Here is a 288,358-nt window from a genome sequence, read left to right as displayed (position 1 = left end):
CCAACACCTTGAAACCAGGTTTGAGTGGACAGTACCGGGAGTTGTAGCTCGTCGAGGATGAAGTCTCGTACTTGCTGTCGAAGATGAGGCACGCCCTTTGGCTGCGGGATTGGCTCCACAATCCCAACCATGTAAGATTCATGGTGACGAGGTGGAGTTCTTGCCGGAGTGTAGTTTGTGTGAGGCACCCGATGCAGACCGGCGTCAATGATGTCATGACCAGCCGGGAGAAAACGCCTTGGATCATGCTCATAGTTGGCCATGGCCGGATGTGGAGGTGGAGTAGGGGCGGCGGTGACGATGAGGAATCGGCTATCTGTAGAGGAGGGTAATCCTGGGGTATGGTAGAGGATCTGTACACTGTTTGGAAGCTTGAAGCGTCAGGAGGGATTGTCTTGATGGCGCGAGGCTCGAAGCCGGTAGTTGGGGTTCGACCCTTGGGAACCCAAACTTTTAATTCTAGGGGCGACCGTGTACACCCTTTTTTAACGTGACCGAGCCGGAAACACCTACGACAACGTGTATCGTTCGTGCATTTATCCAAAGTGTGACCCCTATCCAAGCAACGCGGGCAGTCCCAGACTTGTGCCGCAAGTTCTTCAACAAGTTCATCCAGGCCTTGCAAGTCACGTACCACCTCCAAAGGTGACCTGGCAGGTGATATATATGCATCTTTTGCTAGCCCAGGCCCAACCATAGTGGTAGACGGTTTAGACAGCCCATCTTCCTCAGACTCAATAGAATCATCATTCGATAGAATTAACGGATTTTGTGCCGATCCTTCCAAACAAACATTAACAGGAGCAATATCTGGGGAAAAGATTACACCAGTGATAGAGGCAATGGTGTCCCGTATTTCGATGAGATGATGGATATCGCTTTGATGGAAGTCGACTTTGACGATCCGACTACGAACGTGCGAGGACGTCGTGCCTTAGCAATCGCTAAACCAACTCCGAGAGTTTATTGACCATGCCGGAGCACGATCAACCTGACCACGAGGGTCTGTTTCCTGTGAGCAAACGAAGAACAAGCAAGAAACTGAGATTGCAATCTGGATATTGCGAATATAAGATGAAAGCTTTATTGATCAAGGTGGGGTTCTGTGACGCCTTTGTCTGGTCGTTGAACACAAACGAAGTACGCGAAGTTGCAGCTATGGCGAACTTTTAATCTAAAAAAACCCAAAGTCTAAACGACGCCCTAAGGGCTGTATATATGGAGGAAGAGGGGGGAATTTCGTGGCCCTTGGGGAAGGGCTCCGAAACCAACCCTATCTCTTGTTTCCCCACACATACGGACTCTAAAAACAGCCTATACTCAAGTATTTCGAAATTACATGGGCCTGGCCCAATAATAAGGTGACGCAGCACCTAGAATAGCCTCTGGACGAAAGTTATGAAGTAGCATCTTGTATATTTCGTACAAGGCTTCATGCACGCATTATGGTGGCTTCAACGTCCTGAAATCATCACTTGTAACTCCGTTCTTGTTCCCCATGCGCATGCCATCATCTCCAAGCTTGTTCTTGCTCCAATGTTCATCCTTCTCAAAGCTAGGCCCTTCATTTGTAAGCAAAACAAATGTATCCAATTTAGGCAGCATCATATTCTCATGAACATTAGAATCATTACCAAGAAACGAAAGTACCTGGTAATTTAATTGGCGTGCGCGAGCTCTAGTAATTGGTCCAGTATGTATAGCAGCAGGGGCTGTGGGTGTAACAATGGTATTGAGGTCCTCATCATCCTCCCCTTCTTGAAATGAAGTCGTCCTCGACGGAAGCTCATCTCCCTCACCCAAATAAGGCTTCAAATCTGCAATGTTAAAAGTGGGACTAACCCCAAAATCTGCAGGCAGCGCAAGTTTATATGCATTATCATTTATTTTCTCTAACACCTTAAAAGGACCATCAGCACGTGGCATTAGCTTTGATTTGCGCAAATCAGGAAATCTATCCTTACGCAAATGTAACCAAACAAGATCTCCAGGTGCAAACACAACATGTTTTCTACCCTTATCTCCAGCAAGTTTATATTTAGCATTCATACGCTCAATGTTTTCCTTAGTTAACTCATGTATTTTTAAGATCAATTCAGCACGTTGTTTAGCATCAAAATTAACCTTCTCGGAAGATGGAAGAGGCAACAAATCAATAGGTGCACGAGGTAGGAAACCATACACAATTTCAAAAGGGCACATCTTAGTAGTGGAATGAATTGAACGATTATAAGAAAACTCAATATGAGGCAAGCATTCTTCACACATTTTCTTATTATTCTTCAAAACAGCCCTAAGCATAGTAGACAATGTTCTATTGACTAATTCAGTTTGTCCATCAGTTTGGGGGTGACAAGTAGTACTAAAAAACAGTTTAGTCCCCAACTTAGCCCATAAACATCTCCAAAAGTGGCTAAGAAATTTAGTATCACGATCTGAAACAATAGTATTTGGCACACCATGCAAACGAATAATTTCATGGAAGAACAAATCAGCAACATTAACAGCATCATCGCTTTTATGACATGGTATAAAGTGTGCCATTTTTGAGAATCTATCCACGACAACAAATATGCTATCCCTCCCCTTCTTTGTTCGAGGTAAACCTAAAACAAAGTCCATAGATATATCCTCCCAAGGAACACTAGGTATAGGCAAAGGCATATATAAACCATGAGGATTGAGTCGTGACTTAGCTTTTTGACATGTAGTGCAGCGAGCAACAAAACGCTCAACATCCCGTCTCATCTTTGGCCAAAAGAAATGTGTAGCAAGTACGTCCTCCGTCTTCTTCACGCCAAAGTGTCTCATTAATCCTCCTCCATGCGCCTCCTGCAACAACAAAAGACGAAGAGAGCTAGCTGGAATGCATAGCTTGTTAGCACGGAACACAAATCCATCATTAACGAGAAACTTGTTCCAGGTTCTTCCTTCTTTACAATTCTGCAAAACATCTTTAAAATCAGCATCATGCACATATTGATCTTTGATGGTCTCCAAACCAAATATTTTGAAGTCAAGTTGTGACAGCATAGTATAGCGACAAGATAATGCATTAGCAATAACATTTTCTTTACCCTTCTTGTGTTTAATGACATAAGGGAAAGTTTCAATGAATTCAACCCATTTAGCATGTCTACGATTCACTTTAGCTTGACTTTTAATATGTTTTAAAGATTCATGATCATAATGTATAACAAATTCTTTGGGCCATAAATAATGTTGCCATGTTTCTAAAGTCCGAACAAGAGCATATAGTTCTTTATCATAAGTGGAATAATTCAGACTAGGCCCACTCAATTTTTCAGAAAAGTATGCAACAGGTTTACCATCTTGTAATAACACACCTCCTAATCCAATTCCACTAGCATCACATTAAAGCTCAAAAGTCTTATTAAAATCAGGAAGTTGGAGTAAAGGAGCATGTGTCAACTTATCTTTCAATACTGTGAAGGCTTCTTCCTGTGCGGTACCCCAAACAAAAGGCACATCCTTCTTTGTAAGCTCGTTGAGAGGTGCAGCAATGGTGCTGAAATCTCTCACAAAACGCCTATAGAAACCAGCAAGGCCAAGGAAACTCCTCACTTGTGTGACCGTTTTGGGCTGCGGCCAACTCTCAATAGCTTCAATCTTGGCTTTATCAACTTCAATTCCCTGTGGAGTAACAACATAGCCAAGAAAAGATACTCGGTCGATGCAAAAGGTGCACTTCCCAAGGTTACCAAACAAACGTGCATCACGTAGAGCAATAAAAACAGCACGTAAATGTTCCAAATGTTCTTCCAAAGATTTGCTATAAATCAGTATATCATCAAAATAGACTACCACAAATCGTACAATAAAAGCACGTAAAACTTCGTTCATTAGTCTCATGAAAGTACTAGGTGCATTAGTTAACCCAAAAGGCATGACTAACCACTCATATAAACCAAACTTAGTTTTAAATGCTATTTTCCATTCATCTCCCAGTTTCATACGAATTTGATGGTATCCACTACGCAAATCAACTTTGGAAAATATTGTAGAGCCACTCAATTCATCAAGCATATCATCTAGCCTAGGAATAGGATGACGATAACGAATAGTAATGTTATTAATGCCTCTACAATCAACACACATACGCGACGTACCATCCTTTTTAGGCACAAGTATAATAGGAACAGCATAAGGACTAAGAGATTCGCGTATATAACCTTTGTCGAGCAGCTCCTGTACTTGACGCATAATCTCCTTCGTCTCCTCTGGATTGGTACGGTATGGTGCACGGTTGGGTAGCGATGCACCGGGAATTAAGTCAATTTGATGCTCAATCCCTCGAATAGGTGGTAATCCTGGTGGCACGTCTTGTGGAAAGACGTCAGCGAACTCCTGCAAAATGTTAGTGACAGCAGGGGGCAAAGAGGAAGGCACGTCCTCGAATGAAAATAATGCCTCTTTGCACACAAAAGCATAGCAAACAGATTTGCTGAAATCTAGCTCATCAATATCAGATTTTGTGGCAAGTAAGCATGCACTTTTCAATTTAATTTCAGAAACAACACTAGATGGTTTATTATTAGGTTTCATTTGTTGCTCAAATTCCTTTGCCACAATCTGATTTTCACTCTTATTTTTCTCCTGTTTTGCTTTATTAGCTCTATTAATGTCATCTTTCAAAATGGAATCAGGAGTCATAGGAAGCAAAGTAATATTTTTATCCTTATGAACAAGAGTATACTGATTGTTTCTACCATGGTGTACAGAATTTTTATCAAATTGCCATGGTCTACCAAGTAATAAGGAACATGCTTGCATGGGTACCACATCACAATCAACATAATCAGCATATGTAGAGATACTAAAATGCACACGAACAGTACATGTTACCTTAACCTTGCCGCTGTTGTTGAACCATTGGATGTAGTAAGGATGTGGATGTGGTCTTGTGGTGAGAGATAGCTTCTCCACCATCTCCATGCTAGCCAAGTTGTTACAGCTCCCTCCATCTATGATGACGCAAACAGAACGTTCCTTCACAACTCCCTTTGTATGGAACAAATTATGCCTCTGATTTTGCTCTGCTTGTGTGACCTGCACACTCAAAACACGTTGAGCAACTAAACATTCATACCTGTCAGCGTCTTCAGGAGCCATGTATTGCGTCTCATTTTCAGAATCATCTCCACCATGTTCTTCACGTGTAATAAGAGCCAAAGTCTCCTCATCATAGTCACTAGCGGACTCATACCCACCATCCTCAGTAGCAATCATTACACGCTAAGATTTGCATTCTCTCGCATAATGTCCTCTTCCCTTACAACGACAACAAATAATATCACTTGTGTGCCTTGTCGATGCCATGGAAGAAGAAGAGCTCTGTGCAGGCTCGGCAGGTGCGCTCTTGGCAGATAGTGGTGGTTGTGCCTGCTTTCTTGTATCACGACTGGAGGTGGAACTTGATGGAGGTGCTGGTGCAGTGGAAGGAGAAGATGCACGCGGTGTCCATGACGAAGGTCGACCTGCAGAAAAGTTAGTTCGCGCCAATGGCTGTCGATCCTGCACTTCACGTTTAGCTTTACAAGCAAGATGGAATAAACGAGTGATATTATTATAATCCTTATATTCTAGAATGGCCTGAATCTCTTTATTTAATCCACCCATAAAACGTGCAAGCATAGCTTCATTCTCCTCAACAATACCACATCTAATCATGCCAGTTTGTAATTCCTGATAATATTCTTCTACAGAATTTTTCCCTTGTCTTAAGCGCTGCAATTTTTGAAGTAATTCACGTTGATAATATGGTGGAACCCAACGAGTACGCATAGCAGTTTTCAAAGCAGCCCAAGTAGCTGGAACAGGATATAATCTACAATGTTCAGACCACCAAACACATGCAAAGCTAGTGAAAGCACAAACAGCAGCAGGAACACGTCTCTCCTCAGAATATTGTAAACATGTAAATCGTTGTTCAGTTTCTAACTCCCAAGTAAGATATATATCAGGAACATATCTACCCTCAAATGGTGGAATATTCAATTTCAGTTTAGGAGGATGGTCATGATCTCGTACCTGAGGTGGTAGTGCCGGCCTACCGTTGCGAATATATACCTAAGGTCGACCTGCTGGTGGTGGTGCTGGTGGCTGCACGTAGTTCTGATTTTGATCAACCTCATCCTCATAATCGCCCGCATAATCGTCATCCTCCTCATCCGCCGCAGTAGCAGGAGCCAAAGAAGCATCAACAGTAGGTGCAGCGGCACCCGAATTTTGACCAGTCTCAATTGGAACGCGCTATGCTCGTCCCACTTGATTTGGAAGGCGGCGTTGGAGATGTGGTTGTTGTTGTTGTAGAGGTGCGACAGGTGCAGCCGGTGGTGGTTGGGGAAGACGCTTGAGTAATTCATTAAACTTGTTATCCAGCTTTGTCTCGAACGACTTCTCCACGGCATCTATCTTCTCCATAGCCTCTTCAAATCTGTTTAGCACATCTCCCACCTGGCCACTCATCATTTGCTGAAATTTATCATGCAACTCCTTGTTCGTCATGTTCTCCCAATCAGTCTCATCGGCTTGTGATCCTGCCATAGTTAGCAGCAATAGAAACACAAAAGAAGATGATCCTGTAGACTACTAGGAAGTGGTGGTGATGGTGGTGTGTCACAAAACCTTCAAGCGAATCTCAAATTCTTACCAGTTCTTACCCAGCAGCAGGTGGTGATCGGCAACCGTTGTAGTCAAAACTCTCAAAGCTTGGATAGAGCGATTACCAGGGAGAGTCAAACGCACGATGTAGATGTATGTGGAGCTGGGAAGGCTTATAATATGGTAGCAAAAAGGGTCAGCAATAATCAATTCAGAGATGCAAAGTTGAATAAACGCTCAACGATGGTACTGTGCTGGTCCTAGGCTAGACCGTGCTAGAGACGCGAGACTAGAACACTAACAAAATCACGGCGCTGCACGTAAACAAGGGAAAAGCACACTCTGGAAATTTTTTTTGCTCTTTTTTTTCGCGCTCTTCTTTTTTGGCGCTCCTCTTTTTTTTGCAAAAAATCACTATAATGGCGAGTGTCTCAAAACTCTTCCCAGGTCAAATTGACAGGATGGGTAAAAAAAATTGACTATTTTTTTCGGAAATCAGGGTAGCGACGACGAAAAAGTGCGACAAAAAAATCGCTATGATGGCGAGTGTCTCAAAACACTCCCCGGGACCTAAAAATAGGATAGGGAAAAAATATTTTTGGTTGCCGAAATTTTGGCCTAAAAACTGCCCGGGGGTCTCCAGACTCTTTTTTTTCGAGACCTACTCAAGCAAGGAAACACGAAACGGAAAATAGATAGATCTAAAAAACAAACCGAATATGAAAAGAACTCGGATTGGTGGTGGAAATATGGTGGGAGGATATGGCAGCGGTGGTGGTGTATGGTAGCGGTGGTGGTATATGGATATGGATCGGTGGTGGTATATGGATACGGATTGGTGGTGGTATATGGATACGGATTCAGAGCGGTGGCGGATAAGCAATGGTGGTAGATGGCAAGGCGATGATGATGGTGCGGCGGCGGCGTGACAACTTATGACCAGAACTCGAAACTCTAAAAGACTAGACTCTAAGACCAGCAACTTGACACGACGATGCAACCGCAAATTCAACAAAGCAAAAACACTAAAAAGATTATGCAAAGGCTCAGATTGGTTCGGATATGATGAACTAACCCTAATTTTTTTGTGGCTTTTTCGTGGAGTGTAGGTATGAAGAACATACTCGATCTAAACTACGAAAAACTGTAAAATCTCACCGAGCAACCTGGAAATCTGATACCACTTGATAGAGGCAAAGGTGTCCCGTCTTTCGATGAGATGATGGATATCGCTTTGATGGAAGTCGACTTTGACGATCCGACTACGAACGTGCGAGGACGTCGCGCCTTAGCAATCGCTAAACCAACTCCGAGAGGTTATTGACCACGCCGGAGCACGATCAACCTGACCACGAGGGTCTGTTTCCTGCGAGCAAACGAAGAACAAGCAAGAAACTGAGATGGCAATCTGGATATTGCGAATATAAGATGAAAGCTTTATTGATCAAGGTGGGGTTCTGTGACGCCTTTGTCTGGTCGTTGAACACAAACGAAGTACGCGAAGTTGCAGCTATGGCGAACTTTTAATCAAAAAAAACCCAAAGTCTAAACGATGCCCTAAGGGCTGTATATATGGAGGAAGAGGGGGGAATTTCGTGGCCCTTGGCGAAGGGGTCCGAAACCAACCCTATCTCTTGTTTCCCCACACATACGGACTCTAAAAAGAGCCTATACTCAAGTATTTCGAAATTACATGGGCCTGGCCCAATAATAAGGTGACGCAGCACCTAGAATAGCCTCTGGACGAAAGTTATGAAGTAGCATCTTGTATATTTCGTCCAAGGCTTCATGCACGCATTATGGTGGCTTCAACGTCCTAAAATCATCACTTGTAACTCCGTTCTTGTTCCCCATGCGCATGCCATCATCTCCAAGCTTGTTCTTGCTCTAATGTTCATCCTTCTCAAAGCTAGGCCCTTCATTTGTAAGCAAAACAAATGTATCCAATTTAGGCAGCATCATATTTTCATGAACATTAGAATCATTACCAAGAAACGGAAGTACCTGGTAATTTAATTGCGTGCGCGAGCTCTAGTAATTGGTCCAGTATGTATAGCAGCAGGGGCTGTGGGTGTAACAATGGTATTGATGTCCTCATCAACCGGCCAGATCATGATTGAGTGTATCCTGTGGAAAGCGGATGTCCGGTGAAATGGACCCAAACTGAATGGCCGGAGATGCCATCGGTGTCAAGGCTGCCGGCGGCGAGCTAACATCAACATGAGTAACCATAGGATTTGCAACTATTAACTCGTGCGGGTCAAGAGTATAGCCTGCATCTTGCTGAACTATGGAGATATCCTCAGATGTAGCATTGTAGCGATAACCACGACAAGAATCATAGTTGAGATACGTGGCAAAACGCGAACTCTTACGAGGGTGATTGGCCTCCTTTGAACGCAAAGAAGATTTGGCAGGAGCATGCATCATAGAAGCCATGCCCAAATGTGCTCTACGCTTAGATGGACTAACTAGGGTACATTCTTCCTTACTTTATTTTTGCCAAGATGCAAACTCTTTAACCCAACCCGGACCCCCGAAACCCCAGAGGTGAAAATAGCATTTAAACTGAGGGCAAACATAGTTCCTTTGATTCAATATGAAGAAACCCACTGATTTGAATGAAACATTAAAAGAGAAGACGCGATCACGTACACATGATACCTTCAAAGATGAACAATACCCTCCAATTGCAGCCTCGAGCGCAAGCGCAACATTATCCTCGGTCAGACGAAAGTTGTGCCTTGCAAAGGATACCACCATGGTGAAGTGGCCTGAATCATCAGAGGGGTGCACCGTACGATGCCTGGTGTGCCAGATCTCCTGGGACATGCCCATGACCGATGAAAAATCCAAACCCAAGTGATGGACGCGTGACCCCCATCAAGCTGGTCACCCAAGGGTGCAAACTAGGACGCCGGAGAGAATGAGTGGATGGAAGGTGGGTTTCCCCGGCTAGATATGGAGATCACCGGAGGTGGAGGTGGCGGCTAGGGTTACGGTGGTGGGAGGTGGGGGAGCCATCCTGTTCTTCTGATCGCATACAACTATTGCGAGGTTACTATTGTCCATGAGGCTTAAGTTTTTCAACAAGAGATTTCTCACAAATTGATATGTTGAACAACAAAAATAGAAGTTTCAGGTGGACAAATGGGCTTCTGAACGTGCTCGACTTCTATTTACAACAACCTGTAGTCATGTTCCAGTAAAAAATTTCGCTACAGGATGTTGATTTTGTGGATCAGGCCGATCCATTTGTTTGTGACTGCCAAAAATAGTGGTTGGGTTAGATGTCATTGCCATGTTCAATCTGGGTTTTGTCTAAATTTGATGAACAATTAATCCTTTGGCTTTTGTACCGTTTGTAAGCTTGAGTTAGATGTTGTTACCCCTTTTTACTTGCCTGTGACTGTCATATTTCACTGAAATAAGACAAATGGCTTGCCATTTCCTTTATTAAAGAGATAAATACTGTAACAACAGGGACCCAGTAGCTCGCCCTGTTGTTTTTTAGTTTTAGAGATGGAGCAGGGTATCAACTACGCTGTGCGGGGGGCTGTGACCCGTTAGCCCAGGCTTTTATTTAAGCACATGACGAGCCCAGTTGATATCTTTTTTCTTTCTGAAAATGGCTAGCCCAGTTCTATTTTTTTGGACAATACCCAACCCAGGCCTACTTGATTTTCTTGGCCCTGCTAGGCTACAAATCTTTAAAGACGAGGAAATGTATTCGGCTTCCCCAGAAAATGGGCTATAAATAATAAGAAATGGGCTATAAATTTTGAAAACATAGAAAACCGGCAACTAGATTGAAATTTCATTTTTTTAGTATTTCAAGATTTTAAATTTCATTGTTTTTTTGCGGAAAAATTTTGTTGTATTTTAATTTGAAATAAAATTATTTTTAATGTGACTCAAAATTTTGTGATTAAAGAGTTCGAACCCCACCGGAATATGCAAAATTTTGTTGAATTTTTTAGCAGTTGCCAAAATATGGTCTGTAATGCTAACAAAAAGAATATGGGATTCAAAATATCCTTAAGAATTAGCAAATGGGTTGTAAGTTATTAAAAATAATGGCAAATGGGTTGCATGCTGTTTTCCACAGATTTGGAGGCTGGTTGTGGGCCTACTAGGTTGACGATGACGATGTCTTAATTTTTTTACGCGTACGCAAGGCTTTGCCAACTTAGTCAACACAGAGCAGTGACTGTTGGATGTCCATCCAACCGCCGTCGTGGTTCTTCAATCTCTGATCTTCCTGCTCTTGCCGCCCAAACCAGATCTGGCGAGACTGCCTGCTCCCTCCTTCCATGGCCGACTGTGCTGCCACGCAGGCCTCACCGGCCCACCCTACTACCACCGCTGGCCAGGCCATCCCTCTACCCACCCGCACCTCCTGTTATTTTCTAGCGACGGCAGCCTCACCACGCAACCGACCAGTCAGCCGTCATACTCCCCTCAATGTGGGCATCCACTATCGTGGCTTTGCCGGCTCCGGGTCATTCCCTTGCTTGCCCTCGTCGTCGTCCATCGCATTTTTTGACATGGGTCGTCCATCGCGTTGGTGCTCTTGGCGCAGCCTGGTCAACATGGTCAACAAACAATAGCCATCGGAAGAGGGATGTAAGTGGAGAGGCTGAAAGTAGGGACTCACACAAGCAAGTGCCTCCTTATTACGCAAAAAAATGATTACTCCTGCTGACAGCTGGGACCCACCGGCAAAATCTTCGCACGGAAGGAAGTGCCTCCTTATTATGCGAAAAAAATTATTCCTCCCAATGACAGCTCGGACCGAGCAGATTTGGTGGCTGACTTGTGGGCCTACTAAGATGACGCGTACGCAGGGCTTTGTCAACTTAGTCAACAAATGATTCTAGTAGTTGGACCGTTGGATGTCAATCCAACAGCCATGCTGCTTCTTCAAACTCTGATCTTCTTGCTCCACCTGCCCAAACCAGCGCCGGCGGGACCGCCTGCTCCTGCCTCCCGTGGGCGGTAGTGCAACCGCGCAGGCCTCACTGCCCCACCCTAATCCCATAGTCGGCCAGGGCTTCCCTCTACTCACCCACACCCCATGTTATTCTTCGGCGACAGCAGCCTCACACCACAGCGGAACTAGTGAACCCTCGTACTCCCCTCTGTGTGGGCATCCACTGCCTCATCTTCCTTGGCTCTGCGTTGTTCCCTTAGCAGGCCTCGCCGCCGTCCACCACGTTGGTGCTCTCGACGTGGCGTGGTCAACGTTGTCAACGAGCGATAGCCATCGGAAGACGACTGTACACGGTGAGACTGGCAGTTGGACCCACCACCTACATCTTCGCACGCAAGGAAGTGCCTCCTTATCATGCGCAAAAAAATGATTCCTCCCCCTGACAGCTGGGACCCACCACATATATCTTCGCACGCAAGGGAGTGCCCCATTATCCACCCTGACGGCTGGGAACCACCGGGTCGAACCGTACGTAGGGTTGTTTGTCGGGTCGTGAACGTGTACGTACATACTGGTCGATCGATCTCTCTACATCGACGAACCGTGGCCGAGAAAGCAGCGGCATGTGTAGTAGTAGAGCCCCTGACATAGCAGTTCATGCAATCCCACATATACGTACATCCAAATGGCAAAAAAATACGGCCACGTACGTACATACGGGCGGGGGCTCTAATGCCTACTCGCGCATATGTATGATCAGGGCTCGTGTACATGGAGAGACAGCGGACGACAGCAACATCGTCGTGTTCATCAGGAGCCAACCGGCTTGGACGGGACAGCTGAAACGAGGTATGGCTTACCGCAGAATGGAGGAAACGGCTTTTTGTTCGACCACGTACGGTCGAAACAGGGTCCTGTTCATCGATAAGGGTCAGGCGTACCGCAAAACGGAGGAAGCAGACTTCTGTTCGAGTGCTACGGTCGAAATGGGGTCATGTTCATCGGGAAGGGTCTGGCGTACCGCAAAACGGAGGAAACAGACTTTTGTTGGAGCATCTATGGTGAAACGCGGTCCTGTTCATCCACCGTGTACTGCCTGGCTCCAGCCTCCATGGGTTACTGTTCATCCACCGTTGACTTCCTGCAGCCTCCACCTGCTACGGTTCATCCACGGGCTACTGTTCATCCAGCACTCACGGTCGAGCGGGAAGAAGAAGGTAAAGCCTACAAGGTTCAGCGCCCAGTGTACTATATTTCGATAGTCTTGACTCCATCCAAGCACAGATATCCGCATTATCAGAAGCTTGCTTATGGAATTTACTTGACCACGAAGAAGGTTGCACATTATTTCTCAGATCATTCGATTACAATCGTCAGCGACGCTCCATTGTCAAAAATTCTGAACAACAGAGATGCAACTGGTCGAGTGGCAAAATGGGCGATTGAACTCCTTCCATTGGATATCAAGTTTGAGGCAAAGAAAGCAATCAAGTCCCAAGCAATAGCAGATTTCCTTGCCGAGTGGGTTGCGCAGCAACAACCGACTCAGATTCACTCAGAGCATTGGACTATGTTCTTTGATGGATCCAAGATGCTGAATGGTTCTGGTGCTGGGGTAGTACTGGTATCCCCCCGAGGCGACAAGCTCAGTTACGTTCTCCAGATTCACTTTTATTCCTCCAACAATGGAGCTGAATATGAGGCACTTCTGTATGGGTTGCGTATGGCCATTTCACTCGGCGTCCGTCGCCTAATGGTTTACGGCGACTCAGACTTAGTGGTCAATCAAGTGATGAAAGAGTGGGACATCAGGAGCCCAACCATGACTGGCTATTGCAATGCGGTGAGAAAGTTAGAAAAGAAGTTTGAAGGGTTAGAGCTCCACCATATTCCCCGACTGAAGAATCAAGCAGTTGATGACTTGGCGAAGACAGGTTCTAAGCGGGAGCCCATTCCCGGCAATGTGTTCCTAGAGCATCTTCACAAACCGTCAGTTCAAGAGGATCCTTTCATAGAAGAGCCCCCGCAACCAAAAAGCTTTACCGATCCGACTGAAGTCGAGATTCCAGCCGTGGTCGACCTGATCATGGAGGTTTTGGTCGTCATCCCCAATTGGACGGTGCCATATATTGCGTATCTGCTCAGGGAAGAACTTCCAGAAGATGAAGATGAGGCCTATCAGATTTTCCGTCAATCCAAAGCTTTCACCGTGATAGGTGGACGGCTTTTCAGAGAGAGTGTTACTGGAGTTGCCCAGCGATGCATCACACGTGAAGAAGGTCGAATGATCCTCAATGAGATCCACTCGGGGATCTGTGGTCACCATGCGTCCTCCCGGACCATCGTGGCCAAAGCATACCGAGCGAGATTTTATTGGCCACGAGCAAATGAGATGGCAAAAGATATAGTCGACAAATGTGAAGGCTGTCAGTTCTACTCCAACATGTCCCACAAGCCTGCATCAGCCTTGAAGACCATTCCACTCGTCTGGCCATTTGCTGTTTGGGGATTGGATATGGTTAGGCCCCTGAGAACCGACAGAAGTGGTTTCACTCATTTTCTTGTAGCAGTCGACAAGTTCACTAAATGGATCGAAGCCAAACCCATCAAGAATCTCGATTCAGACACTGCCATCAGTTTCATCAGAGAGCTGACATTTAGATATGGAGTCCCTCACAACATTATCACGGATAATGGCTCCAACTTTGATTCTGATGAGTTCAGAGCATTTTGCGCCTCCCAAGGAACTCGGGTCGACTACGCGTCTATCCCTCATCCACAGTCGAATAGGCAGGCAGAGAGAGCAAATGGATTATTCCTCCAAGGGCTGAAACCCCGATTGATGCGGGACCTCGAGCATGCAGCTGTTGCTTGGGTGGACGAGTTACAATCAGTCCTTTGGGGATTGAGAACAACACCAAACTGTTCGACTAATCAGACTCCTTTCTTCATGGTCTATGGGGCTGAAGTCGTGCTGCCGAGTGATCTGCTTCACAATGCACCCCGAGTAGAACTCTTCTCAGAAGCTGAAGCCCAGTGGGTGGCTTAGCCGCGAACCCGATTCGCCTAAGTTTCAAAAACAAATTCTGAGTGAAGAGCAACCTTCTCACTCAGAGGCTTAGCCGCGAACCCGATACGCCTAAGTTTTAAAAATCCCACCGAGTGATGAGCAACCCTCTCACTCGGGGGCTTAGCTGCGAACCTGACTCGCCTAAGTTTCAAAACTCCTACCGAGTGAAGAGCAACCCTCTCGCTCGGGGGCTTAGTTGCAGACTCGTACTTGCCTAAGTTATAAAATCCTACCGAGTGATGACCAATCCTCTCACTCGGGGGCTTAGAGGCAGTCTCGTACTCGCCTAAGTTTTTAAACCTCCAAGTGAAGAGAAATCCTCTCCCTCGAAGACTTAGCCACATGCTCCATCTTGATCCGCAAGGACGACGAGGTGCAGGTCGTCTGCGACCATCTCCTCGGAGCTGCGCCACAAATACTATGTACGCTCCATTTTGATCCGCTAGGACGACGAGGTGCAGGTCGTCTGCGACCTTCTCTCCAGAGCTGCATCACATATACAAAAGCCTGTTCTGAGTGAATAAACAATTTCCACTCGGAGACAAAGGCAAGCATATTCTAGGAAAATCCAAGTTTAGCTAAATCCCACAAGGTTCCGAACCGCAGATAGAAGTACTCGGGCAGCAGGCCCGAAGGAGTTTAACGGTTACAAAATCACTCGGCATTCCGAGGCCAATTAATCAGAGCATAAAGTTTGTTCACTCCACAGGAGGAGGGCTGGCAGGCTCGACGAACTCGTCCAAGTCGATTCCATCTGCAATACGAGTGGCTGCTTCAATGAAGGTCTCCATGAAGGACTGGAATTGAAGCTTCTTGGTGTTGGCAACCTTGATTGCTGCAAGCTTCTCTTCCTTGGCCTCCTTGCAATGGACGCGAACCAGAGACAGAGCCACGTCAGCACCACATCGAGCGGATGACTTCTTCCATTCTTGCACTCGACTGGGGGTCTCACTAAGTTGAGTCATCAGAGACTCGATATCATTTTGAAATGTCACCCTTGGCCAGAGCGCCATGTCAATCCACGACACCGCCACCTTCAGTCACGCAAGGTAATCCATGGCGCTGGCAAGACGAGATTCCAGTCGGAGCACGTTCATGGCAGTTTCATCCTTAACAGGGGAGTTGATGGGGTCTAAGCTCGTCTCAATGCGCCCAGTCTCTTCCTCAAAGTTTTGACAAAATTCTGCACACATAGTGAAGTGGTGAGTCGACAGCTATATCACGAGTCGACAAAATACATATCAGTCGGACGAGGAAAGGTACCTTCAAGCATAAGGAACAGTTTCTTGGCAAGCCATACCAGATAAGAATCCAGCTCGTCCTTCTTTCGAGTGAGATCTCCAACTTTGTCAGTCGGAGTCACCTTGACTTTCTTCAGCTGCATGACTTCCTTGTTGGCCTCACCAACGGCAGTCTTCAGTTTGGCGTTTTCTTCTTCTAACTTGTCGACTGAAGCCAGCTTCTTGTCGGCAAGTTCGGTTTTTTCACGCGCCGTCTTCTAAGCTGCAGCAAGGTCAAGGTCCTTTTGCTCCAGTGCCTGCTTCATTTTCTCTAAAGAAATAACATTCTTCAGACGAGCTTGGAGTTGTCTGTTTTCACTACGCACATCTGCTCGAGTAGTGCCACTCGGTTCAACAAATGAAAAAGAAAGATGAGAAAGCAAACAGTCGGCAAGTCATTACCTCCCATGGCAGTTGCTTCATCCTGCGCCTTCTTCAAATTCTCCTTGGCTAGTGCCAGGTCGAGATTGAGTTGGATCTGTTGCTTCTGCAAATCAGCAAACTGACCCCCGAAGTCACAAAATTTCTGCAGTCAATGAATAAGGCATCTCAATCGACTGAGACACAGATCAATTGCTTCCGAGTGAAAAGATACAAGTTCAAGTCATTACCGCAAAAGAGTTCTAAGACTACTGCCGAATCAAACATTCAACAGTAGTCTCGGGGACTACACCTAGTGGGTGCACTTGGTGTGCCCCCACTGGATCTGCTTTCCACTCGACGTGTTCCAAAAAAAGAAGTGTGGCAATACTTGTTCTCAGACCACCGCCGACTGCCCGCAGTCGACCGCGGTCTCGGGGACTACACCCAGTGGGTGCACTTGGCGTGCCCCCACTGGTCCGGATCCTGCTCGACACGACCTGTCTAAACCGAGTGGAAGAACTGTAAAGAGATATTTTTGATAAAGACCTCCGCCGAATCAAACATTCGACGGCAGTCTCGGGGACTACACCCAGTGGGTGCACTCTGTGTGCCCCCACTGATTCGAAGATACACTCGACACGACATGGTCAACTCAAGTGGAAAAATTACTCAGCAAAAGTTGAAAACACCCAGTGGGTGTACAGATGCAAGATGCAAACTCTTGATAGATGCATATTATGGTTCCGAAAGACCCATCCACGGACATCTTACGGATAGTAAAGCAGCAGTTTTCAAGTAGCATATCCTAACAGAACAAGCGTCAAGCTAAAGATCAATCGGAAGTCAACTAACCTGGACGTTAGCCTGGAGAGCTGAGCTAGCATCATAAGTAGCGTGGCTGGCATCATGCACCACCTTCATTTGCTCCATCATAAGGCCCGCCTGGCGTATAGCTTCCTTAGCGGCACTTATTGGGTCCTCTGGGACAGGATGGACAACAAAGAGTGAAGTTGATATAACAGTTGCAGCAGCCTGGGGATCTGAGGCATGGAGTTGCATAGGCAAAATAGGGACTTGGGCAGTCGACGCCGAAGGGCGTACACTCGACACAACATCAGCAAAGGTAACAGAAGCTCGATTGAGGTCTCTGGACTGCTGGATCACTGGTTCTAACGCTGGCGTCGTTTGGGGCGTCTTGCTGGCTGGCGCCCTCCTGCCTAAGGTCCTACGCCTCCTTCCCGTGGGCTTCTGTGGCACTTCTTCATCATCGTCTGGGAGTTCAATAACATTCTGCGAAGCTACAAAAGAATCAACCGCAAGAAGTTCAGTCGACCGTCAACATGATTGACAAAGTAAAGGCAAGATAACAGGAGTCATACCTGCTTTGGATGTGGCCGCGTCTTCCATCTCCTCGTCATCATCTTCCTTGTACATGGAAGTCCCGGAAGTAGCAGCGCTACAAATTTCAGAATTCGCTCGGTCAGGCAGGAAAGTGAGTCAGCCGAAGGTCAAATTATGCAAAAGCAAAGAGATAAAGCTCTATAATTACCCAGAAGCGATAGAGACGTCCACTTTTATCTTAGTCAAGGCTTTCCGAGGCTTTGAGGGCGCCACCTTGGGCTGCTTCGGGGACTTTTTAGTCAGAACAGGGGAGGAAATCCGAGTGCGCTTCGAAGACTGCGTACTTGGCGCAACCACTTTGCCCCAAACACTTGCGGGGTCATGGTGTCAGGACCCCGATCCTAAGTCACACCAACCTAGCATGTAACACATCATATCACTTTGCGGCCTCACGCACGGTATTCCCACGGGTGCCACCTTACCTGGCCCGGGACCGTTTGCGCCTTTTGGCTCACGTATATGATAGTGTCGCCAGCATCCATATGACAGAGAACCCGGGCCGACATGACTAGTCGTAAACCCAAGGGGGCACTAACTTACAGGGACAGGCATACATGACGCAGCAACGAACGTGTCAATCATCAACGTATGAACCCAAGTCGTTGCAAGCTACAAAGACTTAAAGGAACAACGCGTGACATTTCCCCGAAGGGACAGACACAGGAACGAAGAAGGACACATGCCGGCCAGCCTAAGTGTTCCGGAGCAGTAGCAAGCTACCATGGCTCAGTGAAGCACTAGGAGACATTTCCCGGTAAGAGAGGCTACCAAGAATAAACAACTAGGTTGTCGGATCCCACACGTACCAAGCATTTCATTAACATACACACAATATGCTCGATATGTGCAAATACAACATGGCATCACAACAAAACTCTACGACTCAGAGTATTTATTCATTTGGCTCCGAGGAGCCAGATATTAGAAACATGGGTCTGATGACCCAGCATTCAAGTCATACAAGCAATAAGCACATGTGGAAGCTTAACTTGTCTGAGTATAGACAACTACAAATGAAAAAGGCTGAGAAGCCTGACTATCTACAAGACCCTGTCGAGGGCACAAGATCATAGCTGAGGTAACAAGCTAAACGTTGAAGTCCACGCGGAACTACTTGTGAGACTGAAGTCTCTCTGCAAAAACATAAATTAAGCAAACGTGAGTACAAATGTACCCAGCAAGACTTACATCAGAACAAGCTACATATGCATTAGTATCAACAAAGGGGTGGTGGAGTTTGACTGCAGCAAGCCAGCTTTGACCCGGCGGCTATCCTGTACTATGACTGATGGTAACTCTTTTGAGGTGGCGCACATGAGTCCACATGTTCACCATATCAATACACCACTATGGATCCGCTCTTGTCTTCCTACGAGAATGCCATCCATAGCACTCACGCTTATCTTGCGCATTTTAGAGTATCCACTTTCACTTGTCTATGAACTGGCAACCCAGAAGTCCTTTATCGCGGATGCGGCTATTCGAATAGATCATTTATAACCCTGCAGGGGTGTACTTCTTCACACACGCTCTCGCCACTTACCGCCATGCACACGTCATGTATCTTGGAAACCTTCAAGCGGAAGCCTGGCGAGGGTGTCGGCCACGACCTGACTTGCGACCAAGCTCAACGTCAATAAGCATCCCATGATGTTCAATGTTGGAGATCTTGTGTGGCTACACCTTCGCAAGGATGGATTCCCCAATGAACGCAAGTCCAAGCTACTACCCCGAGCCGATGGACCATTCAAGGTGCTTGCACGCTACAACAACAACGCATACAAGATCGACATCCCACGCGACAAGTACTCCGTGAGTGACATCTTCAACATCAAAGATCTCTCCCCGTACCATGGTGATGAGGATTTCGATCCGAGGTCAGATCTTTCCCAAGGGAGGGGAGATGATGCGGAGCATCCTACGATCAACCCCATGGACCTACCATCGTCTCATCAAGAGCCAAGAGGACCCATGACACGAGCACGAGCTAGAGCTCTCGAGAACGAGGTGACTTCCTTCCTTAGTGATATCACATATGATCCACTTGAGACATGGCTACTACCTAAGTCCGATATGCTATGCATGATCAGGTGTCAAGAGGACCCTCACGAAGATGCACGTGAAGACGGACAAGCCGCCAAGCCCATGGATGAAGAGAACCAACGGAAACGGGCAAGTTCACCTTCCAGGCCCCGGACATCCGGCCCCTGAAGATGCCAACAACAACAGCAGCCCAGCTGTCGAAGTGCTACAGGGCCCGGACATCCAGCCCCATGCCCCGGACATCTGGCTCCTCCCGAAAGCCCGGAAATCCAGCCCCTTCGCCGGACATCCGACCCCGCCTATCCAGAGAGCACAAAACGCATCCACGCCAGCCCGGACATCCGGCCCCTCCTGAAGCCCCGGACATCCGGCCCGATGCCCGGACAGCCGGCTCCGTCTGTCTGCGCACAGTAAAAGGCCGAAGCCCGTGTACCTCTTCGCCCCCTAGACTATATATACTCCATCCCCTTCCTCTTTCTAGGGTTAGCAAAGGATTAGCTCATTTAGAGATAGAGCTTTGCTCATCCATATCGGATCTACTCCACGAGAAAGACCGCGGCCCCTCTACGGAGAGGATCCACCTTGGATTCAAGACCTCCTCTCGGAGAAGACCCCCATCAAGACCTCCTCACAGAGAAGAACCGGTTACCCTTTGTATCGTCCTTTGTTGGATTTGGATCTTGTATCTTACCTTTGTGTTCATCGATCTAGCGCATATGTGATCTATTCTTGTTGGTTGAGTGATTTCTCTCGTGTTCCTCTTGTGTTTCCCACGTGTGTCCCCTCGTGTTCATCATGTTCTTCATAGGGATCCGCTCCTTTCGTGAAAGATCGGCCATCTAGGGTTCCACCCTACATCATCTTGGTATCACGAGCCACGTTGATCACGATTTCGGAGCCCCCTCTCTTTGTTTTCTAGCTTGATTTTGTTGTTTTTCGTCCTAATCCGAAAATTGCCCCACAAAAATAGCCCCATTTTTTTAGTGATTTGTTGGTGTGATGAAGTTTTGTTGGATTTGATCCGCGGATTTCGTGTGTTGCAGGTAGATCTAGCTTTTCCCCATATTTTCCCCAATTTCCATCCACAAAATCTTCCAAATTTTGCCCCGGATTTGACCTCACCACGTGGTGTTCATCGTGTTCGTCCACGGATCCCGAGCCCGGACATCCGGCCAGCCCCGGACATCCGGCCATCAGCCTGGACATCCGGCCCCTGACAGCATCACTTCCATCCTCCACTCCGTTTACCGCCTAACTTTCGTCCAACTTTGTTCCGGAGCCCACATACACTTCCGCATACCACCACCACTTCTGCATAGCACCACCATAGCCTTTCCCGCTACCAACTCCGACAATTTTGACCCGTTTTGCTTTGAGAATTTGAGTTGTGGTTTCCGTGTCCTATTGTGTTTCGGCTATCTAGGTACGGTTCGACATCAACATCACCACCGCTCATCTTCGCCAAGGACTACTACGAACGGCTACATCACAATTGTGGTGTCAACCTCACCTTGGTATCACTTCGGTATCGTGATATCATCATACTCTCTTGCATTTGCATTGATAACCCCATGGCCTTACTTTTGCGTAGCTTACCCATCGAGACTAGCCTTTGAGTATTGCCGGCAACGTGACTTGTGCACATTAGTGATCATCCTTCCCATAACATACATACCATATCATAGTGGTGCATATCTTGGTATCATCTCTTGTGTCACAAAGTTGTCTTCGCATACACAATTGCTATCTTGGTTCGTGAAGCATTGCATGAGAAAAGAGGTCAAACAACAAAGAGCCAAACAAGCTTGTAAGCAAAAGGGAAAGATAAGCAAAGAGCTTATAAGCAAGAACCATAGCATCATACAACATTAAGATTGTCATACTCGATCATCTTGGATCAAAAGCATAGGAACATCAAACATATAACATAATTGGGATAGAAGTCGTTGCATTTTTGTTTAGTAGGTTGTGCACAAGTTCGTATCCGCCTATTGTGCAATCGTGCTAGCGTCTCTCTAGTGTTGTGCAACAAGAGCATCTTGGTGGATTCCACATTTTGGCTCATCCTTGGTTGCCCAACCCCACTTATCTATTTCCGTGTGTGTTTCCGTGTACCATATCTTGCTATTGGACTACTTGTTGCATTTACAAGTTACGAATCTTTTCCAACATTATTGATTCTCACTTACAATTGCATCAAATTTTTGTGCCACCATCCTAACCAAGCTCCACCATAAGCTTTTACTTCTGTAGGTGCGAGAACCGACAAGAATTGGTACCAATTGTGCTATTTCTTTGCTACACATTGGAGTGATCTTTGATCCATTTTCAACATCGGTCAAGGTACATTTGGTATTGGTTCTTCTCTTTCTCCCACTCACATATCTTTGTTTGGAATGATGGATAGGCCAAGTACTACTACCAACCGACTCTTCTTGGAGCAAGACGACGACATGTCATACTACGTCACCAAGACTCAACTATTTGGTGCACATCGGGCTTTGCATCAAGAACAACTTGCTTTGGGCGATCGAATCGACAATCTCGCCACCGACCTACGACAATCCGAGCAACGTACAAGAGACTACTTCAACACATCCATGAGTTCCCTCAAAGAAGATATCCGAACCATGATGGTCCGCTCTTCTACAACTTCGTCCTCGTCAAGATGGGGCCGGTCAAGTTGTCACTCCGACTACACTCTCTCCTGTTCAAGTACACCGACATCGAATACTCTTCGTCGTGCCGCGCGTCAAGACTGTCAAGCTAACCGCAATCCTCTACACGACACCGACTCTCAAGAGCATCGACATCGTCAAAACCAAGCTGCTTTCGCACAAGCACAAGAACGGCAACGCCAACGACAACAAGAACAAGAGGAGCGAGCGCGACAACATCAAGATGCACAAGACGCCGAGGCGCAATGTCAAGAACAACAACTACCGGAAGCTCAAGCACTTGAGGCGCAATGTGCCCTTCAAGATTCAAGTCGTGCCGTAGCCAATCGAGGCCGACAAGCTCGACTACATCAAGAAGCACTTCGCGACGAAGCTCAGGAAAGGATTTACCAAGCATGTGTGCATCGACAAGCTCCTCGTCAACATAGACAAGCTCCTACTCAAGCGAGACAAGAACATCAAGTCCATCGAGAGCAAGAAAACAATGGACCCCCTCCTCGCCAAGAGCAACATGAGGTCGACAACCCTCCTCGCCAAGAGCAACATGAGGAAGACAACCCTCCTCGCCAAGAGCAACATGAGATTGTCAATCCTCACCGACATGGGCGTCATCATGCCCGACCCCAACACAATGAAGAGCAACGATATGGCAAGCTAAAGTTCACCATGCCCAAGTTTACCGGAAGCAGACCCCGAAGAGTACATATCATGGGCATTGAAGGTTGACAAAATCTTCCGCTTGCACAACTATGAAGAAGAGAAGAAGATCGCAATGGCATCCCTCGAATTCCAAGACTACGTCCTCATTTGGTGGGAACAAGTCATTGAGCGCCAAGCGGCAAGAGGTGAACCACCCATCACCACTTGGGCACAAATGAAGGATGTCATGAGAGCACGATTCGTGCCAAACTACTACAACCGCGACCTCTTCAAGAAACTCCAACAACTCAAGCAAGGAACCAAGAGCGTTGAAGAGTACTACAAGGAAATGGAGATTGCCATTGTCGGAGTAAACGACCACGGGTAGCCTAACCGACTCCCCCTGGCTCTTCAAAAATTATCGGGCCGATCGAGCCTTCAAGCACCCAAAGCACAGGGTCGTCTTCCCCTGGCCGGCTATCTCACAGGCTGACTACTGGAAGGTGGCCCGACCCTGAAACCCTCACGAAGAAAGCCACAAGAAGGCCGACTCCAAGAAGCCGACCACAAGAAGACCGACTCCACGATGCCGGCCACAAGAGGGCCGGCTCCCCACAAGCGGCCAAGATTGCACCCTCAAGGACTGCACCCACATAACGGTGACAAGACGGGGCGTGGCTACAGTAAAGCCTGCCACCCCCGAATCCCGGAGCACGGATGGCCACAGTGCGCCGTACGGGTCGGCCATCCCCCGTCCGGCGCGACACTATTGCCATGTTGACCATGACGCCACCCACAACAGGCTGTCAGTACGGCCCGCGGGCGGCGGGCTCCTTCAGCCAGAGAGACGCTCGAAGGCGGCCAAGCCCCCCCAGTCGGCGTGAGGTGTAACCGGCTCCCAATAGCCGGCTACCTCCACTACAAAAAAATACACTTCCGTGATGATACGTGTTTGTCACAGTAGGTCGCGATTTTTGTCATGCATGTACATCCATGACAAATTTATGACAGAATCAAGATAGTCATACCTGTGCTCTCGTAGAAGTGTTCCATGACATTACCAAAATTATCATCACGGAAGTGTCCACTTCCATGACGATAAATCGCGCGTCACAGAAGTGCTTTCGTCAAGGGTGACCGACACGTGGCATCCACCATAACGGAACGTCGTTAAGCTATCGGGTCGGGTTTTGGATCCGATAACCCGTTAACAGCCCCGACCAATGGGGATTTTCCACGTGTAAAATCATCATTGGCTGGAGGAGACATGTGTCAGGTCCGCGTTGGCACAGGTGTCACTCATCCAATGGGCGACACGCGCCGATGGTATGTTGACACGTGGACCGGCCCATCAGGTTTAAATGGGCCGGCCCAACTGAAGGCCCACAAGATTTTGCGGACCATAATGGGCCGGGCCAGCTAAAGGCCCATGAGATTTTGCGGACCATAATGGGCTAGCCCAGCTAAAGGCCCACAAGATTTTGCGGGCCATAATGGGCCGGCCCAGGTAAAGGCCCACAAGATTTTTGTGTGCCATAATGGGCCGGCCCAGGTAAAGGCCCACAAGATTCTTGCGGATCATAATGGGCCGGCCCAGCTAAAGGCCCATGAGATTTTGCCGACATTAATGGGCCGGCCCGGCTGTAGGCCCACAAGATTTTGAGGACCCTAGTAGGCCGGCCCATTAACTGGCTGCCATGTTTTGGGCCAAATGCCGGCCCATATTTGATCCGGTCCAATAATGGCCTGCCACGTCCGGGCCTAATAGTGGCCCATATGAGATCCGGCCCGTTAAAAGCCTACCACGTTCTGGGCCAAATTACGGCCCAGATCAGGTCCAGCCCTTTAGAGGCTTTGGGCTCAATTATGGCCCATATCAGATTCGGCCCGTCAACCGGACACTATGCTTTTGGGCCCACTTGCTAAAGGCCCACTTAGTAATTCGGCCTGATATTAGTTTTGGCTTGTTAAGGGCCCGTTTAACATTTCGGCCCTATATTAATTTCGGCCTGTTAAAAGCCCGTCATATAGTTGGCCCTAACTACGGCCCGGTTTGCATCCGGCCTGCTCGCAGCCGATATCTGATTGGGCCAAACAAGGACCGGGACAATTTTGGCCTGTTAAAAGCCCGTGATTTGATTCACACAATCATGGGCCGGGGTTCATTTCGGGCTGCTGCCGGCCCGTGAGCTGTTCGGCACGTTTCAGGCCCAACCTACATCGTGATTGCATGACGGCCCGATTATGTACAGTAATTTTACGGTTTGGCCGGTTTACTGCGAAGACAGGATATATATACAGTAAAATAACTGCAGCATCGTGAATAAGAAAAAACCTAGACTATACAATAAAGAAATTACGGCATATTACATCCACTGGGCATCAAAGTTCGCCACTATGATAATAAAGCACAAGCAGACAGCAGATTACATACACTGGGCATCAAAGATCGCCACCAGTGCAAATAAACACGCCGACAAAATAATATACAAAACCGACAGCACTTCAATAGAGCTCAAGAAAGGTTAGCCCTGCTGGGGAGCTGCAGCGCAAGCAGCTGAGCAAGATGATGAGACTGCGCTTGTTCAACACTTATATCTTCTCACTCTGAAAGATAAACAAGTAGACAGATGACAGGTTTTGCACATAAACATATCAGTGCTAACAATTCATCACATGTCTTACTGACGAATAAAGTGACACAGTTTAAAATTGCATTAACACAATATGATATTGTTCAGGTCAAGACATGGCAGGAAATGACATTGTGAAGGAGTTGGCAGCTTCACGACACCACTGGATTACAGATCAAGAACTCATAAGTATCAATGGTTAGTGTGCTGTCAATTTATACCATTTCAGATTGGCAAATAAAGAGACAGTTTAAATAATAGTAGAATGATATGACATTGTTCATAGTTAAGACATTGCTGAATATGACATTGTGCTGTAGTGGGTAGGTTCACCACACCACTGGATTACGGATGAAGAACAGGAGCATACATGCAGTGCAAAAGAAGATCACTTGCTCTGTATAGTTTAATTTGCATGGTATCACCACAAAAAAAAGACACATCCGTGACATTTTGGGCCGAACGAATTTTTTTTCTGTCATACATATGACACTTCTATGACGATAATTGTGACAAAACCCGGTATCATCATAGATGTGGTGGGCTCCTACTTCTATGACAAAAAATCATGACAGAAAATGGGCTTTTCGTCCTGGGCGGGCCGGAGACGCAGCTGCATGACATTCTTTGGGTCGTCCATGACGGAAAAAACCGTGGTAGAAGCGAGGGCGAGGAAAATTTCGTGGAGTTCCCAGTTACGGTGGGAGGTCGGGGGCCGAGCGATGCGCGTTTCTCTCGTACACGTACGCGCGTGTGTGCGAGGCGTTGGCTCTAACTGAACCCGAGCGAGGCTTTGGGCTCTAACTGAACCCGAGCGATTGCACTGCAGGCTACGCGTTACTGAACCCGAGCGATCGATCGATGGCTGTTAACTGAACCCGATCGAGCGATTCCTTCGCTACTGCTGCTAATTGAAGCCGATCGATGCTGCCTCTGGGATGAACAGTGAGCGTTGCGGGGGGGGGGGGTTGGATGAACAGTGAGCGGTGGCGTTGCCTTTGGATGAACAGGACCCCGTGGTGTGGAGGGCTGGATGAACAGTAGATGGTGGAGGGGTGCCCGTGGAGGGGTGGTTGAACAGGACCCCGTGGTGTGGAGGGCTGGATGAACAGTAGACGGTGGAGGGGTGCCCGTGGAGGGGTGGTTGAACAGTAGCCGGTGGAGTAGCGCGCGGTGGAGGCTGGATGAACAGGAGCCCGTGGAGGCTGGAGGAGGTCGACGGTAGACCATGGAGGCTGGAGGAGGTCGACGGTGGAGATGAACAGTATCCCGTGGAGTCCCATTTTGCGGTACGCCACACCCCTCCCGATGAACAGCACCCCCGTTTCGACCATCGGAGGTCCGTTTTGTCCGTTTTGCGGTATGCCACACCCCTCCCGATCAACAGGACCCCCGTTTCGACTGTAGGAGGTCCGTTTCGTCCGTTTTGCGGTACGCCACACCCCTCCTGATCAACAGGACCCCCGTTTCGACCGTAGGAGGTCCGTTTCGTCCGTTTTGCGGTACGCCAGACCCCTCCCGATGAACAGGATCCCGTTTCGAACATGGCCGGTCGAACACAAGGTCGTTTCCTCCGTTCTGCGGTACGCCAGGCCTCATTTCCATCGCCTGTTCCGTCCAAGCCCTCCCGATGAACACGACCACGCCTTCCGTTCCGACCCAGCCGGTTGGCTCCCACATGTTCCGTTGCCTCCCGATGAACACGACGCATTCCGTTGCCTCCCCATGAACACGACGCATTCCGTTGCCTCCCCATGAACACGACGATGACACTGTTTCTCCGTTCCGACCCAGCCATGTCAACCAGCCCTCGCCGTACATATGCGCGAGTAGGCATTCGAGACCCCGCCCATATGTACACATACATGGCCGTATTTTCTTTCTTGCACCCTGGCCGCTGTACGTACGTGTACATGCTACGTGCGCGCCTCTACTACGACACGTGCGCGCCTCTACATCCACCAGTATATATGTACGTACACGTTCACGACCAGAATGACAACGCTACGTACGCTACGACCAGGTGGGTCCCGACTGTCAGGCACTTCCTTGCGTGCGAAGATGTAGCTGGTGGGTCCTAGCAGTCAGGGGGGCGAATCGTTTTGTTTTTTTTGCCCGGACGCACTTCCTTGCGTGCGAAGGTGTAGCTGGTGGGTCCCAGCAGTCAGGGGGAAACGTTTTTTTCGCGAAATACGGTGGCCCGTCCGGTGGGTCCCCGCTGTCAGGTGGAGGAATAATTATTTTGCGCGTAATAAGGAGGCACTTCCTTGCTGCGGTCGTGGACCCAGCTGTCAGCGTCTCCACGCACAGTACTCTTACGATGGAAGTCGGTCGTTGACCACATTGACCACGCCGCGCCGAGAGCACCACGGCGATGGACGACGGCGAGGCCTAGGAAGGGGACGACACGGAGGCAAGGAAGACTCGGCAGTTGTTTCCCACGCGGAGGGGAGTACGACTGTACGAGGGTTTACTGGTTCGTCTGCCGTCGCCGGAGAATAACAGCAGGTGTGGGTGAGTAGAGGGATGGCTAGGCCAGCCATGGGAGTACGGTGGGGCGGTAAGGCCTGCGCGGCAGCACAGCCGGCCGCGGGGAGGAGGGAGCAGGCTGTCCTGCCGGCGCTTGTTTGAGCGGCTGGCGCAGGAAGAGCAGAGATTGAAGAAGCACGACAGCCGTTGGATGGACATCCAACAGTCAGTGCTTGTGCGTCAACCTTTTTTTAGGAAAGCCTCAAATCTATGGAAAACAAGATACAACCCATCTGCCATTATTTCTAATAATTTACACCCCATTTGCTAATTCTTAAGGTTTTTTTGGAGCCCATATTCTTTTTGTTTGCATTACAGCCCATATTGTGGCCACGGTTAAAAAAGTATACGACATTTTGCATATTTCGGTGCGGTCCGAACTGTTTTCAATCCCGAAATTTCGACTCACATTCAAACTGATTTTAAAAATAAATGTATATCAATATAAAATCCAACAAATTCTCCATGCATAAAAATTAATGTAATTTAAAATCTTGAAATGAAAAAAAAGATATTTGAAACTAATTGCCGGTTTGATGTGTTTTAAAAATGTACAGCCCATTTCTCATTACTGATGGGCCATTTTCTCGGCCAGCCGAATGAAAGCTCTCCTCGTCTTGAAAGATTTGCAGCCCAACAGGCTTGACAAAGCGACTTACTTGGCAAATCACAAAAAATCTGGGTTGTGGCCGTGGACCCAGCTGTCAGCCTCTCCACGTACAGTACTCTTCCGATGGAAGTCGTTCCTTGACCATGTTGACCATGCCGCGCGGAGAGCACCACGGCGGTGGACGACGGCGAGGCCTAGGCAGGGGACGATGCGGAGCCGGAGAAGACGCAGCAGTGGAAGCCCGCACGGAGAGGAGTACGAGAGTTCACTGGTTCGGCTGCGGTGTGAAGCTGCCGTCGCCGCAGGGCCTGGCCAGCGGTGGGAATAGTAGGGGGCGGTGAGGCCTCCGCGGCAGCACAGTCGGCCATGGGAGGCAGGAGCATGCGGCACGACCGGCGCTGCTTTGGGCGGCTGGAGCAAGAAGACCAGAGGTTGAGGAAGCACTACGGCCGTTGGATGGTCATCGTACGGTCACTGGAGCTAGAATCGTTCATATTGACTAAGTTGACAAAGCCCTTCGTCCCCGTTAACTTAGTAGGCCCACAAGTCAGCCTCCCACCAAGGTGGGTCCCAGTTAGCCGGGGGAGTATTCATTTTTTTTGTGCGTAATAAGGAGGCACCTCCGGTGGGTCCGAGCTGACAGCGGGGGGAACGTTTTTTTCGCGAAATACGGTGGCCCGTCCGGTGGGTCCCAGCAGTCAGGTGGAAATGATTTTTTCGCAAAATATTGGTGGCTCGTCCGGTGGGTCCCCGCTGTCAGGTGGAGGAATAATTATTTTCTGCGTAATAAGGAGGCACTTCCTTGCGGCTGACGTGGACCCAGCTGTCAGCCTCTCCACGTACAGTACTCTTCCGATGGAAGTCGGTCGTTGACCACATTGACCACGCCGCGCCGAGAGCACCACGGCGGTGGACGACGGCGAGGCCTAGGAAGGGGACGACACGGAGCCGAGCAAGACACGGCAGTGGATGCCCACGCGGAGAGGAGTACGAGCGTTCACTGGTTCGGCTGCGGTGTGAGGCTGCCGTCACCGCAGAATAACAGGGGGTGTGGGTGAGTGGAGGGATGGCCTGGCCAGTGGTGGGAGTAGTATGGGGGCGGTGAGGCCTCCGCGGTAGCACAGTCGGCCACGGGAGGCAGGAGCAGGCGGCACGACCGGCGCTACTTTGGGCGGCTGGAGCAAGAAGACCAGAGGTTGAAGAAGCACTATGGCCGTTGGATGGACATCATACGGTCACTGGAGTATTGACTAAGTTGACAAAGCCCTCCGTCCCCGTCAACTTAGTAGGCCCACAAGTTAGCCCAACAATATGGTGGGTCCCAGCTAGCAGGGGGTATTCATTTTTTTGGGCGTAATAAGGAGGCACTTCCTTGCGTGCGAAGATATAGTTGGTGGGTCTGACCTGTCAGCGGGGGGAACGTTTTTTTCGCGAAATACAGAGGCCCTTCCTGTGGGTCCTAGTTGTCAGGTGGAGGAATCATTATTTTGCGCGTAATAAGGAGGCATTTCCTTGCGTGCGGCCGTGGACCCAGCTGTCAGCCTCTCCACGTATAGTCCACTTCCGATGGATGTCGTTCATTGACCACGTTGACCAGGCCGCGCTGAGAGCACCAAGGCGGTGGACGACGGCGAGGCCTAGGAAGGGAACGACACGGAGCCAGGGAATACTCGGAAGTTGTTTTCCACGCGGAGGAGTACGAGGGTTTACTGGTTCGTCTGCCGTCGCCGGAGAATAACAGCATGTGTGGGTGAGTAGAGGGATGGCTAGGCCAGCGATGGGAGTACGGTGGGGCCGTGAGGCCTGCGCGGCAGCATAGCCGGCCGCGGAAGGAGGGAGCAGGCAGTCCCGCCGGCGCTTGTTTGAGCGGCTGGAGCATGAAGAGCAGAGATTGAAGAAGCACGACAGCCGTTGGATGGACATCCAACAGTCACTGCTCTCGTCTGTTGACTAAGTTGACAGGGCGTTGCGTGTGCGTCAACCTTTTTTTATGAAAGCATACGCGTCAACCTATAGTAGGCGCACAAGTCAGCCTCAAATCTGTGGAAAACAACATACAGCCCATCTGCCATTATTTCTAATAATGTACAACCATTTGCTAATTCTTAAGAATTTTTTTGGAGCCCATCTTCTTTTTGTTAGCATTACACCCCATATTGTGGCCAGGGTTAAAAACTATACGAAATTTTGCATATTTCGGTGCGGTGAACTGTTTTTAATCCAGAAATATCGATTCACATTCAAACTATTTTGAAAAATAATTTATATAAATATAAAATCCAAATAATTGTCCACGCGTAAAAATCAATGGAATTTAAGATCTTGTAATGAAAAAAATTGAAACTAATTCCCGGTTTTATGTGTTTTAAAAATGTACAGCCCATTTCTGGGCAAACCGAATGAAACTCTCCTCGTCTTGAAAGATTTGCAGCCCAGCAGAGCAAATAAAGCAAGTAGGCCTTGTTTGGGTATTTCTTTAAAAAAATAGAACTGGGCTAGCCATTTTCAGCAAGAAAAAAACACAACTGGGCTCATGATGTGGTAAACATAAATAAAACCCTGGCTAGACGGGCCACAGCCCCCGCACAGCCCCGTTGTTACCCTGATCCGTCGCTAAAACTAGTATAAATAACAACTGCTTGTTCCTCAAAAAAATGCGCGACTTGCTGGGTCCCTGGTGTCAGCCGCTCGTAGTGTAATTCTCTCGTTTATTGACTATGTTGACAATGGCGTGAGCCCCAAATGTCCAACCATTAGGAGGAACCATATTTTTGGGCTTGTACTATAGAGGCACTTGCTTGCGTACTGCCATGACGCTGGTGGGTCCCTACTGTCATCCTCTCCACGTACAGTCATCTCCTTGTTCCTCGCGGTTGTTGACGACGTTGACAACGCAAGAGGGCGGCGCACCGCGCACGGCGAGCGAACCAATGCCGCAAGGCGGAGGACGACGGCGAGGCCTCGGACGGAACGAACAGGAGCCGTTGAAGATGCGCCGGTCCAGTCGCAGGCGGAGGGGAGTACAAGGGTTGACTGGTTCGGGCGCGGGTGCGTGTTGGGGCTGACGTCGCCGGAGAATAACAGGACATGTGGGGGAATAGAGGGAGGGACTGGCCAACGTTGGAGGGTACGTACGGTAGGGCGGTGGAGGCGCAGCCAGCCATGGGAGGCGGGAGCAGGCGGAGCCGACGGGGTGGTTTGGTTTGGGCGGCTGGATGAAGAAGAAGACAAGAGATAGAAGATACACGACAGATGTTGGATGTCAATCCAACGGCTGGTAGGCAGAATCGTTTGTTGACTGGCTAGTAAGTCGACACCACCTTGGATAGGCTATTTCCTCGCGGGTCCCAAATGTCAGAATCCAAATCTGTCACGGTCATGTAGCCTTTCCTACGAAAATTTACAGCCCATTTGATGTGCTAGTTCGAAATAAGTTTGTGGGTGCTGGTGGGGGCTAATCACTTGGCTTCTGTAATGCACAGTGAGCTCAAGCAGCCGGCGAAAGTGATGTTATTTCCCTTGGTTGGGATTTGTTACAATATTTCACTCTAAATTAAACGAATGGCAAGCCATTTGCCTTGTTTCATAGAAAATATGACAGTCACAGCCGAGTTGAAAAGGGCAGGAACATCTAACTCCAGCTTACAAACTGTACAAAAGCACGAGGGTTAATTGTTCATCAGGTTTACAAAAAACCAGATTGAAAAGGGCAACAACATCTAACTCCAGCACTGTTTTCGGCAGTCACAGTCAAATGGATCGGTCAGGTCCATAGAATGAACATCCTGGGTCATAAAATTTACTGGATTATGACCACAATATGTTGTAAATAGAAGCCCGGCACGTTCAGAAGCTCTTTTGCCCACCTGAAACTCCTTTTTTTGCTCTTCGACATACCCATCCGTCAAAACCATGCTGCTGATAAACTTAAGGCTGATGGACAGTAGTAACCTCACATTCAACAGGAAGAATGGGACAAATCTTGTGTTTGCACGGTTGGCTACATATCGTTCTAGCGTTATTGTCTTCAATCGAATCTCATGAGAAGTGAGAAAATCCCGATGCTTACGAATCCACCGATTGGTTATAACTTTCTTACCCCGTCCTGTTGCCTAAATAGACATGAAGATTGAAAACAGTTAAGGTCTAAAAGAAGAGTGTTGAAAGAGCAACAGCTGAACGGTTAATTCTAGTACACTATATGCGGGCTTCCAATGTGCGTGAAATTATCACCTTTATATACAACTTCTCCAGACATGGAAAACATTGCAGCAAGCCAATAATCTTGTTCAGATCAAAAGTATTCATTTGGATATATAAGATCTTGACAGAATCCAGCACCATTGATAGGCCATCCATGGAGAAACTCTTCATTGAGCATAGAACATAATATTAGTACAAAATGTGTACTCCAAGATGATATATAAATTATGCGCAGAAATTTAAAATGCAGCTTATGGTTACAAGTGTAGATGATAATATAAAGTACCTGAAGAACTGTGGAGCCAAACACCATATTGAAATGAGCACAGAGATCATGTATTACACCCAAGGTCTCCAGTTTAGGCGCAGAGAGGACGGTTATTTGCAACGGTGAATAACTAGAATCAAGGATCAACCTTTGAAGTGAAGGGGCATCTTGGATGATGAGCTGCCTTCCGTCAAAAGAAATTCCAATTCTTACAAGGTTAGGCGACTTTATTTGGAGACAACCAATTTTAACTGTGAAAAGAAGCACCAAGCACTCCAGCGCAGGGCAACTGGAGTGGATGATGATGTGCAATGAGGCCTCCGATATACGAACCCGCACAAGTGAAAGTTTCTTGAGAAATGGGAGTCGAAGGTTTAGTACCAGATTGTCTGGAAGGTAGCATGGTGCAAAGGTGGCGGTGTGGAGAGAGGACGAAAACCGCGAGATGGACATCGGTGCTGAGGGCACAAGTTCATGGCGTTCGGTATGTGGTATGTGATTTCCAGGGGAATAGTAGAACTCAAGCAGCTGTAGTTCTATGAATATAGGGGATTTCAGCCAGGCGTCCACCATGCAGGGCATGGTATGCTTGCTCAGGTAGCATGACGGGATGCAGAGGCTTTAAACGGAGCCCTGGTGGGAGGAGATGATGGCTCTGGGGATTTCAAAATCATTGAAGAGAGATAGCTGATGACAGTCGAGATTAAGGGGCACGGCGCGCCATAGAGGGCGCCATCGAATTGAGAGGACTTGGGTGTCGCAGCAATCCTTGGTGGGGAGAAGCGAGATGATCTCCCCAAGGACGGCGTCTGGGAGATCGCTGATGCGGTCCACCCGAGATTCTACGGGTTCCTGGGATCCGGCGGGGTCGCCGCTTCTCCCCGCGCTGCCGGGTGCGGGATCTACAACAGGCGTCGCCGCTGGCGGGAGCCTCATCTTCTTGGCGCTGGGGTCAGCCGACTCCATTTTCCTCGAGGGCGTCGCGTTGCGCTCACGGATTTGAGCAGAGTAACGAATGACGAGCCTAGTTGTAGTGCGAGCGAAGAAGAAGGGGAGTGGGGGTTTTCTATAGGAGTGAGGAAGAAGGGGAGCTGGGGTTTTCTGTAGGAGTGAGGTGAGGAATTTGGGGGTACGAGTGGAGCGAGCTGATGTGAGGTGGGTGGGAGCGAGGAGGAAGAAGAGCACCTAGGTTTTTTGGGGGGGGGGGGTGCGGTGTGCTGGGTGTGGGTAGCGCCTCTCATTCAGTAAATATATGGGCTTTTGAATTGATTTTACTATTTACTAGTGTGGATGGGCTGTTTTGTCTTGGGCCCAGAGAAACAATTACTACTAGTACAGTGGAGACACTCTACAGCTACCCAAAAAAATAATTACTACTAGTAGAGTGGAGACACTCTACCGCTTCTGGCTCCTCCTAGGTCATTGAAACGTCTCCCTCTACTGAATGCCGTTATACTTTTGTTCACCGACATGCGGGCCATGCAGCGCGTGGGCCCAAATGCCATCCACCAAATTAGAAGGCAGTATGCAGGCGGAGAGTCACCCCGGTCGTAGCGCGGCAGTAACGAGCCGTCGTATCACAAAACCCCACCTCCCCGTAGTCTAAGTTTGACGGAAGAAGCAACCATCATTTCACTCTTTGCTGAATCCCCTTCTCCCTCACCGTCTTCAAGAAAGGCAACACTCGCATCTGTCACTGTTCTTCTCTCCGAACGAAGGGAAGGTAAGCGGATCCATGATGTTGGTATATTTTCGTTCAGAGAAAAAAAAAAGAACCTTTGCAAAGCAGTAACCGATCCTCACTCTCTTTTTTGTTTCATTATCGTTGCGATTGTGTTTTCCTTTCAGTGGTCTCCTAGTATTCGTCAGTTTCATGATGGACCAAGGAGAACCAGGCAAAGATCTGCCGATATTGGAGCAGACGTGGGAGGCTGATCCCCACGAGACAGAGAGCTCCAAGAAGATGGAGGCAACCACCGAGACGACCCCAGATACGCTCACGGCCACTGCTGAGATGGTCAATGCCCCGTTTGAGGTTACAGCCCCCGTGGCACTGCAGGAGCAGTTTTCCCCCTTCGAGGATGTGTCCCCCCCCCCCCCCCCGCTGAGCTGCCCAAGGTGATTTCCTTCTTTGCCGATCTCGATTGTGGTTTTTCATCTAAGTATGTGGTGATTTTTTTTAGAAAAGGAAGTATGTGGTGATTAATAATGCAAAATTTTATTAGCTTCGATGTCATGCTATACATAGTGGTTTAAATAACTTGTGTTTCTTATACTGAAAAGTAATTCAGAATTTGTTTCTGTTTCAATTAGAGCCCTGATGCAGACAAGGATTGTGTGGTTGTACATGTCACTCGCTATGAGGCGGACGACCTGAATATACGCACTGGGAAAACAGAGTTCTTAGGCTGTTGGATTCTGGAAGCCATTTGCGGTTATACCAATGAAGAGTTGTATTCCAGCCTCACTGTTGTCAGGCGTGTTATCCAAGGTGTACTGAAGCACAAGAAGTTCAAAGCTACTCCTTCGTTTGTGAGGCATACTGTTCTTGTCAAGCTTACGCAGGAAGATGATGTGGCATGCCTCCACAAACAAGTTTATCAGTGGCAAGGCCACAAGGTTGTCTTCATGAAGGTTCACATGATTGAGCTACTGCGGGACGTCCTCGATGATGTTCATGGCAAGGTCCGTCTTGTGTCCAGCCCAAATTAGATCGAGGCACGAAATAGTTGCCCCAGCTAGTGTTTAATAGTAGTTTGGATTGTGTCTAATTATCCGAACCTTGCCTGTTATCGACCCCTCTGGGGCTAGTACTCTAATTGAATCCGTCTATGGGAACTGCTGCTACTTTTGTGTGCCCGTGAATCATGTGAGAACCATCGTAATTGTTGCCGAAACAGATGTGTCCTCACTAGTTTTTTCATGAATATGGCATGGTAAGACATAAGTTGTCACGGTTTATCATACGAGCAGTGTGTGTTTTGATGAAATAGAGCACTCGTTCGAGAACCGTGCGCCGACGTATACATAAGTACTTGTAAACACTGTTGGTGCTACCCCACTTGTAAGCAGTTGTGCAAACCACGACACATTGGCTCAGCTCGCTTCAACACTAGGCTATCGACCAGCTAACAATTAACAATCTGCTGTCTGACATATAAGCAACTATGTATCTTGTTACAGTGGTTCATGCAGTTAATTGAGGCCACAATGTAATAAATTCCGAACGTTCACACGCTAGTCCAGCGCTCATGTGGAACACTCACATTAAACTCGTCTTCATAAAAAACTTGAAAAGCATAAGTTAAGCAATTTTATACATCTCAATGATTCATAGAACATAACAAACATATACTAGTTCACAGCAAAAGACAAAGTTGTGAGAAGGTTTACAAATCAGGAAAAAACAAGCAAGGCTTCTCTGAGCAAAGGGCCTCCCGGCAGACTTAAATTTCCTGGAGTTCACTCTGGTTTTTTCTTGTTGCCACCATCCAGGGTTAGGTTCTCTCATTCCAGAATAACCAATTATAATTGTGGTCTCAGCTGGAATGCTGAACTGAACCATGCACTGTACTGACCAGCTGAAATGCTTGTGCATTCCACTAAATTTAAGCACCGCTATTTGCAGAAATAAGCAGACCACAATGCCTCTTGTCCGCGCACCTGTCCAAAATACCGCCGTGCAGCCGTGCCAGCTAGTCCTCGGTCCATGGATGAACTGGTAGAAAGTGCATTCCGGACTAGGATGCAGTTGTTTTCGCTCGTCCTTGCACTGCAATCAGGAAGTAAAACGTACGAATAAGCTTCTTTTAGATTGCGTTGGTCATTCTAGCTTAGTTACTACCAATCTAGGGATACCTTGAAGACGGGAGGTTAGACGACGGCAACGAGGGATAGCCATCTCATTTTGCGCAGTTGTACTAAAACTGAGGTGTGTGCTTTTGATTACGCGGATAGAAACGATACAGAGACAGACATCCCGAAACGATATGGAGACAGACATCCCTGTTTGCGCAAATACGAAATACGGTTATTTAAACAATGACAAATATTTCTACTTTCCCCCATTTCCTCTTAGAACCAAGTCCTAGATTAATGCTACAGCTTTCCCACTTTCTTCCCAGTTTGAACCAACGCTTTGAGTCGACTGTATGAACTAGCTTTACTTCTAATAATAGTAGAAGTCTAGGTGGCTTTGGAACAGCGGACGGAAGTAGAAAATGATCCACACGAAGGGAGCTGGGGCAGTAGAGCAAGGCAGGTTTCGAAGGAATATATACCTGAGGGTCGTCGGCATGTGGCAAAGACGGCGTCGGGAGGCCGCATCTTGGCCACAATACCGCAGGGAGGAAGAAGCGGTCGGAGGCCCTCCCGAGCCGGCGCTCTCTCGAAGAGAACAGCACGGCCGCCGATCGGGACGCGCGGGCAGCCCTTGGTCTCCTCCCTCGCCGCCGACGACAGCGTGAACGATGCACCTACACCCCTGCCCCGGTCGAGGTTGTCCGGCCGGATTTGTGACCAGCCGTGAGCTGAGAGAGAGTGTGGCCCTCTATGTGTTGCTTAGATCTGGAGAGCATGAGAGAGTGAACGAGAGGAACCCTAGTAAAGCAAGCGTTAAGGCTCCTGCTTTTATATATAGTGGAGTGATTTTGTTGTACCAGCTTCAAAAAACTGCGCTCCTTCGTGTACCCGCGAGTGGGTGTGAGAGAACTAGTGCGTGCATGCACCGCTTCTCTTCGTGAGAGTACAATATACTATGCCCAAAGAACACTCGCCGCAAGAGTAATAGTATAAGTGTGTGACGTGTGAGCTAAAATAAAATGTGCGCGTCGTCTTTTGTTTTTTAGAAGTTCCGAGGGTAGGGTGTGAAGAGCACATATGTGCGTGACGTCTACCTGCAGATAGACGGTGGGTGCGACGTGCGAGTCTGCGAGAGGACTCGGGAGAGTCGTGACTCGTGAGGGTGCGTGTATGTGAGAGAGAGGGGGGCACGTATCAATGCAATACATGTGTCCGTAAATCATTATCCGACAAACGTTCGCCATAAGCCTTTTCCTGACGAACGCCGTAAGAACCATTAGATCGGCATCTGACAGTGTCAGTTTTGCCATGTCATTTAACAGAACAGCCACTCCTCCTACACACAAATCTTCCACGTGAGTGTTAGCAACTGCCGTATGCTCCCTCCGTTCCGAAATGCAGTGCATATAGCTTTATTGAAAATTCGAACCTCGCAAACTTTTACTGAGTTTTTGTGTACCAAATTGCACATGTAGAATACCATGTATATATCATTTCATTCATCTTCGAGAGGTAACTATAAAGATGGGTGAGGAGTCTACAAAGAAAGACCATCGTATCACCCGCAGCAATTTCAAGCATCCTTTAGTGTCGAGGAATATCATAGGAACTCTATATGATATGATTTTTATAGGATTTTTTCCTTTAGAGCCAATTGGTTCATAGGAATAGATTCATATACTCCACATTTCAAAGGAAATAAACATGATATCATTTCTATAGCTTTATAGCCACTTGGTTCATATGAATGGATTCCTATACTCCCTTAATTTCAAAGGAAAATAAAAATTAGCGTATATTCAATAGAAAAGTTCCTATGATATGAACCAAATTACATCTCTTTTCTAATCCCTCCTCATAGGAATTGAGATACATGTCATCTCTAGATTCAATAGAAAAGTTCCTATGATGTGAACCAAATGACATCTCTTTTCCAATCCCTACTCATAGGAATTGAGATGCTCCATGTCATCTCTTTCCCTACAACTTCCATGTATACATCTTCTATTCCTAAATAGATAGTACAACCCACTAGTAGCTTTTTTCCAAAACATGCCAATAACTTTGAAAGATGGTCGCTGGATGAAGCTAACCCGATAGTGCAAAGATAGGCAAATCCGAGCACTACTGGCCGTTGGATATCATCAACATTCCACCAGATCTGCCACATGTACGATTTAGAAGACTCCATGGTTGAACTTAAGCATAATGCACAAACCTCAAAACACAAGCACTTCTCCTTTGTTCTAGAATCTTCTGTATCATAATTGAATTTTTTTCTAAATGAATTGCCATTATTTGTTTTTTTACTTTATGATTTACAATGCACAACCCCATGAATCTTAACATTTTTATAAAACTAATTGATTTTGAATGAGATGAACTATAAGAACTAAACGAACATCTACATCATGCATATATGACTCAAAGCTTTACATGCTATAGTGTGTATTTATTCATAATTTGGTTTCGAAATCTCATGCGTTCAATACATGTGTACCTTACTAGTTTTCAGTAGAGTAGCAAATTTCACGCGGCCCCGGGTATATCAAAATGCAGGGCCCATGCATCATTGCCTTTCGGTCGAACCTACGTCCACAATTTTTTGTACGTACTATATCTCCACTGGTCCCCGAACCCAAAATGTTGCCTCGTTCCCGTAAAACCAAGCAGCCCACACATATTTAAGGCGTCGACTCGAACCCGTTTACTACGACGTGGCCCCGCACGCCGTAGTACTCCTCCAAACCCTACCGCCGCACTCATCATCGGTTTTCTTCAAGAGGACGAGGGAGAAGTCGATTTGTAGTGGAGGCGCTTTCAAAAAAAAGGATCTGTAGTGGAGACCCCAACCCTAGGGTGCCCTAGGTAGCTGCCGCACGCATCATTGTTTTCTCTTTTCTTTATGCTCTTGCGCCCTAGAGTGAAACGATGGTTTCTTCGTCCGTCCAGCTTAATGCGGGAAAGGTGGGGCTTTGTGATTTGACCCCTCATCGCTCATTTTCTACTACTGCGGCGCTACGACCGGGGTGCCTCCAATTCCAACCGCTGCTTCGAACTGTAATTTGGTGCATCGCACGTGGAACAAGACGGTGGATGAGCCACATGTCGGCCAAAGGGGTCCTGTTAAGTGTGTCGCCATTTCGTGTGCGGACTGACCCTGCTTGAGTTGCTACGCCAACACGACAGGAGCAGCCTACCACTTGGTTTTGCTCCTTGGTGAATCCCGACTATATTGATCTAAAAAGATACGTGCTGAACTACCCTCTCCGTCTCGGTTTTTTTATTTTTAGGCGTCTCGGTTTATAGGGCTTGCACGTAGTTCTAGGTCATCCATTTGACTAACTAAATATGAGTTACTATGTCACAAAAAGTATATCATTGGATTCTTAAGCGGATGTAGTTGTATTTAAAAGTTGAGGGCGGGGCTTTTCCTGCGCGGTAGGCGGGGCAGTTCCGCCTAGTCGGTTCGACAGAGACGCGAGAAGACGAGGGAGTAGGCTGCTGCAAACGTAGGGCTGTGTGATTTGACAGCGAGTTACTGCTGGACAGGTGGGGCCCCGTGATTTGACTTGCCATTATCATTTTAACTGCGGCGCTACGACCGGCGTGAGTCTCCCGATTCCTGACCACCTACATACAGGTGCCTCTCCCAATGCTCCACCATGCAGTAGAGGCTAGCTCTTGCATGAGAGCCCACTTCTCCACTTTTTCCTTGCCTCTCTTTCCTCCACATATGCAAAAATGCCATGTAAAGCGCACTATTGTACTTACTTTTACTTGCTCCTACAGGTGCTTAAGCTTGCCACATAGGCATAAAGTCTGATGTGGCAAGTTAATCAAGAAGAGAGAGACTAGTTTGGTGACCCAAGGAAGAAACGGTGCTAAGCGTGTGTACCTAGGTGAAAAGACAATTTTGAGTCTATAGCTAATTAAATGAAGCAAACTTAGCAACACCATTTCATTGGAAGAGGTCACTCCTTGGCAAATGCAATAAATACTAGTACTCCCTGTGTCCCATAATATAAGAACGTTTTTGGCACTACACTAGTGTCAAAAACGTTCTTATATTATGGGACGGAGGGAGTACGAAGAAAGAGATAGAGAGGAGTAAAAAAATACACTTATAGCCAACCTTGTTGTAGTATGAGTGACTAAGTGAGGACTATGTATGACATGCCAACATCAGATAGCCTAACGCACCATGTTAAATCTCCAAGGGCGCGACTGCGCAAGCGACGCGACGGTCGTGGTAGGCGCGACCATGATACGGGCTGCTGGCAGCCCTTGGATCTGAGATCAAACGATCGCATGCTAAGTTGCTAAAAATTTGCAGAATAACCCTCTAGGATAGGATATTCACCCATAGGTCTAGAATCACGCCATGCAACCGTTCGATCTCAGATCCAAGGGCTCTCGGAAGCCCGTATCATGGGAGAATGGAAAGCCACTACCCTGCCGTTCGCACGCTGGCAGTTCGCTCCTACTCGTCCCCGCACGTCCTTCAATACTACGGCGGTTCGCTCCTAGTTATCCCGTACATTCACATTACGGTAGTTCCACTAATCCTAACCCTCCTCCCAAATCCATGGCGTCCCAAATCTCCACGATCGGCGGTGAGTACAAGGTTAGAACCATCACCGGCGATGAGTTCGACATCATCTACACCCGTTCTTCCGCTACGGTGAAAGGATGCCTTTCTCGCTTCAGACGCATGTTCGAAAACTCAGATGATGAGTGGGTCGCTGGGCTAGATGTTGAGTACACCATAGTCCTGGGATGAGAGAAGGATCTAAAGGACGAAGAGAGGAAGAAGCCCGCCGTGATCCAGGTTTGCGTACATAATGTTTGCTTGGTCTACCACATATGCCATGCCGACGTTTAGTGCCAGGATTTTAAGAACTTCCTCAAGGACAAAACAGTGAAATTCGTTACTGTAGACTTTAGAATGACAAAGAAGTCCTGGGTCGGATAGGCCTCGTTGTAGGCAACCCCTTCGACCTCCAGAAGAATCGGCTGGTGCCCTCTCGTCAGCCTTCAATGCTGACCCTGGCAGGAGCCATGGTTCATCCTTCGTACCGTAAACTGGAGAAACCTCATTACACGTTTCATCGTCATGCATGGCAGCGGAATGTACTAGATATAGACCACATCCACTACGCTGCAATGGATGGCTACCTTTGTTTCAATATCTACAAGGGTTGGATGAAGAGCAACAGCCAAGTGTGCGGTTCAAGCAAAGAAGTATCAGCCAAGAGGAAGAGGAACAAGGACGAAGTCGAGGACGTGGACGAGGACTCCAAGTAAGGTGGCAGTGTCGTTGCTCATGGTGGTTCTAAACTTCTAATGCAGTGTCTACCGGATTAGTTGCATAGTTTAATTTCAGGTGTGCTTAGTTTAATTTGAGGGGTGTGTTGTGCTGAGCCCCCAGCAGAACTATGTTATTTTTCTTCTCATTACATTAACTCTTCAGTATGTACATACTACTAGTATTTCTTTAATAGAATTTAGCACCCCAATTAAGCACGTACTAGCTTTTTTAATAGTACTATATGCATATTTTGGCAACGAGCGCTCTCAATATGTACCACCTTTTTTAATTTCAATTTTTGCTCCATGGCGCAATCAATCGATAGTACTACTGTACAAAAGTATACATTTTTTAAAAGGCTAGAGTATTGTTCATCACATATATATCCAGTTAAATTCTCAACCTAGAACGACGTGCATGCCATGTAGTAAACCGATACGGAGGAAGTAAATTAAAAATGAGGTGATTTTACCGAGCGATCGGCGGGGGAGCATGGCCTGTCATGTTGTCCCACGTGTCATGATGTACCAAGGCGATGCGCGTGTCCCTCTTGACGCAGAAGCAATACTACGTGGTTTGAGATGATGGCGAACCGAAGTGTGAAATAATGGTTGCTTCGTCCATCTGCGAAGGTGCGGCATTGTGATTTGACGTCTCATTGCTCATTACTACTACTGGGCCGGTACGAGTGGGGTGCGTCCCCCCTGCTATTCTGCACTGTTATTTGGTTCTTGACACATCGACCCGGTTGCTATATGTCCCACATGTCGGCGACAGGAAGTACATAATTCATGAAAGGGAGCGTCGACGGAGGAGTATACTACAGAATTCATGAAAGGGAGCGACTTAGTTTTGGAAAAATCTGTTTTTACGGAGTACGTACCCACCAGGGTTTATAGGGCTCATCTAAAAAACATTCGTTTTTCCATTTGATAAGTCTCAATTCTACTATACTAGTAGTAGTGCCATTACATGTTGGATTTCGAGGTGCGTTAGATCACCCGACGCAAGCAGTGTCAAGAGGAAACTAACCAGTGCATGTACAAGTTCATGGAAATTTAGTGGTCATTCATGCATTCGTTCTAATTAATGCCTCGGTAAACATAACTTCTTGAGAAAAACGAGCGTACTAATTACTTGTGCAAACTATGAAATTAATTCGACCACTCACCGTCTACCTTGGTTGGAGAGATTTTGAAATTGAGCCATAAACTGGAAAGGAGGGGGTAGTAACTTTTGTCTCGATTACTATTTGTGGCCTTGTATAGATACAAAATGTATTTTTTATAGTGGCCTTGTATAAGTAAATGGAGGGAGTACTAACCAAAGTACGTAGTAAGGACGAGGAGTAAACGGAGGGAGGATTAAAATTTTCTCCTCGTGCTGTGAGCCACCGCGCGCGTGGGTGAGGGAGCGGGCGTAAAGGCGTACAATAGTAGTAGTAGTAGTAGTACTACTACTCGTAAGCAAGCTTCACCTCATCCTGCGAGCCACCGCGACCGTGGGCGGGGGAGACGGTGTACTAAGCAAGCTTCTCCTTGTTCTGCGAGTTGACGGGACACATCAAAAGTACTCCAGTGTATAGAGCCTTGCCTCTAAGGTAGGCCCCACATGGTTTGCCTCTTTTTTTAATTTAACATAACGCGTCAAGTCGCAATTTGTTTGTTCACCCGTGGTAGACGATCCTCCCTCCACCAAGTGGACAACCAGTACACATGCCAAATTACCACGTGGGCTGCCTTTTTCATACAGAAATGAGCTCCACCGTGTACGCGCGCGGGTGTGGTTGGGAAAGAGACGGGAGTACGTGCGCCGTGCTTGCACCTCTTCTCTTCGTGCACGTCCCCCACCTACGTGGGTGTGTGTGAGAGAGAGATACAAACTAGACATAATGCGTCGTCCATCCCCATGCCTCCGCCCAGTCCGACCACCAGTCACCACCACGCCCCACTCCTCCTCACCTTATCTCTCATCTTTCTCCCTCCATTTTTATATACAAGGGGCCACTATCAAAATTACAATTTGCAGATATACAAGGCCACTAACACTAATCGATGCAATATTAATGGTGTTTGCCCCCATGGTACTAGCAAAGGAGGACATTAATTATCCCTTGCATGCATGCGGGAGTTTGTAAAAAAATGCATCTTGATGTTCTGTGCAATGCATGGGCATCTTGCTAGTCCACGAAAACAACACATGGCAAAATTCCACGGCGAACGAGGGATTTGAATCTGTTGGGAGGGGCTGTTTGGATCTTGCCTGGGGTAGCCAAAATATTGGCGACCCTTTTGTCCACCGGTGCCTTTGCCACCGATGAACGAGGAATGGCTCGGGTGCTCATGCTGTCATGCATCCTCCAGCGCGCACGTTGGAGACGAGCTCGCACGAGCTGTGTTTTTTTGTCCCACGACGCCGCCCGAGCCGCCCGCAGACCGACCGGCGACCCGCAAATTACGCCATCCAACCGTAGCTGCACACATTATGACAGCAACTCAACCAACCGGACGAAATTCACGCAAACACGTAGACAAACTGATATTTCATATAAACAACGACGGAAATCATATAAAATACCGGATTTTCATACAAACATGACAGATTTCATTACATTCAAATGAACTATGCGGTGCTAGTTCTGGACAGCACAGGTATATAATACCTGGCCTAAATGGTCGCCCGCCGATCGATTTGTGTTCCTCATGTCCGGCCGCACGATCACCGGACTGCCGGGATCCCCGGAGGTATATGCTTCAGCGTAAAGGACGGCTCGCTTCCCCACTACCCAACTGATATCATTGGCTGGTGCCGAAGATGATGGTGGCCGGCACCGGTTCGAGTTCATCACCGGCCACTACTTCGCCATGGCCGGCACCGGCTCGAGTTCATCCTAACATTCCCCTCTTCCGTGGAGCCCATGCGGGGTCGACGAAGGTCCTCGCAACAAAAGAATCCGACAAGACACCTGCTGTATACGCCGGCGTCACCTCCCCGGTGGCCTTCATGGGACCCAAGCAGCGGCGGCCTCCCGTGTTCTACTTCTCCTTGATGATGGCGACGGACGCGGAGGCGCTGGCCACCGACTCGTCGCTCTCCGCTGCTTGCATGGCGTGGCCGCCGGCATGGGAGTCTCGGCCATAGAAACGGGAGACGCGGTACGAGGCGGCGGCGTGGACGGCAGCAACGACGCCCGTGCGCCGCTCCTCGTCGAGCTGGCCTGGAGCGGCGAGTTGCTGAACCGCGCGCCGGCTTGGGGCGGCAACTGGCTCCGTCGGGCGAGGGGAGGGAGGTGGATCAGCGAGCTGCATAGCTCGTATCCGGCGGGCTACCCAGCCGGCTTGGATGCGGAATAACTACTCTTCGTAAGCCATTGTAAGAGTGGACAAAATGGTGGAGGAGATAGGGGAGCGGCGGAGGTGTGCGATTCTTGGCCGGCGTTTGGCCTCGTTTAAATAGGAGATTAAATAGACGGCGGACGGGAGGAGCTCGGCTGGCGTTGCGTTTAACGCCGGCCCGGTCATGAACGGACGTGTGTCTAGAGTGGGTTTCTCGGCTTCCACACGGGCGGGTTTCATGGAGGCGTTTGAATGCGGCACGGAGGCGTGTTCAGCCGGGCGTGCCGCGAGTTGCGCCCTCGACTCTGACCTAGGACACCGCGCCGTTCTTGCACTGACGTGTGGGCTCTTTGGGTGCATGGCCTGCATGTCAGTGACCCAACACAGGCAGCGCATAGCAGAGGAACCTTTGGTGGGCCAGGGCGGTCAGAAGCGGGCATTTCATAAACCGATGATTGTTCATTGAGTGTGACGTCATTTTTTCATGTAGATAAGCCTACTATGTTGATAGCCCGTTCGATACGATGTGATTCATAAAGACCGCTGCAAACATCAATGTTCTTCTTATCACAGATAAGATTGATTAATACCCGTAACAATCCATGTCCTTAACAAAGGGTGCATGCACGTATAGGTTGAACGTGTGTCTTGCATCGTGTGCTGTGTGCATGCAGGCGTGCGAGTGTTGCATGCGTACAAGGGTACGTTTCAGTGTTGCATGCATGGGTGCGTACGTGCGTGTGTTCGTGAGTGCATGTGTACGTGTCAGTGTTGCACGCCAGCATGCGTGCGTGTGTACGTGTCAGTGTTGCATGTCACCATGCGTGCGTGTGTACGTGTCAGTGTTGCACGCCTACATGCGTGCGTGTCTTGCGTGGTGAGGCTACACGTTAGTCAACTGACTTTTTCATCTCTGGTCATTAGATTTTCCAGCCGTTGGATACGAAATCAAGGGCCTCAAGTTTATCATCAAACTCCACCCCCCTGAGCCGCCAGCCACCAACGGCCGAACCGCCAGCCCCCGCCGCCCGCGGCCGGCCCGCCCTCCCCGAAACGACTCCCCACCGCCGGTCCGCCGCCGCACCGGCCATCCCTCTAGCCCCCCCCCCCCCCCCGTCGAGTTTTTTCTCCGGGGATCCCCACCCCACCGCCCAATGAACGCCCCCCAACCACCGGTGACTGCCAACCAGAGGTCTCACGACTTCGAATACCCACCGACCACTAATTAATTACCACTTCTGTCCTTCATATACGCGCTGACGGGTGGGCCCTATGGTAATGTGCGCTGCTGAATGTGGACCGTTTGACTGGTCAATTGATCGTGTTATCAACAAATTACAATGACCGTAAGTGTCGTCAACAAAATGTATGTGGTGACCGTGATGAGCTTATTCTGAAGTCCAGTGACCATATCGTGCTTTCGCTTCAAATATAATGACCGTAAGTGTCGTCAACAAAATACGGAGCACGCATCAAATGCAAAGTCCGTCAGTGTCATCAACAAAATATGGAGACGTATTGATGTAGGGTGGAACCCTAGATGGCCGATCTTTCACGAAAGGAGCGGATCCCTGCGAAGAACGTGATGAACACGAGGGGAAACACGAGGGAAACACGAGGGGAACACGAGAGAAATCACTCAACCAACAAGAGTAGATCACACATGCGCTAGATCGATGAACACAAAGGTAAGATACAAGATCCAAAGTCAACAACGGACGATACAAACGGTAACCGATTCTTCTCCGTGAGGAGGTCTTGAATCCACGAGGGGGTCTTCCCGTGAGGGGTCTTGAATCCAAGGTGGATCTTCTCCGTAGAGGGGCCGCGGTCTCTCTCGTGGAGTAGATCCGATATGGATGAGCAAAGCTCTATCTGTAAATGAGCTAATCCTTTGATAACCCTAGAAGATGGAGGAGAAAGAGTATATATAGTCAAGGGGGCGAAGAGGTACATGGGCTTTGGCCCTTTACTGTGCGCAGACAGACGGAGCCGGATGTCCAGGCGTCGGGCCGGATGTCCGGGGCTTCAGGAGGGGCCGGATGTCCGGGCCGGGGGCCGAATGTTCGGGCTGGCGGTGCAACCTTCTGTAGTCTCTGGATAGGCGGGGTCGGATGTCCGGGCGAGAGGCCGGATTTCCGGGGCTTCGCGAGGCGCCGGATGTCCGGGGCTCGGGCCGGATGTCCGGGCTGAAGTGGCCAAACTTCGGGTGCGTTCTGTCGTCGATGCCGGATTTCCGGGGTAAGGGCCGGATGTCCGGGCTTTGGCGAGGCGCCGGATGTCCGGGGCTGGCGCCGGATGTCCGGCCGCTGTAGCTTCAGCAGCTCCGTCTTCTTCCGTCGTCGCATCCAGGCTTCCCTCGCGGATGGTGTAGTTGTTCCTTGGCGCTTGCACTCCTCCTCGTCATCCGTAGTGTTCCGACAATACCTATGCATGCACACGAGTGGAGTGTCAAGTAGTATACCATCCTCGAAGGGGTCAAGTGAGCACGTGTAAAGGAGATGATTCACCTTTGTGTATGTGAAGTAGATGTCGCACGTGTCACTTGCCAAACGAACTCTTGACATGGTGATGTCCATAGGATGCTCCGCATCATCTCCCCTCCCTTGGGAAAGATCCGACCTCGGATCGAAAACCAAATCACCATGGGAAAGAGATGGCTTCGCCATGTAGAAGTGGACATTCACCAAGTACTTGTCATCTTGAAGCTCGAAATGGGCACTCTCCAATGTCGCACCATCTTGTGATTCCTTCAAAAGGAGTAAGGACAACAAACACTTGGAAAAACAAATGTGGTTAGTGTTAGTGCAAAACCAAGCATTCAAGAGGTGGTTCACCAAACAAGTGTCATCATCATGCAAAGCATATGCTTTGACAAAGGATTGTGACATGGCATGTAAGCATATCAATTGATCACAAGCAAAGATATCATGGGGACAAGCATGTAAATGGGAGGTAGAGATGCAAATATGTGTGTCAAGAGAATAAGCATCTACCTCAAGTTCATAGCAAGCATTCACAAATTGCTCAATGAAAGGTCTATGGTAGGCATATGAATCATTCACAACACCAAATAAGATGAGATGTCTAAACATATGGGTCAAGTGCAAGGCAATCCAAGCGTAACGTGCATGGGGTGTGGTGAATATTGTGTGGCACTCAACACAGTAGAAAGTGCAATTGTTCCCCATGTGCGAGGCAATCAAGTCAAGCATGTAGCAATCAATGAGACATGGCATATGTGAAGTGATGACATTGTTGCAACCAAACATGTGATAGGAGCAAGTAATCCAAGAATCGGATGCAACACACAAGGCATATATATCATGATGCATGGAACGGTGAAAATAACAAGTTGAAGCGAGATGTCTAACATGTGTGCAATCAAGTGGTCCAAGATGAACAATAAATTTGATGGTGCAAGCAACACAAGTAGTATGATCCGCAATATCCATGCTCAAGAAAGATGTCACCTTGAAGGAGCATCCTTGTGCGTCCTTCACAATGCGGAAACGCAAGCAAAAGCGGTGTAGAAGGAAGTCGTGGTAGAATGTATGAGGCTCGCTCTCAAGAGCTTGAATGGTCAACTCACGTGAAGCGGAAGTCGACAAAAAGTCCAAGTATCCTACACATGCACACAACAAAAGAAAGAACGTATGCGCATGGTAGATAAACACATCATCCATCATGATGGTTCTCTTCTTTTGCACATAACCATTAGAAGCACAAGTGCATGAATAATATGATGCAACAATGGCAATATTCATGGCACTAGGTATATGGTGCAAAGAGGTAAGACAAGCATGCTTCACAAGAAATATGTCAAAATCTCTAGTCATATGTGAGAATGCTATGGGGGCAAACTCATAAGCAAGAATAATAGCATTGTTGCACTCAATACATGGAAAATCATCTAGCATGAGGGAGGCAACATATGGAGAGATATGACAAGAAGCAATAACAATCATGTGCAAAGCATGTAGATAGTTGCCATCAACCGCATGAAGTGAACAAGTATAAATCATTGGTGATGCAACGAGGCAAGCAATAATAATCAAGTCGTGCAAACTAGTGGAGCGAAGATGCAACACACTAGAGGAAATCATGGCAATCATGTCATGTGAGCAAAGAATAGGCATAGGCAATGTACATGACATATTGCAAGCACGAACACAAATCAAGATCATAGTATCATCATAGGCATGGGGCACAAAGCAATCATGGCAATAACAAACAATATCTCCACCACGCTTGCAAATACACATACAAGTACTAGAATCAATCATCATGTGTAATGCAAAGCATGGGTCACGGATGCATGGCAAAGGCATAGTAATGGGCATATTATGCAAAGTGAACATGGCAAGATGGGCATATGATATGTAATGGACAATAACCCATAACCATGTGAGGGTCATGTAGAAGAAATGCGCGAAGTTTTTGCGAGAAGTGAGAGGTGGGAAAGGCAATCCATGGTATCCCAAGTCATCATTGCTCTCTAGAGCTCGTTTTGTCAACTCATGGGATTGCGAGGTTGACAAATATTCATGGGTACCTACACAAAAGAGACACAAACCAAAGAAATTGTGCGCGTGGTAAATGTACACATCATCCATCATGATGTGTATGTGCAAGTGAGTGTTAGCACAAGATAAGCATCGCTCAAAGAATAGTTGTTATGTATGACACGATGGGGATGCAAATTGAGCATACTAGTATATGGCACAACAATATCATTATGATTCATGGGGAGCATATTGTGCACATAATTACTGGGATCATGCAATGGATAGGATGGATCAAAATCTCCTAAAATGTATGAGGAAACTATGGGGGCTCCTCATGAGCAATATTGTAATCATATGGAGAAAATGGACAACATCCACAACAATGCATATCCGAAGCTAGGTGGTCATGGCATGGCATATGAGATAAATGATGCAAAGGGAGCATGTCAATATCATCACAAGAAAAACAAATGCCAATAATCATGGGCTTGTCATCTATGCCATATGTGCAAATTGTGTTAATTTTAATGGCATATGCATAGTCGCTACGAAGAGATTGCAAATATGAGATATGATTGATCTCATGCATAGCATATGACAAGTCAAGCGGATTGTCAAACATGATCTGACCTAAAGAATTGTCACAAGAAATCCTATGTAACATGGCATCACAACTAATAGACTCCACATGGCAATCATCATACTCATCATAAATGGGTAAATCATCCCATGGGGAAATCTCACTAGCATGAAGCAAGGTAATAGGTGGATCAACATCATGCAAGCAATCAATGTCAAGAATGTCCACTAGTGGGACTAGAGCATCACCGTCACCTATGTTACCTTTGTCATTCCAATCAAGTTGTGTAGGTGAGGTGGGAAAGACCAAATGGTGGTCATCTTCATCTTGATGGAACCATGTGGGGGTGCATCATATTCCATCATGGCCATCGTCATGTCCATAGGAAGGACGAAGTCGTCGTGAATCGGCGCGTCATCATAAATGAGACCTAGCACCAAATGAGAAGACATAATAGAGGTAGAGGTTAAGTCGTTAGAGTTCAAAATCTCCTCACTCTTTCTATGTGGTGGTTCACTCACTCCCTCAAAGTAGGTGCATTCAATCGCACGTATGGTGGAGTCACTCATCTCACTCAAGTGGTGGGGGTTGTGGCTCTCCTCACATGGGAATTGGGGCAACACATCGGATATGGGGCTAGTGGTGAAATCACTCTCACTCTCAATATGGTGGCACAAGTCACTCAAGTCATCATACGTCGCCGTGGTCGAAGTGAAATACTCAACCATCTCATCGTCATCGCCGTGGATGAAGGCCGAAGATGGCACATCATCACTCTCGCCTCCTAAGATTGAAGCATCATCCTTGCTCGTCACCATGTCGCTTGCCTCAAAAGCTTGGTCCTTGAAGGTCTCCGTAGTCGTACTCGTCGCCGCACCATCTTGAAAAAGAGTCGTGGAGGACTCGGCATCATCAATGCCACAAAGAGGGATGGCAGTGAAGTCGAACTTGGGAGCATCGTCTTGGAGCTCGTCGGGCTTGGACATCTTGGTGGTACTAGCCTCATGCTCGTCGTCTTTGAGCTTGGTCTTCGAGAAGTGTGCTTGGGGTGGAGAAGCCTTGGCCTTCATGAGTTCTTGTTCCGCCTTGAGAGCACCAATGTAGTTGTCGTCGAGGGACTTGTAGTTCTGGAGGAAGATAGTCTTGGGGATGGCATTGTTCAATCCCATCATGAAGTGGAACTTCATTGACATGGGGTCGTCCACGCCGGCTCGTCGCAAGGCAATCTTCATCTCCTTGTAGTACGTGTCGATGGACTTGGATCCTTGGTTGGTGTTCTACAATTGGCGTAGAAGTTGTTCCGTGTAGGTTGGAGGCACAAATTCTCGCCGCAAAGCTTTCTTCTTCTTGGGCCAACTCATGTCGTAGGTTTCCGAAGGTGTGTGAAGCCACCATGTCGAGGCGTAGTCGTGGAAGTTTCTTGTGGCGCACTTCACTTGATCTTCGGGAGGAACTTGATGTAGCTTGAGGTAGTCGTCCATTAGGTGCTCCCACTTGAGATACTCCTCGGGTTCTTGAGTCCCATAGAAAGGAATCTCATGGTCGGTGTCGAGGTCGTAGTAGCTCGTGGAAGTCGCAGACTTGAGCTTGGGGAGCTTCTCTTGAGCGTAGTCTTGAGGTGCTTGTTGGCGAAGATGCCGTATATCCGAAGGCGAAGATGCCTTGAGGTCACTTGGCGAAGATGCCAAGGGGGATGGTGAAGTCGTTGAGCGGTTGTTGGTGTTGAGCTCTTGACCTTCACGTTCGTGGTGGTGATTGTCTCGATGCCGATGTGACCTTGCCGGAGATGGTAGCTCGGAGGCATGTGCTCTTGAGCGTCTTCTCGAAGATGAGGAAGATCGCTTGTATGACTTGATGAGGGATTGGATCTCCTCCATTTGAGCTTGCATCTTGGCGTCGAAGTTGTTGTTCGTGGCATCGAACTTGTCGTTGTTGTTGTAGACCGAAGGTGAAATACCTTGCCTATCCATCACAAGACTCGAGCAAATATTAGTGGGAGAAAGAGAAGAACGATACCAAATGTACCTTGACCGATGTTGAAGATGGATCAATGATCACTCAATGTGTAACAAGGAAATAGCACAATTGGTACCAATTCTTGTCGGTTTCTCACACCTACACAAGTAAGGCTTATAGTGGAGCTCGGTGAGGATAGTGGCACAAAAAATTTGATGCAAAATGTTAGCAAGAGTCAATAATGTTGAAAAAGATTCACAAATTCACAAGTGAAACAAGTAGACCAATAGCAAAGAATGGCACACGGAAACACACACACGGATAGATAATGGGGTCGTGCAACCAAGGAATGAGCACAAAATGTGGACTCCACGGAAAACGCTTGTGTTGCACAACTCAAGAGAGACGCTAGCACGATTGCTCTATAGGCGGATACGACACTTGTGCACAACCTATGATATTCAAAATGGATAAACTTTCTATCCCAAGTATGCTATGTATGTATGGTTCTCGGTGTTTCTCTCAAGATGATCCAAGATGATCGGATATGACAATCTTATATGCAATGTGGTATGATGCTATGGCACTTGCTTAAAAGCTTCTTTGCTCTTTCTCTTTTGCTTAAAAGCTTATTGTTTCTTTTGTATGTATGGCCACTTTGCGAAATGCACAAACCAAGATAGCAATTGTGTATATGCGGGAACAAACTTGAGGCACACGAGATGATATGATACCAATATGATATGGTATGCATGCAATGGAAGTTGTAGACCACTAATGTGCACAAGTAACATTGCCGGTAATACTCCAATGGCTAGTCTCGATAGGCAAGTGACGCAAAATGGGCTAGGGGTTATCAATGCAATTGCAAGGGGAATATACAATGGTGTCGTCGAGGTTACCGTCCTTGGCGATGATGAGTGGCGGTGTTCTTGATGTAGATACCAAGATGATGGAGACTCGTCCCTAAGTAGCCGAAACACCTTAGGAAACGGAAAAACCACAATTCAAAATCTCAAAGACAAAAGTCAAACGGTGGTAGTGTAAGCGGTGGTGGTTTTGCGGAAGCTCAATGGGGTTGCGGAAATGCAATGCGGAAGTCGAGGGTAAGGTGGATGGACTATACATGGTGTCGGAATTCGAAACACGGTCCCTAAGTAGCCGAAACACCTTAGGAGACACAACTCACAACACAAACAAAATTGGGTTAAGTTGGGTTGGTGGAAGTGTATGGTGGGTATGCCTATGTGGAAGTTATGGTGGCGGTTGATGAAGAAGCAATCATCCCTAAGTAGCCAAAACACCTTAGGAGACTCGAATCACAACTCAAACAACCACAAATGCAAAGGGGAACAAAATTGGTTATGTTGCGGAAGTCGGTGGTGGCTATGCGGAAGTGGTGGTGGTATGCGGAAGTGTATGTGGGCACCGGGACAAATTTTGGTGAGAGTTAGGCAGAAAACGGAGTGGAGGATGGAAGTGATGCTGCCAGGGGCCGGATGTCCGGGCTGGGCCGGATGTCCGGGCTGGTCGGGCCGGATGTCCGGGCTCGGGATCTGTGGATGAACACCGCGTGGAGAGGTCAAATCCGGGGCAAAATTCGGAAGATTTTGTGGATGGAAATTGGGGAAAAGATGGGGAAAAGCTAGATCTACCTGCAACACACGAAATCCGCGGATCAAATCCAACAAAACTTCATCACACCAACAAATCACAAAAAAGAATTTGGGGCTATTTTTGTGGGGCAATTTTCGGTTTAGGACAAAAAACAACAAAATCAAGCTAGAAAACAAAGAGAGGGGGCTCCGAAATCGTGATCAACGTGGCTCATGATACCAAGATGATATCATGAGACAAGCTGGCTCTGATACCAAGATGATGTGGGGTGGAACCCTAGGGATCCGCTCCTTTCGTGAAAGATCGGCCACCTAGGGTTCCACCCTACATCACGTATCGTGAGCTAGATACCGGTACTATTGTATATGCTTATTTTCTTAGTGGCCGATTGCGTGTGTGGTGTGGTGGGCACATCATTTCTAGTTGTGGTGGGTCAACATGAAGACTCATGGGTCGGTTCCATCCTGCACCACATATAGGTTGGACCGAGACGTGTTATACGAAGACCCATGTGGAGGACTCGGCGTACAACACGAAGCTACCAGAGTCGCGGAGGACTCTATCCCCACTGGTGATAAGCCGACTATATATGATTTGTAACCCTAGGCCCTTAGTATGTTATACAAGCTTGGGGGCTAGTTCGTCGATAGTATACACACACGCACAATGCCTGGTATTCACGTGTACTTTGTACACACCCCTATCACTAATATATAGACCAGGAGTAGGCTCTTTCTTCAACTGCAAGGGTCCGATCCGAACTAGGGTAAAACTTTACCTCGTATTACCATCCAGCCTAACAGCCAGGGATATCCTACCGAATGATATGATGAAATCATATCTGCCAACTACTAAGAGAGAGGTGTGTCGGGGGGGGCAATGTCTGCGAGAGAGGCCTAAAGATAATGTGCGTGCGGGAGACACGTAGGCACATATATGTGCGTATAGAGGGCTAGTAGAGACCGTGCATGTGTATATATGCATGTGAGAGAAATATTGTTTTCCAACTGAGATTAGTGAAAACAGTGGTACATAGTAGTTAGAAAGAGAGAGAGAGAAACAGCGAGAGAGCATGTGCGTGAGACACCCCGACACCCTGAGAGAGATTGTGAGCATGTGTGAAAGAGAAATGCCGATGCATATTAAGTGTGTGCACTTATGCGTTAGATAGAGACATATATAACGCGTTTGTGAGAACGGGGCGAGGCATAGTGCATCTATGTGTAAAATGCAGTTCTACACATTAAATTAAAATATAAATGGCATTATTATTTTTGGATGAGATCATGAATTTTGCAAATTGCGTATGGACGAAAATTGGTCTATCAGACACCCATACTCTATTGAATTCTAGCATGTGCATGTGTTTATTTCATATTATCAATCCATAGAGTGAGAGCGGTTTGAAATACAGGCAGTGGATGATTTTGCAATTCATATATTAACATTAATTAGTGCACTCCATGTTGTTAGTGTGAAGCAATTTATACATTTGTCACTTGCATGGATACATTCCAAATTGCTAGCTACGAAATAGAATACATGTCGAATTCAACATAAAGGGGGTTTCAAAGATTCGAATTCATAGGAAGTGCATTCATCTATTTGAACCCGAGATAATGGCATTTGTAAATCAGATGTAAAAGGGGGCATCAATCTTTGTTGTGAGTTTGAACATGCTACATATATTCATACGCATATCTAACCTTTTTTTTGCAACCAAGGAGATTATATCTGGAACCATGCATGAACTGAGGTAAGTTGCATATTTTTTAATATATACTCGTGTACAATGTATATTCAAATGTACCCCCTCCATTCCAAAATAATCATAGCTTTAGGATTTTCAAGAGTAAAGATTTGTGAAGTTTGACAAATCCTGAAAGTTCAATTCAAGAGAACCGAAAACGTTAATGCTTCTGCTCCCAAATATGGAACGAAGCGCCAAATAGGCCTCTGGTCACCCGAAAACGCGCGAGACTAATGTTTTGGTGGTAGGAAATTACTGTCCTGACTCTGGCCCGTGTAGCCTATCGGCCCGATGTCCAAAGGTCTAAACCGGGGTAGGTTAGTAACTTCACCAAGACGCCAGTCTCAACCACCTCCGAGAAGCATTCATACGCCGTAGGCGCCTACCCATGCGCTCGGCCGAAATCTATCCCGCCCACATTTAGGACACCTGACATGACTGTCCTACCCCCAACCCGCAATATGTCCGAAATTTTAGATGGGGGCAAAGTTTGTAACTTTCCCCAAATTTCAAACAAGCGCATCTCAAACCGAAACACTGTTCCCCCTTAGTTCCCCGCCTCCCTCCGTTTCCCCATTCATACTCCGTGGGCGCGAAAACGCCCTCTCCACCAGTCGCGAAACCCCAGCCTCCTCCGTCCTCCACCCCATAGCGGCCAATCCACCGCCGCCCTCCTCCATCACGCCGGAGCTGGTACCCCGACGTTGCCGTCCAACGCAACCGCAACCGCAACGCCCTGAAGGACTTAGCAGCTGAAGCTGAGGCAGAGCTGCCTCCACGACGCCGACGCCGACGTGCGCCGTACGAGAACCACTCCGACCACGCCGTCCTGCGCCTCACTGCTGCGGCTCCACTATCGCAACCGTCCACCACACCGGAGCTGTTCCCGCTACGCCGTCGTTCGCCGCCTCGGATCTGCTTCCCCGCCGCCGACAGACGGCCACTGCACCACACTCAACAACTTGGCCATGGGTTCGTCCAAGGCTGCACCGTCCTCCACAACTTCTGGTTTCCGGCGAACAACAAGAAGATCATCGGAAAAACAGAAGGAGGACACAGCACTGCCAGCAGAAAGAGGTACTCTTCTTCCCTTATTCGTGCAAATCTTACGTCTCCGCTCACACCGTATTCATCCCACGAAAGAAACTAGTTGAGCGCTTCTTACTGCATCTTCTTCGTGATACTAAATGCACAAGGTTTCCTCCCTTTTACTATTTCACCTTTGCTAGAGGTCAGTAGCCCGCCTGGATTTCAATTCAGGGTTAGTCAAACCGCAATTAAAAGAAGCAGCACCCGCTTAGGCGCGCGGAGCACCTAGTCCGCCTGTTCCCCGGGGAAGCGGCGCATCGGTGTCTATCATAGGGGTGTGGGGCGCAGGAGCTGCTTGCGCCCGATCTGGAGGTCGGCGGGGCTTGAATGGATGGCCGGGGGGGCGGTGCCAAGCACGGCGGTGCGGTGAGGTCGAGGGGAGGGAGCAGGCAGGGGAGGAATACTGGGCCGATGGTCGCTGGCGTTTCGAGGAAGATCGTCAACACTGACTGGCTGGAGGTAGATGAAGGTGATCTGCCCGTTCTTTGTACATTGGACGGTGCAAAAAAATGGACTGACCTATTTGCTTTCAGTCGACTGTTATTTTCATAGAATCCTGTAGTAATTTAGTGTGCCATGCATGTTGTAGAGCTATCATATATCTCCCGTCATTTATTTCTCACCGACCTGCTATCTGCTACCTTTACACTGTACTAATTGTGTACACACTTCACCCATACTCACACTATTGTTTTTTTATGCATGGGTATTTCAGACTCTGACGCAGTGTTGATGAATGCAGAAAAGAAAAGACAAAAGTCGCTCCAGTGTAATTCGAAGATAAGCACTAAGCGTTTCAGCGCTCTAATGGGTGCAGTGTCAGCAGTTGGAGACAGTAAACGTAGCTCTGCAGTTGATGATCTCAATTGCCACACACAACCATCCCAGGTGCTTGCTTTAACTTCACGCTGTCAAATGTGGTTGCATGTTTCATATGGTGTCTAGCTTGTATTGCTTCCAATTTGGTTAAATTGCATCTGCTTACTTTACACATTATACCTTTGATAATGACATGCCTTCCTGTTTTTGATACATACTACATATGTCTATTAAACATGTTCATACATCAAACTAATGCTCTTTTGTATCCCTCGTCAATCACTTATGATGAGACAGTCACCCGAGTGGGTTACTGTGAGATGCCCTACTCGTTTAAAGAGTGCAGTGTCATCCTCCCCACATGATTCTCAAGAAACAGCAAGGCTAAATGAAGATAGTCAACGTAGCTCTCTAGTTGATCACCGCAATTCCCCCACACCACCATCGCAGGTGCTTGCTCTTACTTGGCAGTGTGATATGTGGTTGCATGTTGCATATGGTGTCTACCTTGTAATGCTTCTAATTAGTGTAAATTGCATCTGCTTAGTTAACACATTATACCTATGAATATGACATGCCTTCCTGTTTTTGGTAAATACTACGTCTTTCTATTAACCATGTTCTTACATCAAACTACTTTTCTTGTGTATCCCTCATCAATGCTCCTAATTTGTTAAATTGCATCTCCTTAGCTTACACATTATACATGTGAATATGACACGCCTTCCTGTTTTTTGTACATACTACATCTGCCTATCACACCATGTTCTTACATCAAACTACTGTTCTTTTGTATCCTGCGTCTATCGCTTATGATGAGACAGTCACGCGCATGGGTTAATATGAGACGCAATACTCTTATAAAGAATGCAATTTCATCCTCTCCACATGATTCTCAAGAAACAGCAAGCCTAAATGAAGATATTGAACGTAGCTCTGTACCTGAAGACCGCACTTCCCCTACACCACCATCACAGGTTCTTGCTCTAACTTCGCAGTGTGATATGTGGTTGCATGTTGCATACGGTGTCTAGCTTGTAATGCTTCTAATTAGGGTAAACTGCATCTGCTTAGTTTACACACTATACCTGTGAATATGACATGCCTTCCTATTTTTGGTACACACTACATCTATGTGATAACCTTGTTCTTACATGAAACTACCTCTCTTCTGTATCCTGCATCAATCACTTACGATGAGTCACCTTTATTCGTTGCATATTGCATATTATTTCTAGCCTGTTGCCATGTATTGCTTCTAATTTGGTCAAATACATTTGTTAGGGCACCCTTTTAATTTGGCAGAGTGATATTGGTTTGATCTTTCATATGGTTTCTAGCTTGCATCGATTCTAACAAGTTCAAGCACCTTGTGCTTAGTTTACACTTTATACATCATACATGTCAATATGTCACGCCGTCCTGTTTTTCATACATATTCCATCCTCCTATCATGCGGCTGCCTGACATGAAAGTAGTGTTCGTCAGTATCATGCATCAATGAGTTCTGAAGAGCAAATTTTATTCCTTTTTCTTGTGGGTTTGACTTGACAAGGCAAAATCAAGAAAGAGGAAGGAAAAGAGCAAGGAAGGCGATGATGGTGGTCCTCTGCAGCAACGTAAACAGAGCATCTGTACCGATTCTCCTTGTACTGATAGTGCATTACAAGGTCCAAGTCTCTGCTCCCCTACTCCACCATCCAAGGTGCTTGCTCTAACTTGGCAGTGTGATATCTGGTTGCATGTTACATATGGTGTCTAGCTCGTATTGCTCCTAATTAGTGTAAACTGCATCTGCTTAGCTTACACATGATGCATGTGAATATGACACGCTTTCTTGTTTTTGGTACATACTATATCTGTCTATCACACCATGTTCTTACATTAAACTACTCTTCTTGTGTATCCTTCATCAGTCACTTATGATGGGACACCTTTAAGTTGGCAGTGTGATATTGGTTTGCGTCTTGAATATGATTTCTAGCATGTATTGCTTCTAGTTTGATGAACGCCAACTATGACGAGACAGTTTTAACTTGGCAGAGTGATATTGATTGCACCTTCCATATGGTGTCTTGCAGTGTTTCTAATTTGTTGAAGTGCCTTCTGCTTAGTTACCACATCATAGGTGTGAATATGTCAAGCCGTCCATTTTTTCGTACATATTCCATCCTCGTATCATGACTTTGCCTTTCATCAGAGTAGTGTTCGTCAGTATCATGCATGAATGAGTTCTGAAGAGCGAATGATATTCCTTTTTCTTGTCGGTATGACCTCACAATGCAAAATCAATAAAGCTGAAGGAAATTGGCAAGGCATTGGATGATGGTGGTCCTTCCGAGCAATTGAAACGGAGGTTCTCTACAGATTCTACTCTGCCATCCTCCCAACAAGATTCGCAAGACAACGCAAGGCTAGACAGTCAACGTAGCTGTGTAGATGATGAGCACATCTCCCCTACTCCACCATCATAGGTGCTTGCTCTAACTTGGCACTATTATATGTGGTTGCATGTTGCGTATGATGTCTAGCTTGTATTGCTTCTAACTTTGTTGAATTGCATCTGCTTACTTTACACATAATGCATGTGAATATGACATGTGTTCCTGTTTCTACATCAGACTACTATTCTTGCATATCCCGCATCAGTCACTTATGATAAGGCAACTTTAAGTCGCCACTGTGATATTGGTTGTGTCTTGCATATGATTTCTAGCATTTACTGCTTCTAATTTGTTGAAATGCTATACAGTTTGAACTTGGCAGAGTGATATTGGTTGCATCTTTCATATGGTGTCTAGCTTGCAGTGCTTCTAATTTGTTGAAATGCCTTCTGCTTAGTTACCACATCATAGGTGTGAATATGTCACACCATCCTGTTTTTCATACATATTCCATCCTCGCATCATGTGTTTGCCTTTCATCCGAGTAGTGTTCGTCAGTATCATGCATGAATGAGTTCTGAAGAGTGAATTTTATTCCTTTTTCTTATCGGTTTGACTTCACAATGCAAAATCATTACAGCTGAAGGAAATTAGTCCGGCAGTGGATGATGGTGATCCTTCGGAGCAACTCAAATAGGGGGGTCTCTACAGATTCTACTCCGCCATCCTCCCAACAAGATTCGCAAGACAACACAAGGCTGGACAGTCAACGTAGCTGTGTAGATGATGAGCACATCTCCCCTACTCCACCATCACAGGTGCTTGCTCTAACTTGACACTATTATATGTGGTTGCATGTTGCGTATGATGTCTAGCTTGTATTGCTTCTAACTTGAATTGCATCTGCTTACTTTACACATAATGCTTGTGAATATGACACGTGTTCCTGTTTCTAGAACATACATGTACATGATGAGCACATCTCCCCTACTCCACCATCACAGGTGCTTGCTCTTACTTGCAACTGTTATACGTGGTTGCGTTTTCTGTATGATGTCTAGTTTTATTGCTTCTGATTATGTTGAATTGCATCTGCGTAGCTTACAACTTATACCTGCAACGATCACATACCCATAAGACACATTTAACTTCGGACTATGATGTAGGTTGCATCTTGCATTGTCTTCTAGCTTGTACTGCTTCTAATTTCTTGAAATGGCACTTATGACGAGACACTTTTTACCTCATAGAGTGATATTGGTTGCATGTTCATATGGTGCCTAGCTTTCATTTCTTCTAATTTTGTTGAAATGCCTTCCGCTTACTGTTTTTTCATACATATTCCATCCTCCTATCGTACGTGTGAATATGAAACGTTGTCTTTTTTGTATATATTCCATCCTCCTATCCTGCGCTTGCCTTACATCAAAGTAGTGTTCGTCTGTATCATGCATCAACCAGTTATGCAGAGCTAATTTTATTCATCTTCTTGTGGTTTTGACTTCATAAGGAAATATCAGAAAATAGGAAGGAAAAGAGTAAGTTAGGGGATGTTGGTGATCCTCCGCACCGACACAAACAGAGACTCTCTAGATTTGCCACTGCTACTGCTAATGAAGTTGAAGTCCCAAGTCTACATGATGAGTTCATCTCCCGTACTCCACCATCGCAGGTGCTTGCTCTAAGTTGACAGTGTGATAATTGGTTTCATGTTGCATATGTTGTCTAGCCTGTATTTCTTCTATTTTGATTAAATTGCACCTGGTGAGTTTATACATTATACATGTGCATATGACATGGCTTTCTGTGTCTAGAATACACTGCATCTATCTATCATACCATGTTCTTACATCAAAGTACTGCTGTTGTGTATCCTGCATCAGTCACTCATGATTGGACGCTTTTAACATGGCAATTTGATAGTGGTTGCATCTTGCATTGACTTCTACGTTGTACTGCTACTAATTTTTCGAATTGCCACTTATGACAAGACACTTTTAACTTGGCAGAGTAATATTGGTTGCATCTTTCATATGGTGTCTAGCTTGCATTACTTCTATTTTCTTGAAAATCCTTCTGCTTAGTTTGCACATCGTAGCTGTGAATATGTCATGCCGTCCTGTTTTTCTTACATATTCCATCCTCATACGGTTGTCTTACATCAAAGTATTGCTTGTCTGTATCATGCATCAATGAGTTCTGAATAGTGATTTTATTCTTTTGTGTTGTGGGTACAGCTTGACATGGCAAAGCCAAAAAAGAGCAAGGAAAATAATATAGTAGGGAGTGCTGTTACTCGTCGGGTGAAACGGAAAAGGTTCTGCCGTCGAGATTCTGCTGGTACTTATAGTGCAGTAGAAGGTCTAAGTCCACCGGCTAAATCTACAAACGCAGTATCACCTGCTCCACCAGCTGCAGCATCCGCTTCAACTGTACCAGCATCTCAACCAGTTACTCGTTCGTTTGCTCCGGAACTGGCCAGTTCCCAAGCTGCCTTCACACCTAACACTACTTCCGAAGCACTGCTGACACAATAGGACTTGGCAAGATCAGATGAACCTCATGAGCATCAACACCAAGGCGGTACCTGACCGAGTCAAGTTGCAGTTGCATGCTCCTTTATATGTACTCTCACATTTTGATGTACACTAACACTTTCCATATTCGTTGTTGAACTAGCACCACGGTGCAAGCGGAAACAGACATCAGGGATAATGCTTGACAAAATCTAAAGGACGAAGAATGGAGATCCATTTTGAGGCAGGTTTAAAAAGGCCACGTGATGCTACAGAGTCAGCCAAGTTTGTATCAGAGGCAGCCGTTGCCGTAGGTGTCATGAACGTATCCTCCCAACGTGGATCCAGTACAAGAATGAGAAAGACAATACCTAGTTTAACACCTTACTTGACCATTTATCCGTAAGTAATGTTATTCATCGCAATTAGTAATATTGTCTTGCTCTGTCCCATACTTTCTAGCTTCCTCCTAATAAAACTCACATTCTTTTTTCAACAGATGATGTTCAAGTTGGATCCGAAAGATGGTGCAACTAAACAAGCATGCACTCATTTTTTTCAGTCTGCTCTGCGACAGTATCGATACCACCTTAGAAAATCTCACTTTGAAGGCAAGGCTAACAATGAAATCGCCCAAACATCTCCAGTGGAATATATTACAGATGAAGACTGGAGAGCCCTCGTTAAACACTGGTCTGATCCAAAGTATCAGGTACGCTATATGTATTTGATTAGACCACATATTGAACTTGTATTTATGTATGTGCCTTACAAGTGTATCTTCTTCTAGGCTAACTGTTTGAAGAACAAAACCAACCGTTCTAAAGTGAAATTCCAACAGACAACAGGATCTCGTAGCTATATTGCACACTGCGAGGCTCTTGTAAATAGCTGCTACTTCCTTCTTTTTTTGTGCCATATTATCGTATCTATATTGACTTGTTCCAAATACAGAGGAAAGCCCGTGCGGACCAAAAAGAACTTGAACCGAATGCAGTGCAAATCTACAAGGATTGCCACACGATCAAGATGAAGGGCATGAGCACACCAGTTCAAGCCGTTGTTGTAAGTCCTTACTCCTCCTGCCTTGAACTGATTGGTGCTGTGATGTGTTCATTTAACTACTTGGTTTGCAGCCAATGTCAGTTACTCTGTTTACTTTTATTCACAGTTGTCTTAACGTATCATTTCACCTTACATGGTTTAAAAGAGATGAAGGATATTATTTTGGTCTTGATCTGTAATCTAGTTGTTATGTTCACGTGCGCACACAATGATAAAATAGCCTGTTTGTTTTATATCTGTTTGCCCATGATATGAATGATGTCATACTATGTTCATCCTACTTTAAACCATGTCTCTTTATACTTAGATGTCAACGAATGTGAGGAAATAGACAATACAGTAGGCATGCTACATGGACATATGTTCCGAAAGTGATTTTATTATGTAGTTGGCACTACAATACATGCTAATGTATTACAGTAGTTCACCAAAATAAGTTATGTATAAATGTTTAACCTACTTTGCTTGTTTTTCTCTCATTAGTAACTTATCTGGTACACTAATCTACAAGTTCAAACTTTCAGGAAGCTATGGAACAAATGATTGAACAGCCACAACCACCTGAAGGTGACAAGGCTACTACAGGCACAATGTCACCTCTTGCTGCAGTGCGTCAGTATCTCTCCACTAACAGTGCAAAAAGCACCTTCCTGCGTAATTCTGGGTTGGTTGTCAAGGTAACCTCGTCCAAATCGCCAACTGAACATAATCTTCCTGCTAGACAGAGTGATATATCTGTGCTCCAGACACAAGTCCAATCCCTAATGGACGTTGTTTCGGAAACAAGAATAGTGGTTGAGAAATGTCGTCAAGATATGAATGGTTCTGAAACCAGACTATCAGACATTCGCTTCGTTGTTCAAGAGCAATGACAGAAAAAAGGTGGAGATTGTGCTGCTCCATCAGATTCTATAGCCTGAAACATTAGCACTCAGGTCAAATGATCTGTGCTTCTATACATCTGATGGTGCTTTTATCTGGAAGGACTGTAAACTTTATGCCAACAGGCCTTTTGTTGTATGGTTGGAATTTATTTTGTTGTGATACAACATTTATGATGCTGCCTCTGGCTGCAGTAATTACGACGCTATTTTTGTATAGTGTAGGTTTATCTTAGTAATGTATTCGGCCGAAAGCTTCGTAGGAGCCCAACATGCCAACATTCGTCGGGCCCATTCCAATTGGGCGAAAAACGATTACGGGACGAAATTGGCATGTAGCCCACTAAAAATATCTGGGCCTAAATCAGCATAAGCTTTCATATTTTTCTAGTAGGCCTGTGCCCATAGTGGGCCTTTAACAAGCCTAAACATAATTTGGGCCCTCAGTAAAAATAGGCCGTTTACAGGTGTAAATATCTCGAGCCCATAAAAACATGGGCCTTTAATAGACAGAAAGTAAGATTGGGCCCTGATTGTGCCAAATAACCCACTGGACTTAGTAGGCCGAAATGGTGGCCCATTTACGATGCGGATCTTTGACAGGCCGAAATTTGGACGGGCCGTAAATGCGCCGACCTAATACACGGGCCTTTAACAGGCCGGAACTTCGGTCGGGCTAGATTATCGTCATTTTTATATGGGCCGTTAATGGGCCTGATATGACGTTGGGCCACATATGGCCCATGGTTTACGTCCAGCGTTAACAGGCCGAAAATGACAACAGGCCGAAAGTGGCCCAAAGCTATAGTGGGCCTCTAACAGGCCGAATGTCAGACATGGCCGAATATGACCCAAATCCTTCACGGTCGTTTATGGGCCGAAAGTTTTGATGGCCTGTAAATGGGCCCAAATGAAGCCGGACCTTTAACAGGCCAGAAATACACCGGGCCATAATTCGGCCCAATTACTTAGCGGACTGTTAACGGACCAGAAGTGACCATGGGCCGCCTTGATGACAAGTTTAGGACAGGCTGTTGACGGGCCGATTTGACAGAGAATGTTGGGCCTTTAGCTGGGCCGGCCCATTATGGTCTGCAGAGTCTTGTGGGCCTTTAGCTGGGCCGGCCCATTGTGGTCCACCAAATCTTGTGGGCCTTTAGCTGGGCCGGCCCATTATGGTCTGCAAAATCGTGTGGGCCTTTAGCTCGACCGGCCCATTATGGTCCGCTAAATTTTGTGGGCCTTTAGATGGGCCGGCCCATTATGGTCCGCTAAATCTTATGGGCCTTCGGTTGGGCCGGCCCATTTAAACTTTGTGGGCCACTTTTGGGCCGGTCCACGTGTCAACATATCATAGGCCCATCTCGACCGTTGGATGAGTGACACCTGTGCCAACGCGGAGCTGACGCGTGGATCCGTCAGCTAATGAGAATTTTACACATGGAAAATCGGCATTGGTCGTGGCTGTTAACGGGTTATCGGATCCAAAATCCGACCCGATAGCTTAACGGCGTTCCGTTACGGTGGATGCCACGTGTCGGTCACCCTTGACGAAAGCACTTCTGTGACGCGCGATTTATCGTCATGGAAGTGGACACTTTCGTGATGATTATTTTGGCAATGTCATGGAACACTTCTACGACAGCACAGGTATGACTATCTTGATTCTGTCATAAATTTGTCATGGATGTACATGCATAACAGAAATTGCGACCTACTGTGACAAACACGTATCATCACGGAAGTGTATTTTTTTGTAGTGTATGAAGAAGGAACTTGGTTGTACAACTGAAAACTTAAATTGAGAAAGGAAAAACTTTTGTTTAGGAACTACATAATAAACTTTAAACAAGCAATTTGATGCAAACACCAAAAATAAACAGCTGATGCAGTCATGCCTAACCAAATATATACAAGAAAGTTTGAAGGCTTGAGATGGACAAACTTACATTATTGGTGAAGATAGGCTCTATAAAGGCCTTGTCCATGCTGATGGGGGGGCAATTCAAGAAGTTTACCACAGAATCTTCTTCAAAAGCATTGCCTTTATTCTACATTTTGTTAAGAGTAAATATAGATGTGATAATATACGAAAAAATGGAGAATATTTAAGATAAGATGAAGAGTGATGCTACATAACCAAGTAGCTATAAATGTAAGTCCAGTGATACAGGCAAAAGGTACAGCCAAGAGCAATGCACAGCTAAACTTCTTCAGTACCAACCTTATGGTAAGAGTAAATATAGATCTGATGTGTAGAAAATGGAGGGCAAAGGAAAATAAGCTGCTGAGTGATGGTACATGAACAACTACATGTCATTATAAGTACACTGATAAAGGACATCATGTACATACAAGAACAATGCAGAGCTATAAAAAATTGGCATTGGATATATTCTACACTAATGTAACCATTCATACAGATCAGATAATTTGGAGCGAACAATTGATAAGCAAGCTATCATGCATACTGCTATCACATAATGAACCAGGTATGTATGCAAGTACAGTGATACAAGACAACAGGTACTAATAAGAGCAAAGCAGCGGGCAGCATATTTGCGATATCCTGTCGTTCTTGTCAAACCGGAATTCTTCTTCAAGCAGATTTCCTGCAAAAAAGATCATAAGGCACATGCAGAAAAGTAGAAGTTCAAATTGTCATGTGATTTCATAGACAGTACCTCATCCTGGGAACGAGACCAATGCATAACAAGGTTTTTCCATTCAATGTCTTCTAAATTTAGCACAGGAGACTTCACCGGAAATTCGTTTATAGACTTGCCAACAAAGTGTGATTTCCTCAGGTAACACTGATACTGCTGCAATGCTTCCCTTAAAAGCACAAGCAAGCTTTGCTCGTCATGACTATCCAGATTGACCCTCGCCTAGTTACAACAATGTAATGTAAATCATTGATGTGTTCAATCCGCAGAAAACAGGAAAATAATAACCATGAATAATAGCACTTACACGTAAGTTGGACAGGAAGATGTGAAAATGGTGTTTGTCTTCACAATAATCTTCCCATGATGGGAATATATGCACGTAGTCCCTAACAACATTGAAAGCATTGTATTTTAAACTGGGAATAAATGGAATGGGGTTCCAATCTGCAGGAATTGGCCGTCTCTGCAGTTGGGATAGGACTTCGGCCGGTGGACTTGCTGTACTTTTTGCTGGAGTGGGATTTTTCTGTGGTACAACTGGTGCTATGGCAAATGAAATCGGTATACCTTTTGCTGGAGTGCAGGTCCTGTGTGGTGGGGCTAGTGGTGTGGCTAGTGAAGTATGGGTACAGTCTGCTGGAGTCGGTCCTACGTTTTGTGTCACTGGTTGTACAGCCAATATAAGTGGGGTGTTGTCTGATTTCTCCGGCACCACCACGTTTTTCAAGGACTTTGCTGGTGCTCCTTCAGGTTTGGCAATCACCCTCTTCCTTTTTGATGTCTGATGCACAGAACAACATTTGAGTGGAAAAACATGGTATGATGACAGATGGAATATGTATTGATAATGGATGGGCATGGCATCTCGACATATATGATGAGTAAACTAAGCAGATGGCGGTGCAACAAAGTAGAAGAAATGCAAGACAACATATGCAAGATACCTGCAATCAATAAAACATTGCCAAATTAGAACAGGCACCTTGATGGGTGAACAGGACAGGCCATCTGCCTTTGACTCCTCGAGGTTAGAATAGTCATTAGGATCATATTCTGAACAAGAATCAACAGGTGGGGAGCGTATGAGTTTCATTGCATCCAAAATGGCACTCAATGCCTTGGTGCCAATTTTGTAAGTCATTGCAGTGTTTAGCTTCAAGAGTGGACTGCTGCTAGTGCGACACAAAGCAGCTACACAGATCATAGTGTAGATATAACGGGAAAACCTTAAGCATCAGAGTAAAATCAGCAAAGTGGAACTTGCTGGAATATATGTGCTATTATTGCCGGTACGGCTAGAAAGGCTTCGGATACCAGCTCTCTTCAAGTGAAGGTGCGGTACTGTTAATATCAGTGTAACTCTCAAAGGCGACACAGCTCCCCGCATTTCCTTGCTATTCTTATAGGATTCAAGTGGGCAGGCCACTACAAATCCTATTCCTATGTTTACAAGATCCTAGGAATCAAAGAGGCTCAAAGTGTCCATCACAACCGACCGTATAGACCTCTACACTGCAAATGTCCCTGCTCATCTTCAGTACAAGGAACATACTGTACTACTATCATACTCCCTCCGTTCCAAAATATAAGTCTTGGTAGAGATTTCCACTATGGATCACATACAGATGTATCCAAATACATTTTAGAGTGTAGATTCACTCATTTTGCTCCATATGTAGTCCATGGTGGAATCTATACAAAGACTTGTATTTAGGAATGGAGAGAGTACATATTAAAGAAGAACGAAAGAGGAAGATGGTAAAGAAGAGCAACCAGATTTTTGGATAATAAAATGTTGGTTGCGCAGTGCCCACACATGATGAACCAGAGCGCATTAAGAATGCAACTCCCAGCTGTCTCTCGACCATTTCAGGCGGTTGGATGAAGATCCTACGTCTCCTAACCCTTCTTCTTCCTCGTCTCTGATTCTTCCCATACAGAACACCGCACGGGTCGCTGGCCGGACCACCGGCCCCCACCGCCTGTGTTCCTCCGCCACCCCCACCCCCCACCGCCGCCCCAACCCCCACCCGCGTCGAGTTTTCTTCGTTCGGCGAGGCCCCCAACCACCCGAGCCCCTTCGATTGCACCGGCGAACTCCGGCGAGCTCTGAAAAATCGACTGACCCTATTTTGAAATTTAGTCTACTGTGATTTAACTAGTGTGGAATATAAAAGGTGAAAACCATAAGCATTGGGAGTATAGTGTTGAGCGTGCCATGGCGGATCTGAAGGTGCAAACTGGACAAAGGCAACTTCGCAACCAAGACAAGAAATCAGAGTAAAGCAGTGGCAATCTATTTTCTTGCTGCGATAAATAAGTTGAGCACATACGAAAGAGTACCGCCTCTGGTGCGGCGCCGTGTACGCTTCTGCTGAGAATTTGACGGTGCTGCGGTAGCGATGGCTGTCGGCAGCGTGGAAGCAGATCTAGGAGGGTAGACGGTGGCGGCGAGGTGCGGTGGACGAGACGGTCGTAGGAGCGGCGCCGGTAAGGTGGACGACGGCGGGGATGAAGCGAGAGGACGGGATGCAAGGATCCCGGTCCGAAGCCGTGGATGAGAGAGGTCGATCTCTTGTAATGGACGGCGGCGTCGGGGTATCAGCTCCGGCATGGTGGAGGAGGACGGCGGTGGATGGGGTGGCGGACGACAGCGAACGGAGGAGGGTGGGGTGGAGAGGGTGTTTTGGCGCCCACGGAGTACGACTGGGGAAAAGGGTGGTAGAGAGGAAAGGGGGAACCATGTATTCAGGGCGCGCTTGTCTCAAATGCGAGGAAAATTTACAAACTTAGCCCCCGTTTCAAATTTCTACTACATCACAACAACATTAGTCGGTTGGGGATAGGACGGTAATCTCGCATACATCGAATATTTGCCGACGAGAGTTTGTTTTTGGCGCCCACCGTGTATGAATATGAATCGGGGAGGGAGTCGATTTCGGCCGAGGACACACTGTGTTTTGGCGCCCACCGTGTATTAATCTGGGTGAGAGGCGGTTACGTCACGTTTGGGTGAAATTACAAACCTACCCCTATCGAAACCTATAGAAATCCAGCAGATAGGCTTTGCGTGGCAGGGATAGGCAGTAGTGATTTCCATCTCGCAGATTTTGGTTTCGGGCGGTTACTGCGACTTTCCCCGCTTCGTTCAAATTTTGCAGAGTGCACGTTTACCGTGTCAACTCAATTCGAATCCCATTTGTATTCTATTTTTTTCGGGCGGGATCCATTTTCAATTGGAATTACATTCTATATACATCATTTTTTATATATACTTTCAAAAACACAAGAAAGAATTCTGCTCCTTTATATGTATAATATGATTTACAAATACAACGATCTCGAAATCTTAAGGTTGAATTAGAAAAAAAATTAACCAAATTATGTTCTACTAAAATGGATGGATCAGTAATATCTACATATTAAATAACATAGATGTGCGTGAATTCATATGAGTATGCATGTTTGATAGATCAATTTTGGTTCGAGTATGGATTACATGTATCATCATCTCGAATTCAAATATTTGAATCCCTTTTTTGTTCACTCCTTTCACGCCCATCTCTCTCGCATGCATGCTCCTTCAGGTAGCTATCACTCTCTTTTCTCCAGCTCACCCGCACGCTCACTTCATGTTTCTCCTATCCTCGCAAACATGGTCTCTCGACGTCTCCCTTGAGAAGTGTCACACTCTCCCTATCATTATACATTACACGGTTTTCATTATCTCTCACGTCTCTACTGTTCTCTGGTATCACTCGGTACCTAAGCTTTCTTTTTCACCGCCAGACACACAGTCTCCACTCGTCTTTCACTTTGTCTTTCTCTCTATGGGATTCTCTCACACACCCTATATGTCTCTACATATGACTCATACCACTAAAATTACTCTCTCTCTCCTGTAGACACAACATTTGTTGCGGTCTCCTTTTCGTCTCCATCCCAGACTGACATTATTCATTTGTTTACCGATCAGACAGCCCCGACTACCGTCTCATCTCTCTCTCACACAGACACACACACACAACTCCTGCTTCCACTCCCCTTCCCGACTACCGTCTCTCTCACACACACACACACACACAAAACTCTCGCTTTCGCACCCTGACTCGTATTTCTCTCACAAACATTTATCGACTAGCTAGCCTCTAGATAGGTTTATACACCCGCACACTCGTGCTTCCACCATCGCATACATGTCTCTCTCTCGCTCCTTGTATCTATGTAGATTTTTCTTCCCTTCTTGAGACACGCCCTCTCGATCGTGCACACACACACTATCGCCTCATTTTAAGCTGATACCTATCGCACACACACTCCTTGTGTCTTTGTCACACATGCACTCCGTCCTCCTCCACTCTCCCTCTCTCACACACACACATGGGCTTTTTGCAACAACTAGCAAGATGCCCATGCGTTGCACGGAACATCAAGATGCATTTGTATGAGTAGTTTATCTTGTGGGGGAAAAGGATGAACGAGGGAAGGCCTTATTTGCAAATGTGGAGAGGGGTGTGGGTATCTTTTTGCAAAATTGCCATAGTTTCCTTCCTATCCGTCAGATATAGATCGGACGGCCTATATTGCAGGATGGCAGGCACACGATCATCACCGACAATGCTTTTTATAAGAGTAGGGATAAAAAATAGAGTTGGTGATGATGGTGGGCCTACCATCCTGCAATGTAGGTCGCCCAATTTATATCTGACGGATAGGAAGGAAAATATGGCAATTTACCCGCACTCTTCACCACATTTGCAGATAAGGCCTTCCCTCGTTCATCCTTTTCTCCCACAAGATCTTGATGTCCCGTGCAACGCACGGGCATCTTGCTAGTAAGAGTAGAAATTAGACATATACCACTTCTCGAATCTTGAAACCAACAACATTCCTCCCTTATCTCATCAAAACCGCCAAAGGAATATATTTTGAGTGAAACATAACATATTTTTAGTGATATACGTATTTCAAAACTAGACTTTGTTTCTATCAAATCAGTGAATATGTATTAATCTACTTTGATCATGTGGCACCGCATTGGCACATTGCTAGTAGTTATTATAATTTTTTGGACACCAGACAAACGGTGGAGTACATATACAAAGAGAAGAGGCGCACTCAGTCAAAAAAAAGAGAAGAGGCGCACGCACGCAGTCGGCCTCTCGCTGTCTCGCACACATGAGTGTTACGTAAAGGCGACATTAACAAATAAACCCTAAAACCCTAGGTGCATGATTGCTGCATTCGCGGGTACCGGGTATGTGGTGGAGCACCTTTGTAGGAATAGTCAGCTCGCGTGATAATTTGATCCGTAGGAGTTGATGGTCGGGACCAAAGGTGAACGACTTGGAGCGCGGTGGCTCGCCAGTTGCCACAGATCGAGTAGCCACGTTTAAAATATCGTTTTTTTAGCGGGGTTAAGAGTTCCGATTTTCAATGGCGCGTTATAAGTAGTAAGTAGTTTTTAGAACGATTTGTATGGAGCGAAAATGGGATTCATAGTACTACGTACCTCCTTGGCGTATGGTTGTATGGTTTTTTTTTGCGATGGAGGTTGTATGGGTTTATGTTGCGAGATGTTGAACCTGGTAGTTCTAGGGCAAATACTATGGTTTAGATTTAGATGCTGGTTTTCAGTAATGAAAATCGGAAGGGGAAACCCTTCTTTGATTAAAAAAACTACTACCTCCATTCTGGTTTACTAGGCTCCATCGTACTTTGGGTCAAAGTTTGTCCATGAATTTTACTTGTAAAATGTGAATGGAAAACAAGATTTTGTTATACCCAAACAAAAAAGGACTGGAGGGAGTGATTGCTCTGACACGGATGCGACCTCTCATAGCGCAGGCATTGAACCGGCGCGCCGGCCAAGAGGGCCCACTCGCTGCAGGCCCGGCTGAGCACGCCTCCTCGCCGCGTGCAACCAGCTTAAGACTGCCCTGCCTGCCTTCATTGAATCCGCGCGTGTGCCGGCAACACATCCTTCCGCGAGCCGGCGGGCATTTTAGAACACAAAAAATGACTAAAATATAATTAATTTACGCATGGTCTCGACTTGTTGTGCTCGCACTGGTAGCAGGAACTAGTAGAGGATTTTCTTTATTTATAACTCTCCTCACATTTTTTTTGCTTTGAACTGAATCATGGTTGTGGACATTATGTATGAATTTTTAGATATCTGTGAACATGAGTTTGATGTGGAAGTTGAACTTGGAATGTCGGTCTTGCGCGTGAACTATACCATGTCCAATGCTTCGTCTGTTATTGTTTGGAAAGTAATTGTTGTTATTACATGACCCGAAAAAAAACATTTTGTGCCACATCAGTAGATGCACGGACATCACAACAGGCATGCTGACTGGATAAACATTTGAACCTGGCTATTATGAAGGAAATTTTGTATTGACAACAGTTTTAGATAGCAGGAGACGCCTAGCCTGCTCTGCTGGCTTATTTCTGGCTTCTTCCATCTCTTCTTTGGCTTCGGTGAAGAGAGCATCTGATTGCTCTTTTCGCTTCTTCAGGAACTCAGCTACATTCTCAAGGGCTGCTGCACGCTTTCTTTCAGCCTTTACTAATGCCACGAGGACACGAACAGCTGACGACTCCACCTGGCTTGTGTGTAATCCAGCATCATCTGGGAATTTGCACCTTGTGTCTAATCCAGCATCATTAGGGAACTGGCACCTTGTGTGTAATCCAGCTTCATTTTGGAAACATGATCTCGAGGTTGACCATACTTCCCTCCTCGCAGGAACTGCATCCTGACATGAAGTTACTTCTTTTTTAGATCAATACTCAGAGCAACCTAGATCCATTTAGTAGAAGCCAGATAAACAGAACTCGGAGAAGTGAATTCAAAAGGAAAAAAATAAAAATAGACTACAAGGTGAGAACACCCACTTCCTACATCAAGCTAAAAACGAAAGCATTAGGACGATTAAGAATCTTCTTATTACACATCGAAGAACACCACGCTTAAGAGAAACAGAAACTACAACATATACACATCGAAGAACACGAGGCTACACGAAAGTAATTGAAAGGGTGTTACTTACCAAAGCTCGTTTTACAGGTTCGGTGCAGGTCCTCTTTAACTTGCCACGCTCCTCGAAGATGTCCCGAATATCCCATGTTTGGTCTTCATTGCTCCTCTGCATGTTCGCACTCGTGGTTTCAAAATCTCAACATCGCAAGAAAAATATACTACTAGTAATACTCGCGCATCTTGTGGGCAACATTAAAGCACTCGTCTGCCATGTTAGAGCATCTCCAACAGAATTGCAACGCGCGGCGCTTTAAAAAAGTGTTTACAGTGCTGAGATCAAGAAGTAGATACTAGAGAGTAGAGGATAGTTCTCAGCATAGATAGATAAAAAAGATAATTCAACTACTCCTCGTCGTCTGACTCCTCCTCGGTGATGTCCTCCTCCGACGTCTGATTGTAGGCGTGAAGATACCGATCGTCGTCGGATTCCCAGGGCGACGCTGCTCCTAGCCTCATGTTGAATTGAGCGTCCGCTTTTCGCCTACGCTTGTCCTCGCGATAGGCGGCTCGCTCCGCCCTCCTCTTATCCCTCTCCGCCCTCCTTTGCACGTAGAACTCGCGCTCGTTGATGATGTCCTGCGGGAAGTGTTGGTGCCACAGTGCCCTAAGCCGCGGCAGAGGCGCGAGCTCCTGCGCTCGCTCCCGTGTCGGCACGTTGGGGAAGTTCAATGTTCTATGAGGCCACCGGAGGCGCCACAGCGCCGTGTCGTACGCGCGGGCGGCCTCGTTGGCGGTGTCGAAATTGCTGAGGCCAAGGCGCATCCCGCGGAACCGGATCTCGGCGGAGAAGCCGCCGGAGGGGCGCGCGCGGACGCCGCGGTATCCCCAAGTTTCCCGGCGACGCGGCGGTGAGGCGAAAAAGAGCGGGGAGAGAGCGGTGGCGAGGCACAGAGCGGGGAGAGAGCGGTGGCAAGGCACAGAGCGGTGGGAGGGCGATGGATTTTATAAAGCGCGCCGGACGCCGCGCGCCAAAACTAGCGCACGCCCGGCCGCTTTTTCCCGCGCGTGCGCGATCCTTTCCCGACGTCTCTGCTATCTCTACTCTCTTCTCTACTAGCGCGATACAGGAGCGACGCACAATTACAAGCTGATATTCTATTGGACAATGGAGGCTATAACCAATTACTTAACGGGAACAATAGCACCTAGGAAATTTGAAGGGTAGGTATGAACAAAATTGGAACTGCACATGTACTGCTAAGTGGTTCAATACACACGTTACCAATCAAGGAGGAGAACGATGGTCGCGGCGGCCTCTGTGAGTCATGGTCGGCAACGGGAGTCAGTTCATTATTGATGCGGAGCATCCTATGGACATCACCATGTCAAGAGTTCGTTTGGCAAGTGACACGTGCGACATCTACTTCACGTACACAAAGGTGAATCATCTCCTTTACACGTGCTCACTTGACCCCTTCGAGGATGGTATACTACTTGACACTCCACTCGTGTGCATGCATAGGTATTGTCGGAACACTACGGACGACGAGGAGGAGTGCAAGCGCCAAGGAACAACTACACCATCTGCGAGGGAAGCCTGGAAGCGACGACGGAAGAAGACGGAGCTGCTGAAGCTACAGCGGCCGGACATCCGGGCCAAGGACCGGACATCCGGCGCCTGTGCAGCCGCCAAGGAGCTGCACCAACAGACGGCCAACAGCATCAGCGGCCGGACATCCGGCGCCTCGCCAAAGCCCGGACATCCGGCCCTTCCCCCGGAAATCCGGCATCGACGACAGAACGCACCCGAAGTTTGGCCACTTCGGCCCGGACATCCGGCCCGAGCCCCGGACATCCGGCGCCTCGCGAAGCCCCGGACATCCGGCCCCCAGCCCGGACATCCGGTGCCTGCCTGCGCGCAGCCACGGGCCAGAGGCCCATGTATCCCTTTCCCACTTACCCTTTCGTGACTTAGACTATAAATAGACCACCCCCTCCTCCATTCTAGGGTCAGCATTGGTTTAGCTCATATGTGAGGTAGAGCATTGCTCATCCATACGGATCTCCTCCTCGAGAGAGACTGCGGCCCCTCTTCGGAGACGATCCACATTGGATTCAAGACCCCCTCTTGGGTGGCCCCCCTGAAGACCTCCTTTCGGAGAACCGGTTACCTATGTATCGTCCCTTGTTGGATTTGGATCTTGTATCTCTTTGTGTTTCGAGGATCTAGCACATGTGTGATTGTTCTTGTTGGTTTGAGTGATTCTCTTGTGTCTTCCCCTCGTGTTTCCCCTCGTGTTCTTAGTTGGGATCCGCTCCTTTCGTGAAAGATCGGCCATCTAGGGTTCCACCCTACATCATCTTGGTATCATGAGCCACGTTGATCACGATTTTGGAGCCTCCCCGTTGTGTTTTCTAGCCTAGTTTTGTTGATTTCTTCCCCAATTTAGAAAATCCCCACCAAAAATAGCCCCAATTTTTTTTTGTGATTTGTTGGTTTGATGATGTGTTGTTGAATTTGATCCGTGGATTTGCTTTGTTACTTGTGGATCTAGCTTTCCCCCAATTTTCCCTACTTTCCATCCACAAAATCTCTTTAATTTTGCCCCCAAAATCATCAATTTCCACCCCCAAAATCGAGTTCCTCGAGTTCATCCTCGGATTTGGAGCCTGGACATCCGGCCCGTAGCCCCGGACATCCGGCCCGTGGCCCGGACATCCGGCTCCTGGAGCGCAATTTCGCGCGCGGTTCTAGACATCAGGTCCCGGAAATCCGGCCAAATCCCCGGATGACCGACCCCTGTACATTTCAGCTTTTCCGTTTCACCGTTTTGTGCATAACTTCCACATCCGGAGTCCGATTTTCGCGTTCTTTAGCTCGTTGAGTAGCTATTGACATCCTCTATCCATCTAGATAGGTCCCATCCCCATTTGACTCCATCAAAGTTTGACAACTTTGGCATCTTTGCCTAGGGCTTCCACCACAACATCCGCATAACCACCACCGACTTTCGCAACCTAACCAATTTTGTTCCCCTTAGCATTTGAGGTTGCTTGAGTTGTGATTCAAGTCTCCTAAGGCGTTTCGGCTACTTAGGGATGATTGCTTCTTCATCAACCGCCACCATAACTTCCGCATAGGCTTACCCACCATACACTTCCACCAACCCAACTTAACCCAATTTTGTTTGTGTTGTGAGTTGTGTCTCCTAAGGTGTTTCGGCTACTTAGGGACCGTGTTTCGAACTCCAACACCGTGTATAGTCCATCCACCTTACCCTCGACTTCCGCATTGCGTCTCGAAACCCATCATTGCATTTCCGCAATCCCATTGAGCTTCCGCAAAACCACCACCGCTTACAGCTACCACCGTTTTGACTTTTGTCCTTGAGATTTTGAGTTGTGGTTTTTCCGTTTCCTAAGGTGTTTTGGCTACTTAGGGACGAGTCTCCATCATCTTGGTATCTACATCAAGAACACCGCCACTCATCATCGCCAAGGACGGTAACCTCGACGACACCATTGTATATTCCCCTTGCAATTGCATTGATAACCCCTAGCCCATTTTGCGTCACTTGCCTATCGAGACTAGCCATTTGAGTATTGCCGGCAACGTTACTTGTGCACATTAGTGATCATACTTCCCATAGCATACATACCATACCATATTGGTATCATATCATCTCTTGTGTCACAAGTTTGTTCCCGCATAGACACTATTGCTATCTTGGTTTGTGCATTTTGCAAAGTGGCCATACATACAAAAATAATAATAATAAGCTTTTAAGCAAAAGAGAAGAGCAAAGAAGCTTGTAAGCAAGTGCCATAGCATCATACCACATTGCATATAAGATTGTCATATCCGATCATCTTGGATCATCTTGAGAGAAACACCGGGAACCATACATACATAGCATACTTGGGATAGAAGTTTTATCCATTTTGCATATCATAGGTTGTGCACAAGTGTCGTATCCGCCTATTGAGCAATCGTGCTAGCGTCTTTTGAGTTGTGCAACACGAGTGTTTTCCGTGGACTCCACATTTTGTGCTCATTCCTTGGTTGCACGACCCCATTTATCTGTCCGTGTGTGTGTTTCTGTGTGCCATTCTTTGCTATTGGTCTACTTGTTTCACTTGCGAATTTTTGAATCTCTTTCAACATTATTGACTCTTGCTAACATTTTGCATCAAATGTTTTGTGCCACTATCCTCACCGAGCTCCACTATAAGCCTTACTTGTATAGGTGGGAGAAACCGACAAGAATTGGTACCAATTGTGCTATTTCCTTATTACACATTGAGTGATCATTGATCCATCTTGAACATCGGTAAAGGTACATTTGGTATCGTTCCTCTCTTTCTCCCACTCACATTTGCTCGAGTCTTGTGATGGATAGGCAAGGCATTTCACCTCCGGTCTACAACAACAAAGACAAGTTCGATGCCACGAACAACAACTTCGACGCCAAGATGCAAGCTCAAATGGAGGAGATCAAATCCCTCATCAAGTCATACAAGCGATCTTCCTCATCTTCGAGAAGACGCTCAAGAGCACATGCCTCCGAGCTACCATCTCCGGCAAGATCACATCGGCATCGACACCATCACCACCAAGAACGTGAAGGTCAAGAGCTCTACACCAACAACCGCTCAACGACTTCACCAAGTCACTTGGCATCTTCGCCAAGCGACTTCAAGGCATCTTCGCCTACGGATATACGGCATCTTCGCCAACAAGCACCTCAAGACTACGCTCAAGACAAGCTCCCCAAGCTCAAGTCTGCGACTTCCATGAGCTACTACATCCTCGACACCGACCATGAGATTCCTTTCTATGGGACTCAAGAACCCGAGGAGTATCTCGAGTGGGAGCACCTAATGGACGACTACCTCAAGCTACATCAAGTTCCTCCCGAAGATCAAGTGAAGTGCGCCACAAGAAACTTCCACGACTACGCCTCGACATGGTGGCTTCACACACCTTCGGAAACCTACGACATGAGTTGGCCCAAGACGAAGAAAGCTTTGCGGCGAGAGTTTGTGCCTCCAACCTACACGGAACAACTTCTACGCCAATTGGAGAACACCAACCAAGGATCCAAGTCCATTGACACGTACTTCAAGGAGATGAAGATTGCCTTGCGACGAGCCGGCATGGACGACCCCATGTCAATGAAGTTCCACTTCATGATGGGATTGAACAATGCCATCTCCAAGACTATCTTCCTCGAGAACTACAAGTCCCTCGACGACAACTACATTGGTGCTCTCAAGGCAGAACAAGAACTCATGAAGGCCAAGGCTTCTCCACCCCAAGCACACTTCTCAAAGACCAAGCTCAAAGACGACGAGCATGAGGCTAGTACCACCAAGATGTCCAAGCCCGACGAGCTCCAAGACGATGCTCCCAAGTTCGACTTCACCGCCATCCCTCTTTGTGGCATTGATGATGCCGAGTCCTCCACGACTCTTTTTCAAGATGGTGCGGCGACGAGTACAACTACGGAGACCTTCAAGGACCAAGCTTTTGAGGCAAGCGACATGGTGACGAGCAAGGATGATGCTTCCATCTTAGGAGGCGAGAGTGATGACGTGCCATCTTCGGCGTTCATCCACGGCGACGGCGATGAGATGGTTGAGTATTTCACTTCGACCACGGCGATGTATGATGACTTGAGTGACTTGTGCCACCATATTGAGAGTGGGAGTGACTTCACCACTAGCCCCATATCCGATGTGTTGCCCCAATTCCCATGTGAGGAGAGCCACAACCCCCACCACTTGAATGAGATGAGTGACTCCACCATACGTGCGATTGAGTGCACCTACTTTGAGGGAGTGAGTGAACCACCACATAGAGAGAGTGAGGCCACTTCGATTTCTAACGACTTAACCTCTACCTCTATTGTGTCTTCTCATTTGGTGCTAGGTCTCATTTATGATGATGCGCCGATTCACGACGACTTCGTCCTTCCTATGGACATGACGATGGCCATGGTGGAATATGATGCACCCCCCACATGGTTCCATCAAGTTGAAGATGAACACCATTTGGTCTTTCCCACCTCACCTACACCACTTGATTGGAATGACAAAGGTAACATAGGTGACGGTGATGCTCTAGTCCCACTAGTGGACATTCTTGACATTGATTGCTTGCATGATGTTGATCCACCTATTACCTTGCTTCATGCTAGTGAGATTTCCCCATGGGATGATTTACCCATTTATGATGAGTATGATGATTGCCATGTGGAGTCTATTAGTTGTGATGCCATGTTACATAGGATTTCTTGTGACAATTCTTTAGGTCACATCATGTTTGACAATCTGCTTGACTTGTCATATGCTATGCATGAGATCAATCATATGTGCTATTTGCAATCTCTTCGTAGTGACTATGCATATGCCATTCAAATTAACCCAATTTGCACATATGGCATAGATGACAAGCCCATGGTTATTGGCATTTGTTTTTCTTGTGATGATATTGACATGCTCCCTTTGCATCATTTATCTCATATGACATGCCATGACCACCTAGCTTCGGATATGCATTGTTGTGGATGTTGTCCATTTTCTCCATATGATTACAATATTGCTCATGAGGAGACCCCCATAGTTTCCTCATACATTTTAGGAGATTTTGATCCATCCTATCCATTGCATGATCCCAATAATTATGTGCACAATATGCTCCCCATGAATCATAATGATATTGTTGTGCCATATACTAGTATGCTCAATTTGCATCCCCATCGTGTCATACATAACAACTATTCTTTCATGATGGATGACATGTTCTTATACCATGCATCAAATTTCTTTGAGCGATGCTTATCTTGTGCTAACACTCACTTGCACATACACATCATGATGGATGATGTGTACATTTACCACGCGCACAATTTCTTTGGTTTGTGTCTCTTTTGTGTAGGTACCCATGAATACTTGTCAACCTCGCAATCCCACGAGTTGAGAAAACGAGCTCTAGAGAGCAAGGATGACTTGGGATCCCATGGATTGCCTTTCCCACCGCTCACTTCGCGCAAACACTTCGTGCATTTCTTTTACATGGCCCTCACATGGTTATGGGTTGTTGTCCAATATATATCCTTTGCCCATCTTTCCATGTTCACTTTGCATGATATGCCCATTACTATGCCTTTGCCATGCATTTGTGACCCATGCTTTGCATTACACATGATGATTGATTCTAGTACTTGTATGTGTATTTGCAAGCGTGGTGGAGATATCGTTTGTTATTGCCATGATTGCTTTGTGCCCCATGCCTATGATGATACTATGATCTTGATTTGTGTTCGTGCTTGCGATATGTCATGTACATTACCTATGCCTATTCTTTGCTCACATGACATGATTGCCATGATTTCCTCTAGTGTGTTGCATCTTCGCTCCACTAGTTTGCATGACTTGATTATTATTGCTTGCCTTGTTGCATCACCAATGATTTATACTTGCTCACTTCATGCAGTTGATGACAACTATCTACATGCTTCGCACATGATTGTTATTGCTTCTTGTCATATCTCTCCATATGTTGCCTCCCTCATGCTAGATGATTTGCCATGTATTGAGTGCAACAATGCTATTAGTCTTGCTTATGAGTTTTCCCCCATAGCATTCTCACATATGATTGGAGATTTTGACATAATTCTTGTGAAGCATGCTTGTCTTACCTCTTTGCACCATATACCTAGTGCCATGAATATTGCCATTGTTGCGTCATATTATTCATGCACTTGTGCTTCTAATGGTTATGTGCAAGAGAAGAGAACCATCATGACGGATGATGTGTTTATCTACCATGCGCCTACGTTCTTTGTTTTGTTGTGTGCATGTGTAGGATTCTTGGACTTTGTGTCGACTTCCGCCTCACGTGAGTTGACCATTCGAGCTCTTGAGAGCGAGCCTCATACATTCTACCACGACTTGCTTCTACACCGCTTTTGCTTGCGTGTCGGCATTGTGAAGGACGCACAAGGACACGCCTTCAAGGTGACATCTTTCTTGAGCATGGATATTATGGATCATACTACTTGTGTTGCTTGCACCATGAAACTTATTGTTCATCTTTGACCACTTGATTGCACACATGTTAGACATCTTGTTTCAACTTGTTATTTTCACCGTTCCAGGCATCATGATATATATGCCTTGTGTGTTGCATCCGATTCTTGGATTACTTGCTCCTATCACATGTTTGGTTGCAACAATGTCATCACTTCACATATGCCATGTCTCATTGATTGCTACATGCTTGACTTGATTGCCGCGCACATGAGGAACAATTGCTCTTTCTACTGTGTTGAGTGCCACACAATATTTACCACACGTTACGCTTGGATTGCCTTGCACTTGACCCATATGTTTAGACATCTCATCTTATTTGGTGTTGTGAATGATTCATATGCCTACCATAGACCTTTCATTGAGCAATTTGTGAATGCTTGCTATGAACTTGAGGTAGATCCTTATTCTCTTGACACACATATTTGCATCTCTACCTCCCATTTACATGCTTGTCCCCATGATATCTTTGCTTGTGGTCAATTGATATGCTTACATGCCATGTCACAATCCTTTGTCAAACCATATGCTTTGCATGATGACGACACTTGTTTGGTGAACCACCTCTTGAATGCTTGGTTTTGCACTGACGCTAACCACATTTGTTTTTCCAAGCGTTTGTTGTCTTTACTCCTTTTGAAGGAATCACAAGATGGTGCGACATTGGAGAGTGCCCATTTCGAGCTTCAAGATGACAAGTACTTCGTGAACGTCCACTTCTACATGGCGAAGCCATCTCTTTCCCATGGTGATTTGGTTTTCGATCCGAGGTCGGATCTTTCCCAAGGGAGGGGAGATGATGCGGAGCATCCTATGGACATCACCATGTCAAGAGTTCGTTTGGCAAGTGACACGTGCGACATCTACTTCACGTACACAAAGGTGAATCATCTCCTTTACACGTGCTCACTTGACCCCTTCGAGGATGGTATACTACTTGACACTCCACTCGTGTGCATGCATAGGTATTGTCGGAACACTACAAAAGACGAGGAGGAGTGCAAGCGCCAAGGAACAACTACACCATCCGCGAGGGAAGCCTGCAAGCGACGACGGAAGAAGACGGAGCTGCTGAAGCTACAGCGGCTGGACATCCGGCGCCTGTGCATCCGCCAAGGAGCTACACCAACAGACGGCCAATAGCATCAGCGGCCGGACATCTCGCGCCAGCCCCGGACATCGGCGCCTCGCCAAAGCCCGGACATCCGGCCCTTCCCCCAGAAATCCGGCATCGACGACAGAACGCACCCTAAGTTTGGCCATTTCAGCCCGGACATCCGGCCCGAGCCCCGGACATCCGGCGCCTCGCGAAGCCCCGGACATCCGGCCCCCAGCCCGCGCGTAGCCACAGGCTCGAGGCCCATGTATCCCTTTCCCACTTACCCTTTCCTGACTTAGACTATAAATAGACCACCCCCTCCTCCATTCCAGGGTCAACATTGGTTTAGCTCATATGTGAGATAGAGCATTGCTCATCCATACGGATCTCCTCCTCGAGAGAGACTGCGGCCCCTCTTCGGAGACGATCCACGTTGGATTCAAGACCCCCTCTTGGGTGGCCCCCCTCAAGACCTCCTTTCGGAGAAGAACCTATTACCTATGTATCGTCCCTTGTTGGATTTGGATTGTGTATCTCTTTGTGTTTCGAGGATCTAGCACATGTGTGATTGTTCTTGTTGGTTTGAGTGATTCTCTTGTGTCTTCCCCTCGTGTTTCCCCTCGTGTTCTTCGTGTTCTTAGTTGGGATCCGCTCCTTTCGTGAAAGATCGGCCATCTAGGGTTCCACCCTACATCAATTATCCATGACGGTGGTACTTCTGCGCTTGGCGTCGGCTTCCGGGAAGCAGATCCGAGATCGTGGAAGACGATGCCGAGGAAGAGGCTCCGTGTACGACGGCGACGGTGGACCGGCTCCAGTGCCGCGTACGAGGTCGTCGATGAGGCAGATGCGCTGCGGTGGACGAGTGCGCCGATGTAAAGGGGAGGAGCACGAAGGCTGCGGTGTCGTGGAGAAGTCTATTTTGCGGTGGGGGTAGAAAATGGGGAGTATTCAGGTGTACTATTCTGGGTGCCGGGGTGGGATTGGCTGTGTAGGGTGAACCTGAAGTTACGAAAACAGCCCCCAACCAAGCGTCATCCGTAGGCCTGTTCCGAAGGCTGGTAACTTCCCCCTGCTCGAATCAGGGTCGTGGGAGATTTTCCCGCCGACCTCAAAATTTTGTGACACTGGACTCCCCGTGTGGCGTGTTGAGTGATTCGGCTAAGAAACTAGCGAGTAGTAGTAGTAAACTCTGCATATTAGGTTTGACCGAATTCAAACTTCCTAAAGTTTGACCAAGTTTATAGAAAAATATAAACATTTACCATAACAAATATGTATGATGTGAAAGTACATTCAATAATGAATCTAATGGTATTTATTTGTTATTGTATATGTTAATATTTTTTGTTATAAGCTTTGTGAGAGTTTACAAAACTTGACTTTGACCAATGCTAATACGCGGACTTAAATAAAAACGGAGGGAGTACACATTTGTTTTCTTAGTTTGTAGCGAACTAATCATTTGTTATAATTGTGTAATAAATATATTAGGCTATTGACTTCGAATGTAATGGTCTATATAATTCAATAGTTACAATCATTGTCGAATCCCAAGATGTATACAAGGTCTATAGTACTTCACAACATGCTCAAACTCACATAATCCCAGTCAAATGAGAATATAAATGCATTTCATAGTTATTACTTTGTAGGATGCAACAAAAACAACCATAACTCTACATCAGCCATTATAGAAGCAACATTTTGACATATCCCAATGTGTGAATGAAACGTGCAGAGAAAGCTTTTGAAGATGGAGCAGATAGGGCGGGAAAGATTATATGTATGTGGACGAGAGAGTAGGAGACAAACCTAACAAGACAGAGAGAGAGAGAGAGATAGAGAGGGAAAGAGAGAGGAAGAAGTTAGGTATGTGAGAAAGATGGATACATGTAATATACATGAGATGCGTGTGCATCTGGATTCTGTATACGTGGAAGGAGAAGAGACAACATGTTTGATGAGAGAGCTGGAAAAACATGGATGAGAGGGGAAGGATCTCGTGGGTTGAGGGATTGACAATTTTGTGCGGGGGAGAGAGGGATTGGTAATTTTGTGCAAGAGAGAGAGAGAGAGAGAGGGTGGGGGAGGAGTCAGTCAGCCGTCGTCACATCACCCTACTTCCAAATGACCCCGCATTCTCTAGCGTGGTGTGGTCGCCGTCTTCGATCTGCTCGATGCCCTCTTTGAAGAGTGAGGTGTTGTCCATGTTGGGGTGCAAAGAAGCACAAGCAAGAGTGGTCGCCGTATAACCTTGGATGGGGATGAATTGTGTGCTCGGGGGAGTGTGTGTGTGTGTGTTGTGTTGCGTGTGTCTCTGTGTGTGTGTGTGTGTGTGTGTGTGTGTGTCAGATATTGAGAGAAAACAAACCTAAGGAGAGAAATGAGTATTCACGAAGAGAATGTGCGGGCCTTGAGGTGGGCAGGGGCCGGGTGAGGGTGTCAAAATGTGCACGTTGATGCATGTGTTGCATGCGACCGTGCGAGGGACGGACGAATCGATAGAGATGGTTGTTGTGTTACGGATGCTCCTCTCTCTGTCTCTCCCTCTCTCTCTCTCTCACACACACACACAAGTAAACTAGAAGACCGTTCTCTCATGTATCGGCATCTGTCTATGTCTCACTCATGCATGATCATTTGCACATTCACACCTCTCTATGTCTGTATCACACGCACACCGTCTCCACATTGCCCTTCCGCCACAACACATATATGGACACATACACACGTTATCTCTCAGTCACACACACAAAATCAGTATTAAAAAAAACTAGGGCGCACCTAAAACGTCCAAATCCAAATAAACACGAACTGGAGCTAAATTCAAATATATGGAAATATTGCAGCGTCAAGAACTTTCACAGGAAAAAAAAGTTGAGTAATATTCGAGGATTGTTTTCACACACACAAAAAGGTTTGGTGGATGTCCTTCGAGCGCGACACGGTGACGCACCGTTCGATCGACCGCGCGGCCGCGGTTCACGCGCTTGCACATGATTCCGTATCGTGGTTGTGGTACTAACTAATAAAAGCGCTGCCTAAGTCTAATGTTTACGTGTACTAGTACGGTTTTCTTATAAGTTTGACCAACCTTATATATAAAACTAAAGTAAGCTCCCACACATGCACTCATCAATATGCCGCCGCCACCGTTGCGCATGCTGGCGCCCGCCTGCTCCGGCCAACAATTTCTCGCCCATCACCGCCGTGTCGCCGCCATCCCTGTGCCATGTAGCCGAAGGCTCGCCCGCTCACGTCGTCTGCAGTCCCTCCTCGCGATGCCGCCGCACTGCCAAGCACGCAAGCAGCTGTTGGAGCCGCGTCTATGCACGCAGCATACGAAGAGGAGGACGAGCGCGTGCTCCAGCACGCCGGCGAGGAGGAACTAGCTTGTCATTGTCGTCTACGCCCGCGCGGAGGAGGCGCGCATGGTGGCTGTCGTGGCGGAAGCCGGTCGCGCACTCGTCGAGCCCGCAAACCGGGTGTCGACGCGGAATCTACCTTCGAGACCTTGAATGCGACGTGGATCCTGCAATCTGAAGGAGCAATTTGGGTCAGTCGACTCATGTGAGCCGTTTGATGCAACATGGATGGCTAGAAGGGCTTCTTCCACCTCTTCTGCCGTCTTCTTCCTTCGCTCCGTCGAACTTCTTTCACAAATCGACTGACCCAAATTATACTACTAGTACGAACGTATTAATTACAGTAGGAACACGAAGATACGAGCAGTAGTACCAACTGCAAGAAGAACAGTAGTAAGACATAGTACTAGTACTACTGTACGTACTAAAGAGTTCAAATAACGAGAAAGAACATAAACATAGTTCTGCTGGGGCCTCAGCACAACACACCCTTGAAAATAAACTAAGCAACTAGTCCGCTTGACACTGCAGTAGAACCAGCATGAGCGACGGCACTGCCACCTACTCGGAGTCCGAGTCCACGTCCTCGACTTTGTCCTCGTCCCTCTTCCTCTTCGCTGACGCTTCTTTGCTTGAACCGGACACTGGGCTCTGCTTCTTCATCCAACCCTTGTAGATATTTAAACAAAGGTAGGCATCCATTGCTGCGTACAGGATGTGATCTTCATCTAATGTCTTCGACTCCCATGCATGATGAAACTCGTGATGAGGTTTCTTCAGTTTAGCGTACGAAGGATCAATCATGGCTGCTGCCAGGGTCAGCATTGAAGGTTGAGAGGAGGACACCAGGCTTGCCTTCTGGAGGTCGAAGGGCTGGCCTACTACGAGACCTATCCGACGCAGGACATCCCTGTCATTCTTAAAGCCTACAGTAACGAATTTCACTCTTTTGTCACTGAGGAAGTTCTTAAAATCCTGGCACTCAACGTCGGCATGGCATATGTGGTAGACCAAGCAAACGTTAAGTACGCAAACCTGGATCACGGCGGGCTTCTTCCTCTCTTCGTCCTTTAGATCCTTCTCTCGTCCCAGGACTGTGGTGTACTCAACATCTAGCCCAGCGACCCACTCATCCGTTGAACTGTTGAACATGCATAGGAAGCGAGCAAGCCATGCTTTCACCGTCTCGGAGCCACGTGTGTAGATGACGATGAACTGATCGCCGGTGATGGCTCTAACCTGGTACTCAGCGGTGACCATGGAGATTTGGCAGGCCATGGATTTTGGAGGAGGGTTAGGAGAAGTTGAACTGTTGTACCCCGCAAAAAAAACTGGGAGCGAACTAATGTGAAAGGACGGGACGACTCGGAGCGAACTGTTGTAAGGTAGAAGACGGGGACGAGTAGGGCGTGCGAACGGCGCGGGGTTGCTGGCTTGCCCGGTGGATAAACAGCTGCAAGCCCCCAAAGAGTTCTCGAGAACTATGCGGGACCCACTAGATGTCATGTCTACTAGACCCATATCGTAGGCCTGACGGTATAGCTTATGCCTGTTCGCACGCCATGCCGGCGCGTGGATGTAACTTCACTTAATTCCGTCAAACGTTGCGCCTCACACGACCTTCACCTCCCTCGCGCGGTCGCGCCCTTTGAGACTTCGACCGGCTATAAATGAGCAATTTTTTTGCCTTTTTTTAGACAAGCAATTTTTTTGCCTACTCCGCATGCATGATAATCCCTCTGGTCCTTTTTACTCCCGTCAACCGTTTGTAAAGTGTTTGACCAAATTTATACTTTTTTTGAACACCACCTTCTATTAATTAACCAGCCACACCAGTACACTCATTCGATACAATATTCACCACACAGGTCGGTACGTTATTTACAAGAATACCATCTAATCTATTGTCAAAGCTATACTTAGCGATTAAGTGTGCCACCTTATTGGCCGAACGGCTAATCTTTGACAATTGAAGATTGTTGATCAACTTCGAGATGCTCAACGCTTTCATCTTCAGGTCACGCATAGCAGACCTGTCATAGTCCCCCGATGCAAGAGACGCTACCACAAAAGCGCAATCAGTCTCTAAAATTACAGGATTATGAAGAGAAATACCTATGTAGAGACTGGCAATGCAAGCCCTAAGCTCCGCTTCCTCCACGCTTTGACAGGCATCAATGAAATCCCACGACCAAATTTATACTAAAAATATCAATATCTACAATACTGATTATAATGAGTATAAGAACTACGTTTTATAATGAGTGTAAAAATATTGATTTGACATTGTGAATGTTGACACATTTTTCTATAAGTCTGGTGAAAGTAGAGGTACATTGACTTTAGACAAAACTTAAATGCACAATGAAGACTAGTTCCGCTGTCCAGGTGCGTGCCATGTCCTATCTTGTCATCACAACAAGGTTAGCTATTAGGCTGGCCATAGTGGGGGTAACATAAGTAGTATCATGCACTTGGGACTCGCAAACATGCTAATGTGGTAGGCAATTAAAGAAGAGAGAGATGGTTATAGTAACATAGGTAGATACCGTAACATAATAAATGTGATGCTACTATGTGTCATGCATGGCAATAAATGAGACCACCTATGATACTAATCTATGATACTATGCACTATAGAGGTAGTAACATAGACTAGTAACATATGCATGTTACTAGTCTAAGTTACTCCCCACTATGACCAGCCTTAGAGTACCACTACCCTCCTTCTAGTTTAAAGGGCTTGATTCAAATATTTCACCTACTCTTAGCAAGATAGTAGAGGCGGTGGAATAGTTTTTGTAGTCTGCAAAAGTACTCAACTAGTGCTGTCGTTCTTCACAAAAAAATCTGTTTACCAATGCATGCATGAACACTAGTTACTCTAACCCCCCTCTCTTCTTTAATTCTTTGCCACATCAGCATGTTTGCTATTCCCGTGTGCATGATACCAGCTAAGATACCACCATTATGGCTAGCCTTAATCATCGCATGCAATAATTTAGTGCACCTTGAAATATGAACATGTGTGGGGCGTGTATGTTTTTAATGACTTGAGACTATACCTAGCCCGGCATGCAAGATGACTTATTATGCACCATTCCCCATACCTGCAGGAAGCCCGTTCGTCTCCAAATCTTTTCCTCTCCATGTGTGGAAACAATATGCCTGCCAAACTCTCCTTCTTCCTCCGGCGGTCCCACCACTCCACCCCGTGTGAAAAAATCTGCATGCATGACTCTCCTCCCCCCACGCTCGTCCAATCCGTTGTGACCAGCAATATTTCCACCCCTTCGCTCCCCCGTAATTTACTCCAACAAATATGCCCACGTAGCTGTTACTTAACTGCAGGTGCATTGGGTCACTGACATATGGGCCCAACAGGGGTCTGGCCCACATGTCAGTGACGCAACTGGACCTGCAGTTAAGTTAGTGCAGCTCAGTCCATATCTTACGTAGGTGTGCCATTGCTCGCTATAAATACTGCGCCTCCCACGACATCGCTATCTCCTCCCCCTCACTTTCACGTTCATCGCTATCTCCTCCCCCTCCCTCTCACGTCGACCACCATGGCATCGCTCCTCCCAAGCCCTAGGAGCCCCTCGCTGCACCGCGCGGACGGTCACGCGTCGCCGTTCCGTTCCTCGCCGCCACTAGTCGAGGAGGACGCGTCGGTGTTCCGCTACGCGATGCGTCGCCGTTCCGTTCCTCCACGCCACTAGTCCAGGAGGACGCGTCACCGTTCCATTCCTCGCCGCCACTAGTCGAGGAGGACGCGTCGGCGTTCCGCTCCTCGCCGCGACGCATCGAGGTGGACGCGTCGGCGTTCCGCTCCTCGCCGCGACGCATCGAGGTGGACGCGTCGGCGTTCCCAATCTCGCCAGCACGCGTGCCGGAGGACGCGTCGGCTCCCCGCTACGAGGAGAACGCCGCGCCGCCCGCTGAGCCCCCCAGCCTTGAGGAGCTTTGGAAAGAAATGGATGTCGCCTTGTGGGAGGCTTTGCCTCCAGCAGAGCGCGCCAAAATAGAGGCGGAGAAGAAGGCCGAGGAAGAGAAGTGCACCGCGGAACAAGCTGCCTGGGAGGCCTATGTCGCGTTCGAGAGAGTTAGGCAATTGGCTCTTTGGCAAAAGGCTCGTGCGAGGGCCGTGAGGGTGGCGGAGGACGCCCGTGCCGACGCCCTGAGTGCAGTCGGGCCCAAGGGCCTCATCTACGCTTGGCGGTACGTGGACCGGGTGCACGCTTCCAGTGAGGAGGAGTACCTGTTGGCGCCGGATCACCACACCGGTGAGATCGCGCTCGCCCGCCGGCAAGCCGCCAATCAGCACCTCGCGAGTTGTGAGGCTGAGGAAGAGGCGTTGTGTCGGCGCACTGGGAAACGGCCGCGCACCAGGGCACTCGTGGCACGCCGCAAGCGCTCCTGCGAGCGCCGTGGCTTTTAGGAGGAGTATAATTTTTGTTTCGTAAGGCGATGTCATTAGTTTTGGGACGCAAATGATAAATCCCGAACGTTCAGGAATTTTTAGCGCCCTTAATTAAGTATGTCAAAGGGAATGTTTGGAAACCTTGTGTATTCGTACGCATTTTGCAAGTACGTGCATATAGCACAAACTTTACTATATACTATCGCACTACATGTCTCTCTCGATATATGCTTGCAGACTGTGCTACTCCCTCCGTCCAGGTCAATAAGTCATCTTTGTTTGTGCACCGTGACCAAGGAGGGAAGACTTATACACCTAGATGGAGGGATTACTACTATTACTTATGTACGTGCAAATGCACGTTTTAACATTACGATGCAGTTTTTGTAAAAGTAGAAAAACAGCACTAGTCAAGCTTGTGAAACGATTCAATGCAAAACAAATGCAAAAATGCTCGTTTGATTGTTTACTTTTAGCTTCCTTCTCTATGGTTATTTCTCTGTCGTACTTTGTACGGAGTATCTCACTGGTTGGAAAGGCATGCAAATTCCCAAACCGCTTCCTACACCCTGTATCGAATTTTTTGCCTAACAAGTTGTGCCGTGCAATTGGAATTCCAACTTGAGTACTACTACTAGTAGGAGTACCAGGGGCCAGTTCTTTTAGGCTTCTAGATTAGTGATCCCATAACTACTACCTCCGTCCTGGTTTATTGGTCCCCATTGTAATCTGTGTCAAATTTTGATCATAAATTTAACTAATGAAATGTTAGTGCATGTCACATGCACTACTCCATCCGTCTAGCTGAGTAAGTCATCTTAGGCTGTGCACCGTGACCAAGGAGGAGGAGAAAACGAGAAATGTTAATGTTTATTTGCTAATTAATAGTATTGCATGCAATGAACTAACCACTGCATGTCGTGTTTGATATCTCAAGTCATTAAAAGCATGCACACTCTTTATCTCTTATTGGTTGATATGTCAAGAGACAAGAAACGAGGTACGGAGTAGAAGTTAATGCACCGCATCTAAGTGTTTTGGGATTATTTGGTTTTCATAAGATGACTTACACACCTAGACGGAGGGATTACAATGGTGAGGAATAAACCAGTTAAATCTTTGGTCAAAATTTAGCACAAATTTCAATGGTGAGGAATAAACCAGGACAGAGTAGTAGTTTAGAAGCCCAAATAAATGAGTGAGGCGCCTTATTGTTACTCTCCACTGTGACTAGTCTTGTGGGAAAAGCTGGGGAAGCCGCCAAAAGAACTGGCCCTAGGAGTAGTAGCTAGGGATCGAGTGTGCGAGATGAACCGGAGAAAGTAAATGCAGAGAGATGAAATGCAAAAAAGACGGAGGGATGTGATGGTTACTTGTCCGTTTATTTTACCAGGCCACTTATTACTGGGAGTGGTTGGGTTTTGTGATATGACGGCTTTACTGCCGCGCCACGTGCGGGGTGAGAGGTGAGACTCCCGTGCAGCACCGCCCTCTACACTTGTACTACATCGGTCGTGGTTTATTAGTCCCCCATTGAATTTGACTGAAGATTTAACTGACAAAATGTTAGTGCATGTCAACAAAAACTATATCGTTGGATTCGTATTTGAACATAGTTTTGAATGATATAATTTTAGTTGACATGCATCAGCATTTATCGTACTATATATAATGTTAGTTCAATTTTTGGTTGTACTAATCTATAGTAGTAAGGTGCCCGTGCGTTGCACCGAAGAGTGAAATGCATTGATCGAGGAGTTGTTTATTTTGACAAAGGATGTGGGGGTCATCTCATGTGTAACGGGTATCGATAGGTTTCTTCGGATATTATTTCATTTCTAGAGCTCACAAACATCCGGGTGAAATAGATAAACAGGTATCTTTTGCAAACAAAAGCCTTCAACTATTCAACCTGCATCCAAAACTTGTGAAGAAATAACACTTATTGTGCTTTGCAAGAAATGATCTTTAAGAATTAGTTTTTGAGTATCGATTGTTATACATGTTGGCTACAGATGACATGGCACTTTTTATAGTCAACAGTTGGCTATACTATTAAGTAATATTAACCATGCCCTTATACACCTAGACGGAGGGATTAAATCAGGATGACTTGCAAGCGGGCAGAGGCGATGTAAGAAATGGTTCATCGTAAGTCTTTCACCAGTACTGTAGTAAAAATTCATACATGGAAGATTCTAGACTAAACCATAAACGGATACACTTTTATTCATGCGCGATACTCCAATAGAGCAAGATCCTGCATGGAAGTCTCTACATGCTTAGACAGCAGATTACATTGAGCGAAGACTAATGATCAACATTTAACTTGATAATGCGTATGTCCAGGTGAACCTCCTTGGAGTCCCCGTGCACCGCGTCGGCGGGTAAAGGATGCCATGGGTTTTCCAAGTCCACATTGGCGGGATAGTCCCAGCTCCCCAGAGTCCAAGTCCGTTCGATCAGGCTGGTGTTGCCGCCCACGCGACCCGGAGGGGTAGTAACACTGACCACGCACCCGTACATCGGCCTCGTGTCAGTGTCAGCGGCGTCGCCCCTGACGCACATTACAGAGATGGGGCGGCGGCCAGCGCAGGCCTCGCTGGTGCCCACGATCAAGAGGAAGACGCTGCCGTCCTCCTCCGAGACTAGCAGGCGGTGGTGATCCTCCAGCGACTCCGGCATGGTGAACGGGTAGCACGTCTCGTACTTGATGTTCTCTGCCAAGGGCCAGCAGTGACCGCTGCACGCATCCGTGAGGTGATGCACCATGTATGCCGGCGAGCCACAAAACGGCATCGGGCACTCATAGCAGTGGACGAAGGGCTCCTTGGAGGCATCGACCAGGCCGTCCATGAAACGGGAGTGGCTGTAGGGGACGTTGCGCCAGTTGAATATATGAGCAAGTTACTACGAGATTTAATCCGAATAAGGACAAAATAAATCATGACGGCTATAACAGAGATGAAACTAATCATGTGGACTAGCATAGTATTAGGATACAGAGTAGAAACATGAATTTTACCACGATTTCGAACAGGAAGGACAGAAACACATACGGTGCAACGGGAGTAGCACCGTTGGCGTTGAAGTTGTCGCCCATGTCCAAACACCACGTAGACACGGTCTTTGAGCACGGTTCATAGTCGTTCCACGCTCGGGCATTGAAGTTTGTAACTATTTTAGATTAGAATATACTACTCCTCCGGTGCTAGTAGTAGAGCAGAGTCCTACTCTACTAATCTACTCAAGCAAGTTAGGGCATAGCACTGTAGGGAGTACCAGTACTGTGATCACTCAAGCAAGTTGTCTGGCATCGACATGACCCTACGCTGCTGGTATGTGTCTCGTAAGTCAAGCGGCGTGCTGTAGTCATCATCACCTGTCCACTTCCCGCAGCACATATTTGCCTCTCCATCTTTGTCCGCACATAATCTCGTCCAATCTTCCATCCCCGCTAAGGCGCCTCCCCCCCCCTCATCCGAAACCCAAGCACTAACAATGGCAGAACCGAGCAGCGTCCGCCGAAAGAGTGGCTGGAATTCGCTCCCCACATAGGTAATCAAGCTCATTGTTTCACGTGTGGACAATCTCAGTACCATGCCGCTCGCCACGTGCTTGTCGGGGCTGTACCGTTTACTCAAAGCCCTCAGGCCAGAGCTTTTTAAGCCAGCTCCTTGCTTGCTGATGTCAGCTGATCTTCAGAAACGGCGTGTTACGCAGCATAACGATCGTAGAGTGGCGGGCATCAACCCCCTTGACAGCGATTCGATCCCCGTCAGCCTCAACTACATTAATAGTATGTACTGGGTCGGCATGAACACGTCTTGGATGGTGCTCGTCGACGGTCGCGGCAGCTGGATGCTCGTGGAGGTCTACACCCGGCGATTGATCCCCCTTACTTCGATTAACACTGCACTGCTTTGGCACCGCAGCCCAGAATACTCGAAATCTTACAGTAGCCAACATGATACCAAGTTTGATTTGCTCAAGGTTGTAATCTGCCAAGTGCCCACAAGATCTGCGAATTATAAATACTTTAGGCTAATTGTGTTCTTCAACAGCGGTCTCGCCTATCTGACAGGTCACTGCGGTCAGTGGATAAATCTGCATGTCCATCGCAGGATCATACATCCTCCATGGTTCTCTGATGCCATTGAATACAAGGGCTTCATTTACGCTGTCGACTCCTTCTATGGCTGGACGTATTGCTGGCCTACTCCAGTCATCGCTACAAACGGCTGTTACAGCAGTATGTTACTTTCCTATCATATCATGATGGCTTGCTTATATTACTGTCAACATTTGCTGAAAAAATATTCATGCTCATAACATGTTGTTCTTAAGATTGACTAAATCAAGAGCCCTTTTTTATTTGACTCCAAGTTGATATGATGTTGTAGGCCGCCTGGTGTCCCTACCCTTCCTAATCCCAGAACCTTCCAAAGAAAAGCGGCATGGCAGTTGCAGGTGGTTCCTGGCTCGATCAGATGACGGCGAAAGATTGATGATCGTTCGCACGTACCGGACGTGTTGTTTCGCGGAATATAATCACAGTCACTGCAAGGTCTTTGAGCAGGATCCCAGCTTCTCTGGGCCTTCAGGAATTTTTGACTGGAGGCTGGTAAGTAGCCTTAGTACACACTCTCTGTTTGTCGGACTGAATTATCCGATTAACCAGGAGATAACCGACGACAAGGATCATGATGGCAGCGCGGTTTCGTTCATCAGGCAAAACTGTGTGTACACAGCGTACCATGCGTCTCTGCATGCACCATACCCTAATATGTGCCGCCACGCTCTACAGCCCAAAGTAGGAGAGAGGGTCGCAAGTATTAGACTTCGACCTGCTGGCTGGAGTTTCCCCCGTCAGGCACCCATCTGGTTCAAGCCGTCAGCCAATATCCACAACTTAATAGATAGTAACGTCTAACTGAGCCAGTTAGTTAGATGCGTACACTTGGTGTAGTAGGATCTTTATTTAGTTTGATGCATACACTTGTTCTTTTTTGGTAGCCCTTTTGTAATGATGGCTGATGTTTGGTTTGGAAGAGAGAGCTGCGTCTTCACTCTTCTGGACTGCTTACTGCTTCTGTTGCACCCCCAGCCCTGGTTGCTGCTGCTGCTGTTTTCAATGTACAATCAGTAGTATATTTCGTCTGTTGGTTGAATAAATGTGTTGTTAGAACGACAAACACAATGTTTTGGAAGTCGCTGCACGGTTCGATCCTTTAGTGCCCCGTACCGTACGTAGCGCATACTATTTTTCGTACGGAACACATTTTCCACTTGTTGATAACATGCAGCCCACCGATGAAGGCCCAATAGAGAAGCCCATAATTAACTGGAAGGGAGGCTCTCACATGAATCCGGCCCAGGTACATGCTCATGGTCCCCTAAACATAAATAAGTAAATAAATAAAGCTAAATGCTCATGCACCAGTTCTTTGGGAAAATAGGTAGCCCGGTATTTCTTTTTGAAGAATACCCAAGCTAGGCCTATTTGTTTTCTCCGAATTACTGGGCTGCAAATCTTTCCAGACGAGGAGGCATGCATTCCGGCCTGGCTTAAGAGTATGGTCAATGTTTGTTAAAAGTAATATCAAAAGGGGTTGAAAATTCCAAAAAATTTATAGCAAATGGGATATAAGTTTCTTTTTTTGTTTTTGTTCTTCACTGATATCTTATACGTATTTCATTGGATTTAACATGACATAGTACTAATTTATTTTTAAATTTCTTTTAGTATGGCTATTAATTTTTGGATTAAGAATATTTCGTTCCCCAGCAAAAATTTGCGAATTTTCAAAATTTCCCACATATTTAGTTAATTTTTTGACCCTGGTACTGACCAGAAAATGGCCAACAATTCTAAAAATGGAAAACGGGCTGCAATAAATTCCATATGAATTAGAAAATGAGTAAAAATTATAAAATTTATAGCAAATGGGCTGTACATGCCACAAATTTCGAGGCTGACTTGTTTACGCAAGGCTTTGTCAGTGAACACACGATTCTAGCAGCAGTGGCTGTTGGATGTCCATCCAACGGCCGACGTGCTTCTTGAATCTCCGATCTTCCTGCTCCAGCCGCCTAAACTAGCGCCGGCGGGACTTCCTGCTCCCTCCTCTTGTGGCCCGCTGTGATGGCGCGCAGGCTTCCCCGGCCCACCCTACTCCCTCCGCTGGCCTGGCCACACGCAATCAACTGCCTCCTTATTACGCGAAAAAATGATTCCTCCACTGACATCTAGGGCGCACCGGTTGGGAGGCTGACCTGTGGGCCTACTAAGTTGACGCGTACGCAGGGCTTGTCAACTTAGTCAACAAATGATTCTAGCAGCAGTAACCGTTGTATTTGAATCTGAACGGTCCTGCTGCTTCTTCAATCCCTGCTCTTCTTGCACCAGCCGCCCAAACCAGCGCCGGGGAGACCGCCTGCTCCTGCCTCCAGTGGCCGGCTGTGCTACCGTTGAGGCCTCGTCGCCCCCCTACTACTCCCACCGCTAGCCAAGCCCTGCGGCGACGACAGCCTCACACCGCAGCCGAACCAGTGAACCCTCGTACTCCTCTCCGCGTGGGCATCCACTACCGCGTCTTCCCCGGCTCCACGTCGTCCCCTTCCTAGGCCTCGCCGTCGTCCACCGCCTTGGTGCTCTCGGCGCGGCGTGGACAACGTGGTCAACGACATTCCATCGGAAGAGTACTGTACGTGGAGAGGCTGACAGCTGGGTCCACGGCCACAACCCAGTATTTTTGTGATTTGCCAAGTAAGTCGCTTTGTCAGGCCTGTTGGGCTGCAAATCTTTCAAGACGAGGAGAGCTTTCATTCGGCTGGCCGAGAAAATGGCCCATCAGTAATGAGAAATGGGCTATACATTTTGAAAACACATCAAACCGGCAATTAGTTTCAAATATCTTTTTTTTCATTTCGAGATTTTAAATTACATTAATTTTTATGCGTGGAGAATTTGTTGGATTTTATATTGATATACATTTATTTTTAAAATCAGTTTGATTGTGAGTCGAAATTTCAGGATTAAAAACAGTTCGGACTGCACCGAAATATGCAAAATTTCGTATAATTTTTTAACCGTGGCCACAATATGGGCTGTAATGCTAACAAAAAGCATATGGGCTCCAAAAAAAACCTTAATAATTAGCAAATGGGCTGTAAATTATTAGAAATAATGGCAGATGGGTTGTATGCTGTTTTCCATAGATTTGAGGCTTTCCTAAAAAAAGGTTGACGCACAAGCAGTGACTATTGGATGGCCATCCAACGGTCGACGTGCTTCTTCAATCTCTGCTCTTCCTGCTCTAGCCGCTCAAACAAGCGCTGGCGGGACTGCCTGCCCTCTCCTCCCCGCGGCCGGCTCTGCTGCCGCGCAGGCCTCACCGCCCCATCGTACTCCCATCGCTGGCCTAGCCATCCGTCTACTCACCCACACCTGCTGTTATTCTCCGGCGACGGCAGACGAACCAGTAAACCCTCGTACAGTCGTACTCCCCTCCGCGTGGGAAACAACTGCGGAGTCTTCCCTGCCTCCATGTCGTTCCCTTCCTAGGCCTCGCCGTCGTCCACCGCCCTGGTGCTCTCGGCACTGCCTGGTCAACGTGGTCAACGACCGACATGCATCTGAAGTGGACTGTACGTGGAGAGGCCGACAGCTGGGTCCACGGTCGCACGCAAGGAAATGCCTCCTTATTATGTGCAAAATAATGATTCCTCCACCTGACATCAGGGACCCACCGAAAGGGCCTCTGTATTTCGTGAAAAATATGTTACCGCCGCTGACAGCTCGGACCCACCAGCTATATCTTCGCACGCAAGGAAGTGCCTCCTTATTACGCACAAAAAAATGAATACTCCACCTGTTAGCTGGGACCCAGTATAGTGGCAGGCTGACTTGTGGGCCTACTAAGTTGACGGGGATGGAGGGCTTTGTCAACTTAGTCAATATGCACGATTCTAGCTCCACTGACCGTACGATGTCCATCCAACGGCCGTAGTGCTTCTTCAACCTCTGGTCTTGTTGCTCCGGCCGCCCAAACCAGCGCCGGTCGTGCCTCGTGCTCCTGCCTCCTGTGGCCGGCGGCGATGCGGCGGAGGCCTCACCGCCCCCTACTACTCCCAACGCTGGCAAGGCCATCCCTCTACTCACCCACACCCCTGTTATTCTACAGCGACGGCAGCCTCACACCGCAGCGAACCAGTGAACCCTCGTACTCCTCTACGCGTGGGCATCCACTGCCACGTCTTCCCCGGCTCCGCGTCGTCCCCTTCCTAGGCCTCGCCGTCGTCCACCGCCCTGGTGCTCTCGGCGCGGCGTGGTCAAAGTGGCCAAGGAATGGCTTCCATCAGACGTGGACTGTACGTGGAGAGGCTGTCACCTGGGTCCACGGCCGCAGCAAGGAAGTCCCTCCTTATTACGTGCAAAATAATTATTCCTCCACCTGACAGCGGGGACCCACCGGACGGGCCACCGTATTTCGTGAAAAAAACGTTTCCCCCCTGACTGCTGGGACCCACCAGCTACATCTTCGCACGCAAGGAAGTGCCTGACAGTCCAGACCCACCTGGTCGAAGCGTACGCAGCATTGTCATTCTGGTCGCGAACGTGTACGTACATATATACTGGTGGATGTAGAGGCGCGCACGTGTCGTAGTAGAGGCGCGCACGTAGCATGTACACGTACGTACAGCGGCCAGGGTGCAAGAAAGAAAATACGGCCATGTATGTGTACATATGGGCGGGGTCTCGAACGCCTACTCGCGCATACGTACGGCCAGGGCTCGTGTACATGGCTGGGTCGGAACGGAGAAACAACGTCGTCGTGTTCATGGGGAGGCAACGGAATGCGTCGTGTTCATGGGGAGGCAACGGAATGCGTCGTGTTCATGGGGAGGCAACGGAATGCGTCGTGTTCATCGGGAGGCAACGGAACGCGTGGGAGCCAACCGGCTGGGTCGGAACGGAATGCGTGGTCGTGTTCATCGGGAGGGCTTGGACGGAACAGGCGATGGAAACAAGGCCTGGCATACCGCAAAATAGAGGAAACAGACTTCCTACATTCGGAATGGGGTCCTGTTGATCGGGAGGGGTGTGGCGTACCGCAAAACGAAGGAAACGGACCTCCTACGGTCGAAACGGGGGTCCTGTTGATCGGGAGGGGTGTGGCGTACCGTAAAACGGACGAAACAGACCTCCTATGGTCGAAACAGGGGTCCTGTTGATCGAGAGGGGTGTGGCGTACTGCAAAACGGAAGAAACAGACCTCCTACGGTCGAAACGGGGGTCCTGTTCATCGGGAGGGGTGTGGCGTACCGCAAAACGGGACTCCACGGGATACTGTTCATCTCCACCGTCGACCTCCTCCAGCCTCCACGGGCTACCATCGACCTCCTCCAGCCTCCACGGGCTCCTGTTCATCCAGCCTCCACCGCGCGCTATTCCTTCGGCTACTGTTCAACCACCCCTCCACGGGCACCCCTCCACCGTCTACTGTTCATCCAGCCCTCCACACCACGGGGTCCTGTTCAACCACCCCTCCACGGGCACCCCTCCACCATCTACTGTTCATCCAACCCTCCACACCACGGGGTCCTGTTCATCCAGAGGCAACGCCACCGCTCACTGTTCATCCAATCGATCTGCTTCAGTTAGTAGCAGTAGCAAAGGAATCGCTCGATCGGGTTCAGTTAACAGCCATCGATCGATCGCTCGGGTTCAGTAACGCGTAGCCTGCAGTGCAATCGCTCGGGTTCAGTTAGAGCCCAACGCCTCGCTCGGGTTCAGTTAGAGCCAATGCCTCGCACACATGCGCGTACGTGTACGAGAGAAATGCGCATCGCTCGGCCCCCGACCTCCCACCGTAACCGGGAACTCCCTGAAATTTTCCTCCCCCTCACTTCTACCACGGTTTTTTCGTCATGGACGGCCCAAAGAATGTCATGCAGCTACGTCTCCAGCCCGCCCAGGACGAAAAGCCCATTTTCTGTCATGATTTTTTGTCATAGAAGTAGGAGCCCACCACATCTATGATGATACCGGGTTTTGTCACAATTATCGTCATAGAAGTGTCATATGTATGACAGAAAAAAAAATTCATTCGGCCCAAAATGTCACGGATGTGTCTTTTTTTTGTAGTGCTCATTCCCTCGAAGTATGTGCATCATTAAGGAGACAAGACGAGGTAAGACTACAGTGAGAGTCTGCCAGATGGCGGCACTGTAGCCATGCTTACCTCGGCAAAGCCCTTGTCATCAGGGGCGAGGCTACCGTAACCAGCCGCCGGCAAGACCCCCAGGTGGTGGGGCCGGCCTATCGGCCAAGAGGTCGGCAGCCCGCGGGACCCACCAGTCCGCGGGCCCCAGCGGTCGGCGGAGAAGCCGGCGGGTACAAACACTGACGGCCTGGACCCGCATCCAGCCGGATTACCATTGTACCCCTGGGGGGTATGCCTAGATAAACCCGCAGGGCACCCATGCAAAGGGTTGATCTCTTAGAGTTTTAGACACCACATAGAGAGAAGAGGAGAGCTAGCCTTGCCCTTCTTCCTCCTCTAGCCGAACAGCTCAAGGAGCCACTTGTAGCCACTTGTGTTGATCTAGTGATCATGCGGAGACCCCGCAGAGCAGGACTAGGGGTGTTATCTCCACGGAGAGCCCCGAACCTGGGTAAGATTCGCCGGCGTGCATGTCTTCGCCTTATCCCTTTCCAGGCACCGGCGATGTCTTACTGGCTCCCACAATGATAAGCCACCCGTTGGCATATGTCGCACCTACCACCCGACAGCCATGATACGAGCCAATGTCAAAGAAGATGATGAGCAAACTATGGCGCGTTTCTTGAATGGACTCAATCACCCTATCAAGAAGATTGCCGACTTCCAACCATACTCGAACCTCATCAAGCTAGTGCATCAAGCTACCAAAGCGGAACGGCAAGTACAAGACGAATTCAAATATTCCAAGTTCTCATCCAAGTCCTATGGCCTCTCCAACAATCAAGCTTCGACGACTCCCACTACAAGCAACGACGACAAGTCAAGTTACAAGAAAGCTTCGACAAGCTCAAGTCGTCCTCCTACTACAAGCAACTCCAAGAAAGTTTCATCATCATCTACCCCATCCGATGAGACCATCAAGACAAGTTCCATCAAATGTTTCACATGCGGAGGCCGAGGCCACATGTCCTTCGAGTGCACAAACAAGCGCACCATGATCCTCAACGACGACGGAACCTATGACTCCATGAGTGAAGGAGAAATGGAAGCCCTTGAGCAAGTGGCCATGCACCGACAAGTGAACAATGAAGAAGAAGATTATCACATCTTTTGTGATGAAGACTCAAGTCCCGCTCTTGTTGTCTCCAAGGTCTTGACTCTTCAACATCAACAAGACGAAGATCAAAGAGGCCATATCTTCCACACAAAGGCCGGCATCAATGGACGGTCCGTCAATGTCATCATCGATGGAGGGAGTTGCCATAACTTGGCAAGTGAAGAACTATGCTCCAAACTCCAATTGGTCAAGATGAAGCACCCGCACCCCTACAAGGTTCAATGGCTAAGCGACAACGGCACCATCCAAGTCAAGCATAGGGTACAAGTCTCTTTCAAGATCGGCACCTATGAAGACACTTTGGAGTGTGATGTCCTTCCGATGACCGTTTGCCACCTCCTTCTTGGACGGCCATGGCAATTTGACCGAGGTGTCATTCACAATGGGCGTACAAATCACTATAGCTTCAAGATGAAAGGGAAAGAGTTTGTGCTACGTCCTATGTCTCCAAGCCAAGTGCTCGCCGACAAGCAAAACACCATCGTGGAGAGAATAGTGAGAGAGCGAACCACCTAAAAGAGAGTGAGCGCCACAAGCCAAAATTGAGTGCATCCACGATGAGCGACATGAAAAACTTAGTTCTCTTTGCCACCAAACGTGAGATGATAGAAGTGTGTGAGAACCCATCAAGTGTCCTACACTATGTCTTATTGTGCAAGGACGAGGCACCAAAAACTAACAACTCTCACAATCTACCTTTGGCGTTATCTTCTTTTTGCAGGAATTCCAAGATGTTTTCCCCGATGAGCTACCTCCGGGTCTACCTCCACTACGAGGCATTGAGCACCGAATCGATCTCATCCCCGGAGCGCCGCTTCCAAACAAAGCTCCCTACCGCGTCAACCCCGAAGAAACCAAAGAAATACAAAGGCAAGTAAAGCATCTCATAGATCATGGACATGTGTGTGAAAGTTTGAGTCCTTGTGCCGTACCGGTCATTCTTGTGCCAAAACGAGACGGTAGCTTTCGCATGTGCTCCGATTGTAGACCTATCAATGCTATCACCGTTCGATATAGGTACCCCATTCCACGCCTTGATGATATGCTTGATGAGCTTAGCGGTGCCACTATTTTTTCCAAAATTGATCTTAAAAGTGGTTACTATCAAATCCGCATACAAGAGGGTGATGAATGGAAAACCGCTTTCAAAACATGCGTCTTATGCATTACGTGTTTCGCCCTTACATTGGTGAATTTGTTGTTGTCTACTTTGATGATATCCTTGTGTTTAGCAAATCTCTCAAAGAGCATGTCACCCACCTTCGCACCGTGCTACAAACTCTTCGAAAAGAGCAGCTTTATGCTAATATGGAAAAATGCCTATTTGGTGTTGATAAGCTTGTTTTCTTGGGTTTCGTAGTATCTTCTAAGGGTGTTCATGTTGATGAATCTAAGATCAATGCTATTAAAACTTGGCCCCAACCAACCAATTTGCAACAAGTGCGTAGTTTTCTTGGTTTAGCCGGTTTCTACCATAGATTTGTGAAGGATTTTAGCACCATTGCTTCACCTTTGCATGCTTTGAGTAAGAAAAATGCACCGTTTGTTTGGGGAACAATCCAAGATATCGCTTTCAATGAGCTTAAGAATTTGCTTACTCATGCTCCCGTTCATGCATTACCCAATTTTGACAAACCTTTTGAAATTCATTGCGATGCTAGTGGTAATGGCATAGGAGGTGTGTTAACGCAAGAGAAGCACCCCATTGCATACTTTAGTGAGAAACTCTCCGGAGCGCAACTCAATTATCCCATCTATGACAAAGAACTATATGCTTTAGTGCGAGTTTTACATGAATGGGAACATTACCTACGCCCTCATGAGTTCATCATCCATACCGACCATGAAACGCTTAAATATCTTAAGGGTCAAACTAAGTTGAATAAGCGTCATGCTAAATGGAGTGAATTTATTGAGTCATTTCCTTATGTCATCAAGTACATTAAAGGTAAGGAAAATGTTGTGGCGGATGCACTTTCCCGTATATGCATGCTTGTTACTCAACTTGAGTTAAATGTCATTGGCTTTGAGCATATAAACGACTTGTCTAAGCATGATCCTACATTTGCTATTCCTTATGCCAAGTGTTTGACGCATACTTCTTGGGATCGACACTACATCAAAGATGGATATCTTATGAGAGCTAACAAACTTTGCATTCCCGAGTCCTCTCTTTGCTTGTTGCTTTTGAAGGAATCTCAGGGAGGCGGACTCATGGGACACTTTGGACGCGACAAGACATTTGCTACGCTCTCCAAGAAGTACTTTTGGCCCAAGATGTTTTGCGACGTCAATCGCTTCACCAACCGATGCTCTACATGTCGCAAAGCTAAGTCTAAAGCCCACTCTCATGGCCTCTATATGCCACTTCCAATTCCATATCAACCATGGGAAGATATTAGCATGGACTTTGTGCTTAGTTTGCCTAGAACTAGAAATGGCAAGGATTCCGTTTTCCTTGCAACAAGATAGACGATGCTTCACATGTTGCAAATTTGTTTTGTAGGGAAATCTTGCGACTTCATGGAGTGCCACAGACGATTGTCTCGGACCGCGATGTCAAGTTGTTGAGTTACTTTTGGAAGACCTTGTGCGCCAAGCTCGGAATCAAGCTTTTGTTCTCTTCGGCATACCATCCACAAACCGACGGCCAAACGGAGGTGACGAACCGCACGCTCTCCACTCTACTACGGGTGTTGATAAAGAAGAACATCAAGGAGTGGGAGGAGTGCCTACCTATCGCCGAGTACGCCTACAACCGTGCAAGACATTCGACTACAGGCAAGTCCCCCTTCGAGGTCGTCTATGGCTTCAACCCATTGTCACCATTGGACATTGTACCTCTACCGCTACAACAGCGCACAAACATGGACGCGAGTGCCCGAGTCAACTTCCTCAAGAAGATGCATGAAGATACAAGGAACACCATCGAGCGCCAAGTACAACGACTCGCGACCAAGCTCAACGTCAACAAGCATCCCATGATGTTCAATGTTGGAGATCTTGTGTGCCTACACCTTCGCAAGGATCGCTTCCCCAATGAACGCAAGTCCAAGCTACTACCCCGAGCCAATGAACCCTTCAAGGTGCTTGCACGCTACAACAACAACGCATACAAGATCGACATCCCACGCGACAAGTACTCCGTGAGCGACATCTTCAACATCAAAGATCTCTCCCCGTACCATGGTGATGAGGATTTCGATCCGAGGTCGGATCTTTCCCAAGGGAGGGGAGATGATGCAGAGCATCCTACGATCATCCCCATGGACCTACCATCGTCTCATCAAGAGCCAAGAGGACCCATGACACGAGCACGAGCTAGAGCTCTCGAGAACGAGGTGACTTCCTTCCTTAGTGATATCACATATGATCCACTCGAGACATGGCTACTACCTAAGTCCGATATGCTATGCATGATCAGGTGTCAAAAGGACCCTCACGAAGATGCACGTGCAGACGGACAAGCCGCCAAGTCCATGGATGAAGAGAACCAACGGAAACGGGCAAGTTCACCTTCCAGGCCCCGGACATCCGGCCCCTAAAGATGCCAACAACAGCAGCAGCCCAGCCGTCGAAGTGCTACAGGGCCCGGACATCCGGCCCCATGCCCCGGACATCCGGCCCCATGCCCCGGACATCCGGCTGCTCCCGAAAGCCCGGAAATCCGGCCCCTTCGCCGGACATCCGACCCCACCTATCCACGCCAGCCCGGACATCCGGCTCCTCCTGAAGCCCCGGACATCTGGCCAGACGCCCGGACATCCGGCTCCGTCTGTCTGTGCACAGTAAAGGGCCGAAGCCCATGTACCTCTTCGCCCCCTAGACTATATATACTCCATCCCCTTCCTCTTTCTAGGGTTAGCAAAGGATTATCTCATTTAGAGATAGAGCTTTGCTCATCCATATCAGATCTACTCCACGAGAGAAACCGCGGCCCCTCTACGGAGACGATCGACCTTGGATTCAAGACCTCCTCACGGAGAAGACCCCCATCAAGACCTCCTCACGGAGAAGAACCGGTTACCTTTGTATCGTCCTTTGTTGGATTTGGATCTTGTATCTTACCTTTGTGTTCATCGATCTAGCGCATGTATGATCTATTCTTGTTGGTTGAGTGATTTCTCTCGTGTTACTCTCGTGTTTCCCTCGTGTGTCCCCTCGTGTTCATCATGTTCTTCGTAGGGATCCGCTCCTTTCGTGAAAGATCGGCCATCTAGGGTTCCACCCTACATCAGTTAATTAACCTAACCTAATAACTGTTAGCAGGGCTGGGCCCACTTGTCAGTGTAACTGGAGGGTGATTAGCCCTAAACTAATTAAGGCCACGTCAGCAAATTGGTGTTTAGACGCCGGCGCTAATCCGTGGACGCCGGAGTTGCCCTCCCGTCCGTTTCCGGCGACGGGAGCTCGTGTGGTTGGGTTATACGGACGCAGCGCATCGGGGCACGTCATTTGGTGGTGGCAGCAGTCGCTGGGGTGGCCGGAATCAGCAATGGCGGCGAGCTTCGGCGGTGGCCGAAGCACTAACTCGGTCATGTGTGAGGTTGCAGCTCGCAGCCGAGCAAACCAACACGCTAGGTGGAATCCACGAGACAGCAGGAGCACGACTACGTGCTCGGGCACGACTATTGATCCCTGTAGCGACGACGGGGACGAACGCGTCGGCGCTGAGCTCACGGCCGCGGTGGAAAACGGTGCTAGTGGAAGAAAACGAGCATGGAGCTAAGGGGGAAACAAGTGGAAGCTCACAGCGAACTCAAAGGCGTCATCGATGAGGTCGGGGAGGCCTTGTAACTCCCGAATCAACGGCGAGGATCCATGGCGATCGACGAGGGGAACGGTGGTGTTGGCGGCGTCCAGGGGCTTCAAGCACCATGTGGCTCGGTGAGGAGGAAGAGGGGAATGAGGCGGAGCATCTTGGCACGTCGGCGAGGCGTGGGGTGGCCGGTGGCCGCAGTGGTGGTCGTCGATGCGTTGCGAGGCGCTCGGCAGCAGCGGGAGAAGGAGAGCAGAGGAGAAGAGAGGCACGGGAGAGGACGAGGCGGTCTAGGGGAAAACGTAGCGTCGTCCAGGGTGTCGAGGCAGCGACGGGGAGTAGGAGGTGGCCCGGCGCGTGGCCAGCGCACGACGAGCACGCGCCCAGCGTCCTTCTGGCAGTGGTTCGAAGACGACTGGCACTGGGCCAGTCGGCTGGGCCGGCACAGTGCCAGGCCAGTAAGTGGCCCAGATAAGGGTTTTCCCCTTTCTGTTTCTTTTTCTATTTTCTGTTTTTCTGTTCTGGTTTAAAATAAATACTAAACCATTTCATAAAATCCTGGAAATAATTATGGGTGCTTTCTGAATTATTCCTGTGACCCTTAACAATTTCCAACATTTTTGGAGCATCTAAAATATATATAGCATTTAAATAGCTCCAATTCAAATATGGTTGAATTAAGTCAAAGTCCAAATATGTCCCGCAAAAATGTGAACCATTTTTGGTAGATGCTTCCACCTTAATCCAGAAATGATGAACATTTTTTAAGGGCATTTTGAGTTCATTGAAAAAGATTTTACTTGAACCTGTTTGATTTAGTTGGTGCTAGGGTTTGGATCACCCCCATTTCAAATTCAAATTGAATTTAAACATGATGCATGGATGCTCATAGATGCAACTAACTACAAGCAATTCTAGGGCTGTGACAACTCACCCCCAGTAAACAAGAATCTCGTCCCGAGATTCAAGACGTGAGGTTAGAAGACAGAGGGGACACAAAGCTAAAACAATCTTGATGATCCATTGCATTCTTGAAGGTGTTGATTCATTGCATCAAATTGATCTTGACGTCTTTGCTTTCAAGATCTTCATCCAACACGTTAACGACAGAAAGAAACTCTATCGGAAAGGATCATTGAAGCTCTTCATACCAAGCTAATGGCAGTTCACAAATGATCGTTCGAAGGAATGCGAAGAAATGGCATACTCAGTTTTGGAATGGAACTATGGTTATAGAACAATCGGCAAATGGAAGGCACAATCCAACTGATACCGAAGATATAACCCAGTGTCTGAGCGTGCTCTCAAGAACTCGAGCATTTCCATATTCATCAAGGTTTTACCAACATCCGTGCCGCGGATCCTGGCAACACATCATACGACCATGATGAATAGTGATGGACGATGCAGATGCAAAGGAAGATAAGACTTTCTCAGATTTGTCCTTAGCAATGCCAAGGAACAAAACCTGGATGATCGACCGAGAGACATTTAGCACTCCGCTTCCAATGTTGTCCTTGATGTTCTAGCTACCACAGTCATGCTTAAAAAGCATCAACATGGCCGTCAAGTAAAGGTCGGACTTCGGGAGCACAAAATCCATAAGGAACAACTTCTAGAATAAGTCATGCGAAATCCTCATGGGAAGTGACCAAACGGCTTCATCAAGATACTACAATAATAGTGCTTCCAGCTAGGTGCGTCCACTTCACTGGAACCTATATCATAGTTCTTGGAAAAGTTTCAACCATCATATCTACCTGAGATTCAGATCTGGTTGGTAACAGGATATTTCAGACGACATGTCTGGAAAAGAAATTATGCAACACAAACCGAGAAGGTGACATTGCGAGATTCTCGGGAAATGAACTACGATAGCAAGCTCCAAAACATGAGCGGGTTCTGCTACTTACATGTGAACACACTGTCCAAGACAAGCATGACCACATAGAAGTCTTACAACAAAACACTACCAGGTTCAGGTGGGGACTATCATCGAGGATATCGAAGTCCTTGCATAAGTCTTGCTCTTAAGAAGGAACTTCTTCTCTTTGAACAAATCAATCAGTGGCTTGGTGTGCTAGGGATACATATAGAATGAAGGTTGCAAGTTTCCAATCCACAGAATACTTCGCACGTATGCATGACTGATTTGGGATGATTCCAGAGGAAACAAAACAAACCTTTCTCAAATTCATGGCGGCAACCTGCATCTGATGCACGTGAACTTGGAGAAAGTCACTTCTTACACCAAACATATATTTCATGAGCGGGACATGAAGATAATGCTTATAAAAGTTTCCAAGACTAACTTAGTTGTTCAACATGAATCATGGACAAGATGAGAATGTTGTCAATGGGCTCAACAACAATCCATCCAGGCTTCCATATAGGTGTAATTCCACAATTAAGTGAACATGGTGATAGCATTGGTCAGACCCAAAAGATATAACGGTGTATGCTCGAGGAATCAACCACGATTATGACAACATTACGAACATCGTTGGTTCTGATTTGATTTGATGATAGCCCATACTCAAATCAAAGCCTGAATAAGACAATAGCTCCAACAGTTGATCATGAGGATCAATCGATCAAGATGTCATCTTTCTTCAATACACACACAAAAAAAGATATCCCCTGGAATGAACTAAGTCAGGAAAAGCTTCTATCTTCCAACTCTCCAAGTTGTTGTCTTGCGCAACCAACTAGCTCAGGGATGTCAAACACAGATTCTTGGAGAAGGGGTGGGTTATAAGAAAACCAACTTGATCGCGAGCTCAACATAACAGTCAGGGAACAACCTGGTAATACTTCCGAGGAGATATTCAGAAAATCACGAACCACCGATATGTTATTAAGCTCGGGAGCATTCTTGCTTTCGAGGCAAGATGATGTGATCAAATAAGAAAGGGATTGACACAATCCTAACTCTTTGATCGAAGAGTGCACCAGGAAATATGGACTAGGTAGCACAATCAATCTTAGGATGATGATTCAGTAATCAACACGCTAAGAATGAAATTATTGTCCATTAGCTACCAAGCGACAGAGTTGCTAGGAGTATTGATTTCACACATCACAATTCACTTGTCGGCATTCCGGTTACAATAACACGAGAACCGAGGAATGTATGATGATGGTGAGAAGTATCACTGTGTTCAGAATTCATAACAGATGGTGCAGTTCTCATGATAATCCTGACATAAAGGGGGGTAATACTCCGGGGTAGAACAGAGCAAAAGCTGCATTGGCGTTTGATCTGCAGAGCACAACTACTTTGACCCAATCCTGGATATGGATGAGGTACTGGAGTTTGTTTCTCCTAGTCATTCCGGAATAGAATGGCTTGGCGGACCACAAGAATAATAGGCATCGATGAACACGATCACACACATACTCTCGACTATCAATTGCTAGATGCAAGTCGGAAAATATAACTGAAGGGGGGGACAACTCAGAGGACATATGATTATCTGAGTTGTGGATGCATAGATTAGCATGTCGAATGAGTTCAACATATTTCTTCCAGTTAACCCACGCAGAAAGGTAGAACTGACAGTGTTTCGGCCATAATGGAGAACTCATCAAGAGCACTTTTGCTATGATTTCTCGGTTCAAAAGAACTTCTGCCATAAGCAGTTCATGGTATTTGGAAGAAGGAAATACCACAGACCTCGAAGACTATCAGAAGGTTACTAGTATCCTAAAGGTACGAGCAAGACTATCAACACGAAGTAAGTAGAGTGAATCTTGGGCTCAAGAATGAGGAAATAGAATACCTATTAACTAAATGGCATCATGAAATTCTTTCGAGAATGACGGCCAGAATCACACTGGGAACACAAAACATGGCTATATTACTAGGTGATTCTCTAAGACACCTAGGGTCATAATAATAACTCCAACATATATACCGAGGCAATGAAGTACCTCAACACACTAATTAGTGTGGTTAATCCGGCCCAAAGGAACATCGGGAACGGGAAGAAGGGATTTGCAAATGCATCAGACTATTTAGAAACCTGGGATGACTCGGACAGCATAACGGCTGTAAATGCTCAGAAATATTTGAGACATCCTGCAAAATGGTGGCAGAACCACTCAACATCACAATATCAAGGTTCCGCGATCAACGGTCGACATACAGAAGTAGTAGAAACTGAACTGAGACTTGAATCCATCAATCCTATAAGTCTACGGACTAGTAACACGTGATACTGATACATAGATGAGAAGCCTAGTTCTTAATCCCCGTAGAAGAGAAGAGGATGACTCAGATCAAAAGGGCATAAGGTAAAGGAGTAAAAAGAGCCTTACGTTCCCTTCCACAATCAATTCCCTTATATAACTAAAGCATTTCTAGACACGACTTCGACCAGTTTGGCTTGGTAATCCTACAGGCAGTCAGGCTCTGATACCAAAGCTGCCAGGACCCCGATCCTAAGTCACACCGACCTAGCATGTAACACATCATATCACTTTGCGGCCTCATGCACGGTATTCCCACGGGTGCAACTTTACCTGGCCCGGGACCGTTTGCGCCTTTTGGCTCACGTATATGATAGTGTTGCTAGCATCAATATGACAGAGAACCCGGGCCGACATGACTAGTCGTAAACCCAAGGTGGCACTAACTTACAGGGACAGGCATACAGGACCCAGCAACGAACGTGTCGATCATCAACTATGAACCCAAGTCGTAGCAAGCTACAGGGACTTAAAGGAACAACGCGTGACATTTCCCCGAAGGGACAGACACATGAACGAAGAAGGACACATGCCAACCAGCCTAAGTGTTCTGGAGCAGTAGCAAGCTACCATGGCTCAGTGGAAGCACTAGGAGACATTTCCCGGTAAGAGAGGCTACCAAGAATAAACAACTAGGTTGTCGGATCCCACACATACCAAGCATTTCATTAACATACACACAATATGCTTGATATGTGCAAATACAACATGGCATCACAACAAAACTCTACGACTCAAAGTATTTATTCATTAGGCTCCGAGGAGCCAGACATTACAAACATGGGTCTGATGACCCAGCATTCAAGTCATACAAGCAATAAGCACATGCGGAAGCTTAACTTGTCTGAGTACAGACAACTACAAATGAAAAAGGCTGAGAAGCCTGACTATCTACAAGACCATGTCGAGGGCACAAGATCGTAGCTGAGGTAACAAGCTAAACGTCGAAGTCCACGCGGAACTACTACTGAGACTGAAGTCTCTCTGCAAAAACATAAATTAAGCAAACATGAGTACAAATGTACCCAGCAAGACATACATCAGAACTAGCTACATATGCATTAGTATCAACAAAGGGGTGGTGAAGTTTAATTGCAGCAAGCCAGCTTTGACTCAGTGGCTATCTTGTACTACGACTGCTGGTAACTCTTTTGAGGTGGCGCACACGAGTCCACATATTCACCATCTCAATACACCACTATGGATCCGCTCCCGTCTTCCTACGAGAATGCCATCCATAGCACTCACGCTTACCTTGCGCATTTTAGAGTATCCACTTTCACTTGTCTATGAACTGTACAGGCAACCCAGAAGTTCTTTACCGCGGACGCGGCTATTCAAATAGATCATTTATAACCCTGCAGGGGTGTACTTCTTCACACACGCTCTCGCCACTTACCGCCATGTACACGTCATGTATCTTGGCAACCTTCAAGCAGAAGCCTGGCGAGGGTGTCGGCCACGACCTGACTAACCACACGCAAGTCTCTAGTCCAAGTTTATCACCTATTCGGGTTCCATCCGTAAGGAGATCCGGCCGGGGTGTCACTCACGGCCCCAAACGATGTGAACAGGGTTCCCAAGCCCACCATCCGGGTGCCACTTGGTACATCGTGCCACTGTGCCTAGTTTGTCCTAAGCCCACCTGTATCGGGTGCCACTTGGTAGACTACTAGCACTACCTACAAACACCAGAAACTAGTTGCAACTCCTGGACAGAGATCGAGGCGATTAATAAGCCGAGAGGGGTCGAGTTACCGGAAACCAATGTGTGGTAGTAACTGTTCATGGATCACAAACATGGAACTTAGTTCCTGAGGACGGTTTCAATGAGACAACCCACCATGTACTCCTACATGGCCTCTCACCGCTACCTTTACCAAATCGTGTTCACACACTTAGCTCTCAACAGTAAGACATGTTCACCACATTCCAATTCATCCCCGATGAATCAGACCTGACTCAACTCTAGGCAGTAGCTGGCATGACAACAAGCATGAATGAGTAGGCACATCAGGGCTCAAACAACTCCTACTCATGCTAGTGGGTTTCATCTATTTACTGTGGCAATGACAGGTCATGCAGAGGAAAGGGGTTCAACTACTGCAGCATGTAACAGTTGAATCGTTGTTGTCCTAATGCAGTAAAAGAGAGCAGGAGCGAGAGAGTGGGATTGTATCGGAATGAACAAGGGGGTTTGCTTGCCTGGCACTTCTGAAGATAGTATAGTTCTTCATCGGTGTCATCTATCTCATCGTCGGAACCACGTCTACTAAGAGGGATCAAACACCGGCAACAGAGAAAGAACACAATCAATGCAATGCAACAATATGATGAATGATCATGACATGGAAATATGCTGTGATTTGGCCTAATGCACCTAGCAACGATTTAGATGAAGTCCATATGAACCAAAGGTTCATATGCAAGCTCCACATTAAGCACTTAAAATGCCATTATCATGTTTTTACTTATGCAGTAGGTATAAGTTTGTTTCTCATGCAGGAAAATGGTACATATGGATAGATTGAATTTTTTTGATAATTTTTCATATATAAATTATTTCATTTTGAGTTATAGATTATTTTCTATGATTTTTAGAAGTTTTAAACATTTTCTTGAATTTCCAATTTATTTAGAAATATGAATATTCCAGTAAATGTATTTACGATGTCAGCACTGCGTCAGGGTGATGTTAGAGGCTCACCAAAGTCAAAGCTGACTGGTGGGGCCTACCTGTCATTGAGTCAGTTAACTGACAGGGTTAATTAACCTAACCTAATAACTGTTAGCAGGGCTGGGCCCACTTGTCAGTGTAACTGGAGGGTAATTAGCCCTAAACTAATTAAGGCCACGTCAGCAAATCGGCGTTTAGATGCCGGCGCTAATCCGAGGACGCCGGAGTTGCCCTCCCGTCCGTTTTCGGTGACGGGACCTCGCGTGGCTGGGTTATACGGACGCATCGTATCGGGACACGTCAGTTGGTGGTGGAAGCAGTCGCAGGGGTGGTCGGAATCAACAATGGCGGCGAGCTTTGGCGGTGGCCGAAGCACTGACTCGGTCATGCATGAGGTTGCAGCTCGCAGCCGAGCAAACCAACACGCTAGGTGGAATCCACGAGACAGCAGGAGCACGACTACGTGCTCGGGCACGACTATATCTCCCTGTAGCGACGACGGGGATGATCGTAGCGGCGCTGAGCTCACGGCCGCGATGGAAAACGGTGCTCGCGGAATAAAATGAGCATGGAGCTAAGGGGAACCAGCGGAAGCTCACAGCTAACTCAAAGGCGTCGTCGATGAGGTCGGGGAGGCCCTGTAACTCCCGAATCGACGGCGAGGATCCATAGCGACAAACTAGAGGAACGATGGTGTTGGCGGCGTCCAGGGGCTTCAGCCACCATGTGGCTTGGTTAGGAGGAAGAGGGAAACGAGGTGGAGCTTCTTGGCGCGTCGGCGAGGCGCGGGGTGGCCGGTGGCCGCAGTGGTGGCCGTCAGCGCGCTGTGAGGCGCTCAGCAGCAGCGGGAGAAGGAGAGCAGAGGAGACGAGAGGCACGGGAGAGGACGAGCCGATCCAGGGGAAAACATAGCATCATCCAGGGCATCGAGGCAGGGACGGGAAGCAGGAGGTGGCCCGGCGCGTGGCCAGCGCGCGACAAGCACGCGCCCCACGTCCTTCTGGCAGTGGTTTGAAGACGACTGGCACTGGGCCAGTCGGCTGGGCCGGCACAGTGCCAGGCCAGTAAGTGGCCCAGATAAGGGTTTTCCCCTTTCTGTTTCTTTTTCTATTTTCTGTTTTTCTGTTCTGGTTTAAAATAAACACTAAACCATTTCATAAAATCCCGGAAATAATTATGGGTGTTTTCTGAATTATTCCTGTGACCGTTAACAATTGCCAACATTTTTGGAGCATCTAAAATATAGCATTTAAATAGCTCAAATTCAAATATGGTTGAATTAATTCAAAGTCCAAATATGTCCTGCAAAAATGTGAACCATTTTTGGTAGATGCTTCCACCTTAATCCAGAAATGATGAACATTTTGAAAGGGCATTTTGAGTTCATTGAAAAAGATTTTACTTGAACCTATTTGATTTAGTTGGTGCTAGGGTTTGGATCACCCCCATTTCAAATTCAAATTGAATTTAAACATGATGCATGGATGCTCATAGATGCAACTAACTACAAGCAATTCTAGGGCTGTGACACATGCTTCTACTTAGAACGCATTTCAGTGCGAGGTCGGGAGTCGACTTCTTCACCATTACTTTAGTCCTCGCTCTCCTCCTCGTCTTCTTCATTAGATTGCCAGTCACCTCCGCTCGCCTCTCCCTCCTGGTCTTGCTCTCCGTTGGGCATCGAGTACATCTCCGTGTAAATCTGCAAGGCAAAGAGTCGATCAAGTATCAGTCAGTTTTGAGAACAATTACATATCAGAACCAAAAGACATTCGGAAGTGGAGGTCAGACCTTGTCTGGTTCGCCGGTGTTGTCGAGTGGAGGAATTCTCCTGGACCCTCTAGGGCTGTCCTTGTTGCCAGTGATACCCTACAACCACTGCGCCACCGTCTCCTCAGCAACTTCCTCCGGGTGGATCCGAGTGGTGTCATCAATACCCGAATACATCCACATAGGATGATCACGAGCTGGAGTGGTTCGATGCGTCGACTGAGAAACACCTCTAGCAAGTCCATGCCAGTCACACCATCGCGGACAAGTTGGACTACTCGCTCAACCAACATATTCACCTCCACATTCTCAGCTGGAGTCACTTTCAAGGAAGAGGGTTTCTCAACTCGCTCCATGGTAAAGGGAGGAAGGCCAGTCGACTGACCAGGGGTCGGTTGGTCCTTACAATAAAACCAAGTCGACTGATACCCTCTAACTAATTCAGGAAGAGTCATATGGGGGAAAGTTCTTTTACCCCTCATCTGGATCCCTATACCTCCACACATTTGGATCACATGCGTCCTCTCATCACTCAGATTAGCCTTCTTTATGGACTGGGAACGGCAAGTGAAAATGTGTTTGAAGAGACCCTAGTGCGGTCGACAGCCCAAAAAGTTCTGACAAATGGACACGAATGCAGCAAGATAGGTGATGGTGTTAGGGGAAAAGTGATGAAGTTGAGCCCCAAAAAAGTTCAGAAAACCCCGGAAAAACGGATGAGGGGGCAGAGAGAAAACGCGGTCAACATGGGTCGCGAGGAGGACGCACTCACCCTCCTATGGCTGCGGCTCGGTCTCGTTGCCCGGCAACTTCCAAGATCCGTAGGCAATTAAGCCCCCTTCAGCCAGATCCTCTAGATCGTCCTTCGAGATCGTGGACCGGATCCAGTCGGGCGGCAGGCCGGCCCTCGACGACGACCCCCGGACTCGTCTTCTTGCCTTTCACTGCCGCCGTCGCCTTGTTCGCGTGCTCCAGGGCCGCCGTCTTGTCCTTCCCCATCACTGCGGGTTGCGCACGGACAGGGCAGCGACGTCGAGAGTGGAGGCGAATGCGGTGGAGAAGCAGAGGAGGAAGAAGGGGAATGGTGAGCACTGTGCACAATACATCGGCCGCAACCCTTATATAGGCCCGTTTCTGAGTGGCTGACTCGTGGGCCCAAGTGATCCTGTCAAATCCCGCAACAGTCGTGTGCTGGGCACGTGGCGAAAAAGGCGGCGCAGAGATCGAGGCGCCCCTACCTAATCCGTCCCGTTTCTGCGGTGCCTTCCGCCCCACGCGCTTCCCCAAATTTCGAATCCCGTGAGTTCCGGGGACGGCAGTACAACCAATTGCGCCAACATTTCATACCGCCCCAGCACTCGAAGAATATCAGCATGATTTCATTCGACCAAATCTGAATGGACCAAGGCGACTGCAAATGAAGTTGAAGTTTCAGCGTAATTCATCAACCTAGGTAAAATGCCTCCGAAGCGCAAAAACCAGGTTAGAATCATCTTCAACCTCTTCCCCACTCGGACCCTGATCCATTCGGGGACTAATGACAATGACATGTACCTAGGGTAGGGTAATAGGCCTGATCTAGACACCCTTCCCAAGGACACTATCCTACGGTCAAAGACATTCAAAGCACAACAGCACCTACCGACTGAAGTCACCTCAGAGTGCAACCCACTCGACGAACAGTTCCACTCGGATAACCCAATTCCATTCGACTAGGGTATACTCACTCGACCACATCAGAAGTCACTCAGAGTACAGAAGATCTAAAGTCTCTCAGGGTGACAACGGTCAGGTGTTCACTCCGTAGTCTTAATGATCATTTATATACCTTTATTGTTGGCATTACCAGTAACGCCCCACCTTTATGTACATTGAACCTACTTGTAACGTGGGCTGGCTGGGGTCCTGGCGCACTCTATATAAGCCACCCCCTCCACTGGCACAAGGGTTCGCACCCCCTGTATCTTCACGCACAATCCAGTCGACCGCCTCCAAGCACCGAGACGTAGGGTTGTTACTTCCTCCGAGAAGGGCCTGAACTCGTAAATCTTGCGTGCACAACCTCACCGTAGCTAGGATCTTGCCTCCTCCTACGTACCCCCTATTCTACTATCAGACTTAGACAGCCGGTACCAGATCCTTCAACAGTCATCACTGCCTTATCTCTCCGCTTCTTACTGCGCTTCTTGCTCTTCTTCTGACTAGTTGATTCATCTTCATCCTCTGACTCAACGTTGGTGCAATCTTCCTCTCCGGGCAACCTCCTTCCCTCCTCCATCCGAGCATATTTATCCACTAATGTATAAAGCTCATTCACAGTCTTGGGCAACCGCACGTTCATCTTGGAACGAATACGACAGTTGCGCACATTGGACTGGAGGGCAGCTATCACGGCTGCTGGATGGATATTTGGGATATTTCTATGAACTTTGTTGAATCTCTATAAATACTTACGGAGGGTTTCTCCTTCCTCCCGCTGGAGAAGCTGCAAATCGCTGGGCCTGCCGGGTTCTTGATGACCATCAGTGAAGGCGCCAATGAACTCGTGGCACAGATCGGCCCACGACGAAATGGAGTTCTCTGGTAGGTGCATCAGCAAAGATCTCACATTGGATTTGACGGCCAAAGGGAAGTAATTGGCGAACACCTTCTCATATCTACCCCCGGCAGCCTGAAAAACGATGGTGTAGATGCTCAGGAATTCTGCCGGGTTCAGCCTCCCGTCGTACTTCTCAGGTATCTCTTGCTTGAACGTGCGAACGGACGGCCAACGGACTTGCCGCAACTCTCGTGTAAAGGCAAGGCAGCCAACCTCGAAAGGTAGGCACCCGCCAACACCGAGCGCAGGCTCGTCGATGTTGAGGCCGTCGAACCCATCGGTCTGGCGGAGGTCGTCGCGGCGCTGCTCAATGACGACGCGCGCGTCTCCTCTCCGCCCATCCTCCGGGGCTCGACGTTGGCCTGGACGTACTCGAGGGTCAGAAGATGCCATCGAGATGTCGTCACGATCTTGATTTTGTTGCGCTCGCACTAGCTGCCGTGTGGGGACTGCACCATGGGGATGCCCCTTCCGTGCGATCAACAACACGATCTGTTGTTGTCGCTTGGGGAGGTTGCGGCCAGCCAGCTCGCCGCGAGCCCCCTGCTTTGGCGAAACCGAGTAGACTCTGGATGGTGGCACGCCGTTCATCCATCTGCTTGGCCGCTGGCGGAAACCTCAGCAGCAGCTGAGCTCGCGTCATGGCATGCGAAGCAGTGCTTGGCATGGATGTCAATGAAGTTGATCGTACCATTGCGCGGCTCCTGACGGTGCCAGCGGCAGTAGTACTGCACCCCTGCTGTCGCAACGAGGTGACCACCTGGGCGTGGTGCGGCGGAGGCGCTTGAGGGCCAGCGGCTTCGTCGGGCGCAGCGGCTTGGTCGGCCCGTCCAGGGGGAGGTGCACGCGCGACGACCGCACCCGTGGTGGGACGGCTGGAGGGCGGTGTTTCGCCCCAGTCTGAGCGTCGTTGCTGTGATTGTGCCCGTCGGTGGGGGAGAGGGGCGCAGATGGAGTAACCCCCTCACCCGTACCTTGGGGAGCGTGGCCGTCATGGTGTTGCTGATGCTACTCTCCTCCGGCGTCTTCTGCTCCTGCGTCGGCTGCGGGAGAAGTGGTGATGGCGCCGCCTGCTCCGACCACTTCCCCAGCAGCGTCTGCGTCCTCGTGCGCCTCCGCACCCCCCGCAATGTTGGAGGCCGCGGGTGGCGGAGCCTTTGAGGTGGATGGTTGAGCTGCAGGACCGGACTTCTTGTAGGGTGCCATGGTCGATGGCGTTGTCGAAGATGGCAATGGTGATGAAGATGACACGCTGCGCACGCCTTCAGGTTCGCACAAGCGAGCCCCCCCCTACCTGGCGCGCCAAAGATGTCGCGGGAACCACGGCCACCTATGGTACCAGGAGGCCCCTTGCTGGTTCGGCGGGGGGCGACGCGTTGCACAAAGAGTAGAGGGGCGTGGGGCAGCACAACAGAGATCACGCAGGAAATTTACCCAGGTTCGGGCTGCCGCGAGGCGTAAAACCCTACTCCCGCATTGGTGGATTGATGGTGGAAAAGGTGGTGGTGAGCGTAGTACACTTTCCCGGCAGGGGTTGCCTTGGGGCAGCAGCAACTACGCGCATATGGGGGTGTGAGTTATCCAACCTTCTAACCCTTTCTACGGTTGCCATGGGCCTCCTTTTATAGATCAAGGGGTCACCACAATGGCAAAGTAGTCATTATGCACTGGTATGATAGCAAACAGTGCTATCATACCTAACTCTGTGGACTAACAAGGCGCATTAAATGCACCGCTTAGTGCGACATCACTGGTTGCCCGGCAAGGCCTGCCGGGCTATCTTGCCAGCTTTGCACCTGTTCTTTTGACACGTCGCAGGACGGGTGTCGTCTGTGGGTTTTTCCTGTAGGAAATGGCTGCCATGTGGCAAATGGCTGCCACTTAATCACCTTGCGGCTTGACACCGCATTGATCGACGACGTGGGTTGTGCTTGAGTGGTTGGTGAGGCGGTTTTGCCTCCGTGAGCCCCGGCAGGCCCTGCCGGGGTGTCTTGGTCGTCTGCTTCTAGGGGTGGCCTTGCCCCTGGCCGGGCTTGCCTGCCCGGCAAAGGGGGCCTTTCTCTTGGCGATATCCTACTTCTCTAGGTCAATCTTGGTCTCTCTGATCTGCATGTTGGTCCTTTGAATCTCTTGGTTCCTTGAACTCTGACTTGGGCTGGTGCTTCAATCTTGTTCCCGTGCGTGTGCATAGTCTGGGCAACAGACCCAGGGTTTGTTGCACCGACACATACACATGAATTAAAGTTGTGCATTGGGTATATTCAAACACCACATGACACTTCATACATATGTTTGGGCCACATGCATGCAGTGGTTGTCTTCAGGCACTCCCTCGCGTGGTTATCGGCGACAAGATAGCCTATTTTGTGGGGCCGCGTGTGGAACGTCAATGCATGACTTTGACCCAACAAACAAGAGAGGTTATACGACCAAGGTGGTGATCCTTCTTGGTTAGTCTTACAATACACCTTGGTGAGATACCGCCTCCCACCAACTCAAAGTGTGTGTGGGGGGGGCACAGTACTACTTCGTACTAGATGAACCTCCGTGGGGTCAGGGATGCCCGATTAATTTGCGATGCACATGTGCCACATCAAATTTTTGATTTGGTTATTTAAATATCATAGCACATCGTTTTCACACACACACACACACATCGGGCCACCCGCAGGTGTGGTTGGTAAGTGGTGTCACCCATCTAAGGCCAGAACAACACATCTATGGGCCCGCATATGGTCCACATTTGAATGGAAGCAAAGGGGGGAGGGGGGTTGATGTACTCCTTTCGGTTTTGTGTTACGGTACGGTGAGATGTCAGACCTAGCTATTTGGGGCATGCGTTCATAACTGGGATTCCCCTCCCAGCAACACGAAATGTGTGTGTGTGTGTGTGTGTTTGGGGGGGGCTAGCAATAATAACGTGCGCTTTGTGCGACAGGTGCCACATCAAAGTTGTGCACTGGGTATTCCAACATAAAACCACCCTTTTCATACATATATTTGGTCCACATGCAAGTGTGTTCGTGTTTTGACCCTTTCCCGCGTATTTTTGGCCAAATTTATAAACAGCAGACGAGTCAGACGCAGCAACCGTCTGCGATCGGGTACGAAATAGCCACGGTTCCCTAGGACTACCCATGCGCTGCGCCCGTGCCCATGTCACCCACATGATCACAGTAGATTGGGCTCCACGAGGCTTCCCTCCCCCTCTCGAAAATATCTACTCCCTCGCAATCTCAAAAATATCTACCCGCGTAGATGGTTTTTCTGTTTGATAGCACACGATTAGTATGTCTGGACCCTGTGTGATGTCTGTTACTCCCGCTCTGCTTCAATTATTAGATCCAAATTTTTAGTAGCCCTGGCATTTTAATCCCGCCCTGCTCTACTTAAATGCCTTGATCCAAATTTTCGGTAGACCCGCCATTTCACTCCCGCCTAGTAAAATTTTCAGTACCCGCGACATTTCCTCAAACACCACCTTGGACTCCGCTCCACACACACCGGAAATCCTTCGCACACATCAAACCCCCCGCTCACACACATACACGCCACCCCTCCCTCACTCCAAACCTAGCTAGGTCGCTACCGCCACGCTGCCTCCATCGTCAGCCTCTGCGGTCTGCCCGTGCAGTTTACCCACCAATATACATACCCTCGCCGCCGTGAGTTTCTTAGATGATGCGTGCGAAACGCCCCCTTTCCCAGAGATCCCCAGCCCCAGCCCCTCTCTCACTCCAGAGCGTCGCAGCCTATGCCCAGCTACGCTTCCCGGGGAGCTCGAGGAGCAAATGGCCCAAAAGAGCTTTACCGCGGCCTCCTCGCACGACGTCGGCGAGGTGGCCGCCGAGGAAGCTGACGACGATGACTGGACCTGGATTGATCCTTTCAATCAACAAGCTAGAGTATTCTAGCATGTCACGGACGTCGGCTACGAGATCGAGGTCGTCGACACCGACGGCTTGACGCGCGTTATGTCACAGGTTAAGTTGCCCACCCCCAACCCTTCGGGTTCGACAGCCGTCGATCTCATCGATGCCCCTGCCACTGATCTCCTGCGGCTCGTTATGAACAATTTTCCATCCTTCATCGCCATGGAACCCCTTTTGTCATTTCTGAAGGACATGTTCTGCGACGCTGGCCTGGGATCCTCAGCTAGCAAGTCAAACCTCATCGATGGTGACCACGAGGAGGAGCCAGTCTATGACAAGTGAGGAAACCCATGATTTGTTTTCTCAAACCCCTTTTGTAGTGAGAACTTGGTCAATATTTATTGCTATATTAGGTACTTTGCATTACGCCTTGTTTATTTCTATGGTTTATGGTTGTTCGGTTGTTTGTAGTTAGCATATGTCCAGTTTCAATTGCCATCTTTGGTTGTTCGTAGTATGCCTTGTTTATTTTAGCTATTAACAATGTGATGTTCTATATGTGCTAGTATGAACAGTGCAGTTCAATTTCTTCAATACCAAATTTAACAATAGGTCTATGAATGACTATATTTGGTTGTTGTTAAGCATGTTGTACTCCCTCCGAATCGTTTTAGTTCGCATATAAGATTTGTCTAAAGTCAGGCCTCTTAAAGTTTGACCAACTTTATAGAACAAAATACCAACATTCACAATATGAAATAAATATCAGTACACGTGTCATGACTTAAATTTTCATATTGTATAACTTTAGCATGCTTGATGTTGATATTTTTTCATATAAATAAGGTCAGACTTTATGAAGTTTGACTTCAGACAATTCTTATATGCAGAGTAAAAAGTATCGGAGGGAGTATTGAACACACCTTTCCATTTGATTTAACAATGGCACTGTTTGGATACTCTAACTTAGCTACAGGTTAGAGTTAGTTTCTAGCTCATGACAGTTAAAAGGGACAGAGAGAGATTGTTGGAATAGTTGATTGTATTTCTTGAGCCTCGTGGGCATATATATAGGAGTACCTGGTCATCTTGGAGTACAAGTCAAGGTAGAATAGATCCTACGCTATCCCACGTTTCCTAAATAACAATGATACTCAACAATGACTAATCCTGAACTAACTCTAGCCAAAGAGGTGTTTGGATGACAGTGTTAGATTGACAATAAATGCACTAGGAGAACTAGCCCCAATCAGCACCTCTTGGGTGGGATAGTTGTTTCGGGTGGGTTTGACGCAACTAGCTCAAACTAGCCCTCGTGTTTGGATACTTTATGGCTATTTGAGCCCAAACTAGCTCAAACTAACTCTAACCCATGGATCGCAACACGGCCAATAACTAGTGTACTTAGACCTGCACAATACAAGTTTGAATGACTATGTTTGCTTGTTTTTAAATATTAGGCATGTTGAAGTTAATAACACACCTTTCCACTTCTTGTTTTTAAATATTAGGTTTTTAACAATTTGGTCTTCCACATGTAGGTCCTGCTGTCAGAGGTTTTGACCCACCGTTTGACCGTTTTTGCTTATGTGTAAATGAGTTGTCCATTAATATCAGTCATCTCAAGACACTCAGAAAGATTTTTACGATAAAGAAATTAGCGACAAAAAACAACAAGATCTTTGTCTGCACAATGAAGAAGACATCAGTTCACTACGGGATGGTACTAACTATTATACCTTGTCTTTTTAATTCCTTTGTGCCATTTCAAATCTGGAGAAGATATTTATGCATATCCTTATTTTCAGGCCTTTCCAAAGCAGTCCACTGATGATTACCTCTCAAACCACCTGTATGGTCAAGAGGCGAGGAAGGTTTTCATACAACACCCACGGTTCAATATTGAAGTGTTCCTGAAGAGGACGAAGGATGGACAGTCAATTATCCACAGGCACTGGCCTAAAGTTGCAAAGACCTTCAACATCAATGAAGGCTCAATATTCGCCTTCAGCTTCAGCAGTTTTCCAGATGAGATTCATCTATCTATGTTCTGTCTATGATGCTAATTTCGAAAGGTTGTAGATGTTGTATGGGAAACTTGGTGCTGGTGAAGTTGTGTAATGGGGTAGCTCAGTGCTGAAGCTATATGATGTTGTACTCTGATGTATTTCAATTATGAAATCCTACTTCCTTCATATGGAAATGAAATATATTGTGTGCTTAATATGAAATGTCAATTAGATTAATAAATAGATTATTAATAATAGGGTAATTAGCCTACTAATTGGCATTTTCTATGGAAAATGGTTACTGAGAAAACAGCGTGGGCGATGACCTCAGGCAACGCACACAGTTTCTAGGAATAAACCGTGTTGAATCAATGAACAATCACACATGACATCCTCTTGAAAACTGTTTGTGTTAGGCCACCTTCCACAAACGTTTACCACATAAAAAGTGTGTGTGATGGACAACCTTTGCCACACAGTTCCTTCTACGCACCATGTGCGATGCATTCAATAACGCAAACGATAAAATTGTTAATATTGTGTGCAATGGCAACGGTGTCACAAACAATTTAATGGGGAAAATTGTGTGTGATGTACCTGCGAAAGGAAACGTTTTCCTTGGAGTGACTGTGTGGAATGTATATATGAACGGAAATGTACTTCTAGGATTAACTGTGTGGGATGTACATACTAAAGGAAATGTATTCCTTGGATTGACTATGTGGAATGTACATACGAACAAAAACATTTAGCGAGGACTGGCTGTGTGGGATGTACTTACGACCAGAAACGATTTCGCCTGTATAATTGTATTTTTTTTAGCACTACTGTTGTAGGCTGAAACCCTAAGATGGATCTTTTCACACTTGGAGGGGGAAAGGAGATGAACACCAAGACCAGAAAGAGGAAATCACTCCAGCAGTACCCAATTACACATCCACTAGAGTAGCAACACAAGATCCACAAGTTCACAAACACAATCAAAGGAAAGATACAATGGTAGAGTTCTTCCCACTCCTAGGAGAAGGGGTCTTGATGATGGTAGTCTTCTCTAAGATGGAGGTCTTGAAATCCACAAGTGGATCCTCTCCTAAGAGGCCTTGATCTCCAATGGAGGTGGTAGAAGGAGCAATGCTCACAAATATCTCATCTAATACTTTGCTAACCCTAAGCATAACCCTAGGTACGGAATATATAGGCTTGGGGTCAATGTGGGAGAAGGGGGAGGTCCAAACGCCATCTCAGCCAGCCATCCTGTAGGGCCCATGCGCACGGGGTAAGTTGGGCCCGTGCGCACGGGGGTCCCGTGTGTACGATACACGCCGGTGCGCACGGGGGTCCCCTGCGCACGGTACATGCCCATGTGCACGGGGTCTCGGGGGCCCGTGCGCACGAGGTCACCCGGGACCTTCTGTCCTGTTGCTATTTGGCTCCTTGCTCCTTCGTGCGGCCTTGGGGTGGTTCTCCTTGTACTTGGTGATGTGCCTCGGCTGCTTGGAGGGGTCCCTCTTCGTACATAATGATGCATAGGGTATTTTGGTGAGGTAGCAACCAAATCTCATATGAGTTCATGTGCAAGTCAAGTAGGAAGGAGTTCACCTCAGTTTCCATTGTGCGTGCTCGAGCTCTTGTCATAGGTCCACGTGGGGCTTGATGTGTTGGTGTAGAGTCCATGGGAATGATAGAAGGATGCTCTGCATCATCTCCCCCCTTGGGAGAGGTCCGTCCACGAAGCGTGATCTTCATCACCATGGTACTTGGCCAAGTCTTTGACATTGAAGATGTCGCTTACGTTGTACTTGTCGCGTGGAATGTCAATCTTGTAAGTGTTGTTGTTGTAGCGTGCTAACACCTTGAAGGGTCCGTCGGCTCATGGTAGTAGCTTTGACTTGTGCTCGTTGGGGAAACGGTCCTTGCAAAGATGAAGCCATACAAGATCGCCCGGTTGGAACACCATTGTTGTCTAGTTGATGTTGATCTTGCTTGCGATGCGGTGTACTTGACGCTCGATTGTTGCCCTTGTATCTTCATGCATCTTCTTGAGAAAACTTGGCCTTGCACTTGCATCCATGTTTGCGTGTTCTTGGAGCAGAAGAGGTAGAATGTCCAATGGGGACATTTTCTTGAAGCCATAGACAACCTCAAAGGGGGACCTGCTGGTAGTAGTGTGTCGAGCTCGATTGTAGGCGTACTCGGTGATGGGTGAACACTCCTCCCACTCCTTGATGTTCTTCTTGATCAACACACGTAGGAGAGTAGATAGCGTCCAGTTGGTGACTTCCATTTGGCCATCGTTTTGGGGATGATAGGCCGCTGAGAATAGAAGCTTGATGTCGAGCTTGGCGCATATGGTCTTCCAAAAATAGCTTCAGAACATGACATCACGGTCCGATAGAGTGGTATTTTGTACTCCATGCAACCTCAAGATTTCCCTACAAAAAAGATTAGCAACATGTGAAGCATCGTCTATCTTGTTGCAAGGTATGAAATGTGCCATTTAGAGAATCAGTCCACAACAACAAAGACAGAATCCTTTCCATTTAGGGTTCTAGGCAAACTAAGCATGAAATCCATACTAATATGTTCCCATGGTTGATATGGAATTGGAAGTGGCATATGTAAACCAGGAGATTGGGCTTTGGACTTAGCTTTGCGACATGTAGAGCATTTATTGGTGAAGCGTGCCACGTCGCGAAATGTAGAGCATTTGTTGGTGAAGCATTTGGCCAAAAGTACTTGAAGGAGAGTGTGGCGAAGGTCATGTCATGTCCAAAATGTCCCATGAGTCCACCTCCGTGAGCCTCTTGCAAAAGCAACAAACGAAGAGAAGACACGGGTATACAGAGTTTGTTAGCACGCATAAGGTAGCCATCTTTGAGATAAAAGTTCTCCCAACAAGTGTGAGTAAGGCATTTGGCATAAGGAAGTGGAAAAGAAGGATCATTCGCATAAAGATCTTTAATATGCTCAAAGCCAATCACATTTAACTCAAGTGTAGTAACAAGCATGCATATGCAGGAAAGAGCATCCGGCACAACATTTTCTTTGCCTTTGATGTACTTGATCACATAAGGGAAAGACTCAATAGATTCACTCCATTTAGCATGCCGTTTATTCAACTTAGTTTGACCTTTAAGGTACTTTAGAGTCTCATGATCGATATGTATGACAAATTCATGTGGGTGAAGATAATGTTCCCAAACATGCAATACTCGCATTAAAGCATATAATTCTTTGTCATATATGGCATAGTTAAGTTGAGCATCGGAAAGTTTTTCACTAAAATATGCAATGGGTCACTTTTCTTGCATCAAGACTCCACCAATTCCATGACCGCTACCATCACAATGAACCTCAAAAGTTTTGGTGAAATCGGGTAATGCAAGAATTGGGGCATGTGTAAGCAAAGATTTGAGCTCATCAAATGTGGTCGATTGAGATGGTCCCCAAAGAAAAGGTGAATTTTTCTTACTCAAAGCATGCAACGGTGCGGCAATAGTGCTAAAGTCTTTCACAAAGCAACGATAAAAACCCGCTAGACCAAGGAAACTGCGCACTTGTTGCAAATTCATGGGTTGGGGCCAATTTTTAATTGCTTCAATTTTAGACTCATCTACATGAACTCCCTTGGAAGATACAACAAAGCCCAAGAAAACGATCTTGTCAACACGAAAGTGCATTTCTCCGTATTTGCATAGAGACGCTCTTTTCTAAGAGTTTGGAAAACGTCCCTAAGATGATTCACACGCTCTTTGAGGGATTTGCTAAACACAAGAATGTCGTCAAAGGAGACCACAACATACACACCAATGTAGGGACGAAGCACATAATGCATATGAAGCATGAAAGTACCGGGTGCTTCCGATAAACCCATAGGCATAACTAACCACTCATACAAACCAAGCTTTATTTTAAAAGCGGGTTTCCATTCATCACCCTCTTGTATGCGGATTTGATAGTAATCACTTTTAAGATCACTTTTTGAGAAAATAGTGGCACCGCTAAGCTCATCTAACTTATCATCTAGGCGTGGAATGGGATGCCTATAGCAAACTGTGATAGCATTGATAGGTCTATAATCGAAACACATGCGAAAGCTACCGTCTCTTTTTGGCACAAGATTGACCGGTACGGCACAAGGACTCAAACTTTCACACACATGTGCATGGTCTATGCAATGTTGGACTTGCCTTTGTATTTCTTTGGTTTCTTCGGGGTTGACGCGGTATGGTGCCTTATTAGGAAGGGGTGCGCCAGGGATGAGGTCGATCCGATGTTTGATACCACATAGAGGAGGAAGACCGGGAGGGAGCTCATCGGGAAAGACATCCGCAAATTCCTGCAACAAATGAGACAACACTAGAGGTAGAGGATGATGAGTGTTAGTCTTTGCCACCTCATCTTTGCACACTAGGACATAGTGGATGACACTCGATGGGTTCTCACACACTTCTCTCATTTCTCTTTTTGTGGCTAGGAGGATTAAGTTTTTCCCTGCTGGCGAAGAGTCGCTCAATTTTGGCTTGTGGCACTCACTCTCTTTTTGGTGGTTTACTCTCTCACTAGTCTCTCCATGATATGTGGATGCTTGCTTGTGACACCCAAAAATTTTATTTTGGTTTTATCAAAATCTTTATTTGATTTGAAGGAGGATATTTAAATTTTTCTTCTAAAGAACTCTCCTTCTCAAAAAATTTCTTTTATGACAAGTATTTTGTTTGGTTTCACCCAAGACTTGATCTTTGGTCTTGGAGGTTTTTCATCTTATGTTTACTCAACACAAGTGTTTTTCCTTGGAAAAGTTTTTGAAAATCTTTTGTTTTTAAAATAGCCCTATGGCATATGGAGTGATTCTTTCCCTTTCAAAATCTCCCCTTGCCATGACCTAAGTGGAAATCCCCTCCCAAAAGCCATTTCCTCCTCTTTGTGTCAAGTTATACTTCAAATCCAGCAAGTTGAACTCCCCCATGATTTTATCTCCATTTATTTCTAATCAAAAACTTTTTCTGTCCTCTATTTTGACCCTTGAAGATTTACAAAGGAACCACAATTTCTCCTTTGAGTTTTGCCTCCAAACAAATTTCCCTGGCTAGTCTTTAGGACCCTCAACCAAGATCCAAGAAGATCCAATAGTCTCCAGTTCAAAATTTTCAAAATGAGTTTGCTGCAAGTTTGGGCCATATTTGCCAAATTTGATGAAATTCATTTGTTTTCTCCTCCTAAAAATCTGAGAAAATTCAGGCAGCCTCTAGATGTATCAAGAGGTCACCACACCAAGTCCCAGCTCCAGAAACATTTCCCTTGTGCCCAAATCTTTTCGTCGTACACCTGGAGGGCACTGTACCTGTCAAAGTTCAGAAAGTTCAGTAAACAGTTTCAGTAGCAGGTGTCGTTTTCTTCAGAAACTTACCTCGATCTCGCCAGTAGCCGCGGTGGCGCCTTGCTCCCTATTCCCCATTCTTATCCCTGCGCCACACGATCTCCTGGACACTTGCGGACGTCGGCGGCGGGCTGGCCGAGGTGCAGCGCCCCATGCGCGGCGGCAGCAGCGCCCGCTGCGGCTGCTAGAGAGGCGCAGCATGGGACGACGCCGTCCAGCACCGCCCAAGCCACCAGAGGCCACCGCGTGGCCGTCCCCTCCTCTGTGCGCGCCATAGAGCCGTCGTCGTGAACTGGGAGGCACGGAGCGTGCTCCCTGCCGCCGTCGTGCCCGTACGGCCGTTCCGTCGAGGGCCAGTGTATTACGCAAGCCCGACCGAGGTTTGAGCAGAGAAACGGTGCCAGTGATCCACCACGATGATGCCTATCCACCTAAACCCCCTGCCCAACCTCTGCCTCGCCGTAATTTCTCGCCCTGGATTAGGGTTCCATGGCCCTGGATTAAAGCCAGTCATCCGGTCAGGGGGCATGGGTGTTTCCGGTTGGGACCGAGAGGGGGGCACCCCTTAGAGTGCGCGATATAAATTTGATCCCATGCTACGCGAGGTTGTAGCCTCCCCGTCTCAAAGTTTTTCTTGAACGTTGCTTGGGGTGATTCCTGGCATCGGAATGTGGAATGGGTGTGTACTGGTTAGATGTGTTTCTCCTAAAATACCGTAAACGAAACTAGTCCCTTGTGACTACTGAAATCCGTTGGCTGTGGTTAAGAGTACAAACTCTGCAGAGTCAAAACCCTCCGAGTCATCGTGTCCACGGTCAAGGACCTTGGTCAACATATCCATATCAGTCTCAGTGTCTGTCCATGTGTCAGTCTCCGTGGAAATCCTCGGTGAACAAGCTTGAGTGGTAAACCCGGTTGAATGTTATTCCTGTGGATGGACTAACCATTTTATTATCTCGTACCTGAGTATTACCTTGAAATGATTTAACTTCACGAGCTACTGATATATCGAGTTATGAAATATAAGCCCTTTATGTGATGTCGCTCAGACGTCCGACTGTGGCACTCTTGCTATTTACTTTTGATATAAGCCCTTTATGTGATGTCGCTCAGACGTCCGACTGTGGCACTCTTGCTATTTACTTTTGATATAAGCCCTTTATGTGATGTCGCTCAGACGTCCGACTGTGGCACTCTCGTTATTTACTTTTGATATAAGCCCTTTACGTGATGTCGCTCAGACGTCCGACTGTGGCACGCACTGTCATTTATATTTCATTATAAGCCCTTTATGTGGTGTCGCCTTGACTCCCGACTGTGGCATTGTTAATTTATTTGTATCCTTTCGAGGAGTCAATTCAGACACTCGATTGGCATTCAGTATTACATTGGGATTTCGGGAGGACTACCGCCCGACTTCCTTTTTATTTCCCATGCATTGCTATTTTATTGTCTGAGTGCGCATTACTAATCTGTTCATATGCACCATGTTTGCATTTGTTATATCTTATGTCCAAACTGTCTTGCGAGTACTTTCATAGTACTCACCTGGCTTGTTGATTTGGCCAGATGTTGACGAAGGCGATCTCATGGATGATGAGTATGATAGCGAGTCCGACGCCTAGAGGAGTCCCAGTCAGTCCCGTGCGATCCTGGATTTGGTCACTTGTATTATATACGCTTCCGCCACCCAAATAAGAGTCCTCGAGCCTCACTCCGACGCTCGATGAGCTGTAAGATTCAGCAGTCATGTCACCCACTACACTGTGACATATCCACCACCACTTTTATTACGAGTCAGTAGTTATGCCACCATATCCGCCTTTATGTATAATATCGGCGTGCTTGTAATAAATTGTTGAGCAGTCTCCGCTCAACTTTGTATAATATTTAGTACTCCTGGATATTTCTGTAATCAAGAATTTGTCTACCAGTAAGAAGGATTCTTCTCTACTGGTCCGTTAAAGGGATCGGTTTCTCAATAAAGGTTTTATTGGAAAACCGGTCGTGACAAACTTGGTATCAGAGCCAGGCTGACTGTAGGAAGCCACTAGGTGCGATCGCTAATCGGTTATTAGCGTTTTTAGTGCTTTTCAGCATTTTGCAAATGTAGCTATTTTCTGTTGGTTATCATAAATTTATGATTTGACTACTCAGAATTTTTGCCTACTTTTGCAGATGGCTGGCAACGACTGCGAGACACGGGTGTTCACTAATGTGCCCGAGGGGTTTGTCAATCTTCTCGTCTCCATCACCAAGCTCACGATCGGGCCAGCAACTCGTCCAGAGTTCACGCTTTACCAGCACAAGCTCAGCGACGACTTGTCCATGCACCAGGCCGTGGTGCAATTCAAAGGAGGATGTTCTGCGTCTCGCCACTTCCGTTTTGTGGGAAGGGCCATGCCTACGGAGAGGCATGCCATGCAGATGGCCGCCCGTGAGGCGATAGCTCGTCTTCGGGATGTTCTTCCTACGATGAAGACTCGTCGCTACCGCTACCTCCCATGCCATGTGCCATATACTTGTCACTATGCATTCGCCTGCCATAGGGGAGAGAGAGATGAAGCTATCGAGATGCTGGTTGAGTATCTCAAGGCTCTGGAGGCAGCTTTCGACAACCTTGTGGATGATCTTGTGGCTGCCCGTATGGATTCAGTTCAGGGTTGTTCTGCCAACAGGAGGGAGCTTCTCCACATGGCACCTCCACTAACTTTCATCTCGTCCTCGGCATCCTATACACCTGCCATTTTAGCCACCGCTCGCCGTTTGCCCACCACTGAGGAGTTTGACCAGGTCATTGCTCCTACTCCAGTCAGAGCTGCACCGCCTGTCGCACCCGCTCCTACTCCTCAGCGCAGTGCTGCGCGCCTGGAGCCTATTAGGGAGGAGGAGGAGGTGGAGTCTCCTGCGCCTCTGGGTCTTACACTCGGCAGGCAGAAGGAAGTTTTCACCATCTCCGACTGAGTACGTCTAGCTGCCGTGTGATGTACCCGCTTGTACGATATGTTTATATGTACATAGGTATGGTGAGAAGTAGTGTGTGTGCGCATCATGTAGGAATTCAGAGAAGTGCACTAGCCTAATAACATGTCAGGAATGTGTACGCACATCCTGAGTGCTGTATTGTATAATTGCGACTCGCGTGTAAGATATGTACTGAGCAGTCCTTCTCCATGCGCAATCAAGTATTTTTTTTCTTGAAAAAACTTGAGGTCTTTTAAATTTTTGCCTTTGCAAAATTTTCCTTGTGCCACACAGTTCTTCTCATGAGTTTTGCAAAATAATACCCCAGAGTGGAAAATGTCTCGTCCCTAGACTCGTTCCATGCCAAATCCACCAGAAGAAGTTTATGGAACCCAGACAAGCAACAACTTCACACAGGGGCAGTCTAGTCAGCAGGACAGCGAGGCAGCATTATCTCAAGTATGCCGCCTTTTCGAACAAAGCCAGCAGCAGCACCAAGAAATGATGAATCACATCATCAATATGGGAATCACCGTGAGCCATACCAACCGCATTCCAAGTTGTCTGAACTACAGAAGACACGTCCTCCGACGTTCGCTCACACTGATAGGCCGCTTGAGGCGGATGATTGGCTTCGAGACATCGAAAGAAAGTTGATTATTGCACAATGTTCAGATCACGAGAAGGTGCTTTATGCACCTCACTACCTCACTGGAGCAGCTGCCGCATGGTGGGAAAATTTCCTACACATGCACCCCAGTGAACATAACATCACCTGGGAAGAGTTTAAGGAAGGTTTTCGTGGGGCGCACATCCCCAGGAGCATTATAAAAATCAAGAGAAGGGAGTTTGATGACCTCAAGCAGAGAGGCATGACAGTGACTGAATACAACAGTCAGTTTACTCAACTATCTCGTTATGCCTACGATGAGCATATGACTGAGAACAAAAGGATGGAAAAAAATTTGGACGGCCTAGCGCCAGCACTAAAATGCCAACTGGTCGTACACACTTTTCCCGATTTCAAAACTCTGGTTGACAAGGCCATTACGTTGGAGAATGAGTGCCGCAGTCTGGAGGATATTCGCAAGCGAAAAAGGGACAAGACGGCTCATGCTCGCAACAACCGGAGCAAGACTGATATTCAGAGGGATGAAGCGAGAAAATCCACGACCACTGCTCTAAGGCCAACCAAACATTTCCATTCAAGGGACAAGGACTTTACGTACCACCCAGGCGTCACTTGTTATGCTTGTGGAGAGGAAGGGCACTATGCCAAACAGTGCCCAAAGCCGAGAAACTCGGCCCCCAAGCCGAACAATGGTGGAAATAATCCAGCCCCCAAGCGTAACAATTTCAACCCCAACAACAATCACAAGAAGGGTCACCTGAACCATGTGACCAAGGAGGAAGCACAGAATGCCCCAGATAGCGTGCTCGGTACGTTCCCTGTCAACACAATACCTGCCACGGTTTTGTTTGATTCTGGAGCTTCTCACTCGTTCATTTCGAAGAGTTTTGTTTTGCAACATGGTTTTCTGATACTTCCTTTGAAAAAGTCCATGATCATCAAGTCCCCCGGGAATAAGCAGATCACTCAGAGTTACTGCCAAGGTGTGATTATTGAGTTTGAAAGACTAGAGTTTCAGGCGAATCTCATCGTGTTGGAAAATAAAGGACTGGATGTTATCCTAGGAATGGACTGGTTAACCACCAACAAAGGATTTATCGACTGTTTCAATCGGACTGTGATTCTTACTCATCATCACGGCAAGACAATAAAAGTTGCAGCTCAAGAGAGACCACGGTCACGGCAACCAAAGTTGAACAAGGTGGACATTTCAGAATTGAGAAAAGTTCCAGTAGTATGTGAATTTCCTGACGTATTCCCCGAAGAACTACCAGGCATGCCACCAGACCGAGAGATAGAGTTCAGCATTGAACTAGCACCTGGCACCACCCCATTTACAAGAAACATTATAGAATGGCACCCTCCGAGTTGGTAGAATTAAAGAAGCAAATAAAGGAATTACTGGACAAAGGATTTATACGAGCTAGCTCCTCACCTTGGGGCTCACCAGTATTATTTGCCAAGAAAAAGGATGGGACACTGAGATTGTGTATAGACTATCGAGCTCTCAATATGGTCACCATCAAAAACAAATATCCGATGCCACGGATAAATGATTTATTTGACCAGCTCGCACAAGCCAAGGTGTTCTCAAAAATTGATTTAAGATCGGGGTATCATCAACTAAAAGTACGGACAGAAGATATCCCTAAGACGGCATTCACCTCCAGATACGGATTATATGAGTTCACAGTAATGCCGTTTGGGCTGACGAACGCCCCCGCATATTTTGTCCACCTCATGAACAAAGTGTTTATGAAATTCATGGACAAATTTGTTGTGGTGTTCATTGACGATATTCTGGTATACTCAAGGACACCGGAAGAACATGCTGAACACCCCAGAATTGTATTGGGAGAATTAAGGAAACATCGACTGTACGCCAAATTCAGCAAATGTGAATTTTGGTTAAGACAGGTTGGTTTTCTAGGCCACGTACTGACCCAAGAGGGCGTGGCCGTAGACCCAGAAAAAGTCAAGGCCGTTCTTGACTGGAAACCACCAGCCAACGTAACAGATGTACGAAGTTTCCTAGGAATGGCTGGATATTACCGAAGGTTTATTGAAGGATTCTCCACTGTGGCAAAACCAATGACGCAGTTACTCAAGAAAGATAAGAAATTTGTATGGACTGAAGCGTGCGAGAAAAGCTTCCAAGAGCTCAAGAGGAAATTAACAACATCACCGGTTTTGGTTGTGCCGGACATACACAAGAGTTTTGAAGTGTATTGTGACACATCCCGGAAGGGCCTCGGGTGCGTATTGATGCAGGACGGCAAATTTGTCGCATATGCTTCCAGGCAACTACGGAAGCATGAAGAAAATTATCCTACTCATGACTTGGAGCTAGCAGCAGTCATACATGCACTCAAGGAATGGAGGCACTTTTTGCTGGGAAATCGTTGTGAAATATATACGGAACATAAAAGCCTTAAATATATTTTCACGCAACCAGAGCTAAATTTACGATAACGACGCTGGTTGGAATTGGTCAAGGACTATGATGTCGGCATTCACTACCATCCAGGGAAGGCAAACGTAGTGGCAGACGCTCTTAGTCGGAACCCCAGCTCGGGCAACGACAGTCTACAGAACTTGAGGCCTAAAATTCAACAGGAGTTCGCCAAACTCAACATGGAGATAGTCGCGGAGGGCAACGTATCAAATCTGGAGATACAGCCCACCCTAATGGAAAAAATTAAGAAGGCTCAGCATGGACATCCGAGCATCGATGGTATAAAGAGAAAAATGAGCCTTGGCAAGGCTTCAGAGTTCGTCATAGACAATGAGGGAGTATTATGGTACGGGGACAGACTTTGCGTACCAAACGTTGAGGACCTTAAACAGCAAATACTAATCGAAAGCCACACCGTTCCATATTCAATCCACCCTGGAGGAACCAAAATGTACAAAGACATTCAGGAAAGATTTTGGTGGCACGGCATGAAGAGGGATATAGCCACATTCATTGCGTGTTGTGATTCATGTCAGCGCATTAAACCGAGCACCAAAAACCAGCAGGGCTGCTACAGCCAAACAGGATACCTGAGTGGAAATGGGACGAAATTGGAATGGATTTCATCGTCGGACTACCTCGATCACAACGCGGAAATGATGCCATATGGGTCATCACAGATAGGCTAAACAAGGTGGCACATTTCATTCCCGTGAAGACGACCTACTCCACTCAGAAGCTTGCTAAGCTTTATCTCTCCCGTATAGTTTGTCTGCATGGAGTCCCAAAGACCATAATATCCGACCGGGGCACTCAATTTGTCTCAAAATTTTGGGATCACTTACAACAAGCGTTGGGCACTCAACTAGCATTCAGTACAGCGTACCACCCCCAGAGTGATGGACAAATGAACGCGTGAACCAAATCCTAGAGGACATGCTGAGAGCCTGTGTTCTCACCTATGGAACCAGTTGGGAAGAAAGCTTGCCATATGCTGAATTCGCGTACAACAACAGTTACCAAGCCAGTCTACAAATGGCACCTTTTGAAGCATTATACGGACGGAGATGTTGTACCCCATTAAATTGGTCAGAAACAGGTGACAGTCGTATCTTCGGCCCAGACATGCTCAAGGAAGCCAAGGAGAAAGTTAAACAAATCAGGGACCGACTCAAGACAGCTCAAAGCCGACAAAAGAGCTATTACGATCGAAAACATCGTGAGGTCAGCTTTGAACCCGGTGAATATGTGTACCTACGAGTGTCCCCTATGAGGGGCTTACAACGGTTCAAAATTAAAGGGAAGCTAGCCCCAAGATTTATTGGACCCTTCTGTGTAGTTGCACGAAGAGGCACAGTAGCCTACCAGCTAGACCTACCCAAAGAGCTGTCAGACGTCCACGACGTGTTCCACGTCTCACAGTTGAGGAAATGTGTGAGCAACCCTGAAAAGCATGTATCTCATGAGAGCATTGACGTGCAACCAGACCTCACCTACAGAGAGCGGCCAGTAAAAATATTGGAAGAGTCTGAAAGGAGGACCCGTCAGAAAACAATTAAAATTTTCAAGGTTCAGTGGAGCAATCACACCGAGGATGAAGCAACATGGGAAAGAGAGGATTTCCTTCAGGCAGAGCACCCACATCTATTTGAGGATCAGCTGAAATCTCGGGGACAAGATTTTTCCTAAGGGGGAAGGTGTTGTGACACCCAAAAAATTTATTTTGGTTTTATCAAAATCTTTATTTGATTTGAAGGAGGATATTTAAATTTTTCTTCTAAAGAACTCTCCTTCTCAAAAATTTTCTTTTATGACAAGTATTTTGTTTGGTTTCACCCAAGACTATCTTTGGTCTTGGAGGTTTTTCATCTTATGTTTACTCAACACAAGTGTTTTTCCTTGGAAAAGTTTTTGAAAATCTTTTCTTTTTAAAATAGCCCTATGGCATATGGAGTGATTCTTTCCCTTTCCAAATCTCCCCTTGCCATGACCTAAGTGGAAATCCCCTTCCCAAAAGCCATTTTCTCCTCTTTGTGTCAAGTTATACTTCAAATCCAGCAAGTTGAACTCCCCCATGATTTTATCTCCATTTATTTCTAATCAAAAACTTTTTCTGTCCTCTATTTTGACCCTTGAAGATTTACAAAGGACCTTTGAGTTTTGCCTCCAAACAAATTTCCCTGGCTAGTCTTTAGGACCCTCAACCAAGATCCAGGAAGATCCAATAGTCTCCAGTTCAAAATTTTCAAAATGAGCTTGCTGCAAGTTTGGGCCATATTTGCCAAATTTGATGAAATTCATTTGTTTTCTCCTCCTAAAAATCTGAGAAAATTCAGGCAGCCTCTTGATGCATCAAGAGGTCACCACACCAAGTCCCAGCTCCAGAAATATTTCCCTCATGCCCAAATCTTTTCGTCGAACACCTGGAGGGCACTGTACCTGTCAAAGTTCAGAAAGTTCAGTAAACAGTTTCAGTAGCAGGTGTCGTTTTCTTCAGAAACTTACCTCGATCTCGCCAGTAGCCGCGGTGGCGCCTTGCTCCCTGTTCCCCATTCTTATCTCTGCGCCGCATGATCTCCTGGACACTTGCGGACGTCGGCGGCGGGCTGGCCGAGGTGCAAAGCCCCATGCGCGGCGGCGGCAGCGCCCGCTGCGGCTGCCAGAGAGGCGCAGCGTGGGACGACGCCGTCCAGCACCGCCCAAGCTACCAGAGGCCACCGCGTGGCCGTCCCCTCCTCTGTGCGCGCCACAGAGCCGTCGTCGTGAACTGGGAGGCACGGAGCGCGCTCCCTGCCGCCGTCGTGCCCGTACGGCCGTTCCGTCGAGGGCTAGTGTATTACGCAAGCCCGACCGAGGTTTGAGCAGAGAAATGGTGCCAGTGATCCACCACGATGATGCCTAGCCACCTAAACCCCCTGCCCAACCTCTGCCTCGCCATAATTTCTCGCCGGCGTTATCCCGTTCACGGCCACCTCCTCGGATCGCCTATAAAAGGAGGCCCCGAGCTCGAACTCGAGCACGCACCATCCCTACACCCCACAAGTACTACGCCAAGCCACTGGGAGAGCCTCGAGGGAGTCTTCTTCTCCAACTCCGGCCGCCTCGACCCGCTTCGGGATCGAGCACGATTCACTCCCGTGCGTGCACCCCTGCCTCTCAACTCTTGCCAGTAGCCTCCTAGTGCATCCACATCGCTGACCCGCGCGCCAATTTGAAGTTTGCAGCATCCACCGGAGAGCTCCACCCTCGCCCGAACTACCGTCCGCCGGAGATAGGGTCGCCGTCGACGTGGTGCTCGCCGACGGTCAAATCCACCACCCACCGACGCGGAAGAACACCCTGAACCCGTAGGTACCCTCCGATCACCCTACCTCGCCATGGATCAACGCCGGCGACCACCGCAGCCTTCGGGCGCCGGCGAGCTCTGTTCAGAGTTTAAACCTGACGGGTGGACCCCCCCCCCGTCAGCCTCTCTTTCTTTTCCCTTCGAACCGTTTTCTGAAAGCGCCTTCGGGCAAACTGTGTTTTCTCTCTGGGCTGACGTATTTCGTACCGAAGCATTTTCTGCCTTTTCAAACAAGCCCCTGGATCTTTTCTGTTTCATCACAGATTAGTCCTTGGACTAAAACCTTTATATCTTTTAAACAAAAGATGCTTTTTGATTGATTCTTTTTCTGTCAGTCTTATATTTTTGTCTAGTTTTTTATAGTATTTATTTGGAAAAAAATTGGAACAAGTTTTATGCGCGCAACGGTATTCACGTTAGTATACGGTTTCTTTATACCGTAGATTCCGGAAGAGGTGACGGAGCTGCGAACTTCGCCGAGCTAGACTCCGACTTCTCCGAACCAGGCAAGCATGTTTGAACCTTTGATATGATGAGTGTTTTGCATGTTTGCTTGAAAGGTTTGTGCATGGCATATGAGCATCGGTGAGTGTTACGTTGCATGCAAGGCAACTAACCGTGTGCTTCGAAGTTTGCTGTGATCTTTTGATGAGAGATGACCTATCATGTGGTGACATGAGAGGTAGTAAGATGGTATTGTTGTAGCATGCCAGTCTTATGTCATCCAATAACTCCGACGTTAACGTGGACCGAGCCACGTTACCGTTCGTCCCCTCCCGTGCTGCCACATGTTTTCTGCAAAGAATACGGTTTAGTAAGTTGCAAACCTCTTTCCTTGTACACAGCAAATAGAGGGACCGGGATGAGGGTTCCATGGCCCTGGATTAAAGCCAGTCATCCGGTCAGGGGGCATGGGTGTTTCCGGTCGGGACCGAGAGGGGGGCACCCCTTAGAGTGCGCGATATAAATTTGATCCCATGCTACGCGAGGTTGTAGCCTCCCCGTCTCAAAGTTTTTCTTGAACGTTGCTTGGGGTGATTCCTGGCATCGGAATGTGGAATGGGTGTGTACTGGTTAGATGTGTTTCTCCTAAAATACCGTAAACGAAACTAGTCCCTTGTGACTACTGAAATCCGTTGGCTGTGGTTAAGAGTACAAACTCTGCAGAGTCAAAACCCTCTGAGTCATCGTGTCCACGGTCAAGGACCTTGGTCAACATATCCATATCAGTCTCAGTGTCAGTCCATGTGTCAGTCTTTGTGGAAATCCTCGGTGAACAAGCTTGAGTGGTAAACCCGGTTGAATGTTATTCCTGTGGATGGACTAACCATTTTATTATCTCGTACCTGAGTATTACCTTGAAATGATTTAACTTCACGAGCTACTGATATATCGAGTTATGAAATATAAGCCCTTTATGTGATGTCGCTCAGACGTCCGACTGTGGCACTCTTGCTATTTACTTTTGATATAAGCCCTTTATGTGATGTCGCTCAGACGTCCGACTGTGGCACTCTTGCTATTTACTTTTGATATAAGCCCTTTATGTGATGTCGCTCAGACGTCCAACTGTGGCACTCTCGTTATTTACTTTTGATATAAGCCCTTTACGTGATGTCGCTCAGACGTCCGACTGTGGCACGCACTGTCATTTACATTCCATTATACGCCCTTTATGTGGTGTCGCCTTGACGCCCGACTGCGGCATTGTTAATTTATTTGTATCCATTCGAGGAGTCAATTCAGACACTCGATTGGCATTCAGTATTACATTGGGATTTCAGGAGGACTACTGCCCGACTTCCTTTTTATTTCCCATGCATTGCTATTTTATTGTCTGAGTGCGCATTATTAATCTGTTCATATGCACCATGTTTGCATTTGTTATATCTTATGTCCAAACTGTCTTGCGAGTACTTTCATAGTACTCACCTGGCTTGTTGATTTGGCCAGATGTTGACGAAGGCGATCTCATGGATGATGAGTATGATAGCGAGTCCGACGCCTAGAGGAGTCCCAGTCAGTCCCGTGCGATCCTGGATTTGGTCACTTGTATTATATACGCTTCCGCCACCCAAATAAGAGTCCTCGAGCCTCACTCCGACGCTCGATGAGCTGTAAGATTCAGGAGTCATGTCACCCACTACACTGTGACATATCCACCACCACTTTTATTACGAGTCAGTAGTTATGCCACCATATCCGCCTTTATGTATAATATCGGCGTGCTTGTAATAAATTGTTGAGCAGTCTCCGCTCAACTTTGTATTATATTTAGTACTCCTGGATATTTCTGTAATCAAGAATTTGTCTACCAGTAAGAAGGATTCTTCTCTACTGGACCGTTAAAGGTATCGGTTTCTCAATAAAGGTTTTATTGGAAAACCGGTCGTGACATTGCTTATCGGTGATCACTTGGCTTGGAGACATACTTCTTAGCACGTACTCCGCTCCCTTCATCTTGAAGCTATAGTGGTTTGTTCTCCCATTGTGGATGACGCCGCGGTCGAATTTCCAAGGTCTTCCCAAGAGAACATGGCACACGAACATAGGAACCACGTCACACTCAATGGTGTCCTCGTAGGTGCCGATCTTGAAACAAACATGCACGGTGTGCTCCACTTGAATTGTGCCGGAGTCGCTTAGTCATTTAACCTTGTAGGGGCGAGGATGCTTCTTCTTGACCAATTACAGCTTGCAACATAGCTCTTCACTTGCCAAGTTATGGCAACTCCCTCCGTCAGTGATGAGTTTTACGGAGCACCCATTGATGCCGGCCTTGGTGTGGAAGATGTGACATCTTTCGTCTTCGTCTTGTTGGTGTTGAAGCGTCAAGACCTTGGAGACCACAAGAGCGGGACTTGAATCATTGTCACAATATACTTGAGCATCTTCTTCTTCGTGCACTCGATGGTGCATGGCGACGTGCTCTATAGCTTCCATATCATCTTCACTTATGGATTCCTACGTGCCATCATCATTAGCGATCATGGTTCGCTTGTTGATGCATTGGCAAGACTTGTGTCCACGGCCACCACATGTGAAGCACTTGATAGAACTTGTCTTGACGGGATCATCCGGTGGTGCCGGAGAAGGAGTCTTGTTCTTGTAGTTGCTTGCCGGAGGACGAGTCGAGGAAGGCGTCGCTTGCTTGAAGCTTGACTTGTCGCCGGTACTTGGTGATGCTCTTGTCGAGGTAGGAGGTGTCGATGTCGAAGTAGGAGTAGCTTGAGTGTAAGAGCCTGATACGTCTCCAACGTATCTATTATTTTTTATTGTTCCATGTTGTTATATTATCAATCTTTGATGTTTTATAATCATTTTATAGTCATTTTATATCATTTTTTGGTACTAACCTATTGACATAGTGCCAAGTGCCAGTTGTTGTTTTCTGCATGTTTTTTACATCGCAGGAAATCAATACCAAGCGGAGTCCAAATGCAACGAAACTTTACGGAGATTTTTTATGGACCAGAAGACACCCAATGGGCCAAGGCTGCGCCTGGGGAGTGCTCTGAGGGGAGCACAACCCACAACGGCACGCCAGGAGGCCCAGGCGCGCCCTGGTGGGTTGTGCCCACCTCGGGTGCCCCCGGACCGCCTCTTTGCTCTATAAATATCCCAATATTCCAGAAACCCTAGGGGAGTTGACGAAAATCAATTCCAGCCGCCGCAGAGTCCAAAACCACCAGATCCAATCTAGACACCAGCACGGAGGGGTTCACCACCGCCATTGGTGCCTCTCCGATGATGCGTGAGTAGTTCTTTGTAGACCTTCGGGTCCGTAGTTAGTAGCTAGATGGCTTCCTCTCTCTCGCTGAATTCTCAATACAATGGTCTCTTGGAGATCCATATGATGTAACTCTTTTGCGGTGTCTTTGTTGGGATTGGATGAACTTTTAGTTTATGATCAGATCTATCTTTTTATATCCATGAAAGTTATTTGAGTTTCTTTGATCTCTTATATGCATGATTTCTTATAGCCTCGTATTTCTTCTTCGATATTTGGGTTTTGTTTGGCCAACTTGATCTATTTATCTTGAAGTATGAAGGGGTGCTTTGTAGTGGGTTCGATCTTACGGTGCTTGATCCCAGTGACAGAAGGGGAACCGACACGTATGTATCATTGCTACTAAGGATAAAATTATGGGTTCTATCTCTACATAGATAGATCTTGTCTACATCATGTCATCATTCTTATTGCATTACTCCGTTTCTCCATGAACTTAATACAATAGATGCATGCTGGATAGCGGTCGATGTGTGGAGTAATAGTAGTAGATGTAGGCAGGAGTCGGTCTAATAATGTTGGACGTGATTCCTATTTAATGATCATTGCCTAGATATCGTCATGACTATTTGAAGTTCTATCAATTGCCCAACAGTAATTTTTTTACCCACCGTTTGCTATTTTTCTCGAGAGAAGCCACTAGTGAAACCTACGGCCCCCGGGTCTCTTTCTCATATTATTTGCCTTTGCGATCTACTTTTTCTTTGCTTTTATTTTCAGATCTACAAACCAAAAATACAAAAATACCTTGCTGCACTTTATTTTATTTGGCATTAGATCTTTCAATATTTACAACTTTCTCCCGTCCTCGTGCCAATTTCTGGCACTGTTACCCGAAACGGATTGACAACCCCTTTAACACGTCGGGTTGCGAGTGGTTGTTATTTGTGTGCAGGATTTGTTTACGTTGTGTTGCTTGCTTCTCCTACTGGTTCGATAACCTTGGTTTCATCACTAAGGGAAATACCTTCCGCTGCTGTGCTGCATCATCCCTTCCTCTTTGGGGAAATACCAACGTAGCTTCAAGCCGCCATCAGAGCCGTAGGTCTTGGATGATTACTTGGCATACTTGACGTATTCTTGTAGTTGTCGTTCTGCCTTGGTCGCTTGGTGAACTAGCTCGAGAAGGTTGGAGTAATGTTGGAAATCGGCAATCTTCCGTATTGGGTGGTTGAGGCCGTTCAAGAAGCGTGCCATTGTTTGCTCATCATCTTCTTTGACATTGGTTCGTATCATGGCAATCTCCATTCTTGATAGTATTCTTCCACCATCTTCATGCCTTTCTTGAGGAGTTGCAACTTCTTGAAGAGATCTCGTGTGTAGTATGTAGGCACGAAGCATGCTCGCATGACGTCCTTCATTTGAGTCCAAGTCGTGATGGGTGGCTCCTTGTCGCGATGTCGCTAGATCACTTGGTCCCACCAAATGAGGATATAGTCTTGGAACTCTAGGGATGCCATGGCGCCTCGTCGTAGTTGTGAAGACGGAATATCTTGTCGACTTTCAATGCCCATGAAAGGTACTCCTCGGGGTCGTTGTTTCTGGAGAACTTGGGCATGGTGAACTTGAGCTTGTCATAGCGGAGTTCTTCATCATGGGGACGATGTTGATGTCGCTCTTGTCGAGGAGGAGGGTCTTCAAGTGCTCGATCCGCTTGATGTCGCTCGAGACGTGGAGGGGCGGTCTTGGATCACTCGATCCGGTTGTCGTGGAGGATGTCGTGGCATGTGGTCATGATTTCGCTTTTCTTGTTGTTCTTCATGTCGAGCGGCTTCTTCTTGTCGTGCTTGACGAAGGGCTTCCTCTTGCTCACGTACTTGACGACTGCGTTGGGCAGAAGATCGAGTGGACTCTCGGAGTGCGTCTTGAGCCGCTTGAGCTTGAGCTTCACAGCTTTGTTCTTCTTGCCGGATTGCATCACCATCTTGAGATGCTTCACGTGGACGATGTGGCGGTAGTTGCTATTGATCCATGTCTTCTTTCTCTTGGCGTCGTGCTTGGTCTCGTGCTCGAACTCGGTCTCGGAGACCATTGCCATGGAATGGATTTTCTTCAGTGCCATCGCGTCGAGGAGGACTCACATAGGAAGAAGAATATGACGACGAGTGGCGACTTGAGTGGCTCTATGAAGAGGTTGAGGAAGACGCGCGGCTCACGAGCATGTTGTGAAATTCATCCATTTGTTTGGAGAGCTTGGCATCCAAATAGTCCCATTGTCTTGCTTCCGATTGTTGTAGGTCGGTGGCGAGTTGCTCGATGCGATCACCCAAAGCTTCACTATCTTGATGTAGAGCTCGTTGCGCGATGAAGAATTGGTTCTTGGTGAAATAGCTGCGTTCACCATCTTGCTCCTCGAAGAGTGGGTTTGCCGAAGAAGAAGGCCTATCCATCATGTGAAAGTGGTGGTGAGTAGGAAAATGATAGAATAGAACCAAAGTTACATTTTCCGAAGATTGTGGATGTAACAAGTACGATCCCACATGATGCTATAATAGTAGAATTGGTACTGAGTATTGTTTCTCACACCTACAAGTAAAAGGCTTATGGAGGGGCTTGGTTAAGAAGTGGCACAAATAATTCAAGCAATTGTTAGTCAAGATATTGAAAAAGTTGAAAAGATGCACAAATGGCAAGTAAGACAAATAGATCAAACCCAAGGATAACACTAGGAACACACACACGAAAGATAAATGGGATCCGCACAACCAAGGTGATGTAGAGCGGAACCTAGATGGCCGATCTTTCACGAAAGGAGCGGATCCCTACGAAGAACGTGATGAACATGAGGGGAAACACGAGGGAAAACACGAGGGGAACACGAGAGAAATCACTCAACTAACAAGAATAGATCACACATGCGCTAGATCAATGAACACAAAGGTAAGATACAAGATCCAAAGTCAACAAAGGAGGATACAAAGGTAACCAGTTCTTCTCCGTGAGGAGGTCTTGATGGGGGTCTTCTCCATGAGGAGGTCTTGAATCTAAGGTGGATCTTCTCCGTAGAGGGGCCGCGGTCTCTCTCGTGGAGTAGATCCATAATGGATGAGCAAAGCTCTATCTCTAAATGAGCTAATCCTTTGCTAACCCTAAAACATAGGTGGAGGGGGAGTATATATAGTCTAAGGGGCGAAGGGGTACATGGGCTTTCGGCCCGAATACACTGCACGCAGGCAGGAGGGGCCGGATGTCCGGGCGACGGGCCGGATGTCCGGGCTTTCCCGAGACGCCGGAAGTCCGGGCTGGCGAGATCCAGCTTCTGGACGTTCTGTGATGGGCGCCGGATTTCCGGGCTGGTGCCGGATGTTCGGGCTTGCGGGAGGGGCCGGATGTCCGGGGCCTGGCCAGATGTCCGGGCCCTGTAGCAATTCGGTTGCTGGGCTGCTGCTGTTGTTGACATCTTCAGGGGCCGGATGTCCGGGCCAGGGCCGGATGTCCGGGGCCTGTAGACTTTCTCCGGTTCCTCTCGTCGTGCTCCTTCATCCTTGTACTTGGGGACTTGTCCATCATTCCGAGCATCTCCAAGAGGGTCTCCTTGGTACCTAGGCATGTGTAGTGTCCTTGCATTAGGTAGCAACCATGTCTCACATGAATGGAAAGGAGAAGCATTTAGGAGCGGGTTCACCTTAGGTCCAATGGCGTAGGCTCGAGTGTACATGGGGATAATCGTAGGATGCTCCGCATCATCTCCCCTCCCTTGGGAAAGATCCGACCTCGGATCGTAATCCTCATCACCATGGAAATAGTTGTCGTGGACGGACTTGTAGTTGGACGAAGTGGAAAACATGGCGCAATCCAAGTACTCCAAGGTGTCTCCAGAGTGGTACACATGCTAAAAGAGCAAACACAAAAAACACTTGGAAATACAATCGTTAGCGCACACAAGGTGTCCATCATGTAAGAATGAGTACGTGAGGCAAGATTGTTCATGATAAAGCACATGAAGCTTAGCAAGATGATATGGAATGAGATGTAAAGCATTCATGGGGGCAAAAGCATTCATTGTGCACACAAATGTGTTGTGAATATGATGAATGCAACCACAGTGCAAAATGATGTCATAGTGAGATGGTTTATCAATAGCATGAATATGGCAATGGATGCTCAATATGAATAAGTTATCATGCAATTGATGGGAGGCAATATGATCATGATGTATGAATATGCCATCAAGAAAGATCACAACAAATTTGCTAAGAAAATGCACAAGCTCATATATCATGGATGACATGGGAATAGGTGCAACAAGACAATCATAATGTGTGTCAATCCATGCATAGGGTGCAAAATTGTGGTGAGTATGATATGTCCATCGAGCATGACATGTATGAGCACAATCAACAAATATGAAGGTGGGGGTGCAATGTGTCAAAGGAGTGTTGATGTACCAATGCTCGATGTCGTGGCATGAATGGAGGTTCGAAGGTGCATCCAATAAGTCCGAGCGCTCCTCAATGTGAAGGTCCATAGATTCGATCTCCAATGTCGGTCCTCCATCCAATAGATGTATCATGTAGACAATAAGAAGGAAACAACAATGAAAGAATGGCCCGTCCAATATGCATATATGAGGATGGCTCAAAGGGAAGGAGGTCACCTTTAGGAGTTTCTCAAGGACGATGGAGTTGCACATCTTGTATGCCATCACATAACCAATATGTCTCGTGATGGTACCTCCTTTTGAATACTTCAAAATGAAAGAACATGACAAACACTCGGAAAAACAAATGAGGTTAGCGTAAATGCAAAACGTATCATTCGAGTGGTGAGATACCCAACAAGTGTATGCATCATGCTCATCATAAGAAAGGACAAGGGAGCATTTCATAGTATGGAAGCATATGATGCGAGAACAACCAAATACAATAGGCTCAATCAAACAAGCATGCATCACAAGTGAAGTGTCCAAGTCTCCAAGATCATTAAACATAGAGGCAATTATTGGAGGCAAGCGACAATAAACAAGATATATCATGTGAGAGGCATGAGCATATATGTCATCAACCCAAGAAAGCAAGTAATAATGGAACATGGGTGATGCGACAAAGCAATCTATCATAGATATCAAGTCAAGCAAGCTAGTAGTGCGAAGATGCAATGTACTAGGAGGAATCATGTCAAACATGTCATGTGTGCAAATAGTGGTCATGAATAATGCACAAGACATATCACAAGAATGAAAGCAAGATATGAGCAATATATCATCAGTGTATTGGCAAGAAGTCCTATGTAAATAGCAATGGAACATCATGACTCTCCCAACACAAGAATCAACAATAGCATGAGGCACATGATAAACATGGCAATAGCAACAAGGATCTCCACCAAACATGCAAATACACATAGGAGTAGCATAATGGTGAATCATGGGTAGATGCAAGCAAGGGTCACAATTGCATGGCAAAATCATAGAAAGAGGCATAGCATGCAAAGTGAACACGGGAAAATGGACATAACATAACAAGTGATATATAGCCCAAAGCTGTGTGAGAGCCAAGTAGAAGAGATGCTCGTAGTGCTTGCGCGAAGGGAATGGTGGTAAGGATAGTCCACGGGATCCCAAGTCATCTTTGCTCTCAAGAGCTCGTTTCGTCAACTCATGGGATTGTGAGGTTGACGAGTGTTCATAAGTACCTACACAAAACAAAGACAAAGGGAAAATTGTGTGTGCGTGGTAGATGTACACATCATCCATCACGATGCATACGTGCTTGTGTAGGTTAGCACCAAATATCCAATGCTCAAATAAATGAGATGCGTGATATAGGAACATGTCATCCATCATGAGAGGTTTGTTATTATGTATAGCATAATGGAGACTCAAATTGTGTAATGCATCATGAGAAATATGTAGAGCATTGTTATTCATGGAATGCATATGGTGCAAGCAATTATGGGAATCATGCAAAGTATGGAATGCATCAAGATCTCCTAATATGTATGGGGAAACTATGGGGGTCTCCTCATGAGTATTTGTAGAAACATCACATGGAGAATATTGACAACATCCAAAACAAAGCATATTTGGAACAATGTGATCATGACATGGCATAGTAGATGAATTGCGCAAATCATGTAAAGGAAGCATAGCAATATCATCGCATGAAAAACAAAAGCCAATGACCGTCATCTCGTCATCTATGCCATAAGTGCAAATGGGATGTATTTTAATGGGGCATGCATAGTCACTATGTTGAGATTGAAATGAAGCAATATGGGAGATCTCACTCATAGCATATGACAAGTTCAATGGATTGTCAAGCATGAAGTGACCAATAGAATTTTCACAAGATATCCTACGGAGCATAGCATCACAACTAGGCAACTCAACATGCTCATCATCATATTCATCATAAATGGGTAAGTCATGACATGAAGAAGTCGCACTAGCATGAAGCATGGTAATAGGTGTGTCATCATCATGCAAACAATCATTGGTGAGATAGTCCACTAGTGGGACAAGAGAAGCATTGTCACCTATGTTACCTATGGAAGGTCGCTCATGTTTTGTAGGTGAGGTGTCGAAGATCCACTCGTTGTCATCTTCATCTTGATGGAACCATGTGGGGGGTGCATCATCGTCCACCATGACCATCGTTGTCTCCATTGGAGGTATGGACTCGTCGAGGATAGGCATGTCGTCATGTAGGAGACCTAGCACCAAAGAAGAAAACACACTCGGAGTAGAGGTTAAGTCATTAGAAATCATAGTGGCCTCACATGCCGTGTCAACTACCTCACTCACTAAGTGTTGTGGCTCACTCACTCCCGGTAAGATGCTCTCACTCATATGGTTGGTGGAGTCACTCAAATGGCTCTCAACCTCACATAGGATGTGTGGCATGCTCTCATGTGTGGGGCTAGTGGTGGTCACACTCATCCTCTCATAGGAAATGCTCTCAATGTCACATATGGTGGAGTCACTCATATCACTCATGGTGGGGTGGCTCTCGTCACATGGGAATTGGGTCATCTCATGATATGTGGGTGTCGGAGAGATGTTGGTGCAAATGTCTCCATGCTCAACTCCTATCGCCGCCTTGGTTGAAGGGATAGTCCCATGCTCAACCTTCTTGTCGCCGTCTTGTCGTTGGAGGCCCATATGATGTGGCACCTCGTAGCTCGTCTCCATGACCGAAGGGAATTTCCCATGCTCGGCCATCTTCCTTGAGGGGCTTCCGAAGATGGAAGTGTCGCCCTCGCTTGTAGGTGGTCGCCTTGGACTTGATGAAGTCGTTGTAGGCGTACTCGTGGAAAGTAGGCGAAGATGTCGTACGTCCAAAGGCGAAGATGCCTTGATAACACTTGGCGAAGATGCCGAAGTGGTTGGTGTAGCCGTAGCTCTGTCTTGGTGGTGCTCGTCTCGCGGTCTTCTCTTGTGCTCATGAAGTTTGGACGTAGCTTGATGTAGAGCTTGTTGGGACTTGTGCATTTGCGCGTGTTGAGCATCTTCATGTTGATGGTGTCGTTGTCGCGCTTGAGCTCGTAGTAGATGTCGTTCGTCGTCGTTGTGCACATGATGCTTGGAGGTGTTTTGACCTTCATGACGATGTTGGCGATGGTCGCCATGGAGATGTGGACGTGGACGACTTGCGCTTGCATCGTGTTTGTGCTCCGAAGATGATCGACTTGCTCGCCGCCGCCTTGAGGATGATGAAGGGGAAGAAGACTTGTAGTCAGCCACCATGCCACGTAGTTGATCCTTTAGCTCGCCCAACTTGGTGTCGATGTAGTCCCTTTTCCTTGCTTCGGAGTGGTGTATGTCGATGGCAAGGTTGTCGAGGCACTCTCGCAAGGTAGATTGTGCACCTTGCATTTGTCGTTGTAGATCGAAAATGGACATTTTGGTGATGTAGTTGTTCACGCCATCGTTGTTGTTGAAGACCGGAGATGAAATGCCTTGCCTATCCATCACAAGACTCGAGCAAATATGAGTGGGAGAAAGAGAAGAACTATACCAAATGTACCTTGACCGATGTTGAAGATGGATCAATGATCACTCAATGTGTAACAAGGAAATAGCACAATTGGTACCAATTCTTGTCGGTTTCTCACACCTACACAAGTAAGGCTTATGGTGGAGCTCGGTGAGGATAGTGGCACAAAAATTTGATGCAACATGTTAGCAAGAGTCAATAATGTTGAAATAGATTCACAAATTCGCAAGTGAAACAAGTAGACCAATAGCAAAGAATGGCACACGGAAACACACACACGGATAGATAAATGGGGTCGTGCAACCAAGGAATGAGCACAAAATGTGGAATCCACGGAAAACGGTCGTGCTGCACAACTCAAGAGAGACGCTAGCACGATTGCTCTATAGGCGGATACGACACTTGTGCACAACCTATGATATGCAAAATGGATATACTTTCTATCCCAAGTATGATATATATGTATGGTTCCCGGTGTTCCTCTCAAGATGATCCAAGATGATCAGATATGACAATCTTATATGCAATGTGGTATGATGCTATGGCACTTGCTTACAAGCTTCTTTGCTCTTTCTCTTTTGCTTAAAAGCTTTATTCTTCTTTTTTTGTATGATATGGCCACTTTTGCACAATGCACAAACCAAGATAGCAATAGTGTATATGCGGGAACAAACTTGTGACACAAGAGATGATATAATACCAATATGGTATGGTATGTATGCAATGGAAGGTGTAGACCACTAATGTGCACAAGTAACGTTGCCGGCAATACTCAAATGGCTAGTCTCGATAGGCAAGTAACGCAAAATGGGCTAGGGGTTATCAATGCAATTGCAAGGGGATATACAATGGAGGGATACCACGATACCAAGATGATATGGAGGTTACCGTCCGAGGCGATGATGAGTGGCGGTGTTCTTGATGTAGATACCAAGATGATGGAGACTCGTCCCTAAGTAGCCGAAACACCTTAGGAAACGGAAAAACCGCGAACTCAAACTCTCAAATGTCAAATGTCAAATGGTGGTAGCGGGAATGCGGTGGTGGTTTTGCGGAAACTCAAAGGGATTGCGAAAATGCAATGATGAGGTTTTTGCGAGTAGGCAATGCGGAAGTGGAGGGTAAGGTGGTGAACTATACATGGTGTCGGGGTTGGAAGCACGGTCCCTAAGTAGCCTAAACACATTAGGAGACACAACTCACACCACAAACAAAATTGGGTTAAGTTGGGGTTGGCGGAAGTGTATTGTGGGTAAGCCTATGCGGAAGTTATGGTGGTGGTTGATGAAGAAGCAACCATCCCTAAGTAGCCGAAACACCTTAGGAGACTCGAATCACAGCTCAAACAACCACAAATGCTATGGGGAACAAAATTGGTTAGGTTGCGGAAGTCGGTGGTGGTTTTGCAGAAGTTATGGTGAAAGCCCTAGGCAAAGATGCCAAAATTCCCAAACTTTGATGGAGTCAAATGGGGATGGGATATATCTAGAGGGATAGAGGATGTCAATAGCTACTCAACGAGCTAAAGATCGTCAAAAACGGACTCCGGATGAATTAGTTATGCACAAAACGGTGAAACGGGGAAAGCTGAAATCCCAGGGGCCGGATGTCCGGGGTTGAGCCCGGATTTCTGGGGCTGTCTGTCCAGAACGGCGCATGAAAAAACGCTCCAGGAGCCGGATGTCTAGGCTAAGGCCGGATGTCCGGGGTGGCCGGATGTCCAGGGGTCGGGCCGGATGTCCGGGCTCCAAATCCGAGGATGAACTCGAGGAACTCGATTTTGGGGGCGGAAGTTGATGATTTCGGGGGCAAAATTGCGGAGATTTCGTTGATGGAAAGTGGAGAAAATTGGGGGAAAGCTAGATCCACTAGTAACAAAGCAAATCCACAGATCAAAATCAACAAAACATCATCAAACTAACAAATCACAAAAAAATTTGGGGGCTATTTTTTGGTGGGGATTTTTGAATTTAGGATGAAATCAACAAAACTAGGCTAGAAAACACAACAGGGAGGCTCCAAATTCGTGATAAACCTAAGCTCTGATCCAAGATGATGTAGGGCGGAACACTAGATGGCCGATCTTTCACGAAAGGAGCGGATCCCTATGAAGAACGTGATGAACACGAGGGAAAAAACGAGGGAAAACACGAGGGGAACACGAGAGAAATCACTCAACCAACAAGAATAGATCACACATGCGCTAGATCGATGAACACAAAGTTAAGATACAAGATCCAAAGTCAACAAAGGACGATACAAAGGTAACCGGTTCTTCTCCGTGAGGAGGTCTTGAATCTAAGGTGGATCTTCTCCGTAGAGGGGCCGCGGTCTCTCTCGTGGAGTAGATCCGTAATGGATGAGCAAAGCTCTATCTCTAAATGAGCTAATCCTTTGCTAACCCTAAAACGTAGGTGGAGGGGAGTATATATAGTCTAAGGGGCAAAGGGGTACATGGGCTTTAGGCCCGGATACACTGCACGCAGGCAGGAGGGGCCGGATGTCCGGGCGACAGGCCGGATGTCTGGGCTTTCCCAAGACGCCGGATGTTCGAGCTGGCGAGATCCAGCTTCTGGACGTTCTATGATGGGTGCCGGATTTCCGGGCTGGTGCCGGATGTCCGGGCTTGCGGGAGGGGCCGGATGTCCGGGGCCCTGTAGCACTTCGGTTGCTGGGCTGCTGCTGTTGTTGACATCTTTAGGGGCCGGATGTCCGGGCCAGGGCCGGATGTCCGGGGCCTGTAGACTTTCTCCGGTTCCTCTCGTCGTGCTCCTTCATCCTTGTACTTGGGGACTTGTCCATCATTCCGAGCATCTCCGAGAGGGTCTCCTTGGTACCTAGGCATGTGTAGTGTCCTTGCATTAGGTAGAAACCATGTCCCACATGAATGGAAAGGAGAAGCATTTAGGAGCGGGTTCACCTTAGGTCCAATGGCGTAGGTTCGAGTGTACATGGGGATGATCGTAGGATGCTCCGCATCACAAGGAGTGAGCTCTAATATGTGGAACCACGGAAAATACTCTTGTTGTACGGATAGTAGAGAGACGCTAGCTTGATTGCTCTAATGGGCTAGATATGTTAGTGCACCAACGTAATAGAGAAACGGGACGTCTCACTATCCCAAGTATGCTTATGTATGTATGAACCAAGATGATGAACTAGTCAAAGTAGCTCAACGCTATTGCTTACAAGCTCTTGCTTCTCTCCTCTTTTGCTTAAAAGATTTTTTTACTATGCCACAATGCGTGATATACGAGCCACAATGCGAGGTAACAAGTAGTATATGCACGGGAGAGACGTAACTCTGATGGTGCACTAAAGGCGTGGCCCGGCAATACTCAACAAGCTAGTCTCCATGGGTAAGCTACGCAAAATACGCTCGAGGTTATCAAGGTAATGGAAAGGGTAAGACAATGGTGTCGTCGAGGTTACCGTCCTTGCTTACGGTTGGTAGGAAGATGGAGTTGTCGAAGTCGATGTGGAGTCCGAGTCGATGATCGAGTGGCAGTGATGATGACGTCGAATAGCACCTAAGTAGCCTAAACACCTTAGGTCACGATAGAAACCGCAACCCAAAACTCAAATACCTCGAGAAATATTGCGGAAGGACACAAGTGGTGGTGGAGAAACAAAATGATGGAAAACAGAAAATGACCGAAAGTCTCTGGATGGTCCATGCGCATGGGGTAACCGAGGCCCGTGTGCACAGGGTCCGGATGGCCTGTGTGCACGGGGTCCTCTGGAAGCGGACGAAAAGCTTCAGATCCGTGGTGATTTCCAAATTTGAGGCCAAAATCGATGGATGGAAGGGTAGGGAAGATGGTAGGAGGGTAGATCCACTTGCCAAACACCAAATTCGTGGATCAAATCAACCAAATCTCACAAGATCAACAAATTGCAAGACAAAATTTTGGGGCTATTTTTGGTGGGGATTTTCGAATTAGGAAAAAAAAGAACAAAATCAAGCTAGAAAATGGGAGTAGGGACTCCAAGATGTGAATCAACCTTGCTCATGATACCAAGATGTTATAGGGTGAAACCCTAAAATAGATCTTTTCACACTTGAAGGGGGGAAGGAGATGAACACCAAGAACACAAAGAGGAAATCACTCCAACAATACCCAATTATACATGCACTAGAGTAGCAACACAAGATCCACAAGTTCACAAACACAATCAAAGGAAAGATACAATGGTAGAGTTCTTCCCACTGCTAGGATATGCGGTCTTGATGATGGTAGTCTTCTCCAAGATGGAGGTCTTGAAATCCACAAGTGGATCCTCTCCTAAGAGGCCTTGATCTTCAATGGAGGTGGTAGAAGGAGCAGAGATCACAAATATCTTATCTAATACTTTACTAACCCTAAACATAACCCTAGGTATGGAATATATAGGTTTGGGGTCAAAGTGGAAGAAGGGGGAGGTCCAAACGCCATCTCAACCGCCCATCCTGTAGGGCCTATGCGCACGGGGTAAGTTGGGCCCGTGCGCACGGGGGTCCTGTGTGCATGGTACACGCCCGTGTGCATGGTACACGCCCGTGCGCACGGGGTGCTACGGCTGTGTAGACCATGGGCACGGGGTCTCGGGGGCCCGTGCGCACGGGGTCGCCTGGGACCTTCTGTCCTGCTGCTGTTTGGCTCCTTCCTCGGCCTTGGGGTGGTTCTCCTTGTACTTGGTGATGTTCCTCAGCTCCTTGGTGGGGTCCCTCTTCGTACCTCATGATGCATAGGGTATTTTGGTGAGGTAGCAACCAAATCTCATTCGAGTTCATGTGCAAGTCAAGTAGGAAGGAGTTCACCTCGGTTTCCATTGCGCGTGCTCGAACTCTTGTCATAGGTCCACGTGGGGCTTGATGTGTTGGTGTAGAGTCCATGGGTATGATGGAAGGATGCTCCACATCAACTACTGTACGTATAAATGTATTTGATCGCTCGCTGGTCACACACGACCACATTTTGCCGAGCGTGTGTGCCAAGAGGGCATATCCCCGACGGTTTCTGGGTCGTGTGGGATGGACCCCCATATCGCAGTCACTCACTAGGCAACGGTTCAGAACACCGTCGCGGAAAGGGGTTAAAAACCGTTTTATAGCACCTCGCTATACCAGTGTTGGTTCCCGTAGAACATGCGAGGTTCTTCCGGCTCTAATGGCTCAAACTTGCCAAGGGCCATCTTTGTGATCACTAGTCGTCCGATGCCGAGTTTGTTAGGTTTTCTATCCTCCGCTTCTTCGGCTTCTTCTTTTCGTCAGCGGCTTCGGCATCGGTACCTTCCCCGTCGGTCTCAGTGCCGCCATCGGTGTCGGTGCCGTTGGGGTCGATGTCGGCGTCAGTACCATCATCGAGGCCGCCCTGCAAACCTTGATTGTGCTTAGCAGACAAATAGTTGAGGTAGTTTTGTTCACCCTCATAATCCATCTTGTCTGCATCGTGGTCAGAAGGCCCGGTTTCTTCGTTCTTCGACATGTTTCCTACGATTAAGTCTCCTCGTTTAATTGTTAAACTATAATAAAAATGAGTAATGACATAAAAAAAGTTATGTGGTCTGCCGGAATGCCGTTTCAATCCTGTCGTAGAAAATCCCAGCACAATTCATGCCAAAATTCACGGGAAATTTTGGCATGACCTTTGCTAGAAAGTGGACATATCGAGCGCCTGAAATTCACCAGAACGGAAATGAATCAACATTCCCGCAAAACATAGGCCACTTGGATCATTAACCCAACACATAATCATCATTTTCCAAACATGACATGTCCAAATTCCAAATATCACATGTCCAAATCACATGTCCACATATCACATGTCCACTTCAAATTTGCATATAACAGGAAGAAAAAATAGAACTTGAAGAAAAATGCAAGAAGTCCTTTTTCTTCACAATATTTGAAGCTAAATTCAACACTTGTCAAATTTGATGGTAAATTCGGCACTTGTCAAATTTCTGTCTGTCATAATTTCCAACCTACCTAAATTTCTGTCCTAATTTGAAACCTAGATAAATTTCTGTCCTAATTTGAAAACCTAGCTAAATTTCTGTCCAAATTTGATACCTAGGGTTCATACATTAACTAGGTTCATACTACCTAATATGTCCTAGGGTTCATACTAATTCACCAAGGGTTAAGCAATTCTATTTTAATTTAAAGAGCAACAACTGCTTTAACTAAAAAAATTAAATACCTACAATTCTGTTAACTACACCTAAAATACCTAGAATTCATTTAACCCATACCAATTCTATTTTTTTTAAATTGGTTTCATACCACCTAATTAATTAGGGTTCATACTAATTCTGTTTTTTTGAATAGTAACAATTGCTTTAACTAAAAAACTAAATAGCAACAATTGCTTTAACTAATCTGTCCTAGGGTTCATACTAATTCCAATTGACTAACTAGCACAAAAAAATAGCCTAGGGTTCATACTGACTAGCACTAAATAGATAGGGTTCATAATAAAAGAGAGAGAGAGCAGAGAGAAGAGAGCAGAGAGGAGGGGAGGGGAGAGTGCTTATAGAGGGCGGAGAGAGATGGGGTCAGGAGAGACAGTGGCACCGAGGCACGACAAGGCGGGGTCGGGGGAGACGGCGGCGGAGAGCGAGGGCAGGGGCTCCGGCGAGGTCGAGGAGGAGGAGGCACAGGCGCGCGGCGACGTCGAGGGCAGACTCCGGCGGAGAGCAAGGGCAGGGTTCTGGCGAGGGCAAGGGCAGGGGCTCCGGCGGCAGCGACGAGGGGGGAAGAGAGTAGAGAATTGGGCGAGGAAGCAGAGGAGGGAAACCCGCGCCAGGGGTTATGTCAAAATAGCAGTAGCGCGGTTCTAGAAAACGCGCTATAGCTAAGGTAGCTATAGTGCATTTTCTAAAACAACGCTATTCCTATCTAAAGTAGCTATAGCGCGTTTTCTGAAACAGCGCTACTCCTAACTAACGTGGCTATAGCGCTCTTCTTCAACCAGCGCTCCTGCTATTGTTTTCATTTTCTTATTTTCTTTTCTTTTCCTTTTCTTTTGCTTTCTTTTTTTCTTTTCTTTTCCTTTTTGTTTCTTCTATTGTGTTTTCCTTTATTTTATTTTCCTTTTCTTTTTTCCTTTTATTTTATTTTCCTTTTTTTCCGAGAACCAGAACAAAGGGATGATACAATGTATAGAACTAGGCGATATATATTGCATCATTTGACCCATAACGGTTAAATGTGTATACAAAATAGGAACATATATGTTACATCATTTGACCAATAATGATTAAGTGTGCATACAAAATAGGAACATATAAATTACATCATTTGACCCATAACGGTTTCTCTGCGTCTACGTTTCGGTTTTTGAGTGAGCTTCTTTCCCTTCTTGTTCGTTAACGAATAATTGAGCTCCTCATTGTGACTTTTCCTTTTTCCATGGAGTATGATCTTTCTTAGGTAATGTAGTATTGATTCTTCTTCTGGCATATACTTCATTGTCATCGTCATCTTCCCTCATCGGGTTGCCGTACTGGCTGTAGTCTTCCTCGTTGGCTACTCCAGCCATTCCAATGATGTTCCTTTTGCCTCTCCTCACGACAATACGACTGGGATTGGTCGGGTTGGTTAGGAAGAACCATTGTGTCACGTTCTTAGCGTGTACCAATGGCTCGTTTTTTGTGATGGCGTTTATGGTAGCACTCTTGGTGTCGGGTATAGACATGGGTGTGAAATACCGGTTTTCTCTTTCGACATTCTTAGCTCATCTGACACGGAACATCGTCGCGCTGTACAGTCCAGAGTAGTCAAGCTCCCAGATCTCCTCGACCCTTCCATAGAATCTCTTAGTTGCGCCGTTGTCACCGGTCATGAATTCCATCGCCACCCCTGAGATCTGAAAGTCACTGTTCGTATCTTTGGCCTCCGTGTAGAACGTGTATCCGTTGATATTGTATGCCTGATAGGTTGTGAGGTTGGCCGCGGGGCCATGTGCTAAGGCGTATATGAGCAATCCGTCCTTAGAGCCCTCTTCCGGGGGATTAGGAAGAATATGCTATTTGAATCAATGCAGGAAAGTGGAGTTGTGCTATCTAGTAACTTCGGCGTTTGTCCTGCATAGCCCATGGTCACGATACTTCTTTGCGATGGTTTCTTTGTGTAGTGTCACGAAAGGATCTACCTTGTCTAGGTGATGTAGCACTACTAAGTTTGCTATGTCAAAGTCGTTGCGTCGATCTGAGTAACCCACATGCAGTTCCTTGCGACCGTTGCAGTGACCTTCTCCTTCGAGCCTCCCATGGTGCTTCTTAACGGGCAAACCAACACCAGGCCGGTCTCCGCCATATAGATAATTCTCGTAGAAAGAGGTGCAGTATTGTGTCAGATAGCCCTAAACCATGCTTCCATCCTGACGGGACATGTTACGAACGAATCCTTTGATGACTCCATTCATCCTCTCGAACAACATCATGTTGTGCAGGAATGACGGCCCTAGGTCTATTATGTCGTCCATAATATGGAAACACAGATGCACCATGACATCAAAGAAAGCGGGAGGGAAGTACATCTCAAGATCATTTAGTATCACAACGATCTCTTCCTGTAGCATTCGGAGCTACTTCACACTGGTCGACTTCCGAGAGATGACGTCAAAAAAGTTGCAGAGACCAATAAGCGTGTCACAGACGTGCTTGTCCATTATCCCTCTAAGGGAACAGGTAGTATCTGCGTCATCATCACATGACGGTCATGGGACATCATCCCGCTGAACCTTTTCTTCTTCGTGTCTAGAAATCTGCTTATCTTCCCACAATAACCGGAACTAACTTGGATTCTGGTAAGGCACTTGAAGAATTGATTGATCTCAGCCGGACTTAAGGTGAAGCAAGAAGGGGGCAATAATCCTCTTCCTTTACCTTTTTCCCCTTCTTCTCCCTCGCCTCCGTCTCCGTCTCTGCCTCCTCTGACTTTTTTCGGGGCGGCATGTGCAGATCTGCCTTGATTTTCTAATCTTGCAAGTCTTTTCTTGCCTTCGGCCCATCCTTGGTCTTATTCGGCATGTTCATCAGTGTCGCCACAGTTTTCTCCGCTACCATGTCCATGTTTTCTCCGCTACCATGTCCGACCGCTTCTTCGCCGCCATGTCCGGCGTCTTCTCCACCGCCATGTCCGGCCTCTTCCCTGCCGCCATGTCCGGCCGATTCTCCGTCGCCATTATCGGTCATCTCTTTGTCTTGCCCCATGTCTTCATTGCCTACCCCGTCGGCGTCCTCCTCCTCATCATCATCATCGTCTTCAATATGTCAATCCACCTTCTTCAGTTGTATTCTGACCTCTATCTATCAATTGGTAGTCAAGAGAATATGCGCATTCGTGTTCATTGATGCCTTTTACTCTTGTGGTCTGTCAAGCCATTCTATTCTGGAATCACTAGGAGAAACAAACTCTGGTACCTTATCCATTTCTAGGATTGAGTCAAAGCAGTTGTATTCCGCAGCTCAAAATGCCAATTCACCTTTTGTTCTCTTCTACCCTAGAGTATTACCTTCTTTATGTCAAGAATGTCATGGGAATTGCACACCATCTTATGAAAACGCGACACTACGATCAGAGACCCTTCGACGAAACTGTGTGCGATGCAATAATCGCAAACGGTGGTGTAAAAAACCGTCAAAAGGGTGCAAAACGTTTGTGATGGAGGATGCATCAAACACGGTTCAGATTTTAGTTGCGTGTGCGAGGCAGGGCATATGGTTCAGTTCAATAATCTGTTTGCGATGAGGACGAACAAAAGAAACGGGAAGCTAGATGAAGGTGTGTGTGATGTACAACATACGATTCACTTGGATGAACTGTTTGTGATTAGGCAACACAAAAGAAATGGTCAGCCAGATCAAGGTGTGTGCGATATACGGCATGCGGTTCACTCGAATGAACTGTTTGCGTTGAGACAAGAGAACAGAAACGGTTCAACTTAACAAGATGTGTGTGATACGCGGCAAACATGTCTGTAATTGGAAACATGTGCGAAGACCGATAACAACACAGACGAATTATGCTAACAAGCCGTGTGTGTTGTGAGCAAACGATTGCTGGTATACAATTGTGAGTGATTGATGAAAACATCACCGGCGGGTTCCATTGTTTAGTCCGTGTGCGATGTGATTTTCTTTGTCCGCACAACATCTACTCTCTGTCTACAGAGCATCAACATATATACTTAAAAAGACAGCATTGCATAACGAAATTAAGCATACAATTACACAAGTGACTACACAAATAGCATTTCCACACACCAAAGTAAGGAATTACATGCATACTAAACTAGGAGAAACGAGGATCTAATCATCTACTTATTGTTGCGACGACACTTGCTATTGCTCTGCTTCCGGCTGGATCCCTGGCCGTTTTTGGGAAGGAGGCACTTCCTCATGTCAACGATCCGCCTGTACATGTCGTAGCTCGTGTACGCCTCCTTGGCCACGTACACGATGTGAGCTTTGTCGAGTTTCTCCATCCAGGCCGAGTGCCAGGCACGCTTGTCCTTGTTGCACAAATCCTTCATGTCTCTATAGTAGGGGTCGATGATGGCCTCGGCGAGGTGAACTAGTGAGTCCTTCTCATGCTCCTTGCTGCCCTAGATCTTGTATTGGCCTTGGATGTCGACAAAATTTTGGCAGGCGATGCCTGAATTCTCGAGCGCATTTACATTGTTGGTTATGTCCACCGTAGCGAACATGTAGTGAGGGTTGTTGACAAACCTGGCAAAACGCTCGCAAGGCCTTGTGGCCAGGTAGTAGTGGTAGACGAGGATGTGGTGGCACACGCACATCTGGGCGACGGCGACCTTGGGACGAGACCCAGCACGAGCGCGGGTGTACTCGAGGTCAAACCCGACCAACTTGTACTTCTCCTCGGCAAGCAACAACTCCATGATCTAGACAAAGTGCTCCACCCAGACCGGGTCGGTGGTGTACACCACCAGATGTCCATGAACCTTATGTGGGTGTCCACCACAGCAAGCATGGTGAACCGCTGCTCGTCGTCGGCAGCCGCTTGGAGCGCCATTGGAGCTGCACAGGATACCCTCTAAGAATTTCTCGTGGTGGGTGTGCTTCTTGCAATGGTGGGGCGCGATCGAAAGGTTGAAGAGACACAAGGGTTAAATGGCCGCTGTAATAAATGGGGGCCGGCCGGCCTTTAATCGTCACGTCTTGTCATGGCGTTCATAGCGGAGAATTCCAGTGCATGCTTGACAACACCGCACGGCACGCGTGGGCTCGAAGAGGCGCCAAATGTACCGTCGGTGAGCCTGTTCCCGCGCTACCGCGCTGTTTACCGCGCAAGCTTCTCGCCTGGCTAGTTCGGCCACACGTCGGCTAGAAGAAGGACAAATCGTGGGCGTTTATTGGCAAAAAGCTTTGAAAAAACGAAGTGTGTGGAATGACTTCGGTCATAAGTTTACCCGTAGGTGATGAGGTCAAAGTTACACAGAAGGGTGATTATGGACACTTGAGTGCGATAATTAATTCGGTGCTCTACATGGCACACGGTGGAAGAAACCAACTGTGTGCAATAATGTCAAAGATCGTAGTCGAGTTAGCTATACAGATCGTGTGCTGTGAGATCGACAAGGTAAACAGGTTCGAGAATGGTTATTAAAATCTAAGACCATTGCATATTACTGTCAAAATAGTGCTACCAATATACGAGTCTCATACGATGCCATTTCAACGACTGTACCACAAAAGCTCGAAATATTACAAGGTTCAAATTCCAGAGTTATATGGCTCAAATTCGAAGATTACAAGGTTCGAACTGATATTAGAAATGAAATTCAGCTCATCAGCTGCAAACTCTCACGCTGATCCGCTGAACATGGATATCAAAGAGGTTCAAACTAATATTACCACTTCTAAGTCTGGTTTCGAAACCTCACAATTTTTGCAAAGGGGTCAACCACCGAGAAGTCATGTATGGGGTTGACACGATGACTTTCGGTTACTCTATCATCTGAAGTTCCAAAATGAAATTTAGCATTTTTGGAGCCTATTCCATTCTGCCGCAGACGCCGGCGCTGATCAACAAACCATTCATTTTTGCGTAATAAATGTAGGGTAAACCTCATTTCCTTCAGCACCCTTGCTCTGAGAACAAAGAACCTGGCGAATATAATCTCCAATAAGGTGCCTCAATAGGAGTTCAAAGTAATTTCTGAGAGATGCAGATCTAGGCATTCTACGTGATTGTTATATTGTATCACATTATCCACCACTGGGCCTAATCTTATCTGCAAAAGAAGAAAACGTGTTAGTGCCTACATGCAGTTTTGAACATTACTACAGGCCTATTTGGTTTGCAGGATTTGTAAAATGCACTAACATGCCATCTTCGATCTGACATGATTAACATGGGCATTTGATTACATTCAAGAAAAATGTAGGCTTCTTCACAAGAGGTTGGAGTGGATGAAAAGTTCCCTAAGAAAACTAGTATAGATGAATCCAAAGGAGAAATGCTTATTGATTGTAACCATATGGATCAAGCAACCAATATGGGGGGACATGTATGTACTGAAATCCTCGAAAAGAATCCTTCAGAAATCATAGTACATTGTCATTGTAAACTTGGAAAAAGGTGTCACAAATTGAACTCCCTTATGCTTAACATTTAACAGGAAAGGAACATCACCTCGATATAGCTTCTCCAGGCACGCAAAGCATCTTGGGAAACTGACAACTTGCTCCAGGTTGGGGCCGATAGATTCTAGTGCCAAGACCTTCACTTGCGCAGTTTCGGGGTCAAGCTTGTCGGAATCATTTTCTGATTGACAGACGAACAAACATCTTCAGAATTAGAAATAATGTTAATTTGTAGAAGGAGAGGTATAAGGCGGCTGTTGTACCTGAACGGGTGTGGATCCAATAACTAGTTCGGAGTATTTGTCCAACGAGTAGCCCACCACTGTAAATTTCGGCGCAGAAATGACATTGATTCTTGATGGACCTTCTTGATCAACTACAAGTAATCTCTCAAGTGCAAGTGTGTCCTTAATGACCATACCGTGGTACACATCTTGTGATGTCTTCCTGTGGCACCAGCAACACACATAAATAGTCTAGAGAGTCATGGAGGTGATGTGGAAGGTACTCAACCCATTGATCGCCTGAAGACGAAGGTACTCGAGTGCAGTACAGCCACGTAGCTGGCGCTCCATGTCACTGTTTGAGAGGCATACGGTGAGGAGCTCGAGGTGCTTTAGTCATGGTAGAATAAGAGCGGGCGCATCATTAAGGGGCGATGGCAGTTCCTGAACTTGGCGATGCATTGCATGGGCGCGAGGCAGAGTGCGGACGTTGGCAGCAACCGCATATGCCCATCATCAAAAGTGAGCTCCTCGAGATGATCTAGGGCGGGTGATCGAAACTAGTCGTCAAGCTTGTCTCGGTCCTTGCCGTTGGAATGGAACTTGCCCCATTCTAAGGCCTCTGGTTGGGCCAAGGTGACTGCCGAGGATCTTGGAGAACGCATCCAAGCTTTTGCGATAGCCATGGCAGAGCTCGTGGGTGTCGATGAGGTCGAGAGGGCTGAATTCTGTAGGGGCGGCACTGCCGGGAAATGACGATTGTCTGCGCCCCATATTTGATTGGGAGGAGGGAGGTGATGACTGTCAACATATCATCGGGGAGGCTGCTGATGAATTCTAGGCCTGCTGGAGTCGCTTGCGGTTCTAGCTTGCCCCGCCTCTGCTTGTTGGCAGCCTCGTTCTCCACCTCCGGAGTCTCCTTGTCAGCGGCGCTTTCTGATAGAAATGGGAGTACAAGGAATATTTAGTTAAAACAGGGCAATAGAAAAGTGTATTGGTAATTAGAAGTTATTAGGTAGGAATATAGTAAGAAAAGGGAATAACAGTTGGTTGCTTAAATACTACACAATTCATTTGATATTGCTGGGTAAGTCAACATGCAGATAGTTGAAAAGAAAACTTACTTCGAACAAAGTCAGGACGGATTATATCGTCGGGGAAGTTACCATATATCTCTTGACCAGGCCCTTTTATGTGTAGTGCAATTCCAGTGCCAGCTTGCAGTTCATAAAACTTAACAATTTCTCTCCAAAAGCCAGTGCCAAAATAGGGGTCACCACGTTCATCAAGTCTTAAAGTAGCAACGATTGTAAATCCATGGTTTGTGTGCAGTATGACATCCCTCCAGTCTTAATTTATATAAAGGGAAAGATTGTGCACTACAGATTATGTTGCATAGCAAGGGACACGCTGCAGAATGGTAGGATTGTTGAAGAAAATATGGTAACATGCAAATATGGGCCCAAATTGAAAGAACTGTACAGCAGTCGAAATCGAAGGACAAAAATTTGTAATTAAACAGATAGGGTAAACATGATGTCATGGAAATATGAGAGTAATCAAAAGAACAATACATCATTAATTTGCCTAATATAGAAATAAGAGGGGGGAAATCCCCTTTGACGTATATGGTGCATGTGGCACCTTTTATCCATATGTAGTAATATTTAGAATATGTTCAGGAAAGTAGGCCATGCCAGACGATTTAGGGTGAGATTGAACATACCGCGTGCATCCTCAAGTCATCTGGTATGGTGAGATGGAATGTCTGGCGGTGGCCGCAAGGTCCTGATGTGTCCGCGCACTATACACTCTATGAACAGAAGAAAACCCTCAAATCAGCTCGAATAAAAATGAATTCACGGCGATTTTGGCCTGGTGATGAAAGGAGGCAGATGAACTGGGATAAGAGATGAGATAATATCCCATTAAATTAGTTACCTTGTAGTCCATGAGAAAGAACCCTCAGTACGGCAGATTCCCCAACCGAGCGGAGCTGGGTCGACCGCGAGCAGCGTCGAGAAAGTCGATGGCGATAGGCGGCAGTAAGCGGAAGTGGCGAAATGCGGTGGGCTTTGCCGGTAGCCTGGCAGCGGCGGCAGGCGTCGAGCTAAGTATTTACCGCCGCGATAGGCGGTGCCATGCATAGACGCGGAGAAGCTTGAGCAGGTGTGAATGGGGACTGGAGGGATGTGGCGGGCGGGGGGAGGGTTTTTGTGACGTGGGGATGGTAGGGTTTTTGTGACGTGGGGATGATTAATGACGCCGCTTTATTGCTTAACCGAAGCATGGCACGTATCCATTGTTGGTCTAACACTCACGGTTCAAATAAATAATCCGTTTGGGATATTGGTTCCCAATTATTAATAATCTCCCATTTGTAAATAGATAAAGATTACATCAAAACTGGTCTCAAATTTGACAAAAAAGTACAATGCCACTTTGTATTGGTGTCCATATTACAGCACGATAAGTTTCATGAACTTCAAAATAAGTTTTGGATGTACTAGAATTTAAAAATCAAGATTCCAAATGTTTCAAATTTGTTGCACGGGGAGTAAACATGCACACAGTGAGACACATGTGTTTTTGCAATCCATTTGGGTGCACTGTCATGTGTGCATGTAGCTCAAATTTTATTTTTGCACATTATACCCGTAGAAAATCAATCAATTCATGTGCTAAAACGTCTTAATGATATCTGTGATTTTTTTAAATTAAAACGCCCCTCCTTTGGTAACATATGTTCACCGCGGGATAATTAATTTAACATGCATCGTAGTTGCGGTGGATTCGCGGTGTGTGTATGGGTGTGTGCGTCTGGGGGTGGCGGGTGGCTCGCAGTACACTACGAGTTGTGAGCCACCGTGTGGGTTGGCCGTTTTGTTAGGCAGGCCGGTGCCACATCAGAGTCGTGAATTTGTTATTTAAAAAATTACACAACCCTTTCATACATACATGTTTTGGCCACATGTAGTCGATGATTGTCCTACACGACACTCCATACTCGCGTGTGACGCTTTCTGTGGGCCCGCGAGGTCGTCGTCCATCACTTGGACGAACAGCCGGCAGTGAGGTTAATTTGACCAGCAAGGTAGAATCTTTTTTGTTTGTGTTATGGTGGTATATAGTATGCATCGAAGAGGTGGGAGGGGACTAGCATATATACTATACGTACGCATCCGTGAACAAGTACACCTCATACAGTGTCGGGACTTTTCAGTTTCCGAGGCACGTGCCATATCAAAAATGTAAAATTGGCTATTCAAACATCACACAACACCTCTTTGGGCCTCATGCATGCACGCGGTGGTTATGCTAGCTAGGACACTCACATGTGACACTTCCATCTATGGGCCCACGAGGCCATCGTCGATGCATGCATGCATCACTTTGACCTACATCGGGAGAGGTTAATTAATTTCACCATCGATGAGGATTCTTTTGGGTTGTACATATTACGGCAGGAGCATATAGTATGCGGTGGAGAGGGGGGAAGGGGACCATCATATGTAGTACGCTTCATGAACCTCGCTCTGCGTGGGTGCATGGTTTACGGTTTTTGAGGCATGTGGCACATCAAAGTTTGTGCATTTTTGGTATTCAACATATATATGTTTGGACCACATGCAAAGCGGTGGTGGTTGTCCAATCGCACCCACTTAAGCGGTTATCAGCGATATCGATGCTTTCCATCTGTGGGCCCGTTTGGTCCATCACTACTTTTTGCCTGACAACACAAGAGAGGTTTTTTTGCTTGTAATACGGTGTATATATATATATATATATAGGTCATGCTCTAGGATGATACGCATGATACAATTTGAGCACACACACATGCATGTGTACGCATGAATCCCTCCCATCGAGTCGAAGTGGCTAGTACAACGACAAGTCATAACCGATCTTGCTTTGTGTGGGGAGCTAGTGTACGATTTTTGATGCATGCGCCACATCAATGTTGTGAAATGGTATTCAAACATGCATGCACGCATCACCTCCATACATAGGCATGTAGTGGTTGCCTTCGAACGGTACACTCCCTCGCGTGGTTATCGGCGACAAGCCTATATATTCGTCGGCCCGCGTGGACATCCATGATCACCTTGACCGGCAATAAGATAGGTTAACCATGGCGGATTCTTCATTTGGTTCATGTTATCGTAGTATAGGTCATGGTGAGATTCAGACCTAATTAAGTTTGAGCGCATATACTATGCATGCATGCATGAATCCCCGTCATTGGCTTGAAGTGTGGTGTAACATACATATGCATCGCCAACCTAACCCTCACTCAGTGTGGGGATTTCTAGTTCGAAATCACGGTGCCACATCAAAGTTGTTCCATTGTTACTAAAAAATACACCTCTCCATACATATGTTTGGGCCACACGCATGCAGTGGTTGTCTTCGGGGACTGCTACTTGCGTGATTAGTGGCGAGCTAGCTCATCTCCGGGGTCGCATGGATGGCCATCACTTTGACAAACAACAAGAGAGAGGTTGTATGACCAAGGTGGATTATTCTTGGTCCGTTTTATGATCCATCTTGGTGAGAGATGCCTCTCTGGTCCGCCGAGTGAAAGTGTGTGTGGGGGGGTCCACTACTTCGCACTTTGCTAGGTGAACCTCGGTTGGGGGTGCATTCATATCTTAGGATTCCCTTCGTGGCGACACGAGGGGGGGTGCTGCTAGCTGCTACTTCACACTTTGTTAGGTGAACCTTGGTTGGGGGGCATGCATTCATAGCTTAGTATTCCCTTCGTGCCGACACGAGGGAGGGGGGCTGCTAGCTACTTCACACTTTGCTAGGTGAACCTCGATTGGGGGGGAGGGGGCATGCATTCATAGCTTAGGATCCCCTTCGTGCCGACACGACGGGGGGTGGGGGCAAGCAATACCCTGCGCTTTGCGAGATAGGTGCCACATCGAAGTTGCATTTGGTATTTGAAAATCAAACCACCCTTTTCATACATAAATTTGGTCCACATGCAAGTGTGTTCGTGTTCTGACCCTCTGCCGCATCATTTTTCACCAAATTTATGAACATTAGACAAGTCGGCTGACGCAACAGACACGGTTCACTCAAACTAACCGTGTGCCACGCCGGTGACCCTGGCAAGCACACATCCGCACAGTACATTGGGCTCCACGAGGCTTCCCATCTCAAAAATATCTACCCGCCTGCAGCTTTTTTATGTTTGATAACACACGGTTATTGTGTTTCGATCATGTGGGATGTTTCTTGTTACCAATCCCGCCTGCATCCCTATACAATTGTGGTTCATCATTCTTTATTTGGTTCGTATGTAATTCTTGAACATATGTACCTATGAATCGAATAATGCATTGGTTGTTTGAACCTGATGGATATGAATAAAGCTGTAGCATACATTCAAATTCATATTCAAATCCGGTACAGTTTGAAATAGCAGCAATTAAATTACGGTGAAATTATGCTCTCCAGGTCGTTAGGGCACACACGGTTGGTAAAACACAAACGTTTGCGATATACACCATAATCCGAGACGGTTCATAGAGAGGAAATGTGTGCAAGCATGCACACAGTTGCCGTTTGCAAAGCGTGTGCGATGTCAGACAATATCACAAACGGTGTGGGCAGACTAAACGTTTGTGTTAGTTGCCTTATCATACACGATTCGCAACCATGAACTGTTTCTGATGAATTATGCATCGTAAACGTTGCACCACAGAATAGCGTGTGCGATAGTTGTCGTGTATGACGATGTTACGACGGTCCGATGTTTCATAATCCTATCCGATACTCGTACGATGATTAGCTAATATTCTTAATTAGTTATCGCATACGGTTTGGGAAAAGCGAATGTGTGTGATTGTATGCTTATCACACACGATCCTACAAATAAAACTGTGTGGGATGTACATAAGAATGGAAACGCATTCCTTGGATTGACTGTGTGTGATATACATACGAACGAAAACATTTTCCCTGGATTGACTGTGTGGGATGTACATAAGAACGGAAATGTATTCCTTGGATTGACTGTGTGTGATATACATATGAATGGAAATGTTTTTCTGGGATTCACCGTGTCAGATGTACATATGAACGGAAATGATTGGGTTTCGATGCCTCGCTCGATCGCACACAACCCCAGCCTGTGTCCCAGGAGGGCCTATCCCCGACGATTTCCGAGTTGTGTGGGAAGGACCCCCCTATCGCCCACACTCACTTGGTGACGGTTCCAAATGCCGTCGCGAAAAGGGTTAAAAACCGTTTGTATAGCACCAACGTGAACCAGTGTGAATTCTTGATGCAGTGATACTGCTGGCCATCACTGTTCATTACTCGGTTCCTGTGTTGTATGATCGACATGCTGACAAGTGAAATGTGATGTGTGTAGTCAATACTCCTAGAAACCATATTGCTTGGTAGTTAGTTGGCAATAATTTCATCCTTAGCATGTTGGTTATTGAATCACCATCCTAAAATTGATAGTGCTACATAATCTGTATTTCTGGTGGACTCTTCGATCAATGAGTTAGGATTGTGTCACTGGATCTTTTGATCACATCATCTTGCCTCAAAAAGCAAGATTGTTCTCGGGCTTAGTAACATATCGGTGGTTTGTGATTTTCAGAATATCTTCTCAGGTTATTTCCAGGTTGTCCCCTGACCGTTATGTTGAGCTCGTGATCAAGTTGGTTTTCCCTAAACCACTCCTTCTCCAAGAATCTATGCTGGATACCCTGAACTAGTTGGTTAAGCTAAACAACAAGTTGGAGTGTTGGAAGATGAAAGCTTGTCCGACTTAGTTCATCACTAAGGGATATCTTTTTTTGTGTGCGCGTGTGTGTTGAAGAAAGATAATATCTTCATCGATTGATCCTCATGATCAATTGTTGGAGCTATTGTCTTATCCAACCTTTGATTTGAGTGTGGGCTATCATCAAATCAGATCAGAACCAATGATGTTCGTAATGATTGTCTCACTCGTGGACGTTCCTCGAGCATACACCATTATATCTTTTGGTCTGATCAATGCTATCACCTTGCTCGCATAATTATGGAATTCCATTTTATGGAAATCCCGATGACTTGTTGTTGAGCCCATCAATAGCATTTTATCTCCTCCATGATTCATGTTGAGAATTAAGCCAGTGTTGGAAGCTTCTGAAGGCATTTTCTTCACGCTAGCTCATGAGTATATGTTTCCTGAAAGAAGTGACTTTCTCTAATATACGTGCATTTGGTGAAAGTTGCCGCGTGAATTCGAGAAAGTTAGTTTTGCTTCCTCTGGAATCACCCCAAGTCAGTCATGCATGTGCGAAGTATACTATGGTTTGGAAGATTTGCAACCTCCATTCCATATGTATTCCCTAGCACACCAAGCCACTGATTGATTTGTTCAAGGAAGAGAAGTCTATGCTTGGGATCTAATCCATGGACTTGCGTAAAGACTTTGATATCCTCGATGATGGTTCCCAACTAGAGCTTGGTAGTATTTTGTTCTAAGACTCCTACATGGTCATGTTTGTCCTGGACATTCCGTTCACATGTATCTTGGAAACCAGCTCATGTTTTGGAGCTTGCTATAATACTTCATTTCTCGAGAATCTCGTAATGTCATCTCGTCGATTTGTGAGGCAAGCTTTCTCTTTCAGACATGCTGAGTCTGGAATATCATGACACCAACCAGATCTGAATCTCAGGAAGATATGAAGGTTGGAACGCGTCCCAAGAACTATAATATTGGTCTGTTAAACCGGTAAACTGGATGTTGAGGCTACTGCACCTAGCAAGAAGGCCAACTATTGTAGTACCTTGATTCAGCAATTTAGCCACCTCTCCATGAGGATTTCTTATGACTTATTCTAGAAGTTGATCCTTATGGATTCTTTGTGTTTCTGAAGTCTGACCTTTACTTGATGTTCTAGACACCAAACAATATTTACTGATGGTTATGCTAGTAAATCAAGGAGAACATTAGGAGTGGAGTGCTAAATGTCTTTCAGTCGATCATCCAGATTTTGATTTCCTTGGCATTACAAAGGTAAAATCTGAGAACGTGTTGTCTTCCTTTTCATCTGTGACCTCCATCGTTATTCATCATGGTAGTGTGTAGCTATATCAACATTCTTGGTATAGTTGTTGGCAAACCTTGATGAACATGAAAATTCTCAAGTTCTTGAGAGAACGCTCATACACTAGGTTATATCCTCTGTATCAACTGGAATGTGCCTATCGTTTGTCGAGTTTTCCTATAACAATAGTTTCCACCCCTATCTGAGTATGACATTTCTTCGATCTCCTTGAAATGATCAATTGTGCATTGCCCGAGGATGGTATGAAGAGCCTGAATGATCTATCTATCAAAAGTAATTCTTTTTGCCACTAAAGAGAATAATTCTCCGATTTACCTAACCTAAGGTGCCCTATTATGGAATCATGGTAATGAACTCCTCGCTACTTTGCAACTGATGCACCATCATAATTATGCGTGGAATTGTTTCCTACCAATTTGAACCTACGTCATCTGTTTCTTTTCCATCATCCCTGATGTGAGTTTTGTGTCTCGACTCGAGAGATGTTTCCACCGTCTCACTCCATGAGTTGATCCTTCAAAAAGATCAATTCCTGTAGAGTTTCTTTCTGTCGTCATCATGTTTGGATGAAGATTTCGTAGCAGGATGTGAGGATCAGGATGATGCTAGAATCAACGTCTTTGGGAAGAATAGATGAATCAAGAAGTTTGTGTTAGCTATGTGTCCCCTCTGTCTTCTTACCTCACGTCTTTAATCTTTGGATAAGATTCTTGTTTAGTGGGGTGACTTGTCACAACCCTAGAATTTTGCTTGTAAATAGTTTCATCTGCATCCAGGCATCATACATAAATTCTTGGAATTTGAACTGAGGAAAGTGGAAGCCTCAAAATTTTAAAAGAAGGGCAAAGAACCCTGGAAAATGTATCCAACGTTTCCAAAATGCTCTTCATTAATGTGTGATATTTCGGCAAGGGTCTTGATCGAAACCAAAAAGATGAAACATATTTGAGGAATTATTTTGGCCATTCGGATTTAAATCAATAAGTATTTGAGCTTGGTTCATATTCATTTTTATATAGAATATAAATTCAAAGGCCCTAAAAATATTTATGTGCCTCTGGAAAGTCCATGAAGCAACATAAAAACATTAAGAGGAATTTTTGGCAATGTTTAAATTCAGTTCAAATTTTTTAAACGGTGGCAAAAGTTTAATTAAAAAAAATAGAAGAATAATAAAAAGAAATAGAAAGCACTTACCTCGCGCTCATCTAGCCCGACCCAGCAACCGGCCCACCGACTAGCGGCCCAGCCAACACGGCGACCTGCTAGTCATCATCCTCCTCTTAACACAAGGACACCAGGGCGGGTAGTCGCCGCGCGCATGATACGTCTCCAACGTATCTATAATTTTTGATTGCTCCATGCTATATTATCTTCTGTTTTGGACATTATTGGGCTTTATTATTCACTTTTATATTATTTTTGGGACTAACCTATTAACCGGAGGCCCAGCCCAGAATTGTTGTTTTTTTGCCTATTTCAGAGTTTCGCAGAAAAAGAATATCAAACGGAGTCCAAACGGAATGAAACCTTCGGGGACGTGATTTTTGGAACGAACATGATCCAGGAGACTTAGACTCTAGTGCATCCGTTGCATGGCAATCCCTACTCCATGCATTAACATCAATCGATGGGCATCTCCATAGCACATTGATTAGCCTCGTTGATGTGAGACTTTCTCCTTTTTGTCTTCTCCACATAACCCCCATCACCGTATTCTATTCACACCCATAGTGCTATATCCATGGCTCACGCTCATGTATTGCGTGAAGGTTGAAAAAGTTTGAGATTACTAAAGTATGAAACAATTGATTGGCTTGTCATCGGGGTTGTGCATGATGAGAGCATTCTTGTGTGACGAAAATGGAGCATGACTAAACTATATGATTTTGAAGGGATGCACTTTCTTTGGCCATGTTATTTTGAGAGGACATAATTGCTTAGTTAGTATGCTTGAACTATTATTATTTTTATGTCAGTATTGAACTTTTATCCTGAATCTTTCGGATCTGAATATTCATACCACAATTAAGAAGAATTACATTGAAATTATGCCAAGTAGCATTCCACATCAAAAATTCTGTTTTTATCATTTACCTACTCGAGGACGAGCAGGAATTAAGCTTGGGGATGCTTGATACGTCTCCAACGTATCTATAATTTTTGATTGCTCCATGCTATATTATCTTCTGTTTTGGACATTATTGGGCTTTATTATTCACTTTTATATTATTTTTGGGACTAACCTATTAACCGGAGGCCCAGCCCAGAATTGCTGTTTTTTTGCCTATTTCAGAGTTTCGTAAAAAAGAACATCAAACGGAGTCCAAACGGAATGAAACCTTCGGGAACGTGATTTTTGGAACGAACATGATCCAGGAGACTTGGACCCTACGTCAAGGAAGCTTCCAGGAAGCCACGAGGTAGGGGGCGCGCCCACCCCCCCCCCCTAGGCGCGCCCTCCACCCTCGTGGGCCCCACGTTGGTCCACCGACGTACTCCTTCCTCCTATATATACCTACGTACCCCCAAACGATCAGATACGGAGCCAAAAACCGAATTCCACCGCCACAACCTTCTGTACCCACAAGATCCCATCTTGGGGCCTATTCCGGAGCTCCGCCGGAGGGGGCATCGATCATGGAGGGCTTCTACATCAACACCATAGCCTCTCCGATGAAGTGTGAGTAGTTTACCTCAGACCTTCGGGTCCATAGTTATTAGCTAGATGGCTTCCTCTCTCTTTTTGGATCTCAATACAATGTTCTCCCCCTCTCTCGTGGAGATCTATTCGATGTAATCTTCTTTTGCGGTGTGTTTGTTGAGACCGATGACTTGTGGGTTTATGAGCAAGTTTATCTATGAACAATATTTGAATCTTCTGAATTCTTTTATGTATGATTGGTTATCTTTGCAAGTCTCTTCGAATTATCAGTTTAGTTTGGCCTACTAGATTGATCTTTCTTGCAATGGGAGAAGTGCTTAGCTTTGGGTTCAATCTTGCTGTGTCCTTTCCCAGTGACAGTAGGGGCAGCAAGGCACGTATTGTATTGTTGCCATCAAGGATAACAAGATGGGGGTTTTTTATCATATTGCATGAATTTATCCCTCTACATCATGTCATCTTGCTTAAAACGTTACTCTGTTCTTATGAACTTAATACTCTAGATGCATGCTGGATAGCGGTCGATGTGTGGAGTAATAGTAGTAGATGCAGGCAGGAGTCGGTCTACTTGTCTCGAACATGATGCCTATATACATGATCATACCTAGATATTCTCATAACTATGCTCAATTCTGTCAATTGCTCAACAGTAATTTGTTCACCCAACGTAAAATACTTATGCTCTTGAGAGAAGCCACTAGTGAAACCTATGGCCCCCGGGTCTATCTTCATCATATTAATCTTCCAACACTTCGTTATTTCTGTTGCTTTTTACTTTGCCTTTTATTTTACTTTGCATCTTTATCATAAAAATACCAAAAATATTATCCTATCATATCTATCAGATCTCACTCTCGTAAGTGACCGTGTAGGGATTGACAACCCCTTATCGCGTTGGTTGCAAGGATTTATTTGTTTTGTGTAGGTGCGAGGGACTCGCGCGTAGCCTCCTACTGGATTGATACCTTGGTTCTCAAAAACTGAGGGAAATACTTATGCTACTTTGCTGCATCACCCTTTCCTCTTCAAGGAAAAACCAACGCAGTGCTCAAGAGGTAGCAAGAAGGATTTCTGGCGACGTTGCCGGGGAGGTCTACGCAAAAGTCAACATACCAAGTACCCAACACAAACCCTTATCTCCCGCATTACATTATTTTCCATTTGCCTCTCGTTTTCCTCTCCCCCACTTCACCCTTGCCGTTTTATTTGCCCTCTCTTTTTCGTTCGCCTCTTTTTCGCGTGCTTTTTGTTTGCTCGTGTGTTGGATTGCTTGTTTGTCATGATGGCTCAAGATAATACCAAATTATGTGACTTTACCAATACCAACAATAATGATTTCCTTAGCACTCTGATTGCTCCTCTTACCGATACTGAATCTTGTGAAATCAATGCTGCTTTGTTGAATCTTGTCATGAAAGATCAATTCGCCGGCCTTCCTAGTGAAGATGCCGCTACTCATCTAAATAGCTTCGTTTATTTGTGTGATATGCAAAAGAAGAAAGATGTTGATAATGATATTGTTAAATTGAAGCTATTTCCTTTTTCGCTTAGAGATCGTGCTACAGCTTGGTTTTCGTCTTTGCCTAAAAACAGTATTGATTCTTGGAATAAGTGCAAAGATGCTTTTATCTCTAAGTATTTTCCTCCCGCTAAGATCATCTCTCTTAGAAACGATATCATGAATTTTAAGCAACTTGATCATGAACATGTTGCACAAGCTTGGGAGAGGATGAAATTAATGATACGTAATTGCCCTACTCATGGTTTCAATTTGTGGATGATCATACAAAAAATTTATGCCGGATTGAATTTTGCTTCTAGAAATCTTTTAGATTCATCCGCGGGAGGCACTTTTATGGAAATCACTTTGGGAGAAGCTACTAAACTCCTAGATAATATTATGGTTAATTATTCTCAATGGCACACTGAAAGATCTAGTAATAAAAAAGTGCATGCGATAGAAGAAATTAATGTTTTGAGTGGAAAGTTGGATGAACTTATGAAATTATTTGCTACTAAGAGTGTTTCTTCTGATCCTAATGATATGCCTTTGTCTACTTTGATTGAGAATAATAATGAATCTATGGATGTGAATTTTGTTGGTAGGAATAATTTTGGTAACAACGCGTATAGAGGAAGCTTTAATCCCAGGCCTTATCCTAGCAATTCCTCTAATAATTATGGTAATTCCTACAACAATTCTTATGGAAATTTTAATAAGATGCCCTCTGAATTTGAGACTAGTGTTAAGGAATTTATGAATTCGCAAAAGAATTTCAATGCTTTGCTTGAAGAGAAATTGCTTAAAGTTGATGAATTGGCTAGGAACGTTGATAGAATTTCTCTTGATGTTGATTCTTTAAAACTTAGATCTATTCCTCCTAAGCATGATATCAGTGAGTCTCTCAAAGCCATGAGAATTTCCATTGATGAGTGGAAGGAAAGAACCGCTAGGATGCGTGCTAAGAAAGATTGCTTTATGAAAGCGTGTTCTTCAAATTTCTATGAAAATGAAGATGAAGATCTAAAAGTTATTGATGTGTCCCCTATTAAATCCTTGTTTTGCAATATGAATCTTGATAATGATGGGACTAAAGATGATCCACCTTTACCTAGAAGGCGTTCCAAAAATTCGGAGTTTTTAGATCTTTATGCTAAAATTGATAAAAGTGGGATTGAAGAGAACAAAACCCTAGATATTAATAAAACCCACTATTTTGGATTTCAAGGAATTTAATTATGATAATTGATCTTTGATAGATTGTATTTCGTTGTTGCAATCCGTGCTAAATTCTCCTCATGCTTATAGTCAAAATAAAGCTTTTACCAAACATATCGTTGATGCCTTGATGCAATCTTATGAAGAAAAGATTCAATTGGAAGTTTCTATCCCTAGAAAACTTTATGATGAGTGGGAACCTACTATTAAAATTAAGATTAAAGATCATGAATGCTATGCTTTGTGTGATTTGGGTGCTAGTGTTTCCACGATTCCAAAAACTTTGTGTGATTTGGTAGGTTTCCGTGATTTTGATGATTGCTCTTTAAACTTGCACCTTGCGGATTCCACTATTAAGAAACCTATGGGAATAATTAATGATGTTCTTATTGTTGCAAATAGGAACTATGTGCCCGTAGATTTCATTGTTCTTAATATATATTGCAATCCTTCATGTCCTATTATTCTTGGTAGACCTTTCCTTAGAACGATTGGTGCAATTATTGATATGAAGGAAGGGAATATTAGATTCCAATTTCTATTAAAGAAAGGCATGGAACACTTCCCTAGGAAGAAAATAAAGTTACCATATGAGTCTATTATGAGAGCCACTTATGGATTACCTACCAAAGATGGCAATACCTAGATCTATCCTTGCTTTTATGCCTAGCTAGGGGTGTTAAACGATAGCGCTTGTTGGGAGGCAACCCAATATTATTTTTAGTTTTTTGCTTTTTGCTTCTGTTTAGGAATAAATATTTGATCTAGTCTCTGGTTAGATGTGTTTTTATGTTTTAATTAGTGTTTGTGCCAAGTTAAACCTATAGGATCTTCTTGGATGATAGTTATTTGATCTTGCAGAAAATTCCAGAAACTTTCTGTTCATGAAAATAATTGTTAAAAATTACCAGAACGTGATAAAATATTGATTCCAATTGCTGCTGATCAATAAACAAATTTTCTAATTCGTCCTATTTTGGCTGATTCTTTGGAGTTCCAGAAGTTTGCGTTAGTTACAGATTACTACAGACTGTTCTGTTTTTGACAGATTCTGTTTTTCGTGTGTTGTTTGTTTATTTTGATGAATCTATGGCTAGTAAAATAGTTTATAAACCATAGAGAAGTTGGAATACAGTAGGTTTAACACCAATATAAGTAAATAATGAGTTCATTACAGTACCTTGAAGTGGTCTTTTGTTTTCTTTCGCTAACGGAGCTCACGAGATTTTCTGCTGAGTTTTGTGTTGTGAAGTTTTCAAGTTTTGGGTGAAAGATTTGATGGATTATGGAACAAGGAGTGGCAAGAGACTAAGCTTGGGGATGCCCATGGCACCCCCAATATAATATAAGGACACCAAAAAGCCAAAGCTTGGGGATGCCCCGGAAGGCATCCCCTCTTTCGTCTACTTCCATCGGTAACTTTACTTGGAGCTATATTTTTATTCACCACATGATATGTGTTTTGCTTGGAGCGTCTTGTATGATTTGAGTCTTTGCTTTTTAGTTTACCACAATCATCCTTGCTGTACACACCTTTTGAGAGAGACAAACATGATTTGGAAATTATTAGAATACTCTATGTGCTTCACTTATATCTTTTGAATTATATAGTTTTGCTCTAGTACTTTACTTATATCTTTTAGAGCATGGTGGTGGATTTGTTTTATAGAAACTATTGATCTCTAATGGTTCACTTAGATTATTTTGAGAGTCTTAAATATCATGGTAATTTTCTTAAATAATCCTAATATGCTAGGTATTCAAGATTAGTAAAAACTTTCTTATGAGTGTTTTGAATACTAAGAGAAGTTTGATGCTTGATGATTGTTTTGAGACATGGAGGTAGTGATGTCAAAGTCGTGCTAGCTGAGTAGTTGTGAATTTGAGAAATAGTTGTGTTGAAGTTTGCAAGTCCCGTAGCATGCACGTATGGTAAACGTTATGTAACAAATTTGAAACATGAGGTGTTCTTTGATTGTCCTCCTTATGAGTGGCGGTCGGGGACGAGCGATGGTCTTTTCCTACCAATCTATCCCCCTAGGAGCATGCGCGTAGTGCTTGGTTTTTGATGACTTGTAGATTTTTGCAATAAGTATGTGAGTTCTTTATGGCTAATGTTGAGTCCATGGATTATACGCACTCTCACCTTTCCATCATTGCTAGCCTCTTCGGTACCGTGCATTGCCCTTTCTCACATTGAGAGTTGGTGCAAACTTCGCCGGTGCATCCAAACCCCGTGATATGATACGCTCTTTCACACATAAACCTCCTTATATCTTCCTCAAAACAGCCACCATACCTACCTATTATGGCATTTCCATAGCCATTCCGAGATATATTGCCATGCAACTTTCCACCATCCCGTTTATCATGACACGTTCGTCATTGTCATATTGCTTTGCATGATCATGTAGTTGACATAGTATTTGTGGTAAAGCCACCGTTCATAATTCTTTCATACATGTCACTCATGGTTCGTTGCATATCCCGGTACACCGCCGGAGGCATTCATATAGAGTCATACTTTGTTCTAGTATCGAGTTGTAATCATTGAGTTGTAAATAAATAGAAGTGTGATGATCATCATTCTCTAGAGAATTGTCCCAAGTGAGGAATAAAAAAAAGAGAGAAAGGCCATAAAAAAGAGAGAAGGCCCCAAAAAAATGAGAGAAAAAGAGAGAAGGGACGATGTTACTATCCTTTACCACACTTGTGCTTCAAAGTAGCACCATAATCTTCATGATAGAGAACCTCTTGTTTTGTCACTTTCATATACTAGTGGGAATTTTTCTTTATAGAACTTGGCTTGTATATTCCAACAATGGGCCTCCTCAAGTGCCCTAGGTCATCGTGAGCAAGCAAGTTGGATGCACACCCACTAAGTTTCTTTTGTTGAGCTTTCATATATTTATAGCTCTAGTGCATCCATTGCATGGCAATCCCTATTCCTTGCATTAACATCAATCGATGGGCATCTCCATAGCTCATTGATTAGCCTCGTTGATGTGAGACTTTCTCATTTTTGTCTTCTCCACATAACCCCCATCATCATATTCTATTCACACCCATAGTGCTATATCCATGGCTCACGCTCATGTATTGCGTGAAGGTTGAAATAGTTTGAGATTGCTAAAGTATGAAACAATTGCTTGGCTTGTCATCGGGGTTGTGCATGATGAGAGCATTCTTGTGTGACGAAAATGGAGCATGACTAAACTATATGATTTTGTAGGGATGAACTTTCTTTGGCCATGTTATTTTGAGATGACATAATTGCTTAGTTAGTATGCTTGAAGTATTATTATTTTTATGTCAATATTGAACTTTTATCTTGAATCATTCGGAACTGAATATTCATACCACAATTAAGAAGAATTACATTGAAATTATGCCAAGTAGCATTCCACATCAAAAATTCTGTTTTTATCATTTACCTACTCGAGGACGAGCAGGAATTAAGCTTGGGGATGCTTGATACGTCTCCAACGTATCTATAATTTTTGATTGCTCCATGCTATATTATCTTCTGTTTTGGACATTATTGGGCTTTATTATTCACTTTTATATTATTTTTGGGACTAACCTATTAACCGGAGGCCCAGCCCAGAATTGTTGTTTTTTTGCCTATTTCAGAGTTTCGCAGAAAAAGAATATAAAAAGGAGTCCAAACGGAATGAAACCTTCGGGAACGTGATTTTTGGAACGAACATGATCCAGGAGACTTGGACCCTGATACGTCTCCAGCGTATCTACTTTTCCAAACACTTTTGCCCTTGTTTTGGACTCTAACTTGCACGATTTGAATGGAACTAACCCGGACTGACGCTGTTTTCAGCAGACTTTCCATGGTGTTATTTATGTGCAGAAACAAAAGTTCTCGGAATGACCTGAAACTTCACGGAACGTCTATTTGGAAATAATAAAAAATCCTTGAAAAAGATGAAGAACAGGGGGCCCACACCCTAGCCACGAGGGTGGGGGGCGCGCCTGCCCCCCCTAGGGCGTGCCCCCTACCTCGTGGGCCCCCTGGAGCTCCTCCGACCTCAACTCCAACTCTATATATTTGCTTTCGGGGAGAAAAAATAGAGAGAAGGATTCATCGCGTTTTACGAAACAGAGTCGCCGCCAAACCCTAAAACCTCTCGGGAGGGCTGATTTGGAGTCCGTTCGGGGCTCCGGAGAGGGGGATTCGTCGCCGTCGTCATCATCAACGATCCTCCATCTCCAATTTCATGATGCTCACCGCCGTGCATGAGTAATTCCATCGTAGGCTTGCTGGACGGTGATGGGTTGGATGAGATCTATCATGTAATCAAGTTAGTTTTGTTAGGGTTTGATCCCTAGTATCCACTATGTTCTGAGATTGATGTTGCCATGACTTTGCTATGCTTAATGCTTGTCACTAGGGCCCGAGTGCCATGATTTCAGATCTGAACCTATTATGTTTTCATGAATATATGTGAGTTCTTGATCCTATCTTGCAAGTCTATAGTCACCTACTATGTGTTATGATCCGGCAACCCCGAAGTGACAATAATCGGGACCACTCCCGGTGATGACCATAGTTTGAGGAGTTCATGTATTCACTATGTGCTAATGCTTTGTTCCGGTACTCTATTAAAAGGAGGCCTTAATATCCCTTAGTTTCCATTAGGACCCCGCTGCCACGGGAGGGTAGGACAAAGATGTCATGCGAGTTCTTTTCCATAAGCACGTATGACTATATTCGGAATACATGCCTACATTACATTTATGAATTGAAGCTAGTTCTGTGTGACCCTATGTTATGACTGTTACATGATGAACCGCATCCGGCATAATTCTCCATCACCGATCCAATGCCTACGAGCTTTTCACATATTGTTCTTCGCTTATTTACTTTTCCGTTGCTACTGTTACAATCACTACAAAACACCAAAAATATTACCTTTGCTACCGTTACTTTTGTTACCGTTGCCACTACTATCATATTACTTTGCTACTAAACACTTTGCTGTGGATATTAAGTTATCCAGGTGTGGTTGAATTGACAACTCAGCTGCTAATACTTGAGAATATTCTTTGGCTCCCCTTGTGTCAAATCAATAAATTTGGGTTGAATACTCTACCCTCGAAAACTGTTGCGATCCCCTATACTTGTGGGTTATCAAGACTATTTTCTGGCGCCATTGCCGAGGAGCATAGCTCTATTCTTTGAGTCACTTGGGATTTATATCTGTTGGTCACTATGAAGAACTTGAAAGATGCTAAGACAACAATTTATCCCTCAACTACGAGGGGAGGTAAGGAACTGCCATCTAGCTCTGCACTTGATTCACCTTCTATTTTGAGTAAGCTTGCAACACCTAAACCTGCTTCTGCTATTCGTTCTGATATGTTGCATGTTATTGATGATGCCACTTATGCTATGCATGATACTTATGATGAAACTACTTCTATGCTTGATACTACTGTGCCACTTAGTGAATTTCTTGATGAACAAATTGCTAGGGTTAGAGAGAAAGAAATTATTGAAACTGATAATATTGATGAAAGTGATGATGAAGACTTGCCTGTTAGTCCTGAGGGTTATATTTTTGATAAAGAAGCTTCTTTAGCTATTTTAGCTTGCAAAGATAGATATGAACTCAAGAGGTTATTAGCTAAATGGAAGCAGCAATCTCTGACTGATAGAATGAAACCTGGCCCTGCTTTTGCTACTTCACCTATCTGTGTTACTGATAAGGATTATGAATCTCTGTTGATCCTGATATAATTACTTTGGTTGAATCTGATCCTTTTCATGGCTATGAATCTGAAACTGTTGTGACACATCTTACTAAATTAAATGATATAGCCACCCTATTCACTAATGATGAGAGATCTCGCTACTTCTATATCCTTAAAATATTTCCGTTCTCATTAAAGGGTGATGCTAAGATATGGTTTAATTCTCTTGATCCTGGTTGTGTGCGTAGTCCCCGGGATATGATTTATTACTTCTCTGCTAAATATTTCCCTGCTCATAAGAAACAAGCTGCTTTAAGGGATATTTATAATTTTGTGCAAATTGAAGAAGAGAGTCTCCCGCAAGCTTGGGGGAGGCTTCTCAAGTTACTTAATGCTTTGCCTGATCATCCTCTCAAGAAAAATCAAATACTTGATATCTTTTATAATGGACTAACCGATGCTTCCAGAGATTACCTGGATAGTTGTGCTGGTTCTGTTTTCAGGGAAAGAACACCGGATGAAGCTGAAATTCTATTGAATAATATGTTGACAAATGAAAATAATTGGACACTTCCTGAGCCAATTCCTGAGCCTATTCCTAAACCAACTCCGAAGAAGAGAGGTGTTCTATTTCTCAGTCCTGAAGATATGCAAGAGGCAAAGAAATCTATGAAAGAAAAAGGTATTCAAGCTGAAGATGTTAAGAATTTACCTCCTATTGAAGAAATACATGGTCTTAATCTACCGCCTGTTGAAGAAACTTATGATCTTAATCCATTACCAATTGGTCCTGATAACCCGACACGGGTAGTAAAGGTAAATTCTCTCTATAGATTTGATGAAGGTGATATTCCTCACTATAAGTCTGCTAGACAATGCTTAGAAGAGTTTGATAATTTTATTGTCAAACAAGAAAACTTCAATGCTTATGTTGGTAGACAATTGAAATACAATTCCGATACGCTTGAACACTTGGGTGATTATATGTCTAGAGTTAAAGGTGAACTTAAACTCATTAGTAAACATGCTTCTATGGTTACCACTCAAGTAGAACAAGTACTTAAAGCTCAAAATGATTTGCTCAATGAAATGAATAGTAAGAAAAATGATTATGCTGTTAGAGTGGCTACTAGAACTGGTAGAATTACTCAGGAACCTTTGTATCCTGAAGGCCACCCTAAGAGAATTAAGCAAGATTCTCAGAGAAATAATATTGATGCACCTAGTCCTTCTAAAAAGAAGAAAAAGAAAAATGATAGGACTTTGCATGCTTCCAGTGAACCTATTGCTGAACCACCTGAGAATCCAAATGATATTTCTATTTCTGATGCTGAATCACAATCTGGTAATGAACATGAACCTAATGCAAATGGTAATAATGATGTTCATGATGATGCTCAACCTAGTAATGATAATGATGTAGAGATTGAACCTGCTGTTGATCTTGATAACCCACAATCAAAGAATCAACGTTATGATAAGAGAGACTTTGTTGCTAGGAAACATGGTAAAGAAAGAGAACCATGGGTTCAGAAACCCATGCCTTTTCCTCCCAAACCATCCAAGAAAAAGGATGATGAGGATTTTTAGTGCTTTGCTGAAATGATTAGACCTATCTTCTTGCGTATGCGATTAACTGATATGCTCAAAATGAATCCTTATGCTAAGTATATGAAACATATTGTCACAAATAAAAGAAAGATACCGGAAGCTGAGATTTCCACCATGCTTGCTAATTATACTTTTAAGGGTGGAATACCTAAGAAACTTGGAGATCCAGGAGTACCAACTATACCATGCTCCATTAAAAGAAACTATGTTAAAACTGCTTTATGTGATCTTGGAGCCGGTGTTAGTGTTATGCCTCTCTCTTTATATCGTAGACTTGATTTGAATAAGTTGACGCCTACTGAAATATCTTTGCAAATGGCTGATAAATCAACTGCTATACCTGTCGGTATTTGTGAGGATGTGCCTATTGTAGTTGCAAACGTTACTATTCTAACGGACTTTGTTATTCTTCATATTCCCGAGGACGATAGTATGTCTATTATTCTTGGAAGACCCTTTTTGAATACTGCAGGGGCTGTTATTGATTGCAACAAAGGCAATGTCACTTTTCATGTTAATGGTAATGAGCATACGGTACACTTGCCGAGGAAACAACCTCAAGTCCATAGTATCAATTCTATTGGAAAAATTCCATCGATTATTTTTGGAGGTTTTGAATTTCCTCTTCCTACTGTCAAGAAGAAATATGATATTCTTATTATTGGGGATGTGCATATCCCCGTTGAGGTAACATAGTGTTATTCGAAATTTCTCCGGTTCCATGTTATTCGGAATGAGTTTTTTAACAGGACTTGATCAACCTTGTTAGTGGATTCCTTTTGATAAGCATGAGATGAATGAAACTAGAAGGCACAACCTTTTGTACCCTCTTTCTACTTTCTGTTATTTAGTTGAAATAAAGTAAAATTAGTATTTTTCTGTCTGTTTTCTGATTTATCTGTGCAATATAAAAATACCCCGAAAATAAAAGTTCTCCAAATGCCCTGAAAATGGAATATGTTTTTTTTCTGGAATATTTGAGAATATCTGGCACTGAAAACACAGCAGGAGGGGCAAGCACCTGGCCACGAGGGTGGAGGGCGCGCCCCCTGCCTCGTGGGCCCACGGTGGCCCTCCTCCACTTATTCCTGCACCCACACACTCCTTCTTCCTCCCACAAACACCAATATCCATCTCAAGCACGTTTTGTAGCTCATTTTGCTGCGATTTTCGATCTCCTTGCTCAAAGCACCTCTCACAAAACTGCTTGGGGAGATTGTTCCTTGGTATGTGACTCCTCCATTGGTCCAATTAGTTTTTGTTCTAGTGCTCTATTCATTGCAAATTTGTGCTTCCTAGGTGACCATGTTCTTGAGCTTGCATGTCAAATTTATATGGTTCCAAGTAGTTCTAATGCATGATATAGGCTCTAGGCACTTGTAGGAGTAGTTGCTATCAATTTTGTTGAGCTGGGTTCATTTTTGTTTGAAGTTACTAAAAATTTCAGAAATTTTTCAGAGGAAGAAATATGCTTAGGAAAATGTTCCAAGGTGGTTCTTCACGGAAGCAAGGACCCAGGCTTGCAATGCGTGATGCTGACGATGAGCCACCAAGGGACGCTCCAGTGCGGCCTTGTGAATGGCCTTCAGAGAACTTTATGGATCGAGCGGGAATCAAGGAAGAGTTTAACACATATTTGCGTAACGCTGATCTTGTGAGCTTCGAGGCAGACAAATGCCGCAGTACCACTATCTCACTAGTACATTTGTGAGGAGGTTTGAATTTTCATCTTCACGTAATTCTCCAACTGTGCTGTTTGATCTTTATGAAAAAACTTATACCACGGACTTAGAGGATTTTACTACTGCTTGCAAACTTCCGCAGTGGGGTAGTGTTAGTGAACCCCGCAAATCTGAATTTAGAAAATTTCTTGCTAGTATAACGGTGGGGGAATCTAGAGATATAGCACAAGCTACCATAGGGAGCATTCATTTTCCTGCTATACATTATTTTGCTCTCTTCATAGGTAGGTGCATAAATGGTAAAGATGAAGCATGTCACATGTGTGTCCCTGACCTCAGTATTCTTAGGAGTGCTGTGTTAGGAGACAAATCTTATAATTTGGGAGCCATTGTTGCACGTAGGTTGCATCATAATAGATTTAATGGATATTTCTTTGGAGGAATTTATGCAGCCCACTTAGCTGATTTTCTTGATGTGGACATTCGCGAGAATGATATTGAGTTGCCTCCTACTTATTTAGACTATAATGCTATGGTCCACCACCAGTTTGTCGAGAGGAATGAATCACCTCTCCCGTATCGCTTAATCTTTGACAGACGTAGGGCTGTCCGTATTACTCTCCCTGCTCCTGCCTTCTTTGATTATCAGGCAAAAGGAAGATATGTTATTACCAAAGAGGAGGCAGATGAGTATGAGAGGAGGGCGGAGGCAGCTCGCCGCCACGCTGCAGCTCAGGAGGCGATAGCCTCTACATCTCAGTACGACCCCAGCTACAACTATGGATATCCGACAGGCCATCCGTGGCAATAAACCAACTTAGGCCAAAATCCTAAGCTTGGGGGAGTACGTATTTCCCACCGACATTACATTTATGTTTACACACACTCATTGCTAGATGTCGATGCTCATACTCTTTCACTGTAATATCCGTGGCAATAAACCTTAAGAAAAACAAAAAAAATTAGTTGTAAATTTTAGTTGGTTTACCTTTCTTGCTGTAGTAGTAATAATTAAAAAGAAAACCCAAAAAGATTTCATGTTCTTCTTTTTGCTTGTTGGGAGCTTTCCCGTGTAAATAGTTTTATTTCTTTTCTTTCCCTTGGGGGTCGATAGGAGAAGACCAAGATTAAATTGTTGAAGTGGCTCTTATATGCATTATTGTTGATTTAACCAAGAGCCCATATTGCCTTGTCTTCTCCTGTTTATTGAATGCTCGCAGATTCCAGCTTAGTGCAATGCATGTGCACTCTTATTATTATTCACATCATTCGGTCGTGCAAGTGAAAGGCAATTATGACGATATACGATGGACTGACTGAGATGAGAAAAGCTGGTATGAACTCGACCTCTCTTGTTTTTGTAAATATGATTAGTTCATCATTCCTGATTCAGCTTATTATGAATAAACATGTTTGCAATGACAATTAGAGATCATAGTTGATCGTGCCATGCTTGATTAGCTATGAGTTATAATGGTTTACCTTGCGTCCCAACATGCTATTAAAATGGTTGTGATGTGGTATAGTGGGGTGGTATCCTCCTTTGAATGATTTAAGTGACTCGACTTGGCACATGTTCACACATGTAGTTGAAACAAATCAACATAGCCTTCACGATATTTATGTTCAGGGTGGATTATATCCTACTCATGCTTGTACTCAATGTTTATTAATTTTAATGCATGTTCATGACTATTGTCGCTCTCTAGTTCGTCACTTCCCAGTCTTTTGCTAGCCTTCCTTGTACTAAGCGGGAATACTGCTTGTGCATCCAATCCCTTAAACCCAAAAGTTATTCCAGATGAGTCCACTATACCTTCCTATATGCGGTATCTACCTGCCGTTCCAAGTAAATTTGTATGTGCCAAACTCTAAACCTTCAAATAAACATTCTGTCTTGTATGCTCGAATAGCTCATGTATCAACTAGGGCTGTCCGTATCTTCCATGTTAGGCGGGTTATTCTCAAGAGGAGTGGACTCCGCTCCTCATTCCACGAGAAAATGGCTGGTCTCCGGGATGCCCAGTCCCATGCTTTATGCAAACTAAATCGAAATAATTACAAACAAAACTCCCCCTGGGACTGTTGCTAGTGGGAGACACTCGTTGTTTCGAGCAAGTCATGGATTGATGCTTGTTGGTGGAGGGGGAGTATAAACTTTACCATTCTGTTTGGGAACCGCCTATAATGTGCGTAGCATGGAAGATATCGCCATCTCTTGGTTGTTATGTTGACAATGAAAGTATGCCGCTCAAAATATTATTTATCTCTATTTCAAAATCGAGCTCTGTCACCTCTACAAATCCCTGCTTCCCTCTGCGAAGGGCCTATCTGTTTAGTTTTATGTTGAGTCATCACCCTCTTATTAAAGAGCACTAGCTGGAGAGCGCAGCTGTCATTTGCATCCATTACTATTAATTTATATTGGGTATGACTATGATTGGATCTCTTTTACCATGAATTACAATGTCTAGTCAGTCCTTGATCTTTAAAGGTGCTCTGCATTTATGTTTTGCGGTCTCAGAAAGGGCTAGCGAGATACCATCCTATTATATCATATCATGATTGTTTTGAGAAAGTGTTGTCATCCGAGATTTATTATTATAGCTCGCTAGTTGATTATGCCATTGATATGAGTAAACATGAGACCTGAGAGTTATTGTGAATGTGGTTAGTCATAACCTTTGCTGAAAACTTGAATGCTGGCTTTACATATTTGCAACAACAAGAGCAAACAGAGTTCGTAAAAGTTTTTCTTTATCACTTTCAGTTTATCAACTGAATTGCTTGAGGACAAGCAAAGGTTTAAGCTTGGGGGAGCTGATACGTCTCCGTGGTATCTACTTTTCCAAACACTTTTGCCCTTGTTTTGGACTCTAACTTGCATGATTTGAATGGAACTGTCCCGGACTGACGCTGTTTTCGGCAGACTTTCCATGGTGTTATTTATGTGCAGAAACAAAAGTTCTCGGAATTACTTGAAACTTCACGGAACGTCTATTTGGAAATAATAAAAAATCCTTGCAAAAGATGAAGAACAGGGGGCCCACACCCTAGCCACGAGGGTGGAGGGCGCGCGTGCCCCCCTAGGGCACACCCCCTACCTCGTGGGCCCCCTGGAGCTCCTCCAACCTCAACTCAATCTCTATATATTTGCTTTCGGGGAGAAAAAATTAGAGAGAAGGATTCATCGCGTTTTACGATACGGAGCCGCTGCCAAGCCCTAAAACCTCTCGGGAGGGCTGATCTGGAGTCCGATCGGGGCTCTGGAGAGGGGGATTCGTCGCCGTCGTCATGATCAACCATCCTCCATCACCAATTTCATGATGCTCACCGCCATGCATGAGTAATTCCATCGTAGGCTTGCTGGACGGTGATGGGTTGGATGAGATCTATCATGTAATCAAGTTAGTTTTGTTAGGGTTTGATCGCTAGTATCCACTATGTTCTGAGATTGATGTTGCTATGACTTTGCTATGCTTAATGCTTGTCACTAGGGCCCGAGTGCCATGATTTCAGATCTGAACCTATTATGTTTTCATGAATATATGTGAGTTCTTGATCCTATCTTGCAAGTCTATAGTCACCTACTATGTGTTATGATCCGGCAACCCCGAAGTGACAATAATCGGGACCACTCCAGGTGATGAACATAGTTTGAGGAGTTCATGTATTCACTATGTGCTAATGCTTTGTTCCGGTACTCTATTAAAAGGAGGCCTTAATATCCCTTAGTTTCCATTAGGACCCTGCTGCCACGGGAGGGTTGGACAAAAGATGTCATGCAAGTTCTTTTCCATAAGCACGTATGACTATATTCGGAATACATGCCTACAGTACATTGATGAATTGGAGCTAGTTCTGTGTAACCCTATGTTATGACTGTTACATGATGAACCACATCCGGCATAATTCTCCATCACCGATCCAATGCCTACGAGCTTTTCACATATTGTTCTTCGCTTATTTACTTTTCTGTTGCTACTGTTACAATCACTACAAAACACCAAAAATATTACCTTTGCTACCGTTACTTTTGTTACCGTTGCCACTACTATCATATTACTTTGCTACTAAACACTTTGCTGCAGATATTAAGTTATCCAGGTGTGGTTGAATTGACAACTCAGCTGCTAATACTTGAGAATATTCTTTGGCTCCCCTTGTGTCGAATCAATAAATTTGGGTTGAATACTCTACCCTCGAAAACTGTTGCGATCCCCTATACTTGTGGGTTATCAGACCCTACGTCAAGGAAGCTTCTAGGAAGCCACGAGGTAGGGGGCGCGCCTACCCCCCAGGCGCGCCCTCCACCCTCGTGGGCCCCATGTTGCTCCACCGACGTACTCCTCCCTCCAATATATACCTACGTACCCCCAAACGATCAGATACGGAGCCAAAAACCTAATTCCACCACCGCAACCTTCTGTACCCACGAGATCCCATCTTGGGGCCTGTTCCAGAGCTCCGCCGGAGGGGGCATTGATCACGGAGGGCTTCTACATCAACACCATAGCCTCTCCGATGAAGTGTGAGTAGTTTACCTCAGACCTTCGGGTCCATAGTTATTAGCTAGATGACTTCCTCTCTCTTTTTGGATCTCAATACAATGTTCTCCCCCTCTCTCGTGGAGATCTATTCGATGTAATCTTCTTTTGCGGTGTGTTTGTTGAGACCGATGAATTGTGGGTTTATGATCAAGTTTATCTACGAACAATATTTGAATCTTCTGAATTCTTTTATGTATGATTGGTTATCTTTGCAAGTCTCTTCGAATTATCAGTTTGGTTTGGCCTACTAGATTGATCTTTCTTGCAATGGGAAAAGTGCTTAGCTTTGGGTTCAATCTTGCGGTGTCCTTTCCCAGTGACAGTAGGGGCAGCAAGGCACGTAATGTATTGTTGCCATCGAGGATAACAAGATGGGGTTTTTATCATATTGCATGAATTTATCCCTCTACATTATGTCATCTTGCTTAAAGCGTTACTCTGTTCTTATGAACTTAATACTCTAGATGCATGCTGGATAGCGGTCGATGTGTGGAGTAATAGTAGTAGATGCAGGCAGGAGTCGGTCTACTTGTCTCGGACGTGATACCTATATACATGATCATCCCTAGATATTCTCATAACTATGCTCAATTCTGTCAATTGCTCAACAGTAATTTGTTCACCCGCCATAAAATACTTATGCTCTTGAGAGAAGCCACTAGTGAAACCTATGGTCCCCGGGTCTATCTTCATCATATTAATCTTCCAACACTTAGTTATTTTCGTTTCTTTTTTACTTTGCCTTTTATTTTACTTTGCATCTTTATCAAAAAAATACCAAAAATATTATCCTATCATATCTATCACATCTCACTCTCGTAAGTGACCGTGTAGGGATTAACAACCCCTTATCGCGTTGGTTGCGAGGATTTATTTGTTTTGTGTAGGTGCGAGTGACTCGCTCGTAGCCTCCTACTGGATCGATACCTTGGTTCTCAAAAACTAAGGGAAATACTTACGCTACTTTGCTGCATCACCCTTTCCTCTTCAAGGGAGAACCAACGCAGTGCTCAAGAGGTAGCAAGAAGGATTTCTGGCGCCGTTGCCGGGGAGGTCTATGCAAAAGTCAACATACCAAGTACCCATCACAAACCCTTATCTCCCGCATTACATTATTTGCCATTTGCCTCTCGTTTTCCTCTCCCCCACTTCACCCTTGCCGTTTTATTCGCCCTCTCTTTTTCGTTCGCCTCTTTTTCGCGTGCTTTTTGTTTGCTCGTGTGTTGGATTGCTTGTTTGTAACGATGGCTCAAGATAATACCAAATTATGTGACTTTACCAATACCAACAATAATTATTTCCTTATCACTCCGATTGCTCCTCTTACCGATACTGAATCTTGTGAAATCAATGCTGCTTTGTTGAATCTTGTCATGAAAGATCAATTCGCCGGCCTTCCTAGTGAAGATGCCGCTACTCATCTAAATAGCTTTGTGTGATATGCAAAAGAAGAAAGATGCTGATAATGATATTGTTAAATTTAAGCTATTTCCTTTTTCGCCTAGAGATCGTGCTAAAGCTTGGTTTTCGTCTTTGCATAAAAATAGTATTGATTCTTGCAATAAGTGCAAAGATGCTTTTATCTCTAAGTATTTTCCTCCTGCTAAGATCATCTCTCTTAGAAACGATATCATGAATTTTAAGCAACTTGATCATGAACATGTTGCACAAGCTTGGGAGAGGATGAAATTAATGATACGTAATTGCCCTACTCATGGTTTGAATTTGTGGATTATCATACAAAATTTTTATGCCGGATTGAATTTTGCTTCTAGAAATCTTTTAGATTCGGCTGCGGGAGGCACTTTTATGGAAATCACTTTGGGAGAAGCTACTAAACTCCTAGATAATATTATGGCTAATTATTCTCAATGGCACACTGAAAGATCTACTAATAAAAAAGTGCATGCGATAGAAGAAATTAATGTTTTGAGCGGAAAGATGGATGAACTTATGAAATTATTTGCTACTAAGAGTGTTTCTTCTGATCCTAATGATATGCCTTTTTCTACTTTGATTGAGAATAATAATGAACCTATGGATGTGAATTTTGTTGGTAGGAATAATTTTGGTAACAACGCGTATAGAGGAAACTTTAATCCTAGGCCTTATCCTTGCAATTCCTCTAATAATTATGGTAATTCCTACAACAATTCTTATGGAAATTTTAATAAGATGCCCTCTGAATTTGAGACTAGTGTTAAGGAATTTATGAATTCGCAAAAGAATTTCAATGCTTTGCTTGAAGAGAAATTGCTTAAAGTTGATGAATTGGCTAGGAACGTTGCTAGAATTTCTCTTGATGTTGATTCTTTAAAACTTAGATCTATTCCTCCTAAGCATGATATCAATGAGTCTCTCAAAGCCATGAGAATTTCTATTGATGAGTGGAAGGAAAGAACCGCTAGGATGCGTGCTAAGAAAGATTGCTTTATGAAAGCGTGTTCTTCAAATTTCTATGTAAATAAAGATGAAGATCTAAAAGTTATTGATGTATCCCCTATTAAATCCTTGTTTTGCAATATGAATCTTGATAATGATGGGACTGAATATGATCCACCTTTACCTAGAAGGCGTTCCAAAAATTCGGTGTTTTTACATCTTGATGCTAAAATTGATAAAAGTGGGATTGAAGAGAACAAAACCCTAGATATTAATAAACCCACTATTTTGGATTTCAAGGAATTTAATTATGATAATTGCTCTTTGATAGATTGTATTTCCTTGTTGCAATCCGTGCTAAATTCTCCGCATGCTTATACTCAAAATAAAGCTTTTACCAAACATACCGTTGATGCCTTGAGATGCTGCACGACCCACTGGAGCCATCCGGATCCCCCTCGAGTTCATCCGCTCCCCTGGCTCTCACCCTCACCCGCCTCGAGCGTGCTCATCGCCACCGTCCGCTGCCACCGCGCCCACCCTAGTCCCCTCGCCCCGCCATCTTGTTCCCTTACTCCGTCTCGATGCGATGAAGCTCCAGGCTGACGCACACGCCCTCGGATGCTGGGAATCGTCGCCCTCGAGCTCGTCAATGGCGCATCTGGTCGCCGAAGGTCGCCGTCGATCGTGTACAGGAGTTCGTCCCCGAGCACGCTGAGCGTCTCTGCGAGTCCGCTGTGAGCCCCTGAGTTGTTCCTCCTCATTGTTTCACTACCGTAACCGCCTTCCCCACGAGCATCGAAGCCGTCGTCCCCCATTGTTGTTGGTAGTGTAGCCTTCGAGCTCCCCTGGTGTCACCGTGCTGCTCGTGGTGCTCCCTATGTCCAGTAGGTGCTGCCCAACCTCTCCATTTCCCCACCTATGCATTATAGCACCGCACCCGTGCACCACCGAGCACCACCACTGCCAAAACTCATCGCCAGCAAGATTCCGGCCACCCCGCGACCTCCTGTCTGGTCCATTGGATGCGCGCAAGAAAGAGCTCCTCCTCGGTGCCTTCTGCGTGAGAAACCGCGGACCCTAGCGCATTTCCAACGCACGACCACGGTGACAAATGGTCGCCGACAAGCCGATGTGGCTCCGTCATTAGTGGCTAATGATACTACAAATTAGACCCCACGGTCACTGGCACTGGAACCCACTGAATAACTAATCCTCGGTTTAAAATTGAACCCTTTTAGTTAAAGCCACAGACACTGACAAGCGTGTCCCGCCGGTCAGGTTTGACCTGGACTGGGTTCGTTGACCAGCTGATGCCAACATGATGCAGCGATGAGGTCATAAACCCCTTTCCTGGTTTTTCTTATGTCTCAAATGATTTGGAAATTCCAAAAAATAATTTAAATTTCATAAATTCATAGAAATTCAACTGTAACTCAGATGAAATAATTTATATATGAAGAATTATCAGAAAAATATGACGAAGTTGTTTATGGCATTTCCTTGCATGTTTGAACAACTTAAAGCTGTTGTATAAGACCATTTGAGTAAATGGCATTTGAAATGCCTTATGTGGAGTTTGAATTTGAATCTTGTATTCAAACCAACTCCATTTAAATTGTTGGTAGTTGCATTAGCACAAATCACAGCGTGTTGCCATGTCATGATCATGCATCATATTGTTGCATCACATTGATTGTGTTCTCTCTTATTTACCAATGTTTGTCCCCTCTCAGTAGACGTTGTTCCGATCATGTGATCGAAGACACTGATGAAGACCCAATACTATCTTCAGAAGTGCCAGGCAAGCAACCCCCCTTTGACCATTCCGATACAATCCCACTCTCTCGCTCTTGCTCTCTTTTACTACATTAGGACAACAACGATTCAACTATTACATGTTGCGGTAGTTGAATACATTCCTCTGCATGACCTATCTTTTCCACAATAATTGGTAAAAACCCACTAGCATGAGTAGGAGTTGTTTGAGCCATGATGTGCCTACTCATTCATACTTGCTTGTTATGCCTGCTATGTGTGTGAACACAATTTGGTAAAGTTAGCGATGAGAGGCCATGTGGGGGTACATGGTGGGTTGTCTCATTGGGACCGTCCTCGGGAACTGAGTTCTATGTTTGTGATCCAAGACAGTTACTACCACATATTGGGATCCTTAACTGACTCTCTCGACTTATTAATAACCATGTCCTCTGTCCAGAAGTTGCATGTAGTTTCTGGTGTTTGTAGTATGCTGGAGGCCGTGCACAATACTGCCTTAGGGGTGGGCTAGGATTTGGCAGGCAAGTGGCCCAGTGTACCGAGGCACCCGTTTGGTGGGCTCGGGAACCCTCCACACATCGTTTGGGGCCGTAGTGCAAACCTCGGCCGGACTTCCTTGCGGATGGAACTCAAATAGGCGATAAACATAGACTAGAGACTTGTGTGGTTAGTCAAGTCGTGGCTGACGCCCTCGCTGGAGGTTGCCGAGTACATGTCGTGTAAACGGCGATAAGTGGTGGGAGCGTGTGTGAAGAAGTACACCCCTGCAGGGTTAATGATCTATTCGGATAGCCGCGTCCTCGGATATGGACTACTTGGAAAGCTTATATGGTTCATAGAAAACTGGAAGTGGATAGTCCAAAATGTGCAAGATACGTAGAACATGTGGACTCGTGTGCACTTTCTCACCTCAAAGAAATAGTGGTAGTCATGGTAAACGATAGCCACTAAGTCAAAAGCTGGCTTGCTGCAGTCAAACTCCACAACCCCCTTTTGTTCATACTGATGCATATGTAGCTACTTCTAATGTAAGTCTTGCTGAGTACATTTGTACTCATGTTTGCTTAATTTATACTTTGCAGAGGAGACTTCAGTCTCACTTTAGATTTGTGCGATGAGTTCCACTAAAAAATAAAATACACTTCCGTGATGATACGTGTTTGTCACAGTAGGTGACGTTTTCTGTCATGCATGTACAACCATGACGATTTTATGAAAGAATCAAGTCATACCTGTGCTGTCGTAGAAGTGTTCCATGACATTACCAAAATTATCATCACAGAAGTGTTCACTTCCATGACGATAAATGTCGCATCATGGAAGTGCTTTTGTCAAGGGTGACTCACATGTGGCATCCACCGTAACGGGTCGCCGTTAAGCTATCGGGTCCGGTTTTGGATCCGATAACCCGCTAACAGCCATGACCAATGCCAATTTTCCACGCGTAAAATTCTCATTGGCCGACGAAACCACGTGTCAGCTCCGCGTTGGCAAGGTGTCACTCATCCAATGGGCGAGATGCGCCTATGATATGTTGACACGTGGACCGGCCCAAAAGTGGCCCATAAAGATTAAATGGGCCGGCCCAACTAAAGGCCCACAATAATTTGCGGACCATAATGGGTCGGCCCAGCTAAAGGCCCACGAGATTTTGCTGACCATAATGGGCCAGCCCAGCTAAAGTCCCACAAGATTTTGTGGACACTACTGGGCCGGCCCATTAACAGGTTGCCATGTTTTGGGCCAAATGTCGGCCCATATTTGATCCGGTCCATTAACAGCCTGCCATGTTCCGAGCCTCATAAATGCCCATATGAGATCCGGCCCGTTAAAAGCCTACCACGTTCTGGGCCAAATTACGGCCCAAATCAGATCCGACCCTTTAAGGGGCTTTGGGCTAAATTATGGCCCATATCAGATTCGGCCCGTCAACTAGACGCTATGCTTTTGGGCCCAGTTGCTAAAGGACCATTTAGTAATCGGCCTGATATTAGTTTCGGCCTGTTAAAGGCCCGTTTAACATTTCGGCCCTATATTTATTTCGGCTTATTAAAAGCCCGTCATATAGTTGGGCCTAACTACAGCATGGTTTGCGTACGGCCTGCTCACAGCCGATAATCTGATTGGGCCAAATATGGACCGAGACAATTTTGGCCTGTTAACGGCCTGTGATGTGATTGGCACAATCATGGGCCGGGGTCTATTTCGGCCTGCTGTCGGCCCGTGAGCAGTTCGACACGTTTTAGGCCCAACCTACTTTTCAGCCTACTAAAATCCCATTGAGTTTTCTTGCGAAAATATGGCCGGCGGTTTACTCGGCCTATTAAAGGCCCGAATCTAATAGTAGGCCAGTTTACATTTAGGCATGTTAACGGACCAAGATGACTGGGCCCATGATGCGGATCATACATAGTGATTTGCATGACGGCCCGATTATGTAACGTAATTTTATGGTTTGGCCGGTTTACTGCGAAGACAGGATATATATACAGTAAAATAACTGCAGCATCGTGAATAAGAAAAAAACTAGACTATACAATAAAGAAATTACGGCATATTACATCCACTGGGCATCAAAGTTCGCCACTATGATAATAAAGCACAAGCAGACAACAGATTACATACACCGGGCATGAAAGATCGCCACCAGTGCAAATAAACATGCCGACAAAATAATATACAAAACCGACAGCACTTCAATAGAGTTCAAGAAAGTTTTGCCCTGCTCGGGAGCTGCAGCGCAAGCAGCTGTGCAAGCTGATGAGACTACGCTTGTTTGACACTTATATCCTCCTCACTCTGAATGATAAACAAGCGGACAGATGACAGGTTTTGCACATATAAGTATCAGTTCTAACAATTCATCACATTTCTTACTGACGAATAAAGTGACACGCTTTAAAATAGCATTAACACAATACGGTATTGTTGAGGTTAAGACATGGCAGGAAATGACATTGTGAAGGAGTTGGCAGCTTCACGACACCACTGGATTACAGATCAAGAACTCATAAGTATCAATGGTTAGTGTGCTGTCAATTTATCCCATTTCAGATTGGCAAATAAAGAGAAGGTTTAAATAATAGTAGAATGATATGACATTGTCATAGTTAAGACATTGCAGAATATGACATCGTGCTGTAGTGGGTAGGTTCACCACACCACTGGATTATGGATCAAAAGCTGAATCATACATGTAGTGCAAAAGAAGATCACTTGCTCTGTATAGTTTAATTTACATGGTATGAAGAAGGAACTTGGTTGTACAACTGAAAACTTAAATTGAGAAGGACATACTTTTGTTTATGAACTACATAATAAACTTTAAACATGCAATTTGATGCAAACACCAAAAATAAACAACTTTTGTAGTCATGCCTAACCAAATATACACAACAAAGGTTGAAGGCTTGAGAAGGACAAACTTACATTATTGGTGAAGACAGGCTCTATAGGGCCCTTGTCCATGCTGATGGGGGGGGGGGCAATTCAAGAAGTTTACCACAGAATCTTCTTCATAAGCATTGCCTTTATTCTACATTTTGTTAAGAGTAAATATAGATGTGATAATATAAGAAAAAATGGAGAATATTTAAGATAAGATGAAGAGTGATGCTACATAACCAAGTAGCTATAAATGTAAGTATAGCAATGCAGGCAAAAGGTACAGCCAAGAGCAATGTAGAGCTAAACTTCTTCAGTACCATCGGTGTTATCCAACCTTATGGTAAGAGTAAATATAGATCTGATGTGTAGAAAATGGAGGGCAAAGGAAAATAAGCTGCAGAGTGATGGTACATGAACAACTAGCTGTCAATATAAGTACACTGATAAAGGACAGCAAGTACTTACAAGCACAATGCAGAGCTAAAAAAATTCATTAGCATTGGATATATTCTACACTAATGTAACCATTCATACAGATCAGATAATTTGGAGCGAACAATTGATAAGCAAGCTATCGTCCATACTTTTGTCACATAATGAACCAGGTATGAATGCAAGTACAGTGATACAGAACAACAGGTACTAACCAGAGCAAAGCAGCGGGCAGCATATTTGCGATATCATTTCGTCCTTTTCAAACTGGAATTTTTCTTCGAGCAGATTTCCTGCAAAAGAGATCTGTAAGGCACATGCGGAAAAGTAGAAGTTCAAATTGTCATGTGATACATAGACAGTACCTCATCTTGGGAACGAGACCAGTGCATAACAAGGTTTTTCCATTCAATGCCTTCTAAATTTAGCACAGGTGACTTCACCGGAAATTCGTTTATAGACTTGCCATCAAAGTGTGATTTCCTAGGGTAACACCGATACTGCTGCAACGCTTCCTTGAAAAGCGCAAGCAAGCTTTGCTCGTCATGACTATCCGGATTGACCCTTGCCTACTTACAACAATGTAATGTAAATCATTGTTGTGTTCAATCAGCAGAAAATAGGAAAATAATCACCATGAATAATAGCACTTACACGTAAGTGGGACAGGAAGATGTGAAAATGGTGTTTGTCTCCACTATAATCTTCCCATGATGGGAATATATGCACGTAGTCCCTAACGACATTGAAAGCATTGTATTTTAAACTGGGAATAACTAGAATGGGGTTCCAATCTGTAGGAATTGGTCGTCTCTGCAGTTGAGATAGGTCTTTGGCCGGTGGACTTGCTGTACTTTTTGCTGGAGTGGGATTTTGCTATGGTACGGCTAGTGCTATGGCAACTGAAATCGGCATACCTTTTGCTGGAGTGCATGTCCTGTGTGGTGGGGCTAGTGGTGTGGCCAGTGAAGTATGGGTATAGTCTGCGGGAGTCGGTCCTACGTTTTGTGTCACTGGTTGTAGAGCCAATATAAGTGGGGTGCTGTCTGATTTCTCCGGCACCACCACGTTTTTCAAGGACTTTGCTGGTGCTCCTTCAGGTTCAGCAATCACCCTCTTCCTATTTTGATGTCTAATACACAAGAACAAAATTTGAGTGAAAAAACATGGTATGATGACAGATGGAATCTGTATTGATAATTGATGGGCATGGCATCTTGACATATATGATGAGTAAACTAAGCAGATGGCGGTGCAACAAAGTAGAAGAAATGCAAGACAACTTATGCAAGATACACGAAATCAATAAAACCTTGCCAAATTAGAACAGGCACCTTGATGGGTGAACAGGACAGGCCATCTGCCTTTGACTCCTGAAGGTCAGAATAGTCTTTAGGATCATATTCTGAACAAGAATCTACAGGTGGGGATCGTATGAGTTTCATTGCATCCAGAATGGCACTCAATGCCTTGGTGACAATTTTGTAAGTCGTTGCAGTGTTCCACAATATTCTTCTGATGCGCAGATTCTGATATTCACTGTGATTACGTATAATATCTGAGAAGCATGAAAACATAAATAGTAGTGAGATTATCTTTGTAATGCAGAGGATATTCTAATATATGGGCACCCCTGTAAAACCTTGTGTGCTATCACTGGATTCTGATGAGAGAGCCCATGTGTGATGTAATATGGTGCGTTCATTAACATAATCTGGCACAAGTACACAAAAAATAGGCTCCAGAAGTAAGGATAGTTGTCAGATGATAGGTTCATAATATATTGTTTATTGCCAACCATGATAACAAGAGCACACAACAACTAGGCAGATCGTAGTGTACATAAAGGGGTACACCATAACCAGGATATATAAATCGGGAAAGTGGAACTGGCTGGAAAATACGGTGTTGTATTTCCACTACTAATAGAAAGCCTATTGATCACGTACAGGCCAGCTCTATCAGATGTTGACTGCAGATGTCCCTGCTCCCCTTCCTGACAAGGAACATACTGTACGTACTAAATACAGAATAACAAAACAGGAACATGTTAAAGAACAGAAGAGGAAGCATATTTTTGAGGTTCCACTTCATTGCATACAATGTTGGTTGCCCACTCATGATGAATCACAGCGCCCAAAGAAATGCAATTCCATGTTGTCTCTCTATATGTGGCCACATGCATTTGGAAAATCAAGTGGGAGCATTACCTGACCAATTAAATGTGTGTCTGTTAACTAATACAGTATCATATCAAAATTTGTATTTGAAGAAGTAAGCTTTGGACTTATGATTGGTGTGTTTTTTAGCTTGAAGAATAGACTGCTGCTAGTGCGACACAAAGCAGCTACAAAGATCATAGTGTAGATATAACGGGAAAACCGTAAGCATCACAAGTAAAATCAGCAAAGTGGAACTTGTTTGAATATATGTGCTAGTATTGCCGGTATGGCTAGAAAGGCTTCGGATACCAGCTCTCTTCAACTGAAGGTGTGGTACTGTTAATACCAGTGTAACTCACAAAGGCGACACAAGTCCCCGCATTTCCTTGCTAATCTTATAGGATTCAAGTGGGCTGTCCACTACAATTCCTATTCCTATGTTTACAAAATCCTACGATCAAAGATGCCAGAAGAGTTCAAAGTGTCCATCACAACCGACCGTATAGACATCTACACTGCAAATGTCCCTGCTCTTCTTGACTACAAGGAACATACTGTACTACCATCATACTCCCTCCATTCCAAAATATACGTCTTTGTAGAGATTTCCACTATGGATCACATACAGATGTATACAGATACATTTTAGAGTGTAGATTCACTCATTTTGCTCCATATGTAGTCCATGTTGGAATCTATACAAAGACTTGTATTTAGGAACGGAGAGAGTACTTATTAAAGAAGAACGGAAGAGGAACATGCTAAAGTAGAGCAAGCAGATTTTGGATAATAAAATGTTCGTTGCGCAGTGCCCACACATGATGAACCAGAGCGCATTAAGAATGCAACTCCCTGTTGTTTCTCTATATGTGGTGCACATGCTTTTCGAAAGTAAAGTAGGAACATTAGCTGATCGATTAAACGTTATCTGTTTTAGTAATATCAACATCATATCAGATTCGTATTTGAGCAACAAGTTTGGAATTATGAGTGGCACGTTGTTTAGCTTGATGGATTCAGGAGCAGTGCTAAGTAGCTACGATGATGGTATTGAATATAAAGGCATGTCTGCATGCAAGTCATGTGACTTTTGTCATTTGGGTCAGTCAACCATTTCAGGCGGTTGGATGAAGATCCGACGCCTAATAACCCTTCTTCTTCCTCGTCTCTGATTCTTCCCATACAGAACACCGCACGGGCCACCGGCTGAAACACCGGCCCCGACCCCCCCCCCCCCCTCCCGCCCTCCCCTGAACCGCCCCCAGCGCCTGTGTTCCTCCGCCACCCCACCCCCGCCCGCACCCGCATCGAGTTTTCTTCGTTCGACAAGGCCCCACCACCGCCCCCATGACCACCGTCCCCAACCGAGCCCCTTCCTTCGCACCGGCGAGCTTTCAAAAATCGACTGACCCAATTTTGAAATTTAGTCTACTGTCATTTAACTAGTGTGGAATATAAAAGGGGAAAACCATAAGCATTGTGAGTATAGTGTTGAGCTGGCCATGGCGGATCTGAAGGTGCAAACTGGACAAAGGTTGCAACCAATGTTTGCTTTCAACTAACAAGTAAGTGATAGACTAGAAATCAGGGTAAAGCAGTGGCGATCTATTTTCTTTCTTCGATAAATAAGTTGAGCAGATACGAAAGAGTACCGCCTCTGGTGTGGCGCCGTGTATGCATCTGCTGAGAATTTGATGGTGTCGTGGTAGCGATGGCTGTCGGTGGCGTGGAAGCAGATCTAGGAGATGGTAGACAGTGGCGATAGGTAGTGGTGGACGAGACGGTCGTAGGAGCGGCACCGGCAAGGTGGACGACGGTGGGGATGAAGCGAGAGGACGGGATGCAAGGATCCCAGTCCGAAGTCGTCGATGAGAGAGGTCGATCGGTTGTAATGGACGACGGCGTCGGGGTATCAGCTCCGGAATGGTGGAGGAGGACGCCGGTGGATGGGGTGGCGGACGGAGGAGGCTGGGGTGGAGAGTGTGTTTTGGCGCCCACGGAGTACGAATGGGGAAATGGAGGGAGAGAGGAAGGGGGGAACCATGTCTTCAGGGCGCGCTTGTTTCAAATGCGAGAAAATTTACAAACTTAGCCCCCATTTAAAATTTCCTACATCACAGCAATATTAGTTGGTTGGGGATAGGACGGTAATCTCGCATACACCGAATATTTGCCGATGAGAGTTTTTTTGGCGCCCACCGTGTATGAATCGGGGAGGGAGTAGATTTCGGCCGAGGAGACACTGTGTTTTGGTGCCCACCGAGTATGAATCCGGGTGAGAGGAGGTTATGTCACGTTTGAGTGAAGTTACAAACCTACCCCTATCTAAACCTATAGAAATCGAGCCGATAGGCTTTGCGTGTCAAGGATAGGCAGTAATTTCCATCTCGCATATTTTCGTTTCGGGCGGTTACTGCGACTTTCCCCGCTTCATTCAAATTTTTGCAGAGCAAGAGTACACGTTTACCATGACAACTCAATTCGAATCAAGTTTGTATTCTATTTTTGTGCGGGCAGGATCCTTTTATATACATCATTTTTATATATACTTTCAAAAGCACAACAAAGAATTTTGCTCCTTTATATATATAATATGATTTACAAATACAATGATCTCAAAATCATAAGGTTGAATTCAAAATATTTAAACCAAATTATGTTCTACTAAAATGTATGGATCGTAATATCTACATATTAAATAACATAGATGCACGTGAATTCATATGAGTGTGCATGTTTGATAGATCAATTTTGGTTTGAGTATGAATTACATGTATCATCATCTCGAATTCAAATATTTGAATCCCTTTTATGTTGACTCCTTTCATGCCCATCTCTCTTGCATGCTCGTTCATGTAGCTATGACTCACTTTTCTCCAGCTCACCCGCACGCTCACTTCATGTTTCTCCTATTTTCGCAAACATGGTCTCTCAGCATCTCCCTTGAGAAGTGTCACATTATCCCTATCATTATACATTACACGGTTTTCATTATCTGTCACGTCTCTACCGTTCTCTGGTATCACTAGGTACCTAAGCTTTCTTTTTCACCACCACACACAATCTCACTCGTCTTTCACTTTGTCTTTCTCTCTATGGGGTTCTCTCACACACCCTATATCTCTCTAGATATGACTCATACCAGTAAAATGTGGCACCCCGATCCGCATGGAGCAGAGGGCCTTCGCACGTCAGCCCAGGATAACACCTGACGCACGATAGGTCCATAATACAGCATTCCAGGTACAAGAATATTCATCATGTATATGAGATTACATCATTGATGAATACAATTATCTGGCATAGCCCTAAGGCTATTAAATGACAGCGGAAGACTGATTGAATGGCGGCGGAAGTCTTGGTTTGGCAGCATAACAACTCTGGCTGGGCTCCACAACTCACAGGACTGGCAAGGTTACGGCCTAGCATGACGGATCAAGCGAACAACTCGGGTACGACCTACAAAACTGGCATGACACACCAGGTCAGTACATTGAATGTACTTGCCAGACAACCAAATACATAGCATCCAGACAAGTAGAAGACAAGGCAAGAACCGAGCGCATGTAACAGCCTATCTCATATCAATTACTAAACATGGCATGATAAAGATCAACTAAGCATGAACAATATCATAGCATCTACTAACATGACAGTAATCAGGGCATATCAAAACATGCTTATAACATGGTAATAGCAAAACATAGCATATTATCTCAATCATGGCATAACTTAACATGTCAATCAAAGCATGGAATGGCATCATGAAACTATGCTGAAAATAAACTACCGATTATATCCAATGCAGACATAGCATGTTAACTTTATGCAATCATCTTCTGTTCTACCTTAGGTTTTTAAATGCAACATATTACTCATGCAATGGAACCAAACTTGTGCACCGAGTCCCTCGGACTCTCTTACCAACGGGTTGCCTCGCAACCGAACGGTGATCTTTCCGGCGATCACAACCATGACCAACACTTGGTCTCCAACACTCTCCGAGACCTCGTCTCGTGATCATATCAAAACATCGCCGTGACTTCTCACGACTATCTCATAGTCCAAGTAACCATATTCCCGTTATCACATATTTATTTACCAACTTAATTATTTCAGGTTTATCCTCCATTTCGACCAAGACCTGATAGTGGGACCTACTACGAACTGTGTTGCTATAGATAGACTTTATATACACTCTGCAGAGGTAGCACACTGTACCCACACCACAGAACCCATGGCCTCGTCATCCCATTCGGGTGGACCAACGGCATTCCGACGAAACCGACCTACTGCCATGACACTCTCCCGGCCACTCCGACCGACTCCCAACTGGGCTAGTCCTGGGTGGCCCCGTGTCTACCAAAGACACAACGACCACCGTCGTGGCCAAAACGTCCCTCATGGGGACCGGTACCAAAAATTCTAACAACGGGCACATAAGGTTATGTCCGCCTACCTGATCAGGGCAAGCATGCCCATAACCTTCCCTAGTTGGAGGCACCGGTGAGAGGCACGACAATAGATCGCATTAAGGCCTCCCCATAAGGCAAATGTGGCTGCACTGAGAAAGTTCAATTTGGTGGCACTATGACTCAATCCCATCGATGACGGAGGAGGTTTGTTATTATTAAGTCATTTTAATTAATTCTCCCTCACCATGAGCATATTTAACATGAGTGCAACAATGAGCATGCATCGTACAAATGCATGGACAAAATATCGAACTTCTCAAGTACACAACTATCGAATACAGAGCATGAAAATATCAAGTACTAGCATATCACCGTGCATTTCAATCATCATAACATCTTATAACTATGACATGAAAATAAAGTAGAGTAGTGACATGAACATTCTAATTAGCATGGCAAAAGATATCATGAAAACACAAGCATGCATGACAGGCATAATGGAATAACTGCAGATGAAAACGATATGAAACAACTGCAACTACACACACACAAGGTGCAAGCAAAGTCAACATGCAAGTTCGGGGCTCATGATAAGAGGTTGGCTTGCCTGGGGGTCGATAAATACTCCGGGAAAAAGTGTGAAACCACCGCGAAAATAGTTGCGGGAAACAATTCTCTCTCGGAGGGGGCTGTTTACGGGCAAGGGCAAAATGGTCATTTTCACTATATGAAAACATTATGAAAATGACACCAACGTAAAGGGCTCGATGAACAGATAACGTGAGTGTTGGAATCACCTCAATCGGAGTTACGGTTGAAAAGTTGTGGCCGTTCACTTTTTAGGCAGAAAATGCACTAAAGCAGTGAACGTTCACGAAATAAGCACTTCGGCGGGCGGGCTGAAAAGAGAAACCGTATTTCAGAAAACACGTCTTCATAACACTGAAAGCGCATTACTGACAGAAGAAGCAGCAGAATACGCTTTCTTTAACCGGAGACGTACTTACATGAAATGCGCTTCCACTTAATCCAGTCAGCAGGTCTGCCACGTCAGCGCTGAGACAATGACAGGCGGGGCCCACGGCATCTTCCCTCTCCTCCCGCCTGGCCTTCTTCTCCAGCGCGACGCAGAGAAGAAGGGTGGGTCGGCCGCCGACCTGGCCGTCGCCTCGCTGCTCCCCGGGGCTGGATGACAAGCGGAGGGGCTCCGCCACTCCACGCCGCGCCTGCTGGTGGCCGCGGGGTCGCGTGGGACGGCCCACAGTGTCGACGCCACGACTCAGGCACATGGCCGAAGCAAGACAGGGTTAGGGTCGCAACGACAGGGCTTCCCCGGCGGAACTGGAGGGCGGCGGATTCTCCGCAGGATCCAGAGGGAGTAGGGGATGCCGAAGAAAGGGAGGGGAAGGGCCATGGCCAAGAAGTGGCCGAGGGGGATCGACGGCGACGCTTCGGCCATGGAGCGGACAGGGGAGCTCCAAGGCAAGGGGGAGAGCTACGGGTGTCGAGGGGAGGAGTGGAAGGGGTCGAGGAAGCTGCAGATGAGCTCGGACGAGGCGTGGACGGGCTATATATAGCCAGGGCAAGGGCACCCGAGCCGAGCTCCGCCGAGCGAGTCCGGCCACGGCTCTGCCGGCCACAGCAGTCACGGGGGCGCACGGGAAGGCGACGAGGAGGGTGCGGACGAGCGCCAGGGAGTCACGGAGACGAGCAGCGCTCGGAGACGAACGGAGGAAGAGGACAGGGGCGAGGAAGAAGACGATGGCCACAGTAGCGTACTGTTCGGTCGTTGGCACGGCTCGCCGGAGAAGAAAACGAAGGGGGCCAGAGGTCCAGAGGGAAGAGGACGCCGAGGGGGAACTGTTGGACATTAATGGTGAGGCCAGAGCCTGGTCGGAGCAGCGCTGCCGACGGCAACAGTGGCTAGACCAACGTTTTGGCTGGCTGGCCTCGTAGTCACCACTGGCATGGCGCGCTCTGGGTTTTTTACTGATGTAAGTTCATGTCTACCGCGTAGTCCTTCGTAACTTGAGTGTTACTATGGTAAAGAGAGGGGCAGAGACAAAGTGAGCTGAGTAAACCAAGCTCCACAAGTTTGCTGTTGCAAACTTGGCAACATCCTAGAGATAAAACCAGAGAGGTTAGATGGTAAAATGGTTGTCTGGGAGGCTTAGGGTAGAAAGGACTACGGTCCTGGGAGTTTTGAGGTAAATTGGACAACTATTTACCATAGTTGCTGTACAACCACCAAATCTGACCCAGAAACTGAATCATGACGAAGCACTCACTAGGAGTGATGGATTGAGCTAAAACTTGGCAAAGCCTAATGATTTGGACATACCATGATGCTGTAAAAAGTTCATATCAAATGGACTTACCAAAATGGTCTGTCCAAAAACTTCAGAAAAACCCTCAGGGCAATTGGCCAGATGAAATGAGCCCAAATCTTGTGGAGATAGGTTATATGAGTAGGAGAAGGCCTGGGAAAATTATCAGCCATAATGGAGCAAGATAAAATACACTTGCTTCACAAACTGAAAATTTGGACAGAAAACAAGAATTGCTCCTGTGCTCACATAGTTCAAAGAAATGAACTGAATTTGGGTGGAGGCTAATTATTTGAGATATAGGAGAGGATGGAAAAGTTTCATCCCATTTTGAAACTCTATGAAGGTACTTCCTTCACAAAGTTGTATTCTGGTCAGAAACTTTGAAAAATTGCACAGGGAGCTAGGATGAATGGGTTGAGCTCATATTCGGTATCCATGGGTTATTTACCAATGTTAAACCCTGCCAAATTGCAGCTCAATTGGAATTAGGAATAAAGCACTTCCTTTGCAAAATTTCAGAGAAGGCAGAAACTTGCATTGGGTCATGTGCCAAATTTTTGAACTGAGGAACATGAGATTAGGATGGAACTAGTGATTATATAGCAAGGAAAAGCTCCACAATTTATGTGGGAATTTTCTCTGCTATAAAAATAGTAGTTCCTTTGAAATATGGCAGAAATGCAATATTGGGATTAAATAGGAAAAGGCAATTTTCCTTATTTAATTATGGCCAATATACTTGCCAGAGCTTGGATTAGGCATAAGTATCAACTCCACCAATTCTCATGAATTTAGGAGTTGGCTAGCTATGCCTTTGGATTTTATTCCTCAGAAAGGCAAGAAAAGGAATAAAGCACAATTCAAAAATATTGCATGGGACTTAGCAATATTTTTGCATATCCAAGGTTCAGAAAGATAGGAGGATCTCTGGGAACAATTGGGAGGATCAACAGATCAAGGAAAATGATGGCTCCTTTGTTAGCACAAAGGACCTATCCAAATTCCAAAAATTTGGAATTAGGGTTTGAGAGGATTTGAGCTGATGCAAATGAGGTCTTGCCCACTGAAAAAGACATGAGCAAGGTTTTGAAAGGTTGGAAATGACAAAATTTCTCAGAGTCATCCGGCGAACTCAGGAGAAAATTTTGAAAATGAGTGCCAGGAGGGAATAACAGCACAAAAATTGATAACCCAATTTTGGGGCTGTTACATAAAATTACTCTCTCCCGCAGACACAACATTTGTTGCGGTCTCCTTTCCGTCTCCATCCCAGTTATAAAACTAACATTATTCATTTGTTTAACGATTAGACAAACTCCCCCCTCTCTCTCTCACACACACACAGACAACTCCTGCTTCCACTCCCCTTCCCGACTACCGTGTCTTTCACACACACACACACACACAAAAAACTCTCACTTTCGCACCCCCGACTCGTATTTTTCTCACAAACATTGATCGACTAGCCTCCAGATAGGTTTATACACCCGCACACTCGTGCTTCCACTATCGTGTACATGTCTCTCTCGCGCTCCTTGTATCTATGTAGATTTTTCGTCCCTTCTTGAGACACGCCCTCTCGATCGTGCACACACACACTATTGCCTCATTTTAAGCTGATACCTCTTGCACACACACTCTTTTTGTCTTTGTCACACATGCACTCCGTCCTCCTCCTCTCTCCTTCTCTCTCACAGACACAACACACACACACACACATGGGCTTTTTGCAGCAACTAGCAAGATGCCCATGCATTGCACGGAACATCAAGATGCATTTGTATGAGTAGTTTATCTTGTGGGAGAAAAGGATGAACGAGGGAAGGCCTTATTTGCAAATGTGGAGAGGGGTCTGGGTATCTTTTTGAAAATTGCCATAGTTTCCTTCCTATCCTTCAGATATAAATCGGACGGCCTATATTGTAGGATGGCAGGCACACCATCATCACCAACTATTTTTTATCTCTACTCTTATAAAAAGCATAGTCGGTCATGATGGTGTGCCTGCCATCCTACGATATAGGTCGTCCGATCTATATCTAACGGATAGGAAGGAAACTATGACAATTTACCCGCAGTCCTCTTCACATTTGCAGATAAGGCCTTCCCTCGTTCATCCTTTACTCCCACAAGATCTTGATGTTCCGTGCAACGCACTGGCATCTTGCTAGTAAGAGTGGAAATTAGAGATATACCACTTCTCGAATCTTGAAACCGACCACATTCCTCCCTTATCTCATCAAAACCGCCAAAGGAATATATTTTGAGTGAAACATAACATATTTTTAGTGCTGTACGTATTTCAAAACTAGACTCTTTTTTCTATAAAAAGGTGAATATATATTAATCTACTTTGATCGTGTGGCAACGCATTGGCACATTGCTAGTAGTTATTACTACTGTATAATTTTTTGGTAACCACACAAATGGTGGAGTACATATACAAGGAAGAGATGCACGCACGTAGTCGGTCTCTCGCTGTCTCGCACATGTGAGAGTTACGTAAAGGCACCGTTAACAAATAAACCGTAAAACCCTAGGTGCACGATTGATGCATGCGCGGGTACCGGGTACGTGGTGGAGCGCACCTTTGTAGGAATAGTCAGCTCGCGTGATAATTTGATCCGTTGGAGTTGATGACCGGGACCACAGGTGAATGACCTGGAGCGGTGGCTCGCCAGTTGCCACTGATCGAGTAGGCGCGTTTAAAATATCATTTTTAGCGGGGTAAGAGTTCTGATTTTCAATGGCGTGTTATAAGTACTAAGTAATTTTTAGAATGATTGGTATGGGGCGAAAATGGTATTCATAACTACTACCTCCTTGGCGTATGGTTGTATGGGTTTATGTCGCGAGATGTTGAACCTGTTAGTTCTAGGACAAATACTATGGTTTCGATGTTGGTTTTCAGTAATGAAAATCGGAAGGGGGAAGCCCATCTCTGATAAAAAAACTACTACCTCCGTCCTGGTTTACTAGTCCCCATAGTATTTTGGGTCAAAGTTTGTCCACGAATTTTACTTGTAAAATATGAATGGAAAACGACATTTTGTTATACCCAATCAAAAAAGGGCTGGAGGAAGTGATTTATCTAACACAGACACGACTTCTCATAGCGCAGGCATTGAAACGGCACGCCGGCCAAGAGGGCCCCACTCGCTGCAGGCCAGGCTGAACACGCCTCCTCGCCGCATGCAACCGGCTTCAGACTGCCCCGCTTGCCTCCATTGAATCCGCGCGTGTGCCGGCAACTCGTCCTTCCGCGAGCCACCCGGCATTTTAGAACACAACGTCGGCTGGCTCCTCTCTTCTGCTCGCTATCTTAACGAGGCTCCCCATATCCTCCCTACACAATTTTCTCCACACTCTCCATAGCATCCGGTGAGCAGGAAGACGAGTTCTCCGGCATAAAATTCGGCTGGGTGCCCCGACAAGCCAGGCAACTCGCTGCCCCACCTCCCTCCCCGTCGCAGGCCGTCAGTACCACAGGCGAGGCTGCAGGCGGGCAAGCGGAGGAGCAAGCCGCCTCTCCAAGCTGGCCCCTGGTGCATCAACTCGACGCTCCAAGTCTGCTCGGAGAGGAGTGGCCAGTTGCTGCACGCCGGCACATGGGGGACCACGGTTTCTAGTGCACCGTGGTTGGCCGCGCCATCCACCGCAAACGTTGGCGGAACCGCAACATGCTAGCGGAGGTTGCCAACACGTTTGCGGCCACCGCCGACACCGAGGAATAGTAGACCATGGGAGCCGCCGCCACTCTGTACCCACGAATGTTACGACCACCATGCAGCCGGCATGGACACCCGGTGTTGTCTGATCAGGGGTTCCGGCAAAACCCTTAAGGTTCAAACTCTGGGGTGCGCGCGAAGTTCTTTCCCTCCTACTGATCCACGCCCTAGCTCACTAAGATCTTGCGGACGAACTCGACGAACTCACAACACAAGGGACACAAGATTTATACTGGTTTGGGCCACCATTGTGGCGTAATACCCTACTCCAGTGTGTGGTGGTGGATTGCCTCTTGGACTGATGATGAACAGTGCAAGGGGAAGAACAGACTCCTGAGGTTGAGGTGTTCTTGTGCTTGTCGAACTTGTGTGGTGAGGACTCGATGCCCCCTACTGTGGTGGCTAGTTCTACTTATATAGGCCCTGGTCCTCTCCCAAATATTGAGCGGGAAGGGAGCCAACAATGGCGGCCAATTTGAAAGGGGACAGCTAGTACAAGCTATCTGACAAAAGCAGTCTTCGCCTGCGAAAGGCTCTGGTGATGACGTCGTCTTGGGCTCCACGGTGACCTCCATCCTGCTGGCCTGCCGGTCTTGGTCTCGTTGCACTGATATGGAAACCTTTGCCTGATGCCTCGGTACTCCGCGCCTGCGCTTGCCCCCTTGGCACCAAAGAGGAAACAAGGACGCTGCGCGCGCTGGTGCCCGCCTGGTGTCGATCGTCATGGCTCATGTCACGAGAGCCTCGCGAGGTTCGTCCCGCCTTGATATCTCCGCTCCTCGTGAGGCAGCCCGGTGAGGCCGCTCCTAAGGAGGTTCTGCGTCGTCCGCCTCGCGAGGCTTGGCCCCTCGCGAGGGTCTTGAATGCCTTGTTGATGAAGATGGGCTGTACAGGCCCGCTAGCATAGCCAGGCCGTGGGCCGCAGGCAGGCAAGTCTGGGGACCCCCGTTCCCAGAATGCCGACAGTAGCCCCCGGGCCCAAGGTGCGCTCGGGCTTGGCATCGCGGCGAAGCCAAGTGCCACGCGCGGAGCGCCGCGGGCCCCAAAAGTCTGCGGCCTTGGGCGACGCGTGGCGGTTGATCGGACGTGGGTGTCTCCGCTTCCCCACGCTGCCTCGGCAACTGCCCGACTTGACAAGTCCCTGCGACATGCAAGGAAAACCATCATTACCTGTGATCGTGGAAGGCGCCGGTTGGCCTTCTTTCGCTATAAATGGGGAGGGGGCGGAGCCCCCGTCTCCCATCTCTTCCTTGCTTGCTTGCTTCTTTCCTCCTTGCTCCTCTGCTTGCAACAATGGCGCCCATCCGAAGGTTTTCCGCGGACAAGAAAGGAAAGGCCGCCCGCGAAGAACCGCGGCCGCTCCCACCGAAGAAGAGGTCGGTCCATCATCGCGACGAAGCGGCGATGCAGGTGGTGACGAGGTCTTGGTGCGAGCGGCCTCCTCCAGGGTACCCGCTTCCCTTGTACGCCCGAGCCGAGGGGTCAGGAGGGCGGAGCAATGTGCGGCGCCACCCGCGCCGCGCTCGTGGTCGCCGCGCGATGGCGATGCGTGCCCTTGCTCGTGGAATCCACGCCGCGGATTCCTCGCACGAGCTTGTGCGATGGGCGCCGATGCCCCCAAGCTCTTGGATCCGCTTCCCGCGGTTCTTCTCCGACGTGATGCCGCCGAGGGAGCCTCTCGAGCTCTGCCTGCAGCATGCCGACTGCAATGCTCCGGCGACCAGAGCAGAGATCGAAGCGGTCCCCACCGGCAAGATCTTCATGACCCGCGGCTGGGGCGAGGTTGCGCGGCTTTGCCGTGCAGAAGGCGCCCTCGCGATCCACTTTGAGTATGACGGCGCCTCCACGCTCTTCTTCAAGGTCTTCGACGTGGAGGGCCGCCGCCTGGAGTGTTGCCCTGGAGGGGAGCGCCAGGCTGACGCTCGCTCCGCTCGTGGCTACTCCAGCAGCAGCAGCCCCTGGGAGTCTAGCGATTCTCCTGAGCTTTACGATACTCCGGAGACTAGCGACGATAGCTACGTGCCCCTGAGCTCTAGCTGGGCTCGGAGCAGGGCCGCGGCGTCCAGCCGCCGCCGCTGCTGATCTGGATGGGGTTGGCGCCGGCCTCCCGTGGCCCAATGTTGATGATGGCGTCCGCCACGGGAGGGTGTAGATAGGATTCCTCTTAGTCCTCGTCTTTTGTTCCCTGCGGAGAATCATGAAGTACCCCGCAGGGCTGTGTAAACAGTCTGTAATGTCTTCTACATGTATCTTCCTTAATATGAAAATCTACGAATGCATGTCCTGTTAAGGCTCGGTCTCCCCTTTCCAACCTCGCAGTAGGTTGTTGCTCTACGCTGACAGGTCCCGGTCCCCAGCTAGGTTGCAGCCGTCGCTGGTATGCCAGGTCGCGTGTCGTGGTCAAGGCCAGGAGGTGAGCGGCCCGAGGTCCAGTAAGAGCCCCTGAGGCGCGATGCTCAGGAGGTCCCCTTTAGTGCTCAAGCAGCCATGGTAAGGCAAGAAAGGGTGGCGACGTGGCCGCAACAGGGATGTGGCGATCGCAAGCTCCTAGGCTCCAACAACTAGCAAGTTTGAATGCGAGACATATCTTGCCGATTCTGAGTCGATTCCTTGTGATGCGCTAGGCCTGTGCGCAACCATCCGCAGCGTAGCTAGGTTAGGCCCATAAGGGTCCTCCCCCTTCCAATGCTTTCCTTCGTGCTCTACGTCCTCAGGTCCCGGCCCTCGAGCGAGCTCAGCCGCCGCTGGTATGCCAGGTCGCGATGCCGTGGTCAAGGCCAGGGGGTGAGGGCTGAAGAGCCAGTAAGAGCTCCTGAGTCGTGATGCTCAGGAGCCCCCCCTTTAACGTGCAAGCGAATCGTATGGGAGAGGAAGGAGCCCGTGGTGCCGCCCGCTATTATCCTCGGGAGGTTCTTGCAATTCATCACAAGGAGAAACACGGTTTTGCCGTGAGGAGATGAAGGCACTGAGGTCCTGATGAGGTGACGTGTGCGGGGCGTGCCGCGAGCCAGAGCTCGACCGCTCAGGTTTGTCGACGTGGCAGGGATGGACCCATGCTCCAGCGCCGTGCCTGTGTGAGGAGGCCCCGAGGGAGGCAACGGTCGAGCAGGTGGTAATCATGGGCAGATTAAGCATGGAAGGCAAATCAGCTTGGGTGAATGCAGAAAGATACATGCCACTGGGTTAGGCCCAAGCGGCTTGGGGATGATGCAGCCCGAGGGTCGCCCCCACCAAGGTAAGCTAAAGACATAAGCAAAAGGATACATGCCATAGGGACGGAGCCACGCGGCCTGGGAATGATGCAGCCCGAAGGGCGCTCCCAGCTGAACGAACTTGGAAAATGTCACCTAGTTCTGTTGAAGAAGGAGAGTTGGGGCAGCTGAAGGTACGCGGCGAAGGAATGGCTCCTCATGACCCACCGGGGCCCTGAGCCTCAGGAGGCTCTGGTGGCTCAGGTGGTTCCCTGAGGACCATCTCCATCTCTACCAGGACGGCGTGGTGCCTGGCCTCCTGAGCCGCCAGGATACGCCGCAAGTTGCGCTGATAGGCTGACGACACGCTCGGCCGGCCGAAAGGGATGCGAACGTAGCAGTGTGGTGGACCCTCGCAACAGCCCACGCACGAAGGCCAGAAAGCCTCCTGAGATGCCCTGTTGAGCCCTGGAACGTCGATGCAGACGCGCAGCCCGGCATCCTCGCCTAGATGGGGGGTTGTGCCTCGTGAGCGGCGGTCGCCATGCATGGCCCTTGCGTCTTGCAGTTCCTGAGTGGTCTTGGTGATGAACTCCTGAGCGGTGGGTGCTCCTTGCCCTGTGTTCTCCTGAGGGAAACGTGCCCCGAAGCATGCCTCCAAGTGGTGCCCAAGCACCTCCCTCGTGATATTGGCAAGGTCTGAGGCCCTCCAGAAGACAGCCCCCGAGCCCTGCCCGAGGAGGGCGCCGGGCGCGCCTTCCTATGCGATGCAGGGAGGCGCCCCTGAAGCGGGCGCCGATCCTGACGAGGTTCCAGCTACGACGCCATCCTCCTGAGATCCCGCACGGCGCAGCTGCTTCTTCTTCTTCTTGGGGAGGGCCTCAGGAGGGCCCTCGCCTTTGCTGTCGGGGTCGTCGATTGCTGTAGCTTGGAAGGCACGCTCGCGGGACCATTCCGCGTCTCTTTCTTCGTATGGGACCGTGATGATTCCGCCGCTTCCCGGCATCTTGAGGACGTTGTAGCCGTGGTGTGTGACCGCCATGAACTTGGCCAGGGCCGGATACCCAAGGATGGCGTTGTATGGTAGGCGGATGTGCGCGACGTCGAAGTCGATGAGCTCGGTGTGGTAGTTCTTGCGTTCCCCGAAGGTGACAGGGAGGCGGACCTGCCCTATCGGTGTGGTGGAACCGTCAGTCACTCCTGAGAAAGGCTTGGTAGGCTGAAGCTGGTCATAGGGCACTTGAAGGTTGTCGACTGTGCCGACGGACAGGACGTTGAGCACTGCGCCGCCGTCGATGAGCGTCTTGGTGACTTGTACGTTGCTGATGACTGGTGAGCAAAGCATCGGGAGGGCGCCAGCGGTGGCTGCGCACTTGAGCTGGTCTGCCGAGTTGAAGGTGATAGCGCACTGGGACCACCTGAGTGGGCGCGTGGCCTCGAGCTTGGGGAGGACTGCATTCACTTCACGAGCAAACTGTTTGAAGATGCGCTGCGAGGCTGGGGCCTGGGCTCCGCCCAAGATGCAAGCGATAGCGCGCGGTTCCTGGAAGCCCCCAGCCCCCTCGTCCTGATGGTGGTCGTCGTTCCTTCTTGGCGGTGGTGGCAGTGGGGGAAGACCGGCGTTGCCCTGAGGACGGTCCTCGCGAGGCTGGTCTCTCCAGGCGCCCTCGCGAGGATGATCCTGTCAGCGGTCCTCACGAGGCCGGTCGCGCCACACCTGGCGCGGACCGCGGTCGTCCCAGCGTCCGCCACCACGTCCTCCTCCTCGGCCGTAGCCCCGGTCGCTGCGCTCGGGGCATCGACCGAAGCGTCCTTCGCGGATGGCTCTGAGCTCTTGACAGTCGCTGGTGTTGTGGATGTTCAGGTTGTGGAAGGCGCAAAACGGTCGGCTGTTCTTGGACGACTCGGGCTGGTCTCTGCCTCGCTTGGTGTCCGGCTCCGCTGCGAGCACGGCTGCTTCTTTGTGCTTCACGTCCTTGGCCTTGGCCTTCTTCTCCTCTGCACCCGCAGCTGGCAGCTCAAGGAGGGAAAGGCGCCCCTTCTCACCTCTTGCGCACTTGGTTGCCAGGTTGAACAACTCCTGAGATGTGCACAGCTCCTCGTGGATAGCGAGCTCTTCCTTCATCTTGACGTCGCGGACGCCATCGGAGAACGCGGAGATGATGGCCTCATCCGTCACCTTGGGGATCTTGAGGCAGGTGTTGTTGAAGTGCTGGATGTACTTCTGGAGAGTCTCTCCTGGTTGTTGCTTGATGCGGCGCAGGTAACCCGCGGCCGGCGGGCGGTCGTGAGTGCCCTGGAAGTTGGCAACAAAGCGGTCGCGCATCTCGTCCCAGGAGGAGATCGAGCCTTGTGGCAGGTTCAAGAGCCAGGAGCGGGCACCATCCTTGAGAGCCATAGGAAAACAGTTCGCCATGACTTTCTCGTCGCCGTTGGCCGCTTCGATGCTCAGCTCGTAGAGCTGCAGGAACTCCGCGGGGTCGAGGGTGCCGTCGTAGCGAGGAGGCAGATCCGGCTTGAACTTGCCCGGCCAGGCGACGCTACGCAGCTCGGGGATGAAGGCGCGACAGCCGGCCGTGGTCGCCGGGCCCCGTCTCAGAGGTGGAGCCTGGTCTTGACGAGGCCCGCACGCCGCCACCGCGGGTAGCGCGCGGTCTTGGCGAGGCGGCGCAGGGAGCGCAGGTGCAGCTTCTCACGGCCGAGGGATTTCTTAGTAGCTTCTCTCTTCGCGTGCGGGATCAGGCGTTGTGGATCGCGTTGGGGGGCCGCGCGCCTTGGCGCCAAGGCACCGTATTGGGGCAGAGGTGGTCGAGGCGCTCCATGAGCCACGTCGCCCATGGCTGGCCGAGGGTCAGGCAGAGAGAGGGATGGCACCGGGGAGCCCCCTGCGGCGCGGACGAGCTCGGCGACGCGGTCGAGCCAGTCCTCGTAGAGGTCGTCGACCGGGCGGTAGCGCAGGAGCTTGTTTGCCATGAGGAGCGCGACGTGCGCGTGCATGAGAGCGCGACGTGCGTGGGACGAGGAACCGGCTGGGGTCAGCGATGGAGTGGCGGTGCGGCCGTCCTGCCGCACCGAGGGGTGCAGCGAGGACGCTTGCTGCTCGTTCCCCGCCGGGCCGGTGGCGGCATTGACGGCAGGCGACGGGGAACGACCAGGTGGCCCGCCGACGGGAGCCGTCTGAGCAACGTGGGCGGTGAGGGCAGCCCGGCGCTCACCTCGAGCGCGGCGAGCGTCCGCCATGGAGACGACGGAGCGACAGAGCGACGGAGCGCCGATCGACGGAAGGGAAGCTACGGCGCACCCCTACCTGGCGCGCCAAATGTCGGATCTGGGGTTCCGGAAAAACCCTTAATGTTTGAACTCTGGGGTGCGCACGAAGTTCTTTCCCTCCTACCGATCCACGCCCTAGCTCACTAAGAACTTGCGGACAAACTCGACGAACTCACAACACAAGGGACACAAGATTTATACTAGTTCGGGCCACCGTTGTGGTGTAATACCCTACTCCAGTGTGTGGTGGTGGATTGCCTCTTGGGCTGATGATGAACAGTACAAGGGGAAGAACAGCCTCCTGAGGTTGAGGTGTTTTTGTGCTTGTCGAACTTGTGTGGGTGAGGACTCGATGCCCCCTACTGTGGTGGCTAGTTCTACTTATATAGGCCCTGGTCCTCTCCCCAAATATTGAGCGGGAAGGGAGCGAACAACGGCGGCCAATTTGAAAGGGGACAGCTAGTACAAGCTATCCTGACAAAAGCGGTCTTCGCCTGCGGAAGGCTCTGGTGATGACGCCGTCTTGGGCTCCATGGTGACCTCCGTCCTGCTAGCCTGCCGGTCCTGGTCTTGTTGCACTTATATGGAAACCATTGCCTGATGCCTCGGTACTCCACGCCTGCGCTTGCCCCCTTGGCACCAAAGAGGAAACAAGGACACTACACGCTGGCGCCCGCCTGGAGCCTGCCTGGCGTCGATCGTCATGGCTCACGTCACGAGAGCCTCGCGAGGTTCGCCCCGCCTTGATATCTCCGCTCCTCGTGAGGCAGCCCGGTGAGTCCACTCCTGAGGAGGTCCTGCGTCGTCCGCCTCGCGTGGCTTGGCCCCTCGCGAGGGTCTTGAATGCCTTGTCGATGAAGATGGGCCATACAGGCCCGCTAGCATAGCCACGCCGTGGGTCGCAGGCAGGCAAGTCTGGGGACCCCCATTCCCAGAACGCCGACAGGTGTGTTGTCTGGTTTGGCTCAAAACATCATGGACCCGCGGCCGGCATTAGAAATTATACCTGCTTCCAGAAGTTATTCGCGATTAGTCAAAAAATGACCAAAATATAATTAATTACGCATGGTCTTGACTTGTTGTGCTCTCACTGGTAGTAGGAACTAGAGGTTTTTCTTTATTTATAACTCTCCTCACATTTTTGGCTTTGAAGTGAATCATGGTTGTGGACATTATCTATGAATGTGCGGATATCTGTGAACATGAGTTTGATGTGGAAGTTGAACTTTGAATGTTGGGCTTGCGCATGAACTTTACCATGTCCAATGCTTCGTCTGTTATTGTTTGGAATGTAATTGTTGTTATTACATGACCCAAAAAAATTATTTTGTGCCACATCAGTAGATACACGGACATCACAACAGGCATGCTAACTAGAAAAACATTTGAACCTAGCTATTATGAAGGAAAATTTCTATTGACAACAGTTTTAGATAGCAGGAGACGCCTAGCCTGCTTTGCCTCTGCTAGCTTCTTTCTGGCTTCTTCCATCTCTTCTTTGGCTTGGGTGTAGAGAGCATCTGATTGCTCTTTTCGCTTCTTCAGGAACTCAGTTACATTCTCAAGGGCCGTTGCATGCTTTCTTTCAGCCTGTACTAGAGCCACGAGGACACGAACAGTTGACGACTCCACCTGGCTCATGTGTAATCCAGCATCATCTGGAAATTTGCACCTTGTGTCTAATCCAGCATCATTAGGGAACGGGCACCTTGTGTGTAATCTAGCCTCATTTTGGAAACATGATCTCGAGGTTGACCATACTTTCCTCCTCACAGGAACTGCATCTTGACAAGAAGTTACTTGTTTTTTAGATCAATAGTCAGAGCAACCCAGATCCATTTAGTAGAAGCCAAATAAACAGGACTCGGAGAAATGAATTCAAAAGGAAAAATATAAAAACAGACTACAAGTTGAGAACCCACTTCCTACATGAAGCTAAAAAACGAAAGCATTAGGACGATTAAGACTCTTCTTATTACACATCGAAGAACACGAGGCTAAGAGAAACAGAAACTACAACATATACACATCGAAGAACACGAGGCTCAACGAACGTAATTGAAAGGGTGTTACTTACCAAAGCTCGTTTTATAGGTTTGGTGCAGCTCCTCTTTAACTTGCCACGCTCCTTGAAGATGTCCCCAATATCCCATGTTTGGTCTTCATTGCTCCTCTACATGTTCGCACTCGTGGTTTTAAAATCTCAACATGGCAAGAAAAATATACTAGTAATACTCACGCATCTTGTGGGCAACATTAAAGCACTCATCTGCCATGTTAGAGAATCTCCAACAGAAGCACAATGCGCGGCGCTTTAAAAAAGCGTTTACAGCGCCGGAATAGCCAGTTTTTGCGGGCCCGGAGTGCTGAGATAGAGAAGTAGAGACATAGATAGTTCTCAGCATAGATATAGCATAGATAGATAAAAAAAGATATATAGTTCAACTACTCCTCGTCGTCCGACTCCTCCTCGGTGATGTCCTCCTCCCACGTCTCAATGTAGGCATGAAGATACCGATCGTCATCGGAGTCCCAAGGCGACGCTGCTCCTAGCCTCATGTTGAATTGAGCGGCCGATTTTCGTGTACGCTTGTCCTCGCGATAGGCGGCTCGCTTCTCCCTCCTCTTCTCCCTATCCGCCCTCTTTTGCGCGTAGAACTCGCGCTCGTTGATGATGTCCTACGGGAAGCGTTGGCGCCACAGCGCAATGGCTTCCTCGTCCATCTCGGCTATGCCGAGACGGTGCTCGCGCCTCCGATTGTCGCGATGATGCTCGTTGGTGATAAGCCGTGGCAGAGGCGCGAGCTCCTGCGCCCGCTCCCGCGTCAGCATGTTGGGGAAGTTCAATGTTCTATGATGCCACCGGAGGCGCCACGCCGCCGCGTCGTACGTGCGGGCGGCCTCGTGGGCGGTGTCGAAATTGCCGAGGCCGAGGCGCATCCCGCGGAACCGGATCTCGGTGGAGAAGCCGCTGGAGGGGCGCGCGCAGACGCCGCGGTATCCCCAAGTTTCCCGGCAACGCGACAGCGTGGTGGCGTGGCGGCGGCAAGGCTAGAAAGAGCAGGGAGAGAGCGGTGGCGAGGTGCAGAGCAGGGAGAGAGCGGTGGCGAGGCACGGAGTAGGGAGAGAGCGGTGGCGAGGCACAGTGCGGGGAGAGAGCGGTAGCAAGGCACAGAGCGGTGGGAGGGCGTTGGATTTTATAAAGCGCGCTGGACGCCGCGCGCCAAAACTAGCGCGCGCCCGGCCGCTTTTTCCCACCCGCGCGATCCATTCCCGACGTCCCTACTATATCTACTCTCTTCTCTATTGTTATATTTATTTTATATTTAATATTTATCTCTACTTCTCTACTCTTTTTAAAAAACAGAGTTGGTGATGATGGTGTGCCTGCCATCCTTCAATATAGGCCGTCCGATTTATATCCGGCGGATAGGGTGGAAACTATGGCAATTTTGCAGAAAGATACCCACACCCCTCTCCATATTTGCAAATAAGGCCTTCCCTCGTTCATCATTTTCTCCCACAAGATAAACTACTCATACAAATGCATCTTGATGTTCCGTGCAACACATGGGCATCTTGCTAGTTCTAAAAAACTTTCCATCATTTGCCACACTATTGGTTGCAGATGAAGAACCTACCCAAGCACAGCGCGATACAGGAGCGGCGCACAATTACAAGCTGATATTCTGTTGGACAATGGAGGCTATAACAAATTACTTTTACGGGAACAATAGCAACCAGGAAATTTGAAGGGTAGGTATGAACCAAATTGGAACTGCACATGTATTGCTAAGAGATTCAATACACACATTACCAATCGAGGAGGAGTACGATGGTCGCGGCGGCGTCTGTGCATCATGGTCGGCAACGGGAGTCAGTTCATTGTCCACGACGGTGGTGCTTCTTCACTTGGCATCTGCTTCCGGGAAGTAGATCCGAGATCGTGGAAGACTGTGCCGGGGAAGAGGCTCCGTGTATGATGATGACGGTGGACCGGCTCCAGTGCGGCGTACGAGGTCATCGATGAGGCAGATACGCTGCGGTGGACGAGTGCGCCGATGTAGAAGCAGAGGAGCACGAAGACTGCGGTGCCGTGGAGAAGTCTATTTTGCGATGTGGATAGAAAATGGGGAGTATTCAGGTGTACTACTCTGGGTGCCGGGGTGGGGTTGGTTGGGTAGGGTGAACCTGAAGTTACCAAAACAGCCCCCTACCAAGCGTCCTCCGTAGGCCTGTTTCGAAGGCTATGATGGTATCTTCACATAGCTCGAATCAGGGTCGCGGGAGATTTTCCCGCCGACCTCAAAAATTTGTGACACTGAACTCCACGTGTGGCGTGTTTGGTGATTGGCTAAGCAACTAGCGGGGAGTACTCGTAGTTAGTAGTACTAGTAACTACTAGTACTCCCTCCGTTTTTATTAACTGTGCATATTAGGTTTGACCGAAGTCAAACTTCCTAAAGTTTGACCAAGTTTATAGAAAAATATAAACGTTTACCATAACAAATATGTATGATGTGAAAGTACATTCAGTAATGAATCTAATGGTATTTATTTGTATATGTTAATATTTTTTGTTAAAACTTTTTGAGAGTTTACAAAACTTGACTTTGACCAATGCTAATACGCGGACTTAAATAAAAACGGAGGGAGTAAAAAACTTGACTTTGACTTCGAATGTAATGGTCTATACAATCCAATAGTTACAATCATTGTTGAATTCCAAGATGCATACGAGGTCTATAGTACTTTACAATATGCCCAAACTCTCATAATCCAGGTCAAATGAAAATCTAAATGCATTTCATAGTTATTACTTTGTAGGATGCAACAAAACCAACCATAACTCCACATCATCCATTATAAGAGCAACCTTTTGAACACATCCCAATGTGTGAATGAAACGTGTAGAGAGAGTTTGCGAAGATGGTGCAGATAGGGCGGGAAAGATTGTATGTATGTGGGCGAGAGAGTAGGAGACAAACCTAACGAGAGAGAGATAGAGAGAGGAAGAAGTTAGGTCTGTGAGAAAGATCGAGACATGTAATATACGTGAGATGCGTGTGCATCCGGATTCTGTACACGTGGAAGGAGAAGAGACCACAGGTTTGATGAGAGAGCTAGAAAAACATGGACGAGAGGGGAAGGATATCGTGGGTTGAGGGATTGATAATTTTGTGCGGGAGAGAGAGAGATTGGTAATTTTGTGCGGGAGAGAGAGAGAGGGGAGGAGGAGTCAGTCAGCCATCGTCACATCATCCTGCTTCGAAATGGCCCCGCATTCTCTAGTGCAGTGTGGTCGCCGTCTTCGGTCTCCTCGATGCCCTCTTTGAAGATTGAGGTGGTGTGCATGCTGGGGTGCAGAGAAGCACAAGCAAGAGTGGTCGCCATATAACCTTGGATGGAGATGAATTGTGTGCTCGGGGGAGGGGGAGTGTGTGTGCGGTTTGTATGTGTTTGTGTCAGATATTGAGAGAAAGCAAACCTATGGAGTGAAATGTGTGTGTATGTGACGGAAAGCTACATGCTAAATAGGGTTTCCACGAAGTGATTGTGCGTGCGAGATAGAGAGCGATGTGCGGGCCTTGAGGTGGGCAGGGGCCGGGTGAGGGTGTCAAACTGTGTGCGTTGATGCATGTGTTACATGCGATCGTGCGAGGGACCGACGAGTCGCGAGAGATGGTTTTTGTGTTACGGATGCACCTCTCTCTTTCTCTCTCTCTCTCTCTCTCTCTCTCTCTCTCTCTCTCGCACACACACAAGTACAAATAGAAGACCGTTCTCTCATGTATACACAACGTATCGGCATCTCTCTATGTCTCACTCATGCATGATCATTTGCACATTCACACCTCTCTATGTTTCTATCACATGCACACCGTCTCCACATTGCCCTTCCGCCACAACACACATATGGACACATACACACGTTCTCTCTCAGTCACACACACAAAATCAGTATTAAAAAAAACTAGGGCGCACCTAAAACATCCAAATCCAAATAAATGCGAACTGAAGCTAAATTGAAATATATGGAAATATTGTATCGTGAAGAACTTTTCCTGGAAAAAAAGTTGAGTAATATTCGGGGATTATTTTCACACACACAAAAAGGTTCGGTGGATGTCCTTCGAGCACGACACGGTGACGCGCCGTTCGATCGACCACACGGCCGTGGTTCACGCGCTTGCACAGGATTTTGTATCGTGGTTGTGGTAACTAATATAAAGCTGCCTCAGTCTAATGTTTACGTGTACTAGTATGGTTTTCTTTTAAGTTTGACCAACCCTATATAAAACTAACTAAGCTCCCATACGCGCACTCATCAATATGCCGCCGCCGTTGCGCATGCCGGTGCCCGCCTGCTCCGGCCAACCATTTCTCGCCCATCACCACCGTGTCGCCGCCATCCCTGTGACATGAAGCTGAAGGATCGCCCGCTCACGTTGTCTGCAGTCCCTCCTCGCGATGCCGCCGCACTGCCAAGCATGCGAGCAGCTGGTGGAGCCATGTCTATGCACATAGCGTACGAAGAGGAGGACGAGTGTGTGCTCCAGCACGCCGACAAGGAGGAGCTAGCGTGTCATTGTCGTCTCCGCCTGCGCGGAGGAGGCGCCCATGGTGGCTATCGCGGCGGAAGCCGATCGCACCCGCGCCGAGCCTGCAAACCGGGTGCGGACGTGGAATCTACCTTCGAGACCTTGAATGCCACGTGGATCCTGTAATCTGAAGGAGAAATTTGGGTCAGTCGACTCTTGTGAGCCGTTGGACGCAACATGGATGTCCAGAAGGGCTTCTTCAACCTCCGAAATTGATGCACTGTTCATCTTCTCCCTCAGGCATCGAGCCGCTAGCCCGCCACACGCCTAAGCGCCTGCCGCCGCCCTCCCCTGAACCACCTGCCACCGCCATGCTCCCCCCCACCCCCGCCATCCGTTTAACCCCGGACACAAACCATTTTTTTTCGGCGAACTGCATTCCACTCCCAACACTCATAAGATAGATCATGGGCACCCTGCTGCCCTAATATAGATACTGGGGTAGCTTCTCTGCCGTCTTCTTCCTTCGCTCCGTCGAACTTCTTTCACAAATCGATTGACCCAAATTATACTACTAATATGAACGTATTAAGTATAGTAGGCACACGAAGATACGAGCAGTAGTACCAACTACAAGAAGAACAGTAGTAAGACATACTAGTAGTACTTTATGTACTAAAGAGTTCAAATATCGAGAAAGAACATAAGCATAGTTCTGCTGGGGGCTCAGCACAACACACCCCTGAAATAAAACTAAGCAACTAGTCCGCCTGACACTTCAGTAGAACCAGCATGAGCGACGTCACTGCCACCTTACTCAGAGTCCAAGTCGACGTCCTCAACTTCATCCTCGTCCCTCTTCCTCTTCCTCTTTGCCGACGCTTCTTTGCTTGAACCGGACACTGGGCTCTGCTTCTTCATCCAACCCTTGTACATATTTAAACAAAGGTAGGCATTCATTGCCGCATACAGGATGTGATCTTCATCTATTGTCTTCGATTCCATGTATGATGATACTCGTGGTGAGGTTTCTTCTGTTGAGCATATGAAGGATCAATCATGGCTGCTGTCAGGGTCAGCATTGAAGGCTGAAAGGAGGGCACCAGGCTTGACTTCTGGAGATCGAAGGGATGGCCTACAACGAGGCCTATCTGACCCAGGACAATCCTGTTGTTACTCAAGTCTACAGTAACGAATTTCACTCTTTCGTCCACGAGGAAGTTCTTAAAATCCTGGCACTCAACGTCGGCATGGCATATGTGGTAGAACAAGCACACGTTATGTACGCAAACCTAGATCACGGCGGGCTTCTTCTTCTCTGCCTCCTTTAGAATCTAGCCCAGCGACCCACTCATCCTTTGAACTGTTGAACATGCGTAGGAAGCAAGCAAGGCATGCTTTCACCGTCGCGGATCTACGGTTGTAGATGACGATGAACTCATCGCCGGTGATGGCTCTAACCTAGTACTCAGCGGCGGTCATGGAGATTTGGGAGGCCATGGATTTTGGAGGCGGGTTAGGAGAATTTGAACTGGTGTAATGTGAAAGGACGGGACGACTGGGAGCAAACTGTTGTAAGGTAGAAGACGGGGACGAGTAGGGCGTGCGAACGGCGTGGGGTTGTTGGCTTGCCCGGTGGATAAACGGCTGCATGCCCCCAAAGAGTTCTCGAGTACTGTGCAGGACCCACTAGATGTCATGTCTACTAGACCCATATCGTAGGCCTGACGGTATAGCTTCTACATGTTCGCATGCCATGCCGGCGCATGGATGTAACTTCACTTAATTCTGTCAACCGTCGCGCCTCCCACGACCTTCGCCTCCCTCCCATGGTCGCGCCCTTTGAGACTTCGACCGGCTATATATATAGGAGTATATAGATATATAGATATAGAGTAGAAAATAGACATAAGAGTCGAGATAGAGAGTAGAGATTAGTCAATATTCTCTTTAGGCTACTCATAGTAGAAAGTATCATATACTAGTATCATGTGCATGATACTAGTGTATGATGCGGGACTACCTTTATAATGCCATGTACGACACAAAGTAGCATAGTATTTAACATGATACGGTATCTACCTATGTTACTCTAACCCCCCTCTCTTCTTAATTCTTTGCCACATGAGTATGTTTGCTATTCCAGTATGTTTGCCACATCAGTACCACATTACCAGCACAATGGCCAGCCTTAACCATCGCATGCAATAATTTAGTGCACCTTGAAATCTGAACGCCTGCTTGACTCCCCTTCTCCCTCCGGCAATCCCACCACTCCACCCCGTGTGGAAAAATCTGCATGCATGACTCTCCTCCCCCCACGCTCGTCCAATCCGTTGTGACTAGCAATATTTCCACCCCTTCCCTCCCCTGTAATTTACTCCAACAAATATGCCCACGTAGCTGTTATGTTAATCACGCAACATATCTTACAGGACGCTGCTTCGGTTACTTAACTGCAGGTGCATTGGGTCACTGACATGTGGGCCCAACAGGCATCTGGCCCACGTGTCAGTGACGCAACTGGACCTGCAGTTAAGTCAGTGAAGCTCCGTCCATATCTTACGTAGGTGTGCCATTGCTCGTTATAAATACTTTGCCTCCCACGACTTCGGAAGAATGCTCATGTTCATCGCTATCTCCTCCCCCCACCTCTCACGTCGACCACAATGGCATCGCCCCTCCCAAGCCCTAGGCGCCCCTCACTGCACCGCGCGGAAAGTCACGCGTTGCCGTTCCATTCGTCGCCGCCACTAGCCGAGAGGACGCGTCAGTGTTCCGCTCCTCGCCGCGACACGTCGAGGTGGACGCGTCGGTGTTCCCAATCTCGCCAGCACGCGCGTCGGAGGACGCGTCGGCTCCCCGCTACGAGGAGAACGCCGCGCCGCGCGCCAAGCCCCCCAGCCTTGAGGAGCTTTGGAAAGAAATGGATGTCGCCTTGTGGGGGGCTCTGCCTCCGGCAGAGCGCGCCAAAATAGAGGCGGAGAAGAAGGCCGAGGAAGAGAAGCACACCGCGGGGCAAGCTGTCTGGCAGGCTAATGTTGCGTCTGAGAGAGTCAGGCAATTGGCTCTTTGGCAGAAGGCTCGTGCATGGGTCGTGAGGGTGGCGGAGGACGCCCGTGCCAAAGCCCTGAGTGCAGTCGGGCCCAAGCGCCTCATCTACACTTTGCGAAACGTGGACCGGGTGCACGCTTCCAGCAAGGAGGAGTACCTGTTGGCGCCGGATCACCACACGGATGAGATCGCGTTCGCCCGCTGGCAATCCGCCAATCAGCACTCGCGAGTTGCGAGGCTGAGGAAGAGGCATTGTGTCAGCGCGCTGGGAAACGTCCACGCACCAGGGCACTCGTGGCGCGCCGCAAGAGCTCCTGCGAGCGCCATGGCTTTTATTAGGAATATAATTTAGTTTCATAAGGTGATCTCATTAGTTTTGGGACGCAAATGATAAATCCGGAACGTTCGGGAATTATTAGCGTCCTTAATTAAGTATGTAAAAGGAAAAGTTTTGAAACCTTTTGTATCCGTATGCATTTTGTAAGTACGTGCATATAGCACAAACTTTACTATATACTATCGCACTACACGTCTCACTCTATATATGCTTGCAGACTGTGCTACTCCCTCTGTCCAGGTGAATAAGTCATCTTTGGTTGTGCACCGTGACCAAGAAGGAGGGAAGACTTATACACCTAGACGGAGGGAGTACTACTATTACTTATGTACGTGCAAATGCACATTTTAACATTACGATGTGGTTTTTGTAAAAGTAGAAAAATAGCACTAGTCAAGCTTGTGAAACAACTCAATGCAAAACAAATGCAAAAATGCTCGTTTGATTGTTTACTTTTAGCTTCCTTCTCTGTGGTTATTTCTCTATCATACTTTGTATGGAGTATCTCACTGGTCGGGAAGGCATGCAAATTCCCAAACCGCTTCCTACACCCTGTATCAAATTTTTTGCCTAGTTGTGCCGTGCAATTGGAATACCAACTTGAGTACTACTACTAGGAGTACCAGGGGCCAGTTCTTTTAGGCTTCTAGATTAGTAATCCCATAACCACTACCTCCATCCTAGTTTATTGGTCCCCATTGTAATCTGTGTTAAATTTTGACCATAAATTTAACTAATGAAATGTTTATGCATGTCACATGCACTAACATTTTATTAGTTAAATCTTTGGTCAAAATTTAGCACAAATTACAATGGTGACGAATAAACCAGGATGGAGGTACTAGTATTTTAGAATCCCAAATAAATGAGTGAGGCGCCTTAATGTTACTCTCCACATTGACTAGTCTTATGGGAAAAGCTGGGGAAGAGACGACTTATTTTTAAGCCGCCAAAAGAACTGGCCCTAGGAGTAGTAGCTAGGGATCGAGTGTGCGAGATGAACCGGAGAAAGTAAATGCGGAGAGATGAAATGCAAAAAAGACGGAGGGATGTGATGGTTGCTTGTCCGTTTATTTTACAAGGCCACTTATTACTGGGAGTGGTGGGGTTTTGTGATATGACGGCTTTACTGCCGCGCCACAAGTGGGGTGAGACTCCCGTGCAGCGCCGCCCTCTACACTAGTACTACATCGGTCGTGGTTTATTAGTCCCCCATTGAATTTGACTAAAGATTTAACTGACAAAATGTTAGTGCATGTCAACAAAAACTACATCGTTGGATTCGTATTTGAACATAGTTTTCAATGATATAATTTTAGGTGACATGCATGAGCATTTATCATACTATATGTAACGTTAGTTAAATTTTTGGTCGTTCTAATCTATAGTAAGGTGCTCGTGCGTTGCACGGAACAGTGAAATGCATTGATCGGGGAGTTGTTTAGTTTGACAAAGGATGTGGGGGTCATCTCATGTGTAATGGGTATCGATAGGTTTCTTCATATATTATTTCATCTCTAGAGCTCACAAACATCCTGGTGAAATAGATAAAAAAGTATCTTTTGCAAACAAAAGCGTTCAATTGTTCAACCTGCATCCAAAACTTGTGAAGAAATAACACTTATTATGCTTTGTAAGAAATGATCTTTAAGAATTAGTTTTTGAGTATCGATTGTTATACATGTTGGCTACGGATGACATGGCACTTTCTTATAGTCAATAGTTGGCTATACTATTAAGTATTAACCATGCTCTTGTACACCTAGATAGAGGGATTAAATCAGGATGACTTGGAAGGGGGCAGAGGAGATGCAAGAAATGGTTCATCATAAGTCTTTCACCAGTACTGTAGTAAAAATTCTCAGTTAATCTCATAAATGGCAAGCGAGAAATCTAATGGATCAAAAGCATACATGGAAGATTCTAGACTAAACCACAAATGGATAAACTTTTATTCAAGCGTGATAGTCTAATAGAGCAAGATCATGCATGGAAGGTTCTATACTATATAAATAAGAAGTCTCCACATGCTTAGACAACGGATTACATTGAGCGAAGACTAATGATCATCATTTAACTTGGTAATGCATATGTCCAGGTGAACCTCCTTGGAGTCCCCGTGAACCTTGTTAGGGGGAAAACATACCATGCGTCTTCCATGTCCACATCGGCGGGAAGGTCCCAGCTCGACACAGTCCTAGTCAGCGTCATGGAGTTGGTGCGGGTGCCCACGTACCTCTGAGGGGCAGTAACAGTGAGCACGCACCCATACATCGGCCTCGTGTCAGTGTCAGCGTCAGCGGCGTCGCCCCTGACGCACACTACAGAGACGGGGCGGCGACCTGTGCGGGCCTCACCGGTGCCCACGATCAAGAGGAAGATGTTGCCATCCTCCTCCGAGACTAGCAGGCGGTGGTGATCCTCCAGCGACTCCGGCATGGTGAACGGGTAGCACGTCTTGTACTTGATGTTGTTCGCCGCGGGCTAGTAGTGATAGACGGACGCTTGCATGAGGTGATGCACGATGGTCGCTGGCGATTCCCAAAACGGCAACGGGTACTCATAGCAGTAGACGAAGGGCTCCTTGGAGGCATCGACCAAGCCGTCCCTGAAACGGGAGTGGCTATAGGGGACGTTGTGCCAGTTGAATATATGAGCAAGTTACTACGAGATTTAATCCGAATAAGCACAAAATAAATCATGACGGCTATAACAGAGATTAAAGTAATCATGTGGACTAGCATAGTAGATGAACTGATCGAATCTAGGACACCGACTAGAAACATGAATTCTACCACGATTTTGAACAGGAAGGACAGAAACACATACGGTGCAACGGGAGAACACCATTGGCGTTGAGGTTGTCACCCATGTCGTTGAGGCAGAGGCTGCCGAGGTCGGGGAAGAAGTCGTCGTCGGTGAAGTAGTCGTCGCCAGCAGTCGCGCGAGTGCGCTCCCCAAATTTCAACAACGCCTGCCGAATGGAGCGCAGGAGGGAGTGGCTCTAGGGGACGTTGCAGCTGCCGAATGGAGCGCAAGAGTAGCACACGAAACAGTAGATGGTGCTCCTCCCTAGTCTCTATCTCTACTCTTATCTCTATCTCTACTACTCTTATTTCTTTTTTATAATATACTAGTAGCTGTCAAATCGAATAGTACTGCGCCGCCCGCTGCACGCCCGGCTGAACACGCCTCCTCGCCTCCATCACACGCCTCCGTTAAACCCGCATGCAAAGCGAGAAACCTACTCCGGCCCGCGGGAGGAAATTTGCCGGTCGTCATTGGAGAATAATAGAGTCACGTCCAATCCATTTGAGTTAATTGCGTGTATGATTCTCCCTCTATAAAAGGTTAATTGCATCCTTAATCTTGTATCCTAAGTACTCTGTGGGTTCCATCGTTAGTATAGTGTACATAACTTGCAGGCTGGCTATAGATTCATACAGAAAGTTAAAAAGAAACAAATCCATCCTTAATATTGTATTCTAAGTACTCTGTGGGTTCCACTGCCAGTACAGTAGCGAAAGAAGTATATATTAAAAATATATAAAAAGCTAAAGTTTAGGACAGAATTCGAACTCAGGTCATCGTGTTGCGACCATCCGGCCCGGACCAGTACACCAGGTGTTCGTTGCGGACGATGCAAGAGATAAACCTTTATAGGAATGAGCCCATCCGTTGCAACGGATCCAAAGTAGAATAATACATATTCACAAATTTGAAAGAAAACAGTTTAGTTTTGATATACATATCACTAAAAATATCTTATGTTTCACTCCAAATATATTCTTTGGGCTGTTTTAATGAGGTAAGGGAGGAATGTGGTTGGTTTCAAGATACTAAGGGGTTTTGTGTAAACTAGAGCAGAGAAGTGGGAATTGTTGCAAAAGGCCACAAGTTACATCACAACCGTTAGATGCAGATCTAGTGGTCAGAAATGGCGGATGGCAGACACAACATCATCACCAACTGAGTCTTTTATAGGAGTAGGAGTAGAGAAAAAATTGATTTGGTGATGATGGTGTGCCTGCCATCTTATAATATAGAACGTCCGATCTATATCTGACAGATAGAAATCAAACAATAACAATTTTACAAAAGATGCCTGCACCTCTCTCCACATTTACAGATAAGGCCTTGCATTGTTCATCCTTATCTCCCACAACCTCATTGGTGAGAAATAAAAAAAGGAAGTCTCTAGAACAATTTGGCATGGTTGCCGCTGCCAGCGCCGTCCATCCCCATGCCTCCGCCCAGTCCGACCACCAGTCACCACCACGCCCCACTCCTCCTCACCTTATCTATCATCTTTCTCGAGATATCATTTTTTCGATGAAATGGTCGAGATACCATTTTTCTGATAAAATTCTTGAGATATCATTAGTTTTTACACATGGGTTTACTCCTGCATGGGTCAATCATAACAGGTGTTTTGTAAAAAATGCATCTTGATGTTCCGTGCAATGCACGGGCATCTTGCTAGTTTTTTTTCATATAATTCCAAACACCACGTAGACACGGTCTTTGTCCATTTTACAACTATGTTAGTATCATTGTTAGTGGTCAGCCGGTGCAAGTTATAGCCCCGGGTGTTTTAACCTTTTTTAGTAATGATATCTCGCGATTGTTCGCCAGGAGATCAATCCTGGCGAATCCAACGTAACTATCAGATTTCCATCCGACGGTGGCCTGTTTTTAAGCCATAGTATTTGACAAAACCGCCACCCTTACACACGTACTGTAACTACGTCGCGGGCGTTTGCAACTGCCATGTCTCCCAGCGAACGTTTGCTGGGGATTGGAGTCAGCACCGATGGCAGTTCGTAGTCGTTCCACGCTCGGGCATTGAAGTTTGTAAGTATTTTAGATTAGAATATACTACTCCTCTGGTGCTAGTAGTAGAGCAGAGTCCTACTCCACTACTACTCTACTCAAGCAAGTTAAGGCATAGTAGTAGGCACTTTAGGGAGTACCAGTACTGTGATCACTCAAGCAAGTTATCTAGCATCGATATGACCCTATGCTACGGGTATGTGTCTCGTAAGTCAAGCGGCGTGTTCTAGTCATCATCACATGTCCACTTCCCGCGACACATATTCGCTTCTCCATCTTTGTCCGCACATAATCGTCCAATCTTCCATCCCCGCTAAGGCGCCTCCCCCCTCTTCCGAAACCCAAGCACTTACAATGGCACAACCGAGCAGCGTCCGCCGAAAGAGTGGCTGGAATTTGCTCCCCACAGAGGTAATCAAGCTCATTGTTTCGCGTGTGGACAATCTCAGTACCATGCCGCTCGCCGCGTGCTCGTCGGGGTTGTATCGTCTACTCAAAGCCCTCAGGCCGGAGCTTTTTAAGCCAGCTCCTTGCTTGCTGATGCCGCCTGATCGTCAGAAACGGCGTGTCACGCAGCATAACGATCGTAGGGTGGCGAGCATCAACCTCCTTGACTGCGATCCGATCCCCGTCTCCCTCAACTACATTAATGTTATGTACTGAGTCGGCATGAACACGTCTTGGATGGTGCCCGTAGACGGACGCAGCACCTGGATGCTCGTGGAGGTCTACACCCGGCGATTGACCCCCCTTCCTTCGATTAACACTGCACTGCTTTGGCACCGCGGCCTAGAATACTCGAAATCTTACAGTAGCCAACATGATACCAAGTTTGATTTGCTCAAGGTTGTAATCTACCAAGTGCCCACAAGATCTGCGAATTATAAAGACTTCAGGCTAGTTGCGTTCTTCAACCGCGGTCTCACCTATCTGACAGGTTACTGCGGTAAGCGAATAAATCTGCGCATCCATCGTAGGATCATACATCCTCCATGGTTCTTCAATGCCATTGAACACAAGGGCTTCATTTACGCTGTCGACTCCTTCTATGGCTGGACGTATTGCTGGCCTACTCCAGTGATCGCTACAAACGACTGTTACAACAGTATTTTACTTTCCTATGATATGATGATGGCTTGCTTATATTACTATCAACATGTACTAAAAAAATATTCATGCTCACAACATGTTGTTCTTAAGATTGACTACATTAAGAGCCCTTTTTTATTTGACTCCAACTTGATATGATGTTCTAGGCCGCTTGGTGTCCCTACCCTTCCTAATCCCAGAACCTTTCAAAGAAAAGCGGCATGGCAGTTGCAGGTGGTTCTTGGCTCGATCAGACGATGGTGAATGATTGATGATCGCTTGCACGTACCAGACGTGTTGTTTCGCGGAATACAATCACAGTCACTGCAAGGTCTTTGAGCAGGATCACAGCTTCTCTAGGCCTTTAGGATTTTTGACTTGAGGCTCGTAAGTAGCCTTGTTACATGCTCTGTGTTTCTCAGACTGAATTATACGATTAACCAGGAGATAACCGACGGCAAGGATCATGAAGGTAGCGCAGTTTCATTCATCAGGCAAAATTGTGTGTACACAGCGTACCATGTGTCTCTGCATGCACCATACCCTGATATGTGCCGCCACACACTACAGCCCAAAGTAGGAGAGAGGATCACAAGTATCAGACTTTGACTTGCTGGCTGGAGTTTCCCCTGTCAGGCACCCATCTGGTTCAAGCCGTCCGCCAATCTCCACAGCTTAATAAATAGTAACGTCTAACTAAGCCAGTTAGTTAGATGCGTATGATGACCCAAAAGTATAGGGGATCAATTGTGGCTCTTTTTGATAAGTAAGAGTGTCGAACCCAACAAGGAGCGGAAGGAAATGACAAGTAGTTTTCAGTAAGGTAATGTGTGCAAGTGCTGAAATTGTAAGTAGCAGAGTAGTTTGATAGAAAGATAATTTGTAACGAGCAAGTAATGATACTAGTAACAAGTATGCAGCAAGGTAGCCCAATCCTTTTGAGGCAAAGGACAGGCCAAAACGGTCTCTTATGATAATCAAAGCATTCTTGAGGGTAGACGGGAATTTCATCTAGTCACTTTCATCATGTTGGTTTAATTCGTGTTCTCTACTTTGATAATTTGATATGTGGGTGGACCAGTGCTTAGGTGATGTTCTTACTTGAACAAACCACCTACTTTTTATTAACCCTCCCGCAAGCATCCGTGAAAGTGCGTTAAGTCGACTAGTGTCACGACCGGTTTTTCAATAAAATATTTATTGAGAGACCAATCCCTTTTACGGACCAGCGAGGAAGAATTCCTTCTCACTGGTAGACAATATCTTGGTCATAGAAGAAAAAATACCAGGAGTACTAAATATAATACAAGGTTGAGCAGAGACTGCCCAACAATATATTACATGCACGCCGTTAAAACAAGACGGCGGATAGGGTGGCAAACTACTAACTTACGATAATAACGGTGGTGGAAATATCACCGCGAAGCGAGTGATATGATTCCAGGAGACTACAGCTCTTCGAGCGTCGGAGTGAGGCTCGAGGAGACTTATTGCGGGTGGCGGAAGCGAATACAATACAAGTGACCAAAGTCCGGGATCGCGGAGGACTGACTGGGACGCCTCTAGGCATCGGACGCGATATCAAACTCTTCATCCAAGAGATCGCCTTCGTCAACATCTGGCCAAATCAACAAGCCAGGTGAGTACTATGAAAGTACTCGCAAGACAGTTTGGACATAAGATATAACAAATGTAAACATGAAGCATATGAACAAGTTAACCGGTGCGATTAGACATAGCGGTAATAAATACTGGGTGCCAAGCGAGGGTCTAAATGACGCCTCGAGCGGAAACTGCAGAATAGTAATACTGGTGCCAAACGAGTGTCTGAAAGACTCCTCGAGCGGAAAATGCGGAATAATAATGCGGGTGCCAAATGAGTGTCTGAAAGACTCCTCGAGCGGAAAATGCGGAATATTAATGCCACAGTCGGGCGTCGGGGCGACACCACATAAAGGGCTTATAACAGAAAATAAAGGCAGTGCATGCGGCAGTCGGACGTCTGAGCGACATCTCATAAAGGGCTCATATTTAAAGTGAGAAACGAGTACACACCACAGTCGGACGTCTGCGCAACGTCTCATAAAGGGCTTATATCACAACTCATTAATACAGTAGTTCGGGAACATGAATTATCACAAGCATGAGACAAATATAAAGTTAGTCCATCCACAGGAATAACAATAGATCTGAATTTACCACTTGAACTTGTTCACCGGGGACAAGTTTTTCACACCGATAGATATGGATGCAAAACTTACACTGCTGGATCATGGATACGATGATTTGGAAAGAATTGACTCTGCAGAGTTTGTACTTAACCACAGCCAACGGATTTCAGTAGTCACGGGGACTAGTTCCGTCTACGGTGTTTTGGAAGAAACACGTCTAACCAGTACACACCCAATTCATCCATCCGAAGCCAGGGATCACCCTCGGCAACATTCAAGAAAAAACTTGAGACGGGGAGGCTACAACCTCGCGTAGCATGGGATCAAATTTCTATACGCGCGCTTTAAGGGGGTGCCCCCCCTCTCGGTCCCAACCGGAAACACCCATGCCCCCTGACTGAATGACTTGCTTTAATCCTGGGCCAAGGTACCATCATCCCGGCCTCTCTGTTTGGTGTGTACACGGAAAGAGGTTACCAACTTACTAAACCGCATCCTGGCAATGAGACTTGTGGTAGCATGGAAAGGGGAAAGGACGGTAATGCGGCTCCAACCACGTTAACGTCGGAAAAAGTCGGATGACGCAAGGCTGGCATGCTACAACAGTACCACCTTGCTGCCCTTCACGTCACCACATGATTAGGCCATCTCTCATCAGAGATCATCGCAACTTTGGAACATGCGGGAAAGGTTCGATAACGTGGCTCCAACCATGTTAACGTCGAAGAAAGTCGGATGACGCAAGGCTGGCATGCTACAACAGTACCACCTTGCTGCCCTTCATGTGACCACATGATTAGGCCATCTCTCATCAGAGATCATCGCAACTTTGGAACAACAGGGTTGTTGCCTTACAAGCAACGAGGTATTTACCGACAATCATTTGCCACGCACAAACTCTCACGTGAACATGAAAAACACCTGTCATATCAAATGTTCAAAACATGCTTGCCTGGTTCGGAGAAGTCGGAGTCTAGCTCGGCGAAGTTCGCGGCTCCGTCACCTCTCCCGGAACCTACGGCAATCACGAAACGGGTACTAACGTGAAAATCAACACATGCACAGAAACTTTTCCAAATATTTTTCAAATAAATCCCATAAAAAAACTAGACAAAATTTGAAGATTGTCAAAAAAAGAATCACTCAAAAATACCTTTTTATTAAAAAGTTATAAAGGTTTCTGTCCAGGGACTTATGTGTAATGAAACAGAAAAGTTCCAGGGTTTTAACTGAGAAAACAGAAAACGCTTCGGTTGGGAATGCGCAAGCGCAAAGGAGAAAACGTATTCTGCCCGAAGGTGCCAACAGAAAACGGTTCGCGAATAAAAGAACAGAGGCTGACACGCGGGGTCCACATGTCAGGTTTGAAAAGCTCGCCGACGCCCGAAGACTGCGGTGGACGCCGGCGTCGACCCACGGCGAGTTAGGAGGAACGGAGGGTACCAAGAGCTTCAGTGTCCTCTACCGCGTCGGTGGGTGGTGGACTCGTCCAACGGGGAGCACAACGTCGACGGCGACTCTTTCTCCGGCGGACGGCGGCTCGGGTGAGGATGGGGAACTCCGGTGGAGGGCTGCAAGCTTCAAATTGAAGTGCAGGTCAGAAAGAGGGATGCATAGTGAAGCTACTGGCAAGAGAATGGAGGCGGAGGAGCACACACCGGGGCGAATCAGGCTGGATCCCGTGGCGGGTCGCGGCGGCCGGAGTCGAGGAAGGAGACCTCCTCGGGGCTCTTCTAGTGGCTAGGCGTGCTCTAGGGGAAGTGCAGTGCTGGTGGGTGCTCGAGTTGAAGCTCGGGGCCTCTATTTATAGGCAGATCGACGGGGTGGCCGTGAACAGAGAATCTCCGGTGAGCGATTACGGCGGAGCAGTGCATTGGCAGGGGGTTTGAGCGGTCGGGCAGCATCAGTGGAGGTTACTGGATTCGTTTTGCAGCTAAACGGGGTCGGTCTTGGCGTAATGGCGTCGGTCCACGGTGAGGTGACCGCACGGGCTCAACGGCGGCAGAGAGCGCGCTCCGCGCCCTGCGGTTCACGACAAGAGCGGCAGCGCGTTCGGGGGAGTGGAAGGCCACGCGTCGAGCTCCGGTGGTTTGGGCGGCGCTGGGTGGCGTCGTCGGCGTCGTGTCTCCCGCTGGCGTCCGCAAAGCCGCCGCCGGCGTCGGTCACGGGGCGGCGCACCTTCTACTACTCGTCGCCGACGCCCGCAAGGTGCCAGGTGTTCGTGCGGTGTAGGAACAAGGGGCGGGGACGAGGAGCAAGGCGACGCGGTGGCACTGGCGAGATCGACGTCCTCCTCTGAAGAAAACGACAGCAGCCACTGACTGAATCTCTGAACTTTCTGAACTTTGACAAAGACAGTGCATTGCAGGTGTTCGATAGAAGGTTTAGGCTATGAGATAAATTTTTCTGGAGCTGTAACTTGGTGAGATGACCACTCAATGCACCCAGAGGCTGCCTGATTTTACTTGGAATTTTTGGAGAAGGTTTGGAATGAATTTCACCAAATTTGACAAATCTGGTCCAAACTTGCAGCAAGTGTAGTTTGAAAATTTTGAACTGAAGACCAGTGGATCTTCATGGTTCTAGGTTGAGGGTTCAAAGGACTAGGAGGGGAAAAAGGTTTGGTGCCAAAAATCAAGACAGAAAGTGGGGTTCCTTTGTAAATCTCCAAGTGGTAGAATAGAAGACAGAAATTTGTTTGAATATAATTTGAATGGAAATAATCACATGGGGAGGTTCAACTTGCTGGATTTGATGCAAATCATGATCCAAAGGTGAGGAAGTGGTTAGGAGAGAGGATTTGCACTAATGCCATGGCAAGAAGGATTTGTTGAAAGTGGCAAAGGATTTTCCAAAAGCCATAGTGCAAATTCAAAAAGATTTTCAAAAGTTATTTTCCCAAATGAAAAACATTTTGTCTTGAGTCCAAAAGAAAAGCAAGAACTTCCAAGTCCAAAGGCAGATCTTGGGTGAATCCAAACAAAACTTTTGCCATAAAGAAAAATATATGAGAGGGAGAGTTCTCTTGAAGAAAAATTTAAATCACTCCCCTCAAGTCAAATAAAATCTTTTGAAAAATCCAAATAAAAACTTGGGTGTCACAACACCTGCCCCCTTAGGAAAGATCTCGTCCTCGAGATTTCTGCTGATCCTCAAATAGATATGGATACTCTGCTCAAAGGAAATCCTCCCTTTCCCATGTAGCTTCATCCTCAGTGTGGTTGCTCCACTGAACTCTGAAAAATCTTGTCGTTTTCTGACGGGTCCTCCGTTCAGACTCTTCTAGAATCTTTACTGGCCTTTCTCTATAGGTGAGGTCTGGTTGCATATCAATGTCTTCATGAGGTACATGTTTTTCTGGGTTGCTCACACATTTTCTTAACAGTGAGACGTGGAACACATCATGGACGTCTGACAGCTCCTTGGGGAGGTCTAGTTGGTAGGCCACCGTGCCTCTTTGTGCCTTTACACAAAATGGTCCAATAAATCTTGGGGCTAGCTTCCCCTTAATTTTGAACCGTTGCAGACCCCTCATAGGAGATACTCGGAGGTATACGAAATCACCAGGTTCAAAGCTGACCTCACGGTGCTTCTGATCATAGTAGCTCTTTTGTCGGCTCTGTGCTGTCTTGAGTCTGTCCCTGATTTGTTTAACTTTCTCCTCGGCCTCCTTAAGCATGTCTGGGCCGAAGATACGGCTGTCACCTGTTTCTGACCAATTCAGGGGGGTACGACATCTTCGTCCGTACAATGCTTCAAAGGGTGCCATTTGTAAGCTGGCTTGGTAACTGTTGTTGTAAGCAAATTCGGCATACGGCAAACTCTCTTCCCAACTGGATCCATAGGTGAGCACACAGGCCCTTAGCATATCCTCTAGGATTTGGTTTACACGTTCTGTTTGTCCATCGGTCTGAGGGTGGTATGCTGTACTGAAAGCCAGTTGCGTGCCCAGAGCTTGTTGTAGGTGATCCCAAAATTTGGAGACGAATTGGGTGCCTCGGTCTGATATCATAGTCTTTGGGACTCCGTGCAAGCAAACTATACGGGACAGATAAAGTTTTGCCAGTCTTTGTTTGGAGTAGGTAGTCTTCACGGGAATGAAATGAGCAACCTTGGTTAGTCGGTCTGTGATGACCCATATGGCGTCATTTCCGCGTTGTGACCGGGGTAATCCGACAATGAAGTCCATTCCGATTTCATCCCATTTCCACTCCGGTATCCTGTTAGGATGGAGTAGCCCTGCTGGCTTTTGGTGCTCTGCCTTGATGCGCTGACATGAATCGCAACAAGCAATGAACATGGCTATATCTCTTTTCATACCGTGCCACCAAAATCTTTCCTGGATGTCCTTGTACATTTGGTTCCTCCAGGATGGATCGAGTATGGGGCGGTGTAGCTTTCCGTCAAGATCTGTTGCTTGAGTTCCTCAATGTTAGGTACGCAAAGTCTGTCTCGGTACCATAATGTTCCTTCACTGTCCGTGACGAATTCTGAAGTCTTACCAAGATTCATTTTCTTCTTTATGCCTTCGATACTGGGATGTCCCTGTTGAGCCTTCTTGATTTGTTCCACTAGGGTGGGTTGTATCTCCAGGTTCGATACGGTGCCCTCAGAGACTAACATCATGTTGAGCCTAGTGAACTCTCGCTGAAACTCAGGCCTCAAATTTTTCTGACCGTCACTGTCCGGGCTGGGGTTTCGACTAAGGGCATCGGCCACTACATTTGCTTTCCCTGGGTGGTAGTGAATACCGACGTCATAGTCCTTGACCAGTTCCAACCAGCGTCGTTGGCGTAAATTCAGCTCTGGCTGTGTGAAAATATATTTGAGGCTCTTATGGTCCGTATATATTTCACAGCGATTTCCCAACAGAAAATGCCTCCACTCCTTGAGTGCATGTATAACTGCTGCTAGCTCCAAGTCATGTGTTGGGTAATTTTCCTCATGTTTTCGCAGCTGCCTGGAGGCATATGCGACAACTTTGCCATCCTGCATTAGCACACATCTGAGACCTTTTCGGGACGCGTCACAATACACCTCAAAGCTCTTGTGTATGTCTGGTACAGTTAAGACCGGTGCGGTTGTCAGCTTCTTCTTGAGTTCTTGGAAGCTCTGCTCACATGCTTCCGTCCATACAAATTTCTTGTCCTTCTTGAGTAACTGTGTTATAGGTTTTGCCACAGTGGAGAATCCTTCAATAAATCTCCTATAATATCCGGCCATTCCTAGGAAACTCCGCACATCTGTAACATTCGCGGGTGGCTTCCAGTCTAGTATGGCCTTCACTTTTTCTGGGTCTACGGCCACACCTTCTTGGTTCAATATATGGCCCAAGAAACCAACTTGTCTTAGCCAAAATTTGCATTTGCTAAATTTGGCGTACAACTGATGTTTCCTCAATTCTCCCAAAACGATTCTGAGGTGCTCAGCATGCTCTTCTGGTGTCCTTGAGTAAACCAGAATATCGTCAATGAATACCACCACAAATTTGTCCATGAATTTCATGAACACTTTGTTCATGAGGTGGACGAAATATGCGGGGGCGTTCGTTAGTCCAAAAGGCATCACTGTAAACTCGTATAACCCATATCTGGAAGTGAAAGCTGTCTTGGGAATATCTTCCGACCGTACCTTCAATTGGTGATATCCCGATCTCAAATCAATTTTTGAGAATACCTTGGCCTGTGCGAGCTGGTCAAACAAATCATTTATTCGTGGCATCGGATATTTGTTTTTGATGGTGACCATATTGAGGGCTCGATAGTCTATGCACAACCTCAGTGTTCCATCTTTCTTTTTGGCGAACAACACAGGCGAACCCCAAGGTGAGGAGCTGGCTCGAATAAATCCTTTGTCCAACAATTCCTTTATCTGCTTCTTCAACTCCACCAATTCTGAGGGTGCCATTCTATACGGCTTTTTATAGATGGGAGCGGTGCCAGGTGCTAGTTCAATGCTGAATTCTATCTCTCGGTCTGGTGGCATGCCTGGTAGTTCTTCCGGGAACACATCAGGGAACTCGCATACCACTGGAACTTTTCTCAGTTCCGCAATGTCCATTTTGTTCAGTTTTGGTCTCTGGGACTGTGGCCTTTCTTGAGCGGAAACTCTTATAGTCTTGCCGTGATGGTGAGTGAGAATCACGGTCCGATTGAAACAGTCGATGAATCCTTTGTTGGTGGTCAACCAGTCCATCCCTAAAATGACATCCAGTCCTTTACTTTCCAACACGATGAGATTCGCGTGGAATTGTAGTCCTTCAAACTCAATGGCCACTCCTTGGCAGTAACCTTGAGCGATTTGCTTATTTCCGGGGGACTTGATGATCATAGATTTTTCCAAGGGAAGAATCGGAAAACCGTGTTGCGAAACAAAACTCTTCGAAACGAACGAATGGGAAGCTCCAGAATCAAACAAAACCGTGGCAGGTACTGTGTTGACAGGGAACGTACTGAGCACGATGTCTGGGGCATTCTGCGCTTCTTCCCTGGTCACATGGTTCAGGTGACCCTTCCTGTGGCTATTGCTGGGGTTGAAGTTGTTGCGCTTGGGGGCTGGATTGTTCCCACCATTGTTCGGCTTGGGTGCCGAGTCTCTCGGCTTCGGGCACTGTTTAGCATAATGCCCTTGTTGACCACATGCATAGCAGGTGACCCCTGGACGGTATGTGAACTCCTTGTCCCTGGCATGAAACTGTCCGACGGGCCTTGGCTCAGTAGTCGTGGATCTCCTTGCGTCTGTCCTTGGGACCTCAGTCTTGCCTCGGTTGCTGCGGGCAAGCGTTGTCTTGTCCCTCTTCCGCTTACGGATATCTTCTAGACTATGGCGCTCATTCTCCAAGGTGATGGCCTTGTCCACCAGCGTCTTAAAATCCGGAAAGGTGTGCACGATCAGTTGGCATCTTAATGCTGGTGCCAGGCCGTCCACGAATTTTTCCATCTTCTTGTTTTCTGTCATGTGCTCGTCGTAGGCATAACGAGACAGCTGGGTGAACTGACCGTTGTATTCTGTGACGGACATGCCTCTTTGCTTTAGGTCATCAAACTCTCTCTTCTTGATCTTTAGGATGCTCCTGGGGATGTGTGCCCCACGGAAGCCTTCCTTGAATTCTTCCCAGGTGATGTTGTGTTCCCTGGGATGCATGTGTAGGAAGTTTTCCCACCATGCTGCGGCTGCTCCAGTAAGGTAGTGTGGTGCATAAATCACCTTCTCATGATCCGAGCACTGAGCAATAATCAGTTTCCTTTAAGTCTCACAAAGCCAATCATCGGCTTCCAACGGTCTATCGGTGTGAGCAAAAGTTGAGGGGCGAGTCTTCTGTAACTCAGATAACTTGGAATGTGGTGGATAGGGTTCACGGTGGTTTCCCATATTGATGACATGGTTCATCATCTCTTGGTGCTGTTGCTGGCTTTGCTCGAAGAGACGGCATACTTGAGACAGTGCTGCTTCGCTGTCTTGTTGGCTGGACTGACCCTGAGTGAAATTGTTGCTGGTCTGTGTCCCGTAAACCTCTTCTGGCTGATTGGGCATAGAGCGAGTCCATGGGCGAGACATTTTTCCAGTCTGGGGTATTATTTGCAAAACCCATGAGAAAAACTGTGTAGCACAAGAAAAATCTTGCAAAGGCGATAATTAAAGAGGCTTCAAGGTTTTCAAAGAAATACAAATGATTTTTCACGGAGAAGAAGTGCTTAACATAAAACTTACATGCGAAGAGCAACCACACGGTACAACACTCAAGATGCGCGTACACATCCTGACATGTTATTTAAAAACTAGCGTACTACTCCGGAAGGCAGCAATCACGCCAATACAAACTAGCGTACAGATAAAACAACACATCATACAAGCAGGCATAACACGTGGCTACTCGGTGCTCTCAGTCGGAGATGGTGAAGATCTCCTTCCCCTTGCCGATGGCAAGGCTCAGAGGTCCAGGAGAATCAACCTCCTCCTCTCTAGCTGGTTCCTGGCGCGCGACGCTGTGCGGCGGTGACGGAGCGGGGGCGACTGGTGGTAGAGCGCGTGCGGCAGGCGGTGCGACTCTGACTGGAGTAGGAGCGATGACTCGGTCGAACTCCTCAATGGTAGGCAGACGGCGAGCAGTGGCCAAAACGGCCGGTGCATACGAGGCAGAAGACGAGACGAAAGTCAGAGGCGGCGTCGTGTGGAGAAGCTCCTTCCTGCTGGCAGGACCGCCCCGGACTAAGTCCATGCGGGCAGCCACAAGATCATCTACGAGGTTGTCGAAAGACTCCTCCAGCGCCTTGAGATACTCCACAACCATCTCGATGGCTTCATCTCGTTCTCCCCGATGGCAGGCGAACGCATAGTGGCTGGTGTAAGGCACATGGCATGGGAGGTAGCGGTAGCGACGAGTCTTCATCGTAGGAAGGATGTCCCGAAGGCGAGCTATCGCCTCGCGGGCAGCCATCTGCATGGCATGCCTCTCCGTAGGCATGGCCCTTCCCGTAAAACGGAAGTGACGAGCAGCAGAACGTCCTCCCCTGAACTGCACCACGGCTTGGTGCATAGACACGTCGTCACTGAGCTTGTGCTGATAGAGCGTGAACTCCGGGCGAGCTGCTGGCCCGATCGCGAGCTTGGTGATGGAGACGAGGAGCTTGACAAACCCCTCGGGCACGTTGGTGAACACTCGATTCTCACAGCTGCTGCCAGCCATCTACAAAAGTAGGCAAAAATTCTGAGTAGTCATGTCATAAATTTATGATGACCAACAGAAAATAGCTACAATTGCAAAAATGCTGAAAAAGCACAAAAGATGCTAATAACCGATTAGCGATCGCACCTAGTGGCTTCCTACAGTCAGCCTGGCTCTGATACCAAGCTTGTCACGACCGGTTTTTCAATAAAATATTTATTGAGAGACCAATCCCTTTTACGGACCAGCGAGGAAGAATTCCTTCTCACTGGTAGACAATATCTTGGTCACAGAAGAAAAAATACCAGGAGTAGTAAATATAATACAAGGTTGAGCAGAGACTGCCCAACAATTTATTACATGCACGTCATTAAAACAAGAGGGCGGATAGGGTGGCAAACTACTAACTTACAATAATAACGGTGGTGGAAAATCACCGCGAAGCGAGTGATATGATTCCAGGAGACTACAGCTCTTCGAGCGTCGGAGTGAGGCTCGAGGAGACTTATTGCGGGTGGCGGAAGCGAATACAATACAAGTGACCAAAGTCCGGGATCGCGCAGGACTGACTGGGACTCCTCTAGGCATCGGACGCGCTATCAAACTCTTCATCCAAGAGATCGCCTTCGTCAACATCTGGCCAAATCAACAAGCCAGGTGAGTACTATGAAAGTACTCGCAAGACAGTTTGGACATAAGATATAACAAATATAAACATGAAGCATATGAACAAGTTAACCGGTGCGATTAGACATAGCGGTAATAAATACTAGGTGCCAAGCGAGGGTCTGAATGACGCCTCGAGCGGAAACTGCAGAATATTAATACTGGTGCCAAACGAGTGTCTAAAAGACTCCTCGAGCGGAAAATGCGGAATAATAATGCGGGTGCCAAACGAGTGTCTGAAAGACTCCTCGAGCGGAAAATGCGGAATAGTAATGCGGGTGCCAAACGAGTGTCTGAAAGACTCCTCGAGCGGAAAATGCGGAATATTAATGCCACAGTCGGGCATCAGGGCGACACCACATAAAGGGCTTATAACAGAAAATAAAGGCAGTGCATGCCGCAGTCGGACGTTTGAGCAACATCTCATAAAGGGCTTATATTTAAAGTGAGAAACGAGTACACGCCACAGTCGGACGTCTGCGCGACGTCTCATAAAGGGCTTATATCACAACTCATTAATACAGTAGTTTGGGAACATGAATTATCACAAGCATGAGACAAATATAAAGTTAGTCCATCCACAGGAATAACAATAGATCTGAATTTACCACTTGAACTTGTTCACCGGGGACAAGTTTTTCACACCGATAGATATGGATGCAAAACTTACACTGCTGGATCATGGATACGATGATTTGGAAAGAATTGACTTTGTAGAGTTTGTACTTAACCACAGCCAACGGATTTCAGTAGTCACGGGGACTAGTTCCGTCTACGGTGTTTTGGAAGAAACACGTCTAACCAGTACACACCCAATTCATCCATCCGAAGCCAGGGATCACCCTCGGCAACATTCAAGAAAAAACTTGAGACGGGGAGGCTACAACCTCGCGTAGCATGGGATCAAATTTCTATCTCTCGGTCCCAACCGGAAACACCCATGCCCCCTGACTGAATGACTTGCTTTAATCCTGGGCCAAGGTACCATCATCCCGGCCTCTCTGTTTGGTGTGTACACGGAAAGAGGTTACCAACTTACTAAACCGCATCCTGGCAATGAGACTTGTGGTAGCACGGAAAGGGGAAAGGACGGTAACGCGGCTCCAACCACGTTAACGTCGGAAAAAGTCAGATGACGCAAGGCTGGCATGCTACAACAGTACCACCTTGCTGCCCTTCACGTCACCACATGATTAGGCCATCTCTCATCAGAGATCATCGCAACTTTGGAACATGCGGGAAAGGTTCGATAACGTGGCTCCAAGAGGGTACCAAGAGCTTCAGCGTCCTCTTCCGCGTCGGTGGGTGGTGGACTCGTCCAACGGGGAGCACCACGTCGACGGCGACACTTTCTCCGGCGGACGGCGGCTCGGGTGAGGATGGGGAACTCCGGTGGAGGGCTGCAAGCTTCAAATTGAAGTGCGGGTCAGAAAGAGGGATGCATAGTGAAGCTACTGGCATGAGAATGGAGGCGGAGGAGCACACACGGGGGCGAATCGGGCTGGATCCCGTGGCGGGTCGCGGCGGCCGGAGTCGAGGAAGGAGACCTCCTCGGGGCTCTTCTAGTGGCTAGGCGTGCTCTAGGGGAAGTGCAGTGCTGGTGGGTGCTCGAGTTGAAGCTCGGGGCCTCTATTTATAGGCAGATCGACGGGGTGGCCGTGAATGGAGAATCTCCGGCGAGCGATTACGGCGGAGCAGTGGATTGGCAGGGGGTTTGAGCGGCCGGGCAGCATCAGTGGAGGTTACTGGATTCGTTTTGCAGCTAAACGAGGTCGGTCTTGGCGTAATGGCGTCGGTCCATGGTGAGGTGACCGCACGGGCTCAACGGCGGCAGAGAGCGCACTCCGCGCCCTGCGGTTCACGACGAGAGCGGCATCGCGTTCGGGGGAGTGGAAGGCCACGCGGCGAGCTCCGGTGGTTTGGGCGGCGCTGGGTGGCGTCGTCGGCGCCGTGTCTCCCGCTGGCGTCCGCAAAGCCGCCGTCGGCGTCGGTCACGGGGCGGCGCACCTTCTGCTGCTCGTCGCCGACGCCTGCAAGGTGCCAGGCGTTCGTGCGGTGCAGGAACAAGGGGGCGGGGACGAGGAGCAAGGCGACGCGGTGGCACTGGCGAGAGCGACGTCCTCCTCTTAAGAAAACGACAGCAGCCACTGACTGAATCTCTGAACTTTCTGAACTTTGACAAAGACAGTGCATTGCAGGTGTTCGACAGAAGGTTTAGGCTATGAGATAAATTTTTCTGGAGCTGTAACTTGGTCAGATGACCACTCAATGCACCCAGAGGCTGCCTGATTTTACTTGGAATTTTTGGAGAAGGTTTGGAATGAATTTCACCAAATTTGACAAATCTGGTCCAAACTTGCAGCAAGTGTAGTTTGAAAATTTTGAACTGAAGACCACTGGATCTTCATGGTTCTAGGTTGAGGTTCAAAGGACTAGGAGGGGAAAAAGGTTTGGTGCCAAAAATCAAGACAGAAAGTGGGGTTCCTTTGTAAATCTCCAAGTGGTAGAATAGAAGACAGAAATTTGTTTGAATATAATTTGAATGGAAATAATCACATGGGGAGGTTCAACTTGCTGGATTTGATGCAAATCATGATCCAAAGGTGAGGAAGTGGTTAGGAGAGAGGATTTGCACTAATGCCATGGCAAGAAGGATTTGTTGAAAGTGGCAAAGGATTTTCCAAAAGCCATAGTGCAAATTCAAAAAGATTTTCAAAAGTTATTTTCCCAAATGAAAAACATTTTGTCTTGAGTCCAAAAGAAAACCAAGAACTTCCAAGTCCAAAGGCAGATCTTGGGTGAATCCAAACAAAACTTTTGCCATAAAGAAAAATATATGAGAGGGAGAGTTCTCTTGAAGAAAAATTTAAATCACTCCCCTCAAGTCAAATAAAATCTTTTGAAAAATCCAAATAAAAACTTGGGTGTCACAACTAGAGGGGGGGGTGAATAGGCGATTTTTATGAATTCTTCACTGAGGAATTTCAGGGTGAGGAAATTCCTAAGCGAAGAACTACTTGCAGTGGAATAAGTACTCAGATGCATACATGAGTGAACGTAAACATGGACATCATGATGAAATGAAAAACAGACACAGAGTACAGAAAGCGTAAGCACATGATAAAACAGGATGAAGACAAACAGACTGAAGAAATTGAACTAAGGAAATTGAGAAAGTCTTCAGTCAAAGTCAAACAGATATGAACAAGCACACAACACTTTAATGAGGAAATGAAAGAGTTGAGGAAATAGAACCAGTAGGCTTGGTGAAGACAATGATTTGGTAGACCAGTTCCAACTGCTGTGACAATTGTATGTCTGGTTGGAGCAGCTAGGTATTTAATCCTGAGGACACACAGTCCTCACCGGATTCTCCTTGAGCTAAGGTCACATAGACCTCGCCCAACCACTCGTGGTAAGTCTTCAGGTGACTTCCAAAGCTTCACAAACTCGGTCACTCGGCGATCCACAATTTCCTCTTGGATGCTCTAGACAATGATGCCTAACCGTCTGGAAGATGCACAGTCTTCAAAGGTAACAAGCGTCGGATCCACGCAGGATCAATCTCTTCAGTGATGCTCAATCACTTTGGGTTTGTAGGTGTTTGGGTTTGCCTTTCCTCACTTGATGATTTTCGCTCAAAGTCCTCGGAGGATGGGATGCTCTGAATTGACAAGTGTCAGTTTCTCTCGGAGCAGCCAACCGGCTAGTGGTTGTAGGGTGGGCGACTATTTATAGCCTAGGGAGCAGCCCGACATGATAAGACATAAATGCCCTTCAATGATCTGACCGTTAGGTGGGTACATATTTTGGGATAGCTGGCACATAGCACAACAACGGTCGGAAATTTGACTATCAAATTCCTCAGGGCTATCATGTTCCTCACTTGTAGGCAATCCGCACTAGCGAATTCCTAAATCCTCAGCCAGAGCAAATTCCTCAGAGACCAGAAGAACTTCGTCTCTGTCACTGAAGAAATTGACTGAACTGTATGAGATTTCAAATGGCTTCACTCGAAGGGATTGGTAGGTGTAGGATTTTGAGTTAAGCATCACTTGGAAACTTTTCCATAGTATTTCCTCGACCCCCTTTGACAGTACAGTGTTTCCTATGACTCAAGAAAGAGAAAATGAAACTATGAAAACTAAAGTCCTCACGCTACATGTTCCTCGAATGGATACCAAGTCTTCAAGGTCACACCAATTTCTTCACTTTCAAAGTCTTTAAAAAGTCTTCAGAAATCCAAATTCATCAGTCGCAGATATTCATTTTTAGGGGTCGACTTTCTCTGTAAATATCAAACTCCTCATAGACTTATAGACTTGTTTACACTCACAAACGCATCAGTCCCTTAACCTATAAGTCTTCAATACACCAAAATCACTAAGGGGCACTAGATGCACTTACAATCTCCCCCTTTTTGGTGACTGATGACAATATAGGTTAAGTTTTCAACGGGGATAAACATATGAAGTGTAAATACTGAAATTGAGGAATTTGATTGCAAGATATAGAAGAACTCCCCCTGAAGATGTGCATAGTGAGGAATTTTCTTTTGAAGCAATGCACACTTGAAGACTAGAATCATGGAGATCTCCCCCTATATCTTGTAATTCATACACGCATTTGACATATAATATGAAGAATTTGAAATGCATGATGATATGTGGTGACTGATGTAATTCAGCATGCGTGCATTAACATATATGAGGAATAAGCATGCAGAAGAACACAACAAAAGTATTAGACCACCATAGAGTTTAAGTGTACAACTCGATCAAATAAAGTCTCAGAAGAACGAGAGTTGTAACTTAGAAAAAAAATGCCCATATAGGTAGACCGGCTTGAAGACTAACTCAAATTTCTCCCCCTTTGTCATCGAATGACCAAAAGGATCGAAAAGTGAGGACTAACGCCCCTGAAGAATATCATGCAGATGGAGGAGCACCAGCGTTGTTGGGGTCGGTTGTTGTAGTAGGGCCTGCCGCAGTGTGGTCCAAGTCTTCATGCTCATCTCTGTCGTGCGATGAAGAATATGAGCTGGCCACCAAGGAGGGAACTTTGACCTTCTTGTATTTCTTCGCTAGTGCCTGAGACCAGTCAAAGTCCTGCTTGAGACCCATTTGCTTCAGATCTTCTTCACCATACAGATGTGACAGAACAGCCCAGGTCCGACCGAATACTTCATGGAGGTAGTAATGGTTTTTCTTCACTTCATTGTGTGTAGCAGTCATGTTGTGACGAATTGAACCAAACTGATGCTTAACCCATTTTTGGTTGCGATCGACCTTCTGGTGAAGACTGAGGAGAAGCTCACGATCAGTCGTCACCCTTGGAGCTGTGGCTTGAGGATTTGGCTTAGAAGCATTAGTGGCAGAGTCATGAGTGGCAGAGTCATCATTGGTGGAGTAAGATGCAGCTTTGTGGAACTGACCATCCAATGGACGAATGCCTTCATCAAGAACAGCATTGGCCTTGCCCTTTTCATCAGCTGAGGAAAATGTCCGTTTGAGGACTTCAATGGGGGGCAAGTAGCTGAGATGATTTTGAAAATCAGCCTTGTAGTTGAGTGAAGACCTTGTTCTGAGGAATCTCATAATCCAAGGAGTGTAAGGCTTCAACTCAAACGGAGAGAGTGCAACATTTTCCAGAGTCCTCAAGAAGAAATCATGATAGTTCACAGGAATGACATGCATGATATTGAATAGCAGATTCTTCATGATGCCAACGACTTCTTCATCATTCGAGTCGTGGCCTTTGATTGGACTCATAGTCTTCGTCAGAATGCGATAGACAGTTCTAGACACATACAGCAATTCCTTCACGAGGAATTTGGTCCTTGGGGCTTGACCAGGCTTCAGCGGCTTCATCAACACTTGCATGTAGTGAGCAGTAAGTTCAGGTTCATGGTATAGGCAACGAGCTCCTTCAAGGGGAGGACTGACAGGCAGTGCATGAAGCAATTCAGAGGCCGGTGCTTTGCAGTGCGTATTCTCTGTCATCCAGTCCAGTACCCAAGAGTTCACATCATTAGCATCTCCTGTGATGTGCAACATTGCATAGAACTTAAGAATTAGCTCTTCATTCCAATCAACAATGTCAGTGCAAAAGTTGAGCAGTCCTGCATCATGAAGCACACTGAGGACTGGGGTGAAGCAAGGCAGTGATTCCATGTCCACGTGAGGAATATGCTCATGGCCGAAGACTTTGTCTTTGTTGAAAAGCAGTGAGGAATAGAAGTTGGCTTGGCTGGCAGTCTAGAAGCGCTTCCTTCTAAGACGAGCAGAGTCATATGGGTTATACTCGGCGAAGAACACATGCTCACCGAAGAAGTCATCAGCCTTGAATTTTTGCTTCTTCAAGAAGGGATCCTTTGGCTTGGGTTGAGGAGTATCGGTTAATTGCATCACAACCTCAGGAATCGCAATCTCAGGATCCACAGGCTGAGGAATTTCAGCTTCTTCTTCAGTGGTAGCCTGGGTCTTCAATCCTTCATCAACAATTTCATCAGCACTAGGGGCTGGAATCTCTTCATGAATCGACAGAGTGGGGTGAGGCTCTTCAGATCCCATTTGCACTTCAGTTCGCACTAGGGACTGAGGGATTTGTTGCAGAGGAGTGAACAAAGGAGAATTGGGGTGCTAACATTCCCAGAAGTCATCGTTCATCACAGGCGTTGTGCACCCAATGTCCACATCCTCATCTTCTTCACTCATTTCTTGAACGCCCGCCTCTTCAGCTATGAACTGAGGCATGGACGATGAAACGACTGGAGTTGAAGGGATTGCATCCACTTTAATTTCTTCATCCAACTGCTCTGAAGAAGCAGCAGAAGGAATATCATTATCGGATCCGCTTGGGATCACATATTCTTCATCAAAAGGAACAAGTTCCTTTGATGGCATGCTTGAGACTGGAACAACATCAATTGGGTTCTCCAAAGAGCTAGTCAATTTCTTGATCTTCTTCGGAGCTGAGGAATCTCATGAAGTTGATGCTTTCCTTTTCTTCATAGCTGGACGCTCTGCAGCTTGGTCTTCTTCACATCTGATGCAGAAGGAAGAATTGGACTTGGTGCAGGTGCCGGAGGAGTAGAGGAAATTGGCTCATTTACTTCAGGCACAACTGATGCAGTTGCCCTGGCATTTTCAGTTTCTTCAGGCACAGCGGTTGAAGCTTCAGCTGGCCTGACTATTTATTCAGGTGCAACACTAGTGGTTGCCCTGGCAGAGTCATCAGCGGCTGGAATGCAGTCATTAGCCCTGGTACTAGCAGTTTCATCAGCAGCCTGATTTTCATCAGCGGTGCTGGCATGTTCTTCTGTAGGCTGAGCAGATGCCTCAGCCTGAGGAATTTTCTGTTGCGTTGGGGCTCCAACATTGGTAGTGAACTTCTCAGTTATCTTCACAAATCTGACTCTGGCTCCAAGCCAGTCAGCATAGTAGCAATCAAATTCATCACTCAGTTGCTTGATCTCTGATTGCAGAGCTACAAGTTCTTCAGGTGAAAGCTTGAAGATGTTTTGCTTCAGAAAGCGCTCTTTCTTGTACTGCGCTTTCTTCACCTTCCTCCCATGTTCATATTTACAGTTTTCTTCATCAATGAAGGCAGTCAATACATGACTTTGACCAGGAGTGAGGTTCATCTCAGGCAGAGGTGTGTTGGGATCCTTGTGCCATAAGTCAATGAAGTCTAGGATCAACTTTGGATCCAGCATCAAGGGCACATTACTGCCTTTGGCTCTAGCGGCCCTGTGCTGCTTGTCTCTGATGATTTCAGCAAGTTCTTCATCATCAGCTTCGTTGTTATCGGACGGAACTTCAAAGGCGACCTGCTTCTTGTGAGGACTTGGTCGAGAACCTCGTCCAGCAGTGGCCTTTGTTTTCAGCAGTGTGGGGCCTGTTGAGGAATTTGGAGGAGCTGAAGAACTAGCAGAGGCTCCTGAGGCAATAGAGATGCCTGTTGTCCTTTGGCACGAGGCGAGATGCACAGGTGCTGAGGATTTTGACGGAGGAGCTGAGGACTTTGGAGGAACTGGTGCAGCTTGAGGAATTGGCTGTGAGGGCTTTGAAGAACTTGGCCGTGAGGGCATTGCTGAGGAGCTTGGCCGTGAGGGCATAGAAGTTGAAGCACTGGGCTTGTGAGCAGGCTTCTTGGGCATAGCCTTTTTAGGCTTGCTAGCAGAGGCCTCAGCAGTGGCAGCAGCAGAATCTTTGTTAAATTTCTTCACTGCTTCTTTTGCCAGTTTGGCCAGTTTAGCTTGACGCTTGGCCCATTCCTTGGGAAATTCTTCACCTCTTCCGATGCTAGAGGGATCAGCAACTTGGCCAGGTGCCAATGGAGGTCTTGGGCATGGAGGGTGTACAGCGAATTTCTTCATGTACTTAGGTGTAACATAACGATATTCCCTCCATTCCCGTGCCCATCTCCTCTCTATCTTTTGAATGCGCACCTTGAGATCATTCTTGGTTTCCTCAGGGGGTGTGCAGTACCCTGCATAGATGTCATCAGGGATTTCAAACGCAGTGTTGACCTCAGGTCTCTTTCCTCCCTTCTGAGGCTTCTTGCCATCAGCCATTTTCTTCAGCTGGGGAATATGAACAACAGAATTCTCTGAAGAGGTGTGCAACTTTTCTTCTAGGAACGCTGCAAATGAGTTAAGTAGATGAGAACCTAGAGATTCAGCAGCGGACATGTGTACCTGTGAACAGAATATAGTTGCGAGGAATTTGGAGAGGTCATATGCGTTCTTAGAAGTTTTTGCAAAAAGAACAAGTTTGAGGAATTTGACCAGATGAGTCTTGAGGGATTTCACTAAGCGTTCTTTGTCTTAGGTTCCAGAGTTGTATAGATTAAAAATCCACACAATTGAGGAATCTTGAAGAAAAATGTTGCTTAGGGAAACAAATCAAGAACAGATGATATGTGAGGTGTTTAGTGTGTGAAGATTTGAAGAATAAACACCTTTTGAAGATTTTGTAGAAAACATCAGAATCAACAAGGGCAGAAAAAGTAACTTTTAATTACCCTTGACGAAGAACACGACGAACTGGGAAGTAGATTTAGAAGCTCGTCAGTTCAAATCTTCCACGCCCTAACTTGGCAGACGAAGACAGCTACGACGGCGGCGGAGTGAAGAAATCCGCGGCCGGCGCGAGTACGACTGCAACGAGGTCGAGGCAGTGAAGCTCTTCCTCAACGGCGATGATGGAAGTAGCGACGGGGCTAGGGTTTGAGAGCTCGAGCGAGGGAGTGAGGCCGAGCGAAGTAAAAACAAAGTGAGGAAGGGCAGGGGTATTTATAGCTAAGGTGAAAATCTGCTCGCCCAAAGAAATTGGACGAACGTGCCCCTGACCCTTCTCATTTGCGTGACATGTGTTACCCACGTACTAAGAGGTGGCGATCATGGGTGAATAGATAAGTATTATCGTGGAATGTGGAACGGTTTGAGCGGCAAACACCGAAAATTCAGATTAGATCATTTTTTAAAGTTTCATTTGCAAATTCTTTAGCTGACAAGGACACAGTGAAGATTTTGAATGAGTTTCAAATAGAACGCACATGAAGAATTTGTGAATAGATTGGGTTGAGTTTAGCATAGAGGGGGTAGGGTCCAATCACACTCACTTAGTAGAAAAAGCAACTTGAAAGAATAGCAATAAGTGAATGTTGTAGAGGACATATACATATATATATGTATATATATATATATATAGCCAATGAAGAACAACAACGGAAAGAGCGAAGACAATTCAAAGTTGAAGAAATTGAACAACTGAGGAATTTCAAAAAGGAAGAAAAACTCAAATTGAAGATTTTCAACTTTTGGTGGCGGCGTGACCCACCATATAAGAATGATAATTTCATACACCGCGTACAATTGTCGTAGGGCTCTGAGAATCAAATTCTTCATTAATTTCTTCACACTTAGAGTGTTAGTCTTCATTGATTGAAGAAAAACGATTCTTCATGTGTTGCACATCTAAGTCATCAATTTTGCATAAGTGTTAGGATGTGTGTCCTTTTCAAAGGACATTCGAAGATTCTAGGATATTTAGCTCACACCGCAACTTGCTAAATCTCTTCTCATCCAAGGGCTTTGTGAAGATATCGGCTAGCTGTTCTTCAGACTTCACATGCTCAATAGAGATGTCACCCTTCAACACATGATCATGAAGAAAATGATGACGAATCTGAATGTGCTTTGTCTTCGAGTGCTGAACTGGGTTATGAGAAATCTTGATGGCACTCTCATTGTCACAGTAGAGATGCCATTCTTCATGTTGACGCCGTAGTCCTTGAGAGTTTGCTTCATCCACAACAATTGAGCACAGCAAGAACCAGCATCAATGTACTCAGCTTCAGCAGTAGACAGTGATATGCAGTTCTGTTTCTTCGAGGACCAACAGACCAAGGATCGTCCGAGGAAATGGCATGTGCCTGATGTTGACTTGCGGTACACACGATCACCAGCATAGTCAGAGTCTGAATATCCAATGAGATCAAAAGCCGAGCCCTTGGGGTACCATAATCCAAGTGTTGGTGTGTGAGCTAGATATCGAAGAATATGCTTCACAGCCTTATGGTGTGATTCCTTCGGTGTAGCTTGAAATCGGGCACACATGCAAACCTTAAGCATAATATCTGGCCTAGATGCACATAAGTACAATAAAGAACCAATCATGGAGTGGTATACCTTTTGATCGAAGTCAACATCATTTTCCTCAGGTGCATCAGCATGATGTTCGTCAGGTTCTGGAATGACTTCTTCAGCAGATTCTTCGGTCGGAATGACATCCTCAGTAGCCTTGAACTTGATCGTTTGCTCAGGTGACTTTTCAGCTAGCACAGGAGGTAGGTGCTCTCTTTGCGAGCCATTAGTTTCATCGAACCGCACATCTATAGTTTCAACAACTTTGTGGTGAACGTTGTTGAAGACTCTGTAGGTGTGCGAGTCCTTTCCGTAACCGAGCATAAAACCTTCATGTGCTTTCGGTGCAAATTTAGAATTGTGATGAGGATCTCTAATCCAACATTTAGCACCGAAGACTTTGAAATAACTCACATTGGGTTTCTTGTGAGTGAGGAGTTCATATGCAGTCTTCTTGAAGAATTTGTGAAGATATACCCTGTTGATGATGTGGCACACAGTATCAATTGCCTCAATCCAGAAACGACGAGGTGTGTTGTACTCATCAAGCATAGTGCGAGCCATCTCAACAAGAGTCCTGTTCTTGCGCTCCACGACGCCATTCTGCTGAGGAGTATAAGGAGCAGATAACTCATGAGTAATACCAAGTTCATCAAGATAGTCATCAAGACTAGAATTCTTGAACTCAGTTCCATTGTCACTTCTGATGTGCTTTATCTTCACACCAAAGTTGGTTGAAGCCCTCGAGGAAAATCGTTTGAAGACTTCCTGCACTTCATGTTTGTAAGTGACAATATGCACCCATGTGTAACGAGAGTAATCATCAACAATAACAAAGCCATATAGAGATGCTTCATTTGTAAATGAAGAATAGTGATTAGGACCAAAGAGATCCATGTGAAGCAATTCAAATGGTCGAGTGGTAGTCATGATAGTCTTCGCTGGATGTTTGGTCTTGGTCATCTTTCCAGCTTCACAGGCTCCGCACAAGTGATCCTTGAGGAATTTGACATTCTCAATGCCAATGACATGCTTCTTCTTCGCAAGCGTGTGCAAGTTCCTCATCCCAGCATGACCTAGTCGTCGATGCCATAGCTAGCCTTCTGAAGCTTTTGCAAGTAGACATATAGCTGGTTGTGGTCCTGTAGAGAAATCAACAATATACAGATCTCCTCTCCTAAAGCCTTCGAAAACTTTGGAATTGTCAGCTTCCATGATCACAACACAACGATACTTGCCAAAGATAACAACCATATCAAGATCACAAACCATTGAGACAGACATGAGGTTGCATCCTAAGGACTCGACAAGCATCACTTTGTCCATGTGTCGATCCTTTGAGATCGCAACCTTACCTAGACCCAATACCTTGCTTTTGCCTTTGTCAGCGAAGATGATATGCTTCAAATGCGATGGAGACAAGGGAACATCCATTAATAGATTCTTGTCACCAGTCATGTGATTTGTACACCCACTATCAAGGACCCACTCATTGGCTTTGGGTTGATCATCCTGCAGATGAATTAGTGAAACTTACGAACTCATATACTTCATCAGTGAAGAATATGACATCAATTTCATCAGATCAATTTCATCAAGCAATAAAACAGATAAAGCAGTATGAGGATGTGAGAAATGAGGATTCATTTCTTCATGATTAGCCTGCGTCCTATCAGGCAATTTTCAGGTCTCTAGCAAATTCTTCAGACGTTTAAGCACGTATGGAGACTTGACCCTGCATAAGAGATTAGTTCTTTTTCTTCACCACCCACATCTGAAGGGGTGGCAAAGAGTTCATCATTCTGTGAGCTCCATAAGAGAAAGGTGGCGTAGAAGCCAGTCCACTTCGTTTCACATAAGAGGAGTTAGGGTAAGCATATGAATAAGCAGAGAAATTCGTCGAGAACTTATGAACATAATGGTTTGAAGAATAATGCACATATTCACAGCCCTTAAATCTTCCCTGCGAAACAGAAGTGTTAGCACAATGATGTTCATATGTGGACTTGGATTCTTTTGAGGAATTTGATCCACGTGAGGAATTTGGTCCGTATGAGGACTTGGATCCATATGAAGAGTTTGGTCCATATGAAGAATTTGATCTGGGGTTCCTATTCTTCACAGGTGGTGTCATGATGACTTTCACCTGAAGACTTTGAAGGCACCTTTTGGGAACCCAGATTTTCTTCATAGGGGAAACGTTCCTACAGTTAGTGCCAACATATCTAGCAAATACTTCACCATTCTGATTTTTCAATAGTTTATAGTTGGAGTCAAATGACTCATCGGAAGAATGAGGAGATTCACATGTAAAGCCAGATAGAGTAGATGGATCTACTAGAGGTCCCTTTGCAGCAACCCATGAGGTTTTGGGATACTGCTCAGGCTTCCAGTATGTCCCATCAGCATTGAGTTTCCTCTCAAAGGCAATATCCTCTTTCCTAGGGTTCCTGTTGAGGATCTCCTTTTTAGAAATAGCCTGATGCCCTTTGAGGCTTTTGTACATGCCTGTCATGTAGAAATTCCTTCAGCCCTGCATCATCAATGATACTAGCAATGTCCTCAGATGAGGAATTAGTGAGAGCAGAGACATGTGGAGAATTTGTAACATTTGAAGCATTCGAACATTCAGGTGAAGAATTAGCATATTCACGTTCAATGCACTTCAAACATGGAGGAATGAATTCTTCCTGAGCAGCGCTGATTTGTTGAGCAAGTAATGAATCGCGCTCCTTCTGAAGATCTTCATAACTCACCCTTAGCTTTTCAAGATCTTGCTTTCTTTGAAGAAATTCATAAGAAAGCTTCTCATGATCAGATAAGAGAGTGTTATGAGGACCTTGAAGGTTGTCAAACTTAGACTGAAGTCTCTGAAGACTTTCAGCCAAAGCTTTCGACTGATCCATTTCTTCACCCAACATATCGTTGCTCTTATCTAGCATGTATTGAACTTTTTCCAAAGCTCTTTGTTGTTTAGTGGCAAGGGAAGCAAGTTTGACATAACTGGGTCCAAATTCGTCACCAGATTCATCATCACTGGATTCGGATAGGTAGCATTCAGTTACCTTAGCACCTTTTGCCATAAGGCATGATGTAGAGGATGATGATTCTGGTTCGAATGTCATAGCATTGAGTTATTCCTTGAAATCCTCAAACCAAGGATCATGACGAGTTCGATGACCTTCATAGACCTTAGAGAGTCGGTCCCAGATAAGCTTCGCATGGCTGAGATGCATGATATTCCTAAACTGATTTTGAGACAGACAGGAGCAAATGACATCCTTCACCGTGAGGTTGAGAAGAGTGTACTTGCGAATGTCATCAGCTTCCGCCATCTTGCACAGATCGGTAAGACCAATCTCAGTGACGGTCCACAGCTCGTTGTTCATCGCCATGAGTCGCTTCTTCATCATGGCCTTCCACTTGGGATAATCGTGACCGTCAAAGATGGGGCATGACACGGTCTTCATTCCTGCGGTCGACATAACTAAAACTCCAGGCGGTAAACCAAAATCACACGGAACAAGGGAGTACCTTGCTCTGATACCAATTGAAAGTGCGTTAAGTCGACTAGAGGGGGGTGAGTAGGCGATTTTTATGAATTCTTCACTGAGGAATTTCAGGGTGAGGAAATTCCTAAGCGAAGAACTACTTGTAGCGGAATAAGTACTCAGATGCATACATGAGTGAACATAAACATGGACATCATGATGAAATGAAAAACAGACACAGAGTACAGAAAGCGTAAGCACAAGATAAAACAGGATGAAGACAAACAGACTGAGGAAATTGAACTGAGGAAATTGAGAAAGTATTCAATCAAAGTCTTCAAACAGATATGAACAAGCACACCACACAGTAATGAGGAAATGAAAGAGTTGAGGAAATAGAACCAGTAGGCTTGGTGAAGACAATGATTTGGTAGACCAGTTTCAACTGCTGTGACAGTTGTACGTCTGGTTGGAGCGGCTAGGTATTTAAACCTGAGGACACACAGTCCCGGACACACAGTCCCGGACACACAGTCCTCACCGTATTCTCCTTGAGCTAATGTTACATAGATCTCGCCCAATCACTCGTGGTAAGTCTTCAGGTGACTTCCAAACCTTCACAAACTCGGTCACTCGGCAATCCACAATTTCCTGTTGGATGCTCTAGACCATGATGCCTAACCGTCTGGAAGATGCACAGTCTTCAAAGGTAACAAGCATCGGATCCACGCAGGATCATTTTCTTCAGTGATGCTCAATCACTTTGGGTTTGTAGGTGTTTGGGTTTGGGTTTCCTCACTTGATGATTTTTGCTCAAAGTCCTCGGAGGATGGGATGCTCTCAATTGACAAGTGTCAGTTTCTCTCGGAGCATCCAACCAGCTAGTGGTTGTAGGGGGCGGCTATTTATAGCCTAGGGAGCAGCCCGACATGATAAGACATAAATGCCCTTCAATGATATGATCGTTAGGTGGGTAGATATTTTGGGACAGCTGGCACATAGCACTGGAACGGTCGGAAATTTGACTATCAAATTCCTCAGCGCTATCATGTTCCTCACTTGTAGGCGATCCGCACTGGCGAATTCCTAATTCCTTAGACAGAACAAATTCCTCAGAGACCAGAAGAACTTCGTCTCTGTCACTGAAGAAATTGATTGAACTGTATGAGATTTCCAATGGCTTCACTCGAAGGGATTGGTAGGTGTAGGATTTTGAGTTGAGCATCACTTGGAAAATTTTCCTTAGTATTTCCTCGACCCCCTTTAACAGTACGGTGTTTCCTATGACTCAAGAAAGAGAAAATGAAACTACGAAAACAGAAGTCTTCACGCTACATGTTCCTCGAATGAATACCAAGTCTTCAAGGTCACACCATTTTCTTCATTTTCAAAGTCTTCAGAAAGTCTTCAGAAATCCAAAGTCTTTAGTCCAAGATATTCATTTTTAGGGGTCGACTTTCTCTGTAAATATCAAACTCCTCATAGACTTATAGACCTGTTTACACTCACAAACGCATCAATCCCTCAACCTATAAGTCTTCAATACACCAAAATCACCAAGGGGCACTAGCTGCACTTACAATCCGCAACTATGAGAAAAGTATTAAGAATTCTAGCCATAGCATTAAACTTTTGGGTCCAATCAGTCCCTTACGGAATAGTGCATAAACTGGGGTTTAAACTTCTGTCAGTCACGCAACCCACAATCTATTTACTACTCCACAATGCATTCCCTTGGGACCAAGTATGGTGAGTGTCATGTAGTCAACGTTCACATGACACCACTAAGGGAATCACAACATACATACCATCGAAATATCGAACATATATCAAATTCACATGATTACTTCCAACATGATTTATCCCGTGACCTCAAGAACAAAGTTAACTACTCACAAATAATGAACATGCTCATGATCAGAGGAGTATTAAATAGCATCATGGATCTGAACATACAATCTTCCACCAAATAAACCATATAGTAATCAACTACAAGATGTAATCAACACTACTAGTCACCCCCTGGCAACAATCTATAGTTCCGGTAACAAGATTGAATACAAGAGATGAACTAGGGTTTTAGATGAGATGGTGCTAGTGAGGATGTTGAGGGAGATTTCCCTCCCCAAGATGGGAGAGTTGTTGGTGACGATGATTTCCCCCTCCGGGAGGGAAGTTCCCTCGGCAGAATCGCTCCGCTGGAGGGCAAAAGTGCTCCTGCCCATGTTCCGCCTCGAGACGGCGGCGCTCCGCCCCGAAAGTCTAATCCTTATTTTTTTAGGTCAAAATGACTTATATACCAGAAGATGGGCACCAGAGGTGGGCCGAGGAGGCCACAACCCACCAGGGCGCGCCTGGGGGGCCTCGCGTGCCCATGTGAGTTGTGCCGACCTGGTGGCCCCACTCTGGTGATTATTGGCTCCAATATTTCTTAACTAATCCATAAAAAATCTCTATGAAGTTTCAGCTCATTTGGAGTTGTGTAGAATAGGCGGCCTGACGTAGCCTTTTCAGCTCCAGATTTCCAGCTGCTGGAATTCTCCCTCTTGGTGTGTACCTTGCAAATTATGAGAGAAAAGGCATTAGAATTACTCCAAAAAGCATTATTATGGATAAAAACATTATAAATAACAGTAAGATAGCATGATGCAAAATGGACGTATCAGCGTACACTTGGTGTAGTAGGATCTTTATTTTGTTTGATGCATACACTTGTTCTTTTTTGGTAGCCCTTTTGTAATGATGCCTGATGTTTGGTTTGGAAGAGAGAGGTACATCTTTACTCTTCTGGCCTGCTTACTGCTTTTGTTGCACCCCCAACCCTGGTTGCTGCTGCTGCTATTTTCAATGTACAATCAATATGTATTTCGTCTGTTGGTTGAATAAATGTGTTGTTAGAATGACAAACATAATGTTTTGGAAGTCTTTGCACGGTCCGATCATTTAGTGCCCCGTACCGTGCGTAGCACATACTATTTTTAGTACGGAACACATTTTCCACTTGTCAATAACATGCAGCCCCCTGATGAAGGCCCAATAGAGGAGCCCATAATTAACTGGAAGGGAGGCTCTCACATGAATCCGGCCCAGGTACATGCTCATGGTCTCCTAAACATAAATAAGTAAATAAATAAATAAAGCTAAATGCTCATGCACCAGTTCTTTAAATTCACGATTTAACAGGAGGATATTATTTCCTATGATAGTGTCGTTACATTCAGTCGATATTATTCTTAGGCAAAGATAGCGACTAGTCTTGTTTCTCCCACCATTTTCTTCTTGCAACCAGCAGACCCATGCAAATCGTAGTCAACGTCGTAAATAGTTCCGGTCCATTTTTATTTTTCAATAAGAATGTCCAACCCAGCCCAGCACATTGGCGACAGCACTTTATCCCCGCCTTGGTGCGCTCGCCGCGGCGCCGCCGTCCGGCCCTGTCAACATAATGAATCGGGAGAGGACTGTAGTTGTGAGTATGATAGTACGGACCCACCAGGTTCAGTCCCGAACACAAGCAAGCGCCTCTTTTACTACTCAGATGCACCCCTCATTTCTTTACTCTAATCCACCCTGCTGATATCTAGGACCCACATCATTTTGAATGTATAGTCAATTAACGACAGAATTGCACAACTTTTTTTTGAGGATTTGTTCAGAGGAGCAGGCTATAAACTAGGTTGTGCGGTCTCTGTGGCCCGTCTAACAACATGACCAGCCCAGCAGTTTTTTCTTTGGGAAAATAGGTAGCCCACTATTTCTTTTTGAAGAATACCCAAGCTAGGCCTATTTGTTTTCTCCGACTTACTGGGCTGCAAATCTTTCAAGACAAGGAGGGATGCATTCCGGCCTGGCCAAAGAGTATGGTCAGTATCTATTAAAAGTAATATCAAAGGGGTTGAAAATTCCAAAAAAATATAGCAAATGGGAAATTAGTTTCTTTTTTTGTTTTTGTTCTTCACTGATATTTTATATTTCATTGGATTTTAACATGACATAGTACTAATTTATTTTTCAATTTATTTTAGTATGACTACTAATTTTTGGATTAAGAATATTTTGGTCCCCAGCAAAAATTTGCGAATTTTCAAAATTTCGCACATTTTTTAGTTCAATTTTTTAACCCTGGTACTGACCAAAAAACGGGCAGCAATGTAAAAATGGAAAATGGGCTGCAATAAATTCCATATGAATTAGCAAATGAGTAAAAAATATAAAAATAATAGCAAATGGGCTGTACACGCCACAGATTTCGAGGCTGACTTGTTTACGCAAGGCTTTGTCAGCCAACACACGATTCCAGCAGTAGTGACTGTTGGATGTCCATCCAACGGCCGACATGCTTCTTCAATCTCTGATCTTCTTGCTCTAGCCGCCTAAACTAGCGCTGGTGGGACTGCCTACTCCCTCGTCTTGTGGCCCGCTGTGATGCCGCGCAGGCTTCATCGGCCCGCCCTACTCCCTCCGCTGGCCTGGCCGCACGCAATCAACTGCCTCCTTATTACGCGAAAAATGATTGCTCCCACTGAGATCTGGGGCGCACCGATTCGAAGGCTGACCTGTGGGCCTACTAAGTTGACGCGTACGCAGGGCTTTGTCTACTTAGTCAAAAAACAATTCTAGCAGCAGTGACCGTTGGATTTGAATCGAACGGTCTTGCTGCTTCTTCAACCGCTGCTCTTCTTGGACCAGCCGCCCAAACCAGCGCCGGCGAGACCGCCTGCTCCTGCCTCAAGTGGTCGGCTGTGCTGCCGGTGAGGCCTCACCGCCCCTTACTGCTCCCACTACTGGCCAGCTCCTGCGGTGACGGCAGCCTCACACCGTAGCCGAACCAGTGAACCCTCGTACTACTCTCCGCGTGGGCATCCACTGCCGCGTCTTCCCCGGCTCTGCGTCGTCCCCTTCCTAGGCCTCAACCTCGTCCACTGCCCTGGTGCTCTCGGCGTGGCGTGGTCAATGTGGTCAACGAACGACATCCATTGGAAGTGGATTGTACATGGAGAGGCTGACAGCTCGGTCCACGGCCGCACACAAGAAAATGCCTCCTTATTACGCGGAAAATAATCATTCCTCCACCTGATAGCTAGGACCCACCAGACAAACCACCGTATTTCACGAAAAAAACATTTCCCGCCTAACTGCTGGGACCCACCAGCTACATCTTCGCACGCAAGGAAGTGCATCCATATTACGGGCAAAAAAATTGATTCGCCCCCTGACTGCTGGGACCCACCAGCTACATCTTCGCACGCAAGGAAGTGCCTCCTTATCCTCCCCCACAGTAGGGACCCACCTGGTTGAAGCATACGTAGCATTGTCATTCTGGTCGTGAACGTGTACGTACATACTGGTCGATCGGTCTGTCTACAGGCTACAGCGATGAACCGTGGCCGAGTAAGGAAGGGCATGTGTCGTAGTAGAGGGGCGCACGTAGCATGTACACGTACGTACAGCCAGGGTGCAAGAAAGTAAATACAGCCACGTACATACGGGCGGGTTCTCGAACGCCTACTCGCGCATACGTATGGCCATGGCTCGTGAACATGACTGGGTCGGATGGAGAAACTGCGTCGTCGTGTTCATCGGGAGCTAACCGGCTTGGACGGAACAGCCAATCGAAATGTGGCCTCGCATACCGCAGAATGGAGGAAAGGGCCTTGTGTTCGACCGGCCATGGTCGAAACGGGATCCTGTTCATCGGGAGGGGTCTGGCATACCAAAAACGGAGGAAACGGACTTCTCTTGGACCTGCTACGGTCGAAACGGGGGTCCTGTTCATCAGGAGGGGTGTGGCGTACCGCAAAACAGGACTCCACGGCATACTATTCATCTACACCGTCGACTACCTCCACAGGCTACTGTTCATCCACCATTGACCTCCTCCAGCCTCCACCTGCAAGTGTTCATCCACGGCGTCTCCCCTCCTGCCTCCACCAGCCACTGTTCATCCACGGGCTCCTGTTCATCCAGCCTCCACCGCTCCTCCACCGGCTACTGTTCAACCAGCCCTCTTCACGGGGTCCTGTTCAACCACCCCTCCATGGGTTACTATTCATCCAGCCCTCCACCGGCTACTGTTCACCCATCCCTCCACGGGGTCCTGTTCATCCAGCCCTCCACGGGGTCCTGTTCATCCACCCCCAACCGGCTCGATCGGGGTCCTGTTCATCCAGCGGCAACGGCCTCTACTACCACGGGGTCCTGTTCATCCACCCCCCACCGGGAACTGTTCATCCAACCCCCAATGACGCTCACTGTTCATCAAGAGGCAGCATCGATCGGCTTCAGTTAGCAACAGTAGCGAAGGAATCACTCGGGTTCAGTTAACAGCAAGGGATCGATCGGGGTTCAGTAACATAGCTAGTGCAATCGCTCGGGTTCAGCTAGAGCCCTACGCCTCGCTCGGGTTTAGTTAGAGCGCAACGCCTCGCACACACGCGCGTACGTGTATGAGAAAAACACGCAAACCTCCGTGAATTGCTCGGCCCCGACCACCCACCGTAACCGGGAACTCCCCGATATTTTCCTCGCCCTCGCTTCTAACACGTTTTTTCCGTCATGGACGGCCCAAAGAATGTCATGCAGCCACGTCTCCGGCCCGCCCAGGACGAAAAGACCATTTTCTGTCATGATTTTTTGTCATAGAAGTAGGAGCCCACCACAGCTATGATAATACCGGGTTTTGTCACAATTATCGTCATAGAAGTGTCATAAGCATGACAAAAATAATTTTCGTTCGGCCCAAAATGTCACGGATCTGTCTTTTTGTAGTGTTCGACGTTGGCTGATTAGCTTGGGAATCCTAAACAGATGTCTGGATCCCTTCGAGGGACTTGTAGATAGACATGCTTTCTAGCCTTCTTTCTTTTCAGATATTTGTACTCAAACATGTTTATGCTTTCGTTTGTTGCTTGTATGATGTTGTATGTTGGGTGATGAGACCCATGTTTGTAATATCATACTATGTATGGTGTTACGAAGCCTTTCAAATAAATACTTTGAGTCGTAGAGTTTTGTTGTGATGCCATGTTGTATTTAGACATATCAAGCATATTGTGTGTATGTTATTGAAATGCTTGGTATGTGTGGGATCCGACACCTAGTTGTTTATTCTTGGTAGCCTCTCTTATGGGGAAATGCCTCCTAGTGCTTCCACTGAGCCATGGTAGCTTACTACTGCTCCGGAAAACATGGATTGACCGGCATTTCTCCTTCCTTCCTCCAGTGTCTGTCCCTACGGGGAGATGTCACACAGTGTTTTACTGGAGTCCTTGTGGCTTGCTACGACTCGATTACACTCACTGCTGACCGACACGTGCATTCCTGGGTCATGTATGCTTGTCCCTGTATGTTTGTGCCACCTTGGGTTTATGACTAGTTATGTCGGTACGGGTTCTCTGTCATATGGATGCTAGTGACACAATCATATACGTGAGCCAAAAGGCACAAACAGTCCCGGCCAAGGTAAGGCTGCAGCCGTGGGAATACCGTGCGTGAGGCCGCAAAGTGATATGATGTGTTACATGCTAGATCGGTGTGACTTAGGATCGGGGTCCCGACATCGGCGGGAAGTAATTACCGGTTTTCAACTTTCTTCTCTTGTTCTACCCAACCGACGGTGTTACAGATGGGTAAGTTAAGTGGTGCACAAAAATCCCCGGTTCCATAGGTAGCTTGAGTGCGACACACTTGACAGATCATCTGCAATGCTATTTTCTGCATGAGGAAAGTGCTCTGTTTGCAATCCGTCAAAGTGCTCTTCCAATTTCCTCACTTTGTCAACATACACTTCCATCAATGGACTCTGATAATCTTTGTTGACTTGCTTCACAACTAATTGCGACTCTCCTCTGATAATAAGCTTTCTGATTCCATCGTATACCGGGATCCTGAGACCGACAAGTAGTCCTTCATACTCACTAGTGTTGTTTGTCGCCTTCTCCCTGGGGAAATGTATCTGAATTACATACTTGAGGTGCTCTCTGGTGGTGCGACACGCAGTACTCCAGCACCAGCGCCTTGCAGTGAGAAGGCCCCATCAAAGTACATAATCCAATCCTAAGTTGTTTCCTTGCCGGCGACAGAGGTTTCTGGAATTTCTTCGTCTGGCACTGGCGTTAATTCTACAATGAACTCTGCCAAGGCTCTGCTTTGAATTGTTGAAGTGCTTTCAAACTTGAGATCAAAGTTTGACAATTCCAACGCTCGCTCAACAATCCTGCCTGTCGCATCTGGATTTCTCAAGACCCTCTGTATCGAAAAGCGAGTGACGACAATGATTTGGTGTGTTTGAAAGTAGTGGTGCAGCTTCCTTGAGGCCATAAGAAGGCCAAAGAGCAACTTTTGCACACCAGAATATCTTGATCTAGCTCCCTAGAGAAGGGAACTGACAAAATCGACTAGGCGCTCCACCAACTTCTTCTGCACAACTTATTGTTCTAATCCATCTACTTGCTCTGCATTTGACTTGTTGGTACCAATACCTGCTGGAGAAGATTCCGGCTTGTTGCTTGCTAGACCTACATCTGCTGCTTCTTCGCCTTCAGCTTCCCTCTCCACCACCAGTGCAACACTGACCACTTGATTCGTTGCTGCCAAGTATAACTACAACGATTCTTGCGGTCTTGGCGAGTGCATAAGAGAGGTACTTCTTCAAGTATTGCAACACGGCCTCTGCTTCCGGAGCCGTTTCATTGGACCCGCCTTTTTCTAGATTTTGAGAAATGGTAGGACGTACTCAGCAGATTTGGAGATGAACCTGCTTAGTGCAGCAATGTAGCTAGCAAGGCGGCACACATCCTTGACGCCCTTAAGTGCTTCAATCTTATCAACTGCTTTGATCTTGTCGGGATTGGCTTCAATTCCATGCTGAGAAACAAAGAACGCGAGAAGCTTGCTGGATGGAACGGCGAACACAAACTTCTCGGGGTTGAGCTTCAGATTGATCTTGATTAGCAAATGTTTCTTATAAATCATGTATCAATGTTGCCTTGTCCTTGGTTTTGATCACCATGTCATCCATGTACGCTTCCACATTTCTGTGCAACTGAGGCTCAAAATCAATCTGAACTGCTCTCGCAAATGTTGAACCAGTACTTTTCAACCCGAAAGGCGTACACATGAAGCAATATGTGCCACATTGAGTGATGAATGAGGTCTTCTATTCATCCTCTTTTGACATGAAAATCTGGTGATACCCAGAGTAGGCATCAAGAAACGACAACAAATCACATCCGGTAGTGGAGTCAACAATCTGATCGATGCGAGGCAAGGGAAATGGGTCCTTCAGGCAAGGTTTATTGATATCTATATAGTCGATACAAAGCCGCCACTTGCCGTTCACCTTGCGCACAAAAAATAGATTGGCCAACCACGTAGGATGGACTACACCTCTAACCAAACCTGCAGCTTCCAACTTCTTTAGCTCTTCGGCAATGAACTGTTGTTCCAAAGCTTGCTTCCACACCTTCTGCTTGACCACCTGCACGTGAGGGAAGACGGCAAGGTGGTGCTTAGTTACCTACCTGGGAACACCGGGGATGTCTTATGGTTTCCATGCAACACATCGACATTCGCCCGCAGGAAGGCAACGAGCGCGCTTTCCTATTTGTCATCAAGGGTGGAACTTATGGTGAAAGTTTCCCTCGTGTCGTCAGCCTTGGCGGACACCTTCTTGGTCTCTGGTGGAGCATCTTTGTTCTTCTTGCTCTTGCCGGCAGAGCACTCTGGCACATCCTCAATGGGAGCGCAACACTGCAAAGAGGCGCGCTTGCTGGAGTAAGTGGTCTTCTGGTTTCCTTCCTCTTCTTCCCCTCGGGAGCTTGGTCGGCAGGATTAAGTGCCTTGGCAGAAAATGCTGCAACTACTTCCCGATAGAGCTACTCTGGATAGATCAGCGCATTCTTCTTTTCAGAATGGATGGTGGTGATGCTCATCGTCCCTAGCATCTTCAACGTGTTGTATGGATAATGGGATGTTGACATGAATTTTGCCAGTGCCGGGCGGCCAAGGATCCCATTATATGGCAATGGAATCTTGACAACATCGAAGAAAATCTTCTCTGTCATGTAGTTAAGTTCGCTGCCAAATGTCACCGTCAGAGTGACCTCACCCTTTGGCTGGCTTCTTCCAGGTTTGATTCCTTGAAATGTGCCAGCCTTTTTCAGATCTTCCTCACAGATTTGTAGCTTCATCACATCAGGTAAAATCAACTTGTGACCAGCCCCACCGTCAACCAACTTTTTTCACTTTGAGGTTGCGGATTGTACCCAACCGTGCTCGATCAGGGTGATCCCCAGTGTAAAAAATGATGGGCGTGTTGGACCATCTCAATTGCTTCTAGGCATCGAGTGCTGGTTTCGCTTCATTGACCTCATGTGCCCACTGCTTGAGTTGGCAGTGAGAAGAGTGCAGAGATGCACCTCCATCGATGCACATTGCTTCAGTGTCTTTATGGATCTCATGTCCACTGGACTCATCACCATCCTCATCGTCCTGATCGTCATCCTCTTCTTTCTTGTCTCGACCTCTAGTAGGCTTCTTCTTCTGCTACTTGGTCTTGCCGCAACGACCTCCTTGGCCGCCATGTTTCTTGCTAGACCCACTTGCACCGTCAGCCTTTTCCCTATCCCTCTTCTCATATTCAGCCTTCTGCTTCTCAGCAAGCTGCTCAACTTGCCGGCAATCTTGAAGGTCATGGCTCTAGGTGCGGTGGATCTTGCAATACTGCTTGCCGAAGCCCCTGGTCTGGTCAGCAGCCCCAAGGCTTGCCACGAGGTACACCCAACAACTTCCTTGCCGGGGATCCTAGCCTTAGCCCTCTTGGCGGGGCCACTATTGCCGGATCCCACCACAGCGAGCACATCTTTGCCCTTCCGCTTCCTGTTGCGCTTGCCATTTTTATTCTTCGGGGTGGTGGTGGCATCGTCATCTTTCAAAACAGATCCTGCGCCAACCTCCTCCCTGGGAAGTATCCTTCCTTCCTCTGCCCGTGCACAATTCACAGCCAGAGCATAGAGCTCAGCAAAATCCCTCACCTTGGTCATGGCCATCTTTTCCCGAATCTTGAGGTTCGTCACGTTCTGGAGGAATGCGGCAATGATTGCTGCGGGGTGGATATCGAGAATGTTGCACTGTGCACGACTGAATCTTTGTATATACTTGCAGAGTGACTCATCTTCTTTTCGTGGAATCAACCGCAGATCAGTTTCTTGGCCTGGAAATTTGCGGCCGCCTGTGAAGGCGCTAAAAAACTTGTGGCACAAATCTACCCAATAGGAAATGGAGTCCTCCGGCAGGTTCATCAAACACGATCAGACGTTGGGCTTGAGTGCCAACGGAAAGTAGTTGGCGAAGATCTTCACGAGCCCCATCAGTTTACACCGCGATAGTGTAAATGCTCAGGAACTCTAACAGGTGTATCTTGTCATTGTACTTCTCCACCTCTGGCTTGATGTGCCGGGAACTAGGCCACTAGACTTGCCGCATCTCACGGGTGAACGCTCACGCTGGTACCGTTACGTCCTATACAAATGGTTTTTACCCCCTTTCCGTGACAAAGTTTTAACCATTGCCTTTCCAGTGTGTGCGATAGGGGGGTCCTTCCGACATGAACCAGAAACCGTCGGGTATAGGCGAGCGGCGACTGACGATTTCCATAGAATAAAACGTATGAGAAGTCATGCGTGTCCCAAACGTTACGTCTCGACGTTATGTTTTAGATCCAAGAGACATTCGAAACAATTATGCTGCTACAATCGTATGGAAACGGTGGATATCACAAACATTTAATCTACCGATGTGTTTGTGATAGGTACGCTATCACACACGGTTCAAAATGTAAAATGTGTACGGTGCCTCTACTATCGCCAACGTGTTCATTTTCATAACTGTGTGTGATACGTATTCCTATCATACACGGGCTCTGTATATGTGTCGTCTTCTTTTTGTCCAATATTACACACGCATACATGCTTGAAATGTTTACCGTATTACCATGAATATGAGACCAAACCGTGTGTGCGTCCGTCGAGCATCGCAAACATTTCACGTCAAAGAACCGTGTGTTCTATATTTTCCATAGCACACGTTATTTTCTTTCTAACTGTGTTTACATTTTTTATTCCCTCCTGTTTAATTTTATTTTTTTCCTATAGTTTATTATTCAAATTAGAAATTTGAAATATGAAACGTGGAATTAAAATTCTCAGCAGAATGGTTCAAAAACCAATCCATAAATAAAATTCTCAATACAATTTGTTCAGTAATTACAGGACTAGGTACCAATTAACTATGATGAACCACAATATTTAGAGGCGGTAAAGTTGAAGAGAGAAGTGTAAATCATTTTGGCTGCCGATGGTGTTGAAGAAGCGGAATGCCCATAATGTGCCCTCCCGCATGCCATAGGCGCGAACAACTTTTGTCCAACCCCTTGTTATGATCGCCCGCGCATCCTTTACTGCCTTCAGGAAGACTTCTAGACCATTATCTTGGTAGTATGAATTATATACTTTAACCTTAGTTGCCTCTCCGGTCATGTAGTTTGCAAGGTAATCATCAGTAAATTGCTTCGGAAACCACTGAAAAGAGAAAACTTTTATATATCCATGTCTAATAGAGTAACTCGTTGTGGGCAGGGGAAAAGGCAACACATTACTTACCATCCTAAAGTTCACTGCTGTCTTGGACAAAGTGTAAATAAATATTTTAATTCCCATCACCCGTATCTTTCGCCTAACAATATTTCTTAGTTTTCTCACTAGACGCTTGTTCATGAATATCTCATTGCCCCATACGCGAAAGGGATCGAAGCATGGAACAGTACCGCTGATATATGTACCTACAGGCAACTAGTAAACGTTAGAAGCTAAACTGTGATTGCACAAATGATGTAAAATACAACTACCATAGTCCCTAAGTACAAGTATTTTCAGAGGTTTCAATACGAACTACAAACGGATGTATATAGACATAGTTTAGATTAGAATGTAGATTCAATCATTTTTCTCCATATGTAGTCTCTATTGGAATCTCTAAAAAGACTTGTATTTAGGAACAAAGGGTGTATAAGACATGGGTTGCAGCTAACCTCAACGGCAAACAATAACATCGCCCATTGTAGCCTTGCGTAAGTACATGGAAAGGCAATTGTTAACTACAAATGGGTTAAGATCCACCAAAAATAGCAAATGGTAATAAAATGACAACATCTTTAATGATATCTTCATTGCGAAAGAGTAGCATGGTAGCAAAGGGACGGATTAAAATGGATATAATTGTCTACTACGATAGGCACGTTTAACTACAGAAAACCTAGTATAGACATTGAAACTGGTACTGGTAGAAATGAAATTGATAGAGTTAAACATAGCAAGGCAGGTGCTGCTAGAGCAGAGATTGGCCCAGTTGTCTATAAAAAGGTAGGCAAAATGCTAAGAAGGGTTAGGCATCTTTACTACAACATGCTTAATTCATCAATTGTACAAAACATAGCCATTGCAACTGGTATTGGTAAGATTGAACTGGTCACTTCATACTTGGTAAGTCCTGAGCGGTAGTTGCTGGGGCACTACATATGGGCCAGATCCCGCCCCAAGTCGACGGCAGTGGAGGCCAGGTGTTCCTCCGGGTCAAAGTGTGGATTAGTGCCGCTGACATGTGTACCTACAAGAAGAAAGTAAATTTTAGAAGCAAAACTGCAATCGCAACAATGATGTAAAATACTGAAAGACATGTGATGCAGCTAACATCAACGGCAAACAACAGCATCGCCCGTTATGGACATGTGTAAGTACATGGAAAGGTTAGCTAACTACAACCGGGTTAGCATCCACCAAAAATAGCAAATGGAAAGAAAACAACAACATCTCTAGTGATATCTTCATTGCGGAGAGTAGCACGATAGCAAAGGAACAGGTTAAAAAATTGATACAACTGTTAATTACCACAGGCTTAACAACTCCTAAGTCATGTATTGTAAGTTTGTAGCTGGTATTGGCGAAATTGAGCTGGACAGTTCATACTTGAACATCACACAATGTGCAGTAATGAGAATAACGATGCACGTTTAACTACGGGCAACCTAGTATAGCCATTGAAACTGGTACAGATAAAAATGCAATTGACACAGTTACACATCGCAAGGCAAGTGCTTCCAGAGCAGAGAATGGCACAGTTGTCTATAAAAGTGGGGACCCCGACTTACAAAGTTGAAGCCACCGATTGCACGTGCACAATGATCCCAAAGATCAATGCTCATTGTACACAACAGATTGAATATCAAGACTTTACATCCATTACAAAACATCTTACACAAATAGGACCATTATGGTCAAGTCTTAGGTAGATAGAGCCTCTGGGGCTAAACCGCAAATAAAACAAAGCAGCAGAAATCTTCTAGGATAACTTGGATTCATGCCATCTGCCTTAACCCTATAGGCATTCTGACTGGGAGGGCATCCTAGTTCGCATGTCCTTCACCAAATAACTCTTCCTCATATTCCTGCTCTTCTAGGCATGGCCAAGTTAATAGCCAGGGACAAGCCAATGAGTACATTTGAATGTACTCGCAAGCAACCCATGAATAATAACAAAAGACATATGCATGGTGTCAACTCTAAGTTGGTATTTCTGGGAATGCTAGTTTTCATCATGCAAGTATGATCAATACCTTTTTAGGGGTCATGCATGTGTCTCCAACATGCAACAAGAGGGTACAGATATCAACATAAAATAGAGAGAGTTATCCACAGCTCCATTCCAAGCTCATCGTGACCTTCCACACGATTGACAACAATAATGTTGCCATCCTATGTTGTTTTTCAGAAACATATGGACATAGTCTAAGTAGCACCACCCAACTATCATTGACCGTGGACATGGCTATTCGAATAGTTTGACACTCTACACAGGTTGCACACTTTACCCACAAGATCCGGGGAACTCCCGTGTCAGCCACGACCCACGGTACCTCAAGTACCCGGGGTGAGCACCCGATCACTACCTTTCCCTAGTCCTGACTAACATAGAGTCCACTCGATTGGCACCATCCCCCGTGCCACAATCATGATCACATATTTAACATTGTCTACGGAGTCTCGCTCCCATGTTCATCACATAACTCATGCACGGGGGTACCAACGGTTTGTCCGGTGCCCTGTCAAAACAGTCATGGCCACCTATCCAAGTACAACCACGCCACTCCCGTCACTATTAATGCGGGAATCCATGCTAGCACAAACTAGGTACTCAATAATGCCCTTTCCCATATAAGTGTAGTGTGGTTGCGCATGTTCAGTTGGGACGATCAACAAATCTTAAATCTAATCCATTTCTGGAAACAACACATTCAACTTGCCTCGGTACACTACTTCTCCATCAAGTAGTGACCTAGCTCATCATCATCTCCCACAGGCATTAGTGGCACCCGTTGGGGCTTTTCGAAAGATTTTTCTGAAGCTGGTTGATAACCCACAACTATAGGGGATCATGTGTAGCTTTTTTTGATAAACAAGAGTGTCGAACCCAATGAGGAGCTAAAGATAGAACACATATTGCCACAAGTTTTATCGACCACCGATACAACTATATGCACACTTAGTGTTTGCTTTACATAGAACAAGTATAAAACTAGAAGTACTTTGCGAGAATGAAACTATGAATAATTTGCAAGCTAATTAATTTAGTAGTTTAGTATAAAGCTTTTGTCACACAAGAAATTTATTTGTCCCTAGGTGATCGATAACTAAACCGATAATCATTATTGCATTTTATATGATGGAGAGGCATGAGCTAACATACTTTACGTATACGTACTAGGATCATATGCACTTATGATTGGAACTCTAGCAAGCATCCACAACTACCAAAGATCATTAAGGTAAAACCCAACCATATCATTAAGTATCAAGTCCTCTTTACTCCCATACGCAACAACCCCCTTACTCAGGTATCAGTTTCTGTCACTCTCGCCACCCACTATAAGAGAATAATGAACATATTGCAGCACCCTACAGCGGGGATCCCTCACGTTTGCGCGACACGGAGGGCACCATGGACAACACCAAAATAAAAATATACAACTCAAACAAATCACGATCATCAATCAACCCATAGGACAAAACAGATCTACTCAAACATCATAGGATAACCACATATGATTGGATAGTAATATATAGTGTTGAGCACCATGTTTAAGTAGATAATTGCAGCTTGGATATAGAGATTACACCGCTGCATAGAGGGGGAGAAAGTTGGTGTTGACTGTAGCAAGGTAGTTGATGTAGATCGTCGTCATGATCCTTGCCCGGGCGGCACTCCGGCGCCACTAGAAGAGAGAGGGAGAGAGCCTCCCTCCTTCTGTTTCTTCCTTGGCGTCCCCCTAGATGGGAGGAGGGCATCCCCTCTGATCCATGGCCTCCATGGCGGCGGAGGGGCAGGAGCCCCTCCTAGATTGGATCTGGCTCTCTGTTCTTTTCTGTTTTGCATTCCTGTTTTTCAGCCCTTCACCATTTCTTAATTTCCTGGAGATCCGTAACTCCAATTACGCTGAATTTTTTACATGATTTTTCCCATAAATTAGCTTTCTTGCAGTGAAAGAAGGGCCCCAACCAACTTACGGGTGCCCCCTTGGCACCACCGTGTGCCAGGGGGTGTGGGTGGCGCCCTGATGGGTAGTGGAGGTTGTGGGCCTCCGTTCGCGTTGATTCCACCTCCCAAAAATCACATATATTCCAAAATAAATCTATGTAAATTTTATCATGTTTGGACTTCGTTTGATATGGATATTCTGCGAAACAAAACATGCAACAAATAGGTACTGACACTGGGCACTGGATCAACATGTTAGTCCCAAAAAATTATATAAAATGTTGCCAAAAGTATATAAAAGTTGTAGAATATTGGCATGAAACAATCAAAAATTATAGATACGACAGAGACGTATCAGCATCCCCAAGCTTAATTCCTACTCGTCCTCGACTAGGAAAATGATAAAAGATATACTTTTTGATGTGGAATGCTACCTAGCATAATCTTGATCATATAATCTAATCATGGCATGAATATTAAGACACGAGTGATTCAAAGTAATCGTCTATAATTTGACATAAAGATATCAATTCTCAGGCTTCCCAACAGACAATCATGTCTTTTAAAATAGCAATGCTAAAGAACTGTATCCCTATAAAATCATATAGCCTTGTCATGCTCCATCTTCTTAAAACAAAGTATTTATCATCTACAACCCCGGTGTCAGCCAAGCAATTCGTTCATAGTTTTTAACGCGCTTCAGCTTTCTCAACCCTCACACAATAGATGAGCACAAGCGATGGACATAGCACTATGGGGAATAGAGTATGATGATAGGGGTAAACATAGAGGAGACAAAAACGGAAGAAAGTCTCACATCGACGCAGCTAATTAACGGGCTATGGAGATGCCCATCAATTGATATCAATGCAAGGAGTAGGGATTGCAATGCAATGGATGCACTAAGAGCTATAAGTGTATGAAAGCTCAGACTGAAAACTAAGTGGGTGTGCATCTAACTCTATAATGATAAATTCCCACTACTATATGAAAGTGACAACTTAGGAGACTCTCTATATGAAAAACATGGTGCTAATTTGAAGCAAAAGTGTGGAATTAGCATGCCCCTTCTCTCTTTTCTCTCATTTTTTCTGTTCATTTTCTTTTCATTTCATTTTCTTTTCTTTTTTCTTTATTTTTTTCTTGGGCTCTTTTTGGCCTCGTTTTTTATATTTTTATCCGGGGTCTCATCCCAACTTGTGGGGCAATCATAGTCTCCATCATCCTTTCCACACTGAGACATGCTCTAATAATCAATATTGGTGATCATCACACTTCTATTTACTTACAACTCAATACCTAGAACAAAGTATGACTCTATACGGATGCCTCTGGCAGTGTACCAAGATGTGCAATGATCTAGCGTAGCAAGGATATCAAAAAAATGGACAAGCCATGAAAATATCATGCTAGCTAACTTACGATCATGCAAAGCGATATGACAATGAATGCTCAAGTCATGTATATGATAATGATGGAAGTTGCATGGCAATATATCTCGGAATGGCTATGGAAATGGCATAATAGGTAGGTGTGGTGGCTTTTTTGATGAAGATATAATAAGGTTATATGTGCGATAGAGCATATCATATCATGGGGTTTGGATGAACCGGCAAAGTTTACACGAACTCTCAAGGTGAGATAGGGCAATGCATGGTACCGCAGAAGCTAGCAATTTGTGGAAAGGTGAGAGTGCGTACAATCCATGGACTCACATTAGTCATAAAGAACTCACATACTTATTGCAAAAGTTTACTAGCCCTTGAAGCAAAGTACTACAACGCATGCCCCTAGGGGGAGGTTTTTAGGAGTTAACCATCGTGCGCCCCTACCTCTATTCAAAGGAAGACAATCAATAATAAATCATGCTCCAATTTCATAGCACAACGGGAGACTATACATGCATGCTTCGGGAATCACAAACCTTAACACCAATATTCCTACTAAACACAATCATTCACTAGTACCTCCCACATATTCTATCTCTATATCGCAAAACTATTACAAGGAATCAAACATATGATATCATATTCAGTGATCTACAAGTTTTATGTAGGGTTTTATAACTAACCATGTGAATGACCAATTCATGTTGACTCTCTAAATAGATATAAGACAAGTGAGAGAGGCTAATTCTTTCTACAAAAGACCATGCTCTAACTAATATAAGTGAATAAAAAGAGCACTCTATAAATAATGGTTTTCCATATGTAGAGAAACAAGCAATCCAAATTTCAAATGATATATGTGAAGCACATGAAGCATTCTATAAAGCCATACTAAAAAGATATAAGTGAAGTGCAATGAGCATTCTTTAAATCAACCAAGGACTATCTCATACCAGCATGGTGCATTAGTAAAAGAAAAATAAAAAGCAAATGATGCTCCAAGATTTACACATATCACGTGAATAAAACAAAAATCGAAACATACCGATACTTGTTCAAGAAAGATAGGATGCCTTCCGGGGCATCCCCAAGCGTAGACGCTTCAGTCTCCTTCAATATTTACTTGGGCTGCCTTGGGCATCCCCAAGCTTGAACTCTTGCCTCTACTCCTTCTCCTCGTATTGAGACCTCCTTAGTCTTCGAATACTTCATCCACACAAAACTTAACAGAAAACTCGTGAGATCCGTTAGTATAATAATGCAAATCACTACTTTAAGTACTGTTGCAAACCCATTCATATTTTGTTTTTGCATTATATCTACTGTACTCTAACTTCTCCATGGCTTATGCCACTCGATACACTCCATAATTCCATCAAAACAAGCAAGAGAATGCATAAAAAACAAAATCTGTCAAAAACAGGACAATCTGTAGCAATCTGAATATTAACCATACTTCTGTAAGTCCAAAAATTCTAAAAAATTAGGAAAAGTAAACAATTTTCATAGCAGTACTGTGTAATTTTTTTAGAATTTTTGCATGCTCCAAAAAAAGTAAATCCACGCACTACAGCCAAAGTTTCTGTTTTTGCACATCACATACCAACAAGTGATCTAATCATCCTAAAGGCAAAACTTGGCACATTATTTTTATAATGTAATGGATTTGTACAAGGGGATAATTATTTTTGTTGAAAAGTTCCTGTAATCAAGGTTCTCAACGTTTCCATGGGCATGAACAAAGTTCAAGGCTAGCTCCCACTTTAACAATGCTCGTCTCTCTCACTTTCACTTTTCCTTTTGAAAAGTTTTAAGTTCCCCTGTATATTTTTTGGTTTTTAAAATTTATAAAAGCACACAACAGAATAAAATGACTCTCTAAAACTTCCCGGTTGTCTCCATGGTAGCGCTTTCTTTAAAGCAATTAAGTTAGGCATAAAGTGCTCAAGTAATTGATCCACCCGGATCCCAAGGTATATCAAAGCCAATTTTAATTAACAATGAATTGTAATTTAGTAGTGAGCACCAAGTAACATATATCATGCAAAAACGAAGTCTAACTCTCTTCCTATGCATTGGCATGTCATAAAAGAACAATTCATGCACATCAAGTAAAGGCCAATACATAGCATAAGCAGCTTCTTGCAATTTTATCACGTTGGAAACATAGAGAGGCGGAGATGTACTTCCTCTCTCATAATAATTGCAAGTAGGAGCAGCAAACACATGCTTATTATATTCATCAAAATCATCATGTGTAGTGGTAAAATGCAACCCATCAATATAATTCTTAATAAGAGTAAACTTCTCTAATATAGTGTAGTTGGGAGAATTAAAAAACATAATAGGACTATCATGTGTTGGTGCATAGCAACAATTTCATTCTCAACATAAGGAACTATAGCAAGTTCATGTTCATAAGCATAATTCATATTGGCATCTTGGCCAGAAGCATAGCTAGCATCAAGTTCATCAAAAGGGGATATTTCAAATGAATCAACGGGACCATCACAATCACCATAGCATTCATCCTACGGCAAGCACGAAGGGAAATTAAACAATGTATGGGATAAAGAGTTACTCTTAATAGAAGCTGGGAACGGGTGATCAATCCGCTCTTCCTCCTTTTGTTCTTCGCTCTCCTCCTCATCTTTTTCATCTAATGAGCTCACAATTTCAGCAATTTGTTCATCCATAGATTCCTGCAAAATATTAGTATCTTCTTGGACAGCAGAGGAGTCCACAATATATGGTTTAAGATAAGCATTAGAAGCATATTTTCATAGCAACATTTAAGTATGGCGAAATTTTCAGATTTGTAAAGAGTAGCATCATACTTTTCAACCAAAGAAGCAATTTCAGAAGCACCCTTCAAAGCAACAAATTGTTCAATTTGTTCAACATCATAGTAATTATAAACACCCTTGGCATAAGAAGATAAGATTCCATTATGATTAAACTCACATTGGAAAATCATGTATTTCAAATAAATTCAAAGCATAGAAATACACATTATCAATATGATGCCATAAAAGTTTCCCTTTTTGAGATAAGCGGTGTCGCACAAAATAAGCATGCTCATTTAATGAGCACATAGGGATCAAAGATGATCAAAGTCGAGAGCTTCAGCGGTATGATAGATTTTGCGTGGTTCTTCATCCATTGGTTTAGCATGTACAACTATTTTTTTTTGGTATTTTACGTTTCCTACCCATTACTAAAGATAGAAAACAAGAGCACAGAATAAAAACTACTTAGTGATAAAGCAAACAAGCACACACGAGAATATTCACCCCACGCTATTGCTCCCCGGCAATGGTCCCAGAAAAAGGTCTTGATAGCCCACAAGTATAGGGGACCGTTTGTAGCCATTTTTGAGAAATAAGAGTGTCGAACCCAATGAGGATCTAAAGGTAGGACAAATATTCCCTCAAGTTCTATCGACCACCGATACAACTCTACGCACACTTAGTGTTTTCTTTACCTGGAACAAGTATAAAACTAGAAGTACTTTGCGAGAATAAAACTATGAATAATTTGCAAGATAATAAATTTAGTAGTTTATTATAAAGCTTTTGTCACACAAGAAAGTTATTTGTCCCTAGGTGATCGATAACTAAACCGGTAGTCATTATTGCAATTTTATATGAGGGAGAGGCACGAGCTAAGATACTTTCCGTACTTGGATGATATGCACTTATGATTGGAACTCTAGCAAGCATCCGCAACTACGAAAGATCATTAAGGTAAAACCCAACCATAGCATTAAGTATCAAGTCCTCTTTACTCCCATACGCAACAACCCCCTTACTCGGGTATAAGTTTCTGTCACTCTCACTACCCACTATAAGAGAATCATGAACGTATTGCAACACCCTACAACGGGGATCAGTCACGTTTGCGCGACATAGAGGACACCATAGGACATCACCAAAATAAAATATGCAACCCAAACCAATCACGATCATCAATCAACCCATAGGACAAAACAGATCTACTCAAACATCATAGGATAACCACATATCATTGGATAATAATATATAGTGCTGATGACCATGTTTAACTAGATAATTGCAGTGGGAATAGAGAGATTACACTGCTGCATAGAGGTGGAGAAAGTTAGTGTTGTCGGTAGCAAGGTTGTTGATGTAGACGGTCATCACGATCCTTGCCCTGGCGGCACTCCGGCGCCACCAGGAGAGTGGGGGAGAGAGCCCCAATCCTTCTTCTTACTTGGCCTCCCCCCTAGATGGGAGGAGGGTTTCCCCTCTGATCCATGCCCACCATGGTGGTGGAGGGGCAGGAGCTCCTCTTAAATTGGATATGTCTCTCTGTTCTCTTATGTTTTGCCTTCCTGTTTTTTAGCCCTTCACCGTTCTTAAATTCCAGGAGATCCGTAACTCTGATTGCACTAAAATGTTTACACATTTTTTTCCATAAATTATCTTTCTAGTGGCGAAAGAAGGGCCCCAACTGACTTACGGAGTGCCTACTAGGCAACACTGCACGAGGGGGTGTGGGCGGCGCCCTGGTGGGTAGTGGTGGCTGTGGGCCTCCGTTTGCGTTGATCCACCTCCCCAAAATCATATATATATATATATATATACCAAAATAAGTCTTTGTAAAGTTTTATCGCATTTGGACTTCGTTTGATATAGATATTCTGTGAAACAAAAAGGATGCAAGAAACTGGCACTGGGCACTGGATCAACATGTTAGTCCCAACAAATAATAAATATTGGCATGAAACAATCAAAAATTATAGATACGACGGAGACATATCAGTGGTATTCACGGAACTTATGCAAGCTAATGCATCAACAACTATGGTTCACCATCGTATCTCTAAGCACAAAATAGAGCTACGAATCATGCAAGTGTCAACGGATCGTGCATCAATGCAAAATGCATAGCAAACTCATCATCACAATCATCATCATCATGCATACGGAATTTATTCAATGAACAAAATAGGGGTGCATCATGGTCAAAGGTAGCTTACCTGGCTCAGCGAAGACTTCAACACCTCGGTCCATCTCCAAGCATTCCGTCTACTTCGTCAACTATCGTGGAAACCAATCACAATAAGCAACACAGCAAGGCAGAAAATAAAAGTGCTCTAAAAATAGGAATTCCACTTCTTTAGGACATCTCTGGTTATATGAAAAATAACCAAAGTGGTTCTACTGGATTTGGATCAATGAGGATTTTTGGACATTTAATTTTGTGGGAAACAAGGGGATAATGGATCTACAAGAAGTTTACAAAAACATATTTTTGTAAAATGATCAAAGGCACTCATTGAACATGGTATGATTTTAGAAGCATCTAGGAGTTGTATTCACTGGATTTGGAGTTCAAATGATTTTCCTATGAATTTGCAAAGTTGTCCATGAATGAAGGAATGTACCAATTTGATGTGGTAGAGAAAGCATAGGAAAAAATGTTCATAAACTAAGTTATGGACTTAGATGCATCTACAAACTTGAATCGTCGCATTTGGATCAAAGATGGGCTCTCTATGATGTTCTAAAGTTTGGCTAAAACGGAAATATAGGGTTTATTTAAATATGTGTGAATGAAACTTTTCTCGAAAAATGTGCATGTAGGGATGGCAATGGGTAGGGTATGGGCGGGTACAAGCTCCTTCTACCTAAACCCATACCCATGGAAAATTTACATACACACCCACTTCAATACCCGTGGGCATAAATTGGCACCCATGCCCATACCCATCGGGTATCCTATACCCAATGGGTATCCAGTGGGTACAATATATAACATTTAATTTTTTTGTAAAGGTGGAGAAATGAGTTAAATTCAAGTGATGATGGGAGCAGTATAGCACTGACGTGGCCTCCTTTGATTGGTGGCCTCTTCGAGGCATCAAGGGAGTATAATCAGCCGTTGGTGGAATCCCAATGTAGTGGAAGGCGGTGGTGGGAATGGGGGATCGCTAGGTCGAGAGTTGGGCAACAGTTCGGTAGCGAAGGTCAAGATTTCATCTTTTTCAATGAGTCGCATACGACTTAGGATGAGTGGCAAGCAGGTGATAATGGGCCTATGAGCTATGGCCGATTGAAGGAATACGAGATTTAGGATGGGCCACAAGATTTGCATGTTGACCTCACATGACATTAGAGTTATTTTCATTTATCAATGTTTTATGGGTATCCATTGGGTTACCCATGGGCATAATTTCATACCCATGCCCTACCCGTATATTTTGTGGGTATGGATACCCATTATCCGTGGGTACAAAATCACTCCAAGTCTTGCTCATGCCCGTTGTTTTCGGGTAGGGTACCCGCGGGTACCCATACCCATGGGCAAAACTGCCATCCCTATGTGCATGCTGCACCATGAGGTAGATCAAGAATTTAGAAGACCCTAGGATTTTGAATCCTCAAATTTGGAGCTCATATGACTATTTGGGAGATTTTACAAGCTTACAAAAGAAGAAAAAGCGAAGCGTTTTTACCTAAATGGGCATGATCTGGGGCGGCAGCAACGCACACTGGACGAGGCTTAGCAGCAAGGCGCCACTGGACCGGCCCAGCAGCTCGGCCACGTGGGCAAAAAGGGGTGACGCCGAAGGCGGCTTCGCTGAAGTGCGCCTTCGCGTAGGGGAAGCGGTTCCGGCCGAAGCCGTTTCCACTTAAACAGATGGGACCCGTCTGCTAGGTCGTTGACGCGTGGGGCCTGGCGCTTAGACCGTCTCCTACCTCTCGATCAAACAGAGCAGAGGCAAGGAAGGCGAGGCCGAGCTGCGCTGGCACTCTCCCCGGCGGCATCAGCTACCTCCGGCGACTCCCAACACACCGGCGGGTTCAGGAGGTCACGCCGCATCCGCCGAGGTGTGCCATGAGCACAGGGGCGGTCGAACGTGAGCGCACCATCAGCCGTGCCGGGCGAGGCCGACGATGGTGATAGTGCTCGACGACACGACCACGGGAAGGAGGGGAAGGAGCACAGGAGAGCTCCACTATGTTGGTGGAGATCCTCTGGAACATAGAGGTCGGGGGAAGGGGGCCTCTGTGGCATGAATTTGGGAGGAGGCCGCTGGCGGCTCTTCGGCCACGGAGGCAAATGGAGGGTACAGGAGGCGGTGCGGGTTCAACAGGGGGTCGCTGGGAGGGAGAGAGAGTGAAGGGGATCTAGAGGGAGGCCTGGGGCGGCCTTCTATGACAAGGCCACGGCTCATCATGGATGTGGCCTATGGGTGTTCGTGGGAATGGCCGTGGTTGCCATGGGAGGAGGCTAGTGGTGGTATGCGGAGTTCGTGGGGGTGATGTTGGGTGTAGAGAAGGGAGAGAGAGAGAGAGATCTGGGCGAGCTCCGGGTGGAGCCATGAGATCGCATGCGCACTGGCGGGATCCGGCGGCTCTGAGCATGTGCGGCACGGGTGGGACAGAGATGGGAAGGAGGGGGCTAGCACAGTGGCGTGTTGCGGACCGCGAGGCACCTCGACTGGCGAGTGGGGGAGGATCGAGGTGGTCGGAGGACGTGGCGTCAATGGTCGTCTGCTCTGCCACTCGCACCAGAGCGCGTCCTTGGCCAGCATCCACGGCTTTTGTGCGCACCCGTGCATCCACTTGTATGTGGCAGCTGCAGGGGCTTGAGCAAAAGCAGGGTGTGACCAAGGATGCTCTGGAAGGCTAAGGGAGGAGATTAGGAGGCTGAGACAGAGATAAATCTTGCTGTCCAGAGAAGAAAATAGGGCTTTACCCCCTTTGAGCATTGAGCCTCGACGAGGGAATCTTAAAGGAGTTAGAGGGGGGTCCAAGAGAGGTCGTGGGAAAAATCTCAGCTCATGGATACAAGTGGAAGGGGCCAGACCTGTGAGTCCAAAGTTATGCCAGAAGGTGTTTGATTATGGCTTGGGTCATCTAATGGAATCCAATGTCCTTGAAAATTAATAGGAATGGTCTTGGGTTCATTTTGGGCTATCTTGCAATTTCTCAGCTCATTTGGAGAAACTTGGCAATGCAATTATTTCCAACACTAGAAATGGACATAAATTGTTTTGACAAGGTTTGCTCAAGTTAACTTGTTCTCCATGATGCATCACTTGGCATAGATGTAATATTAAACCATTTGAGCAGGTGTACCAAGTTTTAGAACATTTGGACATATTTGGTAGTGCAAAGTTGTTCAAACTAGGAAATGAACATAAATGGTTTTGGGGGAGTTTGATGGGGTTATCATGTTCTACATGACATGCGACTTGGCAAGATCATCAAATATGGCAATTGTCACAAGATAGAATTTTCTTGGAATTTATGGAGAAACTTTCCTTTGTAAATATTTCAAAATATTGAAGTATCCAGAAATTGTTTTTGAGGGATTTGACCAATATTTTGGTCATGACTATGTGTTGAAACTCATATATATGGACAATATATGTCCACCGAGTCTCCCTAAATGTTCTCAAATATTTTTGGAACATTTAAATAATTTTAACCTATTAAAGACCATTTCCGTCCTTAAGAAAAAGCCTTTAAACAAAATAGCAAAATAAATTTTAAAATAATATTTTTGTGGTTTTAGGGAGTCATATATCTAATAGGATTCAAATATAATTTTCGTAAGATTTTTCACTACCTAAATTAAGTACTTGTAGTTCAAGCCATAACTTAGTGTTTTTTTGGAAAACCTAATTTAGAAAATACTTCTTGGCCAAATTATTTTTGCAAGAAAATACTTTTTTGTCCTATACACATGGCATGATCATTGGGCAAAGTTGAAGATCAAGGGAAAAAAGTATAAGAGTTGGAAGATTGATTTGATTTTCAGAGCACTTACAAATAGCAAACAAAAATCCAAATCAAAGCAGAGACCAAATAACACAAAAAAAATTATTGGTTCAAATTTTTATGCCTAAATAATCCTAAATGTTGTGGCATGAAAATCAGGGTGTGACAGAACTACCCCCTTACAAGAATCTCGTCCCCGAGATTCCTAAACTAAGCTTTAAAGAGACACGGGAATTTGGATCTAAGGTAGTCTTCACGTTCGCATGTTTCTTCTGCTTCCGTGTGGTTGCTCCACTAAACCTTGAAGTACTTGATAGTGCGGCTTTGTGTACGTCATTCTGCTTCATCCAAGATGCAAATTGGTCTCTCGTGGTAGGCCAGATTAGGCTGGAGGTCGATGGCCGGGAGATCAATGTCCTTGTAGAGATCGGGCTTGTCAGGAACTTGCAGACACTTCCAGAGTTGTGATACGTGTTATACGTTGTGCACCTCGAATAGTTCTGGTGGTAACTGCACCTGGTAAGCAACTTCTGCCTGTCTAGCAGTGGTCTTGGAGGGGGCCAGTAAATCTTGGTGCAAGCTTTCTTTTGTCGTGGAAATGCTTGGTTCCCTTGAGAGGAGTGACTCGAAGATACACATGGTCTGTGACAGTGAAGTTTACTTCCCTACGACGGGTGTTAGCGTAGCTCTTTCGTCTTCACTTGGTAGTCTTCAGGTGCCCTGTGATTAGCGAAACTTGCTTTTGGTTTCGCGGAGGACATCGGGTCCAAAGACTAAAGCTTCCTCGGTCTCCAACCAATTGAGGGGTGTGCGACACTTGCGTCCACACAGCACCTCAAATGGTGCCATTTGGAGGCTTGACTGATAACTACTATTATAGGAGAACTTGGCAAAAGGGAGGCAATCTTGCCACTAGGCTCCATATGATAGGGCACAAGCTAGGAGTATGTCTTCGAGTACCTAATTTACTCGCTCTGTCTGACCTTCGGTCTGTGGGTGGAAAGTCATACTGAAAGACAACTTGGCTCCCCTGGCTTCTTGGAACTCTTCAAGAATCTTGAACTAAATTGGGTTCCTCGATCTGACACAATCTCCTTAGGAACTCCTTCAAGGCTTATGATTCTGTTGATGTAGAGAGTGGCCAGCTGGTTGACGTTGGTCGGCAATACTAGAGAATCCGTTTGGCGGCGTTCTGGGAACGGGGGTACCTAGACTTGCCTACCTACGGCCCACGGCGTGGCTCCGTCGACGGCCCGGTACGACCCAGCTACGGCAACGACAACTCAAGAGCCTCATGAGGCGGACGACACCAAGACCTCCCTGGGGGCGCCCTTCCCAGGCTGGCTCCCGAGGAGTGGAGATATCTATGCAAGGTGCACCTCGCGTGGTTCATATGACGTGAGCCGTGATGACCAAGGCCAGGCGGGCGCCACCGGGTGCAGTGTACCAGTTTCCTCTTTGGTGCTAAGGTGGCAACGCAGGCGCGGAGTCCCGAGGAGTTAAGTAAAGGTTTACATTCTGGTGCAACAAGACCAAGACCGCCAGGACGGTAGGACGGAGGTCATCGCGGAGCCCACCACGGCGTCACCACTAGATGCTTTTGCAGGCAAAGACTACTTTTGTCAGGATAACTTTATCAGATTACGGGTTCCGGCAAACCCTTGAGGTTCGAACACTGGGGTGCGCACAAAGATCTCTCTCTCCCTAGCTCGCTCGCCCAACGATCTCAAGGCCTAGCTCGCCGAACCCAAAGAACAAGAGACACAAGGGTTTATACTGGTTCGGGCCACCGTTGTGGTGTAATACCCTACTCCAGTGTGGTCTGCTGGATTGCCTTGTAGGCTGTGGATGAACAAGTACATGGGATGAACAACCTCCTCAGGAGAGGTGTT

Source organism: Aegilops tauschii, chromosome 7, assembly GCF_002575655.3.
Source record: "Aegilops tauschii subsp. strangulata cultivar AL8/78 chromosome 7, Aet v6.0, whole genome shotgun sequence".
Classification (NCBI taxonomy): Eukaryota; Viridiplantae; Streptophyta; class Magnoliopsida; order Poales; family Poaceae; genus Aegilops; species Aegilops tauschii.
This window is presented reverse-complemented; position numbering follows the sequence as displayed.